Source organism: Hevea brasiliensis, chromosome 13 (assembly GCF_030052815.1).
Source record: "Hevea brasiliensis isolate MT/VB/25A 57/8 chromosome 13, ASM3005281v1, whole genome shotgun sequence".
In the NCBI taxonomy this organism is placed as follows: domain Eukaryota; kingdom Viridiplantae; phylum Streptophyta; class Magnoliopsida; order Malpighiales; family Euphorbiaceae; genus Hevea; species Hevea brasiliensis.
Window position 1 is genome coordinate 48866375 of NC_079505.1, and position 288358 is coordinate 49154732.

General features: G+C 34.6%; 2 non-coding genes across 2 annotated transcripts; both read right to left on the bottom strand.

The window, feature by feature from the left end:
* Positions 1-143159: 143159 nt before the first annotated feature.
* Positions 143160-143266, bottom strand: LOC131172254 (small nucleolar RNA R71). Its single transcript, XR_009142737.1, has one exon. It is a non-coding gene; the product is annotated as a small nucleolar RNA R71 (small nucleolar RNA).
* Positions 143267-255652: 112386 nt separating this feature from the next.
* Positions 255653-255759, bottom strand: LOC131172301 (small nucleolar RNA R71). The gene has a single exon (XR_009142783.1). It is a non-coding gene; the product is annotated as a small nucleolar RNA R71 (small nucleolar RNA).
* Between the last annotated feature and the right edge of the window lie 32599 nt (positions 255760-288358).

Consider the following 288358-nt stretch of genomic DNA (forward strand, 5'->3'; position numbering starts at 1 on the left):
TGTTCATGCCCATTTCTTATGCGTCGGTGAGTAGAGGCACATTTGTCATCATTTGCTTCTCAAACATTTTCTCATGGTGTCAACTTGACATGTTCAGTTCAGCCTTATGAGCAATTGGTTGGTTTGGAGCATTTTTTAGGTGCTCTAGGATTTGGGCATAGTTCTATTTTAAGGAATATTTTTTACCTTTTATTTAAGGTCTATTTGTTTGGCCTGTAAACCTAGACCACTATTTTTTCATATACCTTTGAGTATATGCATATGTAGAGGCAATGAAGAGCCCAATGATAAAAAAAAATCCAAGGATTTGGAGAACTCTATGGACACCTAAGGACATGAAAAATGGATGACATTGCTTAAAAATAAAGTTTTAGTGGCCTAAAGTGTAAAAGTCTAGTGTAAGAGGTTTTTTAGGTTTTAATGGGCTTGGGTCCACTTGACCAACTAAGGTCCATAGCCCTCAAGGCCCCTGAAAGGCCAAGGGAGCCTTAGACCAAGCTTAGTCTAATGGCAAGGCTCATAGGCTTTGTTCTTAAGTCCATTTGGCTAAACTAAAGGGGCAATGGGGATGAACCTAGACATATTTGACTATTGGGGTAGCATATCACTCATTTAGGAAGATTACATCCTAAATAAAAAGTAAATAAAAAATAAAATGGGAAAAATAAGGATAGGTATCCAAAAATTAGGAGAAGGAACGGAAAGAAATAAAGTCAAAAGGTCAACCAAATCATCTTCCTAACTTGACTAGGATTAACTCCCCATTTAGTAAGAATACTATAATACTATATAAGCCCTACCCCAAACCTCATAACCCAGTGTAAATAGTCGATGAGCTGCTACTTCCTTATTTCTTCACCTTATCAGAGAAAATGGATCTGCATTAGTGTCACCTTAACTCATATGAATGCAATGCATGTTATGCACACTATCCCTTTCCATCTATCTATGCTTAGGAATGCCTAAACCATGCTCTGATACCAATAAATGTAACACCCCTTACCCGTCTACAATTTAGCCGAGCGAGGTGTGCTACATTCGGTGCCGGAGCACCCTATCTTATCTTACTTTATTCCTTTAATCATTTTCAAGTTATTATCTTTTAATATCAATTATTTTTCAATGGAGAAACAGCGGAGTTTCTCCTATTTTATTTCACATTGGCATATTTTACTATTCACCTACATGGAGTTCAATAATATTTTCAAAATAAAATCTCATAATCATCTCATATTTCAATATCATCTATGTATTTCAATTCTCACATTCATTTCCATCAACTTTCATTCATACTCCATTCACATATCAAAATTCTCATCTTTCTATTAATTTAAATGATTTACAACTAATTACATAACGTTCATACTTTACATGATATACAAATTAATTACAATTCTATAATTTACATTTCAACATAATAACTAATTATAAATACGTAAAATAACTTTTGTGAGCCCTATCTACATGCATTACTGAGGAGATGACACTCTTAAACACTTTTGGACTCCAAAAATCCCAGTCAAATGTCCACTGGGTTTTATTTTCAATACCTGCGAGAGGAAACAAATCCATCGTGCTAAGCATTGCTGCTTAGTGGTGTAATAATATAACAAAGAAAATAATATACAAAATACAGATGGAAATAAAACATAGTTCATTGTAACATTTATTTAAATTATATTCCTACTACTAATCTTTTGTATCGTTTAATTCAATACTTTCTAGATTATCTTAGACTATTTCATAATAATTAAAGTTCTCAGTGTCATTCAATAATAGATAAATTTTTAACATCAATCTAGTTCATTTCAATTCTTTCTACTAAATAACTATTCTAATTTATTTTAGGTCGTCTTACTCATTTATTTAATTTCTAATATTTTTAATTACTAATATTCTTAACTTATTTCAATAAATTTCACTGCCCAAGTAACCTATGACAGGCTGACTAAACTGGATAATGGGTTGTTGGCACTGAACACCGCGGTGCCTCGGGCCGTCATACCATTGGACGCGGAACGTCAACCACTTATGCAGTTAGTATGGCTAAAAATTCATGATAACATATCAGTATGGCTAAAAGCCATGATAACAAGTAATCGGGCATAAAAGCCATGAGTGTGGGCATAAAGCCATGAATACAGACATAAAGCCTTACGCAATACTGCTAAAATAATACCCTATTGGTATGCCAATCTATCCAATCTGACTCACGTGTCTAGGCAATACATGGGCACATAGGTACCATTAAGTGTTATTATGTTTTATTTTTTCATTATTTCATTATAAGCTCTAATAATAATTTATAATATTTCAATTCTATTCCTAGCAGAAGTATAAATTTCTAAAATACAATTCTATATAATTTATGCATTCATTATAATTTATACATTTATTTGATCATTTATATGATCACAATTCACATCAATTATCCTTCTATACCATTGTACTCAAAGTACTTTTCCTTTCTACAATAATGAGAACTAATATCTCATTCATACATTAACATGATCCATTTATTCACTATACTATTTATATAACTTATCATTTGCAATTTAAGTTTTGGTCCTTTGCTTTAATATTATTGAGGTTACTATTCATTTGACCATTTCCCTCCAAAGGTTGACTTTTTAATTCATAATAGATTTGTTAAACCTAAATTCACCAAGATACCACATTTGGTATTTTATTTTTGTTGGCATTGATTGCCAAACTCTATTCCTAGCCTCCTAGGTTTTATTTTAAATTTTCAGAATTTGAGGTCCAAATTTACTATTCCATTGGACCTAGCTACAGTACAAATTTGATAAAATTTTCTCCATAAAAGTTGTTCCTTTATGTGTCTTATTTAATTCCCTTTTTGAATTACTCAATTTGGAGCTTTGTAGCTCAAGTTATGGCTAAATTACCATAACTGGCCGGATTAACCTGTACCCAGAATTCTGGGCAGAAATGGGTTCTGCCAGATTTGGTGTCCTGATTTTGGTGGACAATTCCATTAGGTTAAGTCTAGAATTTTAGTTTGTGTTCCACATGAAGGTTGTTCTAAATTGTCTAAGCTTTCTATTGATATAAAATTCAAGTCAACTGGATATTTCTACACTGAGTTATGGCCAAATGAACAGACACACTGTTCATTTGGTCTCTTTTACCAGGTCTAGAATTGGTTACCCAGATTCGGCCAATTTTTAGGGTATCCTAAGTTTGTTTTCTGGGCATGGTTTCTTCATCAAAGTTGTGCTATTATGTCTCTACTTTCATGTCCAATTGGCCTTGCACCAATTGAACTTACAAGACTCAAGTTACAGCTGCCTAAATTTGCTGGACTCACATCCAGTCCTGTAGGTCACCTAAGGCAGCATACCTAACCTCAATTCTATTGGCATAAATCACTTCAATTCCTCATCAAATATAGCCAAATGGTCACTAATTGACCATTAAGACTCCAATTCCATAACACATGAGCAAAACCCTAACTTCATGCATCAAACCCTAATTTTCAAATGTCCATTTCATACAACCCATGCAAAAACTAACATTCTAATCATATATACACACTAAACAACTCCAATAATCACAACTCATAAGCTGGCCAAAATTTCTCTTGAGTTAAACATGAATAATTTCTCAATTTCTCTTGAATTTCTTTACATTTTCCTACTCAAGTTCAAGTTTAATGAAGAGAAAGGGAAGAAGGTAGCACTAACCTCTCTGCAGCTCCTACTTGAGCTTGTAAATCTTCTAATTTTCTCCTTCTAATGGCTGCCCCAAGCTTGTTGTAGTTGCAAGGATATATGTTTGTGAAGAATAGATAGGGTTTTATGGTGATTGAAGGTGGAAATTGAAGCTTGGACAAGAGCTTCAATAGTGGTTTCTTTCTTCTCTCTCTCTCTTTTTCTCTTTGGTTTGGCTGCCCATGGTGAGAAGATACAGATTTTTTTTTTCAATTTTTGTCTCATTTATCTCCTTTTTATTAGTTTATTAATTAGTTGTCTAATGGTGATTGGTGGAGGGCTTTTAATTGCATCATGCTTACTTAAGCATTATGTAATTATTAAGCTTTTCTTTCATTTTTCTTTTCTTTCATTTCTACTCATTTTTAATTAAATTTTTAGCAATATTTATTCATATTTTATGTCATATAATTTATTTACTTAAATAGACAAGTTGGTAAAAAATTGTCTCAAAAGGCGAAATGACTAAAATGCTCTTCGTTTTGCTTAACGGACTAAAATTGTCTATACCGATCTAGAAATTTTTCTAAGTATTTTATTGGCATTCTAATGCCATCAAAACCTCAATAACTCTTCTCTAGAGTCCTAAAAATTATTTCACTGAATTTTCCTTGGGTTGAGGGTTACTAGCTGTCTTCACCGCAACTTCCCGTTAGGGTCACCCATTACCAGGGCACCAGCTCATTTAACTTTGTTGTATTTCATTTCTAAAATTTTTTCTAAATTTTTCCTTGCTATTATTTGGGTTATTTATGACTCCTCACTCTAGTTTACATATAGTTTCAGTCATTCTAACTGTCCGGATAGACATTGATCACCGGAACAGTTGAATGCACGGACTATCTAAAGTGAGAGTGTTACAATTCTTCTTCTCTAACAAAAATTTCGTCGTTGAAATTCACCCTGTGTAAATAGTTGAGGAGCTGCTACTTCCTTATTTCTTCACCTTACCAGAGAAAACGGATCTGCATTAATGTCACCTCAATTCATATGAATGCAATGCATGTTATGCACACAATCCATTTCCATCTATCTATGCCTAGGAATGCCTAAACCGTGCTTTGATACCAAAAAATGTAACACCCCTTATCCGTCTACAATGTAGCCGAGCGAGGTGTGCTACATTCGGTGCCCGAGTACCCTATCTTATCTTATTTTATTCCTTTAATCATTTTCAAGTTATTATCTTTTAATATCAATTATTTTTCTATGGAGAAACAGCGGAGTTTCCCCTATTTTATTTCACATTGGTGTATTTTACTATTCACCTGCTTGGAATTCAACAATATTTTTAAAATAAAATCTCATAATCATCTCATATTTCAATATCATCCATGTATTTCAATTCTCACATTCATTTCCATCCACTTTTATTCATACTCCATTCACATATCAAAATTCTCATATTTCTATTAATTTATATGATTTACAACTAATTACATAAAGTTCATACTTTACATGATATACAAATTAATTACAATTCTATAATTTACATTTCAACATAATAACTAATTATAAATACGTAAAATAACTTTTGTTAGCCCTATCTACATGCATTAAACACTTTTGGACTCCAAAAATCTCAGTCAAATGTCCACTGGGTTTTATTTTCAATATCTGCGAGAGGAAACAAATCCATCGCGCTAAGCATTACTGCTTAGTGGTACAATAATATAACAAAGAAAATAATATATAAAATACAGATGGAAATAAAACAGACTTCATTATAACATTTATTTAAATTATATTTCTATTACTAATCTTTTGTATCATTTAACTCAATACTTTCTAGGTTATCTTAGATTATTTCATAATAATTAAAGTTCTCAGTGTCATTCAATAATAGATAAATTTTTAACATCAGTCTAGTTCATTTCAATTCTTTTTACTATATAACTATTCTAATTTATTTTAGGTTGTCTTACTCATTTATTTAATTTCTAATATTTTTAATTACTAATATTCTTAACTTATTTCAATAAATTTTACTGCCCAAGTAACCTATGACAGGCTGACTAAACTAGATAACGGGTCATTGGCACTGGACACTGCGATACCTCGGGCCATCATACCATGGGACGCAGAACGTCAACCATGTATGCAGTCAGTATGGCTAAAAAGTCATGATAACATATCAGTATGGCTAAAAGCCATGATAACAAATAATCGGGCATAAAAGCCATGAGTGCGGGCATAAAGCCATGAATACAGGCATAAAGCCTTACGCAATACTGCTAAAACAATATCTTATTAGCATGCCAATCTATCCAATCTTGACACACGTGTCTAGAAAATACATGGACACATAGGTACTATTAAGTGTTATCATGTTTTATTATTTCATTATTTCATTATAAGCTCTAATAATAATTTATAATATTTCAATTCTATTCCTAGCAGAAGTATAAATTTCTAAAATACAATTCTATATAATTTATGCATTCATTATAATTTATACATTCATTTGATCATTTATATGATCACAATTCACATTAATTATCCTTCTATACTATTGTACTCAAAGTACTTTTCCTTTCTACAATAATGAGAACTAATGTCTCATTCATACATTAACATGATCCATTTATTCATGACACTATTCATATAACTTATCATTTGCAATTTAAGTTTTGGTCCTTTGATTTAATATTATTGAGGTTAATATTCACTTGACCATTTTCCTTCAAAGGTTGACTTTTTAATTCATAATAGATTTGTTAAACCTAAGTTCACCAAGATACCATATTTGGTATTTTATTTTTATTGGCATTGATTGCCAACTCAATTCCTAGCCTACTAGGTTTTATTTCAAATTTTCAGAATTTGAGGTCCAAATTCACTATTCCATTGGACCTGGCTATAATAAAAATTTAATAAAACTTTCTTCATAAAAGTTGTTCCTTTATGTGTCTTCTTTAATTTCCTTTTTGAATCACTTAATTTGGAGTTTTGTAACTCAAGTTATGGCCAAATTACCATAACTAGATGGATTGACCTGTACCCAGAATTCTGGGTAGAAATGGGTTCTGCCAGATTTGGTGTCCTGAGTTTGGCGGACAATTCTATTAGGTTAAGTCCAGAATTTGAGTTTGTGTTCCATATAAAGGTTGTTCTAAATTGTCTAAGCTTTCCATTGATATAAAATTCAGGTCAATTGAATATTTCTATACTGAGTTATGGCTAAATGAACAAACACTGTTCATTTGGTCACTTTTACCAGGTCCAGAATTGGTTACCTAGATTTGGCCAATTTTTAGGGTATCCTGTAACACCCCGTTTGCATAGCCTGGTAGATTTCACTGTTCCGGTGACCGGTGTCGGTCCGGATAATTAAGGGGATTAGAACCACACTTAAGTCAATTAGAGAAGCCATAAACACAAATAATTAGTAATGTCCAATTAGTTAAGTATAAACAAGAAAAATAGAACATAAGAAGTTAAACGAGCCGAGAGTCACAGCGATGGGTGACGTTCTCGGGAAGGACTGCGAAGTCATTTTAAACTCAAATTTCGAACCGTAAAAAGTGACGTTGCGGTCCTTAGGACCCTTATGGACACAGTGGAAAAGAGAAAATCACGAAAAAGAACTGTTAAGTCATTCAAATAATTAGGTCAGGGAGCCGGAAGAAATATGGAATTAATTGTAAACCGGGATGAACCGGCGAGGGGCAATTTGGTCAATTGACCCCGAGAGCTGACTCCTGACCTAACTGTCAAATAAAATTGGAGAAAAGAAAATTTCAGAATCGAGAATTAAATTAAAGAACTAATAGAAAAATAGAAAAAAAAGGAAAAAAATCAAAAAGTAAAAAGGGTGATGACATCATGCATGACCTCATGCATGATGCCATAACTAAACTAATTAATTTAATTAATTAATTGGAAATTTTGTGGTCTTCCATAACTAAAAACAAAAGAAAAGAAAAGAAAAAAAAAAGTAAAAAGCCTCATCTTCCTCCCATTTACGTTTCTCTCTCCCTCACCATTGTAAACCTCCATTAAAGCTTGCTTCAAGCTTTGAAACCACCATTAAACCCCAAATCCTCCCATACTTGCTTCATAAAAACTTGATTTAATCACTTGAGAGGAAGATTGGTCATCAAAGAATTGAAGAAAATTGAGAGAAAGTGAAAGTTCAAAGACACCTAACAAGGTAAGTAATGCAAACTTCAAGTTTTTAGTTTAATTAGTGTATGTATAGCATCAAGAGCATAGAAATAAACTTAAAATAAAAAAAAATATGTGTGAGGGACTAAAGTGAAATTCGGCCAGCATGTGTATAGGGGTATATTTGCATGGTTTGATAGATTTAAATACACATGTGAGCTTGTTTGAGATGAAGAAACATGTATGTATGCATGGAATTAATCAAATGCAACAATTTAGTGTGGTTAGGGTTTGGAGGCCTAGGGCTTTGAGGCAAATTTTGGAGAAATGCATAAATGATATCTTTGACCAATTGTGAACTGAAAAATGGTCAATAATGACCAAAGGAGATGTGTGGAAATTGTGAGAATGGAAGTTAAATTCGTAGGGCAAATGGTCATGCTGCTGGCAGCATGATGAAGCCAACTTTGAAGGACCAAAACGGAAATTTTACAAGTCCAATTGATATGCCACCAATTGGGGATGAAAATAGACATAAAATAGCACAATTTTCATTAAGGAACCATGGTCAAAAACTGACCAAAACTTAGTGAACCAATTGACCAAAGTGAAATGAGAGCAGGCTGCCACTGCACAAACTGACCAAATGAACAGTAATTGTTCATTTGGTTATAACTCGAGCTAGGAAGGTCAAATTGACCTGAAATTTTACCAGCAATTAGATAAGATATAGACCTAAAACTTTCATGAAGAACACCATCCCAAATTATGCCATTAACCTAGTCAAATTATTGAGCAAAATTGAGTTACTGTACCTGCGATTCTGCAGAATTCCATTTGAGCAGTAATGTTTGAAGGGCTATAACTTTCTCTAGGAAACTCGGATTTAGGTGATTCTTGAACCGATGGAAACCTAAGACATAGTAGAACATTTTTTATGAAGGAAATTAGACCAAATTATGGACTTAACTTGACCAAATTACTGCACGAAGTTGGATCAAAAATCTGCCAGAACCAAAATTGCAGCATGAACAGTGCACGTAAACAGTAATTGTATTTTGGCTATAACTTGAGCTACAAAACTCCAATTGGGGTGATCCAAAAATGAGAATACACTTAAGACAATAAGGAACATTTTCTATGAAGGAAGTTTTGCCAAATTCCAACAGTAAAAGGACCAATGAAACAGTGCAACTTAGGACCCCAAAATCGAAAATTGGCAATTTTGCCTAAAAGACCTAAGCTTTGAGAAAATGACCAAAACCAACAAGTTTAGTGACCAAAATGTGGTATGTGGGTGAAGTTGGAATTCCCATACCTATTAAGCCTTAGAAAGTCAACAATTTGACTTGAATAATGCAGTGAATAGTAACCCGAAACACAAAAATTTCGAGAACGTCGAATTTAACACGTTAGAACTAGGTGAATGTGAAGCTAAATTTATTTTAGATTTGTGTTAAGTTCTAGTACTGAAACATTGTAAAATTGTGTGTTTCAGTTGAAAAGAATATCGGGAAGGAACCTGAGGAACCGAGTCGAGGCTAAGGGACGACTCGCTTGAGGTTTGTGCACAACATCTCCATGCTTTAAAATTCATTGATAAAGTGAACAAAATATGTATTTTACTTGTGCTTTGGAATTGTTGAAAGTTTAATTGTGACATTATTTATGATGTTTTGATTTAAACTGTGAAAGTTATTGTGTATATTTGAAATGACAATGTTTAGCAAATTGTTAAGATAAGTTTTGAAACCACAGTGTCATGACCATATATTTGAACACCTCACTAGCACGACTAGTGGGGGTAATTAGTTTCGAATTTTGATTCCTTCTCTAGAGAAGTGTTGAGGTGTGCCAGTAGAAGAGGATGTGAATGGATATCCATATATTTGAGCTAGATAGCCTTGTGATGTGATTTCTCTTTAGCCTCTGGCTATTGAGATTCTATTTGTTTCGAATGGCATGATTTAACTGTGGGTTTTATGAAATGTGTTTTGATACTTCGAAATGAACGTGGTTTGCATTAAAATCTCATAATTCATGTTTTGTGTTTAATGCTCATGTTTAGTCAAATTTTTGAATAAATATGATTTTATTTTTGCATAAAGACTATTTTAGTATGTTGTGCACCACTGAGTCCTAGTACTCAGCGATGGCTTCTATTGCTGTCGCAGATACAGAGACTAGAGGAGCAGCAGATTGAGCTGCTGAGGTGTGAGGAGCTAACAGCTTAAAGTCTTTGGGTATAATTTATACCCTAACTGTAAATATTTCTTTTGATGTATGTATTGCATATAAATGTATGGACATGTAAAAATGGGTCTTGAGCAGTTGTATAAAATTTGTATAAAGTTGTAATATATATTGTAGTTTGAAATTCTCTTAATGTGAATTTTGTAATGATCATTGGATACTGGATTTGAAATTGAAAGTTGATAAATGTGTTGAGAAATTGTTTGAGATTGAGTTTGAAATTGAAGCAGTTGTTGAGAAAATTTTTAGAAGTGCTTTTTACAGGTATTTGAAGAACTGTTTTCTCGAAATTTTTATAAAATTTGCGGAAAAATAAAATGGGCTAAAATTTCCAACTAGCTTTCAACTTAATTACATGTTTAAAAGACTTATTAGAAATGCTCACCACTTATCAAAAATAAGAAAATTGTTTTAAAATCCCTTGTAGGGTACTTAATGAGTTATCGGTAGGTGAAGTTCGGTAGTTCATTAGGTATTCTACGGGATCATGTTATGCCTTACAGAGGGGTAAGGTGTGACATATCCTAAGTTTGTTTTCTGGGCATGGTTTCTTCATCGAAGTTGTGCTATTATGTGTCTAGTTTCATGTCTAATTAGCCTTGCACCAATTGAACCTACAACACTCAAGTTACAGCTGCCCAAACTTGCTGGACTCACATCCAGCCCTGCAGGTCACCTAAGGCAGCATACCTAACCTCAATTCCATTGTCATAAATCACTTAAATTCCTTATCAAATATATCCAAATGGTTACTAATTGACCATTAGGACTCCAATTCCACAACACATAAGCAAAACCCTAACTTCATGCCTCAAACCCTAATTTTCAAATATCCATTTCATACAACCCATGCAAAACTAATATTCTAATCATATATATACACTAAACAACTCCAATAATCACAATTTATTTCATTCAAATTCATCAACTCCCTTAACTCATAAGATGGCCAAAATTTCTCTTGAATTAAACATAAATAATTTCTCAATTTCTCTTGAATTTCTTTCCATTTTCCTACTCAAGTTCAAGTTTAAAGAAGAGAAAAGGAAGAAGGTAGCACTAACCTCTTTGGAGCTCCTACTTGAGCTTGTAAATCTTCTAATTTTCTCCTTCTAATGGCTGCCCTAAGCTTGCTGTAGTTGCAAGGATATATTTTTGTGAAGACTAGATAGGGTTTTATGGTGATTGAAGGTGGAAATTGAAGCTTAGACAAGAGCTTCAATGGTGGTTTCTTTCTTCTCTCTCTCTCTTTTTCTCTTTGGTTCGGCTGCCCATGGTGAGAAGATGCAGATTTTTTTTTTCAATTTTTGTCTCATTTATCTCCTTTTTATTAGTTTATTAATTAGTGATCTAATGGTGATTGATGGAGGGCTTTTAATTGCATCATGCTTACTCAAGCATGATGTAATTTTTAAGCTTTTCTTTCATTTTTCTTTTCTTTCATTTTTACTCATTTTTAATTAAATTTTTAGCAATATTTATTCATATTTTATGTCATATAATTTATTTACTTAAATAGACAAGTTGGTCAAAAATCGTCTCTGAAGGCGAAATGACCAAAATATTATTCGTTTTGCTTAACGGACTAAAATTGTCTATACTGATCTAAAAATTTTTCTAAGCATTTTCTTGGCATTCTAATGCTATCGAAACCTCAATGACTCTTCTCTGGAATCCTAAAAATTATTTCACGGAATTTCCCTTGGGTTTAGGGTTACTAACTGTCTTCACCGCAACTTCCCGATAGGGTCACCCATTATCAGGGCACCAGCTCATTTAATTTTATTGTATTTCATTTCTAAAATTTTTTCTAAATTTTTCCTTACCATTATTTGGATTATTTATGACTCATCACTCTAATTTACATATAATTTCAGTAATTTTAGCTGTACGGACAGACATTGATCACCGGAACAGTCGAATGTACGGACTAGCTAAAGTGAGAGTGTTACACTAGCCCTAGACGGAGAGCCAACCAAAAGAGAAAAAGGAGAATACAGTTTATGAGGAAGAGTAATTTAAATATTAAGTAAAAAATACTCTTTAATTATCCCTGTGAAAGTAGTCGAATATTAATTTAATAAATTCAATATTCATCGATAATTAAAAAATAATTGTCTCACTTAAATTAGAAAATACTTTTCTTTTTTAAAAATCAAATAAAATTTTGAGTTACACTCTAATAATGTAATATGTTTTGATGTTTCATTTAGTGTGTGTATATATATATATATATATATATATATATATATATATATATATATATATATATATATATATATATATATTACAAGATGTATGTGTGAACGAGTCAACCCATACAGTACAAGATAAAGGGCATAATTAAAAACAATGATGATGATTCCAAGAACCTTGACAATTTCCATCCAAGTAATCAAGTAGAGGGAGTGGAAGTCCCATTCTTTCTCTTAAAATAGACTAGTGTTGGAATTAGATCAGCATTTTGCAAGGTTGCATGAATCTAACCCATACTAACCGTGGAATTAAAACATAAAATTACACTCAATTCAAAATAATTCAAACTTAAATGATTTATAAAATTAAAAATTAATCTCATCATTAATATAATTTGATTTGAAAATGATCCATTTTAATATGAATGGATCGATTCAAATTTTATTCACAAATTAGATAAATAAAATTTATTTTTTAAAATAACTTTTCTGATGAAATTAATATTTTGAACTTAAAATACCCAATCCCCAAATAGATATGGATTTAATACTATTTTTCTTATAAAATTTAATAATAATTCGAATCAATTGGAACTTGAAATGACTTGAAGTGAACTTGTCTAGAAAAATGAGATCCAAGATAATTCATACTTCTCAACTTGAGAACCCATTTGCTACTTATAGAAGGAGATCAAAATTCAAACTTTGTCACAACATTTATTTTAAATTGTTTAAATTGTAATAGGAATTAGGGGTGGAGGAAAAGCAAATATTTTTATCTTATTTGAAGGAGAAAAATAATAATATTTGACACTTATTTATTGATTTTAGCGTAAAATATACTACATTAAATATAGAGAAACATCTTTTATCCTTATAACAAAGAAAGGAAAGTGAAATGTTGTCATCTTTGTTTTTAAAAAAATTGTATAATTAATTATTTTAGATCCATAATTAATTAAAATAATTATTTTTTAATTAATTTTATTATATTAATTAAATGATAAGGTCTTAAAATTATTTATTAGTTAGTTTTTTTGAATGGACAGAGAAGAAGTTATGGGAAGTTATTTGCAGACGAAAGTCTTTCATCCAGAGTCCTTTAGGAACTTTGAAGATGGTTATAAATAGCATATAGCTAGCAACATTAAAATCCCAACCAACCAACCAACCAACAACTTAATCAATCAATTCAATCAAGTAATTAATAAAAATTTAAAGATTCTAGCAGTCCAATTAATCCAATCCTCCAATAATCATTTCTAATTTCCAAACATTATCCATTTTAATTTTTATTGCGATTTCAATTTCCAATAATTGTATTTACTTTCAATCAAACAACACAATTTCCTTTTCTAATTTTAATTCAAAGTATATAATTCAATTTCAATTGCAATTCCAATAAGACAACCTCTCATTTTTCAATTTATTTTGCAATTAAAGCGGAAATTGCTTTTAGTGTAACTAGTTCTATTATAGTCTTATTAGAAGTTATAAATGTATTTTAGTTGGTACACATTATTTGACATGATCACAAATTTCAAATTATTTGTCAACCAAATTATTTTCACAACAAACAATCTTAATATTTCATACATATTCTTACATGAAATCATGGTGATAATATATATATATATATATATATATATATATATATATATATATATATATATATATATATATATATTTACTCATATGCTTGAGATGGTACTTAATTTCAACTCACCTTGATGAGGAATCTACGTTCTGTTGAAAGTCGACCGGAAATCCTTGTCTTGGCAATAGGTACTGATAGGGATGGATTTAAATCCCCTTTTCTCATCCTAATTTTGCAATTTATATAAAAGCTTATTTTTACTTTTATAATATATGATGATTGTTCTATATTTCCTCAGTTATTAATAAATAATATATCAAATTTATAATATTTATATATTCTACCCAACATAATACATTAATATATATATATATAATAGATTAAATCAGTTGCTAATCGATATAACAACTGACTTAACAATTAACTCGTTGTAACAATGTTGATTGCTAATTTACTTTATAACCAACTGATATTTTTGTTGCTATAGTAACAGATTAACAATAAAAAATTTGATTATAAATAGCAATCAATGAATTACGTTACTAAATCCAATTACTAATTGCAACAGATAAAAATCGATTATTGCAAATTTGCTTGTGTTTTGTAGTCATACTTCAATAACCATTCCCTTCTAATATACATTCATGAAATTGCATTCTTAGTACAAAGAACAAATATTGAGAAGAAGAGAACAATGAAGATCATCTTGGACCTTGGTCATTGAGTGCTGGGTCCATAGTCAAAATGCAGAAGAAAAAAGTAAATTAAAATGGAAATAAAAAAGGAAAAAAAAAAAAAAGCATTGCAAAATAATGAAAGAGAGATTTGGCTTTTTACTTGAAACACTTGACCCCATTAACGCAGGAAATATTATGATGTGGTCCTTTAAAATGACAAATGAAATCTCTCCATGTGCCTTGCCCTATACAGTGGAACAAAGCTTTTGACGCATTTGGTCCTTTCTATTTTCTATTACTTAGAGACCCTTAAAGGCTTAAGCTTTTGGGCAAAGGAAGGGGCACTCATCAACATCCTTCAACTTTCATTAAACACTTGATTTTCCCATTATTTGCCCTATTTTTAGGTAAATTTTAATTTAATTTTTGAGATATATAAAAAATTACGGCTAGTCTCTGAGAATTAATTAGATTAATAAAATAATCATTCCATGCAAATTTACAATCAGTTTTCTTACCCTTTTTCAATTTAAAATAATTACGTTTCTTAAGTTTTAATTTGTTAATAAAATAGTCCATCCATTCAAATTTTATATTTAAAAAATTATTTATTTATTCTTAAAAAATTATGTATTTTTAATTATTATAATTTATTATAATATACAATTATCTAATATTAATTCAATTCTTTATAACGTGTAATTATTTAATTGTGAAATATTATCATCAATGTAAAATTTTTTTTATAAAAGTATTAAATAAAAATATGTGCATGTAATTATTTAATATATATTTTAAATAGAAAATAATTATTATAAGAATTATTTATTAATAATATTAACAAAAAAAATGCTAATTTAATTATAATTTTATATATTTATACTAATAAAATGAAAGTTCGATTAAAATATAATTTTCTTATGAATATCTATAAATTGTAAATAAATAATAATTTTATATCTATATATGATTACGTATTATAAAAATATATAACATTAAATCATATAAAAATAACTTTTTTGCGTAATTATTTTATTGAAAATTTACATTAATATAATTTTTTTATAATTTTTTGTTTATTGAAAAATATCATCACAAAAAAAATTATTTTACAAAAGTATATACTATAAAAAAAATAAAGAATTTAGAAAGCATATGATTTAATAATTAACTTTTTTAATGTTTATATTTAAATAATTATGTATTATTTAAATAATTAAATATTATAATTATATAATTATTTATAATATATAATATTACTTTAATTATATATATATATATTTAAATATAATTATTTTTAATATTTTAACAAAATAAAAATTAAGGGACGTAATTATTTTAAACTAAAACGATGGTGAGAAAATTAGTTGTAAACTTGGACGGATGAGTGTTTGTTAACGAAATAATACTTTGACTAAATTAGTTCTCATAAAAAAAAAGGTGACTGATTTATAATTTTTAATATACTTCACAAGCTAACTTATAGTTTACCTTTTTTATACCAACGGATTTTATTTTTTTTCTTTCAAAAAATAGGCAGTCAAAATACAAATTTAAATTTTATTAACACTTATTTGACATTATTATTATTATTTTTACCAGTGGTATTATTATAAATTAGTTTTTCCTAGTTAATCTTGATTATTCCATAAAAATAATTATTTACATTATAAATAGAGAATTGAAAAAATAAAATTTTCTAATATGATTTTAGAATAAAATTTTAGTTACAAAATAAAGAATTAAAAAAATGAATTACTTTGTTTCTAATATAATTTTTTCTACATATGATTATGAATATCATTATTATTCATACATTATCATTTAAATGGGTCAATATATTGGGTATATGGAAGTAAGTAAAATTCTCGAATTTTCCAACTAATTGTAGTACACATATATGTATTGGGGTTGTATATGACGTATAAATTAATTTCATAATCCGTTAATAAAAAGAAAAATCTAAAGTCAATTTTGGCCACTAAATTTATGATTAATAATCCTTAGATCATAATAAATAATTATAATTAAATAAGCCCCATATATTAATTTGGTCAAATAAACTCTTTATATTTTAATTTTATCATAATTAATGTAAATTTTTCTTGAAATCTCGAACATGTCGAGTCTCTCTCTATATATTAATTAATAATGATATTTAATGTAATTATTGATGATAATTAATAATATATGAAATATATTTTATTTTTAAATATAACATTTAATCAATATACTATTTTATTAATTAAATAAAACCTCACGTACTATATTATAATTTAGCATTAACTTTTTAAATTTAATTTCACCCTTATGGCTACAATTGTGAGAAATTTGAAAAGTTTAGATATTTCACACAAAATTAGAAATTTTAGATATAATTATAATTTGAAATAATATTTGTATTTTTAATCTAATTATTTTTTTATATAATTATATCATATCATTTAGTTTTAATAATTTAATCTCAATTTCAAATGTTAATGATAAATTTATATTGATTAAAATTGAAATTAGGAGTACTTACATCAGTATAATGAAAAATATTAAAATTTTAATTATAAAATCCACAACTTCTTTAAAATATATTTTAATTGTAATTATATGGAACATATATAATTTAAAAAAATAATAATATTTTCATTCATATGATCAGAGTATTTATTTGATATTAAATTTTAAGAGTTAAAAAATTATTTAAAAAAAATATTATTATAGATGCTGTTAAAAAATAAAAAAAACTATATTGTTATTTTTTTTTAATTCTTATGACTAAATAAATATGTAAAATTTAATTGTAAATTATTTTTTATACTCTTTAGTTAATATATATTTTAAAATATATTTTTTTAACGATAACTCAAACAGCAATGCTAAAAAATCCATAAACGCTATATTAAAATTAAATCATTAAATAACATTACAATTAATTTTAAAATTAAGATAAAATTATTTAAATTAGAAGAATGGAAGAATTGTAAAAGTTTGGATTTTTTTTTTAACCATTATAACTATAAAGAAATGCCATTGTATTTTATGCTAGGATAATTTACGCCATCTTCACTAATAATGTCATAAAACGTAAATAAATAAAAGTTCAACTCACATTCTTTGATAGTATTTCTTAATATCTTAGCATCAAATCATGAGTGTATGTTAATTGCTTAGTGCTGAAGTAAGAGCACTTATCCTATTAATTAGTGGCACTTATATTCAACAAAAATTCATAGATGAGAATCATTTCAAGTCATTTTATGTCTACTTAATGGTATGTTGACATTGACATGAAAGAATGTTCTTGCCTCACATGATGATAGAAAACCTCTCTTTTTTTCTTTTTTTTTTTTTTTTTTCCATATGGATGCCAAATTTCCTGTTTATTCGTCACCAAGCCTCCGAGGATATTTATAATTTCAACTACAAATCATTTCAATTTGGATAAGATTGTAAAATGCTGTGGCTAATTGATTTTTATCAGCTAAATAATTTTTTTATATAATTAGCTATGATTAATATTTAAATTCAAAATTTCACAACTTTAAATATTATTTAATAATTTTTAGATGATTTTAATATTATTAAAATAAAGCTAATTGATGTTTAGCTTTTAATTTAATGCAACAAAAGGACTTAATGAATATCTTTGAAATATTAATTTTTTTAGAAATATCTTTAAAATACTAGTTAAACTCTTAATAAAGAAAGTTTAAAACCATTACATTTTTAGGCTTTGTATGTTTCAGAAAAATAAATTTTATATGGAATGTTTTCTATGAATATATTTTTAATTAGTTGTTTGATCATAATATTAAACTAACAGTATGTGTTTATGTCATTTTACTTAAAAATGACTAACTTTTTTTTAATTAAATTAATTTATTTTTTTAATATTTCAAATATTAAAAATGTGAAAAATATTTTTCATGAAACAAACAAACCATTAATCTTAAAAAGAGAAAAATTCATTCACTGAATATTGACTTATCCTATGTAAAAAAATAAATAAATAAAAGAATCTTTATTTTGTAATATTTTGAATATTTGATTGAAAAATCCAAAACCTTTTACACAAGATTCCCATTTTGGGATTCTTTCCGTTTCAAATAGGCAATGAGTTGCCGTTACATTGACATCCAGTAACATAGTGAATGTTTCTCTTTTGAAGTTCTGACTTAAAGAAATTCACATTAAAAGAAATTAGACAACAACTTATACGTATCTTCAATTTTTATATGATCAAACATGTTATAAAATAATTAAAATTATTGTTACAAGAACAATTATGAAAAACCTTGTATGATCAAATATATAATACAAAAATTTATTTTTTAAAAAATTACTCTAATTTAATGTTATTAGAGTTATTTTCAAAATTGTAAAATCTCACCATACCAAAAAAATATATATGTATTTTCCAGGAAAGCATGCAAAAAATAAAAAGCAAATTCTTGTAGCAACAAAGTTTTAATAATATTTTCAAAATTTCTTTGAGTTTCCAAAATTTTACCCCACACATCATTTCTAATAGTTTGACACGGAGGAAGGCTGACCCTCATTATTGGTTAAAGAACATAGGGTAATTAATACTGTGATTGATGACGTTGAGAAGAGAAATTATTAGGATCCTGAAAACTAGTGTGCCTAGGATGTCCATGGAGATTTTAGTTGCAATTACAAAAATTAAAAAAAAAAAAATTCAACGAAAATGTGTCATATAATGTAACTAAACTTGCTAAGTTTGTGTTTGCATCCATTAATTTATATTTAAATTTTAAATATTAGATTTCAAAATTTAAAATTTAAAAATCATAATTTTAAAATTTTCTTGTTTGATTATTTTTTAAAAATTTTAAATTTAAAATGAAGGTGAATATTCAAGAGAAAATTTTTATTAGGTTAAATTTGAGTGTTAAATAATATAATTAATATTATTATTTCAAATCGTTACTTTTTTTTTATTCTCTAAATATATCTTGAATTTAATTGAAATTTAAATACATACTTTTTAAAAACCTCTTAAGTAAAATATTTGATTTAAATTTAAATTTATAAATTTAAATTCATGAATTCAAACACAACGTAAAGGTAATCAGTTAATAATTCAATAATGGAGTGTTCTCAAAAGAGATTATCTATTTCCATCCAAAATTTTCAGAAGGAAACAAATTGGCAAAAGTTAGAAGAAATCCTCTTTTTCACTTTGCCTTTTGATAACTTAATGTAATGAAAAACGAAATAATTGATGAGTCAAAAAGTAATTCAACTAGCATACAGAAGGACAGAAGGAAAGCCCAAGTTGGAAAGGAAAAGCATGACATAATAAAGTTTGACGGGATATGAAGATTAAAGCGCAAAATGGCAGTCTGTCTTTCTTCTTCCTTTCCTTTTTTTTTTTTTTAAACGTTTCAGTTAGACAAAACAAAAACTTGAACAGTTTCAATAAAATTCATGCACCCACTTGAAAATCATCTGGCGAAAATGATTGTTCTTTTTGACTGAAATCAGCCTAATCATTGATACTATATGCCTTGAATATCTTGTATAATCCTGCTAATGCTTTCATTTCAAAGGGATTTGGGGCTGCGGAATTTTGAGACTTTGATATACTCAACTACTACTCAATTACGAGACATACATATATGACTGAAATATTAGCCTAATCACTCCATCCTGTTATATTATGTAATATATATGATCATTAACAATTTCACACAATTTTAATATTTGCTGAACATTTAATTATGATATTTCCATATAATAAGTGTGACAAAGATGTAGATATTAAGTTACATATTAGATATTATAATAATAAAATAAGATTAAGAATGATTACATTTGTTAAAAAATGCAAGTAGCATACATTGAGAATAAAATGAAAGATGATTTTATTATTATCCAACGTAGAGACTCAAATGCTCGTATATAGAAATATAATGAATTAGTAGTGTAAGTAGTAAGAAAGAAAAGAGAGAGATCTAAAATGATTTAAAGGGAAGTAATTTTAAATATTACAAAGTTCAAACTAATTGGAGATTAAACTTAATTGCTGTTTAAGATAGGTTGAGACAAAGAAATATTACGTAATTTGTCACTAATAGTTTAAGCATTGAGCAAATTTATCATGTAATGGGAATCAAAATCACTATCAAGCCACAGTTCAACTTGAAATAAACTTAGGCCAATAAGAGTTCGTCTAGGGGGTTGAGGATGGCTAGGTGGAGGAGTCATCATTGCTTGACAAGCTGTAAGGGGTATGGAATAACAAATCATCAATTACCAAACAAACCAGATACAAACAACTCAAGCACTGCCATTTTTGTTAGGGTAAAGAAATGATATGTGTGGAGGCTGAGTCAGTAATCAGTAAGGAGTAGTGCATAGAAAGACAACAAAATGGGCCATAGTTTATGCTCCCCTATTGGTAGACACATATTATAAATAGATTGCTAAAGGATCTCCCAATTGCTACTCCACAACATGGATCCTATAATGTTTCACAGGTTACTTCCTTTATATTCTCTGCTCAGGTAGAATTGTATCAATCCCAAGAAAGTTCATCCACTTGACCCTTGTTTGTGGAAGGGTCTCTTTCATCCCACTATTCAGTTTTCACTCTTCCATTTTTTTCCCCTTATCTGACTAGTAAGAATACAATAGTAAAGACCATTTTCCCCAGATGGGAAAAGAAGGAAAACAAGATCAAGCAAAACAGTTAAAAGATCATGAACAATAAAGGATATCAAGCACAGTTCGGATAAAGAGAGGTCCAGAATCAAATAATTGGGTAGCACATGCAAACTGCAGAACAGTTCACCAGTCACCAACATATATTGTTGGCACCTTTGCTATATATATTGGGAAAGAAAAGAGTGCGAATGGAATGTAGATAGTCTTCAAATACACTCTTTCACTTACTGTATCTTGATACGTATCGTTTACTATATTTCTTTTCCCTCCTTTTTTCACACTCTTTTTTCCCTTTAACACATTGTTCTCTAGCTAATTGGCAAGTTGTCAAGACTCCCAAGTTCTCTTGGAAGACATGTATGCTACACACACACACACATATGTGCATGAATACATGAAATTTAAAGCATGTTTACAGAGTTCATGATGCCTAATTGCCTATGTGCACTAATGCACTCGATATTATTTGCATATAATAGTTCATGATGCTTGTGTGCATCTCATAAAAGATGATGATCCTGAGAACTGACAAGCATCACAATTAATATTAATTGCAATTGTTAGTGATATTGCCAGGTCGAAGTCGAATATAAAGGGACATATTGTCACTTGAACATTTTAAGTCCATTCGAATCACGCCTACATTTATCACGTAAAGTAGTCCAAATCAAAGCATGTTTTGGTATTCAATATTGTTGGGCTTGGGTCCCTCCTATGTGGAGAACCCAATTCTGTTGAAGCCCAAATGTTTAATTTACTTCCTATCAAATATAGCAGCAAACACTACATAGAGGTGACCATCACTTCCCTTTGCAATAGATAAGGAAATTGAATTGCTAAATGATACAGGAGGGAAAGAGAGATAGAGAAAGGGAGAGAGAGAGAGCAATGAGAAGAGTAGAGATGTTGTTTAACTTATGCATTTATCTCAAAGAATTACATTGTCTACATTAAGAAGAACCCTTCCTGAATAAGTTAGGATAAGTCTAGAGCATCCTTATAAAAAAAAAAGAAAAGAATAATATTAAAAAAAAAGAGCAAAAGGAAAAACTGTTAAATAAAATGAACACAAACCTGGTATTTTTCTTGATATTGAATTCCTCAGCATTATCAAGAACCAAATTCATGTGCTCATCAAAACCATTTTAATTAAAAAGAACATAACGAAAATTCATGACAAGAAAAAAAAAAGTATTGATCTCCATGCTTATGTCTGCAAGTCAAGAGTATAAATGAATATAACAGAAGTAAAAGCAATTCCCATTTTCTATGGATCAACAATAAATAAATAAATAAAAGTTTGTTGTACAGATTAAGATTACATGCAAGGGGCTTGTTAGACCTAATGAACTAGAAAACCCTGCCACAAGGAAAGACTAGAGAGCACATTAATCAAAGATAAACAACTAAACAATAAGCACAAAAACATCAAACAAAGATATTAAATCCATCATTATTATACTGATGTTGCCATCATTATTAGACTGATGTTGCCGTGGATCTTCTGGATACTTGTTTTGCTCCGGTTGAATGGATCCTAAACCACCTGAAAATAAGTAAAGCAATGATGGTAGGAGGCTAGCTTGTAGCCACTCCGACGTTCAAATCAGTCCAAGATCACTGAAGGAATGGAAAATAATTGGCTTCTTAGGGTTTTTGGTTAACTTACTTGGATTGGTCTTTTGAGCTTACTTTTATAGGGATGTGAGAGGTAATCTTTTCTGGAATCTTGGCTGATTCTTAACCTTTTCCTTTTATAGCCTAACGATACGTGCATTGATTACAATGCTTGATCTAATTTGAGGTATCTAGCGTGAGTACCACTTATTCCAATCTCCTAAAGTGCCAATCTTTGTTTTGACGTACGAACTCAAAAGGAGGTCGTCCATGAGTTTTTGAGTTCATATTAAGATCGGACTATGGGGAGTTCAGTTTTTTGGGCTCCACTATATCATTAGTCTCCCTCCGAAGTTCGAATCTTTAGGTTCAGCTGTGGTGTCACCTTGAGGTCTATCAAGAATTGATTGCTTCCTCGGAAAACCCAAACATCTTAATTAAATATTTTAGCGTTCGAGAAATTAATTTTAGCGACTATTTGAATTTTTCAACATTAAATATTGTTGCTATATATATGATGGATTTGCCAAAGGAACTTTACTTTTCTTTCCCTTTATTTCTGTGTCTCTGGCTGCGTCTCTACACCAACTCCTTGTTCTTAAAACTCCGGTAAGGTTTTCCATTGAAGAAAAGAAAGCTAATCAATAAATTTCCTCTTTTTGCCTACTGTTCTTTTATTTTTTTTCGAAATGCATGAGAGAGATAGTCAAGATACCATTAGTAGCCCATCTCTGCAATACTTGTGGAGCTCTAATGAGGAGAGGGCAGAGAGCTCTAGGGTGGGCTCTAATGAGAGGGAAGTGAGAGGTGGTAAAGGCCCTAACTTGGTAGCAGTCCCTTTTGCAGATGAATCTACTGGTCTGAGTAAAATGAAGGTCTTGAAACTAAAGAAAAAGGCTCTTCCAGTGAATGAAGTGTTGTCTAACTTATGCCGCATAAGCGAAGGCTTTCATCTTCTAAATGATAAGTTCAAGCTTATCTGATGTCATGGTGACTTACGAGTTGATCATAATTTTGAGGAAAAAGATTAGATTGTCGTGTATGAAGAATAACTAAATGTTAGAGTTCAGTTTCCTTTAGAGCAATTTTATGTAGATGTACTAAACTACCATCACATCATAGTAGCGCAGCTCCATCCGAACTCATTCTGAGCATTAGTGGCCATCTGAGGTCTTTACCGAGCTATAAATTTGATTCCAACTATTAAGGTGTTCGCCACTCCACTACTTTGGGAGGAGAAAAAATGAAGAATACTTGTTTTTTCAAGCAAAATTGAATCGCGGTTTATTTATCGATCTTCCTTCATCTTTGAAGAAATGGAAAAACAAGTTCTTCATTCTTTGATGCAAGAATCCTTGTGGATTTGAAGGTGTTTCGGGGAGTTGGAATTATCTTGTAGAAAAGTGACTAGGAAAATTCCACTGAATTTGGAAGAGAGTGTCGTAGTGGCCAAGCTAAAAAGTCAGGTGAAATCCTACCATTACCTAAATGCCAATGTTGTTGAGATTGAGGTGCAATAGTGGCTTGCCAACATGATTGCTGGAGAGAATACTTCTCTTCAATTGACTAATCCTGGACCTAGAAAGGATAATATTTTTTTTCTCTCCCTTTAGTCTTTTGTTGCTCACTAACATTGTATTTCTTATAGATATGGCTAGAACTGGTTTTGATCAGGTGATAAGTGTATAATTTATTAATTTTACTCTCATCATATTTAGTGTTTCTAGTGTATTTTTATGCCTAATTCAGTTGATTAAAGTATAATTATTAATTAGGCATATTTTTAGAGAGTTATTGAAATAATTGTATTAAATGGAGAAATTTTTAGTATTTGCATTAATTTGACCTTTACTATATTTTTTAGGTGTTTCTAAAGTTGTGGGTCTCTAAATTCAATGTTGTTTAATTCATTGAAAAGCTAAGTCAGAGCACTACAAATGATAAAGAGGGACAAAAGCCCAAATCAGTCTCCAAGGTTGTCAAAATTAGCTATGACTCTATTACAAAAGCCCACACTTGACGTGTCATGAGTAGTTTTGGGATTTATTTTATATTTGGGGTTATAGATGTCCAAATGAGGCAAACCCAAGCTCAATTAAACCTTGAGAACCACCTCTACAATTTCTATGAAGGGCTGAAGACAAGACTACATCGTTTTGGTCTTTAAAAATGGTAATGAAGTCAAATTTATGGGCTAGATACTCTGTCAGAACCAGTTTTGGTTTTTTGCTCATAACTTGGGCTGTAGATCTCTAATTTGGGCAAATGAGTACTCGTTGGAAAGCTAAGAAGTAGGGCTACAACTTTCCTAAAGGAGTCAGAGACATAATCGGAAAGAAAGTGGCTAAAAATTACCCATAATTGTAGAGCAGAGAATCTGTCTTTTTGAATTTCAAAAATTTTCCAAGTTTGGTTCTTATCTGTGGATTAGGTTTTTTTTATTATAAAGCTCATCTTTGGCAGCAGCGGACATTCATTCAAACCTTCGACACCTTCATTCTCCATTCACGTCCATAGTTTTAGATTTCTCCATTTTATTTTATTTGTAAGCCATGAACATGAGCGGCTAAGTTTCTAAATTCAGTTCAAGGGATTCTAATTCTTATGCATGATTTGTGAGATCAGGTTCTTAATTTAAATTATGCCTTTTTGAATATCTATTGTTTTCCGATTTCAATGTTTTTGATCTATTGAATGATTTGCTAAAAAGGCCTATTAGTTCATTGTTTAATGTGATTAATTGCTAGTTCATCTTCATAATCCGTAATTGTTGTGTAAGATTGAATGTGAGTAGCAATTAGGTTTTATTGATTATGATCCAAGTTTTTGATAATAACCTAAGGAAATAATAGGGTGAATTAAATAATTTATGCTTTATAAATCGTTGTTTAGCTTAATTACTTCCTGTTCTTAAAGCAGTTATTAAATTGATGAGGATTGCTTAATACCAATTCAGTTAATAATTAGAGTCAAGAAGAGTGCTGGTCTCGAATTAATGAATATAGGGAAGTTAGGGGTTTTACCTCACTGTTTGGTAAATCTACGTTAAGTATTCAATAAGAGATAATTGTATTTCTTTTGTCCATGATCGAGTGATGCATTGGAATGCAAATTACCTTGGACTGAAGTTTGTTTAAATTGAGAGTTCTATAACTAAATTTATTTCTTTAATTTCTGAACTTGATTTCTTCTGATTTAGTGTTACAAACCCCCCCCCTCTCCCCACCTTTGTTTCTTTTTCTGTTACATGCGTGCATGAAATTTAGTAACTCAGTCCCTAGGGTTCAACCTGGATTATCACTTATTGCATTCATTCAAAAAATATTTCATTACTGGTAATTTCAGTTAATTTTTTGTGAAATCGGCAACCATCAAAAATTTTGGCGCCGTTGCTGGGGACTGAAAGTTTATTGGATTTCATGTTTTTAGTGTTAGGATATTTTGCTATTAACTCTGTTTATGAGGTGTTGCTATTTTTAGATTTTTGATGAAAATTACGGTGTTACTATTCATCGACAGAATTTTGGTTGAATTAAGAGGGCACTCTATGCTTGTTTTGAAGGAAACGATGTTCTGATTAAGACTAATCAATTCGTAGGATTCCTTAGCCCCACCCCACCCTCTTGAGGCCAAATTCGATCGTTTTCTAGGGTTTTGAGGCATTTTTCTATTTTTACTTTGATTTTTTTTGTGTATGACAATAACTTCTCAATCTGGTGAGTTGATCTTTGATCCAGAAGTAGAAAAAATAGCTAAATAGTTGAGAAAATTGGCTAAGCAAGCAAAATAGATTTCAAGTACATCTGAAAGAGTCCAATCTCCAGGGGAATTAAGTTCGGATTCAGATTTCAAAAATAAAACCATAGCTGCTAGGACTTTGAAAGAGTTGGCTGCTCCTAATCTAAACCAACAGTATTTGTGTATTCAATTCCCTGCTTTAAATGTTGATTTTGAGTTAAAGTCCAGACTAATCCATTTGTTACCTAAGTTTCATGGCCTTTCAGGTGAGGATCCACATAAGCATTTAAAGGAATTTCATGTTGTGTGTTCCAGCATGAAACATCAAGGTGTTTCAATGGACTAGATTAAGCTTCGAGCTTTCCCTTTCTCACTTGAAGGCACAGCTAAGGATTGGTTGTATTACCTTCCTTCTGGATCTGCCAACTCATGGAATGAAATGAAGCGGATATTTTTGGAGAAGTATTTTCCTGCTTCCCTTGCTGCTAACATAAGAAAAGAATTTTGTGGCATTCAGCAGTACAATGGAGAGAGTTTATGTAATGCCCTTACTTTAGATAGTCCGTACGTTCTACTGTTTTGGTGATCAATGTCTGACCGGACAGCTAAAATGTCTAGAACTATAATTAAACTAGAGTGAGGAGTCATAAATAATTCAAATAAGTGTAAGAAAAATTAACGAAAAATTTTAGAAATGAAATACAACAAAGTTAAATGAGTCGGTGCATCGGTGATGGGTGACCCTAACGGGAAGTTACTGTCTTTATAGCTAGTAGCCCTAAACACGTGGAAAATTCTGTGAAATAATTTTTAGGACTCCAGAGAAGAGTCATTGAGGTTTGGATGGCATCAGAAAAATTTTTAGATTGGTACAGACAATTTTTGTCTGTTAAGCAAAACGAAGGGCATTTTGGTCATTTCGTCTTCAGAGATGATTTTTGGCCTACTTGTATAGTTAAATAAATAATTATTATAACATAAAATATGAACAAATATTGCTAAAGATTTAATTGAAAATGAGTAGAAAAGAAAAAGGAAAGAAAATGAATTAAATAGGAATTTTGACATCACTAAGATGTCATTAAAACACTTCCATCCAATCCCATTGTGAAACCTACTTATAAACCTAATTAAAAGAGATAAAATTGAGTAAAATTAGAACACAATTATGCACTCATCTTCCCCATTCAGCTTGCATACTTTTCTCTCAACCTCCATGAGTGTTGTTTCATCTCTTTCTTCCATTCCCATGAATTCTCACCACTAAACCCTAGACTTCCTTCATTAAAACTTGTTTACACCTCTTGGGGAAGTGTTTGGCTGCTAAGAATTGAGGAGAAAGTGAAGTTTAAGCTTTTTTTGCTAAAAGAAGGTTAGTGCTACTACTTTTTAATTTCTCTTTAGATTTCATGTTGGAAGCATGAATTAACTTAGAATTTGAAAGAATTGAAAGAAAATATCCATGTATGAGCCACTTCCATTTTTGGAAGCCATGAACTAGGAAAGTGTTTGATGAGTTTTGATGTAATTAAAGATGTTTATGGGTGGCTTTGATGGTGATTATGAGACTTTGAACATAAATTGATGTGTGTGAAGTAGGATTTGAATATTTGAGAGTTAGGGTTTGAGGCATGAAGTTAGGGTTTTGCTCATGTGTTGGTGAATAGAAGTCCTAATGGTCAATTATTGACCATTTGGCTATGTTTGATGAGAAATTGAAGTGAATTATGGCTTTGAATTTGACGTTGGGTATGCTGCCTCATAGGACCTGTAGGGCTGGATATGAGTCCAATAAGTTTGGGTAGCTGTACCTTGAGTGGTGTAGGTTCAATTGGTACAAAGCCAATTGGACATGAAACTAGACACATAATGGCACAACTTTGATGAAGAAACCTTGCCCAGAAAACAAACTTATAATGCCCTAAAAATTGACCAAATCCGGGTAACCAACCTGCTGGTCCTGGAAATTGACCAAATGAATAGTGTTTGTTCATTTTGCCATAACTCAGCGTAGAAATGTCAAAATGACCTAAATTTTATATCAATAGAAAGCTTAGACAATTTAGAACAATTTTCATGCAGAACATAAACTCAAATTCTAGACTTAACCAAATGAAATTGCTAGCCAAAGTTACCAAATCTGGCAGAACCAGGACTGCCCAGAATTTTGGGTATAGGTCAATCCGGCTAGTTATTGGTAAAATGGCCATAACTTGAGCTACAAAACTTCAAATGGAGTGCTTAAAAAAAAGAATTAAAGAAGACACATAAAGGAACAACTTTTATGAAGAAAGTTTTATCAAAATTTCACTGTAGCAGGGTCCAATGGAACAGTAAATATGGACCTCAAATTCTAAAAATTTAAAATAAAACCTAAGAGACTAGGAATTGAGTTTGGCAACCAATGCCAAAAAAAATAAAATGTAAAATGTGGTATATTGGTGAACTTAGGCTTAACAAATCTATTATGAATTAAAAAGTCCACTTTTATGTAGGAATAGCCAAGTGAATAGTAACAACCAAAATTAATAGAGTGAAAGGTACCCCACTTAAATGATTTGATGAATGTTTAAATTATGTAAATGTATAGATGAAGTTTGTATTCTCATTACAAGTACAACTTAGGGGATATTGTAAATTTAATTTGAAATGTGATTTATAAATGACTATAAATGAAATATTAAAGGTATAAAGGATGTGCAATTAATATTTGAGACTTAAATTCCTTTTATGAATACAAATGAAAATACTTGAATCTAGGTACATATAAATGAAAATGCTTGAATCTAGGCACCTGTAAATTGGTGTAATAAATTAGCTAAATGATAAATAGATAGTGAGGCTGATAAATAGTAAACTATATAAATGAAATTTATGAATGATAATTTACATAAATAGGGTAATAAATAAATGGTTGTATAAATTTGGCATTAGTTCTCCTCATGAGAGAAAGAAAAAATATTTTGATGTACAAATGGTACATGAAAATTAATTGATGTGAATTGAAATTATCATAAATGGTATAATGAATTATATAAATTGTGTAGGAATGAAATTTGGGTATTTATGCTTTTGCTATGAACAAAAGTTAAAATACTATAAATTAGGAACATAGTATTTAATAAAATAATGATATTATGTGCCCTTGTATTGCCTAGACATGTGTGTCAGATTGGATAGATTGGCATGCCAATGGGGTATTGTTTTAGCTGTACTGCATAAGGCTTTATGCCTATATTCATGGCTTTATGTCCGCACTCATGGCTTTTATGCCCGATTACTTGTTATCATGGCTTTTAGCCATATTGATATGTTATCATGGCTTTTTAGCCATACTTACTGCATTGGTGGTTGACGTACTGAGCTTTCACGACCCATAATATAACAGCCCGAGGCACCGCGGTGTCCACCGCCAATGACCCGTTATCCAGTTTAGTCAGCTTGTCATAGGTTACTTGGGCAGTGAAATTTATTGAAATGAGTTAAGAATAATAGCAACTGAAAATATTAGCAATTAAATAAAAGAGTAAAAATATTTAAAATAAATTAGATTAGTTATTTAGCAGAAAGAATTGAAATGAATTGGAACGATATTAAAATTTAATTATTGTGAAATAATCTGCGATAACCTAGAAAGTATTGAATGAAATTATAAAAAGATTTGCAAAAGAGATATAAGTATATTACTACTGTGAATTTAGAAATAAATTGCTTCTTAAGAGGAATAAATTAGAATGAAAGATAATTGATATTTGAAGTATTATATTAAATTAGATTAAATTCCAGAGTATCCAAAGTATAATTCATTTCTTTCTTTATTTATATATTATTTTCTTTGTTATATTATCGCACCACAAAGTAGCAATGCTTAGCGCGATGGATTGTTCCCTTCGCGCAGGTACTGAAATTAAAATCCTGTGGACAATTGACTGGGATTTTTGGAGTCCAGATCTACAGAAGTGTCTGAAGTATTCAAGGTTGTCACCTCCTCAACAATGCATGTAGATAGGGCTCACAATTGTCATTTTATGTATTTTGTATATAATAAATATTTCGTATGTTGTAATGTAAACTAAGAATTTGTAAGTAATATTTAGGTGATGTAAATTAATAAATTGATTAGTTCATATGTAATTAATTTTTATATCATGTAAATTATGAATTTATTCAATTAGTTTGCAAATTATGTAAATTAATGAAAATATGAGAATTTTGATATGTGAATGGAGCATGAATGATAATGTATAGAAATGAATGTGAAATATGAATTATATAGAGAATATTTGAACTGATCAGATGATTATGAATAGTATAGACGAGATTTTTATTGCAAAATATTATTGAAAATTTCAAGCAGGTGAATAGTAAAATACGCCAAATGGTAATAAAAAAAAGGGAAGACTCTGCTGGTTTCTCGTTGGAAAAATATTTGATATTAAAATATAACGAGAATAAATTAAAAGAATAAAGTAAGATAAGATAGGGTGCCCCGGCACCGAGTGTGACATGTCTTGCTCAGCTACACTATAGACGAGTGAGGGGTGTTATATTTAGTGATATCATAGCACAGTTTAGGCATTCCTAGGCATAGATCGATAGAAAGAGATAGTGTGCATAACATGCATTGCATTCATAAGAGTCGAGGTGACACTAATGCAGATCTGTTTTCTTTGGTTATTTTAGGTTAAGGTATGAACCTAGAATCACAGAGGGCAATAGAGGAAGAAGTAGTAAGCCATATCTCGACTGGGAGTGATGTTGGAAATAGGGGACATCCTACTGTGCAAGTGCTAGAGGGGCCTGCGCAACCCTAACAAGCCTTATTTGCGCAGATGAATGAGTTCTTTAGGCAGATGACAGGGGCAATTCCACCACCACTACCTCAGCAAAAATCACCTTTAGGAAAAATTAGGAAGTATGGAGCTGTAGATTTCAATGGTAGAAAGGACGACGATTCTTCAGTTACGGACTATTAGTTAGAAAGGACTGAAAGAGTCCTGCAGCAGCTCCATTGCACACTAGAACAGAGTTTAGAGTGTGCAGTTTCACTGCTACAAGAAGCTGCATATCGGTGGTGGGATGTCGTAACCAAGGTAGTTCCACCAGCCCAGGTGACTTGGGAATTCTTTATGATAGAGTTTAGAAAGAAATATATTAGCTGTGTTCATGAAGAGGAACATAAGAGGAGTGGTGATCAGCAAAAGAGGAAATTTGGACAGTCTAGTAATAAGAGGCCGAAAGAACAGTTAAGTCAGACATTTGATCAAAGTAAGAGACCTAGACCTAGGCCTACACCTAGAAGAGGTCAATTAGAGATACTAGTGGTGAGTGAACCAAGGCTAGCAAGAAAATGTGGCCATTATAACAATTAGCATAAAGGTGAATGTAGGGGATTGACAGGAGCCTATTATAGATGTGGGGCCATGGACCATCGTCTGAAAGATTGTCCTAAGAGGAATTTACCACGGACCCAGATGGAGGCCGTGGAAGGACCAGGTGCAACAGTAACACCACTTGCAAATGTCACCCAAGCCGGAGAGGAGAAAGATGCCCCAAATGTGAATTTGAGGTAAAGTATCCTTGCTTTATGATATGCCTAAGTGTGTATGATAGATTCAAAAGAATAAATAATACCATATATATAAAAGGAGTAGACAGAGGGAGCAATAAAAAGGTAAAGGAATTATCTCAGATACCTAAACCCAGTAAATTTCGAAGACAGAATTTTTGTTAGAGGGAAGGAATTGTAATGCCCTCACTTTAAATAGTCCGTACGTTCTATTGTTCTGGTGACCAATGTCTGATCGGACAGCTAGAATGTCTGGAACTATAATTAGACTAGAGTGAGGAGTCATAAATAATTCAAATAAGTGTAACAAAAAATTAAGCAAAAATTTTAGAAATGAAATACAACAATGTTAAATGAGCTGGTGCTCCGGTGATGGGTGACCCTAACAGAAAGTTGCTGTCTTTACAGCTAGTAAACCTAAACCCAAGGGAAATTTCAAAAAATAATTTTTAGGACTCCAGAGAAGAGTCATTGAGGTTTCAATGGTATTAGAATGCCAAGAAAATGATCAGAAAAATTTTTAGATCAGTACAGACAATTTTAGTCTGTTAAGCAAAACGAAGGGCATTTTGGTCATTTCGTCTTCAGAGATGATTTTTGGCCTACTTGTATAGTTAAATAAATAATTATTATGACATAAAATATGAATAAATATTGCTAAATATTTAATTGAAAATGAGTAGAAAAGAAAAAAGGAAAGAAAATGAATTAAATAGGAATTTTGACATCATTATGATGTCATTAAAACACTTCCATCCGATCCCATTGTGACACCGACTTATAAACCTAATTAAAAGAGAAAAAATTGAGTAAAATTAAAACACAATTCTACACTCATCTTCCCCATTCAGCCGGCACACTTTTCTCTCAACCTCCATGAGTGTTGTTTCATCTCTTTCTTCCATTCCCATGAATTCTCACCACTAAACCCTAGACTTCCTTCATTAAAACTTGTTTACACCTCTTGGGGAAGTGTTTGGCTTTCAAGAATTGAAGAGAAAGTGAAGTTTAAGCTTGGGAAAATTCTGCTAAAAAAAGTTTAGTGCTACTACTCTTTAATTTCTCTTTAGATTTCATGTTGGAAGCATGAATTGACTTAGAATTTGAAAGAATTGAAAGAAAACATCCATGTATGAGCCACTTCCATTTTAAGCAGCCATGAATTAGGAAATTTTTTGATGAGTTTTGATGTAATTAAAGATGTTTATGGGTGGCTTTGATGGTGATTATGAGACTTTGAACATAAATTGATGTGTGTGAAGTAGGATTTGAATATTTGAGAATTAGGGTTTGAGGCATGAAGTTAGGGTTTTGCTCATGTGTTGGTGAATGAAAGTCCTAATAGTCAATTATTGACCATTTGGCTGTGTTTGATGAGGAATTGAAGTGAATTATGGCTTTAGATTTGAGGTTGGGTATGCTGCCTCATAGGACCTGCAGGGCTGGATATGAGTCCAACAAGTTTGGGCAGCTGTAACTTGAGTAGTGTAGGTTCAATTGGTGCAAAGATAATTGGAAATGAAACTAGACACATAATAGCACAACTTTGATGAAGAAATCTTACCTTGAAAACAAACTTAGAATACCCTAAAAATTGACCAAATCCGGGTAACCAACCTGCTGGTCCTGGAAATTGACCAAATGAATAGTATTTGTTCATTTTGCCATAACTCAATGTAGAAATGTCGAAATGACCTAAATTTTATATCAATAGAAAGCTTAGACAATTTAGAACAAATTTCATGGGGAACACAAACTCAAATTCTAGACTTAACCAAATGAAATTACTACCCAAAATTGAGCTACCAAATCTGACAGAACTAGGACTGCCTAGAATTCTGGGTACAAGTCAATCTGGCTAGTTATGGTAAAATAGCCATAACTTGAGCTACAAAACTCCAAATGGAGTAATTCAAAAAGAGAATTAAAGAAGACACATAGAGGAACAACTTTCATGAAGAAAGTTTTTTCAAAATTTCACTGTAGCGAGGTCCAATGGAATAGTAAACATGGACCTCAAATTCTGGAAATTTGAAATAAAACCTAGGAGACTAGGAATTGAGTTTAGCAATCAATGTCAACAAAAATAAAATGTAAAATGTGGTATATTGGTGAACTTAGGCTTAACAAATCTATTATGAATTAAAAAGTAAACTTTTGTGTAGGAATAGCCAAGTAAATAGTAACAACTAAAATTAATGGAGTGAAAGGTAGCCCACTTAAATGATTTAATGAATGTTTAAATTATGTAAATATGTAGATGAGATTTGTATTCTCATCACAAATAGATCTTAGGGGATATTGTTAATTTAATTTGAAATGTGTTTTATAAATGACTATAAATGAAATATTAAAGGTATAAGGGATGTGCAAATAATATTTGAGACTTAGGTTCCTTTTATGAATACAAATGAAAATACTTGAATCTAGGTACATATAAATGAAAATGCTTGAATCTAGGCACCTGTAAATTGGTGTAATAAATTAGCTAAATGATAAATAGATAGTGAGGTTGATAAATAGTGAACTATATAAATGAAATTTATGAATGATAATTTACATAAATAGGGTAATAAATAAATGGATGTATAAATTTGACATTAGTTCTCCTCATGAGAGAAAGGAAAAATATTTCATTGTACAAATGGTATATGATAATTGATTGATGTGAATTGAAATTATCATAAATGGTATAATGAATTGTATAAATTGTGTAGGAATGAAATTTGGGTATTTATGCTTTTGCTATGAATAAAAGTTAAAATACTATAAATTAGGATTAGAGTATTTAATAAAATAATGATATTATGTGCCCTTGTATTGCCTATACATATGTGTCAGATTGGATAGATTAGCATGCCAATAGGGTATTATTTTTGCAGTACTACGTAAGGCTTTATGCCTATATTCATGGCTTTATGCCCGCACTCATGGCTTTTATGCCCGATTACTTGTTATCATGACTATTGGCCATACTGATATGTTATCATGGCTTTTTAGCCATACTGATTGCATACGTGGTTGGCGTACTGAGCTTTTGTGACACTCCTTACCCGTCTACAGTGTAGCCGAGCAAGATATGCCACTCAGTGTGCCGGAGCACCAATTCATGTTTCAATTACAATTTATCCCTTTTTAATTCATTTATTTACAATTTTTGATAAATCTGAATTTTTCCGCAATTTTTATAGAAAATTCGGTAGAGTGCCGGCTATAAATTGGAAAAACAGTTCTTCTGAACCTGTTTAAAAACACTTCCAATATAATTTCCAAATCCAGAGCTCCATTACACACATTTCAAATCAATGTCAAAATCTCAATACTATTTTCAGAACTTTTTTGTTCACTTCATCACTTGAAGCACATTTATACATATTTCTCAACATTTCATTATACAGAAAATTAATAGCATGAAATTTCATATATTTACATTATTACATAATTACAAGAGTTTATAGTTACAATCCAAAACTAATACAAAATGCAAAATACAAAATGCTACCCAAAGTCCTAATGTCCTACCATATGCACTGCAGATGTGAGGTGACTCTAGACTCTGGATGCAGGTTTGAAAGTTCACCCAGTCTGATGTCTGCTGGGCTCCCCAGCTAGGTCTCCAGTACCTGTGCGTGGCAAAAGCGACGCGCTAAGTAATTCTGCTTAGTGGTGACAATATAAAATAAAATAAAATAATTATGCAGAATGTATGATTTCATTTTTGGGTAGACTTAATTTCTGATATTTATTACAGTATTATTCGATTAAAATTTGATAAAATTTATTATCATTACCCGAGTAACCCATACTAGTCGACTGGACTGAATAAATGGGTAAACTGACACTGGGTACTAAGTACCTCAGACCATCACACCATCGCTCACATTGTGTCTCCTGCCAGGCAATGTAACAGCCTAATAAGTCAGAATAATTATCGGGGATAAAACCCAAGTATATTATCTCAATCAACATAGCCAAAAGCTATTTTATCATAGAATGGCATGGAAAGCCATGAAACATAGAATAGCATGAAGCCATATGCAGTACTGCTAACAGAACCCTATTGGCATGCCAACCTATCCAAACCAATCACATTAGGCCTACTAGGGCATTTAACACTTTTAATTTATGTAATTCTTTGAAATTGAAATTTTATGGCTACTATTCATTTCATTAGTCAACTAAAATTTTGACTTTTGCATTGACAATAGGTATATTGGTTTAAATATCATCAACATACCACATTTTTTATTTTAAAATTGTTGGTATTGGTTGCCAATACCATTTCTAAGCTTAAAGTTAATTGGACAGAATTTTCAGTTTTCAAGCTTTGGGTTTACTATTCCATTAGTTATTTTTGCAGTGGGAATTTGGCAAAATGATCAACATGAAAGTTGTTCCTTATTTTGTCTAGTTGTATTTCTTTTTTTGAATCACTCCATTTGGAGTTTTGTAGCTTAAGTTATGGCCCAAAAACCACAACTGGCTGGATTATGATTTTTCCAGAATTTCTGGACTGACCAAATCTACATTGTTAGGAGCAGTGAGTTTAGGTCACTTTTTGAATATGTTATGGTCACAATTTGGTTAGGTTTCTTCATGAAAGTTGTTGGTCTATATCTCAGCTAGTTGCTGGAAAAATTTCAGGTCAATTGGACCTTTCTACACTGAGTTATGGCCAAATGACTAAACACTATTCATTTGGTCATTTTGCCCAGGCAGAATGTAGGTCACCCAGATTAGGGCAATCTTTTGGTCAACTTGGTTTGGTTTTCTGGGCATAGTTTCTTCACCAAAGTTGTTCCATTATGTGTCTAGTTTCATGTCCAATTGGCCTTGTACCAATTGAACCTCTACAATTCCAGTTATTGCTGCCCAAACCTACTGGACTCATGCCTAGTCCTGTAGGTCACCAAGGGCAGCCACACCAAACTCCAATCCCACTGCACAATTCACTTCATTTTTTATTTAAATAGAACCAAATGGTCACTAATTGACCATTAAAACCTACTTCCATCATCACATAATCAAAGTCTCATTTTTCACCCTAAACCCTAACTCAAACATTACAAATCATGCATTATCATTGCATTTTATCAATCCACTTAAGAGATACATATTGAGGGCAGCCACACTACCATTTTAGCTCCACAAAAATCATCACCATCTTACCCTAACCAAGGCTACAGAAATTATGGGTTGGCATACAAATGGTATTCAACAAATTTTCTTTGTAATTTACACTCATTCAAAGTCCTTAACGTGAATTTAAAGTGAAAACCATGGTTAGGTCACAAACCTCTAATGGAGTGAGATTTCCCACTTGCTAGGGTTCCTCTTTTTCCTTTCTTTTTGCTCCTAAAAGACTCTCCAAGGTGTAAGAACACTTTTTTGTGTTGGAAATATAGGGTTTAGTGGGACAAAAGCTAGGGAAATCAAGCTTTGAAAAGCTTGCTCAAGGTTGGCTATGGAGGAGGGGTGACGGCAAGAAGAAGAAGAAAGAGAGAGTTCTGATTTTTTTTTTTCATTTTTCAGCCCATTAAGTCTCTTTTAAATAAGCTTATGCCATGTGTCAACATTGGATTGGTTGGGAGAGTTTTAATGACATCATTATGATGTCATAATTTCATTTTCTTTCATTTTCTCTCCTTTTCTTGTCTATTTAATTTCAATTAAATTTTTAACAACATTTATTCATATTTTATGTTATATAAATTATTTATTTAACTGGACGAGTTGGCCAAAAATAATCTCTGAAGACGAAATGACCAAAATGCCCTCCGTTTGGCTTAACGAGCCAAAATTATGTGTACCAATAGGAAAATTTTTCTAAGCATTTTCTTGGCATTCTAATGCCATAAGAACCTCAATGACCCTTCTCTGGAGTCCCAATAATTATTTTATAATTTTTCCCCATAGTCTGGGGTTGCTAACGGCCTTCACCGTCACTTCCCCTTCGGGTTACTTATCCCTGGTGTTTCGGCTCGTTTAACCTTAGTGTATTTCATTTCTAAAAATTTTCCTTGATTGTTATGAGCATTATTTAGTTTCTTCATAACTCCTCACTCTAGTCTAATTGTAATTACAAACATTCTAGCTACCCGGACCAACATTAGTCACAGGAATAGTAGACTGTACGGACTAGCTAAAGTGAGGATGTTACAACTCTTCTCCTCTAAGAAAAATTTCATCCTCAAAATTTATCTGATACAAATAGTTGAGGAAACTATTGCCTTATTGTCTCTTCACTTTCCCAAGTTACTTCTTCAGTGTTGTGATGCCTCCAAAGCACTTTCACCAGTGGAATTTATTTATTTCTCAGTTCCTTCACTTCCTGAGCTAGGATCTGTATAGGTTCTTCTGTATATGTCAAGTCCGATTGGATTCCAAGCTCTTCCATGGAAATGACATGTGAAGGGTCTAAGCGATATCTTCTCAGCACAGAAACATGAAATACATTATGGATTTTATCCAGTTCTGGTGGTAAAGCTAGCTGATAGGCCACTGGTCCCACACGTTCAATGACTTCATATGGGCCAATAAACCAAGGGCTTAACTTACCCTTCCTTTCAAACCTCAGTACTTTCTTCCACGATGAGACTTTGAGAAACACTTTATCACCAACTACATACTCTATCTCTTTTCTTTTCAAGTCGGCATAAGATTTCTGTCTATCTGAGGCAACCTTCAAGTTAGCTTTGATTATCTTCACTTTCTCCTCAGTCTGTTTTACTAGGTTTGGTCTTACCAGCTTATCTTCACCCAATTCAGTCCAACACACTGGGGTTCTACATTTTCTCCCATATAGTGCTTCATACGGAGCCATTTGAATGCTAGCTTGGTAGCTATTGTTATATGCGAATTCTGCCAGTGGGAGATATCTATCCCAACTCCCCTCAAACTCAATGACACAACTCCTTAGCATATCCTCCAGGATTTAGATTACTCATTTTGACTGTCTAACCATCTGGGGATGAAAAGCCATGCTAAAGCGGAGTTGTGTGCCCAAGGCTTCTTGCAACTTTTTCCAGAATCTTGATGTAAACCTTGGATCTCGGTCAGATATGATGGAAAGTGGGATTCCATGCAGTCTAACTATCTCACGGATATACAATTCTGCTAGCGTCTCTAGTGAGTAGTCAGTCCTAACTGGTAGAAAATGTGCTGACTTCGTCAATCTATCCACTATCACCCATACTGCATCATGCTTCTTCTGGGTGAGAGGTAGACCACTAACAAAATCCATAGTGACCCGGTCCCATTTCCATTCAGGTATGCTTATAGGTTGTATCTTGATGGAATTTGATGTTCTGCTTTAACTTGCTGACATGTCAAACACTTAGTCACATAGTCAGCTATATCCCTCTTCATACCAGGCCACCAATAATGAGGCTTCAAATCATTATACATTTTTGTGCTTCCCGAGTGCAAAGCATAAACACTAGTGCATGCTTCTTTCAAAATACTAGTTTTCAATTCCCCATCATTTGGTACACACACTCTTCCTCTATAGTACAGACACCCATCTGCTTTCACCTCATATTCAGTTTCCTTTCCCTCTGGAATTTTACCCACAATGGCTATTAATTTTTCATCTACCCTCTACCCATCTTGTATCTACTGTAGCAGGTTTGGCCTCACTTGCAACTCAGCCAAAATAGCTCCATCTTGAGCTAAGGACATACAGGCATTTAGAGATCCTAAAGCTGTGATGGACTTCCTGCTCAAAGCATTAGCAACTACATTTGCCTTCCCAGGATGATAATCTATCACACAATCATAGTTCTTTAGGAACTCAATCCATCGCCTCTGTCTAAGATTGAGCTCCTTCTGAGTTGGCAAATATTTTAGACTCTTCTGGTCTGTATAGATGTAACATTTTTCACCATATAAATAATGACTCCATATCTTCAGTGCGAAGATAATTGCTACTAACTCCAAGTCATGAGTAGGGTAGTTCTGTTCATGTGGCCTTAACAGCCTGGAAGCATAGGCGACCACTTTCCCTTCTTGCATCAATACACATCCTAGCCCATTATGCAAGGCATCACTGTAGACTACAAAGTCTTTTCCCGACACTGGCTGTGTTAACACTGGTGCTTCTGTCAACATAGCCTTCAGCCTCTCAAAATTGGCTTGGCACTTGTCGTTCCAGCCAAATTTCACATTCTTGTGCAACAACTTGGTCATTGGAGTAGCTATAAGAGAGAACTCCTTCACAAATCTTTTGTAATACCCAACTCAAACATTACAAATCATGCATTATCATTGCATTTTATCAATCCACTTAAGAGATACATATTGAGGGCAGCCACACTACTATTTTAGCTCCACAAAAATCATCACCATCTTACCCTAACCAAGGCTGCCAAAATTATGGGTTGGCATACAAATGGTATTCAATAAATTTTCTTTGTAATTTACACTCATTCAAAGTCCTTAACATGAATTTAAAGTAAAAACCATGGTTAGGTCACAAACCTCTAATGGAGTGAGATTTCCCACTTGCTAGGGTTTCTCTCTTTCCTTTCTTTTTGCTCCTAAAAGACTCTCCAAGGTGTAAGAACACTTTTTTGTGTTGGGAATATAGAGTTTAGTGGGACAAAAGCTAGGGAAATCAAGCTTTGAAAAGCTTGCTCAAGGTTGGCAATGGAGGAGGGGTGACGGCAAGAAGAAGAAGAAAGAGAGAGTTCTGATTTTTTTTCATTTTTCAACCCATTAAATCTCTTTTAAATAAGCTTATGCCATGTGTCAACATTGGATTGGTTGGGAGAATTTTAATGACATCATTATGATGTCATAATTCCATTTTCTTTCATTTTCTCTCCTTTTCTTGTCTATTTAATTTTAATTAAATTTTTAACATCATTTATTCATATTTTATGTTATATAAATTATTTATTTAACTGGACAAGTTGGCCAAAAATCATCTCTGAAGACGAAATGACCAAAATGCCCTCCGTTTGGCTTAACGAGCTAAAATTTTGTGTACCGATAGAAAAATTTTTATAAACATTTTCTTGGCATTTTAATGCCATAAGAACCTCAATGACCCTTCTCTAGAGTCTCAATAATTATTTTATAATTTTTCCCCCAGGTATGGGGTTGCTAACGGCCTTCACCGTCACTTCCCCTTCGAGTTACTCATCTCTGGTGTTTCGGCTCATTTAACCTTAGTGTATTTCGTTTCTAAAAATTTTCCTTGATTGTTATGAGCATTATTTAGTTTCTTTATAACTCTTCACTCTAGTCTAATTATAATTTCAAACATTCTAGCTGCCCGGACCGACATTGGTCATCGGAACAGTAGACTGTACGGACTAGCTAAAGTGAGGAAGTTACAGCTTTCATGTCCCATGGTATCACGGCCCGAGGCACCGTGGTGTCTACCGCCAACGATTAGTTATCCAGTTTAGTCAGCCTGTCATAGGTTACTTGGACAGTGAAATTTATTAAAATGAGTTAAGAAAAATAGCAACTGAAAATATTAGCAATTAAATAAAAGAGTAAGAATATTTAAAATAAATTAGATTAGTTATTTAGCAGAAAGAATTGAAATGAATTGAAACGATATTAAAATTTAATTATTATGAAATAATCTGCGATAACCTAGAAAGTATTGAATGAAATGATAAAAAGATTTGTAAAAGAGATATAAGTATATTACTATTGTGAATTTAGAAATAAATTACTTCTTAAGAGGAATAAATTAGAACGAAAGATAGTTGATATTAGAAGTATTATATTAAATTAGATTAAATTCCAGAGTATCCAAAGCATAATTCATTTCTTTCTTTATTTGTATATTATTTTCTTTGTTATATTATCGCACCATTAAGTAGCAATGCTTAGCGCGATGGATTGTTTCCTTCGCACAGGTACTGAAGTTAAAATCTAGTGGATAATTGACTAGGATTTTTGGAGTCCAGATCTGCAGAAGTGTCTGGAGTATTCAAGGTTGTCACCTCCTCAGCAATGCATGTAGATAGGGCTCACATTAGTCATTTTATGTATTTTGTATATTATAAATATTTCTTATGTTGTAATATAAACTAAGAATTTGTAAGTAATATTTATGTGATGTAAATTAATTAGTTCATATGTAATTAATTTTTATATCATGTAAATTGCGAATTTATTCAATTAGTTTGCAAATTATGTAAATTAATGGAAATATGAGAATTTTGATATGTGAATGGAGCATGAATGATAATGTATGGAAAAGAATGTGAAATATGAATTATATAGAGAATATTTGAACTGATCAGATGATTATGATTAGTATGGACGAGATTTTTATTGCAAAATATTATTAAAAATTTCAAGCAAGTGAATAGTGAAATACGCCAAATGGTAATAGAAACAGGGGAAACTCCGCTGGTTTCTCGTTAGAAAAATATTTGATATTAAAATATAATGAGAACAAATTATTAAAAGAATAAAGTAAGATAAGATAGAGTGCCCTGGCATTGAGTGTGACATGTCTTACTCGGCTACATTGTAGACGGGTGAGGGGTGTTACATTTAGTGGTATCAGAGCACGGTTAAGGCGTTCCTAGGCATAGATAGATAGAAAGAGATAGTGTGCATAACATGCATTGCATTCATAAGAGTTGAGGTGACACTAATGTAGATCTATTTTCTTTGGTTATTTTAGGTTAAGGTATGGACCCAGAATTGCAGAGGGCAATAGAGGAAGAAGTAGTAAGCCATATCTCGACTGGGAGTGATGTTGGAAATTGGGGAGATCCTGCTGTACAAGTGCCAAAGGGGCCGACACAACCCCAACAAGCCTTATTTGTGCAGATGACTGGGTTCTTTAGGCAGATGACGGGGGCAATTCCACCACCACTACCTCAGCAAAAATCACCTTTGGTAAAAATTAGGAAGTATAGAGCTAGAGATTTCAATGGTAGAAAGGAGGATGATTCTTTAGTTGCGGAGTATTGATTAGGAAGGACTGAAAGAGTCCTGCAGCAGCTCCATTGCATACCAGAATAGAGTTCAGAGTGTGCAGTTTCACTGCTATAGAAAGCTGCATATCGGTGGTGGGATGTCGTAACCAAGGTAGTGCCACCAGTCAAGGTGACTTGGGAATTCTTTTTGATAGAGTTCAGAAAGAAATATATTAGCTGTGTTCGTGAAGAGGAATAGAAGAGGAGTGGTCATCAGAAAAAGAGGAAATTTGGATAGTCTAGTAATAAGAGGCCGAGAGAACAGTTAAGTCAGACATTTAATCAAAGTAGGAGAGCTAGTGTAACACCCTTACTATAGCAATTCCGTACATTCTACTGTTCAGGTGACTGGTGTCGGTCCGAACAGCTAGAACATTTGGAAAAATATTTATACTAAAGTGAGGAGTCATAATTAACTCAAATAATAATAAGAAAAAAATTTAGGAAAAATTTTAGAAATAAAATACAACCAAGTTAAATGAGCCGGTGCCTTAGCGTTGGGTAACCCAGTGGGAAGTTGCGGTCCTCGCAGCTATGAGCCCTAAACTCGTGAGAAAATTCATGAAATAATTTTTGAGACTCCAGAGAAGAGTCATTGAGGTTTTGATGGCATTAGAATGCCAAGAAAATACTTAGAAAATTTTTGAGATCGGTACAGACGATTTTGGCTAGATAAACTAAACGGAGGGCATTTTGGTCATTTCATCTTCAGAGATGAGTTTTAGCCAAATTTTCCAGTTAAATAAATAATTTGTATGACATAAAATATGAATAAATATTGCTAAAAATTGAATTGAAAATGAATAGAAAGAAAAGAAAGGAAAAATGAAGGAAATTGGGCCTTTTGACATCATATGATGTCAATTAAAATCCCTCCACCAATCACACTTCAACAAACATACTTAAACCTAATTAAAAGAGAGGAAAATGAGGAAGAAAAATAAAAGAACCATCTGCTTGTTCTTCCTTCCATACCCAACCGAAACCCATCTCTAACCCATTCCTCCATTAAAGCTTTATCAAGCTTTATATCCCACTCCATTTTACCTCAAAATCCCTCACTCTCTTCACTAAAATTTTCTCTCACACCTTAAACTATCTCTAGCCAGCAAAAATAAGAGGGAAAAGGAAGGTTTTGCAAGCTTGGGAGTTAGCTCTAACAAGGTTAGTGCCAATTTGATTGCATAATAGTTGTGTATGGCTGCCATTAAACATGATTTTGGTGTTTTAATTCATGGATTATATGTATATAGAGAATTGAAATTGTTGGAGTTAGGATTTGGGAAAAACCTAGGGTTTTGCTCATGTATTGGTGAAAGGAAATTCTAATGGTCAATTAGTGATCATTTGGTTATGATTGAGTAGAAATTGAAGTGAATTGTGCCATGGGAATTGAGGTTAGAGGTGCTACCTTGAGTGCCCTGCAGGTCTGAATGTGAGTCTAGCATGTTTGGACAGCTATCACTTGAGTTGTGTAGGTTCAATTAGTATAAGGCCAATTGGACATGAAATTAGACACATAATGGCACAACTTTGATGAAGGAACCCTGTATAGAAAGCAAACTTAGGATGCCCTAAAAATTGACCAAATCTGGGTAACTTACATTCTGCCTGGGTAAAATGACCAAATGAACAGTGTTCACTCATTTGGTCATAACTCAGTGTAAAAAGGTCCAATTGACTAGAAATTTATATCAATAAAAAGCTTAGACAATTTAAAACTTTTATGTTGAACACAAACTCTAATTCTAGACTTAACCAAATGAAATTATTGGCTAAATTTGAACTTATCAAATCTGGCAGAATGATATTCTGCCATAATTTCTGGGTAGATACCAATCTGGCCAGTCTTGCACAAAGTGGCATATCTTGAGCTAGAAAACTCCAAATGGAGTGATTCAAAAAGTGAAATGTAATTAGACACAATAAAGAATAACTTTGATTAAGAACACTTGGCCAAATTCTCACTGTAGAATGGCCTAGTGGAACAGTGAACTCTAGCACCCAAAAAACTGAAATTTTAATTTATTCTTCATTGGTTAGAAGTATAGATTGGCAACTAATGCCAACACTTTTGAGAACCAAAATGTGGTAAATTTATGTGATTAGGACTCATGTAACTATTATGCATTGGAAAGTCAAAAATTTGACCTAAATAATAAAAATGAATACTAACTTTACATGTAAAACATTAAAATTCAATTAGTAACTTTGTAATGTGCCCTAGTACACCTAGTAAGATTGGTTTGGATAGGTTGGCATGCCAATAGGGTTCAGTTAGCAGTACTGCACATGGCATTATGCCATTCTGTGATTTTATGGTTTTTAGCCATTATGATATTATGATGATACTTGGCCTTATGCCTAATGTTTACTACAGCTTATCAGTTGTTCTGTTGCACACCGGGAGATACATACATGATCGATGGTGTGACGGCCCGAGGTACTTGGTACTCAGTGCCAGTTTACCCGTTTATCCAGTCTAGTCATCTAGTATAGGTTACTTGGGCAACCAAAAATGGAAGTTGATAAATTTAATGAAATCATTGATATAACAAGTGCCAAATAAATAAACTACAAATAATTACTAAAAATTTGTCTGCATAAGACATCAATATATACATTGCATATTTATTTTCTTTTAGTTCTTTTTATTTTATTATTGGCACCACTAAGCATTATTGCTTAGCGCGTTACTTTTTTGCCATGCGTAAGTTTTGGAGAGACTGACAGAGAGCCCAGTAGACCACAGACTGGGTGAGGCCGTTCACAGTTCTGCATAGTGTCCGTGTCACCTTACAGACTTCAGTGCATTAGTAGGACACTAAGTCCCATTTTGGTATTTTATACTATTTGTATTTTGTAATTAAACTTTTATTTTCTCATATATAGTTGAAACTCATGTAATATATTTTGGTATTAATACAAATATTTATAATTTGTGTTTATAAATGAAAATTGAGTATTTATTTATGATTTGTATATGATTATCATGTGAAATGAATGAATGATAAATAGAAGAATTTTTGAGAAATGGTTGAGAAATATTGAGATTATGTTGATGTAATGGAATTTGAGAATGATTGAAATGTATTGAAAGTGTTTTTCACAGGTTCCGAAGAACTGTTTTATTCATTTTTAGCCTGTACTCTGTCAGATTTTCTATAAAATTTTCGGAACCTCAAATGAATTTATAATTTCAATAAATGACTTAAATGAGTCAAATTTCACAAATTGTACTTCATAACCATGAAGAAATAAATTAAGAAAGGATAAAAATAATTGAGATAAAATATGGTGTTTCGGTACACTATGTGACATATCTTGCTCGGCTATACTGTAGACGAGTAAGGGGTGTCACACCTAGACCCAGGCCTACACTAGAAGAGGTCAATCAGAGATACTAGTGGTGAGTGAACCAAGACTAGCAAGAAAATGTGGCCATTGTAACAATTGGCATAAAGGTGAATGTAGGGGATTGACTGGAGCCTGTTATAGATGTGGGGCCATGGACCATCGTCTGAAAGATTGTCCTAAGAGGAATTTACCACAGACCCAGACAGAGGTCGTGGAAGGACCAGGTGCAACAGTAACACCACTTGCAAATGTCACCCAAGCCGGAGAGGAGAAAGATACCCCAAATGTGAATTTGAGGTAAAGTATCCTTCCTTTATAATATGCCTAAGTGTATAATGATAGATTCGAAAAGAATAAATAATACCATATATATAAAAGGAGTAGACAGAGGGAGCAATAGAAAGGAAAGGAATTATCTCAGATACCTAAACTCGGTAAATTTCGAGGACGAAATTTTTGTTAGAGGAGAAGAATTGTAATGCCCTCACTTTAGATAGTCCGTACGTTCTACTGTTCTGGCGACCAATGTCTGACTGGACAGCTAGAATGTTTGGAACTATGATTAGACTAGAGTGAGGAGTCATAAATAATTCAAATAAGTGTAACAAAAAATTAAGGAAAAATTTTAGAAATGAAATACAACAAAGTTAAATGAGCCGGTGCCCCGGTGATGGGTGACCATAACGGGAAGTTGCTATCTTTATAGCTAGTAGCCCTAAACCCGAGGGAATTCTGTAAAATAATTTTTAGGACTCCATGGAACTCCATTGAGGTTTCGATGGCATTAGAATACCAAGAAAATGATTACATAAATTTTTAAATCGGTACAAATAATTTTAGTCTATTAAGCAAAACGAAGGGCATTTTGGTCATTTCATCTTCAGAGATGATTTTGGTCAACTTGTCCAGTTAAATAAATAATTATTATGACATAAAATATGAATAAATATTACTAAAGATTTAATTGAAAATGAGTAGAAAAGAAAAAGGAAAGAAAATGAATTAAATAGGAATTTTTACATCACTATGATGTCATTAAAACATTCCATCCAATCCAATTGTGACACCTGCTTATAAACCTAATTAAAAGAGATAAAATTGAGTAAAATTAGAACACAATTCTGCACTCATCTTCACCATTTAGCCTACACACTTTTCTCTCAACCTCCATGAGTGTTGTTTCATCTCTTTCTTCCATTCCCATGAATTCTCACCACTAAACCATAGACTCCCTTCATTAAAACTTGTTTACACCTCTTGGGGAAGTGTTTGGCTGCCAAGAATTGAAGAGAAAGTGAAGTTTAAGCTTGGGAAAATTCCGCTCAAAAAAGGTTAGTGCTACTACTCTTTAATTTCTCTTTAGATTTCATGTTGGAAGCATGAATTGACTTAGAATTTGAAAGAATTGAAAGAAAATATCCATGTATGAGCCACTTCCATTTTTGGCAGCCACGAATTAGGAAAGTGTTTGATGAGTTTTGATGTAATTAAAGATGTTTATGGGTGGCTTTGATGGTGATTATGAGACTTTGAACATAAATTGATGTGTGTGAAGTAGGATTTGAATATTTGAGAATTAGGGTTTGAGGCATGAAGTTAGGGTTTTGCTCATGTGTAGGTGAATGGAAGTCTTAATGGTCAATTATTGACCATTTGGCTGTGTTTGATGAGGAATTGAAGTAAATTATAGCTTTGGATTTGAGGTTGGGTATGCCACCTCATAGGACCTGCAGGGCTGGATATGAGTCCAGCAAGTTTGGGCAGCTGTAACTTGAGTGGTGTAGGTTCAATTGGTGCAAAGGATTTTGGACATGAAACTAGACACATAATGGCACAACTTTGATGGAGAAACCTTGCCCAAAAAACAAACTTAGAATACCCTAAAAATTGACCAAATTTGGGTAACCAACCTGCTGCTTTTGGAATTTGACCAAATGAACAGTATTTGTTCATTTGGCCATAACTCAGCGTAGAAATGTCAAAATGACCTAAATTTTATATCAATAGAAAGCTTAGACAATTTAGAACAACTTTCATGTAGAACACAAAATCAAATTCTAGACTTAACCAAATGAAATTACTAGCCAAATTTGAGCTACCAAATCTGGCAGAGAATTCTGGGTACAGGCCAATCCGGCCAGTTATGGTAAAATGGCCATAACTTGAGCTACAAAACTCCAAATGAAGTGATTCAAAAAGAGAATTAAAGAAGATACATAAAGGAATAACTTTCATGAAGAAAGTTTTATCAAAATTTCACTGTAGCAAGGTCTAATGGAACAGTAAACATAAACCTCAAATTCTAAAAATTTGAAACATAACCTAGGAGACTAGGAATTGAGTTTGGCAACCAATGCCAGCAAAAATAAAATGTAAAATGTGGTATATTGGTGAACTTAGGCTTAACAAATCTATTATGAATTAAAAAGTCCACTTTTGTGTAGGAATAGCCAAGTGAATAGTAACAACCAAAATTAATGGAGTGAAAGGTACCCCTCTTAAATGATTTAATGAATGTTTAAATTATGTAAATGTATAGATGAGGTTTGTATTCTCATCACAAATACAACTTAGGGGATATTGTTAATTTAATTTGAAATGTGTTTTATAAATGACTATAAATGAAATATTAAAGGTATAAAGGATGTGCAAATAATATTTGAGACTTAGGTTCCTTTTATGAATACAAATGAAAATACTTGAATATGGGTACATATAAATGAAAATGCTTGAACCTAGGCACCTGTAAATTGGTGTAATAAATTAGTTAATTGATAAATACATAGTGAGGTTGATAAATAGTGAGCTATATAAATGAAATTTATGAATGATAATTTACATAAATAGGGTAATAAATAAATGGATGTATAAATTTGACATTAGTTCTCCTCATGAGAGAAGGGAAAAATATTTCGATATACAAATGGTGCATGACAATTGATTGATGTGAATTGAAATTATCATAAATGGTATAATGAATTGTATAAATTGTGTAGGAATGAAATTTGAGAATTTATGCTTTTGCTATGAATAAAAGTTAAAATACTATAAATTAGGATCAGAGTATTAATAAAATAATGATATTATGTGCCTTTGTATTGACTAGACATGTGTGCCAGATTGGATAGATTGGCATGCCAATAGGGTATTGTTTTAGCAGTACTACGTAAGGCTTTATGCCTATATTCATGGCTTTATGCCCGCACTCATGGCTTTTATGCTCGATTACTTGTTATCATGGCTTTTAGCTATACTGATATGTTATCATGGCTTTTTAGCTATACTGACTGCATACATGGTTGACATACTGAGCTTTCACGTCCCATGGTATGACAGCTCGAGGCACCGTGGTGTCCACTGTCAACGACCTGTTATCTAGTTTTGTCAGCCTGTAATAGGTTACTTGGGCAGTGAAATTTATTGAAATGAGTTAAGAATAATAGCAACTGAAAATATTAGCAATTAAATAAAAGAGTAAGAATATTTAAAATAAATTAGATTAGTTATTTAGCAGAAGGAATTAAAATGAATTGGAACGTTATTAAAATTTAATTATTATGAAATAATCTGCGATAACCTAGAAAGTATTGAATGAAATGATAAAAAGATTTGCAAAAGAGATGTAAGTATATTACTATTGTGAATTTAGAAATAAATTGCTTCTTAAGAGGAATAAATTAGAATGAAAGATAGTTGATATTAGAAGTATTATATTAAATTAGATTAAATTTTAAAGTATCCAAAGCATAATTCATTTCTTTCTTTATTTGTATATTATTTTCTTTGTTATATTATCGCACCATTAAGCAGCAATGCTTAGCGCGATGGATTGTTTCCTTCACGTAGGTACTGAAGTTAAAATCCAGTGGACAATTGACTGGGATTTTTAGAGTCTAGATTTGCAGAAGTGTCTGAAGTATTCAAGGCTGTCACCTCCTCATGTAACACCCTTATTTGTATAGCCTGATATATTTTACTATTTCGGTGACCGATATCAGTCTGGATAGTTAAGGGGATTAGAATCACATCTAAGACTACTAGATAAGCCCTGAACACAAATAAGTAGTAATTGCCAAATAGTTAAGTATAAAGAAGAAAAACAAAGCAAAATAATTAAATGAGCTGTGAGTCACAGCGATGGGTGACCTTCCCTGGAAATGAATGCAAGGTCAGTCTTAACTCAAATTTTGAACCGAAAAATTTGACACCGTGGTCCTTAGGACTATTGCAAACACAGTAGAAAAGAGAAAATCATGAAAAAGAGTTGTTAAGCAGGTCAAATAATTAGATCAGGGATTCGGAAGAAATATCGAATAACTTGCAAACCGGATTGAACCAGCGAGGGGCAATCTGGTCAATTTACTCCTAGAGCTGACTCCTGACCTAACTGTCCAAAAAAATTTGAGAAATGAAAATTTTGAAATGTAGATTTAAATTGAAGAGGTAAATGAAAAAGAAATGAAAAAGAAGTGAAAAATCAAAAATCAAAAAGTTTATGACATCATCCATGGCACAATAAATATTAATTTTTAAATTTTGAAAATTGGGAGATAATGCAACATAAAAAGGAGCCAATAAGAATTAAAAGAAAAGAAAATTCATTTTCTTCCCTTTTCTTCTTCTTCTTGCCGTGAACCCATTCTTTCTCTTCTCTCTCATTTTTTCTTTTCCTTCCCTCTATTAAAACTCACTTTGAGCTTTTGTAATCCTAAATTACCACATAAATCCCTTAGAAAACTTGTAGAAATCCTCAAATTGAGCTTCAAGAAAAAGATTTGAAATAGAAAATTTGAAGAAAATTAAAGAAACAAGAAGTTAGGAAAGCCTCATATAAGGTTAGTGAAGATATTTCCAAATTTTTCTTTATATTCATGTTTAAGCATAAGAATTAAGTTAGAAATTGCTAAAAATGAAACAAAAATAACATGTATAGAATTCCATGGAATTTCAGCCAACTTAAGATGTGGTAGGAATTGATTGAGTTTAATTGAATTAAAGGTGTAGATGAACTTGAATAAGTTGATTGATCATGTTTTTATGCTTTGATTTAGTGAGATGTAACAATTAGTGAATTAGGGTTCTTGGCACTTAGGGTTTGGGAGAAAATTTATAGAAAATGGTCAATTGATGCAAATGACCTTATTTGAGTTGAGAAATGGTCAATTGTGACCATTTGTAGTGTGTGTGAATTGTTAGAACCAAGTTTTAATTCGGATTGGTTAAGGTCAATATGCAGACAGCTTGACCTAGGTCCATTTCAAGGACCAAAACTAAAAAGTTATCAACCCAATTGGTGTGAGGTCAATTGGGAATGAAACTAGACACAAAATGGACCATTTCTCATTGAGGAATCATGCCCAGAAAATGATCATAACTTAGTGAACAATTAGGCCAAATCCTGATTAGGGTACACTGCCCTATACGAAAATGACCAAATGAATAGTAGTTACATAAATGACCATAACTTGGTCTAGGAAGGTCCAAATGACCTAAATTTTATACCGATGGAAAGATGAGACATAGCACTACAACTTTCGTGAAGAAAACAAACTCAAATTTTGACCATAACAGATCTGAAAAACCACCTGAATTGAACACACCAAAAACTGCCAATATCCAGAAAATGCCCAGAATTCTGGGTAACACCAAATCCGGCCAGCCTTAGAAAAATAGGCATCACTTGGGCTACAAAACTCCAAATGGAGTGATTCAAAAAGGAAATTAAAGCTAAGACAATAAGAAACAACTTTGATGAAGGACACTTAGCCAAATTCTCATAGTAATCAGAACAATGGAACAGTAGAAAACAGGGAACCAAAACTGAAAAATTGTAATTTCTCTTAGGAGACTTGGAAATTGAATTGGCAATCAATGCCAACAAAATTGACACCCAAAATATGGTATATGGGTGCAATTAGAACTAATTAACCTATTGAGTATAGAAAAGTCAACATTTTGACTTGAATAGTGCCACCATACACAAAAATGTGAAAGACCCGAAATTTATAAACTGTAATAGGTAGGATAGGTCTGCAAAGAAATTATTGGAATTTAAGTATTAGAAATGGATGCTGAAGCACTTTAAATTTATGTGTTTCAATTGGAAAGGGATCTTCGAAGGAGAAACGAAAGTTTGAGTAAATTGAGTTGACAAAAGAGGTTTGTGCACAACTAGTTTTGTGATTGCATTTGTTTTGAATATTTTACATAATTAAATGATTTTATTTTTTCTTATGCACTATGTTTATCAATTATGGAATTTATTTCAATGATTATTGAAATGGGTATAGCAAGCATGAGTTTAGTTTTGTAAAATACTATTTCAACAAATACTGAATATTGTTTAGAACTGGATAAATTATCTTTTGAATTGTGATGGGCAATTTTCATGAATAAAATATAAAATTTTGTTTTGGATTGTGATGAGCATAAAAAAATTATGGAATATTGAAATTGATCTTGAATTAATATTGTGTTGTGATTTATGCTTACAAAAAGGGCAAAAAAATGCATGATATGGTTTTATATCTCACTATAGATGCTTCACTAGGTTATTACTCGTCTCTATATCATTTGTTAATGAGACGATGGAGTTAGCATTGTTTTGTTTTGAATACCATAGTATGTGCACAGGCTTAGATTCTCCTCTTATTAGAGGTTAGATCTAAGTTTTTGTTATTGACCCGTCGAAAGTTTCATTATTGTGTTGTGTACTATGCACGATGATTCGACCTCCCTGACCATAGGGAGTTAGAATCCTGATTCGACTTCCCCGACCATAGGGAGTTAGAATCACCCCGAAGATGGCCCTTTCGGATTAGTCTTGCATAATTAGTGAGATAAAGAATGGGTTTTGATTGATAAGAAATTGTGATTTTAAATGAGATTGTGCACAAATGATTTTGTTAAAATAATTGTTTATTTCCATAATTGCAGGAATTATTTTTATTATTCAGTTGTGATTTGACAAATTGAAATTTTGATCAAGGTTATTTTAACAAGTGACTATTATTATTGGCAATGAAAATTTTGACATTTGGAAATTGGTTAAGTTTTAAGATTCCAAAATTTTTGGTATAATTATTGTCAATGTATATTGTATTACATTTTAAATTATAGTTGTGCACCGCTGAGTTCACCACTTATCGATAGCTTTGTATGCTGTCACAGGGGAGAGTAGAGATAAAGCAGTTGAGTGAGATTTCTGCAGCTGCACCTTGAAGACTGCTTGTGACTAGCCTCGGGTATATTATAGGTATACCCTTGTATATTAGATTTTGATTATGCATGTAAATATATGTGTGTAAATTATTTGAGCAGTTATATAAAAAATTTTATAATATTATTTTGGTATGTAATGAAATGCAAATTATTGTAATGTTCAAACTTATTTTTGAGTTTTGTAATGAATGCAAATTAATTTTTCTTTAGTGGAATATGAATGAAGTCATTTAATATTATTTTTGAAGACAATTGAATTAAGAATTATTTTGAATTATGGAGTTGGAAGAAATAATGTTGATTTGTGTTGTGGAAGTGGTTGATTTTGATGAAATGAATTATTGAAAGTGTTTTTACAAGTGTTTAAAGAACTATTTTTCCCAAATATAGAGGGCACTCTACCGAAAATTTTCCAAAATTTGTATAAAAATAAAAATGTACAAAAATTTTAACTAGTCTTTAAACTTCAAGTAAAAGTTTTAATTCCTACCAAAAGTGCTCGCCACCTTCGAAAAGTAAGAAAATTATTTTAAAATCCCTTGTAGTATATTTAATGGGTTACCGATAGGTGAAGTACGGTAATTCATTAGATGTACTATGGGATCATGTTACATCTTACTAAGGGGTAAGGTGTGACATGTTTAGTGGTATCAGAGCAATGGTTTTAAAGTAAAATTTGAACTGTGAATTTGAAATATTTTATCGGTACATACAACTGCTCAAATATTTGATACATATAATACAATTGTATCATAAATATGAATTAATGGAGAGAAATCTCCTTGTGTAGGTTATCCCGAGAAAAAAAAAATTTCTGAATAGAAATGGAAGAGGGGAATAAACCAGTAGAACAATCAGATACGGTTGAGGCACAAGAGGAGGCCTCAGCTCCTTGGAGTGTCGAAGGCCCAACTGTACCAAGTCCATCGATACAAATCACTACACAAGTGGCACTGTAGATGGCCACCTTATTCCAACAAATGGCTGATAGTTTGTCAGCCCATGCTCAAACCCAAGCTCAAGCCCAAGTACAGACTCAAACCCCACAAGGGCAGTATGAAATAGAAAAGAGAGAAATCTATGGGTCAGAACTCGAATAGGGAATTGAGAAAAAGAAAAGAATTTTAGGAACCCCGAATTTATAGATTTGACAAAGGCGAATCTTCAGGGCGGAAGCAATCGAGAACCCGTCAGCAAGGAATTCAAAGTTCCTACCCCATCCGTGTTTGTGAGGTATGTGGCAAGTTACACGGGGGTCCGCGTATTTGCTATAAGGTTACTGAAGCCTGTTTCAATTGTGGTGGAATCTAGCATTACGCCCGAGATTGTACTAGCGCATGTTGATTTATGCCACATACTAAACCAGAGGAATCAGTCCAAGGTTCTGATTTTAAAGGCTCATTAATAATCAATAGGGGCAGAGGCAGAAGTAGAGATAGCACTTTGGGTAATCCTAGCACAATGGACCAACCCGAGCAGAGGAATACACTAGAAAAATGGAACGCCATGCATCGAGGGGAAGAAGCAGAGACTTCAGTTGTAGTTGCTGGTACGTTCTTAACTTTTGAAAGGAATAATTATATACTATTTGATTTCGGCTCCACTTATTTATATGCTAATGCTAAAATTATATGTTCTACTGCTATTCCCTTACATAGAGATAAATTTTGATGTGTTAGTGATTAGTCATTTAGGATAAGAATTATAATAATAAGCGTGATTGGAATTAATTTTGGAAAAGTTTCTAGTGAGAGACATCTCCTAGACTACGATAAATTATAAAGTTAATTAGTAAGCCTAATTAGGTAAGGCAAGAAGACCAAAATGTAAGTTATAGTAATATAGCTACCTTAGATGCAGGTAAGGGTATTACTATTGATAGATGTCAGTGGGTACCATAATCAAAAGAAGTTTAAGATATTAGTAGATTTGAAAGAAATAAGATATAGGGAAGTTTGATTTATTAGGATGTATCGTAGTAAGTATACAATATTCTTGATGTTTGTGTTGTAAGCTGCAGATTATAGTACTGACTTGGGATTTATTGTGTAGAGCTACGTACTACCCAATAGTACACAAGGATAATAATAGTTACAAATGGCTTTCGCTTTGGTACAAATATACCAGAATAGAGTTTTATTACTAGAACTGAGTTTGAAAATCCTAATTTGGAATTTAAAACTCTATAATTAGAATATCAAAAGATCATGGTTGCAAGGTAGTGAGAGTTAACGACTCCATTTCCCTAGTACGAATTATAGTACATCAGAAATTATTATGGGATTAGAGATTTTAATATCGTCAAAATTTAAAAATAACACCTATAGGGCTAGGTCATCCAGTCTCCGATATGGGGTTTATAGTTGTTCTAGTATTGCAATGGATCTTTTGCTCAAAGTTTTGTAACACCCTAGGCAAATCTCACATCGGCAAAACACGGGAGAGATGCTGGGTTTATAAATTGGTGGTTCGTAACCCCTAGTGATGCGTTTTAAAACCGTGAGGGCTTCGGCCTAGAGCGGACAATATCACTAGTGGGCCGAGCTATTACATTTGTGGTATCAGAGTCGCTCCGCGTGCAACCTTGAGCGATGGTGGGGCAAACCTTAGCGAGGACACTGAGTCCCATAAGGGGGGTGGATTGTAACACCCTAGGCAAATCCCACATTGGCAAAACACGGGAGAGATGCTGGGTTTATAAGTTAGTGGTTCGTAACCCCTAATGATGCATTTTAAAACTGTGAGGGCTTTGGCCCAAAGCGGATAATATCACTAGTGGGCCGGGCCATTACAAGTTTAGTAGGGAATAGTATTCTATTTGTATAGCAGTAAGGCACAAAATATGATTTTGTTCCCCTGGAAGAGACAGGATGCTATGGATGATAATTATAACTTATAAAACAGTTAAGAAATGATGTTCTACTGATAACAGTAATTTGATAGGAACTAGTTGGTCAGGTATTCTTTAGGAACAGCACAATTTTATTGTGCAGATCATAAGGATTAGATTAGGATTAATGTGAAACTTTTAAATAGCATGGGAAAAAGGAGAGTCCGGTAGACTCCCTTCTTAAGGTTAAAGAATTGTTTATGATTCAATAACAAAAAAAAGGGTAATGATCGCAAACCAGCAGAAAATAAGCTATAGGATATCTGTAGATAAAAGAAAATATAGAAGTAAAAATTAGAATAGTTGGTGCAAATGTAATAAAGAAACGTTATGAATATTAGTTAATGTGTTGACTAGAATAGTCAGAGGACCAAATCAAAGTAATATTGAAGTATAGCGGATTTATTAGAGATGATAAGAGGTGCTAAATCATGACTCGACAGTCAAGTTAAGGAAGAAGATAAGATTGAGGAATAAAATAATTAAAGTTAAGTTGTGGAATAAAAAAAAAAAGAAACAAATAGAATAGTAAGAAATGAGAAAAACACTAGATGAGGAATTGCCACCAGGGCAAACAACCCACTTAAGACGCGTAACGATATCCCGAACTATTTGATCAAGAAAGAAAGAAGTTAAGCAAAAGCAAACAAGATAGTGCAAAATGGCACATAGGCCTTAGTCATAAATGGAGATGGTAAGATAATGGTTATGGACCTATGGCCAATAAAGAGACAAGTAGTTCATATATGACCAACAAGGTCATTTAAAAGAAAAAAAGAGAAAGACTATAAAGGAAAATAATCGCCAAAACAACAGCATGAGAAGACTAAAATATTCCAAACTAAGCTGAAGGTTGCATCAAATGATCAAGAGATTTGATAAGAAAAGAGTAAAACTAAGTTCTCCCCCATAGGATCATGTGAGGTCCTAGAAAAAGTAGATCCACTAGCACACAGATTTGCTTATCTCTAAAATTAAAATGAATTTGAATCTAACTTATGAAAGAAGCTCATAAGAAACTTGACACACGAGGTAAGCAATCAATGAGTAAATAGTATTGGTTAAAGTGCTGTGGAACCATCACTTAGGTTAGGAAGCTACTTGGGAGCGTGAAGAGGACATGAGGAGACAGCATCCACAGCTGTTCAAAGACTGATACCAGGTAAAATTTCGAGACAAAATTTCTCTTAAGGGGGAGAGAATTGTAACACCCCTATTTGCATAACTTGGTATATTTTACTATTCCGGTGATCGATATCGGTCTAGATAATTAAGGAGATTAGAATCACATCTAAGACTACTAGATAAGCCCTGAACACAAATAATTAGTAATTGCCAAATAGTTAAGTATAAAGAAGAAAAACAAAGCATAAAAAGTTAAATGAGTCGGGAGTCACAGCGATGGGTGACATTCTCGGGAAATGACTGCGAGGTTAGTCTTAACTCAAATTTCGAACCGAAAAATATGACACCGCGGTTCTTATGTAACACCCGAACCTCCGAGTTATGAATAGTATCATTTTTGGTCCGTGACTAATACTATTCGAAGACACCTTGAGGACCAAAAATAAAAAGAAATTAATTGAGATAGACACAATAAAAATTCTAGTGAACAAAAAAAAAAAAAACTAAGGACTCATCGGGTATTATAAAAAGAAGGATTATGACCCGATGAGGGGCATTTTGGTCAATTCACCTCAAGAGTTGACTTTTGACCAAAATGTCAATTAAATAAAATAAACTTAATGAAATGAATTATGGGGTAAAAATTGAAGAAAAAAAATTCAAGTAAAAATATGTAAGGGAAAATTTAAGAAATGAAAACTTAAACTTTCATTTCCATTATGACAAAATTTAAAATGAAAGACTTATGGGCTTTTGATAGTTAAATTTAATTATTTAATTAAAAGGAAAAATTAAGTAAAAAAAAAAGGGGAATAAAAAATTTAAGTTTAATTATCCTTATGGCACAATTAAAATTTATAATTTTAATAAGCTAATTTTGGGGATATATATATATATATATATATATATATATATATATATATATATATATATATATATATATATATATATATATAAATAAGAAGACAAATGTCTTCTTCATTTCTTTTTTTCATAAGAGGCCACCACTCTCTCCTCTCTCTTTCTCTCTCTCTCTTTTTCTCTTCTTCTTCTTCCACTTCTTCCCCTCATTGATTTCCCCTCCCAAGTTTTAATTCCCTTAAATTCCCTTAAATTCCTTTCATAAATTTCATAGCCCACTAAAAGAAAACATCAAAGAGATCTTTGATTGAGAGATTAAAAGCAAGGAGAACAAGAATTGGAAGAAAAGTGAAGTTGGAAAGAAATCAAAAGAGGTAATTTTCTTTTCATTTTAGATTAGTTGGATAAGCTTTTAATGAAGTTAATTTATGATGAAATTTCATAAGAAAATGAAAGAAAACATATATGGAACCTAAACTAGGGTTTTGGCCAAATGGGAGAAAAATTAGGGTTTTGAACATTAGGGTTTAGAGAAAAAAAATGTGAAGAAGTGCTAAAAGATGTCTTTGACATAGTTTAAGGAAAGAAATGGCCATTTGTGACCTAATTAAGTGTGTGAGAAGTGTTTAAATCGAAGCCAAATTTGGATTGGGTATGAAGCATGACCAAAAGTCAACTTTGAGGGACCAAAAATGAAATTTTACAAGTGCAATTGTTATGGGACCAATTGGGACTGAAAATAGGCACTAAATGACACAATTTTCATTTAGGAAGCATGCCCAAAAAGTGACCAAAACCTAGTGAACAAACTGACCAAACTTGAAAAATTGCAGTATGAACAGTACACATGAACAGTAATCGTGTTTGGGTCATAACTCGAGCTAGGCAGGTCAAAATGACCTGAAATTTTACCAGTAGTTAGATGAGATATAGACCTAAAACTTTCATGAAGAACACAAACCCAAATTATGCCATTAACCCAATCAAATTGTTGAGCAAATTTGAGTTACTGAATCTGCAAAACTGCAGAATTGCCAAATGAACAGTAAACTTTGCAAGGCTATAACTCTCTCTAGAAAACTCTGATTTAGGCGATTCTTAAACCGATGGAAACCTAAGACATAGTAGAATATTTCATATGGAGAATGTTAGGCCAAATTATGAACTTAACTCAATCAAATTGCGAAAAGAAGTCGGGTCACCGAATCTGCCAGAATCTGGGCACCTAAAATTGACCAAATGAACAGTAAATTTTGCAAGGCTATAACTCTCTCTAGAAAACTCCGATTTAGGCGATTCTTAAACCGATGGAAACCTAAGACATAGTAGAACATTTCATATGAGGAACATTAGACCAAATTATGGACTTAACTTGGTCAAATTGCTGAACAAAATTGGATCGATAAATCTGCTAGAACAAAATCTACAGCATGAACAGTGACGTGAATAGTAATGGTGTTTTTGGCGTAACTTGAGCTACACAGCTCCGAATTAGGCGATTCAAAAAGGAAAATAAAGTTAAGACCTAAATGAATAATTTTCATGAAGAACATCTCACCAAATTATGATCAAAACTAGGTAAAAATTGGGTTCAAAGATTGGGGCACCAAGCTGTCCCAAAACCAAAATATTCAAAAAATTTTCAAAGCTAACTTGGGATGCATTAGGCATGCATATAATGAGTTCTTGGAAGCAATTGAGATTGGTATTGAGGTATTCTATTTGTGTATTTTCAGTAGAAAAAGAAGTTGGAACGGACAAGGAGAAGTAGGTAACAATAAAGGAGAGCATTGAAGGTTTGTGCACAACTAACATTTTTCTTTGTTTTAGCTTCGTAAATTGATTTGAATAAGTTTATTTGAATGAGTTTGATTTGAAATGAGTTTATTTTGAATGAGGTATGTTTTTCTCTTGTATTTGAGGAATTTGTGTGTTGCCACCCCTTTTATGGATTTTATGATGATTTGAATATGCTATTGTTTTGCAAACGTGATTATTGATTTAGAAACTCTTGAAAGTTGTTTTGAAACCACAGTTAGCATGACAGTCCCTTCGGAACTCCCCAGTAGTAACGGCTACTTGGGGTTTTATAATTGATATTGATTATGTCTCCCATTAATAATGGTTAGTGGGGTAAGACTACATGAGTACTCATTAGCTAGCTAGCCCTTCCCTCATTAATAACGGTTAGTGAGGTTGAGATTGCTTTGTCGTGGTGTACAACACGGCACTGATCGTGAAATTTTGTGTCATGGCCTGAACTGTGTGTTGATGTTGGCAACACTAATGCTTTGTGAATTGTGATTTATGAAGTGTGATTTCTCATTTGAAATGTTCTTCCAATAAATGGCTCTTATGAACTTAGAACTATTGTGAAGTTTTCATGCTTAAGAAAAAAATGTGATTTATTATGCTTTGACAAATTATGTTTTACTTTAAGTTTTAAAGTTATTAGTTGTGCACCACTGAGTGATATACTCAGCGATAGCTTCTTTATGCTGTCGCAGGTAAGGGAAAGGAGAAGGCTACCGAGTGAGAGACTTGGAAGCAGCATTTTGGTATTGTTTGTGGGTATATATTGTAGTCATACCCCTGTAATTTCCTTTTGATGTATTTTGTACCTATATGCATGGATGTACGGACATTGAGCAGTTTGTATTTAAAAACATTGCATTGCTATCACATTTTGAGTTTGTAATTATTTTGTATTTTACTTTGAGACTTATGAAAATGTAACTTTTGCAATATTTAGTCTATCATTATTTCCAATGAATGTTTGCATGGAATTTTAACTATTCTCATACAGTTTTCCGCAAAAGAATTGATAAGATAAAAAGCTATGGTTTATTTTTAAATCCTTTGTAGCATAACTAATGGGTTATCAGTAGGTGGAGTTCGGTGATTCATTAGGCATGCTACGGGAACATGTCATGCCTTACAAGGGATAAGGTGTGACATGTTTTAGTGGTATCAGAGCTTTGGTTTTTATACAAGTTTTGAAATTGCATGTTTGAAAATTTTTGATAAGTACAACTGCTCAATTGTCATTATTGATACATATAGTGCATTACATCATAACTATGGACTAATGGAAGGAAATCTCCTTGTGTTGGTTGCTCAGGGAGTAGAATTCCTTGTGATTCAATATGAAAGAGGGTGATCACACAGTAGAGCAATCAGTAGCAGCTGAGGTACAAGGGGAAGCCCCAGCTCCTCAGAATGCCAGTGGATCGGCTGCACCCATCCCACCCATGCAGTTTCCTGCTCAGTTCACTCAGCAGATGGCTGCACTATTTCAGCAAATGGCTGGCAATATACCCGTCCAAGCTCCTGTGCAAGTACCTCCAGTGCTACCACCATCCCCAGCCAGACAATATGACAAGTTAATAAAGTATGGGGCAACAGAGTTCAAGGGTACAGTGGACCCATTAGAAGCTGAGCAATGGTTAGAACGGATGGAGAGGGTCTTCAAGAAATTGCACTGCACAGATGAGTTGAAGTTTGAATATTCAATTTCCTTGCTACATGGAGATGCATATGAGTGGTGGAAGACCATTCCCACAGCCAATGAGCCGAAGGTCTTGACATGGGATGACTTTCTAAGGGAGTTTAGACAGAAGTATGTTCCTGATGCCTATGTGGATATGAAGCTACAGGAGTTTCTTAGTTTGAAGCAAGGGAACAAGACTGTAGCCGAGTATGAGGGAGACTGTAGCCGAGTATGAGGGAGACTTTTCTCGCCTCAGCCACTATGCTGGAAGCCTACTCACTACCAGTAGAGACAGATGCAAACGGTTTGAGGCCTGTTTGAGGCCTAGTTTGAGATTACAAGTGGTTGGGTTTCGACATGAAAACTTCTCTGGGTTAATGTCACAGGCCCTTGAATTGGAAAGGATAGAACTGGAAGGGGCATTTGAGAAGGTAATCACTGAAAAAGAGAAAAGCAGTAAGCCTACAGGTCAAAGTCCAAGTAACAATTCGGGTAAGAGGAAGAGCTTTGGGGGACCAAGTAACAGAGGATCTAGTAGGGGAAGATTCCCAGGGTAGAGGCCACCTAGATCCGGACAGCAGGCATCTAGGGGTTCCTTTCCTACCCGTGCTTGTGAAACTTGTGGCAGGATTCATGGAGGAGTATGTTATAAGGCCATAGGAGCCTGTTACAACTGTGGTGGAAGTGGGCATTTTGCTAGAGATTGCACTAGTGCCCGCAGATCTGGACCTGTGACACCCCTTACCCGACTACAGTGTAGCCGAGCAAGTTATGCCACTCAGTGTGCCGGAGCACTCTATTTTATCTTAATTCATTTATTGAAATTGTAATTTATTTGAGGTTCCGAAATTTTTTTAAAGAAAATCCGGCAGAGTACCGGCTAAAAATGGAGGAAAAAAGTTCTTCGGAACCTGTGAAAAACACTTTCAATATTCATGTTCAATCATCTCAATTCCATTTATCAAAATCTCAACATTTTTCAACCATTCATTTCTCAATCATTCATCACATGTGATAATCATATATAAATTACAGATAAACATTCACTTTTCCATTTACAAACACAATTCTCATTATTTACATGAACATCAAATTACATTTCATAAGTTCATTTACACATGAGAAAATAAAATCAATTACAAAATACCAAAATGACACCTAGTGTCCTACCAATGCACTGCAGACGGTGAGGTGACACAGACACTATGCAGAACTGTGAACTGCCTTACCGAATCTGTGGTCTACTGGGCCCTCTGTCCAAATCTTGATACCTCACGCTGCAAAAGCGACGCGCTAAGCATAAAGCTAAGTGGTGCAAATAATACAAGAAAATATAATATGCAAATAAAAATAATAATTTCCTTGCTATTGTGTTCATAAGAAATGAATAATTACTAACTTATTGTTTAGTCGAGGGCTAATCATGTTTTATGATATTAACTTCTTCATGCATTTCGTTAATTATTTTCTTCATAATCTTGAGCTTCTTTGTATTTTTGTAATCATTCCTGATTCTTAATTTTCGTATTTTCTTTAATAATCGTTCAATCACGCTTATACTTTTCCATGCCCAAGTAACCTATCTTGGACGATCGGATCGATAACGGGTCGTTGGCACCGACACCGGTGCCTCGGGCCGTCATACCATGGGACGCAGAACGTCAACCATGTATGCAGTCAGTATGGCTAAAAAGCCATGATATCACATAATCGGGCATAAAAGCCATGCATACGGGCATAAAAGCCATGAATACGGGCATAAAAGCCATGAATACAGGCATAAAGCCTTTCGCAGTACTGCTAAAACAATACCCTATTGGCATGCCAAACTATCCAAACCAATCTTGTTAGGAATACTAGGGCATTTAATACTTTAAAATGTTAATATATTGTGCTTTATGACTTCATTATTTCATGATAAATTTCAATCATAATTCATACATTCATTTGATCATTTATATGATCACAATTCACATCAATTATTCTTTTATACCATTGTACTCAAAATACTTCTCCTCTTTACAATAATGAGAACTAATGTCTCATTCATACATTAATATGGTTTATTTATCCATTCATTATGTTATTCATATTGATCACAATTTTAAACAATGGTTCACATGTACCATTGTATTCAAAACATTTTTCCTTTCTCATTTATACATTCAAGAATCTACTTATGTAATTACAAATTTTATATTTCAAGTTGAGTTACTAATATTTTATGAATTCCATTTGTGATGGGCATATATGACCTAACTATCTATTCACATCAATTAGGTGACTTATTTTTCATGTTTCAAGTAATCCATGAATATTTCATGGATTTCAAATTTATGGCCTAAATTTCTTTTTAACAATTTTGACTAGGATGCATAGTCCATATTTGTCATACAATTCTAAGCATTTAAGCTTAGAATTGGTTCTAGGTCTTCATCTTAATTCACTAATAATTTTGATTACTATTCACCATACTAGTCAACCAAAATGTTGACCTTTTTATACTTAATGGATATATTAATTCTAATTACACCAAGATCCCATATTTTGAGTTTTACATTTACTAGTATTAATTGCCAATTGCAATTTAAAGTCCCCTAGATGCATTTCTAATTTCAAATTTTGAATTTCAAGTTTTGGTGTCACTATTCACCTCATTGGTCAACAAAAATGTTGACTTTTGCATAGACAATAGGTACATTGGTTTTAACACTCCTGATGTACCACATTTTGCATTTAAAACTTGTTGGAATCAATTACCAAATCCATTTCCAAGCTTATTTCAAGTTTTCATGTCACTATTCACTTCATTAGTCAACTAAAATGTTGACTTTTGCATAGAAAATATGTACATTGACTTTGGTACTTCCAACATACTATATTTTTCATTTAAAACTTGTTGGTTTTGGTCACTTTCTCAAAGCTTAGGTCATTTTGGCAAAATTGCCAATTTTCTGTTTTTGGTGCTCCGAAGTTGTACTGTTTCATTGGTCGATTTACTGTTAGAATTTGACAAAACTTCCTTCATAGAAAATGTTCCTTATTTTGTCTAGTTGAATTTCTTTTTTTGAATCACTCCATTTGGAGTTTTGTAGCTCAAGTTATGGCCAAAATAAGTTTATTGTTCACGTGTACTGTTCGTGCTGAAATTTTGGGTTTTGGCAGATTTTGGTCCAACTTTGGTCAGTAATTTGAACAAGTTAAGTTCATAATTTGGTCTAACTTTCTTCATATGAAATGTTCTACCATGCCTTAGGTTTCCATCGGTTCAAGAATCACCTAAATCCGAGTTTTCTAGAGAGAGTTATAGCCATCCAAACATTACTGCTCAAATGAAAATTCTGGAAATCTCAGTACAGTAAACTTCACTTTGCTCAATGATTTGATTAGGTTCTGGTCATAATTTTGTTAGTAGTATGCCCTAGAGCATATCATTTAGTATGTATCTTGTACATATTTTAATAATAAAAGGCATTTCCACTTTTCCGTTTACATAATATATTTATGTGTAATAGAAAAGGTCCATTGATATTTTGTTAGAAATATTATTCTTAAGTTGTTAAGAATATGAGTGACAATATTTCTAGCACAAAGTATCATAAATAGGTTCACAATCGAGGATACTTCATAATAAGGACATGACTTATCCAGAAAGATTGTATTCATGTTTGTTCCCAAGTTATTTATATGAGATATAAATAAGATGGAATGGTGAGTCTCATGCCATATAACAAACTTGATAGGCACTTATAAATGATAAGTAGGGTGACACTTATGACAAGCACATGGAGTTTACTCTTGTCAATGTTTTGTCATAAATCATATCGCATATAATCTTTAGACGAGATAGCACGCTTATCTTGTATATAGGTAGTTTGAGTTTGATCTCGCTTTCATACTTGTACTATGTATGGGTATATGGGCATGTGTTGGCTCCGCTAGTTATATATGGAGGTAGGTGTTGATCAAGAAGGAATCTGCCTCTAAGTAAATAGAGATAAAATCCTATGTTCATTTAATTGTTCTTGATGTTTCAAGTTCTGCCAGACAGATAGATTTATTCTAAAAGAGTTTCGATGAGAAAAATCTTTTAATCAAGAACTGGAATTAAAAGAGAACATAATATTCATAGCAAATGGAGTTTGACATAAACCATGACTCCGGCTTGAGTTGGGATTTTGTAACAGAGATTCTAGTGCATGGTAACATATGATTATAGGTTCATTTAAGGTAAATCTTATTACTAATTGGGTGGTCATGGCATGCTATGCTAGGTGTTAACCATGGTTTATGAGGTTCATAAAATGATTTAGAGAAATCATTTATGGTAAGAAAGAGTTCGATGATATTAAGAGTTGATATCATTTCTCATTGCCAATTAGTGATTAGCCTAGAAAGTCACACACAAACACAAGATATCACCTATTTAAATATGAATTAATTAATTAATTAAATAGATTAATTGATTAATTAAATAGATTTGGTTTGCAATTAAATTGCAAAGTCCCTAGCATGACTTGAAACCAAATCTAGATTATTGGATGTAGAATAAATTAAATTTATATTTAAAGTGTTTAAATATGAATTTAATTGATGAGAAATTAATTAATAGAGATTAATTAATTAATTTATATTTGATATAAATTAATTAGAAGAAGAAAATAATTATTTTGGGTTAAGAACTCAAAATTAAGACAGGGCATTTTGGTCATTTTGGTGTGACACGTGGCACCATGAGATGGTGACACATGGCATAACACATAAGCTTGCCAAATATTTTTAATCATGTAAGATGATTAAAATCAAGATTAAATATAGGTTTGACACTTGGCACAATGTGATTGGGTCACTTAAACCTAGAGCTAATCAAAAGGTGACATGTGGCTAGGGTTTAATGTGTTAACCTAGCTATTTAAGTGTGGTTATGAAAAGAAAATATAACCAGCAGCCTCTCCTCTCAATTGTCACGCCACTTTGAGCCTCTCCAGCTATTTCTCTTCATCTCTCATCAATTCAAAGAGATTAGCCATCAATCTCTTGAATAAAGAACACTAGAAATTGTTTCTAGTGTCTGCTTGCATCTCTAATCTCTTAAAAGGCAGAACTTGAATTTCTAATTAATAGAAAAGGCTTTAGAAGCTGTTCAAGGGCTGCCATAGGTGTTCTTGGTGTGGACAAGCTAGAGGGACAACATCCGTGTCCTCAAGACGAATCTCAAAGGCAGAAGACATCAAGAGGTTAGTGTAATCGTTCTTGATTTAATCTAGGGTTCTAAAATTAATCTGATTAATTTTAAAATCTTAAATGGCAAATACAGATCCAAAAACATATTAAAAGAGTTTTAATATGTTGTTTATCATTGAAATCAAATAGATAAAAATAAATCTTGCATGGTGCTTGTGACCCTAGGTGAAAATTTTTGAATTCAATGGTATAATCTTGTGTTTTTCACGCCTGCCTTCAACTGGTATCGAGCCACTATATTTGCCATTTAGATTGTTGATTATATAATTTAATTGTGTGTTTGATCATGAGATCAAGAGATTCATTGCTGGTTGGATCATGAGATGTGGCGTCACACATGGAGAAGCCACCATTGGTGGCGGCAACAATGGTTCCATGGGTGATTCAAGGTTTGGCTTTTAGTTCTGCAATTGTTGTATGATCTAAGGCCTATTCTTTGACTAATTAAAGTGTTTAATTAGTTGTTTTAATCACACAATTAAATTATGATTCAAATCAGAATTTTAAAAATTGTTTGAATGTGATTCAAATCTGAATTTTAAAAGTTGTTTGAATGTGATTCAAATCTGAATTTTTAAAGTTGTTTGAATCATATTTAAATCTGAGTTTTTAAAATTGATTCAATAAAATTCAGATCTGATTTTTAAAAAATATTTGAATGTGATTCAAATCTGATTTTTAGAAAATGTTTGAATGTGATTCAAATCTGAATTTTTGAAGTTGTTTGAATGTGATTTAAATCTGAATTTTTAAATTTGTTTGAATGAGATTCAAATCTGAATTTTTAAATTTATTTGAATCATATTCAAATCTGGAATTTTAAGTTGAATATGAGATATTCAATTTAATTTAAGAATGTATGTTTTATTTAATTGTTAAATAGTGATATGCATGATGGATGATCATGGACTATAAAAGACCAATGTGATTGGATTTATTTCTTTTATGTTTCTTTGGGATTGTAAATTAATTAATTTATTTTAATTTATTTTGGGCATGTATTATTAAGTTTGTAATATTTTTGGGTTGTAATTTCATTTATTTAAGTTCTTGTAAATTCGCCTTGGTATGCCAAGGATTACTATGTAATATTGGATTGCAAGAAGTTCAAGGAGATCAAGAGCATTGGTGGGACTGGGAGGAATTCAATATCAAGTGTTGATTATGTACTCCTTCAGCAACTCTTGTAAAATGAATGAATGAAATGCACCTAGAATGCCCGATTCAATTCTTGGTGGCTCGAATTGAATCCTTAGAAAGTCCATGATCATACCATATTTACTGCTTATCCATGAATGCATGAGATGTATGGGAATGTATGCAATTATATGATATATGCATGCTAAATGGATAATGTGCAAAGTGAGAACTTAATAGTAATTAGGATGGCTATAAAATCTTCCAAACAAATGATTAAGTTGGAAATGGTATAATTAAAGTAATTATAACATAGGCCCTCCATTGGGGCAATTATTTTAAGAAATTTTAAATAGTTGCATGAGATGCAATTAATTTAAGAGATTTTCTTAAGAATAATTGTTAAGCATGAGATGTTGTAAATATGTAAATGGTTTGGTGGCCAATATTGGATGTACCTGAGGACATTAAAATTATTTGCATAATTATCGGCTCAATGGGATCAACTTAACTAATGCAAGATAAGTCAATAATGGATGTGAGATTTTGAGCATTAGGGGCTAGGTAAAGGATTGAACCTCACATGAGATGTGATGGGCAAAGAGTTGCTCACTTATAGTTTATTGTAATTCCAATAATGGATGTACCTGAGGATGATCAATAGAATTATAAGAATTCAATCACCCACTAGAAATCCATCCAACTAGGATTTCCGTTTTCTACTTTGGAAGTGTAGGGTTCGCTAAGTTAGTGGGAGGACCAATTTGATTAAAAGACCATAATCATTTTGGTTAATTACATGATACATTTACTAATTAATCTGGTTATTTTCTGCAATTAATTTTCTGATAATAATGAGGACAAAACAACCACCACCATCCAATATCCTTGCAAGCATACTTGATCACAACAGGTTGACAGGACCTAACTGTCTGATTGGCTAAGAAATTTGTAACTTGTCTCGAACCTTGAACATATAGGATATGTTCTAGATTCAAATGTTCTTGGTCCCTTACCTCCAGAGGCCACACAAGAGGAACATGAAACTTTGGACAAGTGGAAGGAGCATGATATGAGAGCTAAGTGTTACATGCTTGCTTCCATGAGTAATGAGTTACAGAAGCAACATTAGAACATGCAGAGTGCGAGTGAGATCCTCCTTCACCTACAAGAGTTGTATGGTGAGCATAGCAGGAATGCTAGGTATGAGATATCTAGACAGCTATTCCGTATGAGGATGTCTGAGGGACAGAATGTTGGGGATCATGTCCACAAGATGATTCGGCTGATTGAGCAGTTGGAACATCTTGACTTCAACATGGATTTCCAACTACAAACGGATTTGATCCTTCAGTCCCTTCCTGAGTTTTTTTGGGAATTTTGTGACAAATTTCCATATGACTAAACAGGAATGCACCTTAGCTGGTTTACTCAACATGCTAGTTATTGCCCAAAATAATATGCTGGGCAATAAAAGAAAAGAGGTAGCTTTGGTTGCATCTTCTTCCGCTGGAAAGTCCAACAAGAAGAAGGGCAATAAGAAAAAGAAACTTCAGATTCCTGGTCCTTCCAAGAAAATAGCTAAACAGAAAAGGAAGATTAAAGCTGATAAAGGCAAAGGAAAGTGTCTCCACTGCCAGCAGGAAAGTGTTTCCATTGCTAACAGGAAAGTGTTTCCATTGCCAGTAAGAAAGTGTTTCCACTAGCCAGAGTATAGTGATCTAAAAGAATACAATGCCATGGTGAAAACCAACTCAAGTTCAAAATATATTTAGCACTTAAGGTTATGTCATGTTGCAGAAGATAGGATTGCAAAATTGGAGAAAATAGGGATTCTATCCTCATTGGGCTCTGAGCCTACTCCAACTTGTGAATCTTGGCTTCAAGGCAAAATGACTAGATCACCCTTTGTTGGACAAGGGCTAAGAGCTGAAAATATTTTGGAACTAATACATAGTGATGTATGTGGTCCGTTTAAAGAAATGGCTAGAGGGGGCTTTCATTATTTTATTACCTTTACTGATGATAAATCAAGGTTTGGGTATTTGTATTTGATGAAATACAAACATGAATCCTTTGAAAAGTTTAAGGAATTTAAATCAAGTAGAAAATCAAACAGAAAGTATTAAAGCTCTTCGATCGATCGTGGAGGTGAATATTTGAGTCTTGAATTTGATGAATACTTGAGAGAGAATGGCATTGTTTCTCACCGACTCTCCAGAATGCCACAAATGAATGGTGTATCTGAAGGAGAAATCGTACCCTATTGGATATGGTACGTAGTATGATGAGCTATACTAATATGCCAATCTCCTTTTGGGATTTGCATTAGAATCACTTTATATATTCGAATAGGATTCCATCAAAATCGCTTTCTTCCACACCTTATGAGATATGGCATGGAAGAAAACCAAGTCTTAAGCATGTTAGATTTGGGGTTGTCCAAATTATATCAAAAAGCTGAACACAGATAAATTGGAGAACACATCAGAAAGAGGTCGATTAGTCGGATATCCAAAAGATAGTTTTGGATATTATTTTTATTTGCCTACTTCACAAAAGGTTGTGATAAGTAGAGATGGCACATTTCTTCAACAACAGTTTGTTCAAGAAGGAGGCAAAGGAAGGCAAATAGAGCTAGAATTGGAGAATTCGACCAACCAATGCATCGATGGATATAGATCCATCTAGTCAACCTATACCCATTGATAAAACATCTACACTGCTTCCTCGTAGAACAACGGTATCTCACCCACCGGTGAGTTATGGTTTTCTTGATGATGAAGAACAAGAGTTGTCTACTCATGAAGAAGTAGATCATGGAGATGATCCACTTACCTATGAAGAAGCTATATCAGATATAGACTCTTCAAAATGGATTGATGCTATGAAATCCGAGATTGATTCCATGTATAAGAATCAAGTTTGGGATCTTGTTGACCCACCTAAAGGTATTGTACCTATAGGGAACAAATGGGTTTTCAAGAAGAAAATTGGTTCTGATGGAAAGGTAGAGACCTATAAGGCAAGGCTAGTAGCGAAAGGGTTTCGCCAAAGGCAAGGAATAGACTATGAGGAGACTTTCTTGCCTGTTGCCATGCTTAAATCAATTAGGATTTTATTAGCAATAGCTGCATACTATGATTATGAGATTTGGCAGATGGATGTCAAAACAGCTTTTCTCAATGGATACATTAAAGAAAACATTTTCATGGAACAACCTAAGGGATTTGAATCCCAAGATGGTTCCAAGGTATGCAAGCTAAAGCGATCCATTTATGGGTTGAAACAAGCTTCGAGGAGTTGGAACATCCGTTTTGATAAAGCCATTAAATCTTTTGGTTTTATCAAAAATGAGGATGAGCCATGTGTATATAAGAAGGTTAGTGTGCTATCACTTTCCTTGTCTTATATGTGGATGACATCTTGTTGATGGGTAATGATACGGTATGTTGACGACTATAAAGGTATGGTCAAATACATTCTCCATGAAAGACTTAGGGAGGCAACCTATATTCTTGGGATTCGCATCTATAGAGATAGAGAAAAGAATAATTGGTTTATCCCAAAGTCTATACTTGGAAAAGGTGTTAAAGAGGTTTAACATGCTTGATTCCAAGAGAGGATTGTTACCAGTGAGACATGGTATCCACCTTTCTAAAGAGATGTCTCCAAAGACACCTGAAGAAAGAGATAAGATGGCCAGGATTCCATATGCTTCGGCTATTGGAAGTTTAATGTATGCAATGTTGTATACTAGGCAGGATATCGCATATGCTGTTAGTTTGACTAGTAGGTATCAATCCAATCCAGGTTTGGGACATCGATAGTCACAAGAATATCCTTAAGTACTTGAGAAGAACTAAGGATTTATTCTTGATTTATGGAGGTGAGACTTGCAATTGGATGGTTATACCGATTCGATTTCCAATCGATATCGATGATAGAAAGTCTACCTCCGGATATGTGTTCATTTGTAATGGATGTGCTGACAGTTGGAAGAGTTCCAAACAGAGCACGATTCCACTGAGTATATTCTCGCATCGATGTCGCAAAAGAAGTTTGGATGAAGAAGTTCGTGAACTTACATAATTCCTTCCATTGAGTCGCGGTTCCATTACCGTGACAACAATGGAGTAGTCATACAGGCTAAGGAACTAAGGTCTCACCCAAAATCCAAACACATAGAAAGGCACTACCACATTATCAGAGATATAGTTGGGCAAGGCGATATAGCCATGCAGAAAATTAACATCAGCTAAAAAATTCAGCTGATCCATTCACTAAGCTTTTGTCACAAGTTCAGTTAGACCGACATCTTGAGAAGATAGGTCTAAGGTATTGTAATGAATGGCTCTAGTGCTAGTGGGAGATTGTTAGTAGTATGCCCTAGAGCATATCATTTAGTATGTATCTTGTACATATTTTAATAATAAAAGGCATTTCCACTTTTCCGCATAATATATTTATGTGTAATAGAAAAGGTCCATTGATATTTTGTTAGAAATATTATTCTTAAGTTGTTAAGAATATGAGTGACAATATTTCTAGCACAAAGTATCATAAATAGGTTCACAATCGAGGATACTTCATAATAAGGACATGACTTATCCAGAAAGATTGTATTCATGTTTGTTCCCAAGTTATTTATATGAGATATAAATAAGATGGAATGGTGAGTCTCATGCCATATAACAAACTTGATAGGCACTTATAAATGATAAGTAGGCCGAACCAGTGACACTTATGACAAGCACATGGAGTTTACTCTTGTCAATGTTTTGTCATAAATCATATCAGTGCATATAATCTTTAGACACGAGATAGCACAGTTATCTTGTATATAGGTAGTTTGAGTTTGATGCTTTCATACTTGTACTATGTATGGGTATATGGGCATGTGTTGGCTCTGCTAGTTATATATGGAGGTAGGTGTTGATCAAGAAGGAATCTGCCTCTAAGTAAATAGAGATAAAATCCTATGTTCATTTAATTGTTCTTGATGTTTCAAGTTCTGCCAGACAGATAGATTTATTAAAAGAGTTTCGATGAGAAAATCTTTTAATCAAGAACTGGAATTAAAAGAGAACATAATATTCATAGCAAATGGAGTTTGACATAAACCATGACTCGAGTTGGGATTTTGTAGCAGAGAGATTCTAGTGCATGGTAACATATGATTATAGGATCATTTAAGGTAAATCTTATTACTAATTGGGTGGTCATGGCATGATATGCTAGGTGTTAACAATGGTCTATGAGGTTCATAAAATCATTTAGAGAAATCATTTATGGTAACAAAGAGTTCGATGATATTAAGAGTTGATATCATTTCTCATTGCCAATTAGTGATGAGCCTAGTAAGTCACACACATACACAAGTTATCACCTATTTAAATATGATTTAATTAATTAATTAAAGAGTTTAATTGATTAATTAAATAGATTTGGTTTGCAATTAAATTGCAAAGTCCCTAGCATGACTTGAAACCAAATCTAGATTATTGGATGTGTAGTATAAATTAAATTTATATTTAAAGTGTTTAAATATGAATTTAATTGATGAGAAATTAATTAATAGAGATTAATTAATTAATTTATATTTGATATAAATTAATTAGAAGAAGAAAATAATTATTTTGGGTTAAGAACTCAAAATTAAGACACAGGGGCATTTTGGTCATTTTGCAGTGTGACACGTGGCACCATGAGATGGTGACACATGGCATAACACATAAGCTTGCCAAATATTTTTAATCATGTAAGATGATTAAAATCAAGATTAAATATAGGTTTGACACTTGGCACAATGTGATTGGGTCACTTAAACCTAGAGCTAATCAAAAGGTGACATGTGGCTAGGGTTTAATGTGTTAACCTAGCTATTTAAGTGTGGTTATGAAAAGAAAACATAACCAGCAGCCTCTCCTCTCAATTGTCACGCCACTTTGAGCCTCTCCAGCTATTTCTCTTCATCTCTCATCAATTCAAAGAGATTAGCCATCAATCTCTTGAATAAAGAACACTAGAAATTGTTTCTAGTGTCCTGTTTGCATCTCTAATCTCTTAAAAGGCAGAACTTGAATTTCTAATTAATAGAAAAGGCTTTAGAAGCTGTTCAAGGGCTGCCATAGGTGTTCTTGGTGTGGACAAGCTAGAGGGACAACATCCGTGTCCTCAAGACGAATCTCAAAGGCAGACACGCTGCAAAGACATCAAGAGGTTAGTGTAATCGTTCTTGATTTAATCTAGGGTTCTAAAATTAATCTGATTAATTTTAAAATCTTAAATGGCAAATACAGATCCAAAAACATATTAAAAGAGTTTTAATATGTTGTTTATCATTGAAATCAAATAGATAAAAATAAATCTTGCATGGTGTTTGTGACCCTAGGTGAAAATTTTTGAATTCAATGGTATAATCTTGTGTTTTTCACGCTTCCGTTCCTTCAAATTTGGGGTAGGTTTCTTCATGAAAGTTGTTTGTCTATGTCTTAACTTGTTGCTGTAAACATTTCAGATCAATCGACCATTTCTACAGTGAATTATGGCCAAATGAACAGTTACTATTCATTTGGTCATTCTGCAGGGGCTGTTTGCAGGGTATCCGGATTGGGGCCAACTTTTGGTCCTCTTGCTTTGGTCTTTTGGGCATGGTTTCTTCAGTAAAAATGTGCCATTATAAGCTTAGTTTCACGTCCAATTGGCCAAACATCAATTGGACCTACACAGCCAAAGTTATGGTAGTGCAAGTGGACTGAATTTTCAGTCCCTCTGCTGCTGTCCTAGGGCAGCCTACAACTTCACTTTGCAATCCTATTTTTCAGTCCATAATATGGTCAACTTACCTAAAATGGTCACTAATTGACCATTAAAATGTGTTCTAACAATTTCATAAGCCAAATCAATTTTTCACTTCTCAAAACCCTAATGTCCAATTCAATTTGCCCATAAACCTCAATTAGCACACTAGTTCAACATCCATGCATATTCATACCTTAAACATCATTTCTATCCACTCTAAATTCATTAAAACAATCAAACTCATCCTTCCTTAGGGCTGCCAAAAATTCAAGGGATGCATACACGTAACTTTTATTCATTTAATTTACAATTTCTCACTTATTTCAAGCTTCTAACATGGAATCAAAGAAGTATATACATAAGTAGGCACTAACCTCACTTTAACCTCTTGTAGGGAAGATTTCTCCAAGTTAAATCTTCATTTTCTTGTACTCTCTTGGCTGCCAAACACTTCCTCTAGGTCCAAGGATTCATTTTAGTGTTGGGGTCTTGAGGAAATATAGTGAGGAAGCATGAGAAATGAAGCTTTTGTTTGAAAATCAATGGAGGGAGAAGAGGGAGAGATTCACGTTTTGGCTGAAGAAGAAGAAGGAAACAGCAGAATTTTGAGTCCATTTGTCTCTTTTAATTATTTAAAAAAAGACTTATTGAATGGTGATTGGTGGAGGGTATGTAAATGACATCATGTGATGTGATTATCCCTAATTTCCTTCATTTTTCTTTTCTTTTCTTTTCTACCACATTTCAATTTAATTTTTAGCAATATTTCTTCATATTTTATGTCATATTAATTATTTACTTAACTGGACAAGTCGGCCAAAAATCACCTCTGAAGGCGAAATGACCAAAATGCCCTCCGTTTGGCTTAACGGGTCAAAATTGTCTGTACCGATTGAAAAATTTTTCTAAATATTTTCTTGGCATTCTAATGCCATAGGAATCTCAATGACCCTTCTCTGGAGTCCCAAAAATTATTTTATAATTTTTCCCAGTGTCTAGGGCTCTCGTTGAGAACCGCAACTTACCTCTGTTACCCATCGCTTGGGCACCGCTTTTGACTTAATCAGATTTTTATTTCAAAAATTTTTACTAAATTTTTCTCATTAATATTTGAGTTAATTATGGTCCCTCACTTTGATTTGAATATTTTTTCGGACGTTCTAGCTGTCCGGACCGACACCGTTCACCGGAACAGTAGACTGTACGGAGTTGCTACCGGAAGGGTGTTACTGGACCGCCTACTACCACTCAGGGATCTGTTCAAGGTTCTGCTTCTAAAGGACAACAGACAACTAGCAGAGGCAGAGGCAGGGGTAGAGGTAACACTTCTGGTAGTCAGGGCACAGTGAGCCAATCGAGCAGCAGTGGTGCACCGTGGTGTACACCATGTGCCAGAGGGATGAAGCTGAGACATCAGATGTTGTGGCTGGTACTTTCTCCATTTTTGATAGAGATGTATATGTGCTGTTTGACCCTGGTTCTACACATTCTTATGCTAGTGCCAGTATTGCATGCTCTATTGCTATTCCTTGTGTGAAATTGGATTATGATGTGCTAGTGACTAGTCCTTTAGGACAAGAGGTTAGGGTGAACAAATTGTATAAGGATTGTCCTTTGGTGATCCAAGGACATACATTCCTGTCAGACTTAATTGACATGCCCTTCCGAGATTATGATATCATCTTAGGCATGGATTGGTTAGCCAGGCATCACGCCATGATTGACTGTAGACTGAAGACAGTCACTTTTGGTCTTCCCGAGTATGCAGATGTAGTGATACACGGGGAGAGGCAGTTATTGCCATCCAACATCATTTCAGCTGCACTTGCTAGAAAGATGATTAGAAAGGGATGTGAAGCTTATCTAGCTCATGTGATAGACACCCAGGTGGGGAGTCCAGATCTTAAAGATATTCCTACAGTATGGGATTTTCCGGATGTTTTTCCGAAAGAATTACCGGGATTGCCTCCGGAAAGAGAGGTGCAGTTTGAAATTGAGACTATGCCTGGTGTGGAGCCAATCTCCATCACTCCTTATAGGATGGCACCTGCTGAGTTGAAAGAGCTGAAGGTACAATTGCAGGAATTGTTAGATAAGGGTTTCATCCGCCCTAGCGTGTCACCTTGGGGAGCACCAGTATTATTTGTGAAGAAAAAGGATGGTACTCTCTGCCTATGCATAGACTACAGACAGTTGAATAAGGTGACCATAAAGAATAGATATCCTCTGCCACGGATTGATGATTTGTTTGACCAGTTGAAGGATGCAACTGTATTCTCCAAAATTGACTTGAGATCGGGCTACTACTAGTTGAGGGTGCAGGAGCAAAGTATTCCTAAAACTGCCTTTAAGACTCGGTATGGCCACTATGAGTTCTTGGTAATGCCATTCGGACCATATGCCATTCGGACCATACTCGGTATGGCCACTATGCCATTCTTGGTAACTAATACTCCAGCTGCTTTTATGGGCCTAATGAACACTATCTTCAGGCCATATTTGGACCAGTTTATTGTGGTGTTCATTGATGATATTTTGGTGTACTCAAAGAATACAGAGGAACACGACAAGCACTTAAAGATAGTATTGCAGACTTTGAGGGAGAAGCAGTTGTATGCCAAACTGTCGAAATGTGAGTTTTGGCTAAAGGAGATTTCATTTTTGGGGCATATTGTATCTGCAGAGGGTATCCAAGTGGATCCTAGCAAAGTAGAAGCCATTCTTACTTGGAAGCCACCTAGAAATGTCACGGAAGTTCGGAGTTTCCTTGGTTTAGCTGGGTATTATCGAAGCTTTGTGAAGGGATTCTCCATACTAGCATCTCCACTGACCAAGCTACTTAGGAAGGATGTAAAATTTCAGTGGACTGATCGATGCCAGGAAAGTTTTGATGAGTTAAAGAGGCATTTAACTAAAGCTCCAGTCTTAACCTTGCCCACTTTGGGTAAGGAGTATACCATATACAGTGATGCTTCTCATAACGGATTAGGCTGTGTGTTGATGCAAGATAGAAACGTCATTGCCTATGCTTCACGCCAGCTTAAACCGCATGAGAGGAATTATCCTACACATGACTTGGAGCTAGCAGCCATTGTCTTTGCCTTGAAGATCTGGAGACATTACTTGTATGGGGAGAGATGTTATATATACACATATCATAAAAGTTTGAAGTACTTGGGCACACAAAAGGAGTTAAATTTGAGGCAAAGGAGATGGTTAGAGCTGATAAAAGATTGTGATTGTTTGATAGACTATCAGCCTAGAAAAGCTAATGTTGTAGCTGATGCTTTAAGTCGCAAGACTATGGTTGGTTTGAGGGTTTCTCCTTTGTCCATGGTGCATGAATTAAGGGCATTGCATGCTAATTTGGAGATTAATGAAGATGGGCAGATGGTAGCTACTTGGCAAGTGAAGCCAATGCTGGCAGAACAAATTAAAGCAGTTGCACAGAAGGATGATAAGTATTTGAAGTTGATGGAAGAGGCTCGAGATGGCAAGAAACCAAAATTATCAGTAAATGATGAGAGCTTGTTGTTATATAAGGGCAGAATGTGCATTCCTGAGAATGTTGAACTGAGGCAGACTATTTTAAAGGAAGCACATGATTCACCTTTTGCAATGCACCCTGGTGGAACTAAAATGTATAGAAGTGTGAAAGAGCACTATTGGTGGAGAGGAATGAAGAAAGACATTGCAGAATATGTTGCCAAATGCCTAACTTGTCAGCAAGTAAAGGCAGAACACCAAGTGCCTGCAGGGTTGCTATAGCCATTGCCAATTCCCGAATGGAAATGGGAAAGAATCACTATGGATTTCATGACAGGACTTCCACGTACACAAAAGAATCATGATGCAGTTTGGGTTATTGTTGATAGATTGACCAAGTCTGCACACTTTTTGCCAGTGAGAATGGATTACAACCTGGAAAGATTGGCCAAACTATACATTGACGAAGTGGTGAGGTTGCATGGAGTGCCAATGTCTATTGTGTCTGATAGAGATCCTAGGTTCACTTCTAGATTCTGGGGTAGTCTCCAAAAAGCCTTAGGGACTAGATTGAACTTTAGTACAGCATTCCATCCACAAACAGACGGCCAGTCTGAAAGGATCGTCTGAAAGGATCGTCTGAAAGGATCATTCAGATTTTGGAGGATATGCTTCGGGCTTGTGTGATTGAGTTTGATGGGAGTTGGGACACACACTTGCCTTTAATTGAATTTGCCTACAACAACAGTTATCAGTCAAGCATTGGAATGCCTCCATACGAAGCCCTTTACGGCAGGAAGTGTAGAACTCCTTTGTGTTGGGATGAAGTGGGCGAGAGGAAGTTAATTGGTCCAGAATTAGTGCAGCAGACAGAAGAAAAGGTTAAGCTCATTAGAGACAGACTCAAAGTTGCAACGGATAGACAGAAGTCCTACATTGACCTAAAGAGAAGAGATATTTGTTATAGTGTGGGTGACAAGGTGTTCCTGAAAGTTTCCCCATGGAAGAGGTTCATGAGGTTTGGTAGAAAGGGGAAACTAAGTCCTCGCTTCATTGGGCCGTATGAGGTTCTGGAAAGAGTGGGTCCATTGGCATATAGACTTGCATTGCCTCCGGAGTTAGAAAAGATTCACAATGTCTTCCATGTCTCCATGTTAAGGAGGTACAAATCAGACCCCTCTCACATTTTGCCAATAGAGGAGATTGAGGTGAATCCAGACCTGACATATGATGAAGAGCCCATAAAGATCTTGGCACATGAGGTGAAGCAGCTGAGGAACAAACATATACCTCTAGTCAAAGTCTTTGTGGAACCATCATTCAAAGCCAAGAGGCTACATGGGAGCGTGAGGAGGACATGAGGAGACAAAGACCCACAGCTATTCGAGAGATCGAGACTGTAAATTTCGAGGACGAAATTTATTTTTAAAGAGGGGAGAATTGTAACACCCCGAACCTCCGAGTTATGAATAGTACCATTTTTGGTCCGTGACTAATACTATTCGAAGACACCTTGAGGACCAAAAATAAATAGAAATTAATTGAGATAGACACAATAAAAATTTTAGTGAACAAAAAAAAAAAAAACTAAGGACTCATCGGGTATTATAGAAAGAAGAATTATGACCCGATGAGGGGCATTTTAGTCAATTCACCTCAAGAGTTGACTTTTGACCAAAATGTCAATTAAATTAAATAAAATTAATGAATTGAATTATGGGGTAAAAATTGAAGAAAAAAATTTAAGTAAAAATATGTAAGGGAAAATTTAAGAAATGAAAACTTAAACTTTCATTTCCATTATGACAAAATTTAAAATGAAAGACTTATGGGCTTTTGATAGTTAAATTTAATTATTTAATTAAAAGGAAAAATTAAGTAAAAAAAAAAGGGGAATAAAAAATTTAAGTTTAATTATACTTATGGCACAATTAAAATTTATAATTTTAATAAGCTAATTTTGGGGATATATATATATATATATATATATATATATATATATATATATATATATATATATATATATATATAAATAAGAAGGCAAATGTCTTCTTCATTTCTTTTTTTCATAAGAGGCCACTACTCTCTCCTCTCTCTTTCTCTCTCTCTCTTTTTCTCTTCTTCTTCCACTTCTTCCCCTCATTGATTTCCCCTCCTAAGTTTTAATTCTCTTAAATTCCCTTCATAAATTCCATAGCCCACTAAAAGAAAACATCAAAGAGATCTTTGATTGAGAGATTAAAAGCAAGGAGAACAAGAATTGGAAGAAAAGTGAAGTTGGAAAGAAATCAATAAGAGGTAATTTTCTTTTCATTTTAGATTAGTTTTATAAGCTTTGAATGAAGTTAATTTATGATTAAATTTCATAAGAAAATGAAAGAAAACATATATGGAACCTAAACTAGGGTTTTGGCCAAATGGGAGAAAAATTAGGGTTTTGAACATTAGGGTTTAGAGACAAAAAATGTAAAGAAGTGCTAAATGATGTCTTTGACATAGTTTAAGGAAAGAAATGGCCATTTGTGACCTAATTAAGTGTGTGAAAAGTGTTTAAATCAAAGCCAAATTTGGATTGGGTATGAAGCATGACCAAAAGTCAACTTTGAGGGACCAAAAATGAAATTTTACAAGTGCAATTGGTATGGGACCAATTGGGACTGAAAATAGGCACTAAATGACACAATTTTCATTTAGGAAGCATGCCCAAAAAGTGACCAAAACCTAGTGAACAAACTGACCAAACTTGAAAAATTGCAGTATGAACAGTACACATGAACAGTAATCGTGTTTGGGTCATAACTCGAGCTAGGCAGGTCAAAATGACCTGAAATTTTACTAGTAGTTAGATGAGATATAGACCTAAAACTTTCATGAAGAACACAAACCCAAATTATGCCATTAACCCAATCAAATTATTGAGCAAAATTGAGTTACTGAATCTGCAAAACTGCAGAATTGCCAAAGGAACAGTAAACTTTGCAAGGCTATATAACTCTCTCTAGAAAACTCCGATTTAGGCGATTCTTAAACCGATGGAAACCTAAGACATAGTAGAATATTTCATATGGAGAATTTTAGGCCAAATTATGAACTTAACTCAATCAAATTGCGAAAAGAAGTCGGGTCACCGAATCTGCCAGAATCTGGGCACCTAAAATTGACCAAATAAACAGTAAACTTTGCAAGGCTATAACTCTCTCTAGAAAGCTCCGATTTAGGCGATTCTTAAACCGATGGAAACCTAAGACATAGTAGAACATTTCATATGAGGAACATTAGATCAAATTATGGACTTAACTTGGTCAAATTGCTGAACAAAGTTGGATTGATAAATCTGCTAGAACAAAATCTGCAGCATGAACAGTGACGTGAACAGCAATGGTGTTTTTGGCATAACTTGAGCTACATAGCTCCGAATTAGGCGATTCAAAAAGGAAAATAAAGTTAATACCTAAATGAACAATTTTCATGAAGAACATCTCACCAAATTATGATCAAAACTAGGTAAAAATTGGGTTCAAAGATTGGGGCACCAAGCTGTCCCAAAACCAAAATATTCAAAAAAATTTCAAAGCTAACTTGGGATGCATTAGACATGCATATAATGAGTTCTTGGCAGCAATTGAGATTGGTATTGAGGTATTCTATTTGTGTATTTTCAGTAGAAAAAGAAGTTGGAACGGACAAGGAGAAGTAGGTAACAATAAAGGAGAGCATTGAAGGTTTGTGCACAACTAACATTTTTCTTTGTTTTAGCTTCGTAAATTGATTTGAATAAGTTTATTTGAATGAGTTTGATTTGAAATGAGTTTATTTTGAATGAGGTATGTTTTTCTCTTGTATTTGAGGAATTTGTGTGTTGCCACCCCTTTTATGGATTTTATGATGATTTGAATATGCTATTGTTTTGCAAACGTGATTATTGATTTAGAAACTCTTGAAAGTTGTTTTGAAACCACAGTTAGCATGACAGTCCCTTCGGAACTCCCCAGTAGTAACGGCTACTTGGGGTTTTATAATTGATATTGATTATGTCTCCCATTAATAATGGTTAGTGGGGTAAGACTACATGAGTACTCATTAGCTAGCTAGCCCTTCCCTCATTAATAACGGTTAGTGAGGTTGAGATTGCTTTGTCGTGGTGTACAACACGGCACTGATCGTGAAATTTTGTGTCATGGCCTGAACTATTTGTTGATGTTGGCAACACTAATGCTTTCTGAATTGTGATTTATGAAGTATGATTTCTCATTTGAAATGTTATTCCAATAAATGGCTCTTATGAACTTAGAACTATTGTGAAGTTTTCATGCTTAAGAAAAAAATGTGATTTATTATGCTTTGACAAATTATGTTTTACTTTAAGTTTTAAAGTTATTAGTTGTGCACCACTGAGTGATATACTCAGCGATAGCTTCTTTATGCTGTCGCAGGTAAGGGAAAGGAGAAGGCTGCCGAGTGAGAGACTTGGAAGCAGCATTTTGGTATTGTTTGTGGGTATATATTGTAGTCATACCCCTGTAATTTCCTTTTGATGTATTTTGTACCTATATGCATGGATGTACGGACATTGAGCAGTTTGTATTTAAAAACATTGCATTACTATCACATTTTGAGTTTGTAATTATTTTGTATTTCACTTTGAGACTTATGAAAATGTAACTTTTGCAATATTTAGTCTATCATTATTTCCAATGAATGTTTGCATGGAATTTTAACTATTCTCATACAGTTTTCCGCAAAAGAATTGATAAGATAAAAAGCTATGGTTTGTTTTAAAATCCTTTGTAGCATAACTAATGGGTTATCGGTAGGTGGAGTTCGGTGATTCATTAGGCATGCTACGGGAACATGTCATGCCTTACAAGGGATAAGGTGTGACATGTTTTAGATTTGTCTTCTTCATTTCTTTATATATATATATATATATATATATATATATATATATATATATATATATATATATATATATATATATCCACAAAATTAGCTTATTAAAATTATAATATATATATGTATATATTTATCCCCAAAATTAGCTTATTAAAATTATAAATTTTAATTGTGCCATAAGGATAATTAAACTTAAATTTTTATTCCCCCCCTTTTTTTTTTACTTAATTTTTCCTTTTAATTAAATAATTAAATTTAACTATCAAAAGCCCATAAGTCTTTCATTTTAAATTTTGTCATAATGGAAATGAAAGTTTAAATTTTCATTTCTTAAATTTTCCCTTACATATTTTTACTTGAATTTTTTTTTCTTCAATTTTTACCCCATAATTCAATTCATTAATTTTATTTAATTTAATTTAATTGACATTTTGGTCAAAAGTCAACTCTTGAGGTGAATTGACTAAAATGCCCCTCATCGGGTCATAATCCTTCCTTTTATAATACCCGATGAGTCCTTAGTTTTTTTTTTGTTCACTAGAATTTTTATTGTGTCTATCTCAATTAATTTCTATTTATTTTTGGTCCTCAAGGTGTCTTCGAATAGTATTAGTCACGGACCAAAAATGGTACTATTCATAACTCGGAGGTTCGGGGTGTTACATCTTAGGAATATTGTGAACATAGTAGAAAAGAGAAAATCACGAAAAAGAGTTGTTAAGCAGGTCAAATAATTAGGTCAGGGATCCAGAAGAAATATCGAAAACTTGCAAACCGGATTGAACCAGCGAGGGGCAATTTGGTCAATTTAGCCCTAGAGTTGACTCCTGACCTAACTGTCAAATAAAATTTGAGAAATGAAAATTTGAAATGTAGATTTAAATTGAAGAGGTAAATGAAAAAGAAATGAAAAAGAAGTGAAAAATCAAAAATCAAAAATCAAAAAGTTTATGACATCATCCATGACATAATAAATATTAATTTTTAAAATTTGAAAATTGGGAGATAATGCAACATAAAAAGGAGCCAATAAGAATTAAAAGAAAAGAAAATTCATTTTTTTCCTTTTCTTCTTCTTCTTGTCGTGAACCCATTCTTTTTCTTCTCTCTCATTTTTTCTTTTCCTTCCCTCCATTAAAGCTCACTTTGAGCTTTTGTAATCCTAAATTATCACATAAATCCCTTAGAAAACTTATAGAAATCTTCAAATTGAGCTTCAAGAAAAAGATTTGAAAGAGAAAATTTGAACAAAATTGAAGAAACAAGAAGTTAGGAAAGCCTCATATAAGGTTAGTAAAGATATTTCCAAATTTCTCTTTATATTCATGTTTAACCATAAGAATTAAGTTAGAAATTGCTAAAAATGAAACAAAAATAACATCTATAAACTTCCATGGAATTTCAACCAACTTGAGATGTGATAAGAATTGATTGAGTTTGATTGAATTAAAGGTGTAGATGAACTTGAATAAGTTGATTGATCATGTTTATATGCTTTGATTTAGTGAGATGTAACAATTAGTGAATTAGGGTTCTTGGCACTTAGGGTTTGGGAGAAAAATTGTAGAAAGTGGTCAATTGATGCAAATGACCTTATTTGAGTTGAGAAATGGTCAATTGTCACCATTTGTGGTGTGCGTGAATTGTTAGAACCAAGTTTCAATTCGGATTGGTTAAGGTCAATATGCAGACAGCTTGACCTAGGTCCCTTTCAGGGACCAAAACTGAAAATTTACCAACCCAATTGGTGTGAGGTCAATTGGGAATGAAACTAGACACAAAATGAACCATTTTTCATTTAGGAATCATGCCCAGAAAATGACCATAACTTAGTGAACAATTAGGCAAAATCCGGATTAGGGCACACTGCCCTGTATAAAAATGACCAAATGAATAGTAGTTACGTAAATGACCATAACTGTCACACCCTACTCCTCGTAAGATGTAACATACTCCCGTAGTATACCTAATGAATTACTGAACTTCACCTACCGGTAACCCATTAAATATACTACAAGGAATTTTGAAACAATTTTCGTTCATTTTTAAATTGATGGGTAAAATTTTCTCAGATATTAAAAACCTTTATTTAAAGTCCAAACATAAATCAAATTTTTAGATATTTAAAATCTCTGAAATTTTTACAAAAATTTTGGTAGAGTGCCGTCTGTATTTTAAGAAAACAGTTCTTCAAAACCTGAAAATAAAGACACTCCCAATATTTTTCTCAATCACTACTCCATTATTCAATCTCGTTTCACAAATCAACACAAGCAACTCAATACGTAGTTTAAATTAAATCAAATATTGAAATATCTCATTAAGAAAACAAAATAAATATTTACATTCATGGGAGTATTAAAAATTTAGTAGTGCAAACTTTATAAATACATAAAATCTCAAGATAACCTTATAATAATTTATATTTCACTACATTCCAAAAATATGTTACAAAAGAGTTGGTACAACTGCTCAAAGTAAATTTCATACATACAATTACAGAATTATATCAAAATCTAAAGTACAAGGGTATACCTATAATATACCCGAAGATAGTCTCACTATGCCTTTTAGTAATCTTGATCAGCTGTTTTGTATTTTCTTTCACCTGCGACAGCATACAAAGCTATCGCTGAGTGGTGAACTCAGTGGTGCACAAACTAATAATTTAAAACTTAATACAAGTTATGCTTGACAATTCATAACAAATAAAAATTTAAAATTTCAAAATTCTTCAAAATTCATAACATTCAGAAATCAATATTTTCATTCATGCAAATTATTCATTTGAATAACATTTTGATCAAATAGTAACTATTTATCTTGTCATTCCTTATCCCTAGTAAGGCATGATATGCTCCCGTAGCATACCTAATAAATTACCGAACTCCTCCTACTGATAACCCATTAGTTATGCTACAAAGGATTTTAAAACAAATCATATCTTCTTATCTTATCAATTCTTTTGCGGAAAACTGCATGAGAATAGTTAAAATTCCATGTAACCATTCATTAGAAATAATGATAGACTAAATATTGCAAGAGTTACATTTTCATAAGTCTCAAAGTAAAATATAAAATAGTTACAAACTCAAAATGTGATAGCAATGCAATGCTTTTAAAAACAAACTGCTCAATGTCCGTACATCTATACATATAGGTACAAAATACATCAAAAGAAAATTACAAGGGTATACCTACAATATATACCCACAAACAATACTAAAATACTGCTTCCAAGTCTCTCACTCAGCTTTTGTCCTTTCCCTTACTGCGACAAAGATAAAGAAGTTATCACGAGTATATCACTCAGTGGTGCACAACTAATAACTTAAAAACTTAAGGTAAAACACAATTTGTCAAAGCATAATAAATCACATTTTTCTTAAGCATGAAAACTTCACAATAGTTCTAAGTTCATAAGAGCCATTTATTGGAATAACATTTCAAATGAGAAATCATACTTCATAAATCACAATTCACAAAGCATTAGTGTTGCCAACATCAACACACAGTTTAGGCCATGACACAAAATTTCACGATTAGTGCCGTATTGTACACCACGACAAAGCAATGTCAACCTCACTAACCATTATTAATGAGGGAAGGGCTAGCTAGCTAATGAGTACTCATGTAGTCTTACCCCACTTACCGTTATTAATGGGAGACATAATCAATATCAATTATCAACCGCAAGTAGCCATTACTACTGGAGAGTTCCGAAAGGGACTGTCATGCTAACTGTGATTTCAAAACAACTTTCAAGAGTTTCTAAATCAATAATCACGTTTGAAAAACTATAACATATTCCAATCATCATAAAACCCATAAAAGGGGTGGTAACACACAAATTCCTCAAATACAAGAGAAAAACATATCTCATTCAAAATAAACTCATTTCAAATAAAACTCATTCAAATAAACTCATTCAAATCAATTTACGAAGCTAAAACAAAGAAAAAGGTTAGTTGTGCACAAACCTTCAATGCTCTCCTTTCTCTTTACTCACTATTCCTTGTCCGTTTCAACTTCTTTTTCTACTGAAAATATACAAATAGAATATCTCAATACCAATCTCAATTGCTGCCAAAAACTCATTAAATGCATGTCTAATACATCCCAAGTTAGCTTTGTAAATTTTAAAAAATTTTAGTTTTGGACAGCTTGGTGCCCTAATTTTTGAACCTAATTTTTACCTAGTTTCAATCATAATTTGGTGAGGTGTTCTTCATGAAAATTGTTCATCTAGGTCTTAACTTTATTTTTCTTTTTGAATCGCCTAATTCAGAGCTGTGTAGCTCAAGTTATGCCCAAAACACGATTACTATTCACGTCACTGTTCATGCTACAGATTTAGTTTTGGCAGATTTATCGATCCAAATTCGTTCAGCAATTTGATCAAGTTAAGTCCATAATTTCGTCTAATGTTCTTCACATGAAATGTTCTAATATGTCTTAGGTTTCCATCGGTTCAAGAATTGCTTAAATTGGAGTTTTCTAGAGAGAGTTATGGCCATGCAAAGTTTACTATTCATATGGTAAATCTGCAATTCTGCAGATTCAGTGATTCAACTTTGCTCATCAATTTGATTGGGTTAAGTCCATAATTTGGCCTCAAGTTCTTATATGAAATGTTCTACTATGTCTTAGGTTTCCATCGGTACAAGAATCGCCTAAATCGGAGCTTTCTAGAGAGAGTTATGGCCATGCAAAATTTACTGTTCATATGGTCAAATTCTGCAGGTTCCAGAATTGTCTCTAAGTTCAAGCCAAGGTTTAGGCAGTTTCTAGGCAGTTTCTGGGGTGAGTCTCTTCATAAAAATTCTAGCCCTATGTCTTAAGTTTCATTTTCAATTGGTTTCACACCAATTGGAGTTGTGTAGCTGAATTTATGGGCTATCAAACACACTGAACTCAGTGTGAAAATTCTGCCCTAGTTTTAAAATTTTCATTTCTTCAATTATTCCCTCTAACCAACCTCAATTCACATTTAATTCACCCAAAATAACTATAATTTAGCATTGAAACATCAATGGCACTTCTTAGCACAAACTCCATAATTTTCAAACACCAAAGTTTGCAATTTTCCCTAATCCTACCATTTCATTACTTCCATTCATCAACCCAATGTCAATTCAAACTAAATAAACCTCAAATGATCATAATTTAACACTACACACACCAATTTTACTCTCTAGCACTAAAACCCAATTTTCCCATGAACCCTAATTTCCCATAATTAAATTTATACACATTTCATGCAATTTCTTTGCTCTAATCATGCATACTACTTCAACTAAGCTTGATTTCATCATCATTTTCATTGAAATATATCAAACCCTAATTTTTCTCCAATTTGGCCAAAACCTAGTTTAGGTTCCTTGCATGTTTTCTTTCATTTTCTTATGAAATTTCATCATAATCTAACTTAATTTAAGGTTTGTATAACAAAATGAGCATTAAAGAACTTACCTCTTGATGACTTCCTTCCAACTCCCCAAATCTTTAATTTTCTTCTAATCTCTTGTTTCCCCTTGCTTTTAATCTTTAAATCAAATATTAATTTGATGCTCTCTACTAATTGATGAAAAGCAAGGAATTGAGTTTTGAGAATGGGTGTCAATGGAGAAAGAAGGAAGAAGAAGAAAGAAAGAAATAGAGAAGGAAAGAGAGTGGGTGGTAACTAAATGGGAAAGAAAGGGAGAGTTTTGTCTTCTTTTATGCTTATTTATTTCTTTTTAATTCATATGAGTTGTTAAAAGCCCATTAGTCCCTTAAATTTTAATTAAGTAAAAAAAAAAGGAATTTAAATTCTAGATTTTTGCCTTTTTTATTTTCTTTTCACTTTTACTCTAATTTTTCCTCAATATTTCTACATAATTCAATATTTTATTTTCATTTAATTAAAATTGACATTTTGATAAAAAATCAACTCTTAAAGTGAATTGACCAAAATGCCCCTTATCGGGTTATAATTCCTTTTTTACAATATACTCGGTGAGTTCTTATATTTTTTGATCACTTGAATTTTTATTATGTCTATCTCAATTAATTTTCTATTTATTTTTGGTCCTCAAGGTGTCTTTGAATAGTACTAGTCATGGATTAAAAATGATACTATTCATAACTAGGAGGTTCGGGGTGTTACATATCTACATTTCTTTTAAATTCTGAAACAATACGAAAATATTTTAAATCACTGACAAATTATTTATTTCAACCATAATTTATCAAATTATGCATAATTTAAAGGGCGTTGCCAACAATTCACACAGTTGAACCCATGACCCAAAATTCAAATAGATGTCGTGTTGTACACTATGACATTTCACACTCTCCCAATAACCGAGGCTAAAAGGGAGGAACAAAGACTAGCTAGTATATATAAGTACTCATTCAAACTCTTCCTCAACTGGCAAGCCAGAGAGGAAGGAACTCGCCCAATCTAGTGGAGGAAATATCTCACTAGACATGCTAATGAGAATTCACAACATATTCTGCCATGTCAACTGTGGTTTCAAATCATATTCAAAACAATTTCTATTTACAAAGTGTTTACAAATCATCAACATATTTAATCATCATAAATTCATGCTCAAGGTTGGCAACACATCAAACTTAAAATTTACAATCCTCAAAATCATGCAATAAATCCTTAAATGCATAAAAAAATTTACATTTAATTTATACAATTTCATTCAACAAATTAAAATCCTCAACACAACAAAATTATAAATCATAAAATAAACTTGTTCAAATCAATTTAGAAGTGAAAAGTAACGAAATAGTTAGTTGTGCACAAACCTTATACGAGTCGCCTCTTGGCCTTGACTCGATGTCTCGGGTTCTTTCCCGGTATTCTTTTCCACTGAAACACACAGTTTCATAGTGTTTCAGTATCACCATTTATTATAACTCCAAAAATAAATTCAAATCTACTTATGCCTAGCTTTAATATGCTAAACTTGACGTTATTTAAAATTTGTATTTCAGGGTTACTATTCATGATACTATTCAAGTCAATTTGTTGACTTTCTAATGCTTAATAAGTATGGGAATTCCAACTTCACCCACATACCACATTTTGGTTACTAAAGTCTTTTAGGCAGATTTGCAAATTTTCAGTTTTGGTGTCTTATGTTGCACTATTCCATTGGTCATTTTTCTGTTAGAATTTGGCAAAACTTTCTTCATAGAAAATGTTCCCTATTGTCTTAAATTTATTCTCTTTTTTTAATCACTTCATTTGAAGTTTTGTAGCTCAAGTTATAGCCATTTGAATCATGGCTGCCAGATTGGACTTAACCCAAATTTCTGGGCACCAAACTGGTTCTGGCAGTTTTAAGTCACCAACTTTGGGTAGCCAAATGACTTGGTTAAGGGCATAATTTGGATTAATGTTCTTCATGAAAGTCTTAGGTATATATCTCAGCTGTCTACTGGTAAAATTTCAGGTCATTTGAACCTATATAACCCAAGTTATGGCAAAATGAACAGAACACTGTTCATTTGGTCATTTTTGTACAGGTCAGACTGCATAAATCTGGATTTGATCAATTTGTTCACTAGATTTTGGTCACTTTTTGGGCATGATTCCTAAATGAAAAATGTTCCATTTTGTGTCTATTTTCATTCCCAATTGGCCTCACACCAATTGGACTTATAAATTTTCAGTTTTGGTCCCTCAAAGGGACCTTGGTCCTGCTGCCTGCAGCATGACCCTTAGCAATCTGAATTTGCATTTGGTTCCAATACTTCTAACATACTCCAATTGGTCATAAATGACTATTTCTCAGCTCAAAGGTCAAACACACTATTTAACACATTCTCATTTTTATCTTCCAAAACCCTAGGTCAAAACCCTAATTACATAGAATTCAAATCTAATGCATTCAAAACATATATCCATACTTCACATACACAACTCAACCTAAACAACCATTCAAAAACCTCAAAATCATTCATTTCAAACCCTAACTAAGGCTGGTCAAAATTCTCTTTTGGTCCCTCAACAATTATTTTCTTTTGATTTTAAGTTAAGATCTAAGTTAATTGAGTCATAAACACAATAAATAAACTTAAATTTCCAAGTACAAGTGCTTACCTCCACTAGAATTTTCAATTCTTCCCTTTCTTCCTTTTCTTCTTTTCTTTCCTTCTTTTAAAGCTTCCTCAAGTTAATCTAACAAGTTCTTATGGACTAGTTTGGGGTCAAAGTGGGTTAAGTGGTTGGAAGCAAGCTTAAAGCATGCTTTAATGGAGGTTTTTGGTGAGAGAAGAAATGGCATAGAGACAGCTACGAGAATTTGGAAAAGAGAAGCAAAAAATTTGTCTTTTTAATTTTGTTTTTATCTTCATTTATGCCATAATTGACTTAGTAAAAAATTTGGGTAAATTAATTTTAATTTTGACATCATTCATGATGTCACCTAATGATGTAAGCATGATATAAATAAAGTTTTCTTTTCTTTTTTCTTTTACATTTATTTTTCTATTAGTTCTTTAATTTAATTCCTGATTCCTAAACTTTCTTTTCTCTAATTTTATTTGACAGTTAGATCAGGAGTCAGCTCTAGGGGTAAATTGATCAAATTGCTCCTCGCTGGTTCGATCTGGTTTGTAAATAATTTAATATTTCTTTTAGATCCCTGACCTAATTATTTGACCTGCTTAAAAATTCTTTTTCATGATTTTCTCTTTTCCATTATGTTCGCAATAGTCCTAAGGACCACAGCGTCACATTTTACAATTCAAATTTTGAGTTTAAATCAACTTCGCAGTCCTTCCCGAGAAGGTCACCCATTACTGTGACTCTCGGCTCATTTAACTTCTTATGTTCTGTTTTTCTTATTTATACTTAACTAATTGACAATTACTAATTATTTATGTTTATGGCTTATCTAGTTGTTTTAAGTATGGTTCTAATCCCCTTAATTGTCCGGACTGACACCAGTCACTGGAACAGTAACATATACTAGGCTATGCAAATAGGAGTGTTACAATTCTCCCCCCCCCCCTTAAAATAATTTCGTCCTCAAAATTTTACCTGGTATCAGTCTTTGAACACTTATGGGTGCTGTCTCCTCATGTCCTATTCACGCTCCTAAGTAGCTTCCTGCCTGAATGATGGTTCCTTAGTACTTTAACCAATACTATTTACTCATCGATTGCTCACCTCGTGTGCCATGTTTTTTATGAGCTTCTGTCATAAGTTAGATTCAAATTCATTTCAATTTTAGAGGTAAGCAAATCTGTGTGCTAGTGGATCCACTCTTTCTAGGAGCTCGTATGATCCTATGGGTGAGAACTTAATTTTACTTTTCCTTATCAAATCTCTTGATCATTTGATGCAACCTTCAGTTTAGTTTAGAATATTTTAGTCTTTTCTTACTGTTGTTTTAGCAATTATTTTCCTTTGTAGTTCTTTTTTTTTTTTTTAAATGACCTTCTTAGTCATATATGAACTGTTTATCTCTTTCTTGGTCATAGGTCCATAGCCATTATCTTACCATCTCCATTTATAACCAAGGCCTATGTGCCATTTTGCACTATCTTGTGTGCTTTTGTTTAACTTATTTCCTTCTTGATAAAATAGTTCAGGATATCGTTACACGTCTTAAGTAGGTTGTTTGCCCTGGTGGTAATTCCTCATCTAGTGTTTTTCTCATTTCTTACTGTTTTATTTTTTTTTTTCCACAGCTTCACTTTAATTATTTTATTCCTCAATCTTATCTTCTTCCTTAACTTGACTGTTGAGTCATGATTTAGCACCTCTTATCATCCCTAATAAATCCACTATACTTCAATATTACCTTGATTTGGTCCTCTGACCATTCTAGTCAACACTTTAACTAATATTCATAACGTTTCTTTATTACATTCGCACCAACTATTCTAATTTTTACTTCCACAACTCTTTTATCTATCAATATTCTATAGCTTATTTTCCGCTGGTTTATGATCATTACCCTTTTTTTTCAACCATAAACAATTATTTAATCTTAAGAAGGGAGTCTACCGGACTCTCCTATTTCCCATACTATTCAAAAGTTCTGCTTGAATTCTAATCTAATCCTTATGATCCGCACAATAAAATTGTGCTCTTCCTAAAGAATACCTAGCCAACTAGTTCCTATCGAATTATCAAGTATCGTGAGAATATTATTTCTTAACTGTTTTATAAGTTATAATTGTCATCCATAGCATCCTGTCTCTTCTAGGGGAACAAAATTATATTTTGTGTCTTACTGCTACACAAATAGAATACTGTTCCTTACTAAACTTTGAGCAAAAGATCCATTGCAATACCAAAATAACTATAAACCCCATATCGCAGACTGGATGACTTAGCCCTATGGGTGTTATTTTTAAATTTTTACCATGCTAAAATCTCTAGTCCCATAACAATTCTTGATGTACTATAATTCATGCTAGGGTAACGGAGTCTTTAACTCTCACTACCTTGCAACCATGATCTTTTGATATTCTAATTATACAGTTTTAAATCCCGAATTAGGATTTTCAAACTCAATTCTAGTAATAAAACTCTATTCTGGTATATTTGTACCAGAGTGAAAGTCATTTATAACTATTCTTATCCTTATGTACTATTGGGTAGTACGTAACTCTACACAATAAATCTTAAGTCAGTACTGTAATCTGCAGCTTATAGCGCAAACATCAAGAATATTGCATAGTTACTACGATACATCCCAATAGATCAAACTTCCCTATATCTTATTTCTTTCAAATCCACTAATATCTTAAACTTATTTTGATTATGGTACTTACTAACATCTATCAACAGTAATACCTTTACTTCCATCTAGGGCAGATATATTGCTATAACTTACTTTTAGGTCCTTTTGCCTTACCTAATTAGGCTTACTAATTAACTTTATAATTTATCGTAGTCTAGGAGACGTCTCTCACTAGAAACTTTTCCAAAATTAATTCCAATCATGCTTATTATCGCAATTCTTATCCTAAAAGACTAATTACTAACACATCAAAATTTATCTCCATGCAAGGGGATAGTAGTAGAACATAAAATTTTAGCATTAGCATATAAACAAGTAGAGCCAGAATCAAATAGTACATAATTATTCCTTTCACAAGTTAAGAACATACCGGCAACTACATCTGAAGTCTCTGCTTCTTCCCCTCGATGCATGACGTTCCCTCTTTCTAATGTATTTCTCTGCTCGGGTTGTTCCATTGTGCGAGGATTACCCAAAGTGCTGTCTCTACTTCTACCTCTGCCCCTACTAACTATTAATGAGCCTCTAAAATCAGAATCTTGAACTGATTCCTCTGGTGTAGTATGTGGCATAAATCGACGTGCACTAGTACAATCTCCGACGAAATGTCCAATTCCACCACAATTGAAGCAGGCTCCAATGACCCTATGGCAAATACCCCCATGAAATTTTCCACAAACGTCACAGATACGGATAGGGTAGGAGCTTCTGGTTCTTTGATGAATGGTTCTTGATTGCTTCTGCCCTGAAGATCCACCTTTGTCACACTTAGGAGCTCGAGGTCCCTCAAAATCTTTTCTCTTTCCCAAATTACTACTCGAACTTTGACCGATGGGTTTCCCACTTTTCTCTTTTTCATGCTGGTCTTGAGGGGTTTGGGTTTGTACTTGGGCCTGGGCTGACATATTATCAGCCATTTGCTGAAAGAACATGGCCATCTGCTAGGCCGTTTGTGCAGTAATTTGTATAGGAGGGACAGGTGCAGTTGGACCTCCAACGCTCTACGAAACTAGGGCCTCTCCTTGTATGTAAGCTGTATCAGACTGCTCTACCATTTTATCCCTCTTGTTCATATCTATTCACAGGATTTTTTTTTTCTATTTCCTGTATAACCAACACAAGGAGATTTCTCCATGTTAGATCATATTTATGATGTAAATGTACTATATGTATCAAACATTTGAGCAGTTGTACTTATCGAAAAATATTTCAAATTCACAGTTCAAAATTTACTTTAAAACCTTTGCTCTGATACCACTAAAACATGTCACACCCTACTCCTCGTAAGATGTAACATGCTCCCGTAGTACACCTAATAAATTACTGTACTTCACCTACCGGTAACCCATTAAATATACTACAAGGGATTTTGAAACAATTTTCATTTATTTTTAAATTGGTGGGTAAAATTTTCTCAGATATTAAAAACCTTTACTTAAAGTCCAAACATAAATCAAATTTTTAGATATTTAAAATCTCTGAAATTTTTATAAAAATTTCGGCAGAGTGCCATCTGTATTTTAAGAAAACAGTTCTTCAAAGCTTGAAAATAAAGACACTCCCAATATTTTTCTCAATCACAACTCCATTATTCAATCTCATTTTACAAATCAATACAAGCAACTCAATACGCAGTTTAAATTAAATCAAACATTAAAATATCTCATTAAGATAACAAAATAAATATTTACATTTATGGGAGTATTAAAAATTTAGTAGTGCAAACTTTATAAATACATAAAATCTCAAGATAACCTTATAATAATTTGTATTTCATTACATTCCAAAAATATGTTACAAAAGAGTTGGTACAACTGCTCAAAGTAAATTTCATACATACAATTACAGAATTACATCAAAATCTAAAGTATAAGGATATACCTATGATATACCCGAAAATAGTCTCACTATGCCTTTTAGCAATCTTGCTCAGCTGCTTTATATTTTCTTTCACCTGCGACAGCATACAAAGCTATCGCTGAGTGGTGAACTCAGTGATGCACAAACTAATAATTTAAAACTTAATACAAGTTATGCTAGACAATTCATAACAAGTAAAAATTTAAAATTTATAAATTCTTCAAAATTCATAACAGTCAGAAATCAATATTTTCATTCATGCAAATTATTCATTTGAATAACATTTTGATCAAATAGTAACTATTTATCTACATTTCTTTTAAATCCTGAAACAATACAAAAATATTTTGAATCACTGACAAATTATTTATTTCAACCACAATTTATCAAACTATGCATAATTTAAAGGGTGTTGCTAACAATTCACACAGTTGAACCCATGACCCAAAATTCAAATAGATGCCGTGTTGTACACCACGACATTTCATACTCTCCCAATAACCGAGGCTAAAAGGGAGGAACAAAGACTAGCTAGTATATATGAGTACTCATTCAAACTCTTCCTCAACTGGCAAGCCAGAGAGGAAGGAACTCGCCCCATCTAGTGGAGGAGATATCTCACTAGACAAGCTAATGAGAATTCACAACATATTTTGCCATGTCAACTGTGGTTTCAAATCATATTCAAAACAATTTCTATTTACAAAGTGTTTACAAATCATCAACATATTTAATCATCATAAATTCATGCTCAAGGTTGGCAATACATCAAACTTAAAATTTACAATCCTCAAAACCATGCAATAAATCCTTAAATGCATAAAAAAATTTACATTTAATTTATACAATTTCATTCAACAAATTAAAATCCTCAACACAACAAAACTATAAATCATAAAATAAACTTGTTCAAATCAATTTAGAAGAGAAAAGTAACAAAATAGTTAGTTGTGCACAAACCTTATACGAGTCGCCTCTTGGCCTTGACTCAATGTCTCGGGTTCTTTCCCAGTATTCTTTTCCACTGAAACACACAGTTTCACAGTGTTTCAGTATCACCATTTATTATAACTCCAAAAATAAATTCAAATCTACTTATGCCTAGCTTTAATATGCTAAACTTGACGTTCTTTAATATTTGTATTTCGGGGTTACTATTCATGATACTATTCAAGTCAATTTGTTGACTTTCTAATGCTTAATAAGTATGTGAATTCCAACTTCACTCACATACCACATTTTGATTACTAAATGTGTTGATTTTGGTTGTTTTCTCAAATTCTAAGTCTTTTAGGCAGATTTGCAAATTTTTAGTTTTGGTGTCTTATGTTGCACTATTCCATTAGTCATTTTTCTGTTAGAATTTGGCAAAACTTTCTTCATAGAAAATTTTTCCTATTATCTTAACTTTATTCTCCTTTTTGAATCACTCCATTTGGAGTTTTGTAGCTCAAGTTATAGCCATTTGAATCATAGCTGCCAGATTGGACTTAACCCAGATTTCTGGGCACCAAACTGGTTCTAGCAGTTTTAAGTTACCAAATTTGGATAGCCAAATGACTTGGTTAAGGGCATAATTTGGGTTTTTATTCTTCATGAAAGTTTTAGGTCTATATCTCAGCTGGCTACTGGTAAAATTTCAGGTCATTTAGACCTACCTGGCCCAAGTTATGGCCAAATGAACAAATACAGTTCATTTGATCATTTTTGTACAGGTCAGACTGCATAAATCCATATTTGATCAATTTGTTCACTAGGTTTTGTTCACTTTTTGGGCATGATTGCTAAATGAAAAATGTTCCATTTTGTGTCTATTTGCATTCTTAATTGGCCTTGCACCAACTGGACTTGTAAATTTTCAGTTTTGGTCCCACAAAGGGACCTTGGTCCTGCTCCCTATAGCATGGCCCTAAGCAATCCGAATTTGTATTTGGTTCCAATACTTCTAACATACTCCAATTTGTCACAAATGACCATTTCTCAGCTCAAACTAGGTCAAACACACTATTTAACACATTCTCACATTTTTGTCTTCCAAAACCCTAGGTCAAAACCCTAATTACATAGAATTCAAATCTAATGCATTAAAAACATATATCCATACTTCACATACATAACTCAACCTAAACAACCATTCATAAACCTCAAAATCATTCATTTCAAACCCTAACTAAGGCTGGCCAAAATTCTCTTTTGGTCCCTCAACAATTATTTTCTTTTGATTTTAAGTTAAGATCTAAGTTAATTGAGTCATAAACACAATAAATAAACTTAAATTTTCAAGTACAAGTGCTTACCTCCACTAGAATTTTCAATTCTTCCCTTTCTTCCTTTTTTTCTTTTCTTTCCTTCTTCTAAAGCTTCCTCAAGTTGATCTAACAAGTTCTTATGGAGTAGTTTGGGGTCAAAGTGGGTTAAGTGGTTGGAAGCAAGCTTAAAGCATGCTTTAATGGAGGTTTTTGGTGAGAGAAGAAATGGCATAGAGAGAGCTACGGGAATTTGGAGAAGAAGAAGCCAAAAATTTTCTTTTTAATTTTGTTTTTATCTTCATTTATGCCATAATTGACTTAGTAAAAAATTTGGGTAAAATAATTTTAATTTTGACATCATTCATGATGTCACCTAATGATGTAAGCATGATATAAATAAAGTTTTCTTTTCTTTTTTCTTTTGCATTTATTTTTTTATTAGTTCTTTAATTTAATTCCTGATTCCTAAACTTTCTTTTCTCTGCTTTTATTGGACAGTTAGGTCAGGAGTCAGCTCTAGGGGTAAATTGACCAAATTGCCCTCGCTGGTTCGATCCGGTTTGTAAATAATTTAATATTTCTTCCGGATCCCTGACCTAATTATTTGACCTGCTTAAAAATTCTTTTTCTTGATTTTCTCTTTTCCACTGTGTTCGCAATATTCCTAAAGACCGCAGCGTCACATTTTACGGTTCAAAATTTGAGTTTAAATCGACTTCGCAGTCCTTCCCGAGAAGGTCACCCATCGCTGTGACTCTCGGCTCGTTTAACTTCTTTTGTTCTGTTTTTCTTATTTATACTTAACTAATTGACAATTACTAATTATTTGTGTTTATGGCTTATCTAGTTGTTTTAAGTGTGGTTCTAATCCCCTTAATTATCTGGACCGACACTGATCACTGGAACAGTAACATATACCAGGCTATGCAAATAGGGGTGTTACAATAACTTGGTCTAGGAAGGTCCAAATGACTTGAATTTTATACCAATGGAAAGCTGAGACATAGCAATAAAACTTTCATGAAGAAAAAAAATCCAAATTTTGACCATAACATATCTGAAAAACCACCTGCAGTTAACACACCAAAAACTGCCAATATCCAGAAAATGCCCAGAATTCTGGGTAACACCAAATCCGGCCAGCCTTAGAAAAATAGGCATAACTTGGGCTACAAAACTCCAAATGGAGTGATTTGAAAAGGGAATTAAAGCTAAGACAATAAGGAACAACTTTGATGGAGGACACTTAGCCCAATTCTTACAGTAACTAGACCAATCGAATAGTAGAAAATAGGGGACCAAAATTGAAAAATTGTAATTTCTCTTAGGAGACTTAGAAATTGAATTGGCAATCAATGCCAATAAAATTGACACCCAAAATGTGATATATGGGTGTAATTAGAATTAATAAACCTATTGAGTATAGAAAAGTCAATATTTTGTGTAACACCCTCTCTATAGCAACTCCGTACATTCTACTGTTCCGATGACTGGTGTCGGTCCGAACAGCTAGAACATCCGGAAAAATATTTAAACTAAAGTGAGGAATCATAATTAACTCAAATATTAATAAGAAAAATTTATAAAAAATTTTAGAAATAAAATACAACCAAGTTAAACGAGCCGGTGCCCTAGCGATGGGTAACCCAGTGGGAAGTTGCGGTTCTCGTAACTAGGAGCCCTAGACCCAGGAGAAAATTCATAAAATAATTTTTGAGACTCCAGAAAATAGTCATAGAGGTTTCTATGGCATTAGAATACCAAGAAAAGACTTAAAAATTTTTTTCGATCGGTACAGACGATTTTGGCTCAATAAGCCAAACAGAGGGCATTTTGGTAATTTCGTCTTCAGAGATGATTTTTGACCGACTTGTCTAGTTAAGTAAATAATTATTATGATATAAAATATGAATAAATATTACTAAAAATTTGATTGAAAATGAGTAGAAAAGAAAAGGAAAGAAAAAAGAAAGAAATAGGGAATTATGACATCATATGATGTCATTAAAAGTGCTCCCACCAATAACATTTAAACAAGCCATTACAAAACAATTAAAAAGAGATAAATACAATTAGAAATCTGCTCTTTCTTCTTCTTCCCTTCATTTTTCCGAGATTCCACCATTAGAGCTCCCTCCCACCATTTTCCTTCACCCAAAGTTCCATTTACCACTTACTCCATAAAATCCCTTGCCTTCTTCACAAAAACTACTCCTTATACCTTGAGTGATTTGAGGCAGCAAAGAAAGAAAGGAAACAAAGAGGTTTTCCAAGTGTAAGAAAACTTTCCAACAAAGGTTAGTGTCCAATCTTAGTTCCTTTTACTTTAATTCATGTTTAAAGGCATGAATTGTGTAAGAAAGGTAAGAAAATAAAATAAACAAGTGTGTGTGTGCACCCTACAATTTTGGCAGCTAGGGTTTGATGATTTTCCTTGGTAAAAAAATAGTTATGAGCAGCCTTTGGTAGTGGATGAGGGATTGAACATAATTGAGTAAATGAAATGCAAGAATTGTGTATGTGGGAAATGAAAAAAATTGGACATTTGAACAATTCTAGGGTTTGCTCATGTGATGGTTCATTAACTTTGTAATAGTCAATTAGTGGCCATTTGAATGTGTATGATGAGGAAATGAAGTGAGTTGAGGCTTGGCATTTGTGTATGGGTGAGTCGCTTGGCCGACTGGGCAGATCGAGCATGAGTCCAACAGGCTTGGGCAGTTATAAATGGAATTGTAGAGGTTCAATTGGTGCAAGGCTAATAGGACATGAAACTAGACACATAATGGCACAACTTTGGTATAGAAACCTTACCCAGTAAACTAAACCAAGTTGACCTAAAAATTGCCCTAATCCGAGTGACTTGCATTCTGCCTAGGCAAAATGACCAAATGAATAGTATTTATTCATTTGGTCATAACTCAGTGTAGAAAGGTCCAATTGACCTGAAATTTTACTAGAAAAAATCTGAGACATAGTCCTACAACTTTTATGAAGAACACAAATCCAAATTCTGACCATAACCTAGTCAAATCGCCAACCAAACTTAGGTTACCAAATCTGGCAAAACCATTTTTGCCTAGAATTTTAGATTCTGTCCAATCCAGCCAGTTATGGTTTTTAGGCTATAACTTGAGCTACAAAACTCCAAATGGAGTAATTCAAAAAAGGAAATGTAACTAGACAAAATAAGGAACAACTTTCATGAAGACCAATTTGCCAAACTCCTACTGTACAAATGACCAATGGAATAGTAAATATGAGGCTTGAAATCTGAAAATTTTGAATAACTAACACTAAGCTTAGAAATGGTATTGGCAACCAATACCAACAATTTTAGAATGCAAAATGTGGTATGTTGGGAGTATTAGAACCAATGTACCTATTGCCTATGCAAAAGTTAACATTTTAGTTGACTAATGAAATGAATAGTAACACCTAAACTTAAATTTCAAGAATTGTAAAATTTAAAAGTATAACATGCCCTAGTACACCTAGCAAGATTGGTTTGGATAGGTTGGCATGCCAATAGGGTTCAGTTAGCAGTACTGCACATGGCATTATGCCATTCTGTGATTTTATGGCTTTTAGCCATTCTGACATTGTGATGATACTTGGCCTTGTGCCTAATATTTATTACAGCTCATTAGCTATTCTGTTGCACACCGGGAGATACATATGTGACCGATGGTGTGATGGCCCGAGGTACTGGATACCCAGTGTCAGTTTACCCTTTATCCAGTCCAGTCATCTAGTATAGGTTACTTGGGCAACTAAAAATGGAAGTGGATAAATTTAATGAAATTATGAATATAACAAGTACAAAATAAATAAGATTATCAACAATGATCGAAAAATTATCTACATAAGACATCAGAACATGCACTGCATATTTATTTTCTGTTATTTCTTTTTATTTTATTATTGGCACCACTAAGCATTATTGCTTAGCACGTTGCTTTTTGCCATGCATAGGTTCTAGAGAGACCGATCAAGTGCCTAGTAGACCACAGACTGGGTGAGACCTTCTGTAGCTCTGCATAGTATCCGTGTCACCTCATCGTCATCAGTGCATTGGTAGGACACTAGGTTTTATTTTGGAATTTTGTAATTAACTTTTATTTTCTCATGTGTAATTAAGACTTATGTAATGTATTTTGGGTATTGATGTAAATAATGGAAATTGTGTTTATGAATGAAAAAGTGAATATTTATTTATAACTCTTATATGAATATCATATGAAATGAATGAATGAGAAATGGTAGTATATTTGAGAAATATTGAGATTTTGTTGATGAAATGGAGTTTGGGATTGATTAAAAATTTTGGAAGTGTTTTTCACAGGTTCCGAAAAACCGTTTTATCCATTTTTAGCCGACACTCTGCCAGATTTTCTATAAAATTTGAGGAACCTCAAATAAATTATAATTTCAATAAATGACTTAAATGAATTACATTTCACAAATTGTACTTCATAACTATGAAAAAAATAAATTAGGAAGAATAAAAATGATTGAATTAAAATAGGGTGTTCTCGTACACTGCGTTGCATATCTTGCTTGACTACACTGTAGATGGGTAAGGCGTGTCACATTTAATGGTATCAGAGCCTGGTTTAGGCATTTCTGGGCCTAGATTGAGTCCATACCATGCATTGCATTTCTAAGAGTAGAGGTGACACTAATGTAGATCTGTTTGTCTTTATTATTTTGATTAGGATATGGACCCCACATCTCAGAGGGCAGTTAAGGAGGAAGTGGAGAGTCATGCTCCACCTGCAGTAGCTGAGACTAGGGGTAGGGGAGAACCTACTCCACTAGCTCCAGCAGAGCCTGCTCAGCCTCCACAGGCCATGTTCCAGCAAATGGCCGAATTCTTCAGACAAATGGCTGGGGTAATGCCACCACCACCACCACCTCCACAACAGAAATCACACCTGGAAAGACTGAGAAAATTTGGAGCAGTGGATTTCTTTGGCAAGAGAGAAGATGATTCTGTTGCAGCCAAAAATTGGTTGAACAGAACAGAAAGGGTTTTAAAACAACTCCATTGCACTCCAGAACAAATTATAGAAGCTGTTGTATATCTGTTGCAAGATGATGCCCATCAATGGTGGGATATAGTGTCTAGTGAAGTGCAGCCAGAAGTAATAACTTGGACTTCTTCCTCTCAGAATTCAAGAAAAAGTATGTGGGTAGTGTATACCTGAAAGAGAGAAGAAGAGAATTCATTAACCTGAGGCAGAGACAACTAACAGTGGCGGAGTATGAAAGGGAATTTGTCAGACTGAGCCGCTACGGAAGGGAGATAGTCCCTAAAGAAACCAAAAGGTTTAAGAGATTTCAAGAGGGATTAAATGACAACATAAAGATCATGATCACTGCCTTGGAAATCACAGACTTCACCAAGTTTGTGGAAGCTGCTATAAAAGTTGAAAACGTTAGAATAAGTGAACAGACCATAAGAGAGAGACAGCAGAAGAGGGGCCCGAGTCAGTCTAGTTCATCTCCTACACCTGGGAAGAAGTTCAAAGGTCCACCTGCACAGAGTTCAGGTCAACCTCAAGGTCAAGGTCAGTCCACACCATCAGTGGGCAGCTCTCCAAGGACGGGGTTCAGGGGACCAGCCCCAGCATCTTCTGCATGTCCACATTGCCTAAAGTGGCGTAAGGGGGAGTGTTGGAGAGTGACTGGTGCCTGCTTAACTGTTCACACAGAATTGCTACAGCTGCTCCAACACAAGTAGACAGACCTGCTCCTGTACCACAAAGGGGTAGAAAATCTAGAAAATCTGAGGTAGTGGGACCATTACAGAGGCCTGCATCTGAGCTAGCAGAGAGGCCTAAGGGCAGAGCACCTGTCAGAGCCTATGCCATAAGAGCTCAGGAGGAGCAAGATGCCCTGGACATTATCAGGGGTACGTTCTCCCTCTACAATGCATCTGTGCATGCATTGGTGGATCCAGGATCCACTCATTCATACATCTGCATCAACCTACCCATAGAAAGGGGGATACTAGTAGGAGAGAGTGACCAAGACATCCTAGTCACTAATCCATTAGGCCATAGTGTAGTGGTGAGCAAAGTGTACAAAGGTTAGCCGTTAAGGATTCAGGGGTATGAATTCTTGGCAGACCTGATTGAGTTACCTTTCCATGAGTTTGACATGATTTTGGGAATGGACTGGTTATCACGTCATCAGGCAATGGTTGATTGTAAATTGAAGAGAATTTCTTTGAAAACTCCTGAGGGTAATGAGATCACAGTTGTGGGGGAAAGGACAGATTTCTTGTCCAATGTCATTTCAGCCACAGTTGTAAGAAAACTGATGAGAAAAGGCTGTAAAGCCTACCTAGCACATGTGGTGGATACTAGGCAAGCTAAGCCAGATCTGTGTGACATACCCACAGTAAGAGACTTCCCCGATGTGTTCCCTGAAGAATTGCTTGGCTTGCCACCAGAAAGGGAAGTCGCGTTTGCTATTGAGATACTGCCGGGTACAACACCAATCTCTATTGCTCCTTATAGGATGGCACCCACAAAATTGAAGGAACTGAAAATTCGGTTACAGGAGTTACTGGATAAGGGGTTCATACGCCCCAGTGTGTCACCATGGGGAGCTGCAGTGCTGTTTGTGAAAAAGAAGGATGGGACTTTGAGGTTATGTATTGATTACCGGCAGTTGAATAAAGTAACAGTGAAGAACAAATATCCGTTGCCTAGAATTGATGATCTGCTTGATCAGTTGAAGGAAGTAGGAGTATTTTCAAAAATTAATCTCAGATCAGGGTATCATCAGTTGAGGGTGAAGGATGCAGATGTGCCAAAGACTGCATTTAGGACCTGGTATGGGCATTATGAGTTCCTAGTGATGCCCTTTGGCCTAACAAATGCACCAATGGCATTCATGGACCTTATGAATCGTATCATCCATCCATACCTAGATCGGTTCATAGTGGTCTTTATTGATGATATTTTGGTGTATTCCAAGACTAGTGAAGAACACGATGAGATTTGAGGATTGTTCTGCAAACCCTAAGAGAAAAGAAGCTATATGCTAAGTTGTCCAAGTGTGACTTCTGATTGAATGAGATTGCATTCCTTGGACACATAGTGTCAGTTGATGGGATTAGAGTGGATCCCAAGAAGATAAAAGCAGTGATTGAATGGAAGCCTCCCAGGAATACAACTGAGGTTAGAAGTTTCTTAGGGCTAGTTAGGTATTACAGAAGATTTGTGAAGGGATTTTCTTTAATAGCTGCTCCAATGATCAAGTTGTTACACAAGAATGTCAGATTTGACTGGAATGACAAGTGTCAAGCCAGTTTTGAGAAGTTGAAGGCTATGTTGATAGAGGCACCAGTGTTAACACAGCCAGTGTTGGGAAAGGACTTTGTGGTCTATAGTGATGCCTCACATAATGGTTTAGGGTGTGTATTGATGCAAGAGGGGAAGGTGGTCGCCTATGCTTCCAGGCAGCTAAGGCCACATGAACAGAATTACCCTACCCATGATCTAGAGCTTGCAGCAATTATCTTCACATTGAAGATATAGAGGCATTACTTGTATGGTGAAAAGTGTTACATTTGCACAGACCACAAAAGCCTAAAATACTTGCCAACCCAGAAGGAGCTCAACCTTAGACAGAGGTGATGGATTGAGTTCCTGAAGGATTATGATTGTATGATTGACTACCATCCTGGGAAGGCAAATGTAGTTGCCGATGCTTTGAGCAGAAAATCCATCACAGCTTTGAGATGATTGAATGCCCGTCTATCCTTGGCTCAAGATGGAGCTATTTTGGCTGAGTTGCAAGTAAGGCCAAACCTGCTACAGCAGATTTTGGATGGGCAGAAGGTAGATGAGAAGTTAATGACTACTATGAGTAAAATCTCAGAAGGGAAGGGAACTGACTATGAGGTGAAAGCAGATGGGTGTCTGTACTACAAAGAAAGAGTATGAGTACCAGATGATGGGGAATTGAAAGCCAGTATTCTGAAAGAGGCACACACCAGTGTTTATGCTATGCACCCAGGAAGTACAAAAATGTATCATGATCTGAAGCTTCATTATTGGTGGCCTAGTATGAAGAAGGACATAGCTGACTATGTGACTAAATGCTTGACATGTCAGTAAGTCAAGGCAGAACATCAAGTTCCATCAGGTTTGCTACAGCCTATACGCATACCTGAATGGAAATGGGATCGGGTCACCATAGATTTTGTAAGTGGTCTACCTCTCACCTAGAAGAAGCATGATGCAGTATAGGTGATAGTAGATAGATTGACGGTCAAGACACTTTCTCGCGATTAGGACTGACTACTCACTGGAGAAGTTAGCAGAATTGTATATCATTGAGATAGTTAGACTGCATGGAATTCCACTTTCCATCATATCTGATCAAGACCCAAGGTTTACATCGAGATTTTGGAAGAAGTTACATGAATCCTTGGGTACACAACTCCACTTCAGCACAACTTTGCATCCTCAGATGGATGGGCAATCAGAAAGAGTAATCTAGGTAAACAATTGAAACCAATTTAACTAATACAAATATTAAACTGAAATGATAATAATAACATGAAATATATGTCAGGCACTAGTTCTTGAACACAAGTCTTTACCTCAGCATTTGAAGTATGTTTACTTGGGAGACAATGAAACACTTCCAGTTATCATCTCAAGTAATTTAACAAAGATTCAAGAAGAAAGATTTATTAGAGTTCTGAGAGTACACAAGGAAGCACTTGGATGGACAATAGCTGACACCAAAGGTATAAGTCCATCAGTGTGCATGCACAGGATTTTACTGGAAGATGATGCTAAACCAAGTAAAGAAGCTTAAAGGAGGTTGAACCCATAAATGATGGAGGTTGTGAAGAAGGAGATTTTAAAGCTACTGGATGCAGGAGTTATTTACCCAATTTTAGACAGTAAATGGGTGAGTCCAGTTCAAGTAGTACCAAAAAAATCAGGAGTCACTGTGGTAGTAAATCAAGATAATGAGCTAGTTCCAACAAGGATTCAGAGTGGAAGGCGAATGTGCATAGACTATCGCAAGCTGAATTCAACAACAAAGAAGGACCACTTCCCACTTCCATTCATTGACCAGATGCTTGAGCGGTTAGCAGGTAAGTCTTATTTCTGCTTTCTTGATGGCTTTTCTGGATATAATCAAATTGTGATTGCACCAGAGGATCAAGAGAAGACTACCTTCATTTGTCCTTTTAGAACTTTTACTTTTAGAAGAATGCCATTCAGGCTTTGTAATGCACCTGTCAGGTTTCAGAGATGCATGCTGAGCATATTTTCATATTACATTGATAATTACATTGAGGTGTTCATGGATGATTTTACTGTGTATGGTGATTCATTTGATGTGTCACATCTTACCCCTCCGTAAGGCATAACATGATCCCGTAGTACACCTAATGAATTACCAAACTTCATCTACAAGTAACCCATTAAATACACTACAAGGGATTTTAAACATTTTCTTATTTCTTTTTACAGTGGTGAGCACTTTTGATAGGTATTAAATATATATATATTTTTTAACTGAAGTGAAACCAAATAACACATCTGAAGTATCAATAATTTCTGAAAAAAATTTGGCTGAATGCCATCTGTATTTTGAATAAAACAGTTCTTTAAAAACCTATAAAAAGCACTTCCAATATATTTATTCAATCCCAAAATCCAATATGGGTCAATACAAATCAACTTTCTCAACATTTTTCAAACTCAATTCAATATCAAATTTTCAATATTTCCAAAGATAAACTACAAAATAACTGAGTAGTTCAAAAGTTAAGATAAGAGAAATAAATATATTACAACTTTAGTTTACAACTGCTCAAGACCAAGTACAATATATACATACAGTTCACATACATTACAACAAAAATTACAAAAATATGGTATACTCAATATACCTGACAGAATCCCAAAATGTAGCACAAGCAGCCTACTTTGCTGCTCTGTCTGTCTATGTACCTGCGATAATAAAAAAAAAAGCTATCGTTGAGCCAATGTCTCAGTGGTGCACAACATTAAGAAAATGCAATTTAAAACCATTAACCATAAATCATATAAACTGTGGATACTTAAAATCATAGTTAAATTAAAAAGACAGAAAATGTCATAAAGAATTAAACTCCATTTCACAATGTCTCAATGAATATCAATAAATCACACACACAGCGTAATCATGATTCCAAAGTCCAATTCATCACAAAAGCCAATGGCTAATGAGGAATAACATAGCTAGCTAGCAATTATATGACCACTCGTCCTATTCGTCCTCAACTTACACACACCTCAACACTTCAGCCAGAGAGGGAATTCAAAGCCAATTCATTCCACTATACATGCTAGCGAGGAATTCAATCAAATATACATGATAGCTGTGGTTTCAAACCATTTGTAATATTTTTCAAGCCATAAGTATCCATCAAATTCTATTCAAACAAATTTTCCACAATTTAAGCAATAACATACAAATTGTCATAATTTATTTCAAGTGAAATTTCAAAAGAAATAATGGTTGTGCACAAACCTCTAAAGAGTAGCCTCTTGGGCTTGACTCAGTGTTTGCTTCCCCTTCCCTGAGTCTTTGCTAACTGAAACACACAATTTGAAGTGTTTCAGTACTCAGTTAAATTGTCTCTAGCAATAAGGTTCAATAATTAATTTATTTAATACTATTGCTTTTATTAGTCAACCTATAATGTTGACCTTTGATGCACTCTAGGGGAATAAATTTTAATGTTACCAATATGTCACATTTTATAGTCCTTTAGTGTTAGTATATGTTACCAATTTCATTTTCAATTGAATTGCATTTTATTGCAATTTATCGGATTTTGGTATGCTATTTTGACCTAGCCCTAGTTCCCTCGATTTTCAGGTTCTGGTCAGAATTACAAACTTATAGGTCTATGTCCTAATGAACTTTTGCCACAAATTTTAGGTCATTTGGAGTTTACTAGACCAAGTTATGGTCATTAATATTGCTAGATAGATTGCATTAAAATGGCAAACTTAGGTCATTTTTAGGTTATTTCCGATTCTGGCAGTTTTTATACCCGAACTTGTGCAAGCGTTTTGACTTGCTTATGGTCATTTCTGGGTTTTATGGTCTCTACAAAAGATGTAGCCCTATGTCTAAGCTTTCCAACCATATAAATCTTAGGTCATTTGAACCTGTTTTGAGTGAGTTATGGCCAAAATACTGACTGCTGTTCAAATAGTCAATTTTCAGGTTTGCAAGGTCACTAATCCGGATTTGCTCAATTCTCATGTCACTTTCTGGACAAAATTTAGGTAGGATTTCTTCATGAAAGTTAGCATATTTTATGCCTAGTTTCACCTCCAATTGGCCTCATACCAATTGGAGTCACACACTTAGGGTTATAGGCTCATTTGCATACTGCCCTTTACATGTCTCTCAAATACCAATCCAAATACACATTAACCTTGTTATAAGTCCACTTCTCTACCAAATTCTGAATTGGTACTAACCATAATTTCTCAACACATCACATTTAGGTCAACTTGAGTTGAATATAATAGCTCACAATACACCAAATGCAATCCTAATTCACAAAGTCCAAACCCAATAATATATAGACATAAACACTCCTAATTATTACATACAATTTCCACTACCAAATTACATACATTTTCACTACTATATCATATACATATGCTGCCACTTTTAGTACCATAATTCAACAAAATTTTCATGATTTTAAACACTTCCAATCTTCACCATAAGGCTGCCCAAGTAACACATATACATCAAGCTTCCATTTTAACTTTTCAAACTTACAATTCAAACTATATACATGGTAAATTATTCCTATACATTTAAACACTTAATTCAACACCTCAAAATACCATTTACATGAAGAAATAATTCATTAACCTTGATATTCCATGGCTGCCAAAAATAGTACCTTCCAATAACTCATTAAAACCTCAAAGTTTCTTCATAAATCAACTCACCACAACACCCACACAAACTTTAACAAAGAAAGGATGAAGAAATGGTTACTTATCTCTTGTGAGCTTGGCTAAACTTCACCTATTCCTCTTAAAATTACTATCAAATTCTTCCTTGTGATGTTGTGAACAATTTTAATGAAAGAACTTAGTGGAGAAGATGGCTTAAAGTGGATTGCATGGAGCTTGGTTGTGAGGCGGCCGTGGGAGGATGTTGGGAGCTTTAGTTTCGGTTGGTTTGTTTGTGAGGTTAAAGATGACAGAATTTCTATCCCAAAATGCTGTACATTGGTCCACTAAAGCTCACTTAGTGGAGCACTAATGGTGATTAAAGTATTAAATTAATTCAAGTTTCCAAATTTACAATTTTGTCACCATTTCTTTCACTATTAATATAATGTACCACAATTTTTTTTTGTGTGATATTTTCAAAGTTTAATATCATTTATTTTTAATGGACATTTAGGTCAAAAGGCAACTTGGGGTGTCAATTGGCCAAAATACCCCCATTCGGGTTGTATTCCCGATTTTTCGGTAACACCGATTTTTGTCAATTTCTCGATTTCTCATTTTTTTTTGTACTAATTAATTAGTATTTCTTTGACATTTCTAATGTCATTTATACTTCAATAAATGTTTATTTAAGTCTTAAAGATATTTTCTAGGGTTCCCTGTGGTCCAGGGCTAGTCAACGGTCCTCGCCGTAACTTCCCAGTGCAGTTACCCATCGCTACGGTTTTTGGCTCGTTTAACTTAGTTACATTTCATTGCTCTTATTTTTCCTTTGTTTTTATTGTATTTTCCTCTATTGTATTTCATTATTTTATGTCTCCTCACTAACATTTAGGTGTAGTTCCAGACATTCTAGCTGTCTGGACAGATACTGGTCACCGGAACAGTAGAACGCACTATAAAATATAGGGGTGTTACAATTCTCCCCCCCTTAAAATAAATTTCGTCTCAAAATTTTACCTGGTTTTAGTCTCTGAACAGTTATGGGTGTTGTCTCCTCATGTCCTCTTCACGTTCCCAAGTAGCTTCCTGGCCTGAATGATGGTTCCATAACACTTTAACCAAGGGTATCTGTTTGTTCCTCAACTGCTTTACCTCATATGCTAGAATCTCTATGGGTTCTTCCTCATATGAGAGGTCTGGATTTACCTCAATCTCTTCAACTGATAGAACATGAGATGGGTCAGATTTGTACCTCTTTAGCATGGACACATGAAAGACACTGTGTATCCTTTCTAGCTCTAGAGGTAATGCCAACCGATATGCCAAAGGACCCACTCTTTCTAGAACCTCATATGGTCCGATAAAACGAGGACTCAGTTTCCCCTTTTTGCCAAATCTCATAATCCTCTTCTAAGGAGAAACTTTGAGGAGTACCTTATCACCCACTGTATATTCAATATCTCTTCTCTTCATATCAATATAGGACTTCTGACAGTCTGCTGCAGCCTTGAGTCGATCTTTGATCAATCTGATCTTTTCCTCTGTTTGTTGAACAATTTCTGGGCTAATCATCTTTCTTTCACTTACTTCATCCCAACATAGGGGAGTTCTGCACTTTTTGCCATACAAAGCTTCATATGGAGGCATCCCAATGCTTGATTGGTTGCTGTTGTTATAAGCAAACTCAATCAAAGGCAATTGTGTATCCCAACTACCTTCAAATTCTATCACACAAGCCCATAGCATATCCTCCAATATCTGAATTACCCTCTCAGACTGGTCATTTGTCTGTGGGTGGAATGCCGTGCTAAAGTTCAATCTAGTTCTTAGGGCTTTCTAAAGACTACCTTAGAATCTAGAAGTGAACTTAGGATCTCTGTCTGATAAAATCGATACTGGCACTCCATACAGTCTTACAATCTCATTTATGTACAATCTAGTAAATCTTTCCAGGCTATAACCCATACGGACTAGTAGAAAGTGAGCAGACTTGGTCAGTCTATCAACTATAACCCATACTACATCATGACTATTATGTGTCCTTGAAAGTCCCATAACAAAATCCATAGTTATCCATTTCCATTTCCACTCTGGTACTGGCAATGGATGTAACAAACCAGCTGGTACTTGATGTTCTGGCTTCACTTGCTGACAAGTTAGGCATTTGGAGACAAAATTTGCTACATCCTTTTTCATACCCATCCACCAGTAATGCTCTTTTAGCCCTCTGTACATTTTATTTCTGAAGGAACGGAAGCGTGAAAAACAGAAGTTTATACCATTGAATTCAAAAATTTTCACCGATGGTCACATGCACCATGCAAGATTTATTTTTATCTATTTAATTTCAATGATAAACAACATATTAAAACTCTTTTAATATGTTTTTGGATCTGTATTTGCCATTTAAGATTTTAAAATTAATCTGATTAATTTTAAAATCCTAGATTAAATCAAGAACGATTACACTATCCTCTTGATGCACTGCAGCGTATTTGCGCCTTTGAGATTCCTCTTTAAGACACCAAATGTTATCCCTCTAGCTTGTCCACACTAAGAACACCTATGGCAGCCCTTGAACAGCTTCTAAAGCTTTTTCTATTATTTAGAAAATCAAGTTCTGCCTTTTAAGAGATTAAAGATGTAAACAGGACACTAGAAACAATTTCTAGTATTTTTAATTCAAGAGATTGATGGCTAATCTCTTTGAATTGATGAGAGATGAAGAAGAAGAGAGGGAGAGATTCAAAATGGCATGACAAAGGAGGAGTGGCTGCTGGTTGTCATATTTTTAATTCATAACAACACTTATATAGCTAGGTCAACACATTAAACCCTTGCCACATGTCACCCTCTGATTGGTTCTAGGTTTAATTGACCCAATCACATTGTGCCAAGTGTCAAACCTATATTTAATCTTAATATTAATCATCTTACATGATTAAAAGACATTTGGCAAGCTTATGTGTAATGCTATGTGTCACCATCTCATAGTGCCACGTGTCACACTGCGAAATGACCAAAATGCCCCTGTGTCTTAATTTTGAGTTCTTAACCCAAAATAATTATTTCTCTTCTTCTAATCAATTTATATCAAATATAAATTAATTAATTAATCTCTATTAATTAATTTCTCATTAATTAAATTCATATTTAAATACTTTAAATATTAATTTAACTTATAATATACATCCAATAATCTAGATTTGGTTTCCAGTCATGCTAGGGACTTCGTAATCTAATTGCAAACTAAACCTATTTAATTAATCAATTAAACTCTTTAATTAATTAATTAAATCATATTTAATTAGGTGATAACTTGTGTATATGTGTGACTTACTAGGCTCATCAATAATTGGCAATGAGATATGATATCAACTCTTAATACCATCAGAACTCTTTCTTATCATAAATGATATCTCTAAATCATTTTATGATCCTCATAGGCCATGGTTAACACCTAGCATAGCATGCCATGGTTACCCAATTAGTAATAAGGTTTACCTTAAATAAACCTATAATCATATGTTACCATGCACTGGAATCTCTCTGTTACAAAATCCCAACTCAAGCTGGAGTCATGGTTTATGTCAAACTCCATTTGCTATGAATATTACGTTCTCTTTTAATTCCAATTGTTGATTAAAAATATTTTCTCATCAGAAACTCTTTTCTGAATAAATCTATCTGTCCTGGCTAGGAACTTGAAACATCAAGAACAATTAAATGAACATAGGATTTTATCTCTATTTACTTGGAGGAACAGATTCCATCTTGATCAACACCTACCTCCATATATAACTAGTAGGAGCCAACACATGCCCATATACCCATACACAGTACAAGTATGAAAGCAGTATCAAACTCAAACTACCTATATACAAGATAACTGTGCTATCTCAGGTCTAAAGACTATATGCACTGATATGATTTATGATAAAACATTGACAAGAGTAAACTCCATGTGCTTATCATAAGTGTCACTGGTTTGGCCTACTTATCATTTATAAGTGCCTATCATGTTTGCTATATGGCATGAGACTCACCATTCCATCTTATTTATATCTCATATAAATAACTTGGTAACAAACATGAATATAATCTTTCTGGATAAGTCATGTTCTTATTATGAAGTATCCTCGATTGTGAACCTATTTATGATACTTTGTACTAGAAATACTGTCACTCATATTCTTAACAACTTAAGAATAGAATTTTTAACAAAATATCAATGGACCTTTTCTATTACACTTAAATATATTATGTAAACAGAAAAGTGGAAATGCCTTTTATTAATAAAAATATGTACAAGATACATACTAAATGATATGCTCTAGGGCATACTATTAACAATCTCCCACTAGCACTAGAGCCACTCATTACAATATCTTAGACCCATCTTCTCAAGATGACAGTCTAGCTGAGTTTGTGACATAGGCTTAGTGAATGGATCAGCTGGATTTTTAGCTGATGCTATTTTCTACAATGCTACATCGCCTTGCCCAACTATTTCTCTGATAATGTGGTAGCGCCTTTCTATGTGTTTGGATTTTTGGTGAGACCTTGGTTCCTTAGCCTGTATGACTGCTCCATTATTGTCACAGTGAAGTGGAACTGCTGACTCAATGGAAGGAACTACTGCAAGTTCTGTCACGAACTTCTTTATCCAAACAGCTTCCTTTGCAGCATCTGATGCAGCAATATACTCAGCCTCGGTAGTGGAATCTGCAGTCGCGCTTTGTTTGGAACTCTTCCAACTGACTGCACCTCTATTACAAATGAACACATATCCAGAGTTAGACTTTCTATCATCGATATCTGATTGGAAATCAGAATCAGTATAACCATCCAATTGTAAGTCTCCACCTCCATAGATCAAGAATAAATTCTTAGTTCTTCTCTAGTACTTAAGGATATTCTTGACAGCTATCCAGTGTTCCAAACCTAGATTGGATTGATACCTGCTAGTCAAACTAACAGCATATGCGATATCCGGCCTAGTAAACAACATTGCATACATTAAACTTCCAATAGCCGAAGCATATGGAATCCTGGCCATCTTATCTCTTTCTTCAGGTGTCTTTGGAGACATCTCTTTAGAAAGATGGATACCATGTCGCACTGGTAACAATCCTTTCTTAGAATTAAGCATGTTAAACCTCTTTAACACCTTTTCCAAGTATAGACTTTGGGATAAACCAATTATTCTTTTTGCTCTATCTCTATAGATGCGAATCCCAAGAATATAGGTTGCCTCGCCTAAGTCTTTCATGGAGAATGTATTTGACAACCATATCTTTACAGTTGTCAACATACCTGTGTCATTACCCATTAACAGTATGTCATCCACATATAAAACAAGGAAAGTGATAGCACAGTCACTAACCTTCTTATATACACATGGCTCATCCTCATTTTTTATAAAACCAAAGGATTTAATGGCTTCATTAAAACGGATGTTCCAACTCCTCGAAGCTTGCTTCAACCCATAAATGGATCGCTTTAACTTGCATACCTTGGAAGCATCTTGGGATTCAAAACCCCTAGGTTGTTCCATGAAAATGTTTTCTGCAATGTATCCATTGAGAAAAGCTGTTTTGACATTCATTTGCCAAATCTCATAATCATAATACGCACCTATTGCTAATAGAATCCTAATTGATTTAAGCATGGCAACAGGCGAGAAAGTCTCCTCATAGTCGATTCCTTGCCTTTGGCGAAACCCTTTCGCTACTAGCCTTGCCTTACCTTATAGGTCTCTACCTTTCCATCAGAACCAATTTTCTTCTTGAAAACCCATTTGTTTCCTATAGGTACAATACCTTCAGGTGGGTCAACAAGATCCCAAACTTGATTCTTATACATGGAATCAATCTCGGATTTCATAGCATCAATCCATTTTGAAGAGTCTATATTTGATATAGCTTCTTCATAGGTGAGTGGATCATCTCCATGATCTACTTCTTCATGAGTAGACAACTCTTGTTCTTCTTCATGAAGGAAACCATATCTCACTGGTGGGTGAGATACCCTGGTTGTTCTACGAGGAACTGCTGTAGATGTTTCATCAACGGGTATAGGTTGACTAGATGGATCTATATCCATCTGATCTGTTGATTGGTCAGAATTCTCTAATTCCAACTCTATTAGCCTTCCTTTGCCTCCTTCTTGGACAAACTGTTGTTCAAGAAATGTGGCATGTGGTAACAAACATGAATACAATCTTTCTGGATAAGTCATGTCCTTATTATGAAGTATCCTCGATTGTGAACCTATTTATGATACTTTGTACTAGAAATACTGTCACTCATATTCTTAACAACTTAAGAATAGAATTTCTAACAAAATATCAATGGACCTTTTCTATTACACATAAATATATTATATAAATGGAAAAGTGGAAATGCCTTTTATTAATAAAAATATGTACAAGATACATACTAAATGATATGCTTTAGGGCATACTACTAACAAGTTCCACCAGGATGCATAGCAAAAGGAGACTCATATGCTTCCTTCATAATGATCTGTCTCAAGTCAATATCATTAGGAACGCACATTCTGCCCTGATGTGGTAATAAACTATCATCTCTCATAGAGAATTCAGGTTTCTTGCCCTGCTGGACTTCTTTCAGTTGCTTCTGATATTTTTTATCATTCTGGGCAGCCATTCTTATCTGATCAATCAACACTGGCTGTACATACCATGCAACTACTGTCTGTCCCTTATCATCAATCTCCAAACTGACATACTGTGCTTTCAACTCATGTACCATGGACAAAGGAGAAACTCTGAGACTTGTCATAGTCTTACGACTTAAGGCGTTAGCCACCACATTTGCTTTCCCTGGTTGATAGTCTATTAAGCAATCATAATCTTTAATCAGTTCTAACCATCTCCTCTGTCCCAAATTCAATTCCTTTTGGGTGCCCAGGTACTTCAAGCTCTTATGATCTGTGTAGATGTAACACTTCTCCCTATATAAGTAATGTCTCTAGATCTTCAGAGCAAAAATAATAGCTGCTAGCTCCAAATCATGTGTTGGATAGTTCCTCTCATACAGTTTTAGTTGGCGTGATGCATAAGCAATGACATTCCGATCTTGCATTAGTACTCAGCCTAACCCATTATGATAAGCATCACTATAAACTGTGTATTCTTTACCCGAGGTAGGTAATGTAAGGACTGGAGCTTCAGTCAAACACCTCTTCAACTCATCAAAACTCTGCTGGCATTTATCCGTCCATTGAAATTTTACATCTTTCTGAAGCAGATTGGTCAGTGGAGAAGCTAACATAGAAAACCCTTTCACAAATCGACGGTAATATCCAGCTAAACCCAAAAAACTGCGAATTTCTGTGATACTCCTGGGTGGCTTACAATTAAGGATAGCTTCTACCTTGCTAGAATCTACCTTGATCCCTTTAGCTGACACAACATGTCCCAAGAAAGAGATTTCTTTCAGCCAAAATTCACATTTCGACAATTTGGCGAATAGCTGTTTCTTCCTTAAGGTCTGTAGTACAATCCGCTGATGTCTATCATGCTCCTCTGCATTCCTCGAATATATCAAAATGTCATCAATAAACACCACTACAAACTGGTCAAGATATGGTATGAAGATAGTGTTCATCAGATCCATAAAAGCAGCTGGAGCATTAGTTAACCCGAATGGCATTACCAGAAACTCATAGTGGCCATATCGAGTTCTGAAAGCAGTTTTTGGAATACTCTGCTCTTGCACTTTCAACTGATAATAATCATATCATAAATCAATTTTGGAGAACACAGCTGCACCCTTCAACTGATCAAACAGATCCTCAATGTGAGGCAATGGATATCTGTTCTTTATTGTCACCTTATTCAACTGCTGGTAGTCAATACATAAGCGGAGTGTGCCATCTTTCTTTTTAACAAACAATACTGGCGCTCCCCAAGGTGACACACTAGGGCAAATGAAGCCCTTTTCAAGTAGTTCTTGCAACTATACCTTTAACTCCTTCAATTCTGCTGGTGCCATTCTATATGGTGTTATAGAGATTGGATCCACACTAGGCATAACATTAATATCAAACTGCACTTCTCTTTCTGGAGGTAACCCTGGCAATTCATTAGAAACACGTTTGGAAAGTCATATACTGTAGGGGTGTCCCTCAATGCTGGACTCCCCACTTGGGTGTCTACCACATGTGCCAAGTATGCTTCACAACCCTTTTTGATCATTCTTCTGGCTAGTGCAGCCAAAATAATGTTTGATGGCAATAGCTGCCTCTCCCCGTGTATTACCATATCACTGTACTGAGAGAGACCAAAAGTGACTGTCTTCAGTCTACAGTCAATCATGTCGTGATGCCTGGCTAACCAATCCATGCCCAAGATGATATCATAATCTCTGAAGGGTATTTCAATGAGATCAGACACAAAAGTATGTCCTTGGATCACTAAGGACAATCCCTATACATTCTATTGACCCTGACCTCTTGTCCTAGCTGACTTATTACTAGCACCTCAAAGTTTATTTTTGTACACCGAACAATAATGCAATCAATGATGCTAGCACTCACATAGGAGTGGGTAGAACCCGGATCAAATAACACAAATACATCTTGATTAAAAGTTGAGAAGGTACCAGCCATAATATCAGATGTCTCAGCCTCTTCTCTTTGCCTCATTGCGTAGACTCTGACTGAAGCACTGCTTTGCTCTAACTGATTCACTGTTCCTTGGCTGCCTGATGGACTACCTCTACCCCTGCCTCTACCTCTGCTAGGTGGTTGTGAACCTCTAGTGGTAGGATTCTGAATTGACTCTTCTGCAGTAGTAGGAGGTGGCCCAACTCTATGGGCACTAGTGCAGTCTTTAGCAAAGTGTCTTATGCCTTCGCAGTTATAACAGGTTCCTGTGGCCTTATAGCATACCCCACCATGATTTCTACCACAAGTTTCACATTGACGGGGAGGCTAGGAACTTTTGGTAGTCTATTGACTAGATGGAGGAGGTCTCTATCCCGAAAATCTTCCCCTACCAGACTTTTTACCACCCCTACTTTGTCCTCCAAAGTTCTTTCTCTTTCCAGGAGGACCATTGGAACTCTGATCTACTGACTTCCCCTCTTTCTCTTTTTCTGTCTTCTCTGATTTCTTTTTCTCTGGGGTTGCTTCTGACTCAATTCTTTTTAATTCAAGTACTTGAGAAATGAGCTCAGAGAAGTTATTATGTTTGAATCTGACCACTTGTAGTCTGAGACTGGGCTTTAAGCCGGTTTCAAACCTCTTACATCTTTCCCTGCTGGTAGAAAGGAGACTTCCTGCATAATGGCTTAGGCAGGAAAACTCCCTTTCATATTCTTCCACTAATCTACTTCCCTGTTTCAGACTTAAGAACTCCTGTAGCTTCTGGTCCACATAGGCATCTGGGACATATTTTTGTCTAAACTCCCACAGAAAGTCATCCCAGGTTAGTACTGGAGGTTCTTCCAAACTATGGAGAATGGTTTTCCACCAGTCATATGCATCCCCCTGTAGTAGTGACACTGAATACTCAAATCTTAACTCATATGTGCAGTGTAATTTCTTGAACACCCTATCCATTCTGTCCAACCATTGTTTTGCCTCTAGTGGATCTATTGTCCCCTTGAACTCAGTAGCCCCATATTTAATCAGCTTATCATACTGCCTAGCTGAAGGCTGTGGTTGTACCACTGGTATCTGCAGTGTGGCTTGAGTAGTCATGTTACTAGCCATCTGTTGGAACATTGCAGTCATCTGCTGAGCAAATTGAGTAGGAAACTGTGGTACTAAAGGGGCTGGTGCGGCTAATCCACTCACATTGTGAAGGGCTGCGGCATCCCCTTGTACCTCAGCCTCTATTGATTGATCGATTGAATGGTCCCCTTCTTCCATAGTCAATTAGAGATCCACTCACATTGTGAAGGGCTGGGGCATCCCCTTGTACCTCAGCTTCTATTGATTGATCGACTGAATGGTCCCCTTTTTCCATAGTCAATTAGAGGATATTATACCTCCTGAACAAATAATATAAGGAGATTTCCTCCCGTTAATGCATATTTATAATATAATGTACTATATCTATCAAACAATGACATTGAGCAGTTGTACTATGAAGAAAGAATATTCAAATTACAGGTCAAAACATAATTTAAAAACTAGCTTTGATACCACTAAAACATGTCACACCTTACCCCTCCGTAAGGCATAACATGATCCCGTAGTATACCTAATGAATTACCAAACTTCGTCTATTGGTAACCCATTAAATATACTACAAGGGATTTTAAACATTTTCTTATTTCTTTTTACAGTGGTGAGCACTTTTGACAAGTATTCATTTTTTTTTTTTAACTGAAGTGAAACCAAATAACGCATCCGAAGTATCAATAATTTCTGAAAAATTTTGGCAGAGTGTCATCTATATTTTGAATAAAACAGTTCTTCAAAAACCTATAAAAAGTACTTTCAATATATTTATTTAATCCTAAACTCCAATATGGCTCAATATAAATCAACTTTCTCAACATTTGTCAAACTCAATTCAACATCAAATTTTTAATATTTCCAAAGATAAACTACAAAATGACTGAGTAGTTCAAAAGCTGAGATAAAATAAATAAATATGTTACAACTTTAGTTTACAACTGCTCAAGACCAAGTACAATATATACATACAGTTCACATATATTACAACAAAAATTACAAAAATATGGTATACTCAATATACCCTGCAGAATCCCAAAATGTAGCACAAGCAACCTACTCTGCTGCTCTGTCTATCTGTCTACCTGCGACAACAATGAAAAGCTATCGCTGAGCCAATGTCTTAGTGGTGTACAACATTAAGAAAATGCAATTTAAAACCATTAACCATAAATCATATAAACTGTGGATACTTAAAATCATAGTTAAATTCAAAAGACAGAAAATGTCATAAAGAATTAAACTCCATTTCACAATGTCTCAATGAATATCAATAAATCACACACACAGCTTAATCATGATTCCAAAGTCCAATTCATCCCAAAAACCAATAGCTAATGAGGAATAACATAGCCAGCTAGCAATTATATGAGTACTCGTCCTATTCGTCCTCAACTGACGCACACCTTAACACTTCAGCCAGAGAGGGAATTCAAAGCCAATTCATCCCACTAGACAAGCTAGCGAGGAATTCAATCAAATATACATGATAGTTATGGTTTCAAACCATTTGCAATATTTTTTAAGCCATAAGTATCCATCAAATTCCATTCAAACAAATTTTTCACAATTTAAGCAATAACATATAAATTGTCATAATTTATTTCAAGTGAAAATTCAAAAGAAATAATGGTTGTGCAAAAACCTCTAAAGAGTAGCCTCTTGGCCTTGACTCAGTGTTTCCTTCCCCTTTCGTGAGTCTTTGCTAACTGAAACACACAATTTAAAGTGTTTCAATACTTAGTTCAATTGTCTCTAACAATAAAGTTCAATAATTAATTTATTTAATACTATTGCTTTCATTAGTCAACCTATAATGTTGACCTTTGATGCATTCTAGGGGAATAAATTTTAAGGTTACAAATATGTTACATTTTATAGTCCTTTAGTGTAGGTATATGTTACCAATTTCATTTTCAAGTGTATTGCATTTTATTGCAATTTATCGAATTTTGGTATGCTGTTTTGACCTAGCCGAATAACCTAGTTCCCTCGATTTTCGGGTTCTAGTCATAATTACAAACTTGTAGGTCTATGTCTTAGTGAAATTTTGCCACAAATTTTAGGTATTTGGAGTTTACTAGCTCAAGTTATGGTCATTTTACTATTGCTGGATAGATTGCACTAAAATGGCAAACTTAGGTCATTTTTAGGTCATTTTCGATTCTGGCAGTTTTTATACCCGAACTTTGCAAGCATTTTGACTTGCTTATGGTCATTTATGGGTTTTGTGGTCTGTACAAAAAATGTAGCCCTATGTCTAAGCTTTCCAACCATATAAATTTTAGGTCATTTGGACCTGTTTTGAGTGAGTTATGGCCAAAATACCGACTGCTGTTCAAATGGTCAATTTTTAGGTTTGCAAAATCACTAATCTGGATTTGGTCAATTCTCATGTCACTTTTTGGACAAAATTTAGGTAGGCTTTCTTCATGAAAGTTGGAACATTTTGTGCCTAGTTTTACCTCCGATTGGCCTCATACCAATTGGAGTCACACACTTAGGGTTATAGGCACATTTGCTTACTACCCTTTACATGTCTCTCAAATACCAATCCAAATACACATTAACCTTGTTATAAGTCCACTTCTCTACCAAATTCTGAATTGGTACTAACCATAATCACTCAACACATCACATTTAGGTCAACTTGGGTAGAATATAACAACTCACAATACACCAAATGCAATCCTAATTCACAAAGTCCAAACCTAACAATATACACACATAAACACTCCTAATTATTACATACAATTTCCACTACCAAATTACATACATTTTCACTACTATATCATATAAATATGCTGCCACTTTTAGTACTATAATTCAACAAACTTTTCATGAATTTAAACACTTTCAATCATCACCATGAGGCTGCCCAAGTAACACATATACATCAAGCTTCCATTCTAACTTTTCAAACTTACAATTCAAACTATATACATGGTAAATCATTCCTATACATTTAAACACTTAATTCAACACCTCAAAATATCATTTACATGAAGAAATAATTCATTAACCTTGATATTCCATGGCTGCCAAAAACAATAACTTCCAATAACTCATTAAAACCTCAAAGTTTCTTCATAAATCAACTCACCACAACACCCACACAAACTTTAACAAAGAAAGGATAAAGAAATGGTTACTTACCTCTTGTGAACTTGGCTAAACTTCACCTATTCCTCTTAAAATTACTATCAAATTCTTCCTTGTGATGTTGTGAACAATTTTAATGAAAGAACTTAGTGGAGAAGATGGCTTAAAGTGGATTGCATGGAGCTTGGTTGTGAGGCAGCCATGGGAGGATGTTGGGAGCTTTAGTTTCGGCTGGTTTGTTTGTGAGGTTGAAGATGACAGAATTTTTGTCCCAAAATGTTGTACATAGGTCCACTAAAGCTCACTTAGTGGAGCACTAATGGTGATTAAAGTATTGAATTAATCCAAGTTTCCAAATTTGCAATTTTGTCACCATTTCTTTCACTATTAATATAATGTACCACAATTTAATTTTTTTTTTTATAATTTTAACGTTTAATATCATTTATTTTTAATGGAAATTTAGGTCAAAAGGCAACTCAGGGTGTCAATTGATCAAAATGCCCCCATTCGGATTGTATTCCCGATTTTTCAGTAACACCGACTTTTGTCGGTTTCTCGATTTCTCATTTTCTTTGTACTAATTAATTAATTTTTCTTTGACATTTTTAATATTATTTATACTTCAATAGATGTTTATTTAAGTCTTAAAAATGTTTTTCAGGGTTCCCCGCAGTCCAGGGCTAGTCAACGGTCCTCACCGCAACTTCCCATTGCAGTCACCCATCGCTACAGTTTTTGGCTCATTTAACTTAGTTACATTTCATTTCTCCTATTTTTCCTTTTTTTTTCTTGTATTTTCCTCTATTGTATTTCATTATTTTATGTCTCCTCACTAACATTTAAGTGTAGTTCCAGGCATTTTAGTTGTCCGGACAGACACTGGTCACCGGAACAGTAAAACACACTACCAAATAGAGGGTGTTACATGATGCATGTTTACATCATTTGACTTCTATTCTTGAGCGATGCATTGAGAAAAATCTTGTTTTGAATTATGAGAAGTGTCATTTTATGGTGGAACAGGGATTGTTTTGGGTCATGTTGTCTCTAATAGGGGTATTGAGGTGGATAAGTCTAAAATTGATTTAATTGTGAACTTACCCTACCCCACAACTGTGAGGGAAGTATGCTCTTTTCTTGGTCATGCAGGTTTCTATCGCAGGTTCATTAAGGATTTCTCTAATATAACATTGCCTTTGTCTAGACTCTTACAAAAAGATGTTTCTTTTGAGTTTAGTGAAGAGTGCAAGGAGGCTTTTGACAAGTTGAAATCTGCATTGACATCACCCCCTATTATTCAGGCTCCTGATTGGACTATGCCATTTGAAATTATGTGTGATGCGAATAATTATGCAATGGGAGCAGTTTTAGGGCCGTGTGTTGGGAAGCTCTTTCATGTGATTTATTATGCATCCAGAGCACTCAATTTAGCTCAGTGCAATTATTCTATGACCAAAAAAGAGTTTTTGGCTATAGTTTTTGCTTTAGATAAATTTCGGTCATATTTGCTTGGTTCTAAAGTAATTGTCTTTTCTGATCATGCAGTGTTGAAGTATCTCTTGGCAAAGAAGGAAGCAAAACCAAGGTTGATTAGATGGATCCTTCTGCTGCAAGAATTTGATCTTCAAATCAAAGATAAGAAAGGAGCTGAGAACCTGGTAGCAGATCATTTGAGCAGGTTAGTGACACAAGAAGAGCCAGTTCCTTTGTGAGAACTTTTTCCTGATGAGCAACTATTTAAATTGCAAGGTATGATCCCTTGGTATGCTAATTTCATGAATTATTTAGTTACTAAGATTGTGTCTTTTGATTTGAGTAGAGCTAAGAAAGAGAAATTGAAAAGTGAGGCTAAGTATTATGTGTGGGATGATATTTGTGGAAATTTAGTTCAGATCAAATTATTAGGAGATGTGTTCTTGATAATAAGATTCAAAATATTCTCGCTTTTTGTCATGCCCATGCTTGTGGAGGTCATTTTGGACCTAAGAGAACGGGTAGGAAGATATTGGACTGTGGTTTCTATTAGCCCACCATATTTCGTGATACTTATATTTTTTGCAAGAATTATGAGTAATGTCAAAGAACAGGAAGTATATCTCATAGGAATGAGATGATTCCGAATCTAATACTTGTTTGTGAGATTTTTTATGTGTGGGGTATTGATTTTATGGGTCTATTTCCTTCTTCTTTTGGCTTTGTTTATATATTACTTGTTATTGATTATGTTTCAAAATGGGTGGAAGCCAAAGCCACCACCAGGACTGATGATTCTAAAGCTATTATAGGTTTTATAAAGTCAAATATTTTTAGCAAGTTTGGAGTTCCTAGAGCTTTGATCAGTGATCGAGGCACGCATTTTTGCAATAGAACTGTTGAGGCATTGTTGAGGAGATATGGTATTTTCAATAAAGTATTTACAGCTTATCATCCTCAAACAAGTGGGCAGGTTGAGGTGTCTAACAGAGAGGTAAAGTCCATTATAGAGAAGACAATGAAGCCGAATAGGAAGGATTGGAGCCTTCGATTAGATGATGCTTTGTGGGCATATAGGACTGCCTATAAGACACCCATAGGTATGTCCCCTTACAGATTGGTATTTGGTAAGTTATCTCACCTTCCTGTGGAGTTAGAACATAAGGCTTATTGGGCTGTTAGACATTGTAATTTGGATTTGGACACTGCTGGTGTGGAAAGAAAATTACAATTGCATGAATTAGAGGAAATTCGACTTGAGGCTTATGAGAATTCTAGGATCTATAAAAAAAAGACCAAGGCATTTCATGACAAATTAATTCTAAGGAAGCAATTTATGGTTGGTCAAAAAGTTTTATTGTATAATTTCATATTGAAGCTGATGCCTGGTAAGTTGCATTCTAGTTGGTTTGGACCCTTTGTTGTTACTAATGTGTTTCCTTATGGTGCAGTTCAAATTCAAAGTTTAGGAACTAACAAAGTGTTCAAGGTCAATGGTCATAGACTCAGGCCATTTTATGAGGGGTTTTAGGAGCATTCAGTGGAGGAGCTCAAATTGAGTAACCCAATTTATTTGGATTAAGGAGCTTTGCCATGTCGAGTTAATGATGATAAACAAAAGTGCTTCTTGGGAGGCAACCCATGGGTGGCTGGTAGCCACAATCAGATTTGTTCTCCTCTTTTCCTTTGACTTTATTTTATGTTGTTTCCATTTGTTTTACATTGGGGATAATGTGAGGAGTAAGTGTGGGGGAGGAGTTTGAAATTAAAAAAAAAAAATCATTCTCATAAGTTTGATTCATGATTCTATATTAACTCTCGGAGAGAAGTGCTTTGTCCTTGAAATGAATTTTCTATTTTAGGTTGAATTTTTGAGAATTTAAGCAAGGTAAGAGTAACTTTAATGATGGATTTTCCCTCTTCTCCATACCATAGAGCAATTTTTTTTCCTGCATAAATCATTTATGCTTGATTTAATAGTGAAATGATTAGTTATGTGTGCTTTAAACAAGTGTCGTGCATATTTCAGAACTTTATTTAATCTATCAGGACACTTTATAATATGTAGATGCATAAATTGGGAGAAATAAAAGGCTGAACTTGAAAATTGCTCTACTATTTTAGTTAAGCAAAGTAACCAGGGGTCTTCATGAACCCCATGTCGATTCTCAAGCCAAAAGCTAGCTAGGATATGAGCAAGATACTTTTTTAAAGGTGATGATTAAAATAAAAAAAAATAACTGTGACGAGAGAGAAGTACCAATTTCAAATTTAAATTAAAAAAAAGGCCATTTCTATCTCTCCTAAGATTTGCAAAGATCTATAATTATTGTGCCTTGATAAATTAGCCTTGTGTTTTGGTGTGTATTGATTTAAAATTTCATGGAATGTTAATTGTGTGAGCTTAATTGATTTTAAGCCTTTTGTTTTGTGTTGGAGAATTATTGATATATTGGTATGGTGTTGATGGAATTTGTTGTGATGGTTATTACCTTACTTGCCTCTTCTTTCAAACTTTTAATCTTTTGTTAGAGAATGTTGTGATAGGGTAAAGTTAAGTGAACTTCTAAGTGGAGTTGATTAAGAGTTTAAGTCATGCTTGAGGACAAACACGGAATAAGTGTGGGGGAATTTGATAAGTGAATAATTTATTAATTTTACTCTCATCACATTTAGTGTTTCTAGTATATTTTTATGCCTAATTCAGTTGATTAAAGTATTTTTAGAGAGTTGTTGGAATAATTGTGTTAAATTGAGAAATATTTAGCATTTGCATTAATTTGACCTTTGTTGTATTTTTCAAGCATTTCTTAAGTTGTGGATCTCCAAACCCAATGTTGTTTAATTCATTGAAAAGCTAAGTTAAAGCACTACAAATGATAAAGAGGGACCAAAGCCCAAATCAGTCTCCAAGGTTGTCAAAATTAGCTATAAGTCTATTACAAAAGCCCACACTTGACGTGTCATGACTAGTTTTGGAATCTATTTTATATCTGGAGCTCCAGATGTCCAAATGAAGCAAACCTAGGCCCAATTGAACCTTAAGAACCACCTCTACAATTTCTGTGAAGGGCTGAAGACAAGACTACATCATTTTGGTCGTTAAAAACGGTAATGAAGTCAAATTTATGGGCTGGATACTCTGTTAGGACCAGTTTCAATTTTTTGCCCATAACTTGGGTTGTAGACCTCCAATTTGTTCAAATGAGTACTCGTTGGAAAGCTAAGAAGTAGGGCTACAACTTTTGTGAAGAAGTCAGAGACATAATTGGAAGGAAAGTGGCTGAAAATTGGCCATAATTGCAAAGCAGAGAATCTGTCTTTTTGAATTTCAAAAATTTTCCAAGTTTGGTTCTTATCTATGGATTAGGTTTTTTATAAAGCTCATCTTTGGCAGCAGTGGACATTCATTCAGACCTTCGACACCTTCATTACACCTTCATTCTCCATTCACGTCCATAGTTTTAGATTTCTCCATTTTATTTTTCTTTGTAAGCCATGAACATGAGCGGCTAAGTTTCTAAATTCAGCTCAAGGGATTCTAGTTCTTATGCATGATTTGTGAGACCAGGTTCTTAATTTAAATTATGCCTTTTTGAATATCTATTGTTTCTTGATTTCATTATTTTTTATCTAGTGAATGATTTGCTAAAAAGGCCTATTAGTTAATTGTTTGATGTGATTAATTGCTAGTTCATCTTCATAATCTGTAATTATTGTGTAAGATTGAATGTGAGTAGCAATTAGGTTTTATTGATTATGATCTAAGTTTTCGATAATAACTTAAGAAAATAATAGGCTGAATTAAATGATTTATGCTTTATAAATCATTGTTTAGCTTAACTACTTTCTATTCTTAAAGCAATTATTAAATTGATGAGGATTGCTTAATACCAATTGAGTTAATAATTAGAGTCAATAAGAGTGCTGGTCTCGAATTGATGAGTATAGGGAAGTTAGGGGTTTTACCTCGCTGTTTGGTAAATCTACGTTAAGTATTCAATAAGAGATAATTGTATTTCTTTTGTCTATGATCGAGTCATGCATTGGAATGCGAATTACCTTGGACTCAAATTTGTTTAAATTGAGAGTTTTATAACTAAATTTATTTCTTTAATTTCTAAACTTGATTTTTTCTGATTTAGTGTTACAACACCCCCCCCAACCTTTGTTTCTTTTTCTGTTATACACGTACATGAAATTTAGTAACTCAGTCTCTAGGGTTCGACCTGGATTATCACTTATTGCATTCATTCAGAAAATATTTCATTATTGGTAATTTCAGTTAATTTTTGGTAGAATCAGCAACCATTATTAGGCTAAGAGGAAAAGGAAGAGGGAGCTCGCCAAGTGAGTGCTACAAAGGAAGGATGCAGCATCGAAGGTTATTGCTATTGCCAAGGTTTGGGAGCCTCAGGCTAAAAGATCTTGTCCTAAGGAGCTACTTCACTGGTTATTGATCAAACCAACCCTACAGATGTTGGGTCCCCTCCTCTGGCTATAGGGCCCTTTACTCAACCACCTATATTGACTACAGTGTTGGGTGACTCCTTTGGTCAGCCGATGTCGAAAGGGGCTTAAGTGCTAACCCGATCTTTTGAATGAAATCGATCTATAAAAGGGAACATAGATCTGAAAAAAGTAACAGTGGCTTCTCTCTGTCTCCATAAAGATCGGCTTCACATGGGTCCAGAGAGCATTAAGGACGTTTTAAACTACTCTATCAATCTTCAATTGGAGTTCGCTACTGCCCAACACATGGTAAAAGAAAGTCAATTTCTTAATGCGGGAGATGTCTAAGGCTATTAGGGAAGTTATTTCCCTGAAGTCTAATTTGTTTAGAGTTAGAGCTCTTGTGTGGGGGTTAGAAGAGTGAGTGAAGTCGTCAGATAAGCTAATTGCCTGACTTTAGAAGGAGCTCGAGGAGACTAGGTCAACAGCGATGCCAAGCTAGCTAAACTGAGAGAGGAGCTGAGAGCTAAGGATGATGAGGCTATGGATAAGGAAGGAAATGCTTATGCTCAGGCTCACAGAGACCTTCTTTTCAAAATGCTGAAGTGATATTCCAAGGAAGACTTTACCTGGCTCAAAAAGCTTGCCCCCAAATACTAGTGTTGAGAGTAATGGAGAGAATGGTCATATTGGGGGAACTCAAAATGTGAGTGTGATCTCGCTCCTATGTCTCGAATTGTAAACTTTAGTATAATCTTTTTTTTTTTTTTTATTTCAATGAAGTGTTTGTCTTTTACCTAATTTGGCTTTGTTCTTATTTAAATTGATTCACCTTGTCACACCTTACCCCTCTGTAAGGCATAACATGATCCCGTAGAATACCTAATGAACTACCGAACTTCACCTACCGATAACTCATTAAGTACCCTACAAGGGATTTTAAAACAATTTTCTTATCTTTGACAAGTGGTGAGCATTTCTAATAAGTATTTAAAACATTTAGTTGAAATTAAAACTAATTAATATTTTTGGCCATTTTAGTTTTCAAATTTTATAAAAATTTTGTGAGTTTCCTCTGTATTTTGAGAAAACCGTTCTTCGAATACCTGTAAAAAGCACTTCTAAAAGTTTTTCTCAACCACTACTTCAATTTCAAACTCAATCTCAAACAATTTCTCAAATTCACAAGTTCAATAATTTCTTCAAAATACTGTCCATCAATATCATTTATTCATATTCCGTTCAAGATAAACAATTTATATATTCATCATACTAAAATTTACATTCAGGAAGTCCAAACTAAAATTTATTACAACTTTTATACAAACTTTGTACAAGCTGCTCAAGACCCATGTACATGTCCATACATTTATGTGCAATATATACATCAAAAGAAATATTTACAGTTAGGGTATAAATTATACCCAAGACTGATGACTTCACACACCTGCTCCTCTAATTAATAAAGCTATCATGAGTACTAAGACTCGATGGTGCACAATATACTAAAATAATCTTTATGCAAAACTTAAAGCACATTCATTCAAAATTTGACTAAACATGAAAATTAAATACAATCATGCATTGTAAGATTTTACATGTAAACCAAGTTTATTTCAAAGTATCAAAACACATTTCATAAAACCCACAGTTAGATCATGCCATTCGAAACAAATGGAATCTCAATAGCCAGAGGCTAAAGAGAAATCATATCACAAGGCTAGCTAGCTCAAATATATGGATATCCATTCACATCCTCTTCTACTGGCACACCTCAACACTTCTCCAGAGAAGGAATCAAAATTGAACTAATTACCCCCACTAGTCGTGCTAGTGAGGTGTTCAAATATATGGTCATGACACTGTGGTTTCAAAACTTATCTTAATAATTTGCTAAACATTGTCATTTCAAATATACACAATAAATTTCACAATTTGAATCAAAACATCATAAGTAAGGTCACAATACTTTCAGCAATTCAAAGCAACAATAAAATGCATATTTCATTCATTTAATCAATGAATTTTTTTAAAGCATAGTAATATTGTGCACAAACCTCAAACGAGTCGTCCTTTAGCCTCGACTCGGTTCCTCGGGTTCCTTCCCGATATTCTTTTCAACTGAAACACATAATTTTACAATGTTTCAGTACTAGAACTTAAAATAAATTCAAAATAAACTTAGCTTCACATTTACCTAACTCTAACGTGTTAAATTCGACGTTCTCGAAATTTTGTGTTTCGGATTACTATTCACTGCACTATTCAAGTCAAATTATTGACTTTCTAAGGCTTAATAGGTATGGGAACTCCAACTTAAACAACATACCACATTTTGGTCAACAAACTTGTTGGTTTTGGTCATTTGTTTAAGCTTAGGTCATTTTGGCAAAATTGCCAATTTTCGGTTTTGGTTTTCCAGTTGCACTATTCCATTGGTCGATCTACTGTTGGAATTTGACAAAACTTCCTTCATAGAAAATGTTCCTTATTGTCTTAAGTGTATTCTCATTTTTGGATCACCTCAATCGGAGTTTTGTAGCTCAAGTTATGGCCAAAATAAGTTTACTGTTCACGTGCACCGTTCATACTGCAATTTAGGTGCTGTCAGATTTTTGGTTCAACTTTGGTCAATTGTTTGATCAAGTTAAGTTCATAATTTGGTCTCACTTTCTTCATATGAAATGTTGTACTATGTCTTAGGTTTCCATCGGTTCAAGAATCGCCTAAATCCGAGTTTTCTAGAGAGAGTTATAGCTATCCAAACATTGCTGCTCAACTAAAAATCTGCAGAATTTCAGTACAGAAATTTTAACTTTGCTCAATGATTTGAATGAGTTAATGGCATAATTTGGGTTGGTGTTCTTCATGAAAGTTTTAGGTCTATATCATATCTAATTGCTGGTAAAATTTCAGGGCAATTTGACCTACCTAGCTCAAGTTATGACCAAATGAACAGTTACTGTTCATTTGGTCAGTTTAGTGCAGTGGCAGCCTGCTATCAACTCACTTTGGTCAATTGTTTCACCAAGTTTTGGTCAGTTTTTGGCAATGGTTCCTTAATGAAAATTGTGCTCTTTTATGTCTATTTTCATCTCCAATTGGTGGCATATCAATTGGACTTGTAAAATTGAGTTTTGGTCCTTCAGTGGGTTTGGTCATGCCCAGCAGCATGACCATTGACCTACGAATTTGATTTTTATTCCAACAATTCCCACACAACTTATTTGGTCATAATTGACCATTATTTCATTTCACAATAGGTTAAACATGCTATTTATGCATTTCTCCAAAATTTTGCCTCAAAACCCTAACATTCAAACCCTAGCTCTTCCCTCATGCATTAAATCACAACTAGTGCACTTAACCTTAACCATTCACTAATAAAAGCTTTTAAACTTATTCTAATGCATCAAATTCATGTAAATCATACTCCTCTCAAGCTGCCCAAATTTCAGTTTGGTCCTTCTCCCATGTTTTTATTTCATTTCATAACTTCTAAGCTCACTTCCAACCCTCACATATGCATTTGAATGGATAAATGAAGGGTTTAACATACTAACCTTGTGTGCATAATTTTCTTCTCCCTTTTCTTCAAATTTTTCTTCTTTCTTTTCCTTGAATCTTCTTTCCTAGTTGCCCAAACAAAGTCTAGTTATAGTAGGACAATTTTCTATGGTTGGATTTTGGTTCTTCAAGCTCAAAAATGAGCTTTAATGGTGGTTTAAGTGGTTTAAGTGAGGAGAGGGTGAGGAGAGAGTGAGTGACGTTTTTGGATAAGAAGAAGACTTGTGTTTTATTTTTTTTTTCTTTTCTTTTTCTTTTATAAATTTTGGCTTATGGAAGACCATAAAAATCTAATTTAATAATTCAATTAATTAATTTTTTTATGGCATCATGCATGAGGTCATGCATGATGTCATCACCTTTTTCATTTTCCTCTCTCTTTTTTTTTTATATTTTTCTATTAGTTCTTTAATTTAATTATCGATTCTGAAATTTTCTTTTCTCCGATTTTATTTGTGATTAGGTCGAGTCAATTGACCAAATTGCTTCATCCGGTTTGCAAATAATCCAATATTTCTTTAATTATTTTTCTTTTCGTGATTTTCTCTTTTCCATTGTGTCCATAAGGGTCCTAAGGACCGCGTCACTTAAATTTGAGTTTAAAAGGAGGTCACTCATCATTGTGACTCTCGCTCGTTTAACCTCTTATGTTCTGTTTTTCTTATTTGTAGTTAACTAATTAAACATTACTAATTATTTGTGTTTATGGCTTCTCATGTTGTCTTAAGTGTGGCTCTAATCTCTTTATTTGTCTGAAATATACCAGCTATACCAATAGTGTTACAATTCCCCCTTAAATAAATTTCGTCCTCAAATTTTACTCGTATCAATCTGAATATTTGTGGGTGTTGTCTCCTCATGTCCTCCTCTCATTCCCAAGTAGCTAATGATGGTTCCACAAGACTTTTACAACGGTATTGCTTCACCTCATGAGCAATCTTTATGGGTTCTTCTTCATATGTGAGGTCCGGATTCACTTCTATTTCCTCTTTGGTAGTACATGAGATGGGTCCGATCGATACCTCCTCAACATAGACACATGGAAGACATTATGTATCTTCTCCAACTACGGAGGTAGTGCCAAACGATATGCCAAAGGACCCACTCTTTCCAACCTCATATGGCCCGATAAAACGAGGACTAATCTCATAATCCTCTTCCAAGGAGAAACCTTGAGGAAAACTTTCTCACATACTCAATATCCCTTCTCTTCAAATCAATGTAGGACTAAAGTCGATCTTTGATCACCCGGATTTTCTCAATAATTTGGTCCAATCATCTTTCTTTCACCCACGTCATCCCAACACAACGGGGATCTACATTTTCTGCCATACAAAGCTTCATATGGAGGCATCCTAATACTTGATTGATAGCTGTTGTTATAAGCAAACTCAATCAAAGGCAAGTGTGTATCCCAACTGCCCTCAAACACAATCACACAAGCCCGTAGCATATCCTCCAAGATCTGAATGACTACCCTCTCGTGGGTGGAATGCGTTCAATCTAGTTCCTAGGGCTCAAGACTACCAATCTAGAAGTGAACCTAGGATCTCTATCCGATACGATGAGATACGGCACTCCATGCAATCTCACAATCTCATCGATGTATAACTTGGCCAATCTTTCTAAGTAGTCCAAAAATGAGCAGATTTAGTCAATCAACAATGACCCATATTGCATCATGACTCTAAGTCCGTCACAAAATCCATCGTTATTCTCTCCCATTTGTAGTGGATGTAACAACGGTACTTGATGCTCTGCCTTTACTTGCGACAAGTTAGGCATTTGGATACAAATTCGCCACATTCCTTTTCATACCCATCCACCAAGAATGCTCCTTTAGCCCTATACATTTTTGTGCCAGGTGCATGGCAAAAGGAGACTCATGCGCTTCCTTCAAAATGATCGCCTCAAGTTGACATCATTAGGAACACATAGTGTAGCAATAGACCATCATCTCGATTGAGAATTTTCTTGCCCCGGACTTCTCCCATCAACCGATACTTCGATCATCCATTCTAATCGATCAATCAATGTTGTACATGCCATGCAGCCCATCATCATTAATCTCTAAGCGGCATGTAATGATCTCAACTCATGTACCAAAGACAAAGGAGTAACGTAGACTTGCCATAGTCTTGCGACTTAAGGCATCGCCACAACATTAGCCTTCGATAGTCTATCGACAATCATAGTCTTTTATCAACTCTAACCATCTCCTCTGTCTCAAATTCAACTCTTTTGGGTGCCCAAATACTTCAAGCTCTTATGATCTCGTATAGATGTAGCACTTCTCCCCATACAAATAATGCCTCCGGATCTTAAGAGCAAACACAATAGCCGCAAGCTCCAAATCATGTGTTGGATAGTTCCTCTCATGCGGTTTTAGTGGCGTGATGCATAGGCAATGACATTTCGATCTTGCATCAATACTAACCCATTGTGAGAAGCGTCACTATATATATTCTTTACCGAGTAGGTAAGGTAAGGTCAAACATCTTTTCAATTCATCAAAACATTTATCCGTCCACTGAAATTTTACATCTTTTCTAGCGCTTGGTCAATGGAGATGCCAACATGGAGAATCCTTCACAAATCGGCGGTAGTATCGGCTAAATGGCCTCCAGGGCGACTTCAATCTTACTTGGATCTACCTTAATGCCCTCTCGATACTACATGCCCCAAAAGGATATCTCCTTCACCAAAATTCACTCGACCACAATTTGGCATATATTGTTTCTTCCTCAAAGTGATGTCTATCATGCTCTTCGCATTCCTCGAATAGACCAATATATCATCAATGAATACCACAACACAAGATAGTGTTCATCGATCCATAAAGAGCATTAGTTAACCCAAATGGCATAACTAGGAACTCATAATGGCCATAAGGCGCTTTAGGAATACTTTGCTCTTGTACTTTCGGTGATAATAAGATCTCAGTCAATTTTGGATCAAACAAGTCATCAATGCGGGCAATGGATATCTATTCTTTATTGTCACCTTATTCAGATAATCAATACACAAGCGGAGAGTGCCATCTTTCTTCTTTACAAACAACAAGGTGACACACTAGGGCGGATAAAGCCCTTGTCAAGCAATTCTGCACTTTCAACTCTTTGTGCCATTCTATATGGCGTTATGGAGATTGGATCCACGCATAACATCAATTTCATCGCACCTCTCTTTCTCGAGGTAATCGCAATTCATCAGAAACACATCCGGAAAATCACATGGGATGTCCGACTCCCACTTGGGTGTCTATCACATGTGCCAAGTATGCTTCACACCGATCATCTTAAATGATGTTTGATGTCTGTAAATGCCTCTCCCCATGTATTAGCACATCAACGTACAAAGGGAGACCAAAAGTGACTATCTTCAGTCTACAGTCAATCATAGCATGAAACCTGGCTAACCAATCCATGCCCAAGATGATATCATACTCTCTAAAGGGCATTTCAATCAAATCGACAGAAAACATGTCCTTGGATCACCAAAGGACCTCTTGTCCTAATGGACTAGTTACTAGCACTTCAAAACCCATTTGCACACATGAAGTGAACAAACTATGCTAGCACTAACATATGAATGGGTTGAACCGGATCAAAGAATACAAATACTTCTTGATCGGAGATAGAGAATGTACCACATCGAAGTCTCACCTCTTCGACCAATTGTGCCGTGCCTGCTCTGCCTCTTCCCTCTCGCCTCTTCCCTTCCTGAACCTCGCCGGGACTGGACTGGGGATCCTGACAAAGAATAGATCCGTGTGTAGGGCTGGACCATATCTCGAGCACTACTCTTGCTAAATGACCCTTGCCTAATAACACTCCCCATGAATCTTGCCACAAGTCTCAAAAATCGCCTCTACTAAATCTTCCACTCCACTAAACTTCTTTCTCTTTCGATTTTTCCCCTTGTCTTTTCTCGATTTCTCTTGTGAACCCTTCCTCGATTCTATCCTTTCTAATTCCAAGGCTTGTGAGATCAATAAAAATTCATGTCCGAAACCCACAACTTGCATTCTACTCAAACCTCTGGGTGGAGACTAAGCTATAGTGGCTTAGCCTTGAGAAATCTCTTTCATACTTTGTTTCAAACTCAAAAATTCTATCAACATATGCATCCGGGATGTATTAACTCTCGATGAAGTCATCGTGGTTTGGGGATGGTCTTCCACCAATCATACGCATCCAATATTCCAACTTCACTCATCTTGGCCTTAAACACTGGCCCATTCTTTCAAGCCATTTCTAAAGGGTCCAATACTTTAGCAATTTATCAAGTGGTTGGGGTGGAGCCCATTTGTTGAAACATTGCGAATTTATGTTGTTTGTTTGGGGGGGCTCACCCACGACACATATCTAAAAAAAGGCTTTCTTGCTCTCCTCTTCAACAATCGCTTCAACCGAGCGATCCCTTCTTCCATTTGTTAGGGTATCTCTGAACAAATAACACAAGGAGATTTCAGGTCATATTCATGATGTAATGCATGTAACAATTATGGACATTGAGCAGCTTGTACTTAACAAAGAAAAACACAAATTCACAATTTAAAACATAATTCAAAAACTTGCTCGATACCACTAAAACATGTCACACCTGGCATAACATGATCCGTAGAATACCTAATGAATTATCGAACTTCACCTACCGATAACTCATTAAGTACCCTACAAGGGATTTTAAAACAATTTTCTTATCTTTGACAAGTGGTGAGCATTTCTAATAAGTATTTAAAACATTTAGTTGAAATTAAAACTAATTAATATTTTTGGCCATTTTAGTTTTCCTCATATTTTATAAAAATTTCGTGAGAGTTTCTCTCAGATTTTGAGAAAACCGTTCTTGAAATATGTAAAAAGCACTTCTAAAAGTTTTTCTCAACCACTACTTCAATTTCAAACTCAATCTCAAACAATTTCTCAAATTCACAAGTTCAATAATTTCTTCAAAATACTGTCCATCAATATCATTTATTCATATTCCGTTCAAGATAAACAATTTATATATTCATCATACTAAAATTTACATTCAGGAAGTCCAAACTAAAATTTATTACAACTTTTATACAAACTTCAAGACCCATGTACATGTCCATACATTTATGTGCAATATATACATCAAAAGAAATATTTATAAATTATACAAGACTTCAAGTCGATGACTTCACACACGTACTAAGACTGATGGTGCACAATATAATAAAATAATCTTTATGCAAAACTTAAAGCACATTCATTCAAAAATTTGACTAAACATGAAAATTAAATACAATCATGCATTGTAAGATTTTACATGTAAACCAAGTTTATTTCAAAGTATCAAAACACATTTCATAAAACCCACAGTTAGATCATGCCATTCGAAACAAATGGAATCTCAAGGCTAAAGAGAAATCATATCACAAGGCTAGCTAGCTCAAATATATGGATATCCATTCACATCCTCTGCACACCTCAACACTTCTCAGAAGGAATCAAAATTGAAACTAATTACCCCCACTAGTGAGGTGTTCAAATATATGGTCATGACGGTTTCAAAACTTATCTTAATAATTTGCTAAACATTGTCATTTCAAATATACACAATAAATTTCACAATTTGAATCAAAACATCATAAGTAAGGTCACAATACTTTCAGCAATTCAAAGCAACAATAAAATGCATATTTCATTCATTTAATCAATGAATTTTTTAAAGCATAGTAATATTGTGCACAAACCTCAAACGAGTCGTCCTTTAGCCTCGACGTTTCTTCCCGATATTCTTTTCAACTGAAACACATAATTTTACAATGTTTCAGTACTAGAACTTAAAATAAATTCAAAATAAACTTAGCTTCACATTTACCTAACTCTAACGTGTTAAATAAATTTTGTGTTTCGGATTACTATTCACTGCACTATTCAAGTCAAATTATTGACTTTCTAAGGCTTAATAGGTATGGGAACTCCAACTTCACCCACATACCACATTTTGATCACCAAACTTGTTGGTTTTTGTCATTTGTTTAAAGCTTAGGTCATTTTGGCAAAATTGCCAATTTGGTTTTCGTTGCACTATTCCATTGGTCTATCTACTGTTGGAATTTGACAAAACTTCCTTCATAGAAAATGTTCCTTATTGTCTTAAGTGTATTCTCATTTTTGGATCACCTCAATCGGAGTTTTGTAGCTCAAGTTATGGCCAAAATAAGTTTACTGTTCATGTGCACTGTTCATACTGCAATTTAGGTGCTGTCAGATTTTTGGTTCAACTTTGGTCAATTGTTTGATCAAGTTAAGTTCATAATTTGGTCTCACTTTCTTCATATGAAATGTTGTACTATATCTTAGGTTTCCATCGGTTCAAGAATCGCCTAAATCCGAGTTTTCTAGAGAGAGTTATAGCTATCCAAACATTGCTGCTCAACTAAAAATCTGCAGAATTTCAGTACAGAAATTTTAACTTTGCTCAATGATTTGAATGAGTTAATGGCATAATTTGGGTTGGTGTTCTTCATGAAAGTTTTAGGTCTATATCATATCTAATTTCTGGTAAAATTTCAGGGCAATTTGACCTACCTAGCTCAAGTTATGACCAAATGAACAGTTACTGTTCATTTGGTCAGTTTAGTGCAGTGGCAGCCTGCTATCAACTCACTTTGGTCAATTGTTTCACCAAGTTTTGGTCAGTTTTTGGCAATGGTTCCTTAATGAAAATTGTGCTCTTTTATGTCTATTTTCATCTCCAATTGGTGGCATATCAATTGGACTTGTAAAATTTGAGTTTTGGTCCTTCAGTGGGTTTGGTCATGCTGCCAGCAGCATGACCATTGACCTACGAATTTGATTTTTATTCCAACAATTCCCACACAACTTATTTGGTCATAATTGACCATTATTTCATTTCACAATAGGTTAAACATGCTATTTATGCATTTCTCCAAAATTTTGCCTCAAAACCCTAACATTCAAACCCTAGCTCTTCCCTCTCATGCATTAAATCACAACTAGTGCACTTAACCTTAACCATTCACTAATCAAAGCTTTTAAACTTATTCTAATGCATCAAATTCATGTAAATCATACTCCTCTCAAGCTGCCCAAATTTCAGTTTGGTCCTTCTCCTATGTTTTTATTTCATTTCATAACTTCTAAGCTCACTTCCAACCCTCACATATGCATTTGAATGGATAAATGAAGGGTTTAACATACTAACCTTGTGTGCAGAATTTTCTTCTCCCTTTTCTTCAAATTTTTCTTCTTTCTTTTCCTTGAATCTTCTTTCCTAGTTGCCCAAACAAAGTCTAGTTATAGTAGGACAATTTTCTATGGTTGGATTTTGGTTCTTCAAGCTCAAAAATGAGCTTTAATGGTGGTTTAAGTGGTTTAAGTGAGGGAGGGTGAGGAGAGAGAGTGAGTGACGTTTTTGGAGAAGAAGAAGACTTGTGTTTTATTTTTTTCTTTTCTTTTTCTTTTATAAATTTTGGCTTATGGAAGACCATAAAAATCTAATTTAATAATTCAATTAATTAATTTTTATGGCATCATGCATGAGGTCATGCATGATGTCATCACCTTTTCATTTTCCTCTCTCTTTTTTTATATTTTTCTATTAGTTCTTTAATTTAATTATCGATTCAAATTTTCTTTTCTCCGATTTTATTTGTGATTAGGTTCAATTGACCAAATTGCCCTCGTAAGTTCATCTTGCAAATAATCCAATATTTCTTCGACCTAATTATTTGTGACTTAACAGTTCTTTTTCATGATTTTCTCTTTTCCGTCCATAAGGGTCCTAAGGACGAAATTTGAGTTTAAAAGGAGGTCACTCATGTGACTCTTTAACCTCTTATGTTCTGTTTTTCTTATTTGTAGTTAACTAATTAAACATTACTAATTATTTGTGTTTATGGCTTCTCATGTTGTCTTAAGTGTGGCTCTAATCTCTTTATTTGTCCGGACCGACACCGGTCACCGGAATAGTGAAATATACCAGGCTATACCAATAGGGGTGTTACACACCTCTTTAATTTTATGCATCAATCATTAAACTAGTTATTTGTATAGGATAAAAAAACTTGTAATATTTTTTAATCGTAACTTATAATAGACTGCATCCCAAATGGTATATCTTTTGTTATTCTAATGGGATCTCTTAGTCTTGGTAAGGTTTTTTTAACTTGGCCCTGGGGTCTGATACACTTATATTATATAGATTTTTTAAGCACATTTGTACAGTATTTCATGGCATTTAGATAGGTAATTTCATGCATAATCATTAAATTCATTAACTTTCACAAATCTCATTACTTTGCACTAAATTCTATGTTTTCCGCATATTTTCAGGTGTTTTGAGGGAGTTTCAAAGCATAGGAGTAAAGAAGGAAGCTCGAAAAAACTCAAGAAGAAGAGCATTGTTGTTGATACACTTTACACAGGTCGTGTAAACATACCACAGACCCGTGTAACTTACTACTAGGAGAAAACCAATGAAGTCAAAGAGGAGACACAGTACACGGGCCATGTAACACAAACCATGTAACCTGCGGAGACCCGTGTAAGATTCTGCCTGGCCAAGCTTGAAGAATTCCCAGAAGAACAACAGAACACGAGCCGTGTAATTGGACCCGTGTAACTAGCCAAGGCCCGTGTAACCTTCTGCCTAAATACGAGATGCAACCTTTAAGTTTTAGTAAGTTACATGACCCTGGAGCTGTGTAGTGACACATGGGTTGTGTATCAGCTGACAACCAGTTTTCTGATTTAATTATAGCTCTAGTTTTTACGCTCAGAACATACTCCTGATGCCTTTGGGACTCTAAAAACTTAATCCTAGGACATTGAATATAAATAGAAGCAGCAGAAAGTAGAGAAAAGGAGGGCCGACCTTATACACACATCTTCATCATTCTCTTGAAGCCATCTTGAAGAACAGTGCATTAGCACCAAAGGGGAGTCCTCAGCCGAAGTTCAACAAGCTCAAAGCTGTAGAGAATTCTCTTCGGTTCTTTTGTTCGATTTCTTTAAGCTACTTTTATGTTCTTTTATTTTACTTTTGTTATGTTTGTTAAACTCACCATGAGTGAGTAGTTTCTTCATTCTGGAATTAGGAGAGTAACGCTTATAATCATTATTATGGATAAATATTGAGTTTTATCTATTAGATTTGAGTTTTGTTCTTTGATTTAATGTTCTGTGTTCTTAATGTATGCTATGTGCCGGTACCCACTTAGACATGATAAAAGATACTAATTGAAGAACTGAAAGGTGAAGGTTAGTATTGAAAAATTGGAGTATTAAACTTAGAAAATCTGACCTAGAGATAGGCTGAAATCCTTCGTGGAATTTCATAATTAATCATAGATCTTAAAGGGTTTTTATTAGGACTAAACACCAATGAAAGTAGGGTTTAGTTCTAATTAAAATACATCTTAGGTGTCTTGAGAGAGGACCTAGGATACCTTAGGATTAATTTCCATCAAAGCAATGATCCTCAATCCAATGAATAGATAAGATTAAATCCATAATAAGGTTAAAGTGTGAAATCTTAATTTTGGAATTATTTTACAAATTATTTCATTTTAAGCGCATAATTCTCTCAACTTTTAGCACTCAAATTAAATTAGATTCACTCTCCCATTATATTCGATAGCCTAGACAGTTATAATTGTTGTGTAGTTTAGTACTTTATTACTTGTTAGCGATTCGTACACTTATGGGGTTTTAAAACCAGCAAATAAGTTTTTGGCGTTTTTGCCGAGGAATTTATTTCTAGTAATATTAGGCGATAGGCAATTTAGTTGATTTAGGCATTTACATTTACTATTTAAATTTACTTAATTTGTTTTTATTCTTTTATTTTCTCTTAGATATTTGGTTTGGTACATGACTAGAACAAAACTAGAAGAAGAAATTTTGGACTTGGATCCCGAGATAGATAAGACTCTAAGAACCATCAGGAGAGAAAGGAGACGCCAAGAACAAGATCAAGAAATTTTAGAAACTCCAGTCATGGCCAACAACAACAATAGGCCAAGACCCTTGAGGGACTACGGAGCTCCATCTATCCAAGGATTCCAGCCCAACGTTATAAGACCCACAGTGGAGGCCAATAATTTTGAACTAAAACTGGCATGGCTCCAGATGATTCAACAGACCCAATTTGGAGGTTCACCTATAGAAGATCCACACTACCACCTCCAGTTCTTTCTTGGCCTATGTGATACATTGAAGATGAATGAAGTCTTTGATCAAGCTATAAGACTCAGAGTATTCCCATTCTCCCTTCGAGATAAAGCAAGGAAGTGGCTACTATCTCAACTAGCTGAAACATTCACCACTTGGGAAAACCTCTCACAAGCTTTTCTAGTAAGATATTTCCCACCTGTGAAGACTACAAAACTAAGGGTTGAAGTCAACACCTTTAGGCAAAAGGAAGGTGAATCAATCTATGATGCATAGGAGAGATATAAAGACTTACAGAAGGAATGTCCACACCATGGCATAGAAGATTGGCTCCTATTTCAAAATTTCTATAATAGGCTATTGCCCTCTATAAGGAGCACAGTAGATTCAGCTACGGAAGAAGACCTGATAGAGAAAATAGTAGTAGATGCCCTTGAACTTCTAGAGAGGGTCACTTATCACAACTATGAGTGGTCAAATGAAAGGGAAGATACAAGAAGAACAACAGGGATCATGGAATTGGATGCCTTAAGCATGATAAATGCTTAATTTGACTAGCTCACCAAAAGGCTTGATAGAATGCAAGCCAATGCTATAGGGATGAGCAACCAACACTGCGACAGCTGTGGAGGAGGGTGTATGACTTCAAAATGCAACAACTTTAATGAACCCTCTATAGAATAGCTAAACTATTTGAATAACAGAGGAAACTTCAACCAGAGGTAGCCCAACAATCCATATTCAAATACCTACAACCCTGGATAGAGAAACCACCCTAACTTCTCATGTTTCAACTTGCAGAATTAACCCATGAACAAGCGGTAAGGGTACAAACCACTAGTACCTCCAGGTTTTTAGAACAGAGGATAAAAACAAAAGCAGTAATAGCCAACACTCCCTCCACTTCAATAGCTTAAAGCAAAGTTGACTATAAAATTCATGATGGAAGGCTTCTTAGCAGCATAACAATAGTAGAATGAAATGATAAGGCATTTAGCTTTCAGAATGGACTAAGAAGCCACCCACAATAAGATGCTTGAAAGCCAAATTGCTCAGCAGGTAAGTTCTTTAAACAAGGCTATTGGTAAACTGCCAAGTCAACCAGAGACGTACCCCAAAGAGCACTGTAAGGCAGTCACCTTGAGGAGAGGCAGAACGTTAGAAGAACAACAATCAGAGGAAAAATCAATTGAGAAAACCTCTGATGAATTTGATAACCAAACAGAGGAGAAGGAGGAAGAAGTTAAAAAGGAACAGGAAGAGGAAACAAAGAAGAAAAAGAAGTTACTAGAGCCATATCAACCTCCTCTACCTTTTCCCGAGAGATTTCAGAAGGCTAAATTGGATAAGTAGTTTGGAAAGTTTTTAGAAGTTTTATAGAAACTCTACACTAACATTCCCTTCACAGAAGCACTTTCTCTGATGCCATCCTACGGTAAGTTTCTTAAAAAAATTCTTTCAAAGAAGAGAAAGTTGGAAGACTATAAAACTATTGCTTTTACAGAGGAATGCAGTGCCATATTACAAAACAAGCTGGCACCAAAGATCAAGGATCCAGGTAGCTTCTCCATACCTTGCCTTATTAGCAACATGAGTATAGATAAGGCACTCTGTGATCTAGGTGCAAGTGTAAGTCTGATGCCTCTATCAATATGTCAAAAGCTGGATGTAGAAGAGCTTAAACCCATAATAATTTCACTACAATTGGCTAATCGGTCTGTCAAGTACTCGATTGGCATCCTAGAAAACATCCCCATCAAGGTAGCAAAATTCTTCATTCCTATTGATTTTATTATCTTGGAGATGGAAGAGGATGTCCAAATTCCTATCATCCTGGGAAGACCTTTCTTGGTAACTGCCGAAGCTTTCATAGATATTAAGAATGGGCAGTTAACTCTCAAGGTAGGAGATGAAGAAGCAGAATTCAACCCATTTAGAGCAATGAAGCATAAACTTGAACCTGATGAATGCTTAAGGGTTAACATAATTGACAAGCTAGTTGAAGAGGAATTTCACAAAAGACATCCTGAAGATCCCCTTGAAGCATGTATAGTCCATGGCGACACAGCAGATAGTGAAAACACAGAAATTATATCTTGTGCAAAATCTTTAGAAGCTAGCCCACCCTTACCCTTAGCTCAAGCTTTCCTGGTGAAAGAACTAAAGGAGGAATAGCCCAAAAGTAAGTCACAAGAAGACACCAAATAGGTAGAACTGAAACTTCTCCCCTCCACACTAAGGTACGCATTCTTGGACTCAAATTCTAAATATCCTATTACTATCAATGCTAGCCTATCTATTGTAGAAGAGGAAAAATTATTAAGGGAACTTAGGACCTATAGCAAGGCTATAGGGTATAAAATAGAAGATTTGAAAGGGATTAGTCCTTCAATTTGCATGCATAGAATACCTATGGAGGAAAACAGGAAACCTACTATTGAACATCAAAGGAGACTTAACCCAAACATGAAAGAAGTAGTTAAGAAGGAAATTCTGAAACTATTAGATGCAGGTATTATATACCCAATTTCTGATAGTAAATGGGTTAGTCCAATGCATATAGTGCCTAAGAAGGGTGAGACAACTATCATTCAAAGTGAAAAGAATGAATTAGTCCCTACTAAGATAGTCACTGGTTAGCACATGTGCATAGTTATAGGAAATTGCATAGTACCACCAGAAAAGACTATTTTCCTCTCCCTTTCATAGATCAAATGTTAGAAAGGCTAGTGAAACATTCCTACTTTTATTATCTAGATGGGTATTCAGGATTTTTTCAAATTTCTATTCACCTAGAAGACCAAAAAAAGACCACATTCACATGCCCTCATGGAACCTTTGCATATAGAAGAATGCCTTTCGGTATTTGTAACGCCCCCTGCTACTTTTCAAAGATGCATGATGGCCATTTTTTCTGATTATATTAAAAATATTATGGAAGTTTTTATGGATGATTTTTTTGTCTATGGAACTACTTTTGATAAATGCCTAGCTAATTTTGTAACACCCTCCCGATAACAACTCCGTACATTCTACTGTTCCGATGACCGGTATCGGTCCGGACAGCTAGAACGTCCGGAAAAAATAATTAAACTTAAGTGAGGGACCATAATTAACTCAAATATTAATAAGAAACACTTAGTAAAAATTTTAAAAATAAAATACAACCAAGTCAAATGAGCCGGTGCCCAAGCGATGGGTAACCGGAGGGAAGTTGCGGTTCTCGCAACGAGGAGCCCTAGACCCGGGGGAAAAATTATAAAATAATTTTTGGGACTCCAAAAAAGGGTTATTGAGGTTCCCATGGCATTAGAATGCCAAGAAAATACCTAGGAAAATTTTTCAATCGGTACAGACAATTTTGACCCGTTAAGCCAAATGGAGGGCATTTTGGTCATTTCGCCTTCAGAGGTGATTTTTGGCCGACTTGTCCAGTTGAGTAAATAATTAATATGACATAAAATATGAAGAAACATTACTAGAAATTAAATTGAAAATGAGTAGTGGAGGAAAGGAAAGAAAATGAGGAAAAAGCTTATTTATGACATCATGGTGATGTCATTAAGAAAATTTTGACCAATCACAATTAAGCCATCAATTGACTAACTAATAAAAAGACTAAATGAAGACTAAATAACCAAAAAAATTGCAGCAGCCACCCCACTTCCTCATGCAGCCGAAACCCTAGCATAGCCACCCTCCATTAAAGCTTTTTCAAGCTTTAGATTTCCATCATTTCCACCATATTTCCCTAACCCCTTTCATTAAACCTTGACCATATCACTTGGGGAAGCTTTTGGCAGCCAAGAAGAAGAAGGAAAGTGAAGTTTTGAGCTTGAGAAAAATCTCCCTACAAGAGGTTAGTGCATGTATGTAGTTAAAACTCATTAATTCCATGATTGAGGCTTGTAATGGATGAGAAATTGTGAAATAAATGAAACAAATTCATGTGTATGTCCACCAAAGAATTCAGCAGCCCTAATAGAGGAATGGTTTTGATTGTTTTAATGGACTTAAAGTGAGCTAGAAATGGTGTTTAAGGTGTGAATATGCATGGATGTTGAGTTAGGGTGCTAATTGAGGTTTATGGGTAAATGGCATTGGACATTAGGGTTTTGAGAAGAAAAAAATTGACTTGGCTTATTAAACTGTTAAAGAACAATCTAATGGTCAATAAGTGACCATTTGAGGTATGTTGACCACAATTTGGACTGAAAAATGGTATGGCAAAGTCAAGGTGTAAGCTGCCCTAGGACAGCAGCAAATGGACTGAAATTTCAGTCCAATTACAAAGCCATAACTTTGGTTGTGTTAGTCCAATTGGTGTTTGGCCAATTGGACATGAAACTAGGCTTATAATGGCACATTTTTGCTGAAGAAACCATGCCCAAAAGACCAAAGCAAGAGGACCAAAACTTGGCCCCAATCCGGATACCCTGCAACTGATTCTGCAGAATTGACCAAATGAACAGTAACTGTTCATTTGGCCATAACTCACTGTAGATATGGTCAATTGACCTGAAATTTTTACAACAATAAGTTAAGACATAGACAAACAACTTTCATGAAGGAACCTACCCCAAATTATGGCCAGAACCTAACCCAAATGGCAGTGGCAGTCACTGTTCATGTTACTGTAGATATGATAATTTCTGCAGATTGGCAATCCGGCCAGCTTGGGTTTTTGGGCCATATCTGGAGCTACAAAACTCCAAATGGAGTGATTCAAAAAAGGAAATTCAACTATAAAAAATAAGGAACAACTTTCATGTTTGCCATTTCTTCAAATTTCCACTGTAACAGTGTGTAATGGAGCAGTAAACTTAGGCTCCAAAACTGAAATTTTCTGCCCTCTTGGTTTTAAGTTAGAAATGGAAATGGCAATCAATTCCAACAAGTTTTAAATACAAAATGTGGTATGTTTGGGGTGTTAAAACCAATACACATATTTTCTATCCAAAAGTCAACATTTTTGTTGACCAATGAGGTGAATAGTGACACCAAAACTTGAAATGCACAAATTGAAAAATTTAAAAGTTTCAAATGCCCAAGTATACCTAACAAGATTGGTTTGGATAGTTTGGCATGCCAATAGGGTTCAGTTAGCAGTACTGCACATGGCAATATGCCGTTCTGTGATTTCATGGCTTTTAGCCATTCTGACTTTGCATTGAAATTTGGCCTTGTGCCTGAAATTATTTACAGCTTGGTAGCTGTTCTGTTGCACACCGGGAGATGCATATGTGACCGATGGTGTGACGGCCCGAGGTACTAGATACCCAGTGCCAGTTTACCCGTTATCCAGTCCAGTCATCTAGTGTAGGTTACTTGGGCAACCAAATGAATGAAAGTGAACAAAGTTACTAAATTAATGTATATATAACCATACTAAACAAATGAATCATACACATTCACTATATACTTGTTTTCTTGCTATTTTCTTTTATTTTATTATTGCACCACTAAGCATTATTGCTTAGCGCATTGCTTTTGCCACGCGTAGGTACTGGAGATATAGATCGTGAGCCCAGTAGACCGCAGACTGGGTGAGTCCATCCTGCAGTTCTGCACAGTGTCCGTGTCACCTCGTCACCTGCAGTGCATTGGTAGGACACTAGATGTCATTTTGTCATTTTGTAATTAATTTTTATTTTCTCATATGTATTTGGGATTTATGTAATGTATTTTGAGGTTCATGTAAATAATAAAGATTTATGGTTATGTATGGAAGTAATTTGAGTATTTAATTGTTGTTTATATATGAGAACCTTGAGAAAGGGATGTTTGAGAAATGAAAAGGTTGTTGAGACCTGAAATTGAAAAATTGTTGAGATCTTGATATTGATTTTAGTGATGATATTGGAGTTGAGAATGAATGAATTTGTTATTGGAAGTGTTTTTAACAGGTTCCGAAGAACTGTTTTCTCCATTTTTAGCCGGTACTCCGCCGGATTTTCTATAAAATTTCCGGAACCTCAAATAAATAAAAATTTTGCTAAATGGCTTAAATAAAGTATGTTTCATAAATTATATCCAAAAAGCATGATATAAATTAATTAAGGTATATTAGAGTGTGCCGATACACCGTGTGGCATTACTTACTCGGGTATACTGTACACGGGTAAGGGGTGTCACAAATTTATCCAAAGTGTTGCAAAGATGTGAAGAATCAAACCTAGTTCTAAATTGGGAAAAATGTCACTTCATGGTAAGGGAAGGTATAGTTCTTGGGCACCTAGTATCAGGAAGAGGAATTGAAGTTGACAGGGCAAAATTGAAATTATTGAAAAAATACCACCACCAACATCAGTCAAAGGAGTGAAGTTGCGGAAGCATGAAAAATATAAGTTTAGATCATTGAAATCAAAAATTTTTCATCTAGGGTCACATGCATCTTGCAAGATTAATTTTTATTTATTTGATTACAATGATAAATAGCATATTAAAACTCTTTTAATATGTTTTTGGATCTATATTTGCCATTTAAGATTTTAGAGTTAATCAGATTAATTTTAGAACCCTAGATAAGATTAAGAACAAGTGCACTAACCTCTCGATGCACTGCAGCGTGTTTGGCACCTTTGGGATGCATCTTTAGGACACCAGATGTTGTCCCTCTAGCTTGTCCACACCAAGATCACCTATGACAGCCCTTGAACAGCTTCTAAAGCTTTTTCTATGAATTATAAAATCAAGTTTTGCCTTTTGAGAGATTAGAGATGTAAACAGAACACTAGAAACAATTTCTGGTATTTTTAATTCAAGAGATTGTTTGCTAATCTCTTTGAATTGGTGAGAGATGAAGAAGAAGAGGGGAGAGGGCAGCCAAGGGTGGTGGCACAAAGTGAGAATGGTAGCTTGTGTGTTTTGTTATTTCATCCTTACACTTATATAGCTAGGTCACCACTTAAAACTCTTATCACATGTCACCTTTTAATTAGCTCTAGGTTTAATTGACCCAATCATAATGTGCCAAGTGTCAAACCTATATTTAATCTTGATTTTAATCATCTTATATGATTAAAAGACATATGGCAAGCTTATGTGTGGTGCCATGTGTCACCATCTCATGGTGCCACATGTCATCCTGTGAAATGACCAAAATACTCCTGTGTCTTACTTTTGAGTTCTCAACCCAAAATAATTATTTCTCTTCTTCTAATCAATTTATATCAAATATAAATTAATTAATTAATCTCTATTAATTAATTTCTCATTAATTAAATTTATATTTAAATACTTTAAATATAAATTTAACTTATACTATTCATCAATAACCTAGATTTGGTTTCAAGTCATGCTAGGGACTTTGCAATCTAATTGCAAACCAAACCTATTTAATTAATCAATTAAACTCTTTAATTAATTAATTAAATCATATTTAATTTGGTGATTACTTGTGTATGTGTGTGACTTACTAGGCTCATCACTAATTGGCAATGAGACATGATATCAACTCTTAATATCATCAGAACTCTTTCTTACCATAAATAATTTCTCTAAATCATTTTATGCACCTCATAGACCATGGTTAATACCTAGCATATGCTTTGGCCACCCAATTAGTAATAATGTTTCCTTAAATGAACCTATAATCATATGTTACCATACACTAGAATCTCTCTGTTACAAAATCCCAATTCAAGCTGGAGTCATGGTTTATGTCAAATTCCATTTGCTATGAATATTATGTTCTCTTTTAATTCAAGTTCTTGATTAAAAGATTTTTCTTATCAGAAAGTCTTTTCTGAACAAATCTATCTGTCTTGGCCAGGAACTTTATCACACCCTACTCATCGTAAGATGTAACATGCTCCTATAGTACACCTAATGAATTACCGTACTTCGCCTACCGGTAACCCATTAAATATACTACAAGGGATTTTAAAACAATTTTTGTTCAGTTTTAAATTGGTGGGTAAATTTTTTTTATTTTTTTATTTTTTATTTTCAGATTTTAAAAAACTTTATTCAAAGTCCAAGCATAAATTAAATTTTTAGATATTTAAAATCTCCACAATTTTTACAAAAATTTCTGCAGAGTGTAGTCTGTATTTTAAGAAAATAGTTCTTCAAAACCTGAAAATAAAGACACTCCCAATATTTTTCTCAATCACAACTCCATTATTCAATCTCATTTAACAAATCAACACAAGCAACTCAATACATAGTTTAAATTAAATCAAACTTTGAAATATCTCATTACTCAACTCAACTCAACTTTGAAATATCTCATTAAGATAACAAAATTAATCTTTACATTCGTGGGAGTATTAAAAATTTAGTAGTGCAAACTTTATAAATACATAAAATCTCAAGATATCCTTATAATAATTTGTATTTCATTACAATCCAAAAATATATTACAAAAGAGTTTGTACAACTGCTCAAAGTAAATTTCATACATATAATTACAGAATTACATCAAAATCTAAAGTACAAGGGTATACCTATGATATACCCGAAGATAGTCTCACTATGCCTTTTAGTAATCTTGCTCAGCTGCTTTATATTTTTTTTCACCTGCAACAGCATACAAAGTTATCGCTGAGTGGTGAACTCAGTGGTGCACAAACTAATAATTTAAAACTTAATACAAGTTATGCTTGACAATTCATAACAAATAAAAATTTGAAATTTCTAAATTCTTTAAAATTCATAACATTCAGAAATCAATATTTTCATTCATGCTAATTATTCATTTGAATAACATTTTGATCAAATAGTAACTATTTATCTATATTTCTTTTAAATCCCAAAACGATATAAAAATATTTTGAATCACTGACAAATTATTTATTTCAACCACAATTTATCAAACTATGCATAATTTAAAGGGCGTTGCCAACAATTCACACAGTTGAACCCATGACCCAAAATTCAAATAGATGTCGTGTTGTACACCATGACATTTCATACTCTCCCAATAACCGAGGCTAAAAGAGAGGAACAAAGACTAGCTAGTATATATGAGTACTCATTCAAACTCTTCCCCAACTGGTAAGCTAGAGAGGAAGGAACTCGCCCCATCTAGTGGAGGACATATCTCACTAGACAAGCTAATGAGAATTCACAATATATTTTGCCATGTCAACTGTGGTTTCAAATCATATTCAAAACAATTTCTATTTACAAAGTATTTACAAATCATCAACATATTTAATCATCATAAATTCATGCTCAAGGTTGGCAACACATCAAACTTAAAATTTACAATCCTCAAAACTATGCAATAAATCCTTAAATGCATAAGAAAATTTAATTTTAATTTACACAATTTCATTCAACAAATTAAAATCCTCAACACAACAAAATTATAAATCATAAAATAAACTTGTTCAAATCGATTTAGAAGTAAATATATATATATATATATATATATATATATATATATATATATATATATATATATATATATATATATATATATATAACAAAAGAGTTAGTTGTGCATAAACCTTATACGAGTCGTCTCTTGGCCTTGACTCGATGTCTCGGGTTCTTTCCCGGTATTCTTTTTCGCTGAAACACACAGTTTCATAGTGTTTCAGTATCACAAATTATCATAACTCCACAAATAAATTCAACTCTACTTATTCCTAGCTTTAATATGCTAAACTTGACGTTCTTTAAAATTTGTATTTCGGGGTTAATATTCACTATACTATTTAAGTCAATTTGTTGACTTTCTAAGGCTTAATAGGTATGGGAATTCGAACTTCACCCACATACCACATTTTGGTTACTAAATTTGTTGGTTTTGGTTGTTTTCTCAAATTTTAAGTCTTTTAGGCAAAATTGTAAATTTTCAGTTTTGGTGTCCTATGTTGCACTGTTCCATTGGTCATGTTGCTGTTAGAATTTGGCTAAGTTTTCTTCATAGAAATTGTTCCTTATTGTCTTACTTTATTCTCCTTTTTGAATCACTCCAATTGGAGTTTTGTAGCTCAAGTTATAGCCATTTGAATCATGGCTACCGGATTGGACTTAACCTAGATTTCTGGGCAAATTCTGGTTCTGGCAGTTTTAAGTCACCAAATTTGGGTAGCTAAATGACTTGGTTAAGGGCATAATTTGGGTTTGTGTTCTTCATGAAAGTTTTAGGTCTATATCTCAACTTTCTACTGGTGAAATTTCAGGTCATTTAGACCTACCTAACCCAAGTTATGGCCAAATGAACAAACACTATTCATTTAGTCATTTTTGTACAGGTCAGACTGCAAAAATCCAGATTTGGTCAATTTGTTCACTAGGTTTGGTCACTTTTTGGGCATGATTCCTGAATGAAAATTGTGTCATTTTGTGTCTATTTTCATTCCCAATTGGTCTCATACCAATTAAACTTGTAAATTTTCAGTTTTGGTCCCTCAAAGGGACCTTGGTCCTGCTGCCTGCAGAATGACCATATCCAATCTGAATTCAAACTCAATTCCAACACTTCCTACACACCACAATTGGTCATACATGATCATTCCTCAACTCAAATAAGGTCATTTACATCCATTGACCATTTTCTACAATTTTTCTCCCAAACCCTAAGTGCCAAGAACCCTAACTTACACAATTCATTCAATTAATGAATTTAAAGTATATAATCAACATCTATACACTTAATTCATCTCAAATAATCATTCAAAATCATCAAACTCATTCAAACCCTAATCCTAGCTGGCTGAAATTTCTACTTGGTCCCTCATAATAGTTTTCTTTTGGATTTAAGTTAAAATCTAAGTTAAATTAACTCAAAACATATGTTTTAAACTAAAAATTTCAATTTAAATTCTTACCTCGACTTTGATGTTCAATCTTCAAATTTTCTCCTCTTTTCTTCTTTCTTTCTTGCTAAATCTCTTTCTCAAGTTGAACTAACAAATTTTTGTGGACTAGTTTGGGGTCAAAGCAGGTTTTAGTAGTGGGAATCAAGCTTGGATTCAAGTTTCCATGGTTTTTCTTCAATGGTGATAAGTAAGAGAGGTGGGGCAGCAAAGAAGAAGATGAAGACTAGAATTAGTTTTTTTCTTTTCTTTTTTAGGTATTTTAAAGTCTTTTAGTCTTAGTTGACTTGGTCAATATTCGTAGGAAAATTAAAAATGGATTTTGACATCATGATGATGTCATCCAATGAGGTAAGCATAATGTAAATAAACTTTTTCCTTTTTTTTTTTCTTTTGCATTTATTTTTCTTTAGTTCTTTAATTTAATTCTCGATCTCAAAATTTTCTTTTCTCTGATTTTATTTGATAGTTAGGTCAGGAGTCAGCTCTAGGGGTAAATTGACTAAATTGCCCCTCACTGGTTCGATCCGGTTTGCTAGTTATTCAATATTTCTTCTGGATCTCTGACCTAATTATTTGACTGGCTTAACAATTCTTTTTCATGATTTTCTCTTTTCCACTATGTTCATAATAGTCCTAAGGACCGCGGTGTCATATTTTACGGTTCGAAATTTGAGTTTAAATCGACCTCGCAGTCCTTCTCGAGAAGGTCACCCATCTCTGTGACTCTCAGCTCATTTAACCTTTTATGTTCTGTTTTTCTTATTTTTACTTTTCTATCTGGTAATCACTATTTATTTTCAATCAGGGCTTTTCTAGGTGTCTTAGGCGTGGTTCTAATTCTCTTAATTATCCGGACCGATACCGATCACCGAAATAGTAACATATATCAGGCTATGCAAATAGGGGTGTTACAATCTTAAAACATAAAGAACAATTAAATGAACATAGGATTTTATCCCTATTTACTTAGAGGAACAGATTCCATCTTGATCAACACCTACCTCCATATATGACTAGTAGGAGCTAACACATGCCCATATATCCATACACGGTACAAGTATGAAAGCAGCATCAAACTCAAACCACCTATATACAAGATAACTGTGCTATCTCAGGTCTAAAGATTATATGCACTGATATGATTTATGACAATGCATTGACAAGAGTAAACTCCATGTGCTTCTCATAAACGTCACTGGTTCAGCCTACTTATCATGTATAAGTGCCTATTATCTTTGTTATATGGCATAAGACTCACCATTGCATCTTATTTACATCTCATATAAATAACTTGGGAACAAACATGATTACAATCTTTCTGGATAAGTCATGTCCTTATTTGTGAAGTATCCTTGATTGTGAACCTATTTATGATACTTTGTACTAGAAATTCTGTCACTCATATTCTTAACAACTTAAGAATAGAATTTCTAACAAAATATCAATGGACCTTTTCTATTACACATAAATATATTATGTAAACGGAAAAGTAAAAATGCCTTTTATTAATAAAAGATGTACAAGATACATACTAAATGATATGCTCTAGGGCATACTACTAACAAGGAGTGCAAAGCTTTTTGGGATATGCAGGCTTCTACAGAAGATTCATTAAAGACTTTTCCAAAATAGTTAAGCCACTTACTAATTTGTTAAGTCAAGATGTTCCCTTTGATTTTGGTGAAAATTGCCTTGTTTCTTTCAATAGGATAAAAAATGCTTTAATTTTAGCACCAATTATGCAACCACCTGATTAGGAACTGCCATTTGAGGTGATGTGCAATGCAAGTGACTATACAATTGGAGAAGTACTCAGATAAAGGAAGGATAAGAAGCTCCATGCCATTTACTATGCCAGCAAAACACTTGACAATGCACAGATCAACTATGCTACTACAGAAAAGGAATTTCTAGCGGTGGTGTTCGTAATTGACAAATTCAGATCCTACCTGCACAGATCAGAAGTCATTGTATACACAGACCATGCTGTCATCCAGTACCTCTTGAACAAGAAAGAAGCAAAACCAAGGTTGATTCGATGGATCTTACTTCTACAAGAATTTGATCTCGAATTCAAAGACAAAAGGGGATCCAAGAATGTGGTAGCTGACCACCTCTCAAGATTGAAACATGAAGACATAGGAGACATTGAGGATTTGCCAATCGATGACTCATTCCCTGATGAGCAACTATTAGTATTCTCCCAAGCGCCATGGTATGCTGACTTTATGAATTATCTTGTATGTAGAGTATTGCCACCCAACATGTCTTATAAGCAAAGGAAGAAATTCCAACATGATGTACGATTCTACACATGGGAAGAACCTCTGCTGTACAAGAGATGCAATGATGGACTGATAAGATGATGCATACTGGAGGAGGAAATAGAGAGCATTTTGCAGCCATTTTAGCACCTAAAAAACAACAGCCAAAATTTTGCAAGTAGGGTTTTATTGGCCAAATATATTTAAGAATGTGAGATCTTTTGTGCTGACTGGTGATCAATGCCAAAGAACAGGGAACATCTCAAGAAGGAATGAAATGCCACTACACGGTATCCTTGAAATAGAACTATTTGATGTGTGGGGAATAGACTTTATGGGTCCATTCCCATCTTCGTGTGGAAACAAGTATATTCTAGTTGGTGTTGATTATGTGTCAAAATGTTAGTAGTATGCCCTAGAGCATATCATTTAGTATGTATCTTGTACATGTTTTATTAATAAAAAGGCAATTTCACTTTTCCATTTACATAATATATTTATGTGTAATGGAAAAGGTCCATTGATATTTTATTAGAAATTCTATTCTTAAGTTATTAAGAATATGAGTGACAGTATTTCTAGCACAAAGTATCATAAATTGGTTCACAATCAAGGATACTTCACAATAAGGATATGACTTATCCAGAAAGATTATAATCATGCTTGTTCCCAAGTTTTTTATGTGAGATGTAAATAAGATGGAATAGTAAGTCTCATGCCATATAACAAACATGATACGCACTTATGCATGATAAGTAGGTCAAACCAGTGACACTTATGACAAGCACATGGAGTTTACTATTGTCAATGCATTGTCATAAATCATATCAATGCATATAATCTTTAGACCTGAGATAGCACTATTATCTTATATATAGGTGGTTTGAGTTTGATACTGCTTTCATACTTGTACTGTGTATGGGTATATGGGCATGTGTTGGCTCTTACTAGTTATATATAGAGGTAAGTGTTGATCAAGATGGAATCTATTACCCTAAGGAAATAGGGATAAAATCCTATGTTCATTTAATTATTCTTGATGTTTCAAGTTCCTGGCCGGGACAGACAGATTTAATCAGAAAAGAGTTTCTGATGAGAAAATCTTTTTAATCAAGAATTGGAATTAAAAGAGAACATAATATTCATAGCAAATGGGGTTTGACATAAACCATGACTCCAGCTCGAATTGGGATTTTGTAACAAAGAGATTCTAGTGCATGGTAATATATGATTATAGGTTCATTTAAGGTATTCCTTATTACTAATTAGGTGGCCATGGCATGCTATACTAGGTGCTAACCTTGGTCTATGAAGTGCCTAAAATGATTTAGAGAAATCATTTTTGGTAAGAAAGAGTTCTGATGCTATTAAGAGTTAATATCATATCTTATTGCCAATTAGTGATGAGCCTAGTGAGTCACACACATACATAAGTAATCACCAAGTTAAATGTGATTTAATTGATTTATTAAAGAGTTTAATTGATTAATTAAATAAGTTTGGTTTGCAATAAAATTGCAAAGTCCCTAGCATGGCTTGAAACCAAATCTAGGTTATTGGATGTATAATATAAGTTAAATTTATATTTAAAGTGTTTAAATATGAATTTAATTGTGAGAAATTAATTACTGGAGATTAATTAATTTATTTATATTTGACATAAATTGATTAGAAGAGGAGAAATAATTATTTTTGGTTGAGAACTCAAAATTACAACACAAGGGTAATTTGGTCATTTCACAGGGTGACATGTGGCACCATGAGATGGTGACACATGGCATCATGGTTTGTCATTTTTCTTCCTATCATGCAAGATGATCAAAGTCAAGATTAATTGTAGCTTTGACACTTGGCTTAATGTGATTAGGTCAATTAAAATTAAGATGCAATCAGTTGATGACATGTGGCAAGGGTTTTAAGTGATAACCTAATTATATAATGTGATGTTATGAGGAAAAAAAAAATCAGCCACTCTTCTTATTTTCTCTCAAGTGTGCCACCACCCATAGCTCTCTCTCCTCTCTTCATCTTCTCTCATCAATTCAAAGAGAATGATCCAAGTTTATTTGAATTAAAAAGACTAGAAATTATTTCTAGTGTTCTATATACATCTACAACCTCTCTAAAGGCAAAAACCTAAATTACAATTGGTTGGCAAGGCTTGAGAAGCTGGTTTAGGGGCTGCCCATTGGTGATCTTGGTGTGGACAAGCTAGAGGGACAACAATTGAGGTCCTAGGTGCTTCCCAAAGGTACCAATTATATCTACAGTGTATCAAAAGGTTAGTGCACATGTTATTCTTTTAATCTAGGGTTCAAATGAATTAATTTATTAATTTAAAAATCTTAAATGGCAAATGTAGATCCTAATACATATTAAAAGTATTTTAATATGCAATTGAACATTGAAATCAATTAGGTACATAATAAATGTTGCATGATGCATGAGACCCTAGAAGAAAATTTTTGAATTCAATGTTCTAATATAACAATTTTCATGCTTCCACTCCTTCAATTGGTATTAGAGCCACCATATTTGCCATTTAGATTGTTTAATATCTTATTTAATTGTGTGATTTGATCAAAAGTTGATTGATTCATTGTTGGTTGCGTAGAAAAGTGTGGCGGCATCATGTTTATGCTCCATGGTGCGCATGGTTTTAGCACCACAATGGTGCGCAAGGTATAAGGGCTTTGAATGTGCAATTTTTGTATGATCTAAGGCCCATCCCATGACTAATTAAAATGTTTAATTAGGAATTTTAATCATACAATTAAAATTTGATTCAAATATAAATTTTTAAATTTGTTTGAATGAGATTCAAATCTGAATTTTTAAATTTGTTTGAATGAGATTCAAATCTGAATTTTTAAATTTGTTTTGAATAAGATTCAAATCTGAATTTTAAATTTGGTTGAATGAGATTCAAATCTGAAATTTTTAGTTGAATATGAGATATTCAATTTAATTTTAGTATGTATGTTTTATTTAATTGTTAAATGATAATATGCATGATGGATGATCATGGACAATAAAAGACCAATGTGATTGGATTTATTTCTTTTATTTTTCTTTGGGTTGTAAAATAATTAATTTTATTTTGGTGGCATGTATTATAAAGGTTGTAATATTTTTGGATTGTAATTTCATTTATTTGAGGACTTTGAAGTCTATGTTCTTGTAAATTTACCTTGGTATGCCAAGGATTACAATGTAATAGATTGTAAGAAGATCAAGGAGGTCAAGAGCATTGGTGGGACCAGTGAGAGGAATTCAAGATCAAGTGTTGATTATGTACTCCTTCAGCAACTCTTGTAATATGAATGAATGAAATGCACCTAGGAATGCCTTGATTTAATTCTTGGTGGCTCAGAATTGAATCCATTAGAAAGTCTATGATCATACCATATTTATATGTTTATCCATGAATGCATGAGATGTATGGGAATGTATGCAAGTATATGATATATGCATGCTATTTGGATAATGTGCAAAGTGAGACCATAATAGTAATTAAGCCGACCACAAAATCTTCTAAACAAATGATTAAGTTGGAAATGGTATAAATAAAGTAATTATATCATGGGCCCTCCATTGAGGCAATTATTTTAAGAAATTTTAAATACTTGCATATGGTGCAATTAATTTAAGAGATTTTCTTAAGAATAATTGTTAAGCATGAGATGTTGTAAATATGTAAATGGTTTGGTGGTTAATAATGGATGTGTCTGAGGACATTAAAATTATTTGCATGTTTACTGGCTCAATGGGATCAACTTAACTAATGCAAGATAAGTCAATAATGGATGTGCCTAAGATTTTGAGCATTAGGGGCTAGGTAAAAGATTGAACCTCACATGAGATGTGATGGGCAAGGAGTTGCTCACTTACAATTTATTGTAATTCCAATAATGGATGTGCCTGAGGATGATCAATAAGACTATAAGAATTCAATCACCCACTAGAAATCCATCCAACTAGGTTTTCCGCTTCCTACTTTAGAAGTGTAGGATTCGCTAAGTTAGTGGGAGGACCAATTTGATTAAAAGATCATAATCATTTTAGTTAATTACATGATACATTTACTAATTAATCTAGTTATTTTTTGTAGTTAATTTTTTAATAATAATGAGCACACAACAACCACCACTATCCAATATTCTTGCGAGCATACTTGACCATAATAGGTTGACGGGACCTAATCTTTCTGATTGGCTAAGAAATTTGAAACTTGTCCTAAACCTTGAACATATAGGATATGTTCTAGACTCAAAGGTTCCTAGTCCTTTACCTCCAGAGGCCACTCAAGAGAAACATAAAACTTTGGACAAGTGGAAGGTGCATGATATGAGAGCCAAGTGTTACATGCTTGCTTCTATGAGTAATGAGTTACAGAAGCAACATGAAAATATGCAATATGTAGGTGAGATCCTCCTTTACCTACAAGAGTTGTATGGTGAGCACAGTAAGAATGCTAGGTATGAGATATCTAGACAGTTATTCCGTATGAGGATATCTAAGGAACAGAATGTTGGGGATCATGTCCACAAGATGATTCGGCTAATTGAGTAGCTAGAACATCTTGACTTTCACATGGTGTAACATCCTCCCTATACGTGTTCTGTACGTTCTATTGCTCCAGTAGTCAAATAACAGTCCAGGCAAGTCAGGATGTCTGAAACTACACTTCGGTGATAGTAAACAGACATATAATGATGAAATAAATAAAAAGAAAATACAACAAAAATCAAACAAAAATGAAAGAGAGAAAATGAAACTAAGTTAAACGAGTTGGCACCACAGCGATGGGTGACCGCACTGGGAAGGCCGTTGCCGACCTCAGGACAGCGAGGAACCCACTAAATCTAATTTTGAGACATAAATAAAGGTTTATTAAAATGTAATTGACACTAGAAACATTAAAGAAAAATTAATAAATTAGTACAAAGAAAAATGAAAAATCGAGAAACAGACAAAAATTAGTGTTACCGAAAAATCAGGAATATAACCCGAAGTGGGGTATTTTGGTCATTTGACACCTAGTGTTGCCTTTTGACCTCAATGTCCATTAAAAATAAATGATATTACACTTTAGAAATGACATGAAGAATTAAATTGTGATACATTATGTAAATTGTGAAAGAAAAGAGGTAAATGTGTAAATAAAGGAAACTTAATATAATTAAACATTAAACCATTTATTAGTGCTCCACTAACTATAATATAAAGTACATAAAAAAAACATTAGTGGGCAGAAATGGGTCATCTTCAACCTTGAGAAAAAGCTTGCCGAATTGCTCCTCCCAAAAACCTCCATGGCCACCATGCATGAAGCTTTCTCTCTCCATCATCAAGCCCTCATTTTTACTTGCTTCCTTCATTAAAGCTTGCCTATTCACCTTGGGGAAGAGTTTGGCAACAAGAAAAACCAGATTTGGTGAAGTTTTGATAAGCATAAAAAGTTGTAAGTATCCAAAACCTCTCCCTTGCTTTAGTAAAGCTTGTGTTTAGGTTGAGGTGAGTGTTTTGGTGAAGAGAAATGAAAGAAATAGTGAGAAATGGACTTGTCCATTTTCGGCAGCCATGAACCCTTGTTGAGCTTGAGTTATTTTTACTTCTAGTGAATGAAAATGAAGGTTGATTAATTCAAATGAAAGTTGTAGTAAGTTTGTGCATAAGTATGTGCATGTAGTGTTTAGATTAAAGGTGTAAAATGGAACCTCGATGCCTTGAGCAAACTGCCATGTTTGGCAGCCCCTAATAGTATGAATTTGTGTGTGAACATGTGGTTATTAATGATATATGTTAATGTTAAATTGTGAGCAGCAAGTGTAAGTGATATTGAAGTATGAATATGTTGAAGTATATGTGTAATATTAACATTGAAGTATGTTGAATTTTGGTGGAAGTGAATGTTGAATTTAATGATGAATTGTGTGCATTGAGCACTTGAACATTATTCCCAGAATTGTTGCTGAAATTGTGTACAATATATGTATAGAAGTGTTGTTGATTGAATATTGTAGTAATGAGGAGGAGAAGGAACATAAAATTGGGAGTGTATGTGCTTTGTGCAGGTTGTGTATTGAAGGTAGCACCTAAATTAGGCCATAAGTGCCAAACTGTGAACCCAATTGGTATGAGACCAATATGGGGTGAAACTAGACACCAAATAGGCCAACTTTCATGTAGAAATATTGCCAAAATTCTGCCTAGAAACTGACCTTAAAATGACCAAATCCGGATTAGTGCATTTAAGGCCTGAAAACTGACCATTTGGGCAGCAGTTAGTTTTTAGGCCATAACTCACTCAAAACAGGTCCAATTGACCTAAAATTTTGACCAAGAATAGCTAAGACCTATATCTAGAAGTCTTATGAAGACAGCCAAGCCCAGAAATGGCCAGAACCAAGTCAAATGGCTTGCACAAGTTCAGGTACAAAAACTGCCGAACCAAAAGTGACCTAAAAATTTACCAAATTTTGCACCAAAAGTGCAATCTGTCTAGCTTTAGCAAATTGACCATATCTTGGTCTACACAACTCGGAATGACCTGAAATTTTGCCCTGCGTGCAATAAGACATAGAGCTACAATTTTGCTTCTTTGACCAGAAGCTAAAAACCAAGAGAAATAGGACTTTAAGCTAGACCAATCTAGCACACAAAAATTAAGAATTTAACATCTTACATACAAAGATGCTTGAAGCATTTTGGCAATGAATGCCAACTTGTAAAAATGGTAAATTGCACTATATTGGCAACATATTGAGATTTAAATTGTGACATATTGATGCTAGAAACAATGTATCCATATTACCTAAAAAGGTCAATACATGCATTGACTTGTGAATTATATAATAGTTAGTAAACTCAAAAAAATTGAAGGATTAAACAATTAATTTATAATGTGCCCTAGTTTGCCTAGTTAACTAGTATGGATAGGTTGGCATGCCAATAGGATTCTGACAGCTGTTTTGTAAATGGCTTCATGCCATACTGTGTTTTCACGGCTTATTGTGCCGCACTGTGACTTTAATAGCCTACGGCTATACATATTGTGTATTTATTCTTGGCTTATCGCCAAATTGATTATATGGCTTCTTAGCCACACTGTTTGCACACCGGGAGACACTTTGTGACCGATGGTGTGATGGCATGAGGTACTAGGTACCCGGCGTGATATCCGTTACCCACCGTCAAGATATAGGCTACACAGGCAGTAATTCAAGTACTACTAAATTCAAATAAGTAAATTCAGTCTTCTGACATACAACACTACCAAAATTAACAGATATTGAAATGTTAGCAAATAAAGGTAGAATCAACAATTGTGAAGAACACCGATGCCATAAATTTATTTACTTTATTTTAGTGTATATTTCTTTATATTTGGCACCACTAAGCAAAATTGCTTAGCGCGTTGCATTTGTAATGCGTAGGTATTGGAGATACAGCTGGGGACCCTAGCAGACCTACGACCGGGTGAGACATCAGATCTGCACAGGAGTCCAGAGTCATCTGCACTGCATTGCATACATGGTAGGACTTAGAATATCTTGTATTTTGTACTTTTGTTGTATATTTGAAATTCAGCCCTGTATTTTGTAATGTTATGAAAGCTCTAAAGTTTGTAATATTTTGTACATATTAAATAACATGGAGATTTTCTGTATATATTTAAATTATTATGGTCTGTATTATGGAACTGTTTAATGACTGTAAAAGTCTATTGACTTTACTGAGAAATAGAGACTGTGAAATATTTGAGATTTTGATATCATCATATTAAACTGTTTTCAACAGGTTTGGAGGGACAGTTTGTCCTAAATATAGACGGCATCTTGCCAAATTTTTATTACCAGTCTTGAAACACTGATTTTATCAAAGTATGAAAATAGTACCAGCATGATATGAATATTACATAAAAGACTTCTTAAAATCAAATTGAGTTTAGTAAATGAAATAATCACAGACTAGGTGTTCCGGCACGCCGTGTAGCATGCCTTGCTCGGCTATTCTATAGACGTGTGAGGGGTGTTACATTTAGTGGTATCAGAGCACGGTTTAGGTGTTTCTAGACCTAGATAGATTGCATATCATGCATTGCATTGTAAGTGTTAAGATGACTCTAATGCAGATCTTTTGATTTGTTTTGTTATTTTGATCAGAATATGGACTCCACATCGTAGAGAGCGGTCGATGAGGAAGTGGAAAGTCATGCTCCATCTATGATTGAACCAGGAGACAGGAGGGAACTTGTCCCACCAGTACCAAATGCATCAGCCACATTTCAGCAAATGGCTGAGTTCTTTAGACAGATGGCAGGAGTTATGCCACCACCACCACCTCCACATCAAAAATCTCATAAGGAGAGACTCAGGAAGTTTGGAGCAGTGGACTTTCTGGGCAAAAGAGAAGATGATTCTGTCACAGCTGAAAACTGGTTGGACAGAACTGGAAAAGTCTTGAAACAACTTCATTGTACTCCAGAGCAGAATTTGGAAGCTGCTGTATCACTACTGCAGGATGATGCATACCAGTGGTGGGATACAGTAACTAGTGAGGTGCCACCAGAACAGATAACTTGGGATTTCTTTCTCACTGAGTTCAGAAAGAAGTATGTGGGCAGTGTATACTTGGAAGAGAAGAGAGGGGAGTTTATTACCCTACGCCAGAGACAGCTGACAGTGGCTGAATATGAAAGAGAATTTGTCAGACTGAGCCGCTATGGGAGGGAAATAGTCCCTAATGAGGCAGAGAGATGCAAGAGATTTGAGGAAGGACTCAATGATAACATTAAAGTAATGATTACAGCCTTGGGGATTACAGAGTTTGCCAAGTTAGTGGAAGTGCATCAAGGTTGAAAAAGTTAGAATGAATGAGCGTAATGTATGGGACAGACAGAGAAAAGAGGTCGTGGTCGACCAGACATCTTACGCCCCTAGTAAGAAATTCAGAGGTTCGCCTACTCGAGTTTCATGAGAGCACCAAGTCGTGGTCACCACAGAGGCCCAAATCTCAGTTTGCACCAAGGAGAGGCCAGTCCACCCCTTCAATGGCTAGCTCTCCAGGGACAGGGTATAGGGGACCAGCCCCAATAGTATATATTGCTTGCCCACATTGCCAAAAATGGCATAAGGGTGAATGTTGGAGGATGATAGGTGCTTGTTTACGGTGTGGATCTACAGACCACCTAGTCCGAGATTGTCCATGTAGAACTGCTTCATCCAGTCCGGTATCAACTGATAGGCCTGCCCCTCCAGCTCCAAGGGGTAGAAGGCCGGGTAAGGCTAAGGCAGCCGATACTTCATAAAAACCTGTGTCAGAGTCTGTGGAGAGAGCAGAAGGCAAAAAACCAGCCAAAGCCTATGCTATAAGGGCACAGGAGGAACAGGATGCTCCAGATGTCATCAAGGGTACGTTCCTCCTTTATAATACTTCTGTGTATGCATTAGTGGATCCTGGATCTACTCATTCATATATTTGTATCAAGCTGCCCGTAAAAAAAGGAATACCAGTGGAGGAAAGTGACCAAGACATCCTGGTCACAAATCCGCTAGGCCACAGTGTGGTAGTAAACAAGGTGTATAAGGGCTGTCCATTGAAGATTCAAGGGAAAGAGTCCTTAGCAGACTTAATCGAACTGTCTTTCCATGAGTTTGATGTGATTTTGAGAATGGACTGGTTATCCCATCATCAGGCAATAGTATATTGTAAATTGAAGAGAATCTCTCTAAAAACTGCTGAGAACGAAGAAATAATAGTTGTGGGTGAAAGGACAGATTTCTTGTCCAATGTCATCTCACTACTGATTGCAAGGAGATGGTCGAGAAAAAGGTGTGAAGCCTATCCGCACACGTGGTTGACACTAGGCGTGGTAAACTTGACTTGTCCGACATACCCACAATGAAGGGATTTCTCCGAGGTATTTCTGAGGAATTGCCTAGTTTGCCACCGTAAAGAAATTGAATTTGCTATTGAGATTATGTCTGCATACTCCAATTTCAATTGCTCCATATAGGATGGCACCTGCTGAATTAAAAGAGTTAAAAATCCAGCTACAAGAATTACTAAACAAGGGGTTCATACGCCCCAGTGTGTCACTGTGGGGAGCTCCGGTACTGTTTGCAAAGAAGAAAGATGGGACACTGAGGTTATGTGTTGACTACCTGTAGTTAAACAGAGTAACAGTGAAGAACAAGTATCCATTGCCTAGAATTGATGATCTGTTTGATCAGTTGAAGGGAGCCGGTGTGTTTTCTAAGATTGATCTCAGATCAGGGTATCATCAGCTAAGGGTTAAGGATGCAGATGTGCCTAAGACTGCATTTAGAACCCGGTATGGGCATTATGAATTCCTGGTGATGCCATTTGGGTTAACAAACGCTCCAGCAGCATTCATGGACCTTATGAACCGTATCTTCCATCCATACTTAGATCGGTTCGTAGTGATCTTCATTGATGACATCCTGGTGTATTCCAAGGATAAAGCAGAACATGATGAGCATTTGAGAATTGTTCTGCAGACTCTAAAAGAGAAGAAATTGTATGCTAAATTGTCCAAGTGTGAGTTCTGCTTGAATGAGATTGCATTCCTTGGACATGTAGTATCAGCTGAAGGGATTAGAGTGGATCCCAAGAAAATTGAAGCAGTGATGGAATGGAAGCCTCCCAGAAATACAACTGAGATCAGAAGTTTCTTGGGGTTAGCTGGATATTATAGAAGATTTGTAAAGGGATTTTCCCTGATAGCTACTCCAATGACCAAATTACTGCACAAGAATATGAAATTTGACTGGAATGACAAGTGTCAAGCCAGTTTTGAGAGGCTGAAGGCTATGTTGATAGAGGCACCAGTGTTAACACAGCCAATGTCTGGAAAAGACTTTGTAGTCTACACTGATACCTCACACAATGGGTTAGGGTGTGTACTCATGTAAGAAGGGAAAGTGGTCGCATATGCTTCCAGGCAGTTAAGGCCACATGAAAAGAATTACCCTACTCATGATTTGGAGTTAGCAGCAATTATCTTCGCATTGAAGATATGGAGGCATTACTTGTATGGAGAAAAATGCTACATATACACAGACCATAAGAGTCTGAAGTATCTGCCAACCCAGAAGGAACATAATTTGAGATAGAGGCGATGGATTGAATTCTTGAAAGATTATAATTGTGTGATTAACTACCACCCTGGGAAGGCAAATGTAGTCGCTGATTAAGATCTCTGAATGCCCAACTATCCTTAACTCATGATGGAGTTATTTTGGCTGAGTTGCAAGTGAAGCCGAATCTGTTACAACAGATACAGGATGAGCAGAAGACAGATGAGAAATTAATGGCTGTTATGGGCAAAATCACTGAGGGGAAGGAAACTGAATATGAAGTGAAAGAAAATGGGTGCCTGCACTATAAAGAAAGAGTATGTGTACCAGATGATAAAGAGTTGAAAACCAGTATTCTGAAAGAAGCACATAATAGTGTGTATGCTATGCACCCAGGAAGCACAAAAATGTACCATGACCTAAAACTCCAATACTGGTGGCCAGGTATGAAGAAGGACATAGTTGACTATGTAACTAGATGCTTGACATGTCAGCAAGTCAAAGCAGAACATCAAGTTCCATCAGGTTTGTTACAGCCCATAAACATACCTGAATGGCAGTGGGACCGAGTCACTATGGACTTTGTCAGTGGTCTACCTCTCACTCAGAAGAAGCATGATGCAGTGTGGGTGATTGTGGATAGGTTAGCCAAATCAACGCATTTTCTGCCAGTTAGAACTGACTACTCACTGGAAAAGCTAGCAGAATTGTACATCAGTGAGATAGTTAGACTACATGGAATTCCAATTTCCATTATATCTGATAGAGACCCGAGGTTTACATCTAGATTTTGGAAGAAATTACAAGAATCCTTAGGCACACAACTCCATTTTAGTACGGCTTTTCATCCTCAGACGGATGGACAGTCAGAAAGAATAATCCAGGTAAATTTTGAAACTCATTAAGTTATTGCAAACAATAAACTAATAATAATGATAGTAATAACCGAATATATGTGATAGGTCCTCGAGGATATGCTGAGAAGTTGTGTTATTGAGTTTGAGGGAAGTTGGGATAGATACCTTCCACTGGCAGAATTCGCATACAATAATAGCTATCAAGCTAGCATACAAATGGCACCTTATGAAGCACTGTATGGGAGAAAATGCAGAACACCTTTATGTTGGACTGAGTTGGGTGAAGATAAGCTAGTGGGGCCAGACCTGATAAAATAGACAGAGGAAAAGGTGAAAATGATAAAGGCCAATTTGAAAGTTGCCTCAGACAGACAGAAATCTTATGCTGACTTGAGGAGAAAGGACATTGAGTATGAAGTTGGCGAGAAGGTATTTCTCAAAGTATCACCGTGGAAGAAAGTGTTGAGATTCGGGAAAAAGGGAAAATTAAGCCCTAGGTTCATTGGCCCATATGAAGTGATAGAACGTGTGGGACTAGTAGCCTACAGATTAGCCTTACCACCTGAGCTGGACAAGATACATAATGTGTTCCATGTCTCGATGCTCAGAAGATACAGATCAGATCCTTCACATGTCATCTCAGCAGAAGAAATTGTAGTACAACCTGACCAGACATATGAAGAAGAACCAATTAAAATCTTCGCACGAGAGGTAAAAGAGCTCAGAAACAAGACAATTCCACTAGTGAAAATCCTATGGAGACACCACAACACGGAAGAGGCAACATGGGAGAGCGAGGAGACAATGAGACAACAGTTCCCTCAGCTCTTCACATCAGGTAAATTTCGAGGACGAAATTTTTATTTAGAGGGGAAGAGTTGTAACATCCTCCCTATACGTGTTCTGTACGTTCTATTGCTCCAGTAGTCAAATAACAGTCCAGGCAAGTCAGGATGTCTGGAACTACACTTCGGTGATAGTAAACAGACATATAATGATGAAATAAATAAAAAGAAAATTCAAGAAAAATCAAACAAAAATGAAAGAGAGAAAATGAAACTAAGTTAAACGAGCTGGCACCACAGTGATGGGTGACCGCACTGGGAAGGCCGTTGCCGACCTCAGGACTGCGAGGAACCCTCTGAATCTAATTTTGAGACATAAATAAAGGTTTATTGAAATGTAATTGACACTAGAAACATTAAAGAAAAATTAATAAATTAGTACAAAGAAAAATGAAAAATCGAGAAACAAAAAAAAATTAGTGTTACCGAAAAATCGGGAATATAACCCGAAGTGGGGTATTTTGGTCATTTGACACCTATTGTTGCCTTTTGACCTCAATTTCCATTAAAAATAAATGATATTACACTTTAGAAATGACATGAAGAATTAAATTGTGATACATTATGTAAATTGTGAAAGAAAAGAGGTAAATGTCTAAATAAAGGAAACTTAATATAATTAAACATTAAACCATTTATTAGTGCTCCACTAACTATAATATAAAGTACATAAAAAAAAACATTAGTGGGCAGAAATGGGTCATCTTCAACCTTGAGAAAAAGCTTGCTGAATTGCTCCTCCCAAAAACCTCCATGGCCACCATGCATGAAGCTTTCTTTCTCCATCATCAAGCCCTCATTTTCACTTGCTTCCTTCATTAAAGCTTGCCTATTCACCTTGGGGAAGATATTGGCAACAAGAAAAACCAGATTTGGTGAAGTTTTGATAAGCATAAAAAGTTGTAAGTGTCCAAAACCTCTCCCTTGCTTTAGTAAAGCTTGTGTTTAGGTTGAGGTGAGTGTTTTGGTGAAGAGAAATGAAAGAAATAGTGAGAAATGGACTTGTCCATTTTCGGCAGCCATGAACCCTTGTTGAGCTTGAGTTATTTTTACTTCTAGTGAATGAAAATGAAGGTTGATTAATTCAAATGAAAGTTGTAGTAAGTTTGTGCATAAGTATGTGCATGTAGTGTTTAGATTAAAGGTGTGAAATGGAACCTTGATGCCTTGAGCAAACTGCTATGTTTGGCAGCCCCTAATAGCATGAATTTGTGTGTGAACATGTGGTTATTAATGATATATGTTAATGTTAAATTGTGAGCAGCAAGTGTAAGTGATATTGAAGTATGAATATGTTGAAGTATATGTGTAATATTAACATTAAAGTATGTTGAATTTTGGTGGAAGTGAATGTTGAATTTAATGATGAATTATGTGCATTGAGCACTTGAACATTCTACCTAGAATTGTTGCTGAAATTGTGTACAATATATGTATAGAAGTGTTGTTGATTGAATATTGTAGTAATGAGGAGGAGAAGGAACATCAAATTGGGAGTGTATGTGCTTTGTGCAGGTTGTGTATTGAAGGCAGCACCTAAATTAGGCCATAAGTGCCAAACTGTGAACCCAATTGGTATGAGACCAATATGGGGTGAAACTAGACACCAAATAGGCCAACTTTCGTGTAGAAATGTTGCCAAAATTCTGCCTAGAAACTGACCTTAAAAATGACCAAATCCGGATTAGTGCATTTAAGGCCTGAAAACTGACCATTTGGGCAGCAGTTAGTGTTTAGGCCATAACTCACTCAAAACAGGTCCAATTGACCTAAAATTTTGACCATGAATAGTTAAGACCTATATCTACAAGTCTTATGAAGACACCCAAGCCCAGAAATGGCCAGAACCAAGTCAAATGGCTTGCACAAGTTCAGGTACAAAAACTGCCGAACCAAAAGTGACCTAAAAATTTACCAAATTTTGCACCAAAAGTGCAATCTGTCCAGCTTTAGCAAATTGACCATATCTTGGTCTACACAACTCGGAATGACCTGAAATTTTGCCCTGCGTGCAATAAGACATAGAGCTACAATTTTTCTTCTTTTACCAGAAGCTAAAAACCAAGAGAAATAGGACTTTAAGCTAGACCAATCTAGCACACAAAAATTAAGAATTTAACATCTTACATACAAAGATGCTTGAAGCATTTTGGCAATGAATGCCAACTTGTAAAAATGGTAAATTACACTATATTGGCAGCATATTGAGATTTAAATTGTGACATATTGATGCTAGAAACAACGTATCCATATTACCTAAAAAGGTCAACACATGCATTGACTTGTGAATTATATAATAGTTAGTAAACTCAAAAAAATTGAAGGATTATACAATTAATTTATAATGTGCCCTAGTTTGCCTAGTTAACTAGTATGGATAGGTTGGCATGCCAATAGGATTCTGACAGCTGTTCTATAAATGGCTTCATGCCATACTGTGTTTTTACGGCTTATTGTGCCACACTGTGACTTTAATAGCCTACGGCTATACATATTGTGTATTTATTCTTGGCTTATCGCCAAATTGATTATATGGCTTCTTAGCCACACTGTTTGCACACCGGGAGACACTTTGTGATCGATGGTGTGACGGCCTAAGGTACTAGGTACCCAAAGTGCGAGATATCCGCTTATCCATGCCGTCAAGATATAGGCTACATGGGCAGTAATTCAAGTACTACTAAATTCAAATAAGTAAATTCAGTCTTCTGACATAAAACACTACCAAAATTAGCAGATATTGAAATGTTAGCAAATAAAGGTAGAATCAACAATTGTGAAGAACACCGATGCCATAAATTTATTTACTTTATTTTAGTGTATATTTCTTTATATTTGGCACCACTAAGCAAAATTGCTTAGCGCGTTGCTTTTGTAACGCGTAGGTATTGGAGATACAGCTAGGGAGCCCAGCAGACCTACAACCGGGTGAGACATCAGATCTGCACAGGAGTCCAGAGTCATCTGCACTGCATTACATACATGGTAGGACTTAGGATATATTGTATTTTGTACTTTTGTTGTATATTTGAAATTCAGCCCTGTATTTTGTAATGTTATGAAAGCTCTAAAGTTTGTAATATTTTGTACATATTAAATAACATGGAGATTTTCTGTATATATTTAAATTATTATGGACTGTATTATGGAACTGTTTAATGACTGTAAAAGTCTATTGACTTTACTGAGAAATAGAGACTGTGAAATATTTGAGATTTTGATATCATCATATTAAACTGTTTTTAACAGGTTTGGAAGGACAGTTTGTCCTTAATATAGACGGCATCTTGCCAAATTTTTATTACCAGTCTTGAAACACTGATTTTATCAAAGTATGAAAATAGTATCAGCATGATATGAATATTACATAAAAGACTTCTTAAAATCAAATTGAGTTCAGTAAATGAAATAATCACAGACTAGGTGTTCCAGCACGCCGTGTAGCACGCCTTGCTCGGCTATTCTGTAGACGGGTGAGGGGTGTTACACATGGATTTCCAACTACAGATGGATTTGATTCTTCAGTGCCTACCTGAGTCATTTGGAAATTTTGTGACAAATTTCCATATGACTAAGCAAGAATGCACCTTGGCTAGTTTACTTAACACGCTGGTTATTACCCAAAAGAACATACCGGGCAATAAAAGAAAGGAGGTAGCTTTGATTGCATCTTCTTCTGCTGGAAAGTCTAACAAGAAGAAGGGCAATAAGAAAAAGAAACCTCAAGCTCCAGGACCTTCCAAGAAGATAGCTAAACAGAAAGGGAAGACTAAAGCTGATAAAGGCAAGGGAAAATATTTCCACTACCAGAAGGATGGGCACTAGAATAGGAACTACCCAGAGTATAGCAAATAGTAGAAACTTGCAGTCTCGAGATATTAGACTTTCGGGTTGGCAATAGCTCAACTATTGAAGCTTTAGTTATAGGATCTAAATCTTTTTACATGTGTGGACATGTTTTGTGTTTGAATGATATTTTGTATGTGCCTAATGCTTTTATGAACATCATTTCTATATCTAGTTTGATTAGAAATGGCTATGAATTTCAGTTCACAGATGATGTTTGCAATATTTATTTTGAAAATAAATATGTAGGCTCGGGTTATATGCATGATGGTCTTTATTATTTGGATAATAATGATAAACACAAATTGAATGCAAACGATCTACATGAATGCAATGCCATGATGAAAATAAACTCAAGTTCAAAATATATTTGGCACTTAAGGTTTAGGTCATGGTAAAGAAAGATAGAATTGCAAAATTGGAGAAAATGGGGATTTTATCCTCATTGGGTTCTAAGCCTACTCTAACTTGTGAATCCTGCCTTCAAGGCAAAATGACTAGATCACCCTTTATTGGACAAGAACTAAGAGCTAAAAATATTTTGGAACTAATACATAGTGATGTATGTAACACCCCTATATTCGGTAGTGCGTTCTACTGTTCCGGTGACCGGTGTCTGTCCGGACAGCTAGGATGCCTGGAACTACGCTTAAATGTTAGTGAGGAAACATAAAATAATGAAATACAATAGAGGAAAAAAAAAGAAAAAAAAAAAAGAAAAAATAAGAGCAATGAAGTGTGATTAAGTTAAACGAGCCAAAAACCGTAGCGATGGGTGACCATTCCGGGAAGTTGCGGCGAAGATCGTTGACTAGCCCTAGACCGTGGGAAACCCTAAAAAATGTTCTTAAGACTTAAATAAAAATCTATTGAGGTATAAATGACATTAGAAATGTCAAATAAAAATTAATTAATTAGTACAAAGAAAAATGAAAAATCGAGAAATTGATAAAAATCGGTGTTACCAAAAAATTGGGAATACAATCCGAAGAGGGGCATTTTGGTCAATTGACACCTAGAGTTGACTTTTGACCTAAATGTCTATGAAAAATTAGTAGTGTTAAATTTTGAAAATGCCATAAAAATTAGAAGTCAAATATATAGAATAAATAATGAGAAATTAGGAAAAATGTGGGGGATTAAGTTGAATTATGAAACTTTGGATTATTAAAATGTTAATATGGGTTAGTGGGGCACTAACGGAGAATATATGGACAAATGTGGACAAGTCCACTATCTTATTTTCTATTCTTCTTCTTCTTTCTTCACTAAGCCAAATTGGAAATCCCTCCCAAAACTCCATTGTCCTCCATGTGTGGAGCTTCATCCACTCAAGATCAAGCCATCCAAACATCAAGTCTTCTTCATTAAAGTTGGAGTACACACCTTGGGCAGCATTTTGGGAGCAAAAAGGGAGAGATTTGAAGAAGATTTAACAAGCTTCAAAGATAGGTAAGTGCTTGTTTTCCATTTTTGCTTCATTAAAGTTTGTGTGGGTGTTGTGGTGAATTGATTTGTTGAAGAAATTGACGGATTTGATGAGTTATGGGGATGTTCCATTTTGGCAGCCATGATTGTTGAAGAAACTTGATGTATTTTCACTTGTATTTGATGGGTAATGAGGTTAATTAAAGTGCTTAAATGTATAAGAGCTTAATTACCATGTGTACGTGTGAATTGTGCATTAAAAGTGAGGTTAGAAAGTTAATATGGGAGATTGATGTATATGTGTAATTTTGGCAGCCTTATAGTGAAGTCATAAGTGTTTAATTTCATGGAATAGTTTGTTAAATTATGGTACTAAAGTTGGCAGAATATGTATGTAATTATTGTTGAGAAATTAGATGTGTTAATGAGAGATATTCATGTCTATGTATTATTGAAATTGGACTTTGAAATTCTGAGTTGTAATAGGTGCATTGTGAATTGTTACATTCTACCCAAGTTGACCAAAATGTGTTGTGTTGAGTGGTTATGGTTTGGTACCAAAACAGAATTTGGTATGACAGGTTCAAGTTTAGCAAGTAAATGTGTATGTAATTGGTGTTTGAGAGAAACATAAAGGGCAGTATGCAAATGAGCCTATAACCCTAAATGGGTGACTCCAATTGGTATGAGGCCAATTGGAGGTGAAACTAGGCACAAAATGTGCCAACTTTCATATTGAAAGCCTACCTAAATTCTATCCAGAAAGTGACATGAGAATTGACCAAATCCGGATTAGTGACTTTGCAAACCTGAAAATTGACTATTTGAACAGCAGTCAGTATTTTGGCCATAACTCACTCAAAACAGGTCCAAATGACCTGAAGTTTATACCGTTGGAAAGCTTAGACATAGGGATACATCTTTTATATAGATCATAAAACCCAGAAATGACCATAAACAAGTCAAAATGCTTGCACAAGTTCGGATATAAAAACTGCCAAAATCGAAAATGACTTAAAAATGACCTAAGTTTGCTATTTTAGTTCAATCTGTCCAGCAATAGTAAAATGACCATAACTTGGTCTAGTAAACTCCAAATGACCTAAAATTTGTGACAAAAGTTCACTAAGACATAGACCTACAAGTTTGTAATTCTGACCAGAACCTAAAATCCGAGGAAACTAGGTCATCCGACTAGGTTAAAACAGCATACCAAAATCTGATAAATTGCAATAAAATGCAATACACTTAGAAATGAAATTGGTAACATATACCAACACTAAAGGACTATAAAATGCGACATATTGGTAACATTAAAATTAATTCACCTAGTGTGTATTATGTTAGTCGTATGCCCTAGAGCATATCATTTAGTATGTATCTTGTACATGTTTTTATTAATAAAAGGCATTTCCACTTTTCCGTTTACATAAGATATTTATGTGTAATAGAAAAGGTCCATTGATATTTTGTTAGAAATTCTATTCTTAAGTTGTTAAGAATATGAGTGACAGTATTTCTAGTACAAAGTATCATAAATAGGTTCACAATTGAGGATACTTCATAACAAGGACATGACTTATCTAAAAAGATTGTATTCATGTTTGTTCTCAAGTTATTTATATGAGATATAAATAAGATGGAATGGTGAGTCTCATGCCATATGACAAACATGATAGGCACTTATAAATAATAAGTAGGCCGAACTAGTGACACTTATGACAAGCACATAGAGTTTACTCTTGTCAATGTTTTGTCATAAATCATATCAGTGCATATAATCTTTAAACCTGAGATAGCATAGTTATCTTGTATATAGGTAGTTTGAGTTTGATACTGCTTTCATACTTGTACTGTGTATGGGTATATGGGCATGTGTTGGCTTCTACTAGTTATATGGGCATGGAATCTGTTCCTCTAAGAAAATAGAGATAAACTCCTATGTTCATTTAATTGTTCTTGATGTTTCAAGTTCCTGGCCATGATAGATAGATTTAATCAGAAAAGAGTTTCTGATGAGAAAATCTTTTTAATGAAGAACTGGAATTAAAAGAGAACATAATATTCATAGCAAATGGGGTTTGACATAAACCATGACTCCAGCTTGAGTTGGGATTTTGTAACAGAGAGATTCCAGTGCATGGTAACATATGATTATAGGTTCATTTAAGGTAAACCTTATTACTAATTGGGTGGCCATGGCATACTATGCTAGGTGTTAACCATGGTCTATGAGGTGCATGAAATGATTTAGAGAAATCATTTATGGTAAGAAAGAGTTCTGATGATATTAAGAGTTGATATCATATCTCATTGCCAATTAGTGATGAGCCTAGTAAGTCATACACATACACAAGTTATCATGTAATTAAATATGATTTAATTAATTAATTAAAGAGTTTAATTGATTAATTAAATAGGTTTGGTTTGCAATTAGATTGCAAAGTCCCTAGCATGACTTGAAATCAAATCTAGATTATTGGATGTATAGTATAAGTTAAATTTATATTTAAAGTGTTTAAATATGAATTTAATTAATGAGAAATTAATTAATAGAGATTAATTAATTAATTTATATTTGATATAAATTAATTAGAAGAAAAGAAATAATTATTTTGGGTGAAGAACTCAAAATTAAGGCACAGGGGCATTTTGGTCATTTCGCAGTGTGACACGTGGCACCATGAGATGGTGACACATGGCATTACACATAAAATTAAGATTAAATATAAGTTTGACACTTGGCACAATGTGATTGGGTCACTTAAACCTAGAGTTAATCAAAGGGTGACATGTGGCAAGGGTTTAATGTGTTAACCTAGCTATATAAGTGTTGTTATGAGAAAAATAAAACAAACCAGCAGCCACACTCCTTTGTCACACCATTTTGAAGCTCTGCCTCTCTTCCCCTTCATCTCTCATCAATTCAAAGAGATTAGCCATCAATCTCTTGAATTAAAAATACTAGAAATTGTTTCTAGTGTCCTGTTTACATCTCTAATCTCTAAAAAGGAAGAACTTGAATTTCTAATTAATAGAAAAAGCTTTAGAAGCTATTCAAGGGCTACCATAGGTGTTCTTAGTGTGGACAAGCTAGAGGGACAACATTTGGTATCCTGAAGACGAATCTCAAAGGCGCAAATACACTGCAGTGCATTAGGTTAGTGTGTTTATTCTAAATTTAATCCAGGGTTCTAAAATTAATCTGATTAATTTCAAAATCTTAAATGGCAAATACATATCCAAAAACATATTAAAAGAGTTTTAATATGTTGTTTATCATTGAAATAAAATAGATAAAAATAAATCTTGCATGATGCATGTGACCCTAGGTGAAAATTTTTGAATTCAATGGTATAAACTTGTGTTTTTCACGTTTCCGCTCCTGCAATTGGTATCAGAGCCACTATATTTGCCATTTATATTGTCGATTATATGATTTAATTGTGTGTTTTGATCATGAGATGATTTATCCATTGCTGGTTGCAATGGAGGTGTGGCTGCATGCTTGAAAAACACCATCAATGGTGCGCATGGTTTGGCTTCCATGGGTGGTTCAAGGTTTGACTTTTAATTCAGCAATTGTTGTATAATCTAAGGCCTATTCTTTGACTAATTAAAGTATTTAATTAGTAGTTTTAATCACACAATTAAATTTTGATTCAAATCAGAATTTTAAAAATTGTTTGAATGTGATTCAAATCTGAATTTTAAAAGTTGTTTGAATGTAATTCAAATCTGAATTTTTAAAGTTGTTTGAATCATATTTAAATCTGATATTTTTAAAGTTGTTTGAATAATATTTAGATCTAAATTTTTAAAAATTGTTTGAATGTGATTCAAATCTGATTTTTTAAAAATTGTTTGAATGTGATTCAAATCTGAATTTTTAAGTTTGATTGAATGTGATTCAAATCTGAATTTTTAAATTTGTTTGAATGAGATTCAAATCTGAATTTTTAAATTTATTTGAATCATATTCAAATCTGGATTTTTAAGTTGTAATTTCATTTATTTAAGTTCTTGTAAATTCGCCTTGGTATGCCAAGGATTACTATGTAATTGGATTGTAAGAAGTTCAAGGAGGTCAAGAGCATTAGTGGGACCAGTGGGAGGAATTCAAGATCAAGTGTTGATTATGTACTCCTTCAGAAACTCTTGTAAAATGAATGAATAAAATGCACCTAGGAATGCCCTGATTCAATTCTTGGTGGCTTAGAATTGAATCCCTTAGAAAGTCCATGATCATACCATATTTACTGCTTATCCATGAATGCATGAGATGTATGGGAATGTATGCAATTCTATGATATATGCATGCTAAATGGATAATGTGTAAAGTGAGACCTAAATAGTAATTAGGATGACTATAAAATCTTCCGAACAAATGATTAAGTTGGAAATGCTATAATTAAAGTAATTATAACATAGGCCCTCTATTGGGACAATTATTTTAAGAAATTTTAAATAGTTGTATAAGATGCAATTAATATAAGAGATTTTCTTAAGAATAATTGTTAAGCATGAGATGTTGTAAATATGTAAATGGTTTGTTGGCCAATATTAGATGTACCTGAGGACATTAAAATTATTTGCATAATTACTGGCTCAATGGGATCAACTTAACTAATGCAAGATAAGTCAATAATGAATGTACCTGAGATTTTGAGCATTAGGGGCTAGGTAAAGTATTGAACCTCACATGAGATGTGATGGGCAAGGAGTTGCTCACTTATAGTTTATTGTAATTCCAATAATGGATGTACCTGAGGATGATCAATAGAATTATAAGAATTCAATCACCCACTAGAAATCCATCCAACTAGGATTTCCATTTTCTACTTTGGAAGTGTAGGATTCGCTAAGTTAGTGGGAGGACCAATTTGATTAAAAGACCATAATCATTTTGGTTAATTACTTGATACATTTACTAATTAATCTTATTATTTTTTGCAATTAATTTTCTGATAATAATGACCACAGAACAACCACCACCATCCAATATCCTTGCAAGCATACTTGATCGCAATAGGTTGACAGGACCTAATCTCTTTGATTGGCTAAGAAATTTGAAACTTGTCCTGAACCTTGAACATGTAGGATATGTTCTAGATTCAAATTTTCCTGGTCCCTTACCTCCAGAGGCCACTTAAGAGGAACATGAAACTTTGGACAAATGGAAGGAGCATGATATGAGAGCTAAGTATTACATGCTTGCTTCCATGAGTAATGAGTTACAGGAGCAGCATGAGAACATGCAGAGTGTGAGTGAGATCCTCCTTCACCTACAAGATTTGTATGGTGAGCACAGTAGGAATGCTAGGTATGAGATATCTAGGCAGCTATTCCGCATGAGGATGTTTGAGGGACAGAATGTTGGGGATCATGTCCATAAGATGATTCGACTGATTGAGCAGTTGGAACATCTTGACTTCAACATGGATTTCCAACTACAGACGGATTTGATCCTTCAGTCCCTTCCTGAGTCTTTTGGGAATTTTGTGACAAATTTCCATATGACTAAACAGGAATGCACCTTAGCTGGTTTACTCAACATGCTGGTTATTGCCCAAAAGAATATGCCGGGCAAAAAAGAAAAAGAGGTAGCTTTGATTGCATCTTCTTCTATTGGAAAGTCCAACAAGAAGAAGGGCAATAAGAAAAAGAAACCTTAGATTCCTGGTCCTTCCAAGAAGATAGCCAAACAGAAAAACAAAGATCAAAGTTGACAAAGGTAAAGGAAAGTGTTTCCACTATCAGCAAGAAAGTGTTTCCACTGCCAGCAGGAAAGTGTTTCCACTGTCCAGAGTATAGCAATATAAAAGAATGCAATGCCATGATGAAAATCAACTCAAAATTCAAAATATATTTGGTACTTAAGATTAGGTCATGTTGCAGAAGATAGGATTGCAAAATTAGAGAAAATGGGGATTTTATCCTCATTGGACTCTGAGCCTACTCTAACTTGTGAATCTTGCCTTCAGGGCAAAATGACTAGATCATCCTTTGTTGGACAAGGGCTAAGGGCTAAAAATATTTTGGAGCTAATACATAGTGATGTATGTGATCCATTTAAGGAAATGGCTAAAGGCGATTTTCATTACTTTATTACCTTTACTGATGATAAATCAAGGTTTGGGTATTTGTATTTGATGAAATACAAACATGAATCCTTTGAAAAGTTTAAAGAATTTAAATCTGAGGTAGAAAAACAAACAGGAAAGAGTATTAAAGCTCTTCGATCAGATCGTGGAGGAGAAAATTTAAGTACTGAATTTGATGAATACTTGAGAGAGCATGGCATTGTTTCCAACTGACTCCTCCAGGAACACCACAGTTGAATGGTGTATTTGAAAGGAGAAATCGTACCCTATTGGATATGGTATGTAGTATAATGAGCTATACTGATATGCCAATCTCCTTTTGGGGATTTGCATTAGAATCAGCTTTGTATATTCTGAATAGGATTCCATCAAAATCAGTTTCTTCCACACCTTATGAGATATGGCATGGAAGAAAACCAAGTCTTAAGCATGTTAAGATTTGGGGTTGTCCAGCTTATATCAAAAAAGTTGAACACTGATAAATTGGAAACCAGATCAGAAAAGGGTCGATTTGTTGGATATCCAAAAGATAGTTTTGGATATTAATTTATTTGCCTACTTCACAAAAGGTTGTAATAAGTAGAGATGCCACATTTCTTGAACAACAGTTTGTTCAAGAAGGAGGCAAAGGAAGGCAGATAGAGTTAGAATTGGAGAATTCTGACCAATCAACAGATCATATGGATATAGATCCATCTAGTCAACCTATACCCGTTGATGAAACATCTACAGCTGTTCCTCGTAGAACAACCAAGGTATCTCACCCACCAGTGAGATATGGTTTCCTTCATGAAGAAGAACAAGAGTTGTCTACTCATGAAGAAGTAGATCATGGAGATGATCCACTTACCTATGAACAAGCTATATCATATAAAGATTCTACAAAATGGATTGATGCTATGAAATCTGAAAATGATTCCATGTATAAGAATCAAGTTTGGGATCTTGTTGACCCACCTGAAGGTATTGTACCTATAGGGAACAAATGGGTTTTCAAGAAGAAAATTGGTTCTGATGGAAAGGTAGAGACCTATAAGGCAAGGCTAGTAGCGAAAGAGTTTCGCTAAAGGCAAGGAATCGACTATGAGGAGACTTTTTCGCCTGTTGCCATGCTTAAATCAATTAGGATTCTATTAGCAATAACTGCATACTATGATTATGAGATTTGGCAGATGGATGCCAAAACAGGTTTTCTCAATGGATACATTGCAAAAAACATTTTCATGGAACAACCTAGGGGTTTTGAATCCCAAGATGGTTCCAAGGTATGCAAGCTAAAGTGATCCATTTATGGGTTGAAGCAAGCTTCGAGGAATTGGAACATCCGTTTTGATGAAGCCATTAAATCCTTTGGTTTTATTAAAAATGAGGATGAGCCATGTGTATATAAGAAGGTTAGTGACAGTGATATCACTTTCCTTGTCTTATATGTGGATGACATACTGTTAATGGGTAATGACACAGGTATGTTGACAACTGTAAAGGTATGGTTGTCAAATACATTCTCCATGAAAGACTTAGGGGAGGCAACCTATATTCTTGGGATTCGCATCTATAGAGATAGAGCAAAAAGAATAATTGGTTTATCCCAAAGTCTATACTTGGAAAAGGTGTTAAAGAGGTTTAACATGCTTGATTCCAAGAGAGGATTGTTACCAGTGAGACATGGTATCCATCTTTCTAAAGAGATGTCTCCAAAGACACCTGAAGAAAGAGATAAAATGGCCAGGATTCCATATGCTTCGGCTATTGGAAGTTTAATGTATGCAATGTTGTGTACTAGGCCAGATATCGCATATGCTGTTAGTTTGACTAGCAGGTATCAATCCAATCTAGGTTTTGAACACTAGATAGCTGTCAAGAATATCCTTAAGTACTTGAGAAGAACTAAGGATTTATTCTTAATCTATGGAGGTGGAGACTTGCAATTAGATGGTTATACTAATTCTGATTTCCAATCAGATATCGATGATAGAAAGTCTACCTCTGGATATGTGTTCATTTGTAATGGAGGTGCAGTCAGTTGGAAGAGTTCCAAACAGAGCATAACTGCAGATTCCACTACCGAGGCTGAGTATATTACTGCATCAGATGCTGCAAAGGAAGCTGTTTGGATAAAGAAGTTCGTGACAGAACTTATAGTAGTTCCTTCCATTAAGTCAACAGTTCCACTACATTGTGACAATAATGGTGCAGTCATATAGGCTAAGGAACCAAGGTCTCACCAAAAATCCAAACACATAGAAAGGCGCTACCACATTATCAGAAAAATAGTTGGACGAGGCGATGTAGCCATGCATAAAATAGCATCAGCAAAAAATCCAGCTGATCCATTCACTAAGCCTACGTCACAAACTCAGCTAGACCGACATCTTGAGAAGATGGGTCTAAGATATTGTGGTGAATGGCTCTAGTGCTAATGGGAGATTGTTAATAGTATGCCCTAGAGCATATCATTTAGTATGTATCTTATACATGTTTTTATTAATAAAAGGCATTTCTACTTTTCCGTTTACATAAGATATTTATGTGTAATAGAAAAGGTCCACTGATATTTTGTTAGAAATTCTATTCTTAAGTTGTTAAGAATATGAGTGATAGTATTTCTAGTACAAAGTATCATAAATAGGTTCACAATCGAGGATACTTCATAATAAGGACATGACTTATCCAGAAAGATTATATTCATGTTTGTTCCCAAGTCATTTATATGAGATATAAATAAGATGGAATGGTGAGTCTCATGCCATATGACAAACATGATAGGCACTTATAAATGATAAGTAGGCCGAACCAGTGACACTTATGACAAGCACATGGAGTTTACTCTTTTCAATGTTTTGTCATAAATCATATCAGTGCATATAATCTTTAGACCTAAGATAGCATAGTTATCTTGTATATAGGTAGTTTGAGTTTGATACTGCTTTCATACTTGTACTGTGTATGGGTATATGGGCATGTGTTGGCTTCTACTAGTTATATATGGAGGTAGGTGTTGATCAAGATGGAATCTGTTCCTCTAAGTAAATAGAGATAAAATCCTATATTCATTTAATTATTCTTGATGTTTCAAGTTTCTGGCCAGGATAGATAGATTTAATCAGAAAAGAGTTTCTGATGAGAAAATCTTTTTAATCAAGAACTGGAATTAAAAGAGAACATAATATTCATAGCAAATGGAGTTTGACATAAACCATGACTCCAGCTAGAGTTGGGATTTTGTAACAGAGAGATTCCAGTGCATGGTAACATATGATTATAGGTTCATTTAAGGTAAACCTTATTACTAATTGGGTGGCCATGGCATGCTATGCTAGGTGTCAACCATGGTCTATGAGGTGCATAAAATGATTTAGAGAAATTATTTATGGTAAGAAAGAGTTTTGATGATATTAAGAGTTGATATCATATCTCATTGCCAATTAGTGATGAGCCTAGTAAGTCACACACATACACAAGTTATCACCTAATTAAATATGATTTAATTAATTAATTAAAGAGTTTAATTGATTAATTAAATAGGTTTGATTTGCAATTAGATTGCAAAGTCTCTAGCATGACTTGAAACCAAATCTAGATTATTGGATGTATAGTATAAGTTAAATTTATATTTAAAGTGTTTAAATATGAATTTAATTAATGAGAAATAAATTAATGGAGATTAATTAATTAATTTATATTTGATATAAATTAATTAGAAGAAGAGAAATAATTATTTTAGGTTAACAACTCAAAATTAAGGCACAGGGGCATTTTGGTCATTTTGCAGTGTGACACGTGGCACCATGAGATGGTGACACATGCATTACACATAAGCTTGCCAAATGTCTTTTAATCATGTAAGATGATTAAAATTAAAATTAAATAAAGGTTTGATACTTGGCACATTGTGATTGGGTCACTTAAACCTAGAGCTAATCAAAGGGTGACATGTGGCAAGGGTTTAATATGTTAACCTAGCTATATAAGTGTTGTTATGAGAAAAATAAAACAAACCAGCAGCCACACTCCTTTGTCATGCCATTTTGAAGCTCTCCCTCTCTTCCTCTTCATCTCTCATCAATTCAAAGAGATTAGCCATCAATCTCTTGAATTAAAAATACTAGAAATTGTTTCTAGTGTCCTGTTTACATCTCTAATCTCTTAAAAGGCAGAACTTGAATTTCTAATTAATAGAAAAAGCTTTAGAAGCTGTTCAAGGGCTGCCATAGATGTTCTTGGTGTGGACAAGCTAGAGGGACAATATTTGGTGTCCTGAAGATGAATCTCAAAGGCGCAAATACGCTGCAGTGCATCAAGAGGTTAGTGTGTTTGTTCTTGATTTAATCTAGGGTTCTAAAATTAATCTGATTAATTTTAAAATCTTAAATGGCAAATACATATCCAAAAACATATTAAAAGAGTTTTAATATGTTGTTTATCATTGAAATCAAATAGATAAAAATAAATCTTGCATGATGCATGTGGCCCTAGGTGAAAATTTTTGAATTCAATGGCATAAACTTGTGTTTTTCATGCTTTCGCTCCTTCATATTAATGGTCAATAATATAGGTTGACTAATGAAATGAATTGAAGGGAATAGTACCAAGAAAAATTTAGATATTGGATATTATTGTTAGAAACAATTTAACTGAGTATTGAAACACTTTAAATTGTGTGTTTCAATTGAAAAGGATATTGAATGTAACACCCTTAAGTTCGGTAGTGCGTTCTACTGTTCCGGTGACCAGTGTTGTCCGGACAGCTAGGATGCCTAGAACTACATTTCGTTATGAGTGAGGAGACATAAAATAATGAAATACAAAAAAAGAAAATACAAGAAAAATAAATGAAAAATAATAGCAAAGAAATGCAACCAAGTTAAGCGAGCCGAGAACCCTAGCGATGGGTGACCGCACCGGGAAGCCACGGCGTGGACCGTTGACTAGCCCTGGACCGTGGGGAACCCTAAAAAATATTTTTAGAACTTAAAGAGACATCAATTGAAGTATAAATATCATTAGAAATATCAAAGAAAAATTAAATAATTAGTACAAAGAAAAGTGAGAAATCGAAAAACGGACAAAACTCAGTGTTACCGAAAAATCGGGAATACAACCCGAACAGGGGTATTGTGGTCATTTGACACCCCGAGTTGTCTTTTGACCTAAATGTCCATTAAAAATAAATAATATTACACTTGGAAAATATAATGAAAAATTAATTTAGGGGTACCTAATATAAATAGCAAAAATGGGGTTCAAATTAGGTAATTAATACATTTAAACATAAAATATGATTTAACTAAGGTGAGTGGACCACTATGGGAATTAATTTAACATCTAATGGGCAGGTGTAAATCCACTAACAAATCTGCAATTCACCTTCTTCAATTGAAAAGTCCCATTGCCGCATAAAAAACTCTCAAACCTCTCCCATGGCCACCCACCTTCAAACCATTACAACTCCATGATCAAGCCATCTTTTCCCATACTTGTCTTCATTAAAGTTTATCCCCACATCACAAGGAAGAGTTTGATACCAAAATCAAGAAGTTTAGTGAAGATTTGAGAAGTCTCATCCACAGGTAAGTTTGAGTTTTTGATTGTTGCTTTGTTAAAGTTTGTAAGGGTGTTATGGGTGTTTGATTTATGAAGAAAATTTTGAGGTTTGATGTTGAATGGAAATGTGTACTTTTGGCAGCCATGGAAACACCTTGAAGATAGTTTACTCTTGCTTGTAAATGGTGAATTAAATGATTGATTAAATGTATATTGTTTAGGAAATTGTTTGGGTGATATATACTTAGTGTATGTAAATGTAAAATGAGATTTAAAGCTTGGAAAGTAATGGAATGTAAGTGTACCATTGTGGCAATTTGCTAACTCTTGAAGAATGCTGGAATTCATGCTTGGTTTATGGAATAATGATGTTAAAATGTGTTGGTTTTTATGGCAGTTTGAGTGTGTGTATGGTGATGTGAAGTGGGACATGTAAATGAGTGTAAATTGGTGATTGAATTGTTGTAAATTAGGTTTGAAAAATTCTGCACTTGTTGGTGCACATTGAATGCAATTGTAAGCTGCCAAATTGACCTATAATGTGTTATGAATTATGTTTAGGTCATGATACAACTAGAATTGGCTTAATGGTTGAGTTTGGTAAGTGTTAAAAGTGATGTTTGATATGTATGCAAGAATTGCAATAAGGCAGTTTCAGTTTTAGGCCTATAACTTTAAGTGTGTGGCTCCAATTGGTATGAGACCAATTGGAGGTAAAACTAGGCACAAAATGTGCCAACTTTCATGAAGGAAGCTTACCAAAATTCTGCTTGCAAGGTAGCTTGAAAAATGACCAAATCCGGATTAAGTGCAATTGAGGCCTGAAAACAAACCATTTGGGCAGCAGTTAGTGTTTAGGCCATAACTCACTCAAAACAGGTCCAATTGACCTGAAATTTTAACTATGAATAGTTAAGACCCATATCTACAAGTCTTATGAAGACACCAAAGCCCAGAAATGACCATAAGTAAGTCAAACAGCTTGCACAAGTTCGGGTCTAAAAACTGGCCGAACCTAAAATTACCAAAAGTGACCTAAAATGACCAATTTTTGTGCAATTTGACCAGCAATAGTAAAATGACCATAACTTGGCCTACATAACTCAGAATGACCTGAAATTTTGCCCCGCGTTCCATAAGACATAGATCTACAAGTTTGTAGTTTTGACCGAAACCCGAAAACCGAGGGAACTAGGTCGTCTGGCTAGGTCAAACTATTATCCCGGAATCCAGCAACTCGCAAGAAAATGCAGTATACACGGAAATGAATTTGGTAACATGTACCAGCCCTAAAAGACTATCGAATGTGACATATTAATGACATTAAAACCTAAATTACCTAGAATGTACCAAGGGTCGACATAGTAGGTTGACTAAGTGAATAAATGAATTCAGTGAATTAATTATCAAGCATTATCGTTAGAGACAGTTTAAATGAGTACTGAAACACTTCAAATTGTGTTTCTCAGTTAGCAAAGACTCAGAGAGGGGAAGGAAACACTGAGTGAGAGCCAAGAGACAGTTATCAAAGGTTTGTGCATAATAAGTATTTCTTTTGAATTTTTCAATTGAAATAAATTATGATTATTTCTATGTTATTATTTTAAATTGTGTTTGTGCACAATAATTTTGACTTCTCATTTTCTACTTAATAATTTAATTCAACATTATAGTTTTAAATTGTGTCCGTGCACAACAATTTTATATTCACTGCTTTTACTAGCAAATTTATGTAGAGAAATAAGTTATGAATAAGTTTTGATTGCTTTGGTTTTGGGAATATTATTTGGAACTTATTGTATTGCCAACTTTGCAAATGGAAATTTTGAGATAAAATGTGATTTATGGTTTGTATGAAATATTGTGATTTGAAATTGTTTTGATTCACATTTGGCATGACACTGTTGATATATTCCTCCCTCTTTGACTTATCAGTCTGGGGTGAGTGTGATTATGTTCCTCCCTCTTTGACTTCCCAGTCTGAGGTGAGTGTGGATGAGTACTCATTATTCAGCTAGCTTCCTCCCTCATTGATTTCGATTATTGGGGTGAGTGTGTCTTGTCGTGGTGTACTACATGGCATGTGTGAAAAAATTGTGTCATGGCCTAAATTATGTTATCGATTGGCAACATTGTATTATTCAGTTATTTGATCGAATTGTGTTATTGATTTGCAAAACGGTATTATTCAGTTATTTGATCGAATTGTGTTATTGATTTGCAAAATGGTATTATTCAATTACTTGATCAAATTTGTGTTAGGTGAATTTTGTAAATTGTGAAATGGAATTGTGAATCATTTGATTTGTGAACTGTCAATAAAAGATTTATATATCGCATTTCAAATTGTTATTGTGCACCACTGAGTAAATTTTACTCAGCGATAGCTTTTCATTACTGTCGCAGGTAGACAGACTGACAGGGCAGCAGACTAGGCTGCTAGTACTACATTGAGAGATCATCGGGTATATTGAGTATACCACATTTTGCATTTTGTACTGTAATGTATGTTCACTGTATGTATATATTGTTCTTGGTTTTGAGCAGTTGTAAAATAAAATTGTACTTTAAAGTTGTAAAATAAATTATGAGTTATTTTGACTTGCAAAAATTGTATTATATTTCTTGTATCTCAGTCTTTGAAAAATTACTATGGATTTGAGTTGAGAAATATGTTGTGTTGACAAACATGTTGGAGTTGAGATTTGGAAATATATATTGAAGTGCTTTTTACAGGTTTTTCTGAAGAACTGTTTTATCCAAAATACAGATGGCACTCTGCCAAAATTTTTACAGAAATTCCAAATAATTCAAATGTGTTAGTTTTATCACTTCAGTTCAAAAAGGTTTTTAACACCTGTAAATAGTGCTCACCACTGTAAAAGAAGTAAGAAAAGTTTTTAAAATCCCTTGTAGTGATTTAATGGGTTATCAGTAGACGGAGTTGGTAATTCATTAGGTATACTACGGGATCATGTTATGCCTTACAGAGGGGTAGGGTATGATATGTTTTAGTGGTATCAGAGCAAAGCTTTTAAATTCTGTTTTCACATGTTATTTGAATATTCTTTCTTCATAGTACAACTGCTCAATATCATTATTTGATACATACAGTACATTACATTATAAATATGCACTAACAGGAGGAAATCTCCTTGTATTAATTGTTCAGGAGGTCTAAGATCCTCGCATTGACTATGGAAGAGGGTGATCGTTCAGTCGATCAATCTATAGAGGCTGAGGTGCAAGGGGATGCCCCAGCCCTACATAATGTCAGTGGTTCAAGAAGACCACTCGCAGCATCACGCTTCCTCGTCACGCCAAAGAGATGGTCGCAATGTTCCAACAAATGGCTGGTAATGTGCCTACTCAAGCCCCAATACAGACACCAGTGGTACAACCACAGTCTTCTGCTAGAAAATATGACAAATTGATGAAATATGGGGCTACAGAGTTCAAGGGGACAGTAGATCCTCTAGAGGCAGAACAGTGGTTAGAAAGGATGGATAGGGTATTCAAGAAACTGCACTGCACGGAGGAGCTCAGATTTGAATAATCAGTATCTTTGCTACAAGGGGATGCTTATGACTGGTGGAAAACCATTCCCCACAGTCTGGTAGAACCTGCAATGCTAACCTGGAGTGACTTTCTCAGGGAATTCAGACAAAATATGTCCCTGATGCTTATGTAGATCAGAAACTGCAAGAGTTCCTAAGTCTGAAACAGGGGAGTAGATCGGTGGCTGAATATGAAAGGGAATTTTTCCGCCTGAGCCATTATGCAGTAAGTCTACTTTCTACCAGTAGGGAGAGATGTAAGAAGTTTGAAACCAGCTTGAAGCCTAGTATCATATTACAAGTGGTCGGATTCAAACATAACAACTTCTCTTAACTTATTTCTCAAGCACTAGAATTAGAAAGAATTGAATCTGAAGCGGATCCTGAGAAAAAGAAATCAGAGAAGACAGAAAAAGAGGGAAAGTCAGTAGAACAGAGTTCTAGTGGTCTTACTGGAAAGAGGAAAAACTTTGGGGGATACAACAGAGATAGTAAGAAGTCCGGTAGAGATAGATCTTTTGGACAGAAGCCACCTCGATCCGATCAGCAAACTCAACAGAAACCCAGGAATGCGCTGTCAGATCGACTTTGTGAAACTTGTGGTAAACCACATAGTGGGGTATGTTATAGAGCCGTAGGAGCATGTTTTAACTATAGAGAGACTGGTCATTTTGCTAAGGATTGTGTAAATCCAGGTCGTTCTGGATCATTTACTACACCAAAGGGATCAACCCAAGTTTCTACCCCAAAGAGTTCACCATCAGTTAGTAGAGGCAGAGGTAAAGGTAGGGGTAGTACACCTAGAAGTCAGAGTACTATGAATCAGCCAGAACAGGGTGATGCTCCAGCTGGAGTATACGCTATAAGGCAGAGAGAAAAGACTTAGACTTTTGATATTATTGCTGGTACTTTCTCAAATAGTAACTAAGATATATATATGTATTGTTTGACCTGGGGTCTGCATACTTTTATGTTAGTGTTAGAACTATATGTTCTATTGTTATTCCTTTACAGGGGAATAAATTTTGATGCATTAGTGATTAGCCCTTTAAAATAAGGATTGTGATAATAAGTGAAATTAGTTTTGAAAGAGTTTATTGGCGAAAAGTATTTTCTAACACATCATAAATTATAAAGCTAATTGGCAAGCCTACTTAATGTAAGGCAAGAGGACGTAAAAGTAAGATGCGGTAATAGAATTGTTCTAGATGAAGGCAGAGATGTTACAGTTGTTAATTGTTAATGGATATTATAATCAGAATAAGTTTCAGATATCGGTGAATGCAAAAAGGATAAAATATAGGAAAGTTTGATCTATTGGGATGTATCGTAGTAACTATGCAATGTTCTTGATGTTTATACTGTAAGCTGCAGATTACAGTACTGACTTGAGATTATTGTGTAGAGCTACGTACTACCAGATAGTATACCTAGATAAGAATAGTTACCAACGGCATCTGTTTCGGTATAGTTATGCCAGGACAGAATTTAATTGTTAGAAATAAGTTTGAAAATCCTACTTAGGGATCTAAAACTCAAAGGTTAGAATATCGAAAGGTTATAGTTCAGTACAAAAGGAAGTAAGCTATAGAATATTAACAGATAAACAGAGTTATGAAAGTAAAAAAAAAAAAAAAAATCGAACAATTAGTTCAAATATAACAAAGAAATGTTACGAATGTGAGGAAGACTATGGACTAGAATGGTCAAAGGACCAATGACTAGATAAATGATTCTAACATGACCTCAAAGGTCATTCAAGAAGGAACATGAACCGAAATATTAGACTAGACAATAGTAAGAGAAGATTGGTGATATACAAACAAATTAAACGTTGTATTAGATTGTTAAAAGTCTTATACAAATTTGATGAAAAGAAGATTATTCGATCGTATAAAAAGGAAAAAAATAAACGTATGACTATTGTAAGATGACTATTGGGTAAAATTTCGTGGACGAAATTTATTTAAGGGGGGGAGAATTGTAACACCCCTAAGTTCGGTAGTGCGTTCTACTGTTCCGGTGACCAGTGTTGTTCGGACAGCTAGGATGCCTAGAACTACATTTCGTTATGAGTGAGGAGACATAAAATAATGAAATACAAGAAAAGAAAATACAAGAAAAATAAAGGAAAAATAATAGCAAAGAAATGCAACCAAGTTAAGCGAGTCGAGAACCCTAGCGATGGGTGACCGCACCGGGAAGTCACATCGTGGACTGTTGACTAGCCCTGGACCGTGGGGAACCCTGAAAAATATTTTTAGGACTTAAAGAGACATCAATTGAAGTATAAATATCATTAGAAATATCAAAGAAAAATTAAATAATTAGTACAAAGAAAAGTGAGAAATCGAAAAACGGACAAAACTCAGTGTTACCGAAAAATCGGGAATGCAACCCGAACAGGGGCATTGTGGTCATTTGACACCCCGAATTGTCTTTTGACTATTACACTTGGAAAATATAATGAAAAATTAATTTAGGGGTACCTAATATAAATAGCAAAAATGGGGTTCAAATTAGGTAATTAATACATTTAAACATAAAATATGATTTAACTAAGGTGAGTGGACCACTATGGGAATTAATTTAACATCTAATGGGCAGGTGTAAATCCACTAACAAATCTTCAATTCACCTTCTTCAATTGAAAAGTCCCATTGCCGCATAAAAAACTCTCAAACCTCTCCTATGGCCACCCACCTTCAAACCATTACAACTCCATGATCAAGCCATCTTTTCCCACACTTGTCTTCATTAAAGTTTATCCCCACATCACAAGGAAGAGTTTGATACCAAAATCAAGAAGTTTAGTGAAGATTTGAGAAGTCTCATCCACAGGTAAGTTTGAGTTTTTGATTGTTGCTTTGTTAAAGTTTGTAAGGGTGTTATGGGTGTTTGATTTATGAAGAAAATTTTGAGGTTTGATGTTGAATGGAAATGTGTACTTTTGGCAGCCATGGAAACACCTTGAAGATAGTTTACTCTTGCTTGTAAATGGTTAATTAAATGATTGATGAAATGTATATTGTGTAGGAAATTGTTTGGGTGATGTATACTTAGTGTATGTAAATGTAAAATGAGATTTAAAGCTTGGAAAGTAATGGAATGTAAGTATACCATTGTGGCAGTTTGCTAACTCTTGAAGAATGCTGGAATTCATGCTTGGTTTATGGAATAATGATGTTAAAATGTGTTGGTTTTTATGGAAGTTTAAGTGTGTGTATGGTGGTGTGAAGTGGGACATGTAAATGAGTGTAAATTGGTGATTGAATTGTTGTAAATTAGGTTTGAAAAATTCTGCACTTGTTGGTGCACATTGAATGCAATTGTAAGCTGCCAAATTGACCTATAATGTGTTATGAATTATGTTTAGGTCATGATACAACTAGAATTGGCTTGAAGGTTGAGTTTGGTAAGTGTTAAAAGTGATGTTTGATATGTATGCAAGAATTGCAATAAGGCAGCTTCAGTTTTAGGCCTATAACTTTAAGTGTGTGGCTCCAATTGGTATGAGACCAATTGAAGGTGAAACTAGGCACAAAATGTGCCAACTTTCATGAAGGAAGCTTACCAAAATTCTGCTTGTAAGGTAGCTTGAAAAATGACCAAATCCGGATTAAGTGCAATTGAGGCCTGAAAACTGACCATTTGGGCAGCAGTTAGTGTTTAGGCCATAACTCACTCAAAACAGGTCCAATTGACCTGAAATTTTAACCATGAATAGTTAAGACCCATATCTACAAGTCTTATGAAGACACCAGAGCCCAGAAATGACCATAAGTAAGTCAAACAGCTTGCACAAGTTCGGGTCCAAAAACTGGCCGAACCTAAAATGACCTAAAGTGACCTAAAATGACCAATTTTTGTGCAATTTGACCAGCAATAGTAAAATGACCATAACTTGGCCTACATAACTCAGAATGACCTGAAATTTTGCCCCGCGTTCCATAAGACATAGATCTACAAGTTTGTAGTTTTGACCGAAACCCGAAAACCGAGGGAACTAGGTCGTCCAGCTAGGTCAAACTAGTATCCCGGAATCTAGCAAATTGCAAGAAAATGCAGTATACACGGAAATGAATTTGGTAACATGTACCAACCCTAAAAGACTATCGAATGTGACATATTAATGACATTAAAACCTAAATTACCTAGAATGTACCAAGGGTCGACATAGTAGGTTGACTAAGTGAATAAATGAATTCAGTGAATTAATTATCAAGCATTATCGTTAGAGACAGTTTAAATGAGTACTGAAACACTTCAGATTGTGTTTCTCAGTTAGCAAAGACTCGGGGAGGGGAAAGAAACACTGAGTCAGAGCCAAGAGACAGTTATCAGAGGTTTGTGTATAATAAGTATTTCTTTTGAATTTTTCAATTGAAATAAATTATGATTATTTCTATGTTATTATTTTAAATTGTGTTTGTGCACAATAATTTTGACTTCTCATTTTCTACTTAAAAATTTAATTCAACATTATAGTTTTAAATTGTGTCCGTGCCCAACACTTTTATATTCACTGCTTTTACTAGCAAATTTATGTAGAGAAATGAGTTAAGAATAAGTTTTGATTGCTTTGGTTTTGGGAATATTATTTGGAACTTATTGTATTGCCAACTTTGCAAATGGAAATTTTGAGATAAAATGTGATTTATGGTTTGTATGAAATATTGTGATTTGAAATTGTTTTGATTCACATTTGGCATGACACTGTTGATATATTCCTCCCTCTTTGACTTATCAGTCTGGGGTGAGTGTGATTATGTTCCTCCCTCTTTGACTTCCCAGTCTGAGGTGAGTGTGGATGAGTACTCATTATTCAGCTAGCTTCCTCCCTCATTGATTTCGATTATTGGGGTGAGTGTGTCTTGTCGTGGTGTACTACTCGGCATGTGTGAAAAAATTGTGTCATGGCCTAAATTATGTTATCGATTGGCAACATTGTATTATTCAGTTATTTGATCGAATTGTGTTATTGATTTGCAAAATGGTATTATTCAGTTATTTGATCGAATTGTGTTATTGATTTGCAAAACGGTATTATTCAGTTATTTGATCGAATTGTGTTATTGATTTGCAAAACGGTATTATTCAATTACTTGATCAAATTTGTGTTAGGTGAATTTTGTAAATTATGAAATGGAATTGTGAATCATTTGATTTGTGAACTGTCAATAAAAGATTTATATATCGCATTTCAAATTGTTATTGTGCACCACTGAGTAAATTTTACTCAGCGATAGCTTTTCATTGCTGTCGCAGGTAGACAGACTGACAGGGCAGCAGACTAGGCTGCTAGTACTACATTGAGAGATCATCGGGTATATTGAGTATACCACATTTTGCATTTTGTCAGAATGTATGTTCACTGTATGTATATATTGTTCTTGGTTTTGAGCAGTTGTAAAATAAAATTGTACTTTAAAGTTGTAAAATAAATTATGAGTTATTTTGACTTGCAAAAATTGTATTATATTTCTTGTATCTCAGTCTTTGAAAAATTACTATGGATTTGAGTTGAGAAATATGTTGTGTTGACAAACATGTTGGAGTTGAGATTTGGAAATATATATTGAAGTGCTTTTTACAGGTTTTTCTGAAGAACTGTTTTATCCAAAATACAAATGGCACTCTGCTAAAATTTTTACAGAAATTCCAAATAATTCAAATGTGTTAGTTTTATCACTTCAGTTCAAAAAGGTTTTTAACACCTGTAAATAGTGCTCACCACGGTAAAAGAAGTAAGAAAAGTTTTTAAAATCCCTTGTAGTGTATTTAATGGGTTATCAGTAGACGGAGTTGGTAATTCATTAGGTATACTACGAGATCATGTTATGCCTTACAGAGGGGTAGGGTGTGACATTGAAAAGCATAAGGAACATTGAGTCAAGGCCTAGAGGTGACTTAAATCAGGTCTGTGTATAATACTTTTTATATTCATTGCTTTTACTAGAAAATTTATTTGGAGAAATGAGTTGTGAATTTATGACTTGGGAAAATTTGTTTGAGAAAAGTTTATTACTTATTTTAGAAATGGAAATTTGAAAATGAGGTTTGTTTGATTGTTGCCTGAATTATAATTGAACATTATAGTTTTAAATTGTGTTTTGTGCACAATAACTTTAAATTATCATTTTCCTATTGAAAACTTGATTAGTATGCATTGTGTTAATTATGGGTTTCGATAACTACTGTGTTGCCACTTTGTGAATGGAAAATTGACTTTGGAAATTGATTGTGTTTTGCATGAAATATTTGAATAACTTGTTTTAAATTGATTTTGGATTCACACTTGGCATGGCGATATTAATATATTCCTCCTCCACTTGTGAGGTTGAGTTTGATATTTGATCACTTTCCTCCCTCTCTGGCTTCCTAGTCTAAGGGGTGAGTATGGATGAGTACTCATTATCTAGCTAGCCATCTCCCTCATTGATTTCGATTAATGGGGTGAGTATGTCTTGTCGTGGTGTACAACATGGCATGTTCGGAAAATTTGTGTCATGACCTAAGTTGTGTTATTGATTGGCAGCACTGTGTTATTCAATTATTTGATTAACTTTCAGTTATATGAGCTTTGAAAATTGTGAAAGGAAATTGTGAATTATTTGAATTATAAATTGTCAATAAAAGTTTTATATACCGCATTTTAAATTGTTATTGTGTACCACTGAGTAAATTTTACTCAGCGATAGCTTTTCATTCCTGTCGCAAGTAGACAGATAGATAAAGCAGCAAAGTAAGCTGTTTGTGAATTCGCTTTGGGATTTTATCGGGTATATTGAGTATACCACTTCCTAGTAAATATTATTGGTATATTGTACTTGGTCTTGAGCAGTTGTAAAATAAAGTTGTAAATTATTTTGGCTTGTCAAAATATTGTATTTCAATTCTCTTATCTCAGCTTTTGAAATACTCATTTATTTTACACTTTATCTTTGGAATTGCTGAAAATGATATTGAATTGAGTTTGAATTGTATTGAGGACACTGAGTTGAGTTGAGCCATATTGGAGTTTGAGATTAAACAAATATATTCGAAGTGCTTTTTACAAGTTTTTGAAGAACTGTTTTGCTCTAAATACAAATGGCACTCTGCCAAAATTTTTACAAAAATTATTGATACTTCATATTTGTTATTTGATTTCACTTTAGTAAAAAAAAAAAAAAATTAACATCTGTTAAAAGTGCTCACCACTGTAAAAAGAAATAAAAAAAGGTTTTAAATCCCTTGTAGTGTATTTAATGGGTTATCAGTAGATGAAGTTAATAATTTATTAGGTATACTATGGGATCATGTTATGCCTTACGGAGGGGTAAGGTGTGACATGTTTTAGTGGTATTAGAGCATGTTTTTAAATTCTGTTTTGATCTGTAATTTGAATATTTTACCTTTATAGTACAACTGCTCAATGTCATGGTTTGATACACACAGTACATTACATTATAAATATGCACTAACGGGAGGAAATCTGCTTATGTTATTTGTTCAGGAGGTATAATATCCTCTAATTGACTATGAAAGAAGGGAACCGTTTAGTCGATCAATCAGTAGAGGCTGAGGTGCAAGGGGAAGCGCCAACCCTTCAAAATGTGAGTGGATCAGCCGCACCAGTCCCCTCAATACCACAGTTTCCTACTTAATTTGCTCAGCAAATGGGTGCGATGTTCCAACAGATGGCTGGTAATATGCCTACTCAAGCGCCACTACAGACACCAGTAGTACAACCACAGCTTTCAGCTAGGCAGTACGACAAGCTAATTAAGTATGAGGCTACTGAGTTCAAGGGGACAGTGGATCAGCTAGAGGCAGAACAATGGTTAGAAAGGATGGAAAGAGTTTTTAGGAAGCTGCACTGCATCGATGAGCTGAAGTTTGAATACTCAGTCTCACTTTTATAGGGGGATGTATATGACTGGTGGAAAACCATTCCCCACAGTTTGGTGGAACCCCCAGTGCTGACATGGGATGACTTTCTCAGAGAGTTCAGACAAAAATATGTCCCATATGCCTATATAGACCAAAAGCTACAGGAGTTCTTAAGCCTGAAGCAAAGGAATAGAACAATGGCAGAATATGAGAGAAACTTCTCTCTATTGAGTCATTATGCAGGAAGCCTGCTTACCACTCCTAAAGATAGATGTAAACATTTTGAGGCTGGGTTAAGGCCTAGTCTAAGAATGCAAGTTGTAGGGTTTTGACACCAGAATTTCTCAGAGCTTGTAACGATCGGGCTCCAACCACTAGAGTAATTATCCGCTTTGGTCATAAGCCTCACGGTTTTGTCCCATAGGTGGAATGAAGAACTTCCCAGGAGGTCACCATCACCCAAGAGGACACGTGAGTGACTCTGATACCACTAAAACATGGTCTTTTGGTGGCATTTAAGGGTACCTATCAGAGCACTTGCTGGCATTTAAGGGTACCTATCAGAGCACTTGCAGGCGTTACGTATCGCCGTCCCTGCAAGCTCCTGGGTTGAGAGCCACGCTTCGCAACAGTTCACTCATGAGAGTTCCCAGGAATTGTAGGCGTTACGTATCGTCGTCCTTACTTTGCTCTGATACCACTAAAACACATTTTTGCACAATAATTGTAATGATTGGGCTCCAACTACTAGAGGAATTGTCCGCTTTGGCCATATGCCTCATGGTTTTATCCCATAGGTGGAATGGAGAACTTCCCAGGAGGTCACCCATCCTAGGATTTCTCTCAAGTGAGCACGCTTAACCCTAGAGTTCTTCCAACTCTCCAGGCCATTTCATCAAAAGGCACCTCTGGTGATTAGTTCCCCTATTTTATATGTCATTACTTTTTGAGCCCAAGAAACTGAAGCTCCAGTCTTAACCTTGCCCACTTTGGGTAACGAGTATGCCATATACAGTGATGCTTCTCATAACGGATTGGGTTGTGTGTTGATGCAAGATAGGAATGTCATTGCCTATGCTTCACGCCAGCTTAAACCGCATGAAAGGAATTATCCTACACATGACTTGGAGCTAGTAGCCATTGTCTTTGCCTTGAAGATCTAGAGACATTACTTGTATTGGGAGAGATGTTATATATACACAGATCATAAAAGTTTGAAGTACTTGGGCACACAAAAGGAATTAAATTTGAGGCAAAGAAGATGGTTAGAGCTAAAAAAAGATTATGATTGTTTGATAGACTATCAGCCTGGAAAAGCTAATGTCATAGCTGATGCTTTAAGTCGCAAGACTATGGCGGGTTTGAGGGTTTCTCCATTGTCCATGGTGCATGAGTTAAGGGCATTGCATGCTAATTTGGAGATTAATGAAGATGGGCAGATGGTAGCTACTTGGCAAGTGAAGCCAATGCTGGTAGAACAAATTAAAATGGTTGCACAGAAGGATGATAAGTATGTGAAGTTAATGGAAGAGGCTCGGGATGATAAAAAACCAGAATTATCAGTAAATAATGAGGGCTTGTTGTTATATAAGGGCAGAATGTGCATTTCTAAGAATGTTGAACTGAGGCAGACCATTTTAAAGGAAGCACATGATTCACCTTTTGCAATGCACCCTGGTGGAACCAAAATATACAGAAGTGTGAAAGAGCACTATTGGTGGAGAGGAATAAAGAAAGACATTGCAGAATATGTTACCAAATGCCTAACTTGTCAGCAAGTAAAGACAGAACACCAAGTGCCTGCAGGGTTGCTACAGCCATTGCCAATTCCCAAGTGGAAATGGGAAAGAATCACTATGGATTTCGTGACAGGACTTTCACGTACACAAAAGAATCATGATGCAATTTGGGTTATTGTTGATAGATTGACCAAGTCTGCACACTTTTTGCTAGTAAGGATGGATTACAGCCTGGAAAGATTGGCCAAACTGTACATTGATGATGTGGTGAGGTTACATGGAGTGCCAGTGTCTATTATGTCGGACAGAGACCCAAGGTTCGCTTCTAGATTCTAGGGTAGTCTCCAAAAAGCCCTAGGAACTAGATTGAACTTCAATACAACATTCTATCCACAGACAGATGGCCAATCTGAAAGGATCATTCAGATTTTGGAGGATATGCTTTGGGCTTGTGTGATTGAGTTTGAAGGGAGTTGGGACACACACTTGCCTTTAATTGAATTTGCCTATAACAACAGTTATCAGTCAAGCATCGGGATGCCTGCATACAAAGCACTTTATGGCAGAAAGTGTAGAACTCCCCTGTGTTGGGATGAAGTGGGCGAGAGGAAGTTGATTGGCACAGAATTAGTGCAGCAGACAAAAGAAAAGGTTAAGCTCATTAGAGACAGACTCAAAGTTGCAACAGATAGACAGAAGTCCTACATTAACCTAAAGAGAAGAGATATTTAGTATAGTGTGGGTGACAAGGTGTTCCTGAAAGTTTCCCCATGGAAGAGGATCATGAGGTTTGGTAGAAAAGGGAAACTAAGTCCTCGCTTCATTGGGCCATATGAGGTTCTGGAAAGATTGGGTCCATTGGCATATAGATTTGCATTGCCACTGAAGTTGGAAAAGATTCACAATTTCTTCCATATCTCTATGTTGAGGAGGTACAGATCAGACCCCTCTCACATTTTGCCAGTAGAGGAGATTGAAGTGAATCTAAACTTGACATATGATGAAGAGCCCATAAAGATCTTGGCATATGAGGTAAAACAGATGAGGAATAAACAAACACCTCTAGTCAAAGTGCTATAGAACCATCATTCAGGCCAGGAGGCTACATGGGACCATGAGGAGGACATGAGGAGACAGCACCCACAACTATTCAGAGACTGAGACCAGGTAAATTTCGAGGATGAAATTTATTTTTAAGGAGGGGAGAATTGTAGCACCCCGAACCTCCGAGCTCTGAATAGTACCATTTTTGGTTTGTGACTAGTACTATTCAGAGACACCTTGAGGACTAAAAATAAAATGAAAATTTATTGAGATAGACACAATAAAAATTTAAGTGAACCAAAGACCTAAGGATTTAACGGGTATCATAAAAAAAAGAAGGATTATGACTCGATAAGGGGCATTTTGGTTAATTCACTTCAAGAGTTGACTTTTGATCAAAATGTAAATTAATTAAATAAAAATAATAAATTGAATTATGAATAAATTTTTGAGGAAAAATTCAAGTACAAATGTGTAAGGGAAAATTTAAGAAGTGAAAACTTAAATTTTCATTTTCATTATGACAAAATTAAAATTAATGACTTATGAGCTTTTGATAATTAAACTTAATTATTTAATTAAAAAGGAATAAATAAGTATAAAAGAAGACAAAGCCTCTTTCTTTCTCCCCATTGTGCCACCACCCTCTCCACTCTCTCTTTCTCTTCTCTTTTCTTCACTTCCTCCATTAACACTTCTTCCCCATCTTTGATTTCCCCACTTTCCTTCCATATGTCCTTCATCTATTTAGTAGGAAATATCAAAACAAACTTTGATTGAGAGATTTAAATAAGAGGAACAAGAAATTAAAAGAGATTTGAAGTGGAAAAAAATCATCAAGTGAAGTAAGCCCTCTCTTTCATGCTTTATTAACTATGTATGCTTTGAATCAAGTTTGGGTGTGATGAATTTACATGAGAAAGCATGAAAAACATGCATGAATCCTGAAAGGGATTTTTGACTAGCTTGGGTAATCTAGGGTTTTGGCCAATTTGGAAAAAATTAGGGTTTGATGTGTTTTAGTTAAATTGATGATGAATTCAAGTTTAATTAAAGTAGTTTACATGATTGGGTTAGTGAGATTGCATGGGATTTGCATAAATTGAATTATGGAATATTTGGGTTCATGGGAAAATTGGAGCTTTGGTGCTAGAGAGTGAAATTAGTGTGTATAGTGTTAAATTATGATCATTTGAGGTTTATTTAGTTTGAATTGACATTGGGTTGATGAGTGGAAGTAATAAAATGGTAGGATTAGGGAAAATTACAAACTTTGGTATTTGAAAATTGTGAGGTTTGTGCTAGGAAGTGCCATTGATGTGTCAATGCTAAATTATAGTTATTTTGGGTGAATTAAATGTGAATTGAGGTTGGTTAGTGGGAATAATTGAAGAAATGAAAAATTGAACCTAGGGCAGAATTTACACACTGAGTTCAGTGTGTTTGACAGCCCATAAATTGAGCTACACAACTCTAATTGCTGTGAAACCAATTGGGAATGAAACTTAAGACATAGGGCTAGAATTTTCATGAAGAGACCCAACTCAGAAACCGCCTAGAAATTGGCTAAAACTTGGCTTTAACTTACAGACAAAATTCTAGAACCTGCAGAATTTGACCATATGAACAGTAAACTTTGCATGGCCATAACTCTCTCTAGAAAACTCCGATTTAGGTGATTCATGAACTGATAGAAACTTAAAACATAGTAGAACATTTCATATGAACAACTTGAGGCCAAATTATGGACTTAACTCAATCAAATTGCTAAGCAAAATTGAATCACCGAATCTGCAGAAATTTGGAAATCTGCATATTTATCATATAAATAGTAAAATTTACATGGCCATAACTCTCTATAAAAAAAACTCCAATTTAGGTGATTCTTAACTGATGGAAACCTAAGACATAGTAGAACATTTTATATGAAGAACATTAGACCCAATTATGGACTTAACTTGATCAAATTGCTGAACGAAGTTGGATCGATAAATCTACCAGAACAGAAACTGCAGGGTGAACAGTAACGTAAACAGTAATCGTATTTTGGCCATAACTTGAGCTACATAGCTCCGAATTAGGTGATTAAAAAAGGAAAATAAAGTTAAGACCCAGATGAACAATTTTCATGAAGAACACCTCACCAAATTATGATCAAAACTAGGTAAAAATTGGGTTCAAAAATTAGGGCACCAAGCCGTCTAAAACCAAAACTTTCTAAAAGTTGCAAAGCTAATTTGGGTTACATTAAACATTCATATATTGAGTTCTTGGCAGCAATTGAGATTAGTATTGAGGTATTCTATTTATGTATTTTCAGTAGAAAAAGAAGTTGGAACCGACAAGGAGAAGTACCAAGGAAGGAGAATTATTGAAGGTTTGTGCACAACTAACCTTTTCTTCATTTTTAAACTTGTAAATTGTTTGGAATGTGTTTATTTGAATGAGTTTGCTTTGAACAAGTTTACTTTGATTGGAATATAGTTTTCTCTTGCATTTGAGAAATTTGGGTGTCGCCACCTTTATTTGGATATTATGATGAATTTAAATGTGTTTATTAGTTTATAAATGTGATTGTTGAGTGGGAAATTTTTAGAAACTGTTTTGAAACCACAGTTAGCATGACAGTCGCTTTCGAAACGCTCCAGTAGTAACGGCTACTTGGGGTTGATAATGGATATTGATTATGTCTCCTATTAATAACGGCTAGTGGGGTAAGACTACATGAGTACTCGTTAGCTAGCTAGCCCTTCCCTCATTAAAAACGGTAGTGAGGTTGAGATTGCTTTGTCGTGGTGTACAACATTACACTGATCGTAAAATTTTGTATCATGGCCTAAACTGTATGTTGATGTTGACAACACTAATGCTTTGTGAATTGTGATTTATGAAGTGTGATTTCTTATTTGAAATGTTATTCCATTAAATGGCTCTTATGGACTTAGAACTATTGTGAAGTTTTCATGCTTAAGAAAAATGTGATTTATTATGCTTTGACAAATTGTGTTTTACCTTAAGTTTTAAAGTTATTAGTTGTGCACCACTAAGTGATATACTCAGCGATAGCTTCTTTATGTTGTCGCAGGTAAAGGAAAGGAGAAGGCTACCGAGTGAGATACTTGGAAGCAGCATTTTTGTTTTGATTGTGGGCATTTATGTTAGGTATACCCTTGTGATTCCTTTGGATGTATTTTGTACCTATATGTATGGATGTACAGACATTGAGCAGTTTGTATTAAAAAGTACTACATTACTAAAGTATTTTGAGTTTGTAACTATTTGTATTTTATTTTGACACTTATGGAAATGTAACCTTTGCAATATTTAGTATATCATTATTTCCAATGAATGTTTACATTGAATTTTAACTATTCCCATGCAGTTTTTCGCAAAAGAATTGATAAGATAAAAAGCTATGATTTGTTTAAAATCCCTTGTAGCACAATTAATGGGTTATCGGTAAGTGTAGTTTGGTAATTTATTAGGTATGCTATGGGAACATATCATATCTTATAAGGGATAAGGTGTGACAGAGCTAATATCGCAAGCCCTAGAACTGGAAAGAATTGAGAATGAAGAAACAGTTAAAAAGGGTACAGAAGAAAAAGAGAAAATTAGAAAGACTACTGATCAAGTTCCTAATAGTGGGTCAGGAAAGAGAAAGCACTTTGGAGGATCTAGCTCATGCAAATCGGGTAGAGATAGATCTTTTGGATAGAAACCACCCCAATCGGATTAGCAAACTCAACAGAAACCCAAAAATGAACTATCGGATTGACTTTGTGAAACTTGTGGTAAACCACATAGTGGGGTATGTTATAGAGTCATAGGAGCATGTTTTAATTGTGGAGAGACTGGTCATCTTGCTAGGGATTATATAAATCCATGCCGTTCTGGATCATTTACTACACCAAAGGGATTAGCCAAAGTTTCTAGCCTAAAGAGTTCACCATCAGTTAGTAGAGGCAAAGGTAGAGGTAGAGGTAGTACACCTGGAAGTTAGATTACTGTGAATCAGCCATAACAGGGCGATGCTTCAGAATATATACTATATGGTAGAGGGAAGAGGCTGAAACTTCTGACATTTTTGCTGGTACTTTTTCAATTTTTAACTAAGATATATATATGTATTGTTTGACTCGGGGCCTACATACTTTTACGTTAGTGCCAGCATTGTTTGCCTTCCTGCTGTCCCTCATATAAAAAAAAATAAATAAATTTTGATATGTTAGTGACTAGTCCTTTAGGATCAAAACTACGATAATAAGTATGATTAACATTAATTTAAAAAAAAATTACTAAAAGTAAGTTACAGTAATGGAATTGCTCTAGATGAGGGCAAAGATGTTATAGTTAGTAATTGTCAATGGATATTGTAATCAGAATAAGTTTCGGATATTAGTGAATTCGAGAAGGATAAAATATAGGAAAGTTAGATCTATTGGAATGTATCGTAGTAACTATGCTATGTTCTTGATGTTTGTACAGTAAGCTGCATATTACAGTACTAACTTGAGATTATTGTGTAGAGCTATGTATTACTCGATAGTACACCAAGATGAGAATAGTTGCCAACGGCATCTGTTTTGGTATAGTTATACCAGGACAGAATTTTATTGTTGGAAATGAGTTTGGAAATCCTACTTAGGGATTTAAAACTCAAAAGTTAGAATGTCAAAAGGTTATAGTCTAGTATAAAAGAAAGTAAGTTATAGAATATTAATAGATAAAAAGAGTTGTGGAAGTAAAAAATTTGAATAGTTAGTTCAGATATAACAAAGAAATGTTACGAATATGAGTAAGATTGTTAACTAGAATGGTCAGAGGACCAATGATTAGATATATAATTTTAACATGACCTCAATGTTCATTCAAGAAGGGAACATGAATTGAAATATTAGACAGAACAATAGTAAAAAAAGATTAGTGCTATATGAACAAAGTAAATGTTATATTAGATTGTTAAAAGTCTTACACAAATTCAAAGGAAAGAAGATTATACGATTATATAAAAAGGAGAAAAACTAAGTTCTCACTCCATAGGATCACACAAGATCCTAGAAAGAGTGGATTCATTAGCACACAAAATTGCTTACCTCTAAAAGGGTGAAATGAATTTAAATTCAACGTATGATGGGGAAACTCATAAAGATCTTAGTACATGAGGTGAAGCAGCTAAGAAATAAATGTATACATTTGGTTAAGGTGTTTTGGACCATCATTCAGGCTAGGAAGTTACTTAGGAACGAGAGAAGGATATGAGGAGACAGCACTCACAGTTGTTCAAAGACTAAAATCAGGTAAAATTTCAAGACAAAATTTATTTTAAGGGGGGGGAGGGGGGGGGGAGAGAATTGTAACACCCCTATATTCGGTAATGCGTATGACTGTTCCAGTGATCGGTGTCTGTTCAGACAGCTAGGATGCCTAGAACTACGCTTAAATGTTAGTGAGGAGACATAAAATAATGAAATACAATAGAGAAAAATACAAGAAAAACAAATGAAAAATAAGAGCAATGAAATGTGATTAAGTTAAACGAGCCAAAAACCGTAGCGATGGGTGATCGTACCGGGAAGTTACGGCGAGGACCGTTAACTAACCCTGGACTGCGAGGGACCCTGAAAAATATTTTTAAGACTTAAATAAACGTCTATTGAGGTATAAATGATATTAGAAATATCAAAGAAAAATTAATTAATTAGTATAAAGAGAAACAAAAAATCGAGAAACTGATAAAAATCGGTGTTACTGAAAAATCGGGAATACAATCCTAAGAGGGGCATTTTGGTCAATTGACACCTAGAGTTGACTTTTGACCTAAATGTCTATGAAAAATTAGTAGTGTTAAATTTTGAAAATTCCATAAAAATTAGAAGTCAAATATATACAATAAATAATGAGAAATTAGGGAAAATGTGGGGGATTAAGTTGAATTATGAAACTTTGGATTATTAAAATGTTAATATGGGTTAGTGGGGCACTAAGGGAGAATATATGGACAATTGTGGACAAGTCCACTGTCTCATTTTCTATTCTTCTTCTTCTTTCTTCACTAAGCCGAAATGGAAATCCCTCCCAAAACTCCATTGTCGTCCATGTGTGGAGCTTCATCCACTCAAGATCAAGCCATCCAAACATCAAGTCTTCTTCATTAAAGTTGGAGTACACACCTTGGGTAGCATTTTGCGAGCAAAAAGAGAGAGATTTGAAGAAGATTTAACAAGCTTCAAAGATAGGTAAGTGCTTGTTTTCCATTTTTGCTTCATTAAAGTTTGTGTGGGTGTTGTGGTGAATTGATTTGTTGAAGAAATTGACGGATTTGATGAGTTATGGGGATATTCCATTTTGGCAGCCATCATTGTTGAAGAAACTTGATGTATTTTCACTTGTATTTGATGGGTAATGAGGTTAATTAAAGTGCTTAAATGTATAAGAGCTTAATTACCATGTGTATATGTGAATTATGCATTGAAAGTGAGGTTAGAAAGTTAATATGGGAGATTGATGTACATGTGTAATTTGGGCAGCCTTATGGTGAAGCTGGAAGTGTTTAATTTCATGGAATGGTTTGTTAAATTATGGTACTAAAGGTGGCAGAATGTGTATGTAATTATTATTGGGAAATTAGATGTGTTAATGAGAGATATTCATGCGTATGTATTGTTGAAATTGGACTTTGAAATTCTGAGTTGTAATAAGTGCATTTTGAATTGTTACATTCTACCCAAGTTGACCAAAATGTGTTATGTTGAGTGGTTATGGTTTGGTACCAAAACAGAATTTGGTATGAGAGGTTCAAATTTAGCAAGTAAATGTGTATGTGATTGGTATTTGAGAGAAATGTAAAGGGCAGTATGCAAATGAGCCTATAACCCTAAATGGGTGATTCCAATTGGTATGAGGGAAATTGGCCAACTTTCATGTTGAAAGCCTACCTAAATTCTATCCAGAAAGTGACATGAAAATTGACCAAATCCGGATTAGTGACTTTGCAAACCTGAAAATTGACCATTTGAATAGTAGTCAGTATTTTGGCCATAACTCACTCAAAACAAGTCCAAATGACCTGAAATTTATACCGTTGGAAAGCTTAGACATAGGGCTAAATCTTTTGTAGAGATCACAAAAACCCAAAAATGACCATAAGCAAGTCAAAATGCTTGCACAAGTTTGGATATAAAAACTGCCAGAATCGGAAATGACCTAAAAATGACCTAAGTTTGCCATTTTAGTGCAATCTGTCTAGCAATAGTAAAATGACCATAACTTCATCTAGTAAACTCCAAATGACCTAAAATTTGTGGCAAAAGTTCACTAAGACATAGACCTACAAGTTTGTAATTCTGACCAGAACCCGAAAACCGAGGGAACTAGGTCATCCAGCAAGGTCAAAATAGCATACCAAAATCTGATAAATTACAATAAAATGCAATACACTTGGAAATGAAATTGGTAACATATACCAATACTAAAGGACTATAAAATGTGACATATTGGTAACATTAAAATTAATTCACTGAGTGTGTATTAATGGTCAACATTATAAGCTTATTAATGAAATGAATTGAAGGGAACAGTACCAAGAAAAATTTAGATATTGGTTTTTATTGTTAGAAACAATTTAACTGAGTACTGAAACACTTTAAATTGTGTGTTTTAGTTGAAAAGGATATTGAAAAGCATAAGGAACATTGAGTCAAGGCCTAGAGGTGACTCAAATCAGGTCTGTGCATAATACTTTTTATATTTACTGCTTTTACTAGAAAATTTATTTGGAGAAATGAGTTGTGAATTTATGACTTGGGAAAATTTGTTTGAGAAAAGTTTATTGCCTATTTTAGAAATGGAAATTTGAAAATGAGGTTTGTTTGATTGTTGCTTGAATCACAATTGAATATTATAGTTTTAAATTGTGTTTTGTGCACAATAACTTTAAATTATCATTTTCCCATTGAAAACTTGATTAGTATGCATTGTGTTAATTATGGGATATCTACTGTGTTGCCACTTTGTGAATGGAAAATTGACTTTGAAAATTGATTATGTTTTCCATAAAGTATTTGAATAACTTGTTTTAAATTGATTTTGGATTCACACTTGGCATGGCGATATTAATATGTTCCTCCTCCACTTGTGGGGTTGAGTTTGATATTTGATCACTTTCCTCCCTCTCTGGCTTCCTGGTCTGAAGGGTGAGTATGGATGAGTACTCATTTTCTAGCTAGCCACCTCCCTCATTGATTTCGATTAGTGGGGTGAGTATGTCTTGTCATGGTGTACAACACGGCATGTTCAAAAAATTTGTGTCATGACCTAAGTTGTATTTTTAATTGGCAACACTGTGTTATTCAATTGTTTGATTAACTTTGAGTTATTTGAGCTTCGGAAATTGTGACAGGAAATTGTGAATTATTTGAATTGTAAATTGACAATAAAAGTTTTATATACCACATTTTAAATTGTTATTATGCACCACTGAGTAAATTTTACTCAGCGATAGCTTTTTCATTGCTATCGCAAGTAGACAGACAGATAAAGCAGTAGAGTAGGCTGCTTATAACTTCGCTTTGGGATTTTTCCGAGTATATTGAGTATACCACTTCCTAGTAAATATTATTGTAATGTATATGAACTGTATGTATATATTATAATTGGTCTTAAGTAGTTGTAAAATAAAGTTGTAAATTGTTTTGGCTTGTCAAAATGTTATATTACAATTCTCTTATCTCAGCTTTTGAAATACTCATTTATTTTACACTTTATCTTTGGAATTGCTGAAAATGATATTGAATTGAGTTTGAACTGTGTTGAGGACATTGATTTGAGTTGAGCCATATTGGAGTTTGGGATTAAACAAATATATTGGAAGTGCTTTTTATAGGTTTTTGAAGAATTGTTTTGCTCCAAATACAGACGGCACTCTGCCAAAATTTTTACAGAAATTATTGATACTTCATATTTGTTATTTGATTTCACTTCAGTAAAAAAAAAAAAAAAAAATTTAATAGCTGTCAAAAGTGCTCACCACTATAAAAAGAAATAAGAAAATGTTTAAAATCCCTTGTAGTATATTTAATGGGTTATCAGTAGGCGAAGTTGGTAATTCATTAGGTATACTACAGGATCATGTAACACCCCTATGTTCGGTAGTGCGTTCTACTGTTCTAGTGACAATGTCTGTCCGGACAGCTAGGACGCCTAGAACTATACTTAGATATGGGTGAGGAGACATAAAATAATGAAATACAAGAAAATAAAGGAAAAATAATAGCAATGAAAGGTAACCAAGTTAAACGAGCCAAGAACTATAGCGATGGGTGACCGCACCGGGAAGTTGCGACGTGGACCGTTGACTAGCCCTGGATCGCGGGGAACCCTAGAAAATATTTTTAAGACTTAACATCTATTAAAGTATAAATGTCATTAGAAATATCAAAGAAAAATTAATTAATTAATACAAAGAAAGATGAGAAATTGAGAAAATGACGAAACTCGGTGGTACCGAAAAATCAGGAAAATCAGGAATGCAACTCGAATAGGGTCATTGTGGTCATTTGACACCCCGAGTCATCTTTTGACCTAAATGTTCATTAAAAATAAATGATATTAAACTTTGAAAATACCATGAAAAATTAAAATGAGATACATTATGTAAATAGTGAAAGTGTGGTGGCCAAATTGCAAAAATTGGAAAGTTTAACATTAAAATAGATTTTTAATCAATTAGTGCTCCACTAACATCACTTAAGTGGACCTTTAATCAACCTTTGGATAGAAAATTTTGTCATCTTCAACCTTGGGACAAACCAGCTGAAACAAAGTGAGAGAAAAACTCAATGGCCGAGCTTGAAGGACCTCCATGCAACCTTGGTTAAGTCACTCTTTCCACTAGCTCCCTTCATTAAACTTGACCTTCATACCTTGGGCAGCATACTAGGAGCAAGAAAGTTAAGTTTTGGTGAGGTTTCGAAGAACTTCAAAAGTGGTAAGTGAGTGTTTTCAATTCTTGTTTCATTAAAAGTGTAACCAAGGTTGTGGGTAGTTGATTTATGGAAGAATTTTTTAAGTTTGATATTTTAATGGAGATGTAAATTTTTGCAGCCATGGAAATTCAGTACATGTAGCTTTTTTTTACTTGTTTATGGTTGTTTAATATGTTGTTATTGATGGCAGCATGGATATGTATAGAATGGTTTGGAATTGGGTATGTAAATGGGGTATGTTCATGTGGTTAAATGATGTAAATGGACTTTGGAAAATTCTGTATTATAGTGTGCATATTGAGAATGGTTACAAGCTATCCAAAATGACCAAAAATGTGTTGTTAAAGGTGTTAATGGTAAGGTACAAACCAGAATTGGTATGAAGGAAGTAAGTTGGCAAGTGTTGAATATGTAATTGGTAAGTGATGAGGAGTGTGTAGTAGGGTAGTGTATATTTTGGCTTAGAACCTTAAGTGTGTGACTCCAATTGGTATGACACTAATTGGAGGTGAAACTAGGCACAAAATGTGCCAACTTTCATGAAGGAAGCTTACCTAAATTCTGCCTAGAAGGTAACTTGAAAAATGACCAAATTCGGATTAGTGACTTGAAAGCCTAAAAATTGACCATTTGGGCAGTAGTTAGTGTTTTGGCCATAACTCACTCAAAACAGGTCCAATTGACCTGAAATTTTTACCATGAATAGTTTAGACATAGATCTACAATTCTTATGAATATACCAAAGCCCAGAAATGGCAAGAACCAAGCCAAATAACTTACATAAATTTAGGTACCAAAACTGGTCGAACCAAAAGTGACCTAAAAATGACCTAAAGTTACCATTTTGATGCATTCTGTCCAGCATTGGTAAATTGACCATAACTTGGCCTACACAACTCAGAATGACCTGAAATTTTGCCCTGCGTGCAATAAGACATAGACCTACAAGTTTGTAGTTTGGACCAAAACTCGAAAACTGAGGGAACTAGGTTGTCCGGCTAGGTCAAAATAGTATACCGAAATTCAGTAAATTGCAATAAAATGCAATACACTTGAAAATGAATTTGGTAACATATACCAACACTAAAGGGCTCTAAAATGTGACATATTGGTAACATTGGAATTGACTCACTTAGAGTGCATCAAGGGTCAACATTATAAGTTGACTAATGAAATAAATTAAAGGGAATAGTACTAAGAAAATTTAGATATTGGATTTTATGGTTGGAAACAAATTCATTGAGTACTGAAACACTTTAAATTATGTGTTTCAGTTGATAAGGATATTGAGAAGTATAAATAACATTGAGTCAAGGCCTAGGAGTGACTCAAATCAGGTTTGTGTACAACTAACCTTTTCTTCGTTTTTAAACTTGTAAATTGCTTGGAATGTGTTAAATTGAATGAGTTTGCTTTGAACAAATTTACTTTGACTGAAATATGGTTTTTCTCTTTCATTTAAGAAATTTGGGTGTTGCCACCTTTATATGGATATTATGATGAATTTAAATGTGTTTATTGGTTTATAAATGTGATTGTTGAGTAGGAAAATTTTAGAAACTATTTTGAAACCACAGTTAGCATGATAGTCCCTTTCGGAACTCCCCAGTAGTAATGGCTACTTGGGGTTGATAATTGATATTGATTATGTCTCCCATTAATAACGGTTAGTGGGGTAAGACTGCATGAATACTCATTAGCCCGCTAGCCCTTCCCTCATTAATAACGGTTAGTGAGGTTGAGATTGCTTTGTTGTGGTGTACAACACGGCACTGATCGTGAAATTTTGTTTCATGGCCTAAACACATCACACCTAATCCCTGGTAAGGCATGACATGTTCCCGTAGCATACCTAAGGAATTACCGTAATTCGCCTACTGATAATCCATTAGATATACTACAAGGGATTTTAAAATAATTTTCGTGAAATTTAAATCATCAATTAAAGTCTGGTGTTATAAAATTTTTTTCAAAATTTCGGCAAAGTGCCGGCTGTGTTTTGAGAAAACAATTCTTCAAACCTGAAAAGGAAAACACTCCCAACATGTTTTCTCAAATACAACTCCAATAACTTCATTTCAACTCACAATTCAAATCTCAATAATTAAATCAATTCACTTTCAAACCAATCTCATCATAAAGAACATTTTATTGATTACAAGACTCAACATTAATATTACAAAACTATTCATGTAAATGAAATCTCAAATTTTCATTTACAATAATTTACATTTAATTATATACCAAAATATTTTACAAGAGTTTTTATACAAATGCTCAAATAATTTACATATATATTATTACATGCATACATCAAAACCTGTGTACATGGGTATACCTGGAGCTGATCTGAATGTCTCTTCAAAGAAGCTTATTCAATAGCTCTATGCTCTTTTCACCTGCGATAGCATACAAAGCTATCGCTGAGTGGTGAACTCAGTAGTGCACAACTATAATTTAAAACATAGTACAATATACCTTAACAAAAATTACAGCAATTAATTTGGAAATCTGGATACTCATCAAATTCCAAAACTCAAAATATTCATTGCCAATAATATAAATCATTTGTATAAAATGACTTTGATCACGAAATTCAATTTATCAAATCATAACTAACCATTTAAGGTAATTCTAACAAAATCAATTATACATAAATCATAATTGAAATCTCAATTCTTTACTATTCAAAAACATTCTTTATCTCACTAACTATGCAAGACTAATCCGAAAGGGCCATCTTCGGGGTGATTCTAACTCCCTATGGTCGGGCAGGTTGAATCATCCTACACAGTACACATCACAATAATGAAACTTCCGAAAGGGCCATAACAAATAAGAACTTAGATCTAACCTCTAATAAGAAGAGAATCTAAGCCTGTGCACGTACCATGGTAATCAAAACACAACTAACTCTATTGTCTTCTCAACAAATGAGAGAGACGGGTAATAACCTAGTCAAGCATCTATAGTGAGATATAAAATAATATCACAATCCTTTTAGTGAGCATAAATCACAATACAATTTGATTCGAAGTCAATTCCAATATCCAATGATTTTTTATGCTCATCACAATTTAAATCATAAATGTGCATTTTTCCATGCAAATTGCCCATCACAATTCAAAACATATTCTATCACAATTTTCCAAAACATAATTTATTTAATTCACAATAATACTTAATACTTTTGGAAATACCATTTCACAAAGCTAAATTCATACATACTATAACAATTTGAATAATCATTGAATTAAATCCAATGCTTGTTAAACATAATACATAAGAAAAATATGTCATTTAATCATATGAATATTCAGAACAAAATCAGTTAAAAACTAGTTGTGCACAAACCTAATTTGAGTTACTCCTAGGCCTTGACTCAATGTTCTTTATGCTTCTCAATATCCTTATTAACTGAAACACACAATTTAAAGTGTTTCAGTACTCAATGAATTTGTTTCCAATCATAAAATACAATATCTAAATTTTCTTGGTACTATTCCCTTTAATTTATTTCATTAGTCAACTTATAATGTTGACTCTTGATGCACTCTGAGTCAATTCCAATGTTACCAATATGTCACATTTTAGAGCCCTTTAGTGTTGGTATATGTTACCAAATTCATTTTCAAGTGTATTGCATTTTATTGCAATTTACCAGATTTCGGTATACTATTTTGACCTAGCCGGACGACCTAGTTCCCTCAGTTTTCAAGTTTTGGTCCAAACTACAAACTTGTAGGTCTATGTCTTATTGCACGCGGGGCAAAATTTCAGGTCATTCTGAGTTGTGTAGACCAAGTTATGGTCAATTTACCAATGCTGGATAGAATGCATCAAAATGGTAACTTTAGGTCATTTTTAGGTCACTTTTGGTTCGGCCAGTTTTGGTACCTGAACTTGTGCAAGCTATTTGGCTTGGTTCTGGCCATTTTTGGGCTTTGGTGTCTTTATAAGAATTGTAGATCTATGTATAGACTATTCATGGTAAAACTTTTAGGTCAATTGGACCTGTTTTGAGTGAGTTATGGCAAAAAAACTAACTACTGCCCAAATGGTCAATTTTCAGGCTTTCAAGTCACTAATCCGGATTTAGTCATTTTTCAAGTTACCTTCTAGGCAGAATTTAGGTAAGCTTCGTTCATGAAAGTTAGCACATTTTGTGCCTAGTTTCACCTCCAATTGGTCTCATACCAGTTGGAGTCACACACTTAAGGTTCTAAGCCAAAACATACACTGCCCTACTACACACTCCTCATCACTTACCAATTACATATTCAACACTTACCAACTTACTTCCTTCATGCCAATTATGGTTTGTACCTTACTATTAACACCTTTAACAACACATTTTTGGTCATTTTGGACAGCTTGTAACTATTCTCAATATGCACACTATAATAAAGAATTTTCCAAAGTCCATTTACATCATTTAACCACATGAACATACCCCATTTACATACCCAATTCCAAACCATTATACACATATCCATGTTGCCATCAATAACAACATCTTAAACAACCATAAACAAGTAAAAACAAGCTACGTATACTAAATTTCCATGGCTGCCAAAATGTACATCTCCATTAAAACATCAAACTTCAAAAATTCTTTAATAAATCAACTACCCACAACCTTGGTTACACTTTTAATGAAACAAGAATTGAAAACACTCACTTACCACTTTTGAAGTTCTTCAAAACCTTACAAAAACTTAACTTTCTTGCTCCTAGTATGTTGCCCAAGGTATGGAGGTCAAGTTTAATGAAGGGAGCTAGTGGAAAGAGTGACTTAACCAAGGTTGCATGGAGGTCCTTCAAGCTCGGCCATGGAGTTTTTCTATCACTTTGTTTCGACTGGTTTGTCCCAAGGTTGAAGATGATAGAATTTTCTGTCCAAAGGTTGATTAAAGGTCCACTTAAGTGATGTTAGTGGAGCACTAATTGATTAAAAATCTATTTTAATGTTAAACTTTCCAATTTTTATAATTTGGCCACTACACTTTCACTATTTGCATAATGTATCTCATTTTAATTTTTCATGGTATTTTCAAAGTTTAATATCATTTATTTTTAATGGAAATTTAGGTCAAAAGATGACTTGGGGTGTCAAATGACCACAATGCCCCTATTCGAGTTGCATTCCCAATTTTTTGATAACATCGAGTTTTGTCGTTTTCTCGATTTCTCGTCTTTCTTTGTGCTAATTAATTAATTTTTCTTTGATAGTTCTAATGATATTTATACTTCAATAGATATTCATTTAAGTCTTAAAAATATTTTTCAGGGTTTCCCGCAGTCCAGGGCTAGTCAACGGTCCACGCCGCAACTTCCCAGTGCGGTTACCCATCGCTATGGTTTTCGACTCGTTTAACTTGGTTACATTTTGTTGCTATTATTTTTCCTTTGTTTTTCTTGTATTTTCTTTTCTTGTATTTCATTATTTTATGTCTCCTCACCCATATCTAAGTGTAGTTTTAGGCATCTTAGCTGTCCGGACAGACACTGTCACTGGAACAGTAGAACGCACTACCGAATATAGGGGTGTTACAATTCTCTCTCCCTTAAAATAAATTTCGTATCGAAATTTTACCTGGAATCAGTTTCTGAACAGCTGTGGGTGCTGTCTCCTCATGTCCTCTTCACGTTCCCAAGTAGCTTCCTGGCCTGAATAATGGTTCCACAGCACTTTAACCAGGTGTATCTGTTTGTTCTTCAGCTGCTTCACCTCATATGCAAGAATTTCTATGGGTTCTTCCTCATATGAGAGGTCTGGATTTACCTCAATCTCTTCACCTGATAGTACATGAGATGGGTCAGATCTGTACCTCCTTAACATGGACACATGGAAGACACTGTGTATCCTTTCTAGCTCTGGAGGTAATGCTAACCGGTATGCCAAATGACCCACTCTTTCCAGAACCTCGTATGGTCTGATAAAATGAGGACTCAGTTTCCCCTTTCTGCCAAATCTCATAATCTTCTTCCAAGGAGAAACTTTAAGGAATACCTTATTACCCACTGCATATTTAATATCTCTTCTCTTTAGATCAACATAGGACTTCTGACGGTCTGATGCAGCTTTGAGTTGATCTTTGATCAATTTGATCTTTTCCTCTGTCTGCTGAACAATTTCTAGCCCAATCATCTTCCTTTCACCTACTTCATCCCAACATAGGGGAGTTCTGTACTTTCTGCCATATAAAGCTTCATATGGAGGCATCCCAATGCTTGATTGGTAGTTGTTCTTATAAGCAAACTCAATCAAAGGCAAGTGTATATCCCAACTACCTTCAAACTCAATCGCACAAGCCCGTAGCATATCCTCCAATATCTGAATTACCCTCTCAGACTGGCCATCTGTCTGTGGGTGGAATGTCATGCTAAAGTTCAATCTAGTTCTTAGGGCTCTCTGAAGACAACCCTAGAGTCTAGAAGTGAACCTAGGATCTCTATCTAATACAATCGATACTAGCACACCATGCAGTTTTACAATCTCATTTATGTACAATCTGGCCAATCTCTCCAACTATAGTCCATCCGGACTGGCAAAGAGTGAGCAGACTTGGTTAGTCTATCAACTATAACCCATACTGCATCATGACTATTATGTGTCCTCGGAAGTCTCATCACAAAATCCATAGTTATCCATTCCCTTACAATGTTTCATAGGGTGCCATTTGTATGCTAGCTTGACACTTATTATTGTATACAAATTCTGTTAGTGGGAGGTATCTGTCCCATCTCCCCTCGAATTTAAGGACACAAGTTCTCAGTATATTCTTGAGGGCTTATTACATTTTATAGGTTATTATTATCATTTCATTTCATTATTTACACAAACTCAATGAGTTTTAGAATTTAACTGAATTACTTGTTTCGACTGTCCATCCGTCTGAGGATGATAAGTCGTACTGATATCTCTAAACTTATAGCAATTACTATGGTATAGGTAGTTTACATTATTGTTACCGAGTTACTAACTCCAACTACCTTACAAGTGTAGTCTTTCGACAGGCTAGTTCTAAAGTTTTAAATTTCTGACTAAAATTTTCACATTTATTTCTCGCAATAGCACTCTATTTGGGCGTAACTGTATCAATTTATATATCACTTACAAATATTCTTATTTTATTATACCACGAGAAAGCACGTAGCTCTACACAATAATCCTGTGTCGGTACTATAATCTGCAGCTTACAATACAAACATCGAGAACATTACATAGGCACTACGTTATAACCTCATGGACTAGGTTTTCTAACATCTTATCTTTCTCGAATCCACTAATATCTTAAACCGATTCTGATTACAATATCCCTTGACAATTACTAACAGTAACATCTTTGCCCTCATCTAGAGCAATTCTATTACTGTAACTTACTTTTAAGTCCTCTTGCCTTACATTAAGTAGGCTCGCCAATTAGCTTTATAACTTATGGTTTGTTGGAAAATACTTTTAGCTAACAATTCTTCCAAAATTAATGTCAATCATACTTGTTATTATATTTTTTATCCTAAAGGACTAGTCACTAATACATCAAAATTCATTCCCATGTAAAGGAATAGCAATAGAACATATAGTTCTAACACTAGCACACAACTAAGTAGTGTTGGGATCAAATAATAACTAATTATTTCTTTCAAAAATTAAGAACTTACTAGCAGCTACATCTGAATTTTTTGTTCTTTGTCCTTGGCGCATAGTGGATGCTCTGACTGATGCGCTACTATATTCGAGTTGATTTACTGTGTTATGGTGGTGAGGAGTACCAACTCTATTTCTATCTCGACTCTGACTGACTGTCTGTGAACTCCAGAGAGCAGATCAAGGTGCTCTAGTACAATCTCTAAAAAAGTATCCAAGCTTTCCACAATTGTAGCAGGCTCCAGAGGCCTTACAATAGATACCTCCATGTAGCTTACCACAAACATGGTAAAAACGGGCAGAATAGGAACTTCTGGTTGTTCGACGACTAGATCTTAGTGTTCTCTGCCCTGATGATCCGCCTCTGTCATATCCCTGAGCTCGGGGTTCCTCAAATTCTTTTCTCTTCCCCAATTTACTGTTCGAGCTCTGACCCATAGGTTTCTCCCTCTTCTCTATTTCACACTGCCCTTGTGGGGGTTGGGTTTGTGCTTGAGCTTGAGCTGACAGAGTATCAGCCATTTATTGAAAGAAAGTGGCCATTTGCTGGGCCATTTGTTCAGTAATTTGTATCGATAAAATTGGTACAGTCAAGCCTTCGACACTTTGTGGGGCTGGGGCCTCAACTTGTACTTCTACCATCACGAACTGTTCTATTGTCTCATTCTTCTCTTTCATATCTTTTCACAGATTTTCTATTCCTATACAACCAACACAAGGAGATTCCTCTCCATTAGTTCATATTTATGATGTAAATGTACTATATGTATTAAACATTTGAACAGTTGTAGTTACCGATAAAAAGATTTCAAATTCATAGTTCAAAATTTACTTTAAAACTATTGCTCTGATACCACAAAACAGATACCAAGGTCCCTTAGGCAAATCTCACATCGGCAAAGCACAGAGTTGGTCTTGGGTTCAAAAAGTAATGATATATAAGATGGGAGAACTAATCACTAGAGGCGCCTTTTGGTGGAATGGCCTAAAGAGTTGGAAGAACTCCAGGGTTGAGCGTGCTCGCTTGAGAGAAATCCTAGGATGGGTGACCTCCTAGGAAGTTCTCCATTCTACCTATGGGAAAAAACCATGAGGCTTATGGCCAAAGCAGATAATTCCTCTTGTGGTTGGAGCCTGATCGTTACAATTGGTATCAGAGTCGCTCGCGTGTCCTTTTGAGCGATGGTGGGGCAAACCTCAGCGAGGACACTGAGTTCCATAAGGGGGGGAGAAAGGTTCCTTAGGCAAATCTCACATCGGCAAAGCACGGAGTTGGTCTTGGGTTTAAAAGGTAATGATATATAAGATGGGGGAACTAATCACTAGAGACGCCTTTTAGTGGAATGGCCTGGAGAGTTGGAAGCACACCAGGATTAAGCATGCTCGCTTGAGAGAAATCCTAGGATAGGTGACCTCCTGAGAAGTTCTCCATTTTACCTATGGGACAAAACTGTGAGGCTTATAGCCAAAGTGGACAATTCCTCTAGTGGTTGGAGCCTGATCGTTACAGATCATGTTATGCCTTACGGAGGGGTAAGGTGTGACAATGTATGTGGTCCATTTAAAGAAATGGTTAGAGGCGGTTTTCATTACTTTATTACCTTTACTGATGATAAATCAAGGTTTGGGTATTTGTATTTGATGAAATACAAACATGAATCCTTTGAAAAGTTTAAAGAATTTAAATCTGAAGTAGAAAATCAAACAGGAAAAAGTATTAAAGCTCTTCGATCAGATCGTGGAGCTGAATACTTGACTACTGAATTTGATAAATACTTAAAAGAGCATGGCATTGTTTCCTAGCTAACTCCTCCAAAAACGTTATAGCTGAATGGTGTATTTGAAAGGAGAAATCGTACCCTATTAGATATGGTACGTAGTATGATGAGCTATACTGATATGCCAATCTCCTTTTGGGGATTTGCATTAGAATCAGCTTTACATATTCTGAATAGGATTCCATCAAAATTAGTTTCTTCCACACCTTATGAGATATGGCATGGAAGAAAATCAAGTCTTAAGCATGTTAAGATTTGGGGTTGTCCAGCTTATATCAAAAAGCTGAACACTATTAAATTAGAAACCAGATCAGAAAAGGGTCGATTTGTTGGATATCCAAAAGAAAGTTTTGGATATTGTTTTTATTTGCCTACATCACAAAAGGTTTCGGTAAGCAGAGATGCCATATTTCTTGAATAACAGTTTATTCAAGAAGGAGGCAAAAGAAGGCAAATAGAGTTAGAATTGGAGAATTCTAACCAACCAATAGATCAAATGGATATAAATCCATCTAGTCAATCTACACTTATTGATAAAATATCTATAGTAATTCCTCACAGGTCAACCAGGATATCTCACCTACCAGTGAGATATGGTTTTCTTCATGAAAATGAACAAGAGTTGTTTATTCATGAAAAAGTAGATCATGGAGATGATCCACTTACCTATGAAGAAGCTATATCAGATATAGACTCTTTAAAATGGATTGAAGCTATGAAATCCAAAATTGAGTCCATGTATAAGAACCAAGTTTGGGATCTTATTGATGTAACATCCTCACTTTAGCTAATCCGTACGTTCTACTGTTTCGGTAACCAATGTTAGTCCGGGCAGCTAGAATATTTGGAATCATAATTAGACTAGAGTGAGGAGTTATAAATAAACCAAATAATGAAAATAAAAATTAAGGAAAATTTTTAGAAATGAAATTCACTAAGGCTAAATGAGCTGTAGTCCCAGTGATTAGTGACCCTAATGGGAAGTGACGGTGAAGGCCGTTAGCAACCCTAGACCCGGGGAAAACTCCATGAAATAATTTTTGGGATTTCAGGGAAGGATTATTGGGGTTTCAATGACAATAAAATGCTAAGAAAACACAAGAAAAATTTAATCAATCGGTACACACAATTTTAACTCGTTAAGCCAAACGGAGGGCATTTTGGTCATTTCGTCTTCAAAGATGATTTTTTACCAACTTGTCCAATTAAGTATATAAATTATATGATATCAAATATGAATAAACATTGCTAAAAATAAAATTTAAAAGTGAATAGTAAAGAAAAGAAAAGAAATGAAGATAATATTGAATTATTAAGTAAGCATGAGGTCATTTAAAAATTTTTTGCCAATCAAAATTCAATAAATACATTTATAATACATTAAAAAGAATGAGAAGAAGTAAAAAATCTGGAATAAACCATCATTCGTCTTCCTTCTCTCTAGGCCGAACCATATTCTTCTCTCTCTCCTCTATTTTCTTGTTTACCAAAGCTTAAGTTCCTTGGTTTTCTTCAACCAAACCCTAAGTTTCCAACATAAAACCTTAATATTTCATCTTAGTGAAGATTTTGGGAGCAAAAAGAAGTAGAAAAGAAGAGTTTTTGCGAGCTTGAGATTGACTCCATTCAAGGCTAGTGTCCAATTTCTTCTCTCTCTCACTCAATTCATGTTTAAGGACATGAGATAAGTTTAAATTGTAAGAAAAATAGAATAAAATTTATGTGTATGCATCCCTACAATTTTGGAAGCATAGGGATGGTTAGGGTTTGATGAATTTCCTTGAAACAAAGTGGTATGTGAGCTGCCCTTGACATGAGTTGAGTAATTGAACATTTAAGTGCAAGTTTAATGCATGAATGGAATTTTAAAAGTTGGAGACTTGAGAAAAATTAGGGTTTGCTCATGTAATGGTATATGAACATTTTAATGGTTAATTAGTGACCATTTGGCTCTATTTGATGAGGAATTGGAGTGATTTATGACAATGGAATTGAGGTTAGGTATGCTATCCTAGGTAACCTGCAGGGCTGGGTGTGAGTTCAGTAAGTTGGGGCAGCTGTAACTTGAAAGGTGTAGGTTCAATTAGTGCAAGGCCAATTGAACATGAAACTAGACACATAATGGCACAACTTTGGTGAAGAAACCTTGCCCGGAAAACCAACCTAAGTTGACCTAAAAACTACCCTAATCCAGGTGACTAACATGCTGTCCCTGGAAAATGACCAAATGAACAGAATTTTTTCAAATGGTCATAACTCAGTGTAGAAAGTCCAATTGACTTGAAATTTATATCACTAAAAAGCTTAGAAAATTTAGAACAACTTTCATGAAGAACACCAAACCAAGTTCTGACCATAACCCATCTGAATTGCTAATCAAAGCCAGGGTATCAAAACTGCCAGAACCATTTTTGCCCAGAAATTCTGGGTAGATGCCAATCCGGCCAGTCCTAAAGAAATTGGCATAACTTGAGCTTAAAAATTCCAAATGGAGTGATTCAAAAAAGGAATTAAAGAAGACACATAAAGGAACAACTTTGATTGAGAATACTTGGCAAAATTGTCACACCTTACCCCTCTGTAAGGCATAACATGATCCCATAGAATACCTAATGAACTACCGAATTTCATCTACCAATAACTCATTAAGTACCCTACAAGGGATTTTAAAACAATTTTCTTACTTTTGATAAGTGGTGAGCATTTTCTAATAGGTATTAAAACATTTAATTAAAGTTGAAAACTAGTTAAAATTTTTTGTCCATTTATTTTTCCACAAATTTTATAAAAATTTTAGCAGAGTTCCATCTATATTTTGAGAAAACAGTTCTTCAAATACTTGTAAAAAGCACTTCAAATAATTTTTCTCAACCACTACTTCAATTTCATAATCAATCTCAACCAATTTCTCAAGTCTCAAAATTCAACAGTCAACATTTCATAATTTCCAAAAATTCAATAATCATTAAAATAATATCTATCAATCTCATTCAAATTAAAATAAAACATTTCCATTTATTAAAGACAAACAATCTATATATACATCATACTAAAGTCTACATTGGGAAAATCTAAACTAAATTTTATTACAACTTTATACAAACATTGTATAAACTGCTCAAGACCGAATTTACATGTCCATACATTTATGTACATTACATATATCAAAATAAATTTCTACAATCAGGGTATAAAATATACCCGATATAACTTCAGGATGAGTCGCTCGATAATTCTCAGCAGTTCACTATGTTGCTCCTCTAGTCTCTAAATCTGCGACAGCAATAACAGCTATCGCTGAGTACTAGGACTCAGTGGTTTACAACATACTAAAATAATCTTTATGCAGAATTTAAATCACATTTATTCAAAAATTGAACTGAGCATGCGAGTTAAACACAAAACATGAATTATGAGATTTTATTCCAAACAATTTCATTTCGAAGTATCAAACACATTTCATAAAACCGATAGTTAGATCATGCCATTTGAAACAAATATAATCTCAATAGCCAGAGGCTAAGGAGAAGTCACATCACAAGGCTAGCTAGCTCAAATATATGGATATCCATTCAAATCCTCTTCTACTGGCACACCTCAACACTTCTCCAGAGAAGGAATCAAAATTCGAAACTAATTACCCCCACTAGTCATGCTAGTGAGGTGTTCAAATATATGGTCATGACACTGTGGTTTCAAAACTTATCTTAACAATTTGCTAAACATTGCTATTTCAAATATACACAATAACTTTCACAATTTAAATCAAAACATCATAAATAATGTCACAAATAAACTTTCAACAATTCAAAGCAAAAGTAAAATACATATTTCATTCACTTTATCAATGAATTTTAAAGCATAGTGATGTTGTGCACAAACCTCAAGCGAGTTGCCTCTTGGCCTTGACTCGGTTCCTCGGGTTCTTTCTCGGTATTCTTTTTAACTGAAACACACAATTTTACAGTGTTTCAGTACTATAACTTAGCATAAATCCAAAAATAAATTTAAATTCACTTTTACCTAGCTCTAACGTGCTAAAGTCGACGTTCTTGAAATTTTGTGTTTTGGGGTTACTATTCACTATACTATTCAAGTCAAATTGTTGACTTTATAAGGCTTAATAGATATGGGAATTCCAACTTCACCCACATACCACATTTTGGTCACTAAATATGTTGGTTTTGGTTATTTATTCAAATTCTAAGTCTTTTAAGCAAATTTGATAATTTTCAGTTTTGGTGTCTAAGGTTGCACTGTTCCATTAGTCATCTTACTGTTGGAATTTGGCAAAACTTTCTTCATAGAAAATATTCTCTATTGTCTTAAGTTTATTCTCCTTTTTGAATCACTCCAATTGGAGTTTTTTATCTCAAGTAATAGCCATTTGAACCATGGCTTCCGGATTGGACTCAACCCAGAATTCTGGGCAATTTTTGGTTCTGGTAGTTTTAGGTCGCCAACTTTGGGTGGCCAAATGACTTAGTTAATGGGATAATTTGGGTTTGTGTTCTTCATGAAAGTTTTAGTTCAATGTCTAAGCTGTCCACTGGTAAAATTTCAGGTCATTTTGACCTGTCTACCTCAAGTTATGGCCAAATGAACAAATATTGTTCATTTGGTCACTTTGTACAGGACAGACTGTGATTTTCCAAGTTTGGTCAATTTGTTCACTAGGTTTTGGTCACTTTTTGGGCATGCTTCCTAAATGAAAATTGTGTCATTTAGTGTCTATTTTCATTCCAATTGGTCTCATACCAGTTGGACTTGTAAGTTTTCATTTTTGGTCCCTCAAAGGGACCTTGGTCATGCTGCCAGCAGCATGACCACACTCAACCCAAATTTGGTTTAGGTTCAAACACTTCTAACACATTCTATTTGGTCACAATTGACCATTTCTCCCTTCAAACTAGGTCCAAGATATCATTTACCAATTTCTCACATTTTTTGTCTCTAAACCCTAAGTGTCCAAACCCTAATTCACCAATTCTTGCATTTAACCAATTCCATGCCTTTAACCATAGTCATTCAACTAATTAAGGTTCATATACCCATTCAAATAAATCAAACCATGCAAATCACTCTCCCCATCATGCTAGCTGAAATTTCAGTTTGGTCCTCCACAATTTATTTCATTTCATTTCTTTAACTTCTAAGTTATTTTAAGCTACAAACATAACTAAAAATTCTCAAATTTTTAACTTAAGGTGCTTACCTCCACTTGGATTTGAATTCTCTAATTTCCTTCCTCTTTTCTTCTTTCTTTGGTGCTCAAGTTTCTTCTCAAGTGACTAAAACAAGTTTTTATGAGAGAATTTGGGGTAAGGTAGGGTCAAATGGGTTTTTAAAAGCTTGTATTCAAGCTTTCATGGAGGAGTCAATAGTGGAGTTTGGAGAGCCATGGCTGCCGATTTCTGAGGTAGGAGAAAGATTTTTTTTTTTTATGTATTTTAAGTCTTGCTTTATGTATTTGAATGGGTCAAAAATTGTGGGAATTAAAATAATTAATTTTGACATCATTTTGATGTCATAAAGTGATGTAATTAGCTTTTTCTTTTCTTTTCCTTTTTTTTTTATTAGTTCTTTAATTTAATTCCCGACTCCGAAATTTTCTTTTCTTCAATTTTATTTGATAGTTAGGTAAGGAGTCAGCTCTCGGGGTTAATTGACCAAATTGCCCCTTGCCGATTCATCCCGTTTTGCAAATAATTCAATATTTCTTCCGGCTCCCTGACCTAATTATTTAACTGGCTTAATAGCTCTTTTTTGTAATTTTCTCTTTTCTACTATGTTCGTAAGGGTCCTAAGGACTGCAGCGTCACATTTTACGGTTCGAAATTTGAGTTTAAATTGACTTCGTAGTCGTTCCCGAGAAGGTCACCTATCGCTGTGACTCTCGGCTCGTTTAACTTCTTATGTTCTGTTTTTCTTATTTATATTTAACTAATTGGTAATTACTAATTATTTGTGTTTATGGCTTATCTAGTTGTCTTAAGTATGGTTCTAATCCCCTTAATTGTCCGAACCGACACCGGTCATCGGAACAGTGAAATATACTAGGCTATGCAAACAGGGGTGTTACAAAAATTCTCATTGTAGAATTGCCTAATGGAACAGTGAACTCTAGCACCCAAAACTGAAAATTTTGGTTTATTTCCTATTGGTTTTATGTATTGATTGGCAACCAATGCCAATACTTTTGTGAACTAAAATGTGGTTAATTCATGTGATTAGAACTCATGTAACTATTATGTATGAGAAAGTCAATATTTTGACTCTAATAGTAAAATGAATAGTAACCTTACATGTTAAACACAAATATTCAATTAAGAGCTTTGTAATATGCCCTGGTAGACCTAATAAGATTGGTTTGGATAGGTTAGCATGCCAATAGGATTCTGATAGTAGTACTACATATGGCATCATGCCATTCTGTGAATTATGGCTTATGCGGCCATTTCGTGATTTTATGGCTTTTAGCCATTTTGACACTATTGTGATACTTGGCCTCGTGCCTAATATTTATTACAACTTATTCGTTGTTCTGTTACACACTGGGAGACACAATGTGATCAATGATGTGATGGCCCGAGGTACTTGGTACCCAGTGCCAGTTTACCCGTTTATCTAGTCCAGTTGACTAGTCTAGGACCATTATGAAAACAGTGAAAAAGATAAAATCACGAAAAAGAATTGTTAAGCCAGTCAAATAATTAGGTCAGAGAGCCGGAAGAAATATGGAATTAATTACAAACTGGGATGAACCGGCAAGGGGCAATTTGGTCAATTGACGCCGAGAGTTGACTCCTCACTCAACTGTCAAATAAAATCGAAGAAAAGAAAATTTCAGAATCGAGAATTAAATTAAAGAACTAATAGAAAAATAAAAAAAAAAAGAAGAGAAAATGAAAAAGTGAAGATAGGTGGCATCATGCATGACATCATGCCCAACTTGATCCAAGTCGAACTGGAGGCCTTCTTCATTTATTGCCATGTCCGATTTTTCAGTTCAAGAGCTTAAAATTCTTATTTTAGCCGAGATTATAGCCTCAAAGCCATAAGCCAAGGAAAAAGGTGTTGTTGTTGTTTTCAATTTGGAAATAGTTCGAAAAGCCCATAACACATGTAGAAGTTCCTCTAGCTATCTACCCTTTGCCTTATCCAGTCTTCTTTTTAGGCCATTCAAGATAGTTTGATTAGTTACCTTTGTCACACCATTGGTTTGTAGGTGATATGTTAAATTGAGTCTGAGGATGATGCCCCACTCTAAATAAATTTATGTCCTTCAAACTGAGTTTCATGATTCCAAAGCTTTAGGAAAAGGTCCTAGTAAATCGATTCCCTATTGATAAAATGGCCAAGGGCTTCCAATTATTGATAATTTTTTTGCTGGAGTTTAGGGAATGAAATCATGCTATTAACATTTCCTACATTGTTGAATTAAATTTTTAGTGTCAATGACTATTGAGGGCTAAAAGTATCCTTGCTGGAATGCTTTTTTAGCAATCATCAGAGCTTGTGACCTCCACATAGACTTTCGTGAATGTTGATCAGGATTTCGATTCCTTCTTCAGGCAAACTGCACTTTAACCATGGTTGCATGAAGGACTTTCTGTAGAGCCATCTTTTGAGGATATTATATCCTAATGACTTTTGTACTATCTTTTTTACTTTCAGTGGGTCATCGATAGGGATCCATATTCTAGGTAGTTAAAGATTGGAGACGTCCAGGTCAAGCCTATATTGATTAGGAGAGCTTCCTGCTAATTGATCATTGGCTTGTTTATTTCTTCTAAATGAATCAGCTGGGAAAAATGTTGTTCTCCTACTGTAGCCATTTTGGCCAGGCCATCTGCTTTGCAATTCTCTTCTCTTAATACTTGCACAATAGTTACCTCCCTTAAATTGGATTGGATTTCTACTTAGAGCTTCTGAATTTTTATTTCACACTTCACCAAATTTGAGTCCTGAACTTGAAAATTTCCCTGATATTGATTTACCATCAACTGTGAGTCAAAATATATAGTAACGTTTGAGGTTCTTATCTCTTTGATGATGTGTAGGGCTAAGAACAAGGCTTCATATTCCGCTGTGTACTTAAGGTTTATGTTGTTGGGGCATTCCATTATGATTTCAATGCTTGAGACTTTTGCTCCCACTGCACCATCAACCCAGATGTTCCATGTTATCTTCTATTTTGTTTCCATTTCTAGGATTAGTGTAAGTTTAGCAATAAAATCAACCAGAACCTATGCTTTTAATGCTATTCTGGGAACATACCTGATATCGTAGGCACCCAAGATGATCGACCTAGTTGCTAGATGGCCTAATGTATCTAGTCTTTGCAAAATCTTTCTTAACGAATAGTTGGTGCCAACCTCAATTATGTGAGATTCAAAATATGGTCTGAGCTTTGTGGATGCTATTAATACTGCAAATGCTAGCTTTTCCAAAACTAGATAATTAAGTTCCACTGCTTAAATTAGCCTTTGTTTCTCATCTTCCTCTCTAACCAAGACTAAACTTATTATCTCCTTAGTGACTGTAAGATAAAGATATAGGATTTCACCTTGTCTGGGCAAATACAATAAAGGAGGGTTAGTTAAGAATTTCTTTAACTCATCGAATGTTACCTGATAGTCTTCATCCCATTTAAAGCTTTTTTGAGCTTTGAGCTCTTTATAGAAGGGTAGGCATTTTGTTGCTGAGTAAGACATGAATCGTCTTAAAGTAGTTACTCTTCCATTCAACCTTTGGATTTCCTTGATATTTTTTAGCCGTGGCATTTCCATGATAGCTTTGGTTTTTTTAAGGTCAGTATCGATTCCTCTTTTTAAAATCATGTATCCCAAAATTTTTCTGCCTTTTACCCCAAAAGTGCATTTTTCTGGGTTGAGCTTTATTCCCACTTTGTCGAGGATCGAAAGCCTCTGTAATGTCTTTGGCATGTTCTTTTAATTTTTTTGCATTTTATGATCATATCATCCATATACACTTCTAATGCCTTCCCTATTAGTGGTTCGAACATCTTGGTAACCAGCCTCTAATAAGTAGCTCTTGCATTTTTCAAACTAAAAGGCATTATGTTATAATGAAAAGCTCTAAAATTAGTTATCAATGTTGTTTTTTCCTCGTCTTTTGGGTTCATTTTAATTTGGTGGTATCCAGAGATGGCATCAGCTAAAGAGCAAATTGAGTGCCATATTGTGGAATCAACTATTTTGTCGATCGTGGGTAAAGGGTAATGATCCTTCAGGCATGCTTATTGAGGTCGGTAAAATCCACGCACATTCTCCACTTGCCATTTGCTTTCTTTACTAGGACCACATTTGGCAACTATGTCAGATACTTAGCCTCTCTTATGAGTCTTACTTTTAAAAGCTTTTGGATTTCCTCTGCAATTACCTATTTCCTATCACTGGTGATTTTTTTTTTGTTGGACCAACTTGGTATTTAGATCAATGTTAAGGCTATGAACTATAAATACAGGGTCTACACCAATGATTTCTTCTAGACTCCATGTGAAAGTTGCCAATCTCTCAATCAGCATTTTAATTAGCTCCTCTTTATCCTATCCTTGGAGCACAGTGCCAATCCTAATCTTTTTTCTAGGATCGATCTCAATTTCTTCTATGTGATCTGCGAGCTATAGAGAGACATTACTTTATGGCTTTTCTAGGAGATTGACTAATAGGGTAAGTTTGCCTATAACTTTAGTGGACTAGTTGTAACATTCTTGCACTGACTTTTGGCTTCCCCTTGCCACGATGATTCCTCTTGAAGCTGGAAGTTTCAAACACAAACAGTCTATATTAATTAAAATGTTGTTACCATTTAAGATTGGTCATCCCAAGATCGCGTTGTATGATAGTGGAATGTTTACAACTACGAACTTAGCATAAATGTATCTTTTGAATGTCTCATCTCCAAGGACCGTTAACAAATTTGTGGTTCCAACCACTAGTATAGTTTTATCTCTAAGGCCAACTAGGGAGAGCATCACCTTTATGAGTTCAACTCTTTTAGTCCAAGCTTTTCGTAGACCTCTAGTGATCAAGTTTACCGAACTTCCTTAGTCTATAAGGACTCTCTGCACCATATACCTATTCAACAAAATGTTTATCATAAGAGGATCAGAATGTGGTCTATTAATATTTTGATAATCGATAGGCCCAAAAGTGATTGGGTCTTCGCATATGGACTCCTTGCCCATAGAGAACACATTTTCCAAACTAGTAGCTTCTGCTATTCATTTTCCTTTTTCTTTTCGACCATCAGGTAATCTAACTATGACATTAATAATCCCCATTGGCTCTTCTATATTGGTTCTTTCCTAATTTTTATTTTTCATACTTTCTTCTCTCCTGCTAGTTCGATTATCCTTAGTGAACCTTTTTAGGCTCCCCTCCCGAATGAGTGTCTCGATCTCATCCTTAAGCTGCCTACACTCATCAGTCGTATGTTCGTGGTCACCGTGAAATCAACAGTATTTGTCCCTGTCTCTCTGATATAGTGTCTCCAATTTCATTTTTTATGGCCACTTGATTTCCTGACCATTCTTTTATGTTCACATTAAAACCTGAGCTTAGGATTCTATCAAGGGTGTGTAGTCGCTATATCAATCTCTTCGAGGGGTGTCCTTATTAGTAGTATGCCCTAGAGCTTATTATTTAGTATGTATCTTATACATATTTTATTAATAAAAGGCAATTTCACTTTTCCATTTACATAATTTATTTATATATAATAGAAAAGGTCCATTAATATTTTATTAGAAATTCTATTATTAAGTTGTTAAGAATATGAGTAACACTATTTCTAGCACAAAGTGTCATAAATTGGTTCATAATCGAGGATACTTCACACAGGACATGACTTATCCAGAAAGATTGTAATCATGTTTGTTCCCAAGGTATTTATATGAGATATAAATAAGATGGAATGGTGAGTCTCATGCCATATAACAAACATGATAGGCACTTATACATGATAAGTAGGCCGAACCAGTGACGCATATGACAAGCACATGGAGTTTACTCTTGTCAATGCATTGTCATATATCATATTAGTGCATATAATCTTTAGACCCAAGATAACGCAGTTATCTTGTATATAGGTAGTTTGAGTTTGATATTGCTTTCATACTTGTACTGTGTATGGGTATATGGGCATGTGTTGGCTCCTACTAGTTATGGAGGTAGGTGTTGATCAAGATGAAATCTGTTATCCTAAATAAATAGGGATAAAATTCTATGTTCATTTAATTGTTCTTGATGTTTCAAGTTCCTGGCCAAGACAGATAGATTTGGTCATAAAAGAGTTTCTGACAAAAAAATCTAATTAATCAAGACTGGAATTAAAAGAGAATATAACATTCATAGCAAATGGGATTTGACATAAACCATGACTCTAGCTCGAATTGGAATTTTGTAACAGAGAGATTCTAGTGCATGGTAACATTTGATTAAAGGTTCATTTAAGGTATTCCTTGCTACTTATTGGGTTGCCATGGCACGCTATGCTAGGTGTCAACCATAGTCTATGAGATGCCTAAAATGATTTAGACAAATCATTTATGGTAAGAAAGAGTTCTGATGATATTAAGAGTTAATATCATATCTTATTGCCAATTAGTGATGAGCCTAGTGAGTCACACACATACACAAGATAATCACCAAGTAAAATGTGATTTAATTGATAAATTAAAGAGTTTAATTAATTAATTAATTAGGTTTCATTTGCAATAAGATTGCAAAGTCCCTAGCATGACTTGAAACCAAATCAAGGTTTTTGTATGTCTAGTATAAGTTAAATTTATACTTAAAGTATTTAAATATGATTTTAATTATGAAAAATTAATTAATGGGGATTAATTAATTAATTTATATTTGATATAAATTAATTAGAAGAGAAGAAATAATAATTTTAGGTTGAGAACTCAAAATTAAAACATAAGGGTAATTTGGTCATTTCACAGGGTGACATGTGGCACCATGAGATGGTGACACATGGCACCATTTTAGCTTGCCATTTGTCTTCCTATCATGTAAGATGATCAAATTCAAGATTAAGTCTAGCTTTGACACTTGGCTTAATGTGATTAGGTCAATTAAAAATAAGATGCGATGTGGAGGTAACATGTGGCATAGGGTTTAAGTGATGACCTAATTATAAAAGGGAAAAGAAAAGAAAAAACACTCACACTCTTATTCTCTCTTATGTGTGGCGGCACCTCTTCCTCCCTCTCCTCTCTTCATCTTTTCTCATCAATTCAAAGAGAATCACTCCATTTCCTTTGAATTAAAATTGCTAGAAATTATTTCTAGTGTCCTATACACACATACAACCTCTCTAAAGGTAAGAACCCAATTTATAATTGGTTGGCAAAGGCTTGAGAAGCAAATTGGGGGCTGCCCATTGGTGATCTTGGTGTGGACAAGCTAGAGGGGCAACACTTGGGGTCCTAGGTGTTTCCTAAAGGTACCAATCACATCTATAGTGCATCAAAGAGGCTAGTGCTCTAACTCCTCTTTTAAACTAGGTTTTAAATGAATTAATTTGTTAATTCACAATCTTGAATGGCAAACATAGATCCTAATACATATTAAAAGTGCTTTAATATGCAATTAAGCATTGAAATTAATTAGGCACATAACATATGTGGTATGATGCATGTAACCCTAGAAGAAAGTCATTTGAAATTCAATGCTCTAATGAACATCTTTCATTCTTCTGCTCCTTCAATTGGTATCAGAGCACTATATTTGCCATTTAGATTGTTTAATATGAGATTTAATTGTGTGATTTAACCAAATTTTGATTGATTCATTGCTTATTGGAATGATATATGTGGCAGCATGCTTTGTGCACTAATGGTGCGCATGGTTTGGTGATTCTTTATGCAATTATTGTATATGAATTAAGGCCCACACTTAATTAAATTGTTTAAATAATAATTTTAATCACACAATTAAATTTTGATTCAATTGTTTAAATGAGATTCAAATATGAATTTTTAAATTTGTTTGAATGAGATTCAAATCTGAATTTTTAAATTTATTTAAATGAGATTCAAATCTAAATTTTTAAATTTGTTTGAATGAGATTCAAATCTAAATTTTTTAGTTGAATATGAGATATTCAATTTAATTTTAGTATGTATATTTTATTTAATTGTTAAATGGTAATATGCACGATGCATGATCATGGACAATAAAAGACTAATGTGATTGGATTTATTTCTTTTATTTTCTTTAGGTTGTAAAGTAATTAATTTTATTTTTGGTGGCATGTATTATAAGTGTTGTAATAATTTGAGTTGTAATTTCATTTATTTGAGGACTTTAAAGTCCATATTGTTGTAAATTCCTTGGTATGTCAAGGATTACTATGTAATAGGATTACAAGAAGATTAAGACTGTGACACCCCTTACCCGACTACAGTGTAGCCGAGCAAGTTATGCCACTCAGTGTGCCGGAGCACTCTATTTTATCTTAATTCATTTTTATCATAGTTTTGAATATAACTTGTGAAATATAATTCATTTTAAGCCATTTATCGAAATTATTATTTATTTGAGGTTCCGAAAATTTTATAGAAAATCCGGCAGAGTACCGGCTAAAAATGGAGAAAACCGTTCTTCGGAACCTGTGAAAAACACTTCCTATATTCATATTCAATCATCTCAACTCCATTTGTTATAATCTCAACATTTTTCAACCATTCATTTCTCAATCATTCATCTCATTTGATCCATTTACATCACATCAATTTACAACAATTTCTTAACAATTCCTCTATTTGTCCTTCATTCATTTCACATCATCATTAGACTCAAATCATAAATAAATTCTCACATGTGATTTATAATCACAATTTACAAGTACTTACATTAATACAAAATTATATTACATTTGTTTCAAATACACATGATAAAATAAGAGTTTAATTACAAAATTTACAAAAAGCATAAAATACAAAATGTGACCTAGTGTCCTACCAATGCACTGTAGTCTGTGAGGTGACACGGACACTATGCAAAACTGTGAACTGCCTTACTGAATCTGTGGTCTACTGGGCCCTCTGTCCAAATCTTCAGTACCTCCACGTTGCAAAAGCGACGCGCTAAGCATAAAGCTTAGTGGTGCCAATAATACAAGAAAATATAATATGCAAATAAAAATAATAATTTCCTTGCTATTGTGTTCATAAGAAATGAATAATTACTAACTTATTGTTTAGTTGAGGGCTAATCATGTTTTATGATATTAACTTCTTCATGCATTTCGTTAATTATTTTCTTCATGATCTTGAGCTTCTTTGTATTTTTGTAATCATTCCTGATACTTAATTTTCATATTTTCTTTAATAATCAGTTCAATCACAGTTATACTTTTCCATGCCCAAGTAACCTATCTTTGGGCCGAATTTGGATAACGGGTTGTTGGCCTTTGGACACCGCGGTGCCTCGGGCGCCATACCATGGGAAGCGAGCGTCAACCACGTATCACGATCGGTATGGCTAAAAGCCATGATATCACATAATCGGCATAAAAGCCATGAATACAGGCATAAAAGCCATGGATACGGGCATAAAGCCATGAATACTGAGCATAAAGCCTTTCCTTTCGCAAGATCTTGCTAAAACAATCCCCTATTGGCATGCCAAACTATCCAAACCAATCACATTAGGCCTACTAGGGCATTTTGCATTTTTAAGTTTCACAATTTTTGAATTTCAAGTTTTCATGTCACTATTCATTTCATTAGTCAACTAAAATGTTGATTTTTGCATAAACAATAGGTACATTGGTTTTAATACTCCCAACATACCACATTTTGTATTCAAAACTTGTTAGTTTTGGTCACTTTCTCAAAGCTTAGGTCATTTTGGCAAAATTGCCAATTTTTGGTTTTGGTGTCACTATTCACCTCATTGGTCAACAAAAATGTTGACTTTTGGATAGAAAATAGGTGTATTGGTTTTAACACCCCAAACATACCACATTTTGTATTTAAAACTTGTTAGTATTGGTTGCCAATGCCATTTCTAAGCTTAATGCTAATTGAACAAAATTTTCAGATTTGGTACTTCATCTTTATTGTTCCATTTGATATTTCTACAGTGGGAATTTGAGGAAATGGTAAACATGAAAGTTGTTCCTTATTTTGTCTAGTTGAATTTCTTTTTTTGAATCACTCCATTTGGAGTTTTGTAGCTCAAGTTATGGCCAAAATAAGTTTACTGTTCACGTGTACTGTTCATGCTGAAATTTTGGGTTTTGACAGATTTTGGTCCAATTTTGGTCAGTAATTTAACCAAGTTAAGTTCATAATTTGGTCTAACTTTCTTCATATGACATGTTCTACCATACCTTAGGTTTCCATCGGTTCAAGAATCGCCTAAATCCGAGTTTTCTAGAGGGAGTTATAGTCATCCAAATATTACTGTTCAAATGTAAATCTGCAGAGTTGCAGGTTTGATAACTTAACTTTGCCCAATCATTTGAATGGGTTAATGGCATTGTTTGAGGTAGGTTTCTTCATGAAAGTTGTTTGTCTATATCTTATCTTGTTGCTGTAAAAATTTCAGGTCAATTAACCAAATCTACAGTGAGTTATGGCCAAATGAACAGTTACTGTTCATTTGGTCAATTCTGCAGGGGCTATTGCAGGGTGTCCAGATTGGGGCCAAGTTTTGGTCCTCTTTCTTTGGTCTTTTGGGCATGGTTTCTTCAGAAAAAAAGTGCCATTATAAGCCTAGTTTCATGTCCAATTGGCCAAACACCAATTGGACCAACACAGCGCAAGTTATGGCAGTGCAAGTGGACTGAATTTTCAGTCCCTCTGCTGCTGTCCTAGGGCAGCCTGCAACTTCACTTTGCAATCCTATTTTTCAGTCCATTTTATGGTCAACTTACCTAAGATGGTCACTAATTGACCATTAAAATGTGATCTAACAATTTCCTAAGCCAAGTCAATTTTTACTCCCCAAAACCCTAGCTTCACATTAGGTTTTCTCCAAAATGCCTTAGTTAGCATACCAACTTATTATTCTTATGTTTATAAACTTCCTACATGATTCTAGTTCACTTCAAGCTCATCAAAAACACTCCTTCCTATTCCTTCACTAGGGCAGCCAAAACTCATGTACACATACACATGAATTTTGTTCATTTAAATTACATTTTCTTACTAAATTCAAGTTCCATTTCATGAAATTAAAGAGTTTTAGGTACATAGTGCACTAACCTTGAATAGGGAAGTTTTTTTCCCAACTCAAACTTCTCTTTCTTTCCTCTTCTTGGCTGCCAAAAGCTTGTTTAAGGTGTAGGGTAAAATTTTAATGAAGTGGGGTTAGGGTTTTATGGTGAAACAAGGTAGGAAATTAAGCTTGCTTGATTGAACATCAATGGAGGGAGGAAGAAGAGAAACTCACGTTTTTGGCTGAAGAGAAGGCAGCTGGTTTTTGGTCTTCCTTGGTCTTTATTTAGCTCTTTTATTAGTTAGTCAAATGGTTACTTAATGGTGATTGGTTGGCAATTTTAAATGACATCACAATGATGTCATAAATAAGCTTTTTCTTCACTTTCTTTTCTTTCCTCCACTACTCATCTTCAATTTAATTTCTAGTAATGTTTATCCATATTTTATGTCATATTAATTATTTACTCAACTGGACAAGTCGGCCAAAAATCACCTCTGAAGGCAAAATGACCAAAATGCCCTCCGTTTGGCTTAACGGGTCAAAATTGTCTGTACCGATTGAAAAATTTTTCTAAATATTTTCTTGGCATTCTAATGCCATAGGAACCTCAATGACCCTTCTCTGGAGTCCCAAAAATTATTTTATGAATTTTTCCCCGGGTCTAGGGCTCCTCGTTGCGAGAACCGCAACTTACCTCTGGTTACCCATCGCTTGGGCACCAGCTCATTTGACTTAGTTGCATTTTATTTCTAAAATTTTTACTAAATTTTTCTTATTAATATTTGAGTTAATTATGGTTCCTGACTTTAGTTTAAATATTTTTCCGAACGTTCTAGCTGTCCGGACCGACACGATCCCGGAGCGATGGTATCTGAGTTGCTACGGGGAGGGTGTTACAACTCTTCCTCTTATTTAAATTTCGTCCTCGAAATTTACGACTTAAGTAATCGAGGAGTTGCTACCTCCTTGTTTCTTCACTTCCTTGTATCGCCTCATCGATTATGCAGGTTTGGCTCTTCCCGAGCTTCCATGGCATATACTTGTGGTGCCACCACGACTTGAGCTTTTCAAGTCTCGAAACAATCTTACGTGTAATGTCACCGTTTACGCTCTACCCGATCTTTTACCCCTTTGAACTATAGGGAAGGTCTATCAACTTGTCTGGAGCTATTGAACCACTCCTCGAGGGCAATCTCTTATGAAATGATCCGTAGCCCCACATTTGAAACACTCTCCAGTTAACAGTCGACACTCCCCTCTGTGTCTTCTACCACAATGCATACATTCAGGCTTTGGGGTTGATCCCCTTGTTATTGTGCCCGGGGAACTAGCTATAGATATTCCAATCTGGCCTCTGTGGCCCTGTGTCTGATCTTGTGAACTAGAACCCTTAAACTTCTTACTATCAATTGGTATACTTGACTGTCCTGGGCCCCTCTTCTGCTGTCTCTCCCTTCTGGTCTGCTCACTGATTCTTACCTTTTCAACCTTTATTGCAGCTTCCACTAACTTGGTAAATTCTGTGATTTCCAAGGCAGTGAGCTGGATCTTGATGTTGTCATTTAGTCCCTCTTCAAATCTCTTGCACCTTTGACTTCATTAGGGACTATCTCCCTTCCATAGCGGCTCAATCTTACGAATTCCTTCTCATATTCGACCCGACAACCGTCTCTGCCTCGAGTTAATAAACTCTCTTCTTCTCTCTTCTAGGTATACAGTACCACATATTTCTTCTTAAATTCGAAGAAAGAAGTCCCAAGTTCTGACTTCGGCTGCACTTCACTAGACACTGTGTCCCACCACTCATAGGCATCATCTTGCAACAAAGATATGGCAGCTTCCAGGTTTTGCTCTGGAGTGCAGTGGAGTTGTTTTAGTACTCTGCCTGCATTCAACCAATTTTACCGCAATGAGTCATCTTCTCTCTTGCCATAGAAGTCCACTTGCTCCAAACTTTCTTAGCCTTTCCGGTGTGATTTACTTTGTGGAGCTGGTGGTGGTGGTGGTGCTGGCATTACCCCAGCCATTTGTCTAAAAAAGTCGGCCATTTGTTGAAACATGGCCTGTGGAGGCTGAGCAGGCTCTGCTTGAGCTGGTGGAGCAGGTTCTCCCATGCCCCCAGTCTCAGCTGCTGCAGGTGGAGCATGACTCTCCACTTCCTCCTCAACTGCCTTTTGAGATGAAGGGTCCATATCCTATTCAAAATAACAAAGACAAACAGATCTGCGTTAGTGTCACCTCGACTTTTACAAATGCAATGCATGGTATGGACTCAATCTAGGCCCAGAAACGCCTAAACTGTGCTCTGATACCACTAAATGTGACACCCTTTACCCGACTACAGTGTAGCCGAGCAAGTTATGCCACTCAGTGTGCCGGAGCACTCTATTTTATCTTAATTCATTTTTATCATAGTTTTGAATATAACTTGTGAAATATAATTCATTTTAAGCCATTTATCGAAATTATTATTTATTTGAGGTTCCGAAAATTTTATAAAAAATCCGGCAGAGTACCGGCTAAAAATGGAGAAAACCGTTCTTTGGAACCTGTGAAAAACACTTCCTATATTCATATTCAATCATCTCAACTCCATTTGTTATAATCTCAACATTTTTCAACCATTCATTTCTCAATCATTCATCTCATTTGATCCATTTGCATCACATCAATTTACAACAATTTCTTAACAATTCCTCTATTTGTCCTTCATTCATTTCACATCATCATTAGACTCAAATCATAAATAAATTCTCACATGTGATTTATAATCACAATTTACAAGTACTTACATTAATACAAAATTATATTATATTTATTTCAAATACACATGATAAAATAAGAGTTTAATTACAAAATTTATAAAAAACATAAAATACAAAATGGGACCTAGTGTCCTACCAATGCACTGTAGTCTGTGAGGTGACACGGATACTATGCAGAACTGTGAACTGCCTTACCGAATCTGTGGTCTACTGGGCCCTCTGTCCAAATCTTCAGTACCTATGCGTTGCAAAAGCGACGCGCTAAGCATAAAGCTTAGTGGTGCCAATAATACAAGAAAATATAATATGCAAATAAAAATAATAATTTCCTTGCTATTGTGTTCATAAGAAATGAATAATTACTAACTTATTGTTTAGTTGAGGGCTAATCATGTTTTATGATATTAACTTCTTCATGCATTTCGTTAATTATTTTCTTCATGATCTTGAGCTTCTTTGTATTTTTGTAATCATTCCTGATACTTAATTTTCGTATTTTCTTTAATAATCAGTTCAATCACAGTTATACTTTTCCATGCCCAAGTAACCTATAATGGATGACTGGACTGGATAACGGGTCGTTGGCACTGGACACCGCGGTGCCTCGGGCCGTTATACCATGGGACGCAGAACGTCAACCACGTATGCAGTCAGTATGGCCAAAAAGCCATGATATCACATAATCGGCATAAAAGCCATGAATACGGGCATAAAAGCCATGGATACGGGCATAAAGCCATGAATACAGGCATAAAGCCTTTCCTTTCGCAGTACTGCTAAAACAATACCCTATTGGCATGCCAAACTATCCAAACCAATCACATTAGGCCTACTAGGGCATTTTGCATTTTTAAGTTTCACAATTTTTGAATTTCAAGTTTTCATGTCACTATTCATTTCATTAGTCAACTAAAATGTTGACTTTTGCATAAACAATAGGTACATTGGTTTTAATACTCCCAACATACCACATTTTGTATTCAAAACTTGTTAGTTTTGGTCACTTTCTCAAAACTTAGGTCATTTTGGCAAAATTGCCAATTTTTGGTTTTGGTGTCCCTATTTATCTCATTGGTCAACAAAAATGTTGACTTTTGGATAGAAAATAGGTGTATTGGTTTTAACACCCGAAACATACCACATTTTGTATTTAAAACTTGTTGGTATTGGTTGCCAATACCATTTCTAAGCTTAATGCTAATTGAACAAAATTTTCAGATTTGGTGCTTTATCTTTATTGTTCCATTTGATATTTCTACAGTGGGAATTTGAGGAAATGGTAAACATGAAAGTTGTTCCTTATTTTGTCTAGTTGAATTTCTTTTTTTGAATCACTCCATTTGGAGTTTTGTAGCTCAAGTTATGGCCAAAATAAGTTTACTGTTCACGTGTACTGTTCATGCTGAAATTTTGGGTTTTGACAGATTTTGGTCCAACTTTGGTCAGAAATTTGACCAAGTTAAGTTCATAATTTGGTCTAACTTTCTTCATATGACATGTTCTACCATACCTTAGGTTTCCATCGGTTCAAGAATCGCCTAAATCCAAGTTTTCTAGAGGGAGTTATAGTCATCCAAATATTACTGTTCAAATGTAAATCTGCAGAGTTGCAGGTTTGATAACTTAACTTTGCCCAATCATTTGAATGGGTTAATGGCATTATTTGGGGTAGGTTTCTTCATGAAAGTTGTTTGTATATATCTTATCTTGTTGCTGTAAAAATTTCAGGTCAATTAACCAAATCTACAGTGAGTTATGACCAAATGAACAGTTACTGTTCATTTGGTCAATTCTGTAGGGGCTGTTGCAGGGTGTCCGGATTGGGGCCAAGTTTTGGTCCTCTTGCTTTGGTCTTTTGGGCATGGTTTCTTCAGCAAAAATGTGCCATTATAAGCCTAGTTTCATGTCCAATTGGCCAAACACCAATTGGACCAACACAACGCAAGTTATGGCAGTGCAAGTGGACTGAATTTTCAGTCCCTCTGCTGTTGTCCTAGGGCAGCCTGCAACTTCACTTTGCAATCCTATTTTTTAGTCCATTTTATGGTCAACTTACCTAAGATGGTCACTAATTGACCATTAAAATGTGCTCTAACAATTTCCTAAGCCAAGTCAATTTTTACTCCCCAAAACCCTGGCTTCACATTAGGTTTTCTCCAAAATGCCTTAGTTAGCATACCAACTTATTATTCTTATGTTTATAAACTTCCTACATGATTCTAGTTCACTTCAAGCTCATCAAAAACACTCCTTCCTATTCCTTCACTAGGGCAGCCAAAACTCATGTACACATACACATGAATTTTGTTCATTTAAATTACATTTTCTTACTAAATTCAAGTTCCATTTCATGAAATTAAAGAGTTTTAGGTATATAGTGCACTAACCTTGAATAGGGCAGTTTTTTTCCCAACTCAAACTTCTCTTTCTTTCCTCTTCTTGGCTGCCAAAAGCTTGTTTAAGGTGTAGGGTAAAATTTTAATGAAGTGGGGTTAGGGTTTTATGGTGAAACAAGGTAGGAAATTAAGCTTGCTTGATTGAACATCAATGGAGGGAGGAAGAAGAGAAACTCACGTTTTTGGCTGAAGAGAAGGTAGCTGGTTTTTGGTCTTCCTTGGTCTTTATTTAGCTCTTTTATTAGTTAGTCAAATGGTTACTTAATGGTGATTGGTTGGCAATTTTAAATGACATCACAATGATGTCATAAATAAGCTTTTTCTTCACTTTCTTTTCTTTCCTCCACTACTCATCTTCAATTTAATTTCTAGTAATGTTTATCCATATTTTATGTCATATTAATTATTTACTCAACTGGACAAGTCGGCCAAAAATCACCTCTGAAGGCGAAATGACCAAAATGCCCTCCGTTTGGCTTAACGGGTCAAAATTGTCTGTACCGATTGAAAAATTTTTCTAAATATTTTCTTGGCATTCTAATGCCATAGGAACCTCAATGACCCTTCTCTGGAGTCCCAAAAATTATTTTATGAATTTTTCCCCTGGTCTAGGGCTCCTCGTTGCGAGAACCGCAACTTACCTCTGGTTACCCATCGCTTGGGCACCGGCTCATTTGACTTAGTTGCATTTTATTTCTAAAATTTTTACTATTTTTTTCTTATTAATATTTGAGTTAATTATGGTTTCTGACTTTAGTTTAAATATTTTTCCGGACGTTCTAGCTGTCCGGACCGACACCGGTCACCGGAACAGTAGACTGTACGGAGTTGCTACAGGGAGGGTGTTACAAAGACGGTTAAGAGCATTGGTGTGACTAGTGGGAGGAATTCAAGATTAAGTGTTGATTATGTACTCCTTCAGCAAATCTTGCAAAATGAATGAATGAAATGCACCTAGGAATGCCCTGATTCAATTCTTGGTGGCTCAGAATTAAATCCCTTAGAAAGTCCATGATCATACCATATTTATAATTTATCCATGTATGCATGGGATGTATGGGAATGTATGCAAGTATATGATATATGCATGCTAATTGCATAATGTGCAAAGTGATACCATAATAGTAATTAAGCCGACCACTAAATCTTCCAAACAAATGATTAAGTTGGAAATGGTATAATTAAATTATATCATGAGCCCTCCATTAAGGCAATTATTTTAAGAAATTTTAAATACTTGCATTTGATGCATTTAATTTAAGAGATTTTCTTAAGAATAATTGTTAAGCATGAGATGTTGTAAATAAATAAATAAGTTGATACCCAATAATGGATGTGCCTGAGAACATTAAAGTTATTTGCATGTTTACTCGCTTAATGGGATCAACTTAACTAATGCAAGATGAATCAATAATGGATGTGCCTAAGACTTTGAGCATTAGGGGCTAGATAAAGGATTGAATCTCACATGAGATGTGATGGGCAAGGAGTTGCTCACTTATAGTTTATTGTAATTCCAATAATGGATGTGCCTAAGGATGATCAATAAGACTATAAGAATTCAATCACCCACTAGAAATCCATCCAACTAGGATTTTCGTTTCCTACTTTGGAAGTGTAGGATTCACCAAGTGAGTGGGAGGACCAATTTGATTAAAAGACCATAATCATTTTGGTTAATTACTTGATACATTTACTAATCGATCTAGTTATTTCCTGTTGTTATTCTTCTGATAATAATGAGCACACAACAACCACCACTATCCAATATCTTTGCGAGCATACTAGATCACAATAGGTTGACAGGACCTAATTTTTCTGATTGGCTAAGAAATTTAAAACTTATCCTGAACCTAGAACGTATTGGATATGTTCTAGACTCAAATGTTTCCGATCCCTTACCTCCAGAGGCCACTCAAGAGGAACATGACACTTGGACAAGTGGAAGGAGCATGATATGAGAGCCAAGTGTTACATGCTTGCTTTTATAAGTAATGAGTTACAAAAGCAGCATGAGAACATGCAGAGTGCAAGTGAGATCCTCCTTCACCTACATGAGTTGTATGGTGAGCATAGTAGGAATGCTAGGTATGAGATATCTAGGCAGCTATTTCAAATAAGGATGTCTAAGGGACAGAATGTTGGGGATCATGTCCACAAGATGATTCGGCTTATAGAACAGCTGGAAGATCTTGACTTTAACATTGATTTCCAACTGCAAATAGATTTGATCCTTCAGTCCCTACCTGAGTCATTTGGGAATTTTATGACAAATTTCCATATGACTAAGCAAGAATACACCTTGGCTAGTTTACTTAACATGCTTGTTATTTCCCAAAAGAATATGCCAGGCAATAAAGGAACAGAGGTAGCTTTGATTGCATTTTCTTCTGCTGGAAAGTCTAACAAGAAGAAGGGCAATAAGAAAAAGAAACCTCAAGTTCTAGGACCTGCCAAGAAGATAGCCAAATAGAAATGGAAGACCAAAGCTGATGGGGGTAAAGGAAAGTGTTTTCACTGCCAGAAGGATGGGCACTAGAAAAAGAACTGCCCAGAGTATCTTGCTTCTCTGAAGGACAAGAAGGATACACCTTCATAAGGTATGTCTATATGTTATTATTTAGATGCTGATGATGCTCATAGTTCATCTACAGCTTGGGTTTTAGATACTGGTGCCAGTTCTCACATTTCTTATGATATGCAGGAACTAGCAAACAGTACTAGCAAATAGTAGCAGCGAATTGGCGATGGCTCAACTGTTGAAGCTTTAGCTATAGGATCTAAATCTTTTTACATGTGTGGACATATTTTGTGTTTAAATAATATTTTATATGTGCCTGATGCTTTTAAGAACATCATTTCTATATCTAGTTTGACTAGAAATGATTATGAATTTTAGTTCACAGATGATGTTTGCAATATTTATTTTGGAAATAAATATGTTGGCTCAGGTTATATGCATGATGGTCTTTATTATTTGGATAATAATGATAAACACAAATTGAATGCAAGCAATCTAAAAGAATACAATGCCACATGAAAATCAACTCAAGTTCAAAATATATTTGGCACTTAAGATTAGGTCATGTTACAGAAGATAGGATTGCAAAACTGGAGAAAATGGGGATTTTATCCTCATTGGGTTCTGAACATACTCCAACTTGTGAATCCTGCCTTCAGGGCAAAATGACTAGATCACCCTTTTTTCGATAAGGACTAAGAGCTGAAAATATTTTGGAGCTAATACATAGTGATGTATGTGGTCTATTTAAGGAAATGGCTAGAGGTGGTTTTTATTACTTTATTACCTTTACTGATGATAAATCAAGGTTTGGGTATTTGTATTTGATCAAATACAAACATAAATCCTTTGAAAAGTTTAAAGAATTTAAATCTGAAGTAGAAAATCAAACAGGAAAAAGTATTAAAACTCTTCGATCAGATCGTGGAGGTGAATACTTAAGTACTGAATTTGATGAATACTTGAAAGAGAATGGCATTGTTTCCCAACTGACTACTCCAGGAACGCCACAGCTGAATGGTGTATCTGAAAGGAGAAATCATACACTATTAGATATGATACATAGTATGATCAGCTATACTGATGTGCCAATCTCCTTTTGGGGATTTCCATTAGAATCAGCTTTGCATATTCTGAATAGGATTCCATCAAAATCAGTTTCTTCCACACCTTATGAGATATGGCATGGAAGAAAACCAAGTCTTAAGCATGTTAAGATTTATAGTTGTCCAATTTATATCAAAAAGCTGAACACTGATAAATTGGAAACCAGATCAAAAAAGGGTCGATTTGTTGGATATCGAAAAGAGAGTTTTGGATATTATTCTTATTTGCCTACATCATAAAAGGTTGTGATAAGCAGAGATACCATGTTTCTTGGACAACAGTTTATTCAAAACGGAAGAAAAGGAAGGCAAATAGAGTTAGAATTGGAGAATTCTGACCAACCAATAGATCAAATGGATATAGATCCATCTAGTCAACCTACACTTATTGATGAAACATCTATAGTAATTCATCGCAGATCAACCAAGATATCTCACCCACCAGTGAGATATGGTTTCCTTCATGAAGATGAACAAGAGTTGTTTACTCATGAAGAAGTAGATCATGGAGATTATCCACTTACCTATGAAGAAGCTATATCAGATATAGACTCTTCAAATGGATTGAAGCTATGAAATCCAAAATTGATTCCATGTATAAGAACCAAGTTTGAGACCTTGTTAACCCACTTGAAGGTTTTGTATTTATAGGGAATAAATGAGTTTTCAAGAAGAAAATTGGTTATGACGGAAAGGTAAAGACCTATAAAGCAAGGCTAATAGCGAAAGAGTTTCGCCAAAGGCAAGGAATTGACTATGAGGAGACTTTCTCACCTGTTACCATGCTTAAATCAATTAGGATTCTATTAGTAATAACTGCATACTATGATTATGAGATTTGGCAGATGGATGTTAAAATAGCTTTTCTTAATGGATACATTGAAGAAAACATTTTCATGGAACAACCTAGGGGTTTTGAATCTCAAGATGATTCCAAGGTATGCAAGCTAAAGTGATCCATTTATGGGTTGAAACAAGCTTCGAGGAGTTGAAACATCCATTTTGATGAAGCCATTAAGTCATTTGGTTTTATCAAAAATATGGATGAACCATATGTATATAAGAAGGTTAGTGATAGTGCTATCACTTTCCTTATCTTATATGTGGATGATATTCTGTTGATAGGTAATGACATAGGTGTAAGGGTGGGAGGCGTGAGGCGAAATATCATCCATTGGAATTATATAAAATGCACCAGGTAATGCCCAGGAAAGATGGTGGAGTCACAATGGTCTCACTTAAATACCACCTCCTTAGACAGCATTTCCTAGACATGCACTTCATACAACCCTAATAGAATCAAACCACTGGTAAGTACCGTCTTCCCATAATACTACCACGGTACTAAGGATTTATGCCACGAAGGCATAGATAAACAGGAGTCGCCACCAGGGTAATAACGGGGACATATTCAGTGTTTCTTCCGAGGGTCATGGATAGCAACTTACTCTTTGCAGAGTTTCCACAACCATCATTACCATAGCCTAATGTCTAGGTTCGGGATAGTGGGTACGTAAACGGAAGGTGTTAGGCACCCCTTACGCCTGGTCTAACCTCATTGATTCGAGTGCCAGTCCTCTACTAATGTTTCTAGAAGTCTTATTTATTATTCTTTTATTAAACTTTATCCTAAAAAATGCAATTCTAATCCTACACATGCAAGTAATTCACAAAAGGGTTGTTGTTTACACACAATTTTCATGCACAAGTAATTCCTATCTATGGGGTTGCTAATTATTTAAATGATATTTACCAGATGACTAAAATTAATTTATTATTGAGAATTTAATTTACAAACAAATTTAATTTCAAATAACCCTACGTTTCTATTTAACCTAATTAATTAATTTTCACTAAGTTACCCTAAGGATAATTGAACTAAGTTAATTATGTACATGTGTAATTTATTCTAATATCACATAAGGCCCAAACAATCACAACCTAAAGAGTTCTAACATGCAAATTTATTTTACAATTACCAAGTATTAAATTAAATTTATTTACATGCCAATGTTAGTTTAATTTACAAACAAGATTAATTTTAATTTATAAAGTATTTATTTAAATTAATTACATGCAAAGGTCAGTTAAATTAAAAACAAAATTAATTTTAATTTACCAAATAAAAGTTCTATTATTACTACAATTTAATGCCAATGGTTATTCGAGAAGTTTAGAGCTACTTACCTGTTGGTAAATGCAGTTGCCATTGGGGCAAGCTACCCTTAAAAAAGGGTCTTCTCTTCTAGTATGGCAATGATATCCCTGGCTTACTCCCGTTTAGCTCCATATAAGCTCCACGCAAATGCCCTATTTGGTACTTACCTTAGGGCTACTTACCAATTTTTTTTGTAATAAAAAATAAAGAAATTAAAGAAAATAAAAGAGATAAAGAAAATATTAATAACAATTTACATTGGATTCGAACTCTAGTCTCCTAAAGGGTTAAGATTCCTAATTAGTTACAACTATCTAATGGTCTAAGTCTTTTAACATGATCCAAACACTTCATAACACTTCTTGAATTAAAAGAACACAGAAAAATAGATCAAATATCAATTAAAACCCAAGAAAATACAAGAACATGCATAAATATACAATTTCTAAATTCTGGCAAATTAACAGTAGCAAGAAATCTGATTTTTTAAAAATAGTTATACATGCCTAAAAATCATAAAAAAAAATTACAGAAGACAGCCTACATATCATACAAGATCATAAAATTTATAAATCAAATAAAACCCTAGCAAAATGGTCTACATAAATCGTAACTTTTCTACTACTTTTTTGTAAAATTCATAACTCATTAACCACAACAGATATGAATGCAAATCCAATTTTAGACACTAGATTTACACAAAAATATTAAGGAATAAGGGAGATATGGGCTCCACAAATCGGATATCCTACAAATCAGATTTTACAGGAACCCTAACTTCAAATAGCCATAACTTATAAAATATTAAAGCTTTTTTAGTGATTCTTGAGCCTAAAATTAATGGAATTTCGTGTAGAATATGAATATAATTTTTACAAATTTCTTACAAATTCAAAAAATAAAGAAAAATAATAAAAATACGAGAGATAGAAACTAAACATGTGCAGAGTTGTGTATCCCCTCAAATTAAACATGATTACATGATCTATATGAACATATAAAATAAATTGAAGACAAAGAGCATAGAATTAAAATATTGTGTGGCATAGATCTTGAAAAGAAAACAATAAAAACTGACCTTCCAGAAATCTTGTATGAAAATCTTCTTGAAGAAAAGAAAAAATAAGGAAGAACTCAAAGAGTCTTGAATATCTTTAAATTTCTTATAGCTCTGAATTTTCTCTTCCTCTTTCCTCCCATCATCCTCTCTTCCCTTCTCTAGCAGGGTATTTATAGGGTTTTGGGAGAGAGGTGTGATAGGATTTGGAGTCTTAGGGTGATAAAGTTTAGATCACTTCAACAACTACGATTGCAGAATTCAAATAAGACTGGGATATGGGTGAGATGTTTCAACCAATAGGAAAACAGGAAAAAATGGAAGGCACCAATAGGAAGTGAGGAAGAGGTGTGGTAGGGTTTGGAGTCTTAGGGTGATAAAGTTTAGATGACTTAAACAACTACGATTGCAGAATTCGAATAAGACTGGGATATGGGTGAGGTATTTCAACCAATAGGAAGACAGGAAAAATGGAAGGCACCAATAGGGAGTGAGGAAGAGAGTGGGGCAAAGGAGGAGAGAGATATTTTGTTATTTTCATTTTTAGAAAATAATTAAATGGGTCTCATTTAAAATTCCTAACTAGGCTTTCTTAGGCCCATGGAGCCCAATTAAACTTAGTTAAATTCATTTAAGAACTACCCATATTAAATTTAAACAAAATAAAATTTTATTTAAATTTAATTAAATTAATTTCCTCAAAACTTTATTATTATTTTATTTTTTCAAGATCATGCCACGGAATTAATAATTCAGCTCCATGCCTCCAATTACATCTTACAGTCATATAATTTTTCATCATCGGGTATTCCATGGCGTCAATGCACATACTCATCACAAAATAAGGGTTTACAATAGGTATGTTGATAATTATAAAAGTATGATTATCAAATACATTCTCCATGAAAGACTAAGGGGAGGCAACCTATATTCTTGGAATTCGCATCTATAGAGATAGAGCGAAAAGAATAATTGGTTTATCCCAAAGTCTATACTTGGAAAAGGTGTTAACGAGGTTTAACATGCTTGATTCCAAGAGAGGATTATTACCAGTAAGACATGGTATCCACCTTTCTAAAGAGATGTCTCCAAAGACACCTGAAGAAAGAGATAAAATGGCCAGAATTCCATATGCTATGGTTATTGGAAGTTTGATGTATGCAATGATGTGTACTAGGCCGGATATCGCACATGCTGTTAGTTTGACTAGTAGGTTTCAATCAAATCTAGGTTTGAAACACTGGATAGCTGTCAAGAATATCCTTAAGTACTTAAGAAGAACTAAGGATTTATTCTTGATTTATGGAGGTAGTGACTTGCAACTGGGTGGTTATACTGATTCTGATTTCCAATCAGATATCGATGATAGAAAGTCTACCTCTGGGTTTGTGTTCATTTATAATAGACGTGCAGTCAGTTGGAAGAGTTTCAAATAGAGTACGACTGCTGATTCCATTACAGAGGCCGAGTACATTACTGCATCAGATGCTACAAAAGAGGCTGCTTGGATAAGGAACCCCGATCTCACTAGAAATCCAAACACATAGAAAAGAGCTACCACATTATCAGAGAAATAGTTGGGCGAGGCAATGTAGCCATGCTAAAAATAGCATCAGCTGAAAATCTAGCTGATCCATTCATGAAGCCTATGTCACAAGCTCAGTTAGAATGACATCTTGAGAAGATGGGTCTAAGATATTGTAATGAAAGGCTCTAGATTTAGTAGGAGATTGTTAGTAGTATGCCCTAGAGCATATCATTTAGTATGTATCTTGTACATATTTTATTAATAAAAGGCAATTTCACTTTTCCATTTACATAATGTATTTTTGTGTAATAGAAAAGGTCCATTGATATTTTGTTAGAAATTCTATTCTTAAGTTGTTAAGAATATGAGTGACAGTATTTCTAGCACAAAGTATCATAAATTGGTTCACAATCGAGGATACTTCACACAGGATATGACTTATCCAGAAAGATTGTAATCATGTTTGTTCCCAAGGTATTTATATGAGATATAAATAAGATGGAATGGTGAGTCTCATGCAATATAACAAACATGATAGGCACTTATACATGATAAGTAGGTCAAACCAGTGATGCATATGACAAGCACATGGAGTTTACTCTTGTCAATGCATTTTCATATATCATATTAGTGCATATAATCTTTAGACCTGAGATAACACAGTTATCTTGTATATAGGTGATTTGAGTTTGATACAACTTTCATACTTGTACTGTGTATGCGTATATGATATATGTTGGCTCCTACTAGTTATATATGGAGGTAGGTGTTGATCAAGATAGAATCTGTTACCCTAAGTAAATAGGGATAAAATCCTATATTCATTTAATTGTTCTTGATGTTTCAAGTTCCTAGCCAGGACAGACAAATTTAGTCAGAAAAGAGTTTCTGACAAGAAAATCTAATTAATCAAGAACTGGAATTAAAAAAGAACATAATATTCATAGCAAATGGGGTTTGACATAAATCATGACTCCAGCTCGAATTAGGATTTTGTAACAGAGGGATTCTAGTGCATGGTAACATATGATTAAAGGTTCATTTAAGGTATTCCTTATTACTGATTAGGTGGCCATGGCACACTATGCTAGGTGTCAACCATGGTCTATGAGATGCCTAAAATGATTTAGAGAAATCATTTATTGTAAGAAAGAGTTCTGATGATATTAAAAGTTAATATTATATCTTATTTCCAATTAGTGATGAGCTTAGTGAGTCACACACATACACAAGTAATCACCAAGTAAAATGTGATTTAATTGATTAATTAAAGAGTTTAATTAATTAATTAAATAGGTTTGGTTTGCAATAAGATTGCAAAGTCCCTAGCATAACTTGAAACCAAATCTAGGTTATTGGATGTATAGTATAAGTTAAATTTATATTTAAAGTGTTTAAATATGAATTTAATTGTGAGAAATTGATTAATGTAGATTAATTAAATAATTTGTATTTGATATAAATTGATTAGAATAGAAAAATAATGATTTTGGGTTGAGAACTCAAAATTAAAAAATAAGGGTAATTTGGTCATTTCACAAGGTGACATGTGGCACCATGAGATGGTGGCACATGGCACCATATTAGCTTGCCATTTATCTTCCTATCATGTAAGATGATCAAAGTCGAGATTAAGTCTAGCTTTGACGGCTTAATGCGATTAGGTCAATTAAAAATAAGATACAATGTGGAGGTGACATGTGGCATAGGGTTTAAGTGATGACCTTATTATAAAAGGGAAAAGAAAAGAAGAAACACTCACACTCTTATTCTCTCTTATGTGTGGTGGCACCTCTTCCTCTCTCTCCTCTCTTCATCTTTTCTCATCAATTCAAAGAGAATCACTCCATTCCTTTTGAATTAAAATTGCTAGAAATTATTTCTAGTGTCCTATATGCACATACAACCTCTCTAAAGGTAAGAACCCAATTTACAATTGGTTGGAAAAGGCTTGAGAAGCAAAGTGGGGGCTGCCCATTGGTGATCTTAGTGTGGAAAAGCTAGAGAGACAACACTTGGTGTCCTAGGTGTTTCCTAAAGGTAACAATCACATCCATAGTGCATCAAAGAGGTTAGTGCTCTAACTCCTCTTTTAAACTATGGTTTAAATGAATTAATTTATTAGTTCACAATCTTGGAAGGCAAACATAGATCCTAATACATATTAAAAGTGCTTTAATATGCAATTGAGCATTGAAATTAATTAGGCACATAACATATATGGTATGATGCATGTAACCCTAGAAGAAAGTCATTTTCAAATTCAAAGCTCTAATGAACATCTTTCATGCTTCCGCTCCTTCAGTCCCAATCTTGCCCATAAGATCTCTAATTACTGTTTCACTTTTTGCTTCTTATTTACAAACTTTGCACCATGCGTCTTTCTTCTTTTAAAGTTGTTTTTTCATTATCTAATCTGATGTATTTTATGCTCTTTCCATTAATTGCTCATAATCCCATGCTGGCTTTTTTATCAAGGAATTCATGAACTTGATATTTTTGGATCCCTTTTTATTACCTCACAAATCAGGATTCTTAATCTCTGAGGGATTCTTTATTTGATTTTCTGATCTTACTAAGATATGAAGATAACTTCTTAGGAGGGACGCAACTAACACACTTCTGGTTGAACAAGTTTGCCAATTGTTCATAGTTTGTTATAGTTCCAACTAGTAATCACTAGTACCACTTTTGTGCTAGCCCAGTCAAAGTTGTGGGGAAAAACCTGCATAAAATAGAACTGTTAACATTTTATAATAGCATGGTTATGTGAAAATTTACTAGATGACTTCTAGGATCGGAGGTTTCATCATATTAGTCTAAAGCCAGTAATTTGAATTTTGGTGGAAAGATCTCTGATAAGTTTTCATCACTCAAAGGTGACCCATCACCCATCCCAAAATCATCATCTTAAGGGTTCTTTTATAACCTTTTTATTGCTCAAGCAATTTTTTTTTTGCTTAAAGCGCTTTGCTTAGTATCTGATCCTTCATTATTTGTGTGTTCTATTTTAGCTTTACCCTTACTATTTCCTTATTTTGCCTCTTTAACTAGATCTCTAAATGGTATTATGCCTACGGGAGGTAGAGGTGGAGGTGGTGGCATTGCCAAGTTAATTGGGGTGCTACTCTTCGTGCTCTACTCATTCTCTTTTTTTAATGATTCTAACATGGCTTCCATTTCTTTAATTTTCAAAATCATTGAATTAGGGTTAGAAACATTTATTAGTTGGACTCTCTGAATTAGACTACCCTTAAGCAAATCTCTATGTAAAGTGCTCGTGTTGTCACTTGAGATGTCTTAAGGTGTTTTCCCAAAATTTGTGTAACACTCCTCTCCCGTCTATAGTGTAGCCGAGCAAGGCATGCTACATTTGATGCCGAAGCATTGTATCTTGTCTTGTTGTGTACAATATAAATTTAATTGTATTATCTTATATATAGAAAATTTTTTTTCTCATATCTTATTTTCGTGGAGACCCAGACAGAGTCTCCTCTGTCTTATTAGTGCATGGCGGGTTTCCTTATTTACCTGTTAAATCCCATATCCATATCATTTTCCATAAACTATGTCATGTCATCATAATACTCATAACCATTTCAAGTAAATAAACTATTTCATTTCATTCATATAAAATTCATACATTCATATAAAATTTAGATACAATAATTTACAAATTATTTATCACAAAATGATTTACATCTTTTACTTATATACAATAACTAAAATGTAAAATCTAAATATACATGAGCCTACCAAAATAAATTACTGAGGTGACAATCTACATTGTAGCAGATCTAATCAAAATCTTGTCTAAGCTCTACTACTGCTGCTATTGCTGGTACTGGTCTTTCATACTTACGCGTGGTAAGAACCAACGTGCTAAGCATATTGCTTAGTGGTGCATAAATTGAAATAAAAATAGCTAAATAATTGAAATAATTATTCCACGTATAACTTTATAAAGAAATATAGATTTCATGAGTTTATAGTATTTTACATGTTTATAGAACTTTGGAAGCAATTAAGTTAATCGGGATCTTTTGTGTTCATTTATTTCATGTTCAGTCTTATTACTTATACCTATGATCTTTTCATGTACTTACTTAAATTTAAGATTTATTACTGATATCTGTGCCCAAGTAACCTATGACAGACTATAAAGACTGGATACACAGGAGTATACTAGTTAAACATTCGTATGTCTAACATGTATACATTTGTCATGTCAGGCACAAGGCCAACGGGCAAGCATAAAGCCAAAAATCATAATAGGCATAATGGCCAATGGGCAGTGATACACTTAAATTGTATAGATGTTTTTAAGCACGTTTGTACACTATCTCATAGCATTTAGGCAAGTATTTTCATGCATAGTAGCTGATTTCATTAGTTTTTGTAAATTCTATTGTCAAGCCCTTAATTCCATGTTTTCTACATCGTTTCAGGTGTTTGGGTAAAGCCCCATAGTATAGGAGTGCAAAAGGAAGCTTGGAAAGGTCAAGAGACTGAGTATTACTACTGATACAAAGTACACAGGTCGTGTAAGCCAAGCCCCAGACCCGTGTAACTTTCTGCCAGAAGAAAGCCAGATAGCCAATGAAGAAACAAAAGTACACGGGTCGTGTAATTAAACCCATGTAATCTATAGGGACCAGTGTAAGTCTCTGCCAGGCACAAGCTGGAAGAACCTTATGGGAACAATAGTACATGGCCCATGTAGTTGGCGCAGACCTATGTAACTCTCTATGCCAATGCAAGACTCTGCAGTTCCACTCCTGCAAGTTACACAGCCCTGGGCTGTGTAGTGACACACGGGCCGTGTACTATGTGGCAGCTAGTTTTATAACTTGAATTCTTGCTCTTGTTTTCTGATTCAAATGAGACTCCTAAAGCCTTTTGGACTCAAAATGACCTAACCCTAGAGCAACCATTATATTTCCATTAGAAAATGGGGGCTCTCTCTCTTTTATTTTTCGACAGCATTTTTAGGAGTTTTAGAGAAACTCACATTCTACACTCTCTCCAGCCATCTTAAGGAGAAGAATATCAGTATCAAGGGGAGTTCTCCAGCCGAAGTCCCAAAAGATCACAGCTGCAAACTCTCTTCGGTTCCTTCATTCCATCTCCTTAAATGGATTTTTATTATTTTATTTCTTCTATATGATTTCTTTTTATTGTTTTTACCTTTTTATCATGATGTTTGCTGAACTCATGAGTGAGTAGCTTTTATATTCTGGAATTGGGAGAGTAATTCTTATAATCATTGTTATGAATAAACATTAAATTTTATTTATTGGATTTGAGATTTGTTCCTTGATTTAATTTCTTGTAATCTTAATGCATGCTATGTGCTGGTACCCACTTAGCATTAATTGTAGATATTAATTGAAGGACTGAAAGGTGAAGATTAATATTAGAAAATCAAGATCTTGAACCTAGGAATTCTGACCTAGACATAGGCTGATACCTTTGTGGAACTTCAGAATTAGTCAAAGACCTTAAGGGATTTTAATTAATCTGATCGCCACGAAAGTCAGGTTTAAGTTAATTAGAATACACCCTCAGTACCTTGAGAGAGGACTTGGGATACCTTAGGACTGATTTCCATCAAGGTAAACGATTCTCAAAACTAGTAAATAAATAAGATAACATCCATAGCAAGATTCAAGTGTGAAATCTTAATTTCAGAATTGTTTCAAATAAATCATTTCGTTTTAAGTTTACCATTCTAGTGTTTAAGGTTAACAAACTTCATTCCTAAGTATTCGATGGCCTAGACAGTCAAAATTACTGTGTAGATTGGTACTTGCTAATCAAATTCCTCGTGGGAATGATACTCTACTCATCACTTTATTACTTGTTAGTGATCCGTGCCTTGCGGGGTTGTAAAACCAGCAAAATAAGTTTTTGGCGCCATTGCTAGGGAATTTTTAGTTTTAGTAATATCAAGCGATAGGCAATTTAGCTGATTTAGGCAATTATATTTATTATCTAATTTTATTTTACTGGTTGTATTTCTCTTCTTTTCTCTCAAATGCCCGATCTGGTATATGACCAGAATAAGGCCAGAAGAAGAAATTTTGGATTGTGATCCGAAGATAGACAGAACTCTGAAAGCCATCAGGAGGGAAAGGAAACATCAAGAGCACGGTCAAGGAGATCCTGAAATTCCAACCATGGCCAATAATAATGACAGACCAAGACTCTTGAGAGATTATGGAGCTCCATCTGTCCAAGAATTTTAGCCCAGTGTCACTAGACCCACAGTGAAAGCTAATAACTTTGAATTAAAGCCAGCATGGCTCCAAATAATTCAAGAAACCCAGTTTGCAGGTTCACCAACAGAAGACCCACACTATCACCTCCAATGCTTTCTTGCCCTATGTGACACATTCAAGATGAATGGAGTCTTTGATCAAGTAATAAGACTTAGAGCATTCCCATTCTCCCTTTGGGACAGAGCAAGGAAGTGGTTACTTTCTTAACTGGCTGGAACATTCACCACTTGGGAAAACCTCTATCAAGTTTTTCTAGCAAGGTATTTTCCACCTGCAAATACTGCAAAACTGAGGCTTGAGCTCAACACCTTTAGACAAAAGGAAGGAGAATCACTCTATGATGCATGGGAAAGATATAAAGACCTGCAGAGGGAATGTCCACACCATGGCATAGAAAATTGGCTATTAGTGCAAAATTTCTATAATGGATTACTACCCTTTACAAAGAGCACAGTTGATTCACAGAGGGTGATTTAATGGAGAAAATAGTGACACAAGCACTTGAACTTCTAGAAAGGGTTGCATACCATAATTATGAGTGGTCAAATGAAAGAGGAAATGCAAGGAGAACTATAGGGGTCCTGGAAGTAGATGCCCTAAGCATGATAAATGCTTAATTTGATCAGCTCACAAAGAGACTCGAAAGAATGCAAGCCAATGGAGTTGGTACAAACAGTCAATATGAGGACAGCTATGGAGGAGGATACATGAGTTCAGAATATAGCAATTTCAATGAATCCTACACAGAACAGATGAACTATGCGAATAATAGAGGAAACTTCAACCAGAGGCAGCCCAACAATCCATATTCAAATACTTACAACCCTGGATGGAGGAACCACCCAAATTTCTCATGGTCCAATCAGCAGAACTAGCCAATAAACAAGCAACAACGGTACAAATCACCAGCACCCCCTAGATTTCAGAACAGAGGTCAAAACTTTGCATAGCCATCACTATCTCTCCAACCTCAACAACCTGAACTGAAAATGACCATGGAAACAATGATGGAAGGATTCCTAGCAGCTCAACAACAATGAAATGAATTGATTAAACAGCTAACTTCCAGAGTGGACCAACTTACTACTCATAACAAGATGTTAGAGAATCAAATCACTCAGTAAGTAAGTTCTTCAAGTAAGGCAGCTGGCAAACTGCCTAGCCAACTATAAATGAACCCAAGGGAGCATTGTAAGGCAATTACACTGAGGAGTGGGAGAACTCTAGTACAACCAGAGGTAGAACCGACATAGGAAACCATAGAAAAATCTAAAAGCCAAGCAGAGAAAAAGGAGGAAGAAGCTAAGAAAGATCAGGAAGAGGAAGCAAGGAAGACAAAGAAATTACCAGAGCCATACTAGCCTCCCCTACCTTTTCCTCAGAGATTTTAAAAGGCCAAATTGGACAAGTAGTTTGGGACATTTTTGGAGGTTTTATAGAAACTTTACATTAACATCCCCTTCACTAAAGCACTTTCTCAGATGCCATCCTATGCCAAATTTCTTAAGGAAATTCTGTCAAAGAAAAGAAAGCTAGAAGACTATGGAACAATAGCTCTAACAGAGAAATGCAGTGCCATACTGCAAAACAAACTACCTCTAAAGTTGAAAGATCCAGGAAGCTTCTCCATACCCTGCCTCATTGGTAACAAGAAAATAGACAAGGCCCTCTACGATCTTGGGGCAAGCGTCAGTTTAATGCCTCTATCAATATGCAAAAAGCTGGAGATTGGAGAACTGAATCCCACAACAATCTCATTGCAATTGGCTGATTGATCTGTTAAATATCCTGTGGGAATACTTGAGAACATTCCTATCAAAGTGGGCAAATTCTTTATTCCAGTGGACTTTGTTGTCCTTGAGATGGAAGAAGATGTTCAAATTCCTATCATCTTGGGAAGACCATTCTTGGCAACCGTCGGAGCCATCATAGACATCAAAAATGGGTGACTAACCCTCAAGGTAGGAGAAGAAGAAGTAGAGTTCAACTTGTTCTACACAATGGAACACAAATTTGAACCTTATGAATGCTTCAAGGTTGACACAATTGACGAACAAGTTGAAAAGGAATTTCATAAGACATCTTAAGGATCCTCTTGAAGCATGTATTGTGCACAGCCACACAGTGGATGATGAAAATATAGAAATAGCAGCCTACGCACAATAATTAGCAGCTCATCCACCCCTACCCTTAGCTAAGGCTTCCGAGATGGAGAAGTTGAAGGAGGAACAAACGAAAGGTAAGCTCTAGGAAAATGCCAAACAGGTAGAGCTTAAACCTCTCTCCTCCTCGCTAAGGTACCCATTTTTAGACTTAAATTCTAAATATCCTGTTATAATCAATGCTAGCCTGTCTAAGTTAGAAGAGGAAAATTTGTTAAGAGAACTTAGGATCCATAGCAAAGCCATAAGGTATAAAATAGAAGACCTAAAGGGAATCAACCCTTCGATTTTCATGCATAGGATACCCATGGAAGAAAACAATAAACCCACGATTGAACACCAAAAAAGACTTAACCCAAACATGAAAGAAGTAGTCAAGAAAGAAATTTTAAAACTATTAGATGCAGGTATCATATACCCAATTTCTGATAGTAAATGGGTTAGTCCAGTACATGTAATTCCTAAGAAAGGTGGGACAACTGTTATCCAAAATGCAAACAATGAACTAATCCCTACTAAAGTAGTCACTGGTTGGCAAATGTGCATAGATTATAGGAAATTGAACAGTGCTACTAGAAAAAACCATTTCCCTCTCCCCTTCATCGACCAAATGTTAGAAAGGTTAGTGAAACACTCTTATTTCTGTTATCTAGATAGGTATTTAGGATTCTTTCAAATTCCTATTCACCCAAAAGACCAAGAAAAAACAACATTCACTTGTCCCTATGGAACATTTGCATATAGGAGAATGCATTTTGGTCTTTGTAATGCCCTTGCTACCTTTCAAAGATGCATGATGGCTATCTTTTCTGATTATATTAAAGATATCATGGAAGTTTTTATGGATGATTTTTCTATCTATGGAACTACTTTTGATGATTGCCTAGCTAATTTATCTAAAGTGTTACAAAGATGTGAAGAATCAAACCTGGTCCTAAATTGGGAAAAATGCCACTTCATGGTAAGGGAAGGCATAGTTCTGGGACATTTGATATCAGAAAGAGGAATTAAAGTTGATAAGGCAAAAATTGAGATCATTGAAAACATGCCACTCCCAACATCAGTCAAGGGAGTGCGAAGCTTTTTGGGACATGCAGGATTCTACAGAAGATTCATCAAGGACTTTTCCAAAATAGCTAAGCCACTTACCAACTTGTTAAGTCAAGATGTTCCCTTTGATTTTGATGAAAATTGCCTAGTCTCCTTTAACAGGATCAAAGAGGCCCTGATATCAGCACCAATAATGTAGCCACCAAATTGGGAGCTACCATTCGAGGTGATGTGCGACGCGAGTGACTTTGCAGTTGGAGCAGTGCTCAGGCAAAGAAAAGATAAAAAGCTCCATGCTATTTATCATGCTAGCAAGACACTCGGTGATGAGCAAATCAATTATGCCACCATAGAGAAGGAATTCCTAGTAGTGGTGTTTACAATGGACAAGTTCAGATCTTACCTCATTGGGTCAAAAGTCATTGTATTCACAGATCATGCTGCAATCTGGTATCTTTTAAACAAGAAGGAAGTAAAACCAAGGCTGATTCAATGGATTCTACTCCTGCAAGAATTTGACCTTGAAATCAAGGACAAAAAAGGATCCGAAAATGTAGTAGCTGACTATCTTTCTAGACTAAAATTGGAGTAAACAGAGGACTTCAAAGATTTGCCAATTGATGATTCATTTCCTGATGAGCAATTACTTGCATTCTCCAAGGCTCCCTGGTACGCTGACTTTGTTAATTTTCTTGTATGCAGGGTATTGCCTCCAAATATGACTAATTAGCAAAGGAAGTAATTCCTACATGATGTGAGATATTACATATGGGAGGAACCTCTACTGTACAAGAGATGTAATGATGGGCTAATAAGAAGACGCATGCCAGAGGAAGATATGGAAAGTATCATTCATCACTGCCATTCATCACTATATGGAGGACACTTCGGCACCTTAAAAATCGTAGCCAAGATTTTGCAAGCAGGGTTTTACTGGCCACATTTGTTTAAGGATGTAAGATCCTTAGTGCTAGGTTGTGATCAATGTCAAAGAACATGTAATAGTTCAAGAAGGAATGAAATGCCACTGCATGGCATACTTGAGATAGAATTATTTGATGTATGGGGAATAGACTTCATGGGCCCATTTCCCTCTTCTCGTGGAAACAAGTATATTCTGGTTAGAGTTAATTATGTGTCAAAATGGGTAGAAGCAATTACGACACCAACCAACGATGCTAGAGTGGTCACAAGGTTCCTTAAGAAGAACATCTTCACAAGATTTAGCACACCACAAGCAATAATCAGTGATGGAGGAAGTCACTTCTGTGACCAACAATTCGAAACACTACTGAAAAAGTATGGAGTGACTTACAAGGTGGCCACACCTTATCATCCTCAAACCAGCGGTCAAGTAGAAATCTCAAACAGGGAACTAAAGCAGATTCTGGAGAAAACTGTAAACAGATCCAGGAAGGACTCGTGCATGAAGTTAGATGATGCACTATGGGCATACCGCACTGCATATAAAACCCTAATTGGCACAATACCCTTCCGACTGGTTTATGAAAAATCATGCCGTCTCCCTGTTGAACTTAAGCATAAAGCTTACTGGGCAATTCATATCCTAAACTTTGACCTTAAAGCTGCTGGTGAGAAAAGACTCCTACAACTGAATGAGCTGGAAGAAATCCGACAGGATGCGTACGAAAATGCCAAAATTTTCAAGGATAAAACCAAAAGATGGCATGACAGTCGCATAGCAAGGAAAGAAATAAAAGAAGGAGATCTTGTCCTCTTATTCAACTCTAGATTGAAACTCTTTCCAGGGAAGCTTAAATCAAGATGGTCCGGACCTTTCAAGGTCACCCAAGTCTTCCCACATGGAGTAGTAGAAGTGTGGAGCGAAACCTTAGGTGCATTTAAGGTCAATGGGCAGAGGCTGAAGCCTTACTTTCAGGGAGAACCCATAGAAATGGGAGTCAATTGCACCCTCGACCATCCTACCAACAGGCCATAAACAAGTAAAGTCCAGCTAAAAACTATAAACAAGCACTTTTTGGGAGGCCACCCAAAAATTTTTCTGAACTTTTCTTTTTTCTCCTTTTTCATATTGATTTTTGTTTCATACTCATTAGCATCTCTTTTTATAGGATTTTTTTTGAAAGGGGAGTAAAGAACAAGAGAAGAAAGGAATCACCTAGTGAAAACCACAAAAGAGAAATTTAGACAAAACCAAGGAAGTAGCTCTATTACTAAACTTTACATCCATTTCATGTGTTATGATGATACAAATTTTTCATTTGACAAAAATTTGGAAAATCAAAAAATTACACGAGTCGTGTACTAGTTTTACATGCCCCATGTAACTTTCTAGAAGTCCATAAATTTCTTACTTTTTTAACTCTGAGGGAGACAGAAAGTTACACGGGTCCATAGCCCAATTTACATGGACTGTGTAATGTCTCTAATAGAATAACTTAAAGCCAGGGAGTTACACGGGCCTCCTTGTATTTGACACGGGCCGTGTAACATATCCAATAAAGCAACTCGGGAGACAGAAAGTTACACGGGTCCCAGAGCTTATTTACACAGGCCATGTACTACGACAGAATTTGAAATTTTCAAGCAGAAATTTACATGGCCCTACATGTCGGGACCCGTGTAGTGATACACGACCCATGTATCATGTCATAAATGTGACTCCTGGGGTAGGAAATGCATGAAACGAAGAGTCCTAACGGCTCTTTAAATGCACCCCTCACATTAAAACCATTCATAAAGGCAAAACCCTTCATCTCCACCCTTCTTAGCCTATAAAAACCTCTCAAATCTCATCTCCCTTCACCAAACCCTACTCTTCTCCTTCCCAAAAACTCATTAATGGCTCCTATAAAATGATTTGCGAGAAGAATCGGCTCTTCCTCGAGGCAAAGAGGAGAATCCTCATCTTCTCCACCTTAGCCTCCACCCCAACGCCCAAGAATAAGGGTAGCCTCTACCCAACCATCTCAACTAGCCCATCCTCCACCGCAATCCCAACCACAAGCCGCTCCACAACCCAAAATCTCCATTCCTTGGGGATTTCATGATGATGCCCATAAGGCAATGTGCACCAGGCTTCACACCCAGAAAATAAGCTCCACCAAATACATTAATTTTCCGTTGCTGGAGCAAATCGAGCTGCAGAATGAAATCAATGGGCTACTCGATAGTGTCGGGTGGACAAGGTTCGTCCAACTCCAATTTCCAGCATACAAGGACACCACACTAGAGTTTTTAGGCAGTTTCAAGGCCACCTTATGGCCTACCGACAGGGAGGATAGGGGCCGGATTGAATTTTGCCTCCTCGGTATTGATCGGATGATGAACATAGATGAGTTCAATGCCATCTTCGGCTTTGACAGCGCCGGCCACCAGGAGATCCCTAGGAACTGCATGCTTTACAATAGCATCAACTTCTAGAGTTCCATTGCCCCAAACACGAAGCCATATAAATCTAGTAAGTCCAAAATCATGGGTATCACAAGTCCAGCCTTGCGTTATTTGCATCGGTTCACCACCCACACCGTCATGGCCTGTGGCGACAGCCTTGGCGTTGTAAATGCCAACGAGCTATTCTCCTTGTGGTGTATGGTCACCGGACAGCGCTGCAGAACCAGCTTCTTTTTGTGCAACCATCTCCAATGCTTCTGTCATCAGTCTATCGTGCACATCGTGCTTAGTGGCCTTGTCACAACCATTGCCCTCCACTTCGACTTCGTTCCAGGACATCACAGGCTGCGCTCTGTCACTGGAACGTCAAGAATAGATCAAACTATCTGGATATCCATGGGGATATGTAAGAATGTGGGCAACACATGCTACCTGCTGGATGTCGAAGGAAACACCATCCCTCGGAGAGACAAAGCACGAGAAGGACTTGGCGAGACTTCGCAGCCACAAGAAGAAGGCCAAAAGTGAATTTTCCAAGAGTCCCTCATTCGAGTGCCTCCATACACACCACCACCAATAGATCTAGTCCTCGCATACCTACAACGCATGGAGACCACAATATACAGCAGAATGCGAGCAATTGAGGACAGCCTCTAGGAAGCCCACAATAAATTGGACATGCTAATGGAGAAGCTAGATGATGAGGAGGAGGAGCCAGCATCGCCACCATCACCATCAGAGACCTTTTAGAGCTAGGACTATAGGATGGGATCTTTATTGTAATATCTTACATGCCTTAGTCCTAAGTTGCAATCATAGGTCTCTTTTATATGCTTAATGTCCAAACTTTTGAATACCTAATAAATAATATGCTTCCTTATAATCTTTGTACATTTTCTCTGATTTTGCATAAAAATCAATTTTGATATGTTAGTGACTAGTCTTTTTAGAATCAATTTTGGAAGAGTTTGTTAGCGAAATATATCACCTAGAATACGATAAATTATTGAATATCAATAGATAAAAGAGTTATGGAAGTAAAAAGTTGAATAGTTAGCTCATATGTAATAAAGAAATGTTACGAATATCAGCAAGATTATTGACTAGAATAGTCAGAAGACCAATGATTAGGTAAATAGTATTGGTTAAAGTGCTATGGACTATTATTTAGACTATGAAGCTACGTAAAAATGTGAGAAAAACATGAAAAAACAACACGTATGACTATTTGAAGACAGATAGTAGACAAAATTTCGAGGATGAAATTTCTTTTAAGGGGGGGAGAATTGTAACACCCCTATTTGCATAGCCTAGTAAATTATACTTTTTCAGTGACCAGTGTTGGTCCGGACAATTAAGACAATTAGAACCACATCTAAAACACTTAGATAAGCCTTGAATACAAATAATTAGTAATTGCCAAATAGTTAAGTATAAAGAAGAAAAACAAAGCATAAAAAGTTAAATGAGCCGGGAGTCACAGCGATGAGTGACTTTCTCGGGAAGTGACTGCGCTGTCAGTCTTAACTCAAATTTTGAACCAAAAAATGTGACGCCACGATCCTAAGCACTATTGCGAACACAGTGAAAAAGAGAAAATCACAAAAAAGAATTGTTAAGCAGGTCAAATAATTAGGTCAGGGATCCGGAAGAAATATCGAATAACTTGCAAACCGGATCGAACCGGCGAGGGGCAATTTGGTCAATTCACCCCTAGAGGTGACTCCTGACCTAACTGTCCAATAAAATCAGCAAAATGAAAATTTTGAAATATAAATTTAAATTGAAGAAGTTATGGAAAAACAAAAGAAAAGAAATGAAAATTTAAAATAATTTATGACATCACCTTAATGACCTACGCATGAGGTCATAATTAATTATCATTTAATTAATTATTTTGACTAAGTCAAAATAAGGATAAATACACATAAAATGAAAGAAAAAAAACAACAAACATAATTTGGTCTTCTTCCCTTAGATGTGCCGCCCCATTTCTCTCTCCTCTCTCTCTCATTTTCTTCCACCATTGTTAAAGAATAAAAAGCTTGAATTTCTTTGGTTCCCTTCCATAAATCCCCCAAATCCCAACACTAAATCTCACCTTTAGAACTAGATAAACTCTTTGGGAGCATGAAGGATGAGAAAAATTAGAGAATTGAAAAGCTCCATATAAGGTAAGTTCTTCTCTCCTCATTTAAATTAAGTGTTACAAATGGAAGTAAGGTGAGCAAGTAAGAAATTATAGAAAACATGAAAAAAATCATGTATGTTGGGGAGCCATAAAATTCGGTCAGCTATGATAGGTTAGGAATTGATGTGTTTTAAGATAATTAAAGATGTGTGCAAGCTTAAAGGATTAGGTAGATGTGATTAGTATGTTTTAATTGTATGAATTACGAAGAATTCAGAAAATTAGGGTTCTTGACTTAGGGTTTGGGAGAAAAATTATAGAAAATGGTGAATGGATGCAAATGATCTTAATAAGGGTTAGAAATGGTCAAATGGGACCATTTGTGGTGTGTGTGAATTGATAGAACCAAATTGCAATTCGGATTGGTTAGTGTATAGATTCTGGCAGCTTGCCCTAGGTCCCTTTCAGGGACCAAAACTGAAAATTTACTGACCCAATTACACAAAATGACACATTTTTCATTTAGGAATCATGCCCAGAAAATGACCATAACTTAGTGAACAATTAGGTCAAACTCGGGTGTAGTGCACTGCCACTGTACCAAAATGACAAAATGAATAGTATTTTGTTCATTTGACCATAACTTGGTCTAAGAAGGTCCAAATGACATGAATCTTATACTGATGGAAAGCTGAGACATAGCCCTACAACTTTCATGTAGAAAATAAATCTAAATTTTGACCATAACCTATCCGAAAAGTCACCTGCAATCAGCACACCAAAATTGCCAGTATCCAGAAAATGCCCAGAATTCTGGGTAACACTAAATCTGGCTAGCCCCATTCAAATAGTCATATCTTGGGCTACAAAACTCCAAATGGAGTGATTCAAAAAGAGAATTAAAGTTAAGACAATAAGGAACAACTTCTATGAAGAAAACTTTGCCAAATTCTAACAGAAACATGACCAATAGAACAATACAATATAGGACACCAAATCTAGAAAATTTGAAATTGTGCCTAGGAAACCTAAAAATCTAAGGAGCAACTAAAACCAACAAAATTGATAACCAAAATGTAGTATGTGGGTGAAATTGAAATCCCTATACTTATTAAGCATAAGAAAGTCAATAAATTGACTTGAATAGTATTGTGAATAGTAACCCTGAAATGAAAATTTTCAAGAACATTAGTTTAAGCATATTGGGGCTAGAATTAAGTATATATGAATTAGTTATTAGATTTGTTGTGAGATAAGATACTGAAACACTATAAATTACGTGTTTCAGCTAAAAAAGACCTGAAAAAGGATAGGGCAAACTGAGTCAAGGCCTAGAGGCGACTCACATCAGGTTTGTGCACAATAACTTTTCACTTTCGATTTGCTATTAAAAAATTTATTTGAATACATTTTGGAGCAATTTATGCTAAATAATGCTTTGAGAAATGATGTGTTGCCTACTTTGTAAATGGAAATTTGAAATGAAAATTGATTAATGTTTTGCATGAAATGTTGAATAATATGATTTTGAAATTGTTTTTTATTCACTTGGCATGGCAGTCCCTTACTATGTTCCTCCTCCACTTGTGGGGTTGAGTTTGATATTTGATCATTTTCCTCCCTCTCTAGCTTGCCAGTTTGAGGTGAGTTTGGATGAGTACTCATTAGCTACCTAGCCACCTCCCTCATTGATTTCGATTAGTGGAGTGAGTTTGCCTTATTGTGGTGTACAACACGGTATGTTTGGAAATTTTGTGTCATGGCCTAAGTTGTATTATTGATTGGCAACACTGTGTTTATAAAATTGTTTAATCAAATTTGTGTTATATTAAACTTTGAAAATTATGAAATATTTAAATTATGATTTGTGATAAATGTGATTTGAAAATTGAAATATGATTGTGAAATATTTGAACTGTGAATTAATAATAAATATTTTATATTTTGCATTTTATATTTTATTGAGCATCACTGAGTATTTTTATACTCAATGATAGCTTCTTTTGCTGTCGTAGATAGGGAAAAGGACATAGCAGCAGAGTGAGCTGCTACAGTAATGGGGAGCACAACTTGAAGATTTTTGTACGGGTATATTATTTATACCCATTGCGTTTTGGTTGATGTAAATATGGTATTGTCATATGTATGTATGTAAAATTGAGCAATTGTACAGTAAATTATAATAATATTAACTTTTGGATTTTTATGCCTGTAAATTAAATTGTGATTGCAAATTATTTATTTTGAATGCAATATGTATAAATTAATTTGAAATATTTGAGACGACAATTTTGTGTTGAATTGTGGAGATTGGGTTGATTTGTATTGATTGAAAGTTTTGGTGGTTGAGATTTGATAAAGTGCACTATTTGGAAATGTTTTAATAGGTTTTGAATAATTGTTTTTTCCCAATTATAGAAGGCACTCTGCCAAAATTTTTTCCAAAATTTACAGAAAAATAAAATTGGCCAAAAATTTTACATAACTTTTCAACTTCAATTAAATGTTTTTAATTCGCTCGCCACCTTTGAAAAGTAAGAAAATTGTTTTAAAATCCCTTGTATTGTATTTAATGGGTTATCGGTAGGTAAAATTCGGTAATTCATTAGGTATACTACGGAATCATGTTATGCCTTACAGAGGGGTAAGGTGTGACACACCACCTCCATAAATCAAGAATAAATCCTTATTTCTTCTCAAGTACTTAAGGATATTCTTGACAGTTATCAAGTGTTCCAAACCTGGATTGGATTGAAACCTGCTAGTCAAACTAACTGAATGTGCGATATCCGGACTAGTACACATCATTGCGTACATCAAACTTCCAATAACCAAAGTATATGGAATCTTGGCTATTTTATCTCTTTCTTTAGGTGCCTTTGGAGACATCTCTTTAGAAAGGTGGATACCATGTCTTATTGGTAAAAATCCTCTCTTGGAATCAAGCATGTTAAACCTCTTTAACACATTTTCCAGGTATAGACTTTGGGATAAACCAATTATTCTTTTCGCTCTATCTCTATAGATGTGAATTCCAAGAATATAGGTTGCCTCCCCTAAGTCTTTCATGGAGAATGTATTTGACAACCATACCTTGACAGTTGTCAACATACCTATGTCATTACCTATCAACAGAATGTCATCCACATATAAGATAAGGAAAGTGATAGCATTATCACTAACCTTCTTATATATACATGGTTCATCCATATTTTTGATAAAACCAAATGACTTAATGGCTTCATCAAAATGGATGTTCCAACTCCTCGAAGCTTGTTTTAACCCATAAATGGATCACTTTAGCTTGCATACCTTGGAACCATCTTGGGATTCAAAACCCCTAGGTTGTTCCATGAAAATGTTTTCTTCAATGTATCCATTGAGAAAAGCTGTTTTGACATCCATCTGCCAAATCTCATAATCATAGTATACAGTTATTGCTAATAGAATCCTAATTGATTTAAGCATGGCAATAGGTGAGAAAGTCTCCTCATAGTCGATTCCTTACCTTTGGCGAAACCCTTTCACTACTAGTCTTGCTTTATAGGTCTCTACCTTTCCATCAGAACTAATTTTTTTCTTGAAAACCCATTTATTCCCTATAGGTATAATACCTTCAGGTGGGTCAATAAGGTCCCAAACTTGATTCTTACGCATGGAATCAATTTCGGATTTCATAGCATCAATCCATTTTGAAGAGTCTTGTCACACCTTACCCCTCTGTAAGGCATCACATGATCCCGTAGAATACCTAATGAACTATCGAACTTCACCTACCAATAACTCATTAAGTACCCTACAAGAGATTTTAAAAACAATTTTCTTACTTTTTAGAAGTGGTGAGCATTTTCTAATAGGTATTAAAAATATTTAATTAGGGTTTGGAAACTAGTCAAAATTTTTGTCCATTTTTATTTGTCCGCAAATTTTAGAAAAATTTCGGTAGAGTGCCGTCTGTATTTTGATAAAACAGTTCTTCAAATACTTGTAAAAAGCACTTCCATTGATTTATCTCATCAACTTCATCAAATCAACATCCATCACAACCAATTTCAACATCATTTCTCAAATTCCAAAAATTTCAATCAGTAATTTCCAATTCAATTAACATCCAAAATAATACTATGTAATTTCATTCAAATTAAAATAAAATACTTTCATTCATATTTCATTAAAGTTAAAACAAATTACATTCATCCAAAATTTACATTAGAAAAATCCAACTAATATTATTACAAACTTTATACAACTGTTCATGACCATTTATGCATGTACATACATTTACATACACAAATATAAATATTACATTCAGGGTATAAATTTATCCCCGACAAAACTTTAGGAGAGGTAGCTTCAAGATTCTCAGCAGCTCACTCTGCTGCTCCTCTAGTCTCTATATCTGCGACAGCAATAACAGCCATCGCTGAGTACTATGACTCAGTGGTGCACAACATACTAAAATAACCTTTATGCATAATTTAAATCATACTTCTTCAAAAATTGAATTGAATATGAGAAATAAATACAAAACATGATTTATAAGCTTTTAATCCAGACAATTTCATTTCAAAGGTCTCAAAACAAATTTCATAAAAACACACAGTTATATCGTGCTATTCGAAATAATAATCATCTCAATAGCCAGAGGCTTATGAGAAGTCACATCAGCTCAAATATATGGATATCCATTCAATTTCTTCTTCTACTGGCACACACCTCAATACTTCAGCCAAAGAAGGAATCAAAATTCAAAACTAATTTCCCCCACTAGTCATGCTAGTGAGGTATTCAAATATATGGTCATGATACTGTGGTTTCAAAACTATCTTAACAATTTATCAAACATTTATTGCCATTTCAAATACATACAAGTAAACTTTCAACAATTTAAGTCACAATTTAACGTCACAATTCATTCAAAACAATTTACAGAAGAAAATTTACAGAAATTCTATTTTGTGCACAAACCTTATACGAGTCGCCTCTTGGCCTTGACTCGACGCCTCGGGTTCTTTTCCGGTATTCTTTTCCACTGAAACACACAGTTTCATAGTGTTTCAACATCATAATTTATCATAACTCCAAAAATAAATTCAAATCTACTTATACCTAGCTTTAATATGCTAAACTTGACGTTCTTTAAAATTTGTGTTTTGGGGTTACTATTCGTGACATTATTCAAGTCAATTTGTTGACTATCTAATACTTAATAGGTATGGGAATTCTAATTTCATCCACATACCACATTTTGGTTACCTAATTTGTTGGTTTTGGTTGTTTTCTTAAATTTTAAGTCTTTTAGGCAAAATTGTAAATTTTCAGTTTTGGTGTCCTATTTTGCATTGTTCCATTGGTCATGTTACTGTTAGAACTTGGCTAAGGTTTCTTCATAGAAATTGTTCCTTATTGTCTTAACTTTATTTCCCTTTTTGAATCACTCCATTTGGAGTTTTTTAGCTCAAGTTATAGCCATTTGAACATGGCTGGCCGGATTGGTCTAACCCAGATTTTTTGTTTACTAATTTGGTTCTGGCAATTTTAAGTCACTAATTTTGGGTGGCTAAATGACTTGGTTAAGGGCTTAATTTGGGTTTTCATTCTTCATGAAAATTGTATTACTATGTCTCAGCTTTCTACTGATAAAATTTCAAGTCATTCGGACCTGCGTAGCCCAAGTTATGGCCAAATGCACAAACACTGTTCGTTTAGTCATTTTTGTACAGGTCAGTTTGCCTAATCCGGATTTGGCCTATTTTTTCACTATGCTATGGTCATTTTCTGGGCATGATTCCTAAATGAAAATTTTGTCATTTTGTGTCTAGTTTCATTCCCAATTGGTCTCACACCAATTAGGTCGGTGAATTTTCATTTTTGGTACCTGAAAGGGACCTAGGACAAGCTGCCTGCAGATTGACCCTAACAAATCCGAATTGTAACTTATTTCTAACAATTCACACACACCACAAATGGTCAAAATTGAACATTTCTCAACTCAAATAAGGTCATTTGCATCAATTGACCATTTTCTATAATTTTTATCCGAAACCCTAAAAGCCAAAACCCTAATTTACACAATTTCTTTAACTAATGCAATTAAAGTTCACAATCAACCTTTATACACCTAATTTAACTTAACTACCAATTCCATTTCATCAAATTCATGAAATATCAATACCCATTAATGCTGGCTAAATTTCTCTTTGGTCCCCCATAATAGTTTTCTTTTGATTTTTAAGTTGATTTCTAGTTTAAAGAGCTAAACACACAAATAAGAAACCAAAATTTCAAAGTAAATTGCTTACCTCCACTTGAACTTCACTCAACCAATTTCTTCTCTTTTTCCTTCTTTCTTTCTTGCTCAAGCTTCTTCTCAAGGTTCAATAACAACTTTTCTTTAAGAGAAGTAAGGGATTTAGGGTTGAATTTAGGGTTTCGAAAGCTTGACATTAAGCTTTCATGGTGGAAATTTGAGGGAGAATTAGGAGAGAAAGAGAGAGCTACGGCTAGGGAGGAAGATGGGTCCTTTTTATTTTTTATTTTTTTTCATTTTATGTGTATTTATGCAAATTTTGACTTAGTCAAATTGGTTAATTAAATTAAAATTAATTTTGATGTCATATCTTATGTCATTTGGTGATGTCATTATTCAAATTTTCCTTTCTTTTTCTTTTTTCTTTATTTTTCCATTAGTTCTTTAATTTAATTCTTGATCCTGAAATTTTCTTTTCTCCAATTTTATTGGACAGTTAGGTCAAGTATCAGCTCTAGGGGTGAGTTGACCAAATTGGCCCTCGCTGATTAAATCCGGTTTGTAAGTTATTCAATTTTTCTTCGGGATCCCTGACCTAATTATTTAACCTGCTTAACAATTTTTTTCTATGATTTTCTCTTTTCCACTGTGTTTGTAATAGTCCTAAGGACCGCAGCGTCACATTTTACAATTCGAAATTTGAGTTTAGATTGACCTCGCAGTCATTCCCGAGAAGGTTACCCATCACTGTGACTCCCGGCTCATTTAACTTCTTGTGTTCTATTTTTCTTCTTTATACTTAACTATTTGGAAATTAATAATTATTTGCATTCAGGGCTTAACTAGGTGTCTTAGACGTGGTTCTAATTCTCTTAATTGTTCGGACCGACACCGATCACCGGAATAGTGAAATATACCAGGCTATGCAACTAGGGGTGTTACAGGGGTGCTCCCCCCTTAAAATAAATTTCGTCTCGAAATTTTACTTGGTAATCAGTCTCTGAACAGCTGTGGGTGTTGTTTTCTCATGTCCTCCTCTCGTTCCCAAGCAGCCTCCTGGCCTGAATGATGGTTCCACAACACTTTCACTAATAGTATCTGCTTATTCCATAGCTGCTTCACCTCATAAGCCAGAATCTCTATGGGTTCTTCCTCATATGTGAGGCCTGGATTCACCTCAATCTCTTCTACTGGTAGTACATGAGATGGATCTTATCGATACCTCCTCAACATAGATACATGGAAGACATTATGTATCTTCTCCAACTCTGGAGGTAATGCCAAACATTATGCCAAAGGACCCACTTTCTCCAGAACCTCATATGGCCCAATGAAACGAGGACTCAGTTTTCCCTTTCTGTCAAATCTCATAATTCTCTTCCAAGGGGAAACCTTGAGGAATACTTTGTCACCCACTGCATATTCAATATCCCTTTTCCTCAGATCAATGACGGTCTGATGCAGTATTAAGTCGATCTCTGATCAATCTGATTTTCTCTTTAGTTTACTGAACAATTTCTGGCCCAATCATCTTTCTTTTGCCTATCTCATCCCAACACAATTGTGTTCTACATTTTCTACCATACAAAGCTTCATATGGAGGCATCCCAATGCTTGATTGGTAGCTGTTGTTGTAAGCAAACTCAATCAAAGGCAAGTGTGTGTCCCAATAACCCTCAAACTCAATCACACAAGCCCGTAGCATGTCCTCCAAGATCTGAATTACCCTCTTAGACTGGCCATCTATTTGTGGGTGGAATGTCGTGCTGAAGTTCAATATAGTTCCTAGGGCTCTTTGAAGACTACCTCAGAATCTAGAAGTGAACCTAGGATCTCTGTTTGATACGATGGATACTGGCACTCCATGCAGTCTTACTATCTCATTAATGTATAACTTGACCAATCTTTCCAGGCTATAGTCCATCCGAACAGGCAGAAAATGAGCAGACTTGGTCAGTCTGTCAACTATAACCCATACTGCATCATGACTCTTCTGTGTCCTCGGAAGTCCCATCACAAAATCCATAGTTATTCTCTCCCATTTCCATTCCGGTACTGGCAGTGGATGTAATAAACCAGCTGGTACTTGATGTTCTGCCTTTACTTGCTGATAAGCTAGGCATTTGGAAACAAATTCTGCCACATCTCTTTTCATACCCATCCACCAGTAATGCTCCTTTAGCCCTCTATACATTTTTATGCCACCAGGGTGCATGGCAAAAGGAGACTCATGTGCTTCCTTCAAAATGATCTGCTTCAAATCAACATCATTAGGAACACACATTCTGCCCTGGTGAAATATTAGGCCGTCATCTCTTACTGAGAATTCTGGTTTCTTGCTCTGTTTGACTTCTTCTAACAGCTTCTGATACTTCTGATCATTCTGAGTAGCCATTCTGATCTGATCAATCAACACTGGCTGTACATGCCATGCAACTGCTGTCTGCCCCTCATCATTAATCTCTAAGCTGACAAGTAATGATCTCAACTCATGTACCATAGACAAAGGAGTAACCCGTAGACTTGCCATAGTCTTGCAACTTAAGGCGTCAGCCACAACATTAGCTTTCCCTGGCTGATAGTCTATCAGACAATCATAGTCTTTTATCAACTCTAACCATCTCCACTGTCTCAAATTTAACTCCTTCTGGGTGCCCAGATACTTCAAACTCTTATGATCTATGTAGATGTAGCACTTCTCCCCATACAGATAGTGTCTCCAGATCTTAAGAGCAAACACTATAGCTGTAAGCTCCAAATCATGTGTTGGATAATTTCTCTCATGCAGTTTCAGCTGGCGTGATGCATAGGCAATGACATTTCGTTCTTGCATCAATACAAAGCCTAACCCATTGTGAGAAGCATCACTATAAACTGTTTATTCTTTACCTGGAGTAGGTAAAGTCAAGACTGGAGCCTCAGTCAAACATTTCTTTAATTCATCAAAACTCTGCTGGCATTTGTCTGTCCACTAAAATTTCACATCTTTTTAAAGTAATTTGGTCAATGGAGATGCCAACATGGAAAGTCCCTTCACAAATCGATGGTAGTATCCAGCTAAACCCAGAAAACTGCGAATCTCCGTGATATTTCTGGGTAGCCTCCAATTAAGGACAGCTTCTATCATACTTAGATCTACCTTGATGCCCTCTACTGATACTATGTGCCCCAAGAAGGATATTTTCTTCAGCCAAAATTCACACTTCGACAATTTGGTGTATAGCTGTTTCTCCCTCAAAATCTGCAGTATAATCCACAGATGTCTATCATGCTCTTCTGCACTCCTCGAATAGACCAATATATCATCTATAAATACCACAATAAACTGGTCGAGGTATGGTCTAAAGATAGTGTTCATCAGATCCATAAAAGCAGCCGGAGCATTAGTTAACCCGAATGGCATGACTAAGAACTCATAATGGCCATAGCGGGTTCTAAAGGTAGTTTTAGGAATACTCTGCTCTTGTACTTTTAGCTAATAATAGCCAGATCTCAGGTCAATTTTGGAGAACACAGCTGCGCCCCTTAACTGATTAAATATGTCATCAATGCGGGGCAATGGATATCTATTCTTTATCGTCACCTTATTCAACTGCCAGTAGTTAATACATAAATGGAGAGTTCTATCTTTCTTCTTAACAAACAACACTGGCACTCCCCAAGGTGACACACTACGGCAGATAAAGCCCTTATCAAGTAGCTCTTGCAATTGTACTTTTAACTCTTTCAATTCTGCTGGAGCCATTCTATATAGTGTTATGGAGATTGGGTCCACACCAGGCATAACATCAATCTGAAACTGCACCTCTCTTTCTAGAGGTAATCCTGGCAATTCATCTGGAAATACATCCGGAAAGTCACATACTATAGGGATGTCCCTCAGTGCTGGACTTCCCACCTGGGTGTCTATCACATGTGCCAAGTATGCTTCACATCCCTTTCTGATCATCCTTGTGGCTAGTGCAACCGAAATGATGTTTGATGGCAGTAATTGTCTCTTCCCATGTATTACCACATCACCGTACAAAGGGAGACCAAAAGTGACTGTCGTCAGTCTACAGTCAATTATGGCATAATGCCTGGCTAACCAATTCATACCCAAGATAATATCATAATCTCTGAAGGGCATTTTAATCAAATCTGACAGAAAAACATGTTCTTGGATCACCAAAGGACAGTCTCTATAGATTCTGTTGAACCGAACCTCTTGTCCTAATGGACTAGTTACTAGCACTTCAAAACCCATTTTGACACATGGAACAGCAAGTGAACTAACTATGCTAGCACTAACATACGAGTGGGTTGAACCCGAATCAAACAATATAAATACATCTTGATCAGAGATAGAGAAGGTACCAGCTACAACATCAGAAGTCTCAACCTCTTCTCGCTATCTCATCGTATAAACCCTGGCTAAAGCACTTCCTTGCACTGACTAACCAACAGTACCCTGACTGCCCGAAGCATTGCCTCTACCTCTGCCTCTTCCACTACCAATCGGTTGTGAACCTCAGGTAGCAGGACTCTGAATAAATCCTTCTACTGTAGTAGGAGCTAAACCAAATCTAGGGGCACTAGTGCAGTCTTTAGCAAGATGGCCCTTGCCTCCATAGTTAAAGCAAGCTCCCGTTGCCCAATAGCATTCTCCCCCATGAATCTTGCCACATGTCTCACAAGGGTGGAGAGGATGTGAACCCCTGGTCGACTGCTAACCAGATCTAGGGGGTCTTTGTCCAGAGAATTGGCCCATTCCAAACCTTCCACCTCTACCTCTGCTAGGTCCCCCAAATTTCTTCTTTTTTCCATATGTACCACTGGGACTTTGTTCAACTGATTTTTCACCTTTTTCTTTCTCTGATTTTTCAGTCTTCTCAGCTTTCTCTTTCACTGGTATTACTTCTAATTCAATTCTTTCTAACTTAAGGGCCTGAGAGATGAGCTCAGAGAAGTTGTTGTGTCTGAATCCCACTACTTGCATCCTCAAACTGGGCTTCAAACCGGTCTCAAATCTCTTGCACCTTTCCTTGCTGGTAGACAGGAGACTCCCAGCATAGTGGCTTATGCGGGAGAACTCCCTCTCATACTCTGCCACTGATCTATTACCTTGCTTCAGACTCAAAAATTCTTGTAGTTTCTAATCATATATGCATCTGAAACATATTTTTGTCTAAACTCTCTGATGAAGTCGTCCCAGGTCAATACTGACGGTTCAGCCAAGCTATGGGGGATGGTCTTCCACTAGTCATATGCGTCCCCTTGCAACAAAGATAACAAATACTCAAACTTTAGTTCATCCGAGCAGTGTAGTTTCTTGAATACTCTGTCCATTCTCTCTAACTACTGCTCTGCCTCTAAAGGGTCTACTGTACCCTTAAATTCTGTCGCCCCATACTTCAACAGCTTGTCATACTATCTGGCTGGAGGCGTGGTTATACCACAGGTGTCTGAAGTGGAGCTTGAGTAAGCATACTTCCAGCCATCTGTTGAAACATTGCCACCATCTACTATGTGAATTGTGCAGGAAACTGTGGCATTTGTGGGGCTGGTGCCACCGACCCACTGATATTTTGGAGAGCTGGGGCTTCCCCTTGGGCCTCGGCCTCTACAGAGTGCTCAACAGAGTGATCCCCTTCTTCCATTTCAAATTGGAGTTGAGATATCTCCTGAACAAATAACACAAGGAGATTCCCTCTGTTAGTTCATATTTATGATGTAATGCACTGTATGTAACAAATAAGGATATTGAGCAGTTGTACTTATCAAAGAAAAGATACAAATTCACAGGTTAAAACATAATTTAAAATTTTGCTCTGATACCACTAAAACATGTTACACCTTACCCCTCTGTAAGGCATAACATAATCCTGTAGAATACCTAATGAACTACCGAACTTCACCTAACGATAACTCATTAAGTACCCTAAAAGTAAGTACACATTTTCTTACTTTTTAGAAGTGGTGAGCATTTTCTAATAGGTATTAAAAACATTTAATTAGGGTTTAGAAACTAGTTAAAATTTTTGTCCATTTTTATTTGTCCGCAAATTTTAGAAAAATTTCGGCAGAGTGCCGCCTGTATTTTGATAAAACAGTTCTTCAAATACCTGTAAAAAGCACTTGCAATGATTTATCTCATCAACTTCTTCAAATCAACATCCATCATAACCAATTTCAACATCATTTCTCAAATTCCAAAAATTTAAATCAGTAATTTCCAATTCAATTAACATCCAAAATAATACTATGTAATTTCATTCAAATTAAAATAAAATACTTTCATTCATATTTCATTAAAGTTAAAACAAATTACATTCATCTAAAATTTACATTAGAAAAATTCAACTAATATTATTACAATCTTTATACAACTGCTCATGACCATTTATACATATATATATATATATATATATATATATATATATATATATATATATATATATATATATATATATATATATATTTACATACACAAATATAAACATTACATTCAGAGTATAAATTTATACCCGATAAAACTTCAGGAGAGGTAGCTTCAAGATCCTCAGCAGCTCACTCTGCTGCTCCTCTAGTCTCTATATCTGCGACAGCAATAACAGCCATCACTGAGTACTATGACTCAGTGGTGCACAATATACTAAAATAACCTTTATGCATAATTTAAATCATGCTTCTTCAAAAATTGAATTGAATATGAGAAATAAATACAAAACATGATTTATAAGCTTTTAATCTAGACAATTTCATTTCGAAGGTCTCAAAAAAAATTTCATAAAAACACACAGTTATATCATGCCATTCGAAACAATAATCATCTCAATAGCCAGAGGCTTATGAGAAGTCACATCACAAGGCTAGCTTGCTCAAATATATGGATATCCATTCAATTTCTTCTTCTACTAGCACACACTTCAACACTTCAGCCAGAGAAGGAATCAAAATTCGAAACTAATTTCCCCCACTAGTCATGCTAGTGAGGTATTCAAATATAAGGTCATGACACTGTGGTTTCAAAACTATCCTAATAATTTATCAAACATTTATAGCCATTTCAAACACATACAAGTAAACTTTCAACAATTTAAGTCACAATTTAATGTCACAATTCATTCAAAACAATTTACAGAAAAAAATTTACAGAAATTCTATGTTGTGCACAAACCTTATACGAGTCGCCTCTTGGCCTTGACTCGACGCCTCGGGTTCTTTACCGATATTCTTTTCCACTGAAACACACAGTTTCACAGTATTTCAGTATCACAATTTATCATAACTCCAAAAATAAATTCAAATCTACTTATACCTAGCTTTAATATGCTAAACTTGACGTTCTTTACAATTTCTGTTTCGGGATTACTATTCATGATACTATTCAAGTCAATTTGTTAACTTTCTAATGTTTAATAGGTATGGGAATTCTAATTTCACCCAAATATCACATTTTGGTTACCTAATTTGTTAGTTTTGGTTGTTTTCTTAAATTTTAAGTCTTTTAGGCAAAATTGCAAATTTTCAGTTTTGGTGTCTTATTTTGCACTGTTCCATTGGTCATATTGCTGTTAGAATTTGGCTAAGTTTTCTTCATAGAAATTGTTCCTTATTGTCTTCAATTTATTTCCCTTTTTGAGTCACTCCATTTGGAGTTTTTTAGCCCAAGTTATAGCCATTTGAACATGGCTGGCTGAATTGGTCTAACCCAGATTTTCTGGGCACTAATTTGGTTCTGGCAGTTTTAGGTCACTAATTTTGGGTGGCTAAATGACTTCGTTAAGAGTATAATTTGGGTTTGTGTTCTTCATGAAAGTTGTATTAATATGTCTCAGCTCTCTACTGATAAAATTTTAGGTCATTTGGACTTGCCTAGTCCAAGTTATGGCCAAATGAACAAACACTGTTTATTTGGTCATTTTTGTACAGGTCAGTTTGCCTAATCTAGATTTGGCCAATTTGTTCACTATGCTATGGTCATTTTCTGGGCATGATTCCTGAATGAAAAATATTTCATTTTGTGTCTAGTTTCATTCCTAATTGCCTCACACTAATTGGGTCGGTAAATTTTCAGTTTTGGTACCTAAAAGGGACCTAGGTCAAGCTGCCTGTAGATTGACCCTAACCAATCTGAATTGTAACTTATTTCTAACAATTCACACACACTACAAATGGTCACAATTGATCATTTCTCAACTCAAATAAGGTCATTTGCATCAATTGATCATTTTCTATAATTTTTCTCCCAAACTCTAGGTGCCAAAACCCTAATTTACACAATTTCTTTAACTAATGCAATTAAAGTTCACAATCAATCTTTATACACCTAATTTAACTTAACTACCACTTCCATTCCATCAAATTCATGAAATATCAAGACCCCTTAATGCTGGCTGAATTTCTCTTTGGTCCCCCATAATAGTTTTCTTTTGATTTTTAAGTTGATTTCTAGTTTAATTGAGTTAAACACACAAATAAGAAACCAAATTTTCAAAGTAAATTGGTTACCTCCACTTGAACTTCACTCAACCAATTTCTTCTCTTTTTCCTTCTTTCTTTCTTGCTCAAGCTTCTTCTCAAGGTTCAATAACAACTTTTCTTTAAGAGAAGTAAGGGATTTAGGGTTGAATTTAGGGTTTAGAAAGCTTGACATTAAGCTTTCATGGTGGAAATTTGAGAGAGAATTAGGAGAGAAAGAGAGAGCTACGGCTAGGGAGGAAGATGGGTCCTTTTTATTTATTTATTTTTTTCAATTTATGTGTATTTATGCAAATTTTGACTTAGTCAAATTGGTTAATTAAATTAAAATTAATTTTGATGTCATATTTTATGTCATTTGGTGATGTCATTATTCAAATTTTCCTTTCTTTTTCTTTTTCCTTTATTTTTCCATTAGTTCTTTAATTTAATTCTTCATCCTGAAATTTTCTTTTCTCCAATTTTATTGGATAGTTAGGTCAGGTATCAGCTCTAGGGGTGAGTTGACCAAATTGCCCCTCGCTAGTTCAATCCGATTTGTAAGTTATTCAATTTTTCTTCGGGATCCCTGACCTAATTATTTGACTTACTTAACAATTCTTTTCTATGATTTTCTCTTTTCCACTGTGTTCGTAGTAGTCCTAAGGACCACAGCGTCACATTTTATGGTTTGAAATTTGAGTTTAGATTGACATCGCAGTCATTACCGAGAAGGTCACCCATCGCTGTGACTCCCCGGCTCATTTAACTTCTTGTGTTCTATTTTTCTTCTTTATACTTAACTATTTGGCAATTACTAATTATTTGCGTTCAGGGCTTAACTGGGTGTCTTAGACGTGATTCTAATTCTCTTAACTGTCCATACCAACACCGGTCACCAGAACAGTGAAATATACCAAGCTATGCAAATAGGGGTGTTACAAGTCTATATCTGATATAGCTTCTTCATAGGTAAGTGGATCATCTCCATAATCTACTTTTTCATGAGTAAACAACTCTTGTTCATCTTCATGAAGAAAACCATATCTCACTGATGGGTGAGATATCCTGGTTGATCTGCAAGGAATTACTGTAGATGTTTCATCAATAGGTGTAGGTTGACTAGATGAATCTATATCCATTTGATCTGTTGGTTGGTCAAAATTCTCCAATTCTAACTCTATTTGCCTTCCTTTGCTACCTTCTTCAATGAACCGTTGTTCAAGAAATATGGCATCTCTACTTACCACAACCTTTTGTGATGTAGGCAAATAAAAATAATATCCAAAACTTTCTTTTGGATATCCAACAAATTGACCTTTTTTTTTATCTAGTTTCCAATTTATAAGTGTTCAGCTTTTTGATATAAGCTGGATAATCCCAAATCTTACATGCTTAAGATTTGGTTTTCTTTCATGCCATATCTCATAAGGTGTGGAGGAAACTGATTTTGACGGAATCCTATTCAGAATATGTAAAGCTGATTCTAATGCAAATCCCCTAAAGGAGATTGGCACATCAGTATTGCTCATCATACTGCGTACCATATGTAATAGGGTACAATTTCTCCTTTCAGATACACCATTCAACTGTGGCATTCCTAGAGGAGTCAACTGGGAAACAATGCCATGCTCTTTCAAATATTCATCAAATTCAGTACTTAAGTATTCACCTCCACGATCTGATCAAAGAGTTTTAATACTTTTCCTGTTTGATTTTCTACTTCAAATTTAAATTCTTTGAACTTTTCAAAGGATTCATGTTTGTATTTCATCAAATACAAATACCCAAACCTTGATTTATCATCAGTAAAGGTAATAAAGTAATGAAAACCACCTCTAACCATTTCCTTAAATGGACCACATACATCACTATGTATCAATTCCAAAATATTTTCAACTCTTAGCACATGTCTAACAAAAGGTGATCTAGTCATTTTTCCTTGAAGGCAGGATTCACAAGTTGGAGTAGCTTCAGAACCCATTGAGGATAAAATCTCCATTTTCTTCAGCTTTGCAATCCTATCTCCTGCAACATGACCTAATCTTAAGTGCCAAATATATTTTGAACTTGAGTTGATTCTCACCATGGCATTACATTCATTTTGATTGCTATACTCTAGGCAGTTCCTCTTCCAGTGCCCATCCTTCTGGCAGTGGAAACACTTTCCTTTGCCTCCATCAGCTTTATCTTCTTAGAAGGTCCTGAAACTTAAGGTTTCTTATTCTTATTGCCCTTTTTCTTTTTGGACTTTCCAACATAAGAAGAAGATGCAATCAAAGCTACCTCTTTTTCTTTATTACCTAGTATATTCTTTTGGGCAATAACAAGCATGTTAAGCAAACCAGCCAAGGTGTATTCCTATTTAGTCATATGGAAATTTGTCACAAAATTCCCAAATGACTCAAGTAGGGACTGAAGGATCAAATCTCTCTGCAGTTGGAAATCCATGTTAAAGTCAAGATGTTCTAGCTGCTCTCCGAATCATCTCGTGGACATGATCTCCAAGATTCTATCCCTCAGACATCCTCATTTGAAATAGCTGCCTAGACATCTCATACCTAGCATTTCTATTATGCTCACCATACAACTCTTGTAGGTGAAGGAGGATCTCACCAGCACTTTGCATATTTTCATACTGCTTCTGTAACTCATTACTCATAGAAGCAACCATGTAACACTTTGCTCTCATATCATGCTCCTTCCACTTGTCAAAAGTGTCATGTTCCTCTTGAGTGGCCTCTGGAGGCAAGGGACTAGGAACCTTTCAGTCTAGAACATATCCAATACGTTTTAAGTTCAGGATAAGTTTTAAATTTCTTAGCCAATCAGAAAGATTAGGTCCCATCAACCTATTGTGATCAAGTATGTTCGCAAGTATATTGGATAGTGGTGGTTATTGTGTGCTCATTATTATCAGAAGAATAACTATAGAAAATGACTAGATTAATTAGTAAATGTATCAAGTAATTAACCAAAATGATTATGGTCTTTTAATCAAATTGGTCCTCCCACTAACTTGGCGAATCCTACACTTCCAAAGTAGGAAACGGAAATCCTAGCTGGATGGATTTCTAGTGGGTGATTGAATTCTTATAGTCATATTAATCATCCTCAAGCACATCCATTATTGGAATTACAATAAACTATAAGTGAGCAACTCCTTACCCATCACATCTCATGTGAGGTTCAAATGTTTATCTAGCTCCAAATGCTCAAAATCTCAGGCACATCCATTATTGAATTCATCTTGCATTAGTTAAGTTGATCCCATCAAGCCAGTAAACATGCAAATAACTTTAATGTCCTCAGGCACATCCATTATTGGGCATCAACTTATTTACATATTTACAACATCTCATGCTTAACAATTATTCTTAAGAAAATCTCTTAAATTAAATGCATCAAATACAAGTATTTAAAATTTTTTAAAATAATTGCCTTAATGGAGGGCCCATGATCTAATTACTTTAATTATACCATTTTCAACTTAATAATTTGTTTGGAAGATTTAGTGGTCGGCTTAATTACTATTATGGTCTCACTTTGCACATTATCCAATTGGCATGCATATATCATATACTTGCATACATTCCCATACATCTCATGCATACATGGATAAAAAAAATTAAATATGGTATGATCATGGATTTTCTAAGGGATTCAAATCTGAGCCACCAAGAATTGAATCAAGGCATTCCTAGGTGTATTTCATTCATTCATTATACAAGAGTTGCTGAAGGAGTACATAATCAACACTTGATCTTGAATTCCTCCCACTGGTCCCACCAATGCTCTTGACCTCCTTGATCTTCTTGCAATCCAATTACATTGTAATCATTGGCATACCAAGGCAAATTTACAAAAATATGGATTTTAAAGTCCTCAAATAATGAAATTACAACCCAAATTATTACAACACTTATAATACATGCCACCAAAAATAAAATTAATTATTTTACAACCCAAAAAAAATAAATGTCACACCCTACCCCTCTGTAAGGCATAACATGATCCCGTAGTATACCTAATGAATTACCAACTTCGTCTACTGATAACCCATTAAATACACTACAAGAGATTTTAAAACTTTTCTTACTTCTTTTTACAGTGGCGAGCACTATTTACAGGTGTTAAAAACTTTTATGAACTGACTTGAAACAGTTAACACATTTGGACTATTAGTAATTTCTGTAAAAATTTTGACAGAGTGCCCTCTGTAATTTGGATAAAACAGTTCCTTAAAAACCTGTAAAAAAAAACACTTCAATATTTTCCTTAGTCTCAAACTCCAACAAAATTCAACACAATATGTTTTTCAACTCAATCCACAATAATTTTTCAAAGGCTGAGATAAAGAAATACAGTACAAATTTTATAAGCCAAAATATCTCATAATTTACTTTACAACTTCAATATACAATTTTAATTTACACCTCAACACTTCAGCCAGAGAGGGAATTCAATTCGTCCCACTAGACAAGCTAGTGAGGAATACAATCAATATACATGATAGCTGTGGTTTCAAACCATTTCCAATGCTTTTCAATCAATAAGTATCCATCAATATCATTCAAACAATTTTTCACAGTTTCAAACCATTTACAATGTTTTTCAAGCAATAAGTATCCATTTAAACACATTTCCACAATTTAAAACAATAATGTACAAATAGTCATAATTCATTTCAATTGAAAAATTCAAAAGAAATAGCTGTTGTGCACAAACCTCTGATAACTGTCTCCTGGTCTTGACTCAATGTTTCCTTCCCTTTTCCAGAGTCTTTGCTAACTGAGAAACACAATTTGAAGTGTTTCAGTACTCATTTAAACTGTCTCTAACGATAATGCTTAATAATTAATTCACTGAATTCTATTATTTGCTTAGTCACCCTAATATGTTGACCCTGGATGCGTTCTAGGTAAATTAGGTTTTAATGTTACTAATTTGTCACATTCAATAGTCTTTTAGGTTTGGTACATGTTACCAAGTTTATTTCCGTGTATACTGCATTTTCTTGCAATTTGCTGGATTTCGGGATACTAGTTTGACCTAGCCGAACGACCTAGTTCCCTCGGTTTTCGGGTTTTAGTCAAAACTACAAACTTGTAGATCTATGTCTTATTGCACGCAGGGCAAAATTTCAGGTCATTCTGAGTTATGTAGACCAAGTTATGGTCATTTTACTATTGCTGGTCAAATTACACTAAAATTGGTCATTTTAGGTCATTTTAGGTCAATTTTGGTTCGGTCAGTTTTTGGACCCGAACTTGTGCAAGCTGTTTAACTTGCTTATGGTCATTTTTGGGCTTTGCTGTCTTTATAAGACTTGTAGATATGGGTCTTAACTATTCATGGTCAAAATTTCAGATCAATTGGACTATTTTGAGTGAGTTATGGCCTAAACACTAACTGCTGCCCAAATGGTCAATTTTCAGGCCTCAATTGCACTTAATCCGGATTTGGTCATTTTTCAAACTACCTTGGAAGCAGAATTTTGCCAAGCTTCCTTCATGAAAGTTGGCACATTTTGTGCCTAGTTTCACCTTCAATTGGTTTCATACCAATTGGAGCCACACACTTAAAGTTCTAGGCCTAAAACACAAACTGCCTTATTGCATTTCCTTCATACACATCAAGGATCACTTTTAACACTTACCAAACTTAACATTCAAGCCAATTCTGGTTGTACCATGACCTAAACATAATTCACAACATAATATAGGTCATTTTGGCAACTTACAATTACATTCAACATACACCATAAAGTGCAGAATTTTTCAAACCAAATTTACAACAATTCAATCACCTAACCATAACACTTTTACATGTCCAACCTCACACCATCACACACATACCCAAACTGCCATAACAACTAACACAATTCAACATTAATATTCCATAATCCAAACATGAAATAACATCCTTATGGTTCACTAAACCAGGCTGCCATTTCATGCATTACATTCCCATAATTTCCAAGCATTCAAATTTCAATACACATTCACATATCCTAAGTATACATCACCCAATTAATTTCCTACACAATAAACATTTAATCAATCCTTCAATTCACCATTTACAAGCAAAAATAAACTGTCTTCAAGGTGTTTCCATGGCTTCCACAAGTACACTTCCCCCTTTACACATCAAACCTCAAAAATTTCTCCATAAATCAAACACCCATAACATCCTTACAAACTTTAACAAAGCAACAATCAAAAACACAAACTTACCTATTGTTGGGACTTGTTAAATCTTCACTAATCTCTCTTGATTTTGGTATCTACTTCTTCCTTGTGAGGTGGGGCTCAAAATTAATGAAGCAACTTTGGTGTTTGGAGGCAGAATGGAGGAGATTTGAAGGGTTCAAGCAAATCGGCCATGGGAGAACTTTGGAAGCTTCATTTCGGCAATGGGAGTGAATGAAGGTTGAAGATGAGTTTAGTGGGTTTACATCTGCCCACTTAGTGAATATTTTAATCCATAGTGCTCTCTCACCAAAAATCAATTATATTATATGTTTTAAATGATAATTACTCAATTTACACTCCATTTTTGCTATTTACATTAGGTACCCCTAATTTAATTTTTCATTATATTTTTCAAGTGTAATATTATGTATTTTCAATGGACATTTAGGTCAAAAGACAACTTGGGGTGTTAAATGACCACAATGCCCCTGTTCGGGTTGCATTCCCGATTTTTCGATAACACCAGATTTTGTCCGTTTTTCGATTTCTCACCTTTCTTTGTACTAATTAATTAATTTTTCTTTGATATTTCTAATGGCATTTATACTTCAATAGACATTTATTTAAGTCCTAAAAATATTTTCCAGGGTTCCCCGCAGTCCAGGGCTAGTCAATGGTCCACGCCGTGACTTCCCGATGCGATCACCCATCGCTAGGGTTCTCGGCTCGTTTAACTTGGTTACATTTCTTTACGATTATTTTTCCTTTATTTTTCTTGTATTTTATTTTCTTCTATTTCATTATTTTATGTCTCCTCATTCATATCAAAGTATAATTCTAGGCATCCTAGCTGTCCGGACAACACTGGTCACCGAAACAGTAGAACGCACTACCGAACATAGGGGTGTTACAATTCTCCCCCCCTTAAAATAAATTTCGTCTCGAAATTTTACCTGGTATTAGTCTCTGAACAGCTGTGGGTGTTGTCTCCTCATATCCTCTTCACGTTCCCAAGTAGCTTCCTGGCCTGAATGATGGTTCCACAGCACTTTAACTAGGTGTATCTGTTTATTCCTCAGCTGCTTCACCTCATATGCCAGAATTTCTATGGGTTCTTCCTCATATGAGAGGTCTAGATTTACTTCAATCTCTTCAACTGATAGTACATGAGATGGGTCTGATTTGTACCTCCGTAACATGGACACATGGAAAACACTGTGTATCCTTGCTAACTCCGGAGGTAATGCCAACCGATATGCCAAAGGACCCACTCTTTCCAGAACTTCATATGGTCCGATGAAACGAGGACTCAGTTTCCCCTTTCTGCCAAATCTCATAATCCTCTTCCAAGGAGAAACATTGAGGAATACTTTATCACCCACTGCATATTCAATATCTCTTCTCTTCATATCAACATAGGACTTCTGACGGTCTGATGCAGCCTTAAGTCTATCTCTGATCAATCTGATCTTTTCCTCTGTCTGCTGAACAATCTCTGGCCCAATCATCTTCCTTTCACCTACTTCATCCCAACATAAGGGAGTTCTGCACTTTCTGCCATGCAAAGCTTCATATGGAGACACCCCAATGCTTGATTGGTAGCTGTTGTTATAAGCAAACTCAATCAAAGGCAAGTGTGTATCCCAACTACCTTCAAATTCAATCACACAAGCCCGTAGCATATCCTCCAATATCTGAATAAACCTCTCAGACTGGCCATCTGTCTGTGGGTGGAATAATGTGCTGAAGTTCAATCTAGTTCCTAGGGCTCTCTGAAGACTACCCCAGAATCTAGAAGTGAACCTTGGATCTCTGTCAGACACAATTGATACTGGCACTCCATGCAGTTTTGCAATCTCATATATGTACAATCTGGCCAATCTTTCCAGGCTATAGTCCATCCGTACTGGCAAAAAGTGAGCAGACTTGGTCACCACAACTATAACCCATACTGCATCATGACTATTCTGTGTCCTTGGAAGTCTTGTAACAAAATCCATAGTTATTCGTTCCCATTTCCACTCTGATACTGACAAAGGATGTAACAAATCAGCTGGAACTTGATGTTCTACCTTTACTTGCTGACAAGTTAGGCATTTGGAAACAAACTCAGCTATATCCCTCTTCATACCCATCCACCAGTAATGCTCTTTCAACCCTCTGTACATTTTAGTTCCACCAGGGTGCATAGCAAATGGAGACTCATGTGCTTCCTTCATAATGATCTGTCTCAATTCCACATCACTAGGAACGCACATTCTGCCCTGATGTAGCAATAAACCATCATCTCTCACAGAAAATTCAGGTTTTTTGCCCTGCTGGACTTCTTTCAGTAGCTTCTAATATTTAACATCACTCTGAGCAGCCATTCTGATCTGATCAATCAACACTGGCTGTACATGCCATGCAACTACTGTCTGTCCCTCATCATCAATCTCTAAACTGGCATGCTGTGCTTTCAACTCATATACCATGGACAAAGGAGAAACTCTAAGACTTGCCATAGTCTTGCGACTTAAGGCGTCAGCCACAACATTTGCTTTCCCTGGCTGATAGTCTATTAAACAATCATAGTCTTTAATCAGTTCTAACCATCTCCTCTGCCTCAAATTCAATTCCTTCTGGGTGCCTAAGTACTTCAAGCTCTTGTGATCTGTGTAAATGTAGCATTTCTCCCCATACAAATAATGTCTCCAGATCTTCAGAGCAAAAATAATAGCTGCTAGCTCCAGATCATGTGTTGGGTAGTTCCTCTCATGCGGTTTCAGCTGGCGTGATGCATAAGCAATGACATTCCGATCTTGCATCAGTACATAGCCTAACCCATTGTGAGAAGCATCACTATAAAGTGTGTATTCTTTACCCGGTGTAGGTAAAGTAAGGACTGGAGCTTCAGTTAAACACCTCTTCAACTCATCAAAACTTTGCTGGAATTTATCTTTCCACTGAAATTTTACATCTTTCCAAAGCAGCTTAGTCAATGGAAAAGATAACATAGAAAACCCTTTCACGAACCGACGGTAATATCCAGCTAAACCCAGAAAACTGCGAATTTCTGTGATGTTCCTGGGCGGCTTCCAATTAAGGATAGCTTCTACCTTGCTGGAATCTACCTTGATCCCTTCAGCTGACACAACATGTCCCAAAAAGGAGATTTCTTTCAGCTAAAATTCACACTTCGATAATTTGGCGTATAGTTGTTTCTCCCTTAAAGTCTGCAGTACAATCCGCAGATGTCTATCATACTCCTCTGCATTCCTCGAGTATATCAAAATGTCATCAATAAACACCACCACAAATTGGTCAAGATATGGTCTGAAGATAGTGTTCATCAGATCCATAAAAGCAGCTGGAGCATTTGTTAACCCGAATGGCATTACTAGAAAC